The sequence below is a fragment of the Sphaerodactylus townsendi genome, linkage group LG05 (assembly GCF_021028975.2).
Source record: "Sphaerodactylus townsendi isolate TG3544 linkage group LG05, MPM_Stown_v2.3, whole genome shotgun sequence".
NCBI classification, from domain to species: domain Eukaryota; kingdom Metazoa; phylum Chordata; class Lepidosauria; order Squamata; family Sphaerodactylidae; genus Sphaerodactylus; species Sphaerodactylus townsendi.
In genome coordinates, this window is record NC_059429.1 from 84,503,826 (window position 1) to 84,792,183 (window position 288,358).

At 45.3% G+C, this 288,358-nt stretch overlaps 3 protein-coding genes across 8 annotated transcripts; 2 read left to right on the top strand and 1 right to left on the bottom strand.

Moving 5' to 3' along the window:
• Nucleotides 1-32,183: 32,183 nt before the first annotated feature.
• Nucleotides 32,184-208,389, bottom strand: FMOD (fibromodulin). 3 transcript variants are annotated; one of them, XM_048497376.1, is made up of 3 exons: nucleotides 208,301-208,389; nucleotides 45,487-46,485; nucleotides 32,184-34,332 (listed from the first exon to the last, which is right to left on the bottom strand). In XM_048497376.1, exons 2-3 carry the CDS (start codon nucleotides 46,460-46,462, stop codon nucleotides 34,181-34,183), a joined length of 1,128 nt encoding a protein of 375 aa, XP_048353333.1. In that variant the 5' UTR covers nucleotides 46,463-46,485; nucleotides 208,301-208,389; the 3' UTR covers nucleotides 32,184-34,180. The 3 variants fall into 3 exon arrangements, with proteins under 3 accessions (XP_048353333.1, XP_048353334.1, XP_048353332.1); XM_048497377.1 differs by lacking the exon at nucleotides 208,301-208,389 and adding an exon at nucleotides 130,831-130,866; XM_048497375.1 differs by lacking the exon at nucleotides 208,301-208,389 and adding an exon at nucleotides 51,827-52,062.
• On the top strand, nucleotides 182,875-216,788 carry LOC125433060 (proline and arginine rich end leucine rich repeat protein). Its single transcript, XM_048497379.1, has 3 exons — nucleotides 182,875-183,097; nucleotides 207,005-207,951; nucleotides 214,294-216,788. Exons 2-3 carry the CDS (start codon nucleotides 207,021-207,023, stop codon nucleotides 214,467-214,469), a joined length of 1,107 nt encoding a protein of 368 aa, XP_048353336.1. The 5' UTR covers nucleotides 182,875-183,097; nucleotides 207,005-207,020; the 3' UTR covers nucleotides 214,470-216,788.
• A 14,632-nt stretch (nucleotides 216,789-231,420) lies between these two features.
• On the top strand, nucleotides 231,421-256,079 carry OPTC (opticin). Of its 4 annotated transcripts, XM_048495753.1 has the most exons (8): nucleotides 231,435-231,543; nucleotides 236,611-236,662; nucleotides 239,806-240,041; nucleotides 243,681-243,831; nucleotides 252,024-252,182; nucleotides 253,241-253,443; nucleotides 254,359-254,454; nucleotides 255,179-256,079. In XM_048495753.1, the coding sequence occupies exons 3-8, from the start codon at nucleotides 239,817-239,819 to the stop codon at nucleotides 255,347-255,349; spliced, it is 1,005 nt and encodes a 334-aa protein (XP_048351710.1). In that variant the 5' UTR covers nucleotides 231,435-231,543; nucleotides 236,611-236,662; nucleotides 239,806-239,816; the 3' UTR covers nucleotides 255,350-256,079. The 4 variants fall into 4 exon arrangements, with proteins under 4 accessions (XP_048351709.1, XP_048351710.1, XP_048351711.1 ...); XM_048495752.1 differs by lacking the exon at nucleotides 236,611-236,662 and having other exon boundaries at nucleotides 231,421-231,543; XM_048495751.1 differs by lacking the exons at nucleotides 231,435-231,543; nucleotides 236,611-236,662 and adding an exon at nucleotides 238,994-239,352.
• The last annotated feature ends 32,279 nt before the right edge of the window (nucleotides 256,080-288,358 follow it).

Here is a 288,358-nt window from a genome sequence, read left to right on the forward strand (position 1 = left end):
GATCTAGATGCTCTCTTTGTTCAGTAAGAAATGATGATCACTATAACATTTAAGAAAGGTGAGGATGGTTCAGAGAGGGAATCCATAGACTTATAAAATCTTACAGCTGGAAGAAGCCACACAGGTCATCTAGTCCTACCCCCTGCTCCATGCAAGATGAGACTAGAGAATCCCTGACAATTGTTTGTCCAGCCACTGCTTAAAGACTGCCAGTGATGGGGAGCTCACCCCCACCCTGGGTTTATTACCAGTATCTCTACCCCCATGCTGTCCCCTCCCTGCAAATCCCAAGGATAAGAGAACCCAGACACTGCAGACTGAGAGGATGAAAGCTAGCTATAAAGTTTCCCAGCAAATTGAAACACAGCCTAGCCTTTATTTGTGCAGTGCAGACAGCCAAATAAAACACATGATTTGTGCCTTCAGGCAGGCATTTTATTGGGGAAAGGAGATCTTGGGGGTGAAGCACTGGGACTGTGTTTAGAAATTATTTGAAGCAGCATGGAAAATTTAAAGTTCCTCCTGGCTCGGGTTTATGTGTTATATTCTAACCATTTGGCTGGTTCTGAGCGTTAAAATGTACTTTTGATAATCTAATAGAATTCTAGCTGCTCTTTCATTGTGGGGGTATTTAGAATCTTCTAGCAAGAATATCTGATTAATGCTGTTAGTGGCATCTGATGCTATCCGTTGTATTGCATTATATTATATTTAATCAGCATAATTATTTTTAAGATCTGCCCATGTGGTGCTGGATGCTGCAGTTATACTTTAGACAGGTCAGTTATCTATTTGTTCTGCTGGATTATCCCTTAATACAGGAAGCCATCTTCAGAGTCACATAGTATAATGAACTTCCTTTACTTAAGATAATTATGGCTCTTTAGAATGGCATTATATGGACAACTTCTGTTCTTCAATGCTCTTAATGTCTGAGATGCTAACTTTCTATATGTAAACTATGTATATTTTCTGTGTAGTACATTCTCAGCTTGATTTCTGGTAACTTCAATCAAGAAGATCTTGGGTACAAAACAGTGGGAAGATTCTTCTCAACCTAAGACTCTGCAGAGGACAAGATTATGGTTGTACCAGAACTCCTTCAAGTTGCCCAATGTCTGCACACAAAGAAGAGCATGTGCAGAGGCAGTGGCGTAGCGCCAACAGGGTGCGATGCCCTGGGCAGAGCCGCAGTGGAAGCGTGGCTGGGCGGCGGATGGGGTGGGCACTACTGCAGTAGGGGCGTGCATGTGCCGCAGACGCGGTGTCCCCTTGCTCTGCGTCTGTGCAGAGGTCTTCCAATGCAGATGTAAATTACTGTACCTGTTGAGCAATTCACATTTATGGGCATAAGGGCTTACATAATATGTATAGACCTCTGTGCAAATAGTCTTCTATGAATAGAAACTGGCTATGCTGAGCAGCTAAGTGGGGAAGTAGGGTTGCAAGCTCTGGTTTGAGAAATAGCTGGAGATAGTTTGGGTGGAGCTTGGGGAGGGTGGAGTTTTGGGGGAGAGAGACTTCAGTAAGGTCATAGAGTACACCTTCCAAAGCAGCCATTTTCTCCAGGTGAACTAATCTCCTCACCTGGAAGTCAGTTGTAATCCCAGAAGATCCCCAGCTGCCACCTAGAGGTTGGCAACTCTAGGTGAAAGGCATGATCGCACTCCTTCCTTCCTATACCAAACATCTGGATGGCTTTCAGTCTCCCTTGGGAACAGTGAACTCCACCTACCTGTGGTAACAATCCCATTGTATATTTGGTCATGCCTCTTGACTTTTTGAAAGAACAAAAATGGAAATTCTCATCATCCTATTGTTCAGCTCTTATCCTAAATATTATTTTAAAAATATTTTCATACCCACAACTAAACCATTTTCTGTATTTCTCACAATTTAACAGTTATGCTATAAACATACAACATTGTCATCTGATTTCAAAATGTCTCATTTCCATTTTTTATCCAACAGATTAACGTCATAGTCTACAAATAGCATTCTTGTAATACAGATCTTTACTGTTCTTTAACTAGCCATGAAACTCCTGAAAAAAAAACAAAAACAAATTCTTCATTTCCAATGTATATTCTGTACAGAACATAAAATAACCCTGTGAATCTATCCTCAGATGTATCTGTTTATCATTTTGTTTCAAGATTTGTGTGTAAATCTTTCTGTTTTGGCTTCAAGACAAAACTCTTTTATCCTCCGTGTTGTGCTGGGCTTAATGTACAGTTAAATGCCAAACAAGTAACAAACTGGGTTTGTCTAGTCCCTTCTGTGCCACATTCATGATTTTAGGCATAAATACCCACCTCTGGACACTATAACCTTTTTGTAGTTGTGGGGAGGGGGTGGGGGAGTGTGTTTGTGTCTACCTTGCATTCACTTAAAAACTAATACATGAAGGCATGTGGAAACGGGACTTTTTAAAAATTGCCCGTTTCCCCGTTCCTGCGTAGGGTCATTCTGCACATGCTCACATCAGTTTGAAAGTAAAAAAAATCCCCCCTCCCCTGCACAATGCAGCAGCCAATCAGGATAGCCCCTGAGCAGATCGCACATTTGATCCGCTGACAGTGGGGACGCCTGCGTGGCTGCTGCGTTTCTGGGAACAAGGGGGCAGAAGCTGCAGTGGGGACCATGCTCAAAAGATCCCGAATCTTACCAAACTGGTTTGTATCTACTTTCATTTTTGAAGTGGGGAATCGACCTCAGAAGAGTATATCTCTGCTAGGAATAGGTATAGGAATAGGTGGCAGTCTCCACTTTAGCTGGGATAATTAGCTGGAGACAGACAGTGAGAGGGGATAAGTGAGATTGATAACCTATGTATAGCAGGATAGTCCTGAGTGAAAACTCTCAAATGAGGAGGAAGTCAATAAAAGCTACTTTAATTGTACATTGAAGAATAAAAAAACAAGAACTATATTTTAAGCAATGAACACACACACACAAAGCATACAAGAACTGACTGAGAGAAACAGGAGGAAGTTGGATAGGGTTTCAGGGATGCATGATAGTTACCAGTTTGAAGGGATGTCTAGGGAAAGGAGTGCTGAGGAAGAAACAGCCAGCATTTCTAGGAGCAAAAGAAAAAGCCCACACACAAGTGAGGATGGGTCCATGGATCCAGAACACACGCATGCACTACGAATGGCCAAAGGACCAATCTTCATACGCTAAAATGGATCCTGAGGCAGTATGAGATAAGCAGGCAAGAAAACCAGAGACAAAGAATTTATTGCTTTTTCAGGGTTCTAACAAACAGGTGGGAGAGACTTGACAGATCATTATGACCCAAGAGGCCTGGACTATTGCTGGAACGGGTGCAGATAGACAAACTAATGGTCTGCTTGGGCCACTGATTACCATAAATCACCTTAGGGAGACACAATGGAGATTAGCTAGCCCCACTGTCCAGCCAGACTCACCTTAGGGCAAGGGGAAAAGTTCAGCGGCTAACTGCCTTCCCAGCCAGGTTTTACACGCAAGATGGATATCAAAATTCTTCGAGAGGTATCCATTTTGTGGGGAGCATGTCTTGCTCTTATGCCAGTCTTTGGCCCCTTTGCCTTTACAGCACCCCTTAGTGGGAGGATGGGTCCGACTGTTCACATAGTCACTATTACAGTCTTGATTTACTGAGATCTGGGTTTTGCTAATATTGAAATAGTCAGGATTATTATGGCTACTCTGTGGTTCGAAGAACGTTCTAACATAATAATTTTTCTTTTGTTATATAACTGAAAGTGACTTTGTGCATTTATTAGTATCTCTTTATATTATGAAATCTGTTTTAAGTCTTGGCAAGAGAGGTGGGGTATAGATAAAGTAAATTAATAATAAAAATCTTGTTACCCTTATTTTTCTCAGTATTGTACTTCCCAGCTGTTTTTTGCTTTAATACTATAGAGATTCATATATAGTATAGTATAGTATAGTATAGTATAGTATAGTATAGTATAGTATAGTATAGTATAGTATAGTATAGTATAGTATAGTATAGTATAGTACACACAAATCTATGATTTGTATGTTTGCATGTTTGTATGGTAAGACAGCCCTATGCAGTGTAGAATTTTTTAAAAATATTAAGAATGTTTTGATATAATTTTGATGTTTTTAAATAATTCTTTTTTGCAAACCATTGAGAACTTTACATAAAAATTCATTTGGGTAATCACAGGAAAATAGTAGCTACAGCCACTGTAGTATAGGAACATAAAAATATACCCCAAGTCCTGGGCTATATAACCATATTCTTTTCCTTTGCTGATGGTGTTCTCCATCTGACATGGCCAGAGGAAAAATATAACTTTTAAAAATATATTTTATCTTATCTTTTAATCAGTTGTATTTTGTCTACCTTATGCTGGTTTATGACTGCAATAAAGAGTGACTGGCTGACTATAGCTTGTGATCTGCATCACCTTCACCCCCCTTCAGATACTATGGGGAGAAATGGCAGTTAAAAAAGGTAGAGGAAATAATATAAACACCTGTGAAGAAAGTGAGAGTGACACACATACAGGTGGCAGGTACAGATTGGGACAGCAAACTGCTATAAAGACTGAACATGTGCTTTAGCTATGGGGCCTCGATGCTGCGATCTCCCCTCCCCATGCAAATCGGAATACTACCAAATATTGAAGAGCTTAAAATACTGGCTCGGACACCTCTGTCATTTTTATACTAATCTCCGCTCTGGCTCTCGATCCTGCCTGTATTAGTGACTCATGAAACTGCATAGCTCCATGCCCTGGAGGGAGCTTGGAGCATCCTGGCACTGGCTGGCAGAGGAGATGGGATCAAAGCTTTACGGAGAAGGTGCGGCCAGACAACCTCTGCGAACTCTCAGCTGTTTATTTCAGTAAGAATTCTCCCTCTCAGCAATAAAGGATCTATTGCTCAACCCTCCCCTCTTGGATATGCCAGCAGAACTATCAGCAGTTCATAGAGTTCTGAAAGTATTTGACATAAAAGTGTAAATTAAGTGTTAGAGTAGACTGGTCTCACCAGTAAGGAATGGGCTTAGGGAGGCTAGAGGCTTTATTTATTCTAAACCCTTCTACAAATGGATACAAAGGACTTTTCAGACAATATTTTCATCAGACTGGGAATATAGAGTTGTTCATGATAAATAGTGATGTGCTTCAAAATGAGTGAATCTTTTTCACAAAAAAGGAGGAAGAAAGAAAGAAAACACACTTCCTTTAAAAAAAGGAAAACACTCTCCGTTCACTTAGTTGCAGCATCTATTTCCCTTTACTTGGACTCTGCAAGAGGATTTTACTTACCGTATATACTTGTCTATAAGTCAACCCGCATATAAGTCGAGGCACCTAATTTTACCACAAAAAACTGGGAAAACTTATTGACTCGCATATAAGTCGAGGGCGGGAAATGCAGTAGCTACCGGTAAATTTCAAAAATAAAAATAGGTGTAGTTACATTCGCCTTCAGAAAGGGAAATTTCTCAAAGATGAGGGGGATAGTGCGCAGGAAGCTGAAAGGGAAAATCAAGAGAGTCAAAAATGTCCAAGGTGCTTGGAGGTTATTTAAAAACACAGTCTTAAAAGCTCAGCTGGAATGTGTTCCTTTGGAGTTAGGAAAGGCAGGCGCCCAGTCCAAAAGAAAGCCACCATGGTTAACAAGGGAGGTTGAGGAAATTATTAGGAAAAAAAAAAGATGTCTTTTAGAAAATGGAAGTCCAACAACTGATAGAAGAATACCAGAGAGGAGAACACAGAATGGTTGGCAAAGAGGAAGCAAGTTAAGCTTTGTAAGGGAGGCAAAAAAAGGATTATGAGGAGCATGGCTGCAAGCATGCAAGACTAACAACAAAGCAGTTCTTCAAGGTACATCCAAAAACCTTAGGAAGCCAGCTAGGAAGCGGTTAGGCCCGTTAGATGATGAAGGAACAAAAGGTGTGCTAAAGAGATGACTTAGGGAGTTACTTGCAGAGAAGCTGAATGCCAAATTTGCTTTTGCATCTGTCTTCACCCAAGAGGAGGTGAGGAAAATTCCTGCACCTAGAACCAAAGCTTCTTAGGAGGTGAATCCTGAAGGAACTGGCCGAGCAGTTAGTGGTAGACAAAGGAAAAGAAGTTCATGGCAGCCATTGATAAACTAGAAATGTTACCAAATCCCTTGGCCCAAGATTGCATTTCACCCAAGAGTTCTTAAAGAGCTCAAGCATGAAATTGCTGATGTATTTCTCACATTAATATGCAAGCGTTATCCCTGAAATCCAAGGCTCCATCCCTGAAGAACTGGAAGATGGCCAATGTCACACCAATCTTTAAGAAAGGGTCTAGGGGGGGACCGGGGGAAATTACAGGCCAGTCAGTTTTGACATCTGTTTCTACCTGAGTAAATTAGTAGAATCTATCATTTAAAGATAAAAAATTATTAAACTTATATGTAGAAAAGCAAGACCTGCTGAGGAAGAGTCAGCATGGCTTTTGTAGAAACAAGTCCCTGTCTTACAAACTTACTAGAGTTCTTTGAGGGTGTAAAACAGACATGTGGATAAGGGGGGGAACCAGTGGACATTTGTCTACTTGGATTTCCAAAAGGCTTTTTGACAAAGTTCCTCACCAGAGACTGTTGAGAAAACTCAGCAATGAAGGGAATAAGAGGGGAAGTCCTCCTATGGATTAAAAACTTTGGTTGAGGGAACAGGAACACAAAGGGTGGAGTATAAATGGGAAGTTCCTCACAATGGAGATATGTAGCAGGGAGTGGGTGTCCCCACAGGATCCGTTTTGGGACCAGTGCTCTTTAACTTATTCACTAAATGTGAAAGCCTGGAAGTAAGGGGTGGGTAGTGTGGTGGCCAAGTTTGCAGATGATACCAAATTATGTAGGGATTGGTAAGAACCACAAAGGATTGCTTGAGAGAGCTCCAAGCGGACCTATGATAGAGGAGAATTAGGTGGAGTAAGGAGCTAAGAAATGGCAAATGCAGTTCAATGTAGCTTAAAATGTAAAAGTGATGCACATAGGGGCCAAAAGAAATCCAAACTTCACATACACGCATACAGGGGTGGGATTTGCTATCAGTCACAGACCAGGAAAGAGGAGTTTGAAGCGTCTTAGTTGATAAGTTCCATGGGAGATGTCAACTCAATGCATGGCAGCTGGTAGAAAAGGAGACAAACTCTATGCTGGGGATCATTGAGGAAAGGAGTTGATAATAAAACTGCAAAGGATTGTCATGTGCCCTTATATAAAGCAGAGTGTCAGTGCGTGACGCACTTGGAGTACTGTGTTCCAGTTCTGGTTTGCCCACATCCTCCAAAAGGATACTCCCGAAAGAGATAGAAAAAAAAGTGCAGAGAAGGGCAACGAGGATGATGATTGAAGGATTGGAGGCACTGTACTTCCTATGAGGGAGAGAGGCTGCAAGCGTTTGGGACTCTTTAGTTTGGAGAGGAGACGTCTGAGGGGGGATATAGATTGGGAAGTCTATAAAATTATGCCATGGGGTAGAAAATGTTGACAGAGAGAAATTTTTCTCTCTTTCTCCTATCTGAGAACCAGGGGCATTCATTGAAAATGCTGGGGGGGGAAGAATTAGGACTAATAAAAGGAAACACTTCTTCACGCAACGTGTGATTGGTGTTTGGAATATGCTGCCACAGGAGGTGGTGATGGCCACTAACCTGGATAGCTTTAAAAAGGGCTTGGACAGATTTATGGAGGAGAAGTCAATCTATGGCTACCAATCTTGATCCTCCTTGATCTCAGATTGCAAATGCTTTAGCAGACCAGGTGCTCAGGAGCAGCAGCAACAGCAGAAGGCCATTGCTTTCACATCCTGCATGTGAGCTCCCAAAGGCACCTGGTGGGCCACTGCGAGTAGCAGAATGCTGGACTAGATGGACTCTAGCAGGCTAGTTCTTATGTTCTTATGTTCTTATGTAGATATCAATAAAATTACATTAATTGAGGCATCAGTAGGTTAAATGTTTTTGAATATTTATTTCAAAGAAAAACAGTAAACTAGCTCTATAAGCCCTGATTCCCCCTTCAAATCTGCTCAGAAGGGGGGGGGTGTGATTTAAAGGGAGAATCTGGGGAAAATTTGAGGGTGCCTGTCAGGGGAGGAATGCTTATGTTATCAGTACCAACATTTCAGAGTATCTTTAGGAGACCCTCCTAATGGTACCACCCAGGTTTGGTGAAGTTTGGTTCAGTGGATGTAAAGTTATGGACCCTCAAAAGGGTAGCCCCATCTACTATTAGCTTCCATTGGAAACAATGGGGGATGGGAGTGCCCACTTTGGGGATCCATAACTTTAGATCCCCGGAACCAAACATCCACCTAACCTGGCTGAGTATCCAGCAAAGAGATTATCTGATGATACCACCCCAGGTTTAGGTTGTGAGAGATTTGGTCCAAGGGGTCCAAAGTTATGGACCCTCAAAATGTAGCCCCATCTACTATTAGCTTCCATTGGAAACAATGGGGGATGGGGCACCCCCTTTTGTGGTACATAATTTTTGACCCCCTGAACCAAACTTCACCAAACTTGGCTGGTATCATCAGGAGGGTCACCCGATGATACCCTGAAATTTTGGTGCCACTAGCCTAACAACTGTGCCCCCTGGTGGCCGACAAAGTATAAACCCTAAAATATTTTTTAAAATACACCTCACTCACGTATAAATGTGCTGAAAAATTCAACTTATATGCGAGTATGTACAGTAGATTTTACAAGTGTTTGTAACTATTTATGCACGCTCTACTTACACCACACTTTCGTTTTGCAGTGGGATTTACCCAGGGTTTTTTGTTTACACGGGAATTTCCCCCCTGCAAAGTGTCCTTAACCAAGCTGATCCACCATTTTGCTTCCCCTGCTTTGTCATTGTTTCCATGCAACCTCCATTTGACAAGGTTGCCTGCTGCCTTTTTTTTCCTGCCATCATTGGCTCCATCTGGGTGGGGGAAGCTGTTCTGATCCTTTTGAAATGGTGGCCTGAAGGGTAAGAGGAACTTCTGGGGTATGGGCAGGGTAAGGGGAGAAGTGAAAAGACCCAAAGAAAGCTAAACACATGCTGAGTTCCCCTTCACTTTTCCTGTGAAGTGAGATGAAAAATTGCACTTTCAGAGCTTTCCTTTTGGAAACCACTGGAATTATCTAATCTGAAGGCGGGGTGACTGCCAAAGAAGGAAAAATGTGCATAACTGTGAATCAAACCAGAAGGAAATGTATGCAAGGAGACCACAAGTGTCTAAGTGCCAAACTACACATTATGGTATCCATGTGGCTGTCATGAGGACATTACTGTCATTTTAAAGCCATTTAAAAATGCTGCAGTGGGGTGGGCTTAGGAACACTTGTTTCTCTCCCTCCTTATCAAGTGCTGAAACACATCCTCCTTCACAGCTTTATAAAACAGCGCCTGGGGCGCACCTTGGGTGCCACAAACCTCAACCGCTGCCCCCCCTGTCTCCACGTGGAGTTTGAGAGTGGGACCAGCTTGCTCACTCTACCCCTGATCTCCACATGGAGCTTGGGAGCACAGTGTGGGCCCATTTGAATTTAGTCTCAGCTCACCCAGGTCCAGCTTTAAACTGCAGACTGGATGCCTCAACCCACCATGATGTAGGGTTTTAGATGATTTTAAAATGGTAGCTGCATGCACATGGCAGGAATGAGGATGTCGAGTTTGAACGTGAGTTTGTTAGTGAAAGTGACAAAGGTTTCAAGACTAAGAACACTTTCCTGGGAGTAAACCCCATTAAAAATGGATCTGACTTCTGAGCAAACCTGCTCAGGATTGCTTCCATAGTCTTCTTTACCATACCAATTAATGACTTTGTTTCAAATAGCTTTTTGAAATTGTGTGCATGTGTTGTATGAAAGAAGTTTAATACAGATATTAAACAATCTTACAATCTCACCCCTCAACCAAACTTCATTCTGAGGAGACTGAAGAGATCTGAAAAGGGACATGACACTCCGCCTCCTTTTGTTTAATTTCAAGGAATATTATTCAAAGTAACTGAGAGGCAGTTTTGTGAAGCTGACATAACATCAAGTTGATGAAAGATCTCACAGAAATCACACCCTATCTAAAGGGGGTTCTTCAGTGGTGGGATCCAAAATTTTTAGTAACAGGTTCCCATGGTGGTGGGATTCAAACAGTGGCGTAGCACCAATGGGGCTGGGTGGGGCACGACGGGGGCGTGGCCGAGCATTCCGGGGGCGGGGCATTAATAATTTCTCTGTTAATGTAAAAAACTCTTACTGTAAAAAAACAGTTCCTAATTTCCAGCTGGAAACTTTCTGTCCATAATTTAAACTCATTACAGCAAGTCCTATCGTCTACTGCCAACAGAAACAACTACTTCTCCTCTAATTGACTGCCTGTCAAATACTTAATACTTTCAAAGACTTAATTTTGTTTCTGGAAATCAAAAGAAGGATACTTTCCTTAAACAAGGAACTTTACCATATTTCTAAAACATGTTTTTAAAACAGCCCAACAGGGAGAATGATCCCGTTTTCTACCTTCGCTAACCAGCCACATGGGAAACAACAGGACTGTATGATTTTTGGACCTAATGGAATTTCTAACGGAAAAGCGGACCCAATTAGTAACCCCCTCTCGGCACACACAAATAATTAGTAACCCACTCTCGGGAACTGGTGAGAACCTGCTGGATCCCACCTCTGGGGTTCTTCACAACACATTATACTTGAAATGCCTTTGAGACTTTCCTGTAGTATTTGGGGGAACGTGTGTATTTTTATTGAGGGACAAAAAGTGGAAGAGTGTCATTTAAAATTTGACTATCCATTCTTGCTAATATGGAGTTTTGCATTCAAATTACAGATGCAGATTTTGTTTTAGAATTGCTTATGTATGGCGAATGCTCTGAGTGAGGCAAACAATACATGCTGCCACCTTTGACTTGCCCCAGTTCAGTGGATCAGCTACCTATTTGCAGATGGGGAGTCCTGGACAACCAATCAACATGAGAGTCAGAACACACTGGGTTTTCTTTACACCTCTGCTTGAAGCAGACAAAAGGGAAGGAAGAATATTGCTTTCCTTCTCTTCCTTTGCCTTCTGAAAGAACAGGCATGGCAGATGTTAACCGAAGCACTGTCTCCAAGGGTAACCTGGAGTGAACACACACACGCTTCCAGCCAGCAGGGTTAGATTGGTGTCTTTTCATTTTCTGCAGTTCCCATGCAGCGTGGCTTGTGTTCCTGAGAGGACAAATCCCAAGCAGAGTTGAGATCCAGAGTGACTGCCCCATTTTCTCTGGTGTTGGAGTGAAAAATGGCGAGGTTTTAAAAGCATAAATGAGCTCTGCCTGCCAGGATTCTGACCTTGTCAAGCGTAATCACAGGGGAAAGCCAAAAAGGGCACAGAATTATCTGCAGGCAATGCCAGTGCTGGGTCTTTGTCCTTTACAGGCCTCTTTTGGAGCCACAGCACAGATCGCCAACATGTCCTTTTGAAAGCAAAACAAAGCACGTCTTGATATTTATGGCACACGCGCTGCTAGAGCATAATAGTGCGTGGTGTACAGTACAGTGAGACAGATGGCCAGTTAAACAAAGGGGAAAGGTTTGAATGAAAACTACAGAGGCTGGGAATTTCTTACCCACAAAGCCTAAAAACTAGAAACAGTTCTAGATTTATTTTTTTGGAAAGCACAAGAAATGTATCCATAGATGGAATATAGCTGATTAGTAGACTTCAGAATATCTCTAAAATAAACTGGATCTAGCAATTAAGGATGGGAAGAATTAGATGTAGTCTCAGTACCAGGGGTTTAAGAAATTTGGTGGAGGGGGCAAGTCAAGATCTTCTACACTCCAGTTTGCAGGAGTTAGGAAAGAGAAAGGCGCAAGTCAGGCTTCCTGCACAATCTTACTTTTTGGGTCTGTTCCACATGGCAACAGTTCTCTGTGGCTTCACTGGCTTTGTTTCAGCTGACAATGGAGCACCATGGCACTGGGGCTTCCACATGGAGGGTTATCTCCACATTTTCAGTTCCTCAGTCCTCCAGGCAGTAATGGTCTCCTGCACAACCTTGGAGAGGCCTTTTCTCTATGTGTGTGTTTTTTAATCTGATGATTGATTTACGCATACCATTATACCATGATATTGCTACGTTAATTGCCAATTTTTTTGTAAAAAAAAACAGCTTTAAAAGCCCTCTGGGGTTGTGTGCGTGTGTCAACTGGCCAATTTAGGGACTGGGGAAGGGAAAATCCAGACTTTCCCACCCACCTGGCATCCATTCAAGCTTTGCTGTGATCTTCCCCAAACATTTCAGCAAAGCAAGCTTGGGAAAGATCTCAGAAAAACAAAACAAAAACAGGGCAACTCCAGGAGATGCATCAAATCACCACAGTGCTGCCGGGAAGTGGGAAATCCCCTGCTTTCCAACAGCATCCATCCTGGAGCAAATAAGCTGTGTGTAAGTGGACTTGGATATTGGACATGTTTTTAATTGGGAGGCTAGTTCTTATAGGGTTGTTTTTTTTTTTGCTGGGGAGATCAGATCTAGTAGTTACAATACAGAGAAATATAAAGACTTCTAGATCTGTGTCTCAGATTACTGTGTATCTCAAATTAATGTTGTACCTAATGACACTTCCAGTTGCAAGACTGCTTCTCCAAGCAACTCAAGTGATTTTGCAAATAACAAAAACATTCCATCAACATGCTCAGCACCCAAAAGCGAGACAAGGACTATGTCAATTCAAATTGTGGCTGTCACTAGCTAGTTCAAGTTGACTAACAAAATCAACCTGCATGGCATAGCGATAAAAGCACCAGTCCCAGAAAGTAAATCCTGTACAATAATGTTAGTATGTTCTGCAAGGTCAGTTTACTAAAGATCTTTGTTTTCCTTGAATTAAAAGTTGTATGGGAATCCTAAACTTTTTGTTTTGTTTTGTGAATGTGAATGTGAATTATGTTATGGCAAATGCATTCTATGTCATCTCTTACCCAATGCTAAGCAATATTTAAAAAGCCAATTAGTTAAGGTCCTCTCCCCTATGAAGCAGGATTTTATTTTAAATCTCATGTTTTAAGAATGTCTGTTTGATGCTCAGGGCCACTTTTCTTGTTAACTTTTAATGACACTCTTGTGAGTACACTATATACCAGGCTGGTTGAGACTTGTACAGAATGAATTACCCTTTGGAGACTGAAAACAGAGGCACCATTTTAAAATGTCTGTGGTGATGGAATGCGTGCGTGCGTCTGCGTGTATGCAGTAAGGTCAAAGACGTATAGTATTAGATTGAAAAAAGCACAGTATTTAAAGAATATTTGTTATGATTATTTTCTTTTTTGCTTTTCATAAAGCTATATCAAAACAGGGCAAGCAGTCATGTGTTTTAGTTGTTGATGCAAAAGAATTGAGGATTTTATTTGCCTAGCCACACTAGTATATAGGGTCATTATAACAATATAATCATTCAGTGTGTAGAATTAGTGAGCTGACTAAAATTATAGTTGCTCCTGTTATATAATCACACCGCAAGTATCCATACTATTCCTGAACAGTGCCCCCACCCCAAAAGCCTGTGGCACTTTAAATCCTGGAAAGCAGAATAGAAACAAAAGTGCCCAAAATATGCCTGTTTCTTCAGATATTATGATTTTAAGAAAATCTAAATATTAATAGCAAGATTGGAATATGATTTGAAAAACAGTGTGGCTAGAATCTTAGATCTGAGGTCATATGGTAGCCTTCAGCAAGTCATCAGCCCTTAGCCACAATTTTTTTTCCTGCAAAAGTATGAATTGGGCATCAAATGTAATTTGCCTGGAGGAACAATGATTTGTTGAAGGACTCCATGGCCAAAATGGTGTTGAAGCCCATGTCTTATAGTGCCAGCTCCATTCACTTCTCATTGGATCTCACTATCTATGTAAAACTACATGGTCTATTACAATTCAACAAACAGGTTTGAGAGGAAACAAGAGCCTTCCAGGTTAGAGTCAGGCAAGTTTCCAAAGCCATTGTTTTGGTTCCTTGTTGTTGTAGACTCTGGTCAAATGAGTTTTAACTCCTGAAAAGCCAGGCATGAATAGAGGACAGGGGCATGAATGTGCACACCACAGCATGAGCGAGGCCTCTAGCAGCCCCTGGAAAACAATCAAAACCCAATTATTGCCTGTGGCCAAACCACCAGCCGGGCACTGATCCTTCCCTTGCACAAAACCATTTGACCTTGCTGCAGGTCAGGACAAGCAGTCTGAGTTCTGAGAAACTTGGTACTGGTCTTATGCAGTTACAAGCTTCAGAGGACAGCTAAATGCAGGGTTTGCACCCCTTGCAGCAGATGATATAGTTTTTAGCGGGGGTTTCCTGTGTCTGTCTGAGAATCGCTGATAACTGAGTTTATTTTTGCCCAAGAAGCCAAAGCAAATGCACTCCGTCCCTTCAGGGTGGGAACGGAACGGCTGAGCTGACAAGCTGTTGATGGATGGAAGTTTGCCCGCTCCCTGCCCTGAAGGGCCGCCTGTTGTATCAAGCAGGCACCTCCTCTCCTCATAGCCTGCCTTTTTCTCCCGGCAACAGAATTTTTATTTAGGGAGGAAAAAAAGCTTCTCCCCGCACCCTCGCATGCACCTTAGTTCAACCGTACGGACGGCACCTTGACAACAGTTATCTGATTGGTTAGTTGGGCAAAGGCTGGTGGGCCAATAGAAGCCTCCCCAGCCTAGTGAGAGATAAAAGGAAAAGGCGAGGCTCTTTCAGGGCTATTAAGGGGCTGTGTTCGTTGCGGAGCGAGGGCGGAGGCGGGGGAGGGAGGGGGGGTGGCGGTGGCGGTGCGGTTTGGCAGCTGCCAGTTGTTGTTTGTGCGCTGACCTGCTTTTCCTAAGGCCTGGTCCCATTTTATTCAGCCATGTACGAAAGACAGCCCATTGCCCCCCTCCTCCCCTGCACTCTTCTCAGCGTTCCTGACGCTGCTGAATTAGGCATAAGCTTAGTCCACCTCCTCCCGTTTTGTATTGTTTTGTTCTGATCGCGCTTTTGTTTTCCAGACGACACACGCAAGTTGCTCGGAACTTTTATGCAGCTAAATATGTGTCTGAGCTTCACAAATGGGAAAAATCATTTGACGGGAGGTTCGATTCCGGGCACTTGGGTTCTTTTGAAGACTTAAAAGAGTTGGATTGAATAGTAACATGGACCTGCTTGCCAAACGAGTAAATTGAGATTGCTGCACTTGGCTGTTTTTTGAGAAGGTCCTGAATCAGGAGGGGTTGTTGTTGTTGTTTTGGAGGAGTGTAGTTGGGGCCTTGACTTTTTCAGCCAATACGTTTACTGCTTTTCTTTGTAACTGGGAACCTAAAGCAGTTTATAGCATTGGATCTGGTGGGTTTTCTGGTCTGTGTGGCCGTGGTCTGGTGGATTTTGTTCCTAACGTTTCGCCTGCATCTGTGGCTGGCATCATCAGAGGTGTATTTTCTCTGTGATACACTTCTGAAGATGCCAGCCACAGATGCAGGAGAAACGTTAGGAACAAAATCCACCAGGCCACGGCCACACAGCCTGGAAAACCCACGACAACCAGTTGAATCTGGCCATGAAAACCTTCGACAGTTTATAGCATTGTTTGCACTCGCTTTCACACCAGTACTGAGGTTCATCGGAGATAGTGACTGGTCTGTGATGACCCAGTGATCTGCCATGGCAGAGGCAAACTTGGGTCTCCCAGATACTGAACACACTCAGTGCAGCTGTGGGTTTTGCTCAGTCTGGGACTGGATTGTGGGGTTTAGATTGCAGTCAGCTGCAAGTAGATAATTTCAGGCTGAGCATGCACTTTCCAACAGTAATCAGATTTATACACAAGAACTGCAGTAGGTCAGGGACAAATCACGTGGTCATAAACTGTTCCTCATATAGAGCCTTCAAAATTATTGTATTTGGTCAGCTCATGTAAGTTGTTCTTTCTGCCCTGGAGAGAGAGGATCAGATTGTATAAATTACATGATTTATTCCTCCAGTAGAGCACTCAGAGTCAGCATGAGGGCCAGTAGTAAGAGCATTGGACTAAAATCTGGGAGCCCCAAATTAAAAAAAAACAACCCACTCTGCTGTGGAAAATTGCTGGCTGAGCTTGGGTCAGTCAACCTCAGTTTAACCTATCCCACAGGGTCGTTGTTACAAGGATGAATTGGAGGCGGGAAACCTAACGTTGAAAACCATGTTGGGTGCCAATTGGCGAGACAAGTGGGATATAAATCTGTAAGAAAATAAATTCAGAGGTGTAGATATTACCTTAGCTTGAGAGAAGTGCACATAGCCAGGGGAATTCTACCAGCACAGTGGGACTATATGGACACTACAGGGCCATTAAGCAGTATTCTGCTGAATAGGATGCGCAAAAAGGCAAGCAGTGCTTCATGGAGCTTACATTCTTTACTTAATGATGGTTGTGGAAGTGCACAGCTTGTTGAATAACCATTGTATAAAATACAATTATTACAGAAAAGTTCATCATCAGTATAGCTATACATGTGATTTAAATATATATATATATACACACACACACGTATACACATATATATATATATATACACCTATATATTTAGATGTGTACCCTGCCCTTCCCCAAGGGGCTCAGGGCAGCAACAACAGTTTAAAACAATCACAGTACCATGTTTTCCTGAAAATAAGACAGTGTCTTATATTTATTTTTGCTCCCAAAGATGCGCTATGTCTTATTTTCAGGAGATGTCTTATTTTTCTGTTGTGTTTCTATTCCCTATTTCAAAGGACATGCTTCCAAACAAGAAACTTTGCTACCGGCCTCCCACTTTCTCGGGATGCCTTATATTTCGCGACCTTTAGCAAGAGCCAAACCTCTACTATGTCTGTATTTTCAGGGGATGTCTTATTTTTCTGTGTTCTGTCTGCGTCTCTCAGGCATGCTTCCAAACAAAAAACTTCAAGCTCACCGTCTTACTTTCGGGGGGATGCCCTTATATTTCCTCGCGATGCTTTAGCAAAACCTCTACTATGTCTTATTTTCAGGGGATGTCTTATTTTTCTGTGTTCTGTTCGTCAGGCATGCTTCCAAACAAAAACTTTGCTACGTCTTACTTTCGGGGGATGCCTTATATTTCGCACTTTAGCAAAACCTCTACTATGTCTTATTTTCAGGGGATGTCTTATATTCGGGGAAACAAGGTAAGATTACATAAATATGTTAAAACAGTTAAATAATCATGGTTAAAGTAACCTAACTCAGATGGTGACTGACAACATCTAAAAGTCCCATTCCCCGCCCCCTCGCCCCTCCCCGGAGACCAAAAGTAGATGTTAGTCCTGCTGGCCATCAGGAAAAGGCCAGCAGAACAGCTCTGTCTTACATGCCCTGTGGAAACTACTCAAATCCCACAGCAGAGGCGTAGCTCCAGGGGGGACGCACCAGGGGCGTGCACCCCTGTGGGGGCGTGGCGAGGGTGTTCTGGGGGCATGGCGGGGGCGTTCCGCGGTGGGATGTGTGGAGGACGCATCAGTGCACTGGGCGCTTCCTCCCCTTGCTACGTCTCTGCCCCGCAGGGCCCTGATCTCAATCGGGAGCATATTCCACCAGGTAGGGGCCAGGACCAAAAAGATTGAGAAATGCCAAAGAGAAAGTGGGAGTTAGTCAAGCTTCCTATTTCTGTACTTGGAGATGATACGCAGAAGACATTTGTTTATTCAGGTGTCCTTAAAAATAGTGAGTGTGCAAGTTGCTGTTACATTTTCAGATCACTGGACTTCACGTGTAAATTACTGGATTGTGAAACTACTCAGAGAAACGTCTTGAGCATGCAGAGAGATGCTCTGCAACCATGAACCTGATTTTATGAACAGTTCACCCCCCCCTGACTCTGATCCACAGCAACTGATATATTTCCATTGGTTTCACTCATAGGAGGCCAAGTGCTGTTAAAGAAGCCTTGATATAGGTGAAACAGCTCAGGGGCTGATATGCCCTGGTTCTGTGCAGCCACCAAAGCTTTCATTAGTAAACAGTTTTGTAAGAGTTATAATGCAGACTTGCAGTAAATTTCTCAAGGAAGCATGAAATTGTTTCTAAATGAGCCTGGCAAAAGTACTGCAGCACTTCTGTCACCTTCATGTACCTGTAGTTCAGCCATAATGATTATGGGGAGAGGACATGGCTCATGGGTAGAGCATCTGCTTTGGAAGGTCCTCCTAGGTTCAGTTCCCAGGTCAGATGTTTAGGCTGCAAGTAATGTGACTACCTGAGACCCTGGAGTTCTACTGCTAGAATATACAATGGGGACTTTGATAGTCTGACTCAGTCTAAGGCACCTTCGTATGATCAACATCTGAGCCAGACTGCTTCCCACAGCATCCCCTGTCTTTTCCTCTGAGCCCACTCCTTTGAAATGCATGTCTGTGCCAAAATAACCTCTGCTTCATGTATATCACCCATCTGTTTGCTTCTATTTTTCAGTCTAGGCCAAACCTGAGGGTATTGGGGATGTAGGGCGGGTTGGTAGATGAGGGGCCCTGCAGTAGAAACACATGAGGGTGTTGAACATTCCTCTCCTTTAGGAACTATGTTAGTTTTGTAAAGGATCTTGGCACACCAAGGCAAGGTTCTGTCCAGGGAACAAAGAGTGGTGTGTTTTGGGCTTCTGAGCACAGGAAAAGGGAGGGTGGTGCAGAGCAGCTGAATGAACAGGAATTTACAATCTTTCTTGAAACACAAATAGTTTATGGCACAAATTCCTTCTCCACCACAACAGCAGAAGAGCTCACTGGATCCCAGTCCTAGTCCACTTGGCTGGCTTTGAACTGGGAATGCTGCTTCTGTTAGTAATGAAAAACAGCAGGCACCATCGTGGTATGTTTCTTGTAGGGGCTTTGGAAACAGAAGGAGCTTCGGGCAGTTTCTCACATGCCTGGGCATGCCAGAAAGCTCTACCTCAATTCAAGAGAATAACCATTGCTTACAATGTTTGTTCAGCCTGGAGATTAATATGGGGCAATTAATCACTTCATCTTCATGAATTTACTTGCGCAAGGACCTAGCCCATTAGATAGCCAAATCCAGTGTTTTTCAAACCTCTCAAGCCTGGAACCTGCCTTTTATGGTGACCAGGAAAAAAAATGCCACATGGAAAAATGCCCACATGATTTTGAGAAGACTTGTGTGGCTGCAGTAGGATTGCCTTTCCACACAATGACATGAAAGGGTGTTATTTTCATCTGTGTCAGAGTTTCATCTGGAAAATGAACAATGTTGGCTTGAAGACAATATGAATCGAATATCAACATATTGCTCTGAAATTTCTTGCTGCATTAGCTTCTGTTCCATTCAAACATGTGAGAAGTGTTTTTGATAAGCTTGCCACCACATTTCTAGACGAAGACAGCTATAATGAGGTACGCATGTACTTGTTTTCTACATATATTGGTAGAGATTCTCAGTCTCCTATAAGAATATGGAATCATGGTTTAGGAGTAGAGCCTGGGGGAACTCAGAAGGGATGCGATTCATTGGAGTGCATCCTCTAAAGCAGTCATTTCCTTCAGGGGAACTGATCTCTGTAGTCTGAAGATCAGTTGTAATTCTGGGAGATCTTGAGGCCACACCTGCAGGTTGGTAACCTTCATGCAGGGGAACAGGGGGCTCAAATGACCCCAGGCGCAACAGCGGGGGTGCAAAATTGCCCCCTCCTCCCCCATGCTGACCTGGCTCGGGGGAGGCACCGAAAGACAGACTCCTTCCCTCCCCTCCCCAGGCCCTCAGGGGCAGGGGCAGCTTGGACTGGCACTGCTGTGGCAGGCCACCTCCTGGGCCGCCCACCGCAGTGTGCTGCCCCGCTGCCTCCCTGCAGGCCTGGGAAGGGCAGGGGGCAGCCTGCAGGGAGGCAGAGGGTGGCTCGAACAGGTGCCACCCAGGAGGTGACCTGCTGCAGTGCCCTTTCGAGCAGCCCCCGAGCATCGCCCCAAGCATGGGGGGCATGGTGAGGGGTGGTGGGGGTCCCTGGAACAGGTGTTGTCCCCGGGCACCATTTCCCCCCAATACACCTCTGCCCTCATGGGAACTATAGCATTTTCAGCCACTTGTAAGTAAGAAGGTTTTCTATACAAAGTTTAAATATTTGCTCAGGGCCCCCTTACAGGACTGCATGGGGCTGGTTTTGGCTACTTTTAAGAATGCAAACCTGCCAAAGCACCCCTATTTCCCACTGTGTCAAATGTGCTGCAGGAGAAAGTGTGGGAGGGGCATTGTAAAACCTGGAAGTGAGGCCACCAGTGCTGTCGGATTTTTGCTGGTCTCTGTAGTTTTGAAATCCTACAGTGTTGGTGATGTCACTTGCAGGTTTTAGCTGGAACTGACATTGATTCATAGATGAGATGCTTCTTCTCATGCCCTGTCCTGTGGCATACGAGTGGCAACATCATATGTGTTCCAGACAAGGATCTGGGAGACGTAGATTCAAAGCACCAGATTGTCATGAAATTACTGGATCATCTTGGACCAGTCTTTTTCAGCCAAACCTACCTCGCAGGGTTGTTGTGAAGATAAAATGGGCAAGGAAGGATTATGTACATCTGTCTGAGCTTCTTGGTGAGCAAGATAAAATTGTACAGGACATCTATATCAGCCAATGTAGGTCTTATTTTTAGATAAAGAATTAAGCCAAAGTTTATTCAAACCTCATGTGTGGGGGAAAAAGCATCAACCTGGCTATAACTTTACAGATGGATGGAGGGGTACTGATCGTGCAGTTAACATTAACAGGGGAGCCAAAATGAGGAAGGAAAAAGAAACGGTTTAGAAAGGGCTATATTACCCTTGTTCCTTGAACAATTTACTTATGTGGGTGTTACCAAAACAGGCTCTGGCCAGGCCTTCTTATTCTTTCAAGGTAACTTTGCCCACCACAGAATGACAACTTCTATTCAGAGAATGTTTAAAATACATGTATAAAGAAAATGTATATGGAGCAAATACAGACAACTACAAAGAACAAAGCCCAGATCACTGCTGACATTCTCCACAGAACATAATTAAATGTGATCTTCCTATGGCAAAACAAAAACAAAATGTATTTTGGTTCTCAAAATATGGACAAACTGTATGGAGCAGAATTGCAGTTGCCTTTTCCGTGTTGAAAAACTGTCATCTTTTATTTTATGTTATGAAGTCGTTTCTGATTTTCTGTTTACTGAGAGTCTGACCTGGGTTTTGTGCAGTTTACTGTTGTGATGTATTTTGCCATACTTCTATTTCTGCCAGCATTTGAAATAGCTTTTGAGAGGGAAACCAATTTGATTCCGTGAAATGTGTTTTGAGCATGGTTTTACAGGTTCCAGAGCCTGCATAGAATAAACTCAGAACTAAATTCCCCATTTGTAATAAGGATAAAATAATGAATTTCTACCAGGGTCATTTTTACCTGACTTATGTAGGGCATCACTCTGTTTGTATTAATGACTAAGGTGTTTGTCTGGGACAATGTGCAGTCTCTGCTCATCTCTTACACAAGCCGACCTGATGACACCATGTTGCCAGGATCCAGAAAGAGCTGAGTTGTAGAAACAATAGCCTGTGTTATACAATGATAGGGAGCTTAATGCACATTTCTCTGAGATTGTATTCCAGTCTCTTTGCAGGGGCCAGACAAGGGCTTATTCACATGATTACTTTCATGCCCCAGCGGTCTATTTTTTTAAAAAAAATTGCGCCACACTGCTTGTTGTTGAGACCATTCATTGCGTGATTGCCAACAGGCATGTACTGAATTCTTTGTATGACAGAACTGCACTCAATTAGCTTTTGGTATTAATAGAATGCTAAATGTGGATCTAAGAAGGAGAGAAAGAAAAAGCAGTGATTTATGTAGAGAACAGAATTTGATCAAATTCGAAGAGGCCTAGGCAGAGACCGCTGAAATATGGAGTGTACATACTGATTTAGGAATGTTCAAAATTATTTGCTTCTTCCATCTATAATTTAGTTCCTGTCATGTGTGCGTGCGCTTCCTCAACATGCTTCTCTGCTTGATGTCGATGTGGATGCTGCTGGCCTGAATTAAAGGCTGTCTCACAATGTAGGTTAGGCTGAAAAGTTATCCCTGCAGGTGCTATCAGCAAATATGAAGAAACACGACTGCAGAGTGAAGGGGACAAACCGCACAGCCCCTCTCTCCCGTGTTCTTTTGTGAGGAACTTGGCCCACAACATGGCAAATGGGTCAGGTTGTTTGTACTTCTTATCAAACTGCTGCTTTCTTTGTTTCACTGTCCCAGTTTCTTTGCCAGACAGGACTCGCTGACCTGTTTATACCAGCTGTGATTACTGTAAACCTCAATTTCTGGAAGGGTCCACAAAGAATTCTCCATCCCACACACAGTATAGATACCTGATTTGCTGCCCTTGTTTGACCATGTGGATGAAATGCTGACCTCGCTCATTCAAAGGACAGCAAGAATCACTGCCTGTGGGCATGAGAATGAAATAGAATAGCATCCTTGAAACAGAACAGCATCTTGCAAGGCTTACAAAAATTAGATACAGTAACCTGGCAGTATCTTTAAAACAGGGTGTGTGGAAACCTTCCTATGGGACAAATGAGAGTAGAGAGGGAGTGGGCTTAACCCTTTTCTTACCTACTACTTCTCTTCTTCAAATCACTGTCCATAGTTGCTTTCCTCCCTCCTCCCTGGTGCTCCTCTGCTTCTGCTTCTATTTCACGAGGCTGTTTGCTACCATATCATGCATTTGAGTGAAAAGTGTAGTTCATGTCTAACACTGCTATTCTAAACACAGAACCACTCTTCTACAGTCATTGACTTTACTGGACTTATAAAGATGTAACTCTGCTTAAGATGGCACTGATAGTATGGCATACATGCAGTGGAGGGATTCAAATAATTTAACTGGTTCTGGTAGTGGGATTCAAATAATTTAACAACTGGTTGTTTACAAGCACCATTTTAACAACTGGTTTTGCCGAAGTGGTGCAAACCTGCTGAATACCACCACTGCATACATGTGCATGCATTTGCGCACGCACACACACACTGCTGTGGCTTAAATTGCCTTTGAGCCTTGTACTCAGTTTTTGTAAGTCAAATAAACATTCTGACCAGTGTGAATTTACAATTGATGTTATGAACTAATTGAAGTAAAACAACAACAAAAAAGCTTTATGCTTTATATATGTGTTAAGCATGATGACAGCTGTAAATCCAGCCAGGGTGGTTATGTGTATTCCATCCATGCCTTGGCCTCTCACGGGTGCGGCGGGAGGGGGGTGGGTTTGTTGTTATCTGTTTTTATCTGATTTGCTTAATTTATTGTTTATTGAGTTATTTTGAATGGGTTGGATTATGATTATGTTTGTTGGTGCTGATTGTTGCACGCTGCTCTGAGCCCTTCGATGGAGGGCGGGTTACAAATATAAATAAATAAATAATCACAGAGCTGACTTATTCTGTATGCAGGATCAATGAGCGGTTCACCTTCAACAGTGCCTATCCTCTAGAGTACTTTAATTCAGTTGAGGTAATGATGGTATGACTATGAAGAAAAACACATTGGAGGCCATATTGCATGGAGGTTAGTTGCAGGCAGAAGGGTTCTTCCATTCTCATTTGCAATCCCTTTTGTATTACTTCAATCACTCCGCCATATTTTCATGTGATTGGGGCCAATCTGTGGTTAAATACATGTCTCTGCTGCCATCTCATCTAGTGAGACCCTGTGAAAACCGTCACTTAACATGTTTCATTTGCTAGCTACCAATTTCTCCTACCTTGTCATCTTCAGTATTTACATGGGGTAATGTGGATGTAGAGAGACTGTACAGCAATACTAATGGCACTAGCCCAGCAAACACTCCTGCTTTGAGAGGGGCACAGAAATCACAAACTTAGCTTCAAATGTATTTTACTGTGGAGGTACCTGCTGTATTGTAAGCACCTATTGGATTGTGCCTATGGCATCGAGTCATTCCCCTGCCGCCTTGATTCTATTTTGAATGATCAATTATTATATGTATTTTCCTGTTTTCCCCATGTATTCTACACTCCCCTTCTGCAATATTTGATTGCCTGTTTCCTATTATTACTTCATAAACCCAGGAGGTCAGGAAGGCTTCAATACTTCTATAATTCCACAGACTGCAAAACAAAAATGTCCAGAAAGGCATTTTTAGAAAGAGATTGGAATTGTGGTATAATAAAACAGTTTAGAAGGTGCTTTTATAATAGGATTGTCATCTACTGAAATGTTTATGATAGGTAACATCTTGTTTTTACTGCATTGTCTTCTACCCTTGTGATGTCCTTTCTGCACTGTTTATGTCATATCCTGCCTTAGTTTGTAGTTCATGTTATTTTCTAAATTTGTAATCACAGTTCTATTTTATTGTCCATTGGATAGCTGTTGTCTGATTGCATAGTTTTCTAAAAATATATATTTTAAAGTAGCATTCTCAGGGAGAAAGTGAAAAACAAATAAATATCTAAAAATAAATACCTGTCCCAAAAGCAATGCTAACTCAGCCCCCTTTGATTATGTGTTGCTAGAAATATCACTTGGTATCGCTGACACTAGGCTCATTCCACACATGCAGAATAATGCACTTTCAAACTGCTTTCAATGCTCTTTGAAGCTGTGCGGAATGGCAAAATCCACTTGCAAACAGTTGTGAAAGTGGTTTGAAAATGCATTATTTTGCGTGTGCGTAAGGGGCCTAGGAAAGCTCCAAAAAGAAAGCAACTGTAGCTTCACAAAGGGCCAAATTTTGCTTAATTTTAACTGGTGTATGTTCTAGTATGTTTCTGCTTTAGTAGTAGTACATTCTTGCCTGCAAAGCTTGTCTCGCAATACATTTGGAGGTCTTTAACATGCCAGTCTCTTTGTTATTGTCAGCATAACATGGACTAACACAGAATGTAAGGAGTGGAATGAATGAGAAATGCAATATTGACATCTAATGGCAGAAAGAAAGAAGTGCAAAGTAATTTCACACTGTACAGAGTTCCCTTTGGCTAAGGTTGTATTTTGAACCATGAGTTCTCAGATGAAATATGTCTCTGCCATAGGTGCATGCTTCTCTGAATGTTTGAAAAAAGCTTGTGCTCTTTGAGCAGACAAGAGCATTTGAAATGAGAGCTTCACTCATTAAACATGGCTGTATGGTTCAAACCTCTCCTTGACCCCTCTTCTGAGTGCTGATCACAGAAACGGACAAGTCTGAGGGGAGTTGACCTGTTTGTTTAATTTAACTAACAGGCAACACTACCCAAACCTTGGGGGTTGGTTCTGGGGTGAGACCATGGACAAAGTTGAGTTGCACACTATTGTTTAATAAAACATATAAGTTTATTAATTAGAGAGAACAATGAATAGATTGTCAAGCAAACAACAGGCATATAAATTAACCAACTTCTGGCTGCTAATTAACTATCCTGACTAACTAGACTGCCAGCCAACTTCCTCAGCAGAACCAACGTACATTCACAGTTGACTCTCAAGAGTGAATGAGGAAAACTAAGAAAAGGCTCTACATCTAAGTGAAACCTACCCCTTTTAACCTGATGGGGCGATCCAAAAGGACGTAAATAATCCGTCCAGTTCAGCTGCTAATTAAAGTGTTTCATCTGTGAAACTCTAGGAAGTGCAACATAGGTCACCATGTATGCATTTCCCAAGGTCAAATTGCCCTTCTGAGTCAGCACAAGTGTCCCAATTAACTTCAGTGAGGACATTTTTTGGTCCTGGTAACTTATTCTGTAAGAATTTATACACACTCTCTATCAGTTGGTCCTTTATCTCCAAGGGTCTGGTTCTAATGTGCCTACTTTCTTACAGTGGCACGTAGTTGTGGTAGTTTGGAAAGAAAATACCAGTTATGGGTGAGGACACAATAACGATGAAGTGATCAGTATAGTTCATGTGGATATTATTGTGTATGTTGACCATATGCTATGATTGTCTATGAAAGGAGGATCACATGTGTATATGTAAAGGCACTGTTCATGATAAGAGCCAATGGTGTGTGTAAACCTAGGATCTGGATAACCAGGTTTGAATCCCCATTCTGTTATGGAAGTTTTCTAACTGATCTTGGGGCAGTCAGAGACTCTCAGCTTAAGCTACCCCAAAGGGTTGCTATGAGAATAGAATGTTGGAGAGGAAAAAAATGCATGCTATTTTGCGTTCCCATTGGGGAGAATGTGGGGGTATAAATTAAGTTGCTGAATAAAAAAATGACCAGAGTTGGTAGTTGTTACTGCCATGCAAAGCATGGCTGTGAGGAAGCCTCTGAACTGTTGAGGTACAATTCTTTTTTACTTCAATTCCATTTATTTCAGGACAGCAGAAGTGTCAAACTCTCAGTTCATAGAACAACTCACTTGATGTGTTCAAGGATTTCATTCATGACAGCAGTAACAGCAGAAGACAGTTCTGGCGAGATGGCACCAAAACTGTTGATAATATAATGTAGCAATCCCCCCCACCCCCCAATGTGAACCAAAGGAACAGTAAGAGTCCAGCCTGAGAGTCAGATTCAACCACAAAACTTCAAGGGCAGGATGCAGATAAGCACCTGCAAAGCAGAGGCAAAGCAAAAGCAAAGCTCATCCCCACAGCTCCCCTCTCCCCCCGCAGGACTGACATCCTGTCAAGAAGCCAACAATTTCAATGCAGTCAGAACACTACGGTTCCAGTGCAATCCTAAACAGACTTGCACTATTCTAAGCCCAATGAATTAAGCTATAGCCAATGCTTCTGTACTGAACTCCCATCTTTCTGGGATAGGCTTCCTGAGGTGAGGGGGAGGCACCAACTCCAAAAGTCTTCTGAAGGTGTTGCAAGGCCATTGTATTTTCCAGGGCTTTGAATTTCCAGGTTTCCAGCTCTGGGTTGGGAAATTCCTGGAAATTAAAGGGAGGAGCCTGGGGAGGGCAAGATTTGGGAGGGGAGGGATCTAATTTGTGTATAATGCCATAGACTCTCCAAAGCAGTTATTGTCTCCAGAGGAACTGGTTTTTCTAGTCTGGAGTTAGTTGAATTCCAAGAGGGCTCTGACTCTGAATGGGGTGCATGCACTTTCTTGGAGAGGGAGCATTAACTGGGGAACTATTGTGTTTGTAGGTTTTGAAATTAGAAATTGTAAGCCACTTAAAGCCAAAAGGGAAAGATAAGGTATAAACATTTTAATAAACAAATAAATGTCCGGCTGTTTCTATAGAATGAATTGCTGCAGCAAGAGCTGTGTTTTGTTGAAGTGCCTGAATTGTAACTGAATATATTAATAGTGCAAAGTAACTGTATTAATTTTTACCTGCAGGGTGCTATTCGAGTTTGGACTCATTATTTCAGTACAAATCCAACTCATTCAACTCTGGATATAATAACAGACAAGAATGCACACATTCACACATTCCTATCACCTAATGTTTGTTTTCAGTACTGTATGTTATCAGTCCTGTATGAACTGCAGTCCAAATTGAATCATGTAGGTGTGCTAGCCTGTTTATTTGTAGGATTTTGAGAATTATCGGATTGTATGGTTTTCTAGAGACAACCTGTTTGGAAGTGCCCAATTTTGGCCACTGGAAGGCAAAACTAGATTATGATTTCTGTTGTTGAGCAATGGCATATTCTCTGTAGTTTATGGGTATACATAGAGGAACATTCCTGTATACTTACCACACTGCTGTTGTCACCCAGAAAATCATTGGTGGGCAGGGCTGAATTTGTACCCAGTGTTGGCTGTGGCTAAGTCCTAGTATCTGTTTTCAGTGCCAGATCTTTGTAAACTATATGGATAAAAGTGCTCCTAAGCATGTGCAGAATGCATGCCTTTCCTCACTACTGAATAAGTTCAGAAATTCCTGATAATCCAGCATTATTTATTTAAATTACCTACGGCATAGGTGTCAAACTCACGGCTCTCCAAATGTCATGGACTACAGTTCCCACCATCCCCTGCCAGCATTATGCTGGCAGGGGATGATGGGAACTGTAGTCCATAACATCTGGAGGGCAGCGAGTTTGACACCTGTGACCTACAGAGAGGAGGCTTCCAGCTCAAAGATTTGCCAGCTGTAACATCTTGCTGATTGTTTTGTCCCTCTTCTCATTGCAAGCATAAGTTTGGGTGGCACCAAAAGCAAGAATAAAAAAGCAAGGACCAAAGATACGTCAGCCACTGCAGCCAGGACCAACCCAAGATATGATTTGTTACTTTATTTGGTTGCTTAATTAATACTGGTATTTTTTAATTGTTGCAAACCGGTTTGTGACCTTTTGAGGAGAAAAACAGGATACAGTATTTAAATAAATAAAAACTACATCCAGACTGTGTTGATCTCTGGCAGCCTTTTTCCCCCAGAAATCAGTTATAGCAGAGTGATGTAGTGGTTAAGAGTGGCAGACTCTGTTCAGGAGAATCAGGTTTGATTCCTGCCAAGTGACCTTGGGCTATTCATGAAGCCTGCCAGGTGACCTTGGGCTATTCATGGTTCTCTCTAAACTGTCTCAGCCCTGTGGACTTCGGAGGCAGAGCCCAAAGTTTAAAGATGGACTTGTCGAGGTGGAGCGGAATTCTTGGTGAGGAGGGGGCAGGCCAAGGGTGCCCCCCTTAATGTGTCATGTAGGCAGTTGCGTAGTGGGAAAATGGCGCCCAGGGAAAAATGGTGCCAGGGCCCCGTCTCCCTACAGCACCCCCCAACAGTGCTCCCCCATTCCCCGCCCCCCCTACTTACCTAAGTTCAGCTGGCTGCTTTTCTCACCAGGCTGCCAAAAGCAGCCGGCTGAACTCAGGTAACTACACTTTCCAGGAGACCTTGCGAGCCCCAACAGGTAAATAGATGGGTGTCGCGGGGGGAGCGAAGCCCAGCCATTTCTGGAAAGGAGGGTGTGACTGGGCCTCGGCGTGATGTGCACACGCTGCCTGGGCAGGCCTTGACCCAAATGGCACATGCATGTCGCTCTGAGGCCCCAGCCACGCCCCTCTTTCCCAGAAGCGTGGGGGGGGGCAATTTTTCCACCCCATGTGACTCCCACAGGGGTGCCCAGGGCATTTGTTCCGAGATGTCCCTGTGGCAGCTACGCCTATGCATGCAGGGCACCTAGATATGCTCCACCTAGATATGCCTCTGGGTATGGACGTAGGTAAGGGGGGGTTCTCGGGTTTGAACCCCCTCATTCATGTCCGAAGCTCCGCCCACCCGTTTGTGGGTTTTTAAAACATTTTAGTGCTTTTTTGGTTTTTGGCCTGCAGGGGGCGCATTGTTTGGGCTCACAGCACCAAACTTTCAGAGATTGTTTGGGGGACTCTCCTGATGATACTATCCAGGTTTGGTGAGGTTTGGTTCAGGGGGTCCAAAGTTATGGACTCCCAAAGAGGGTGCCCCCATCCTCCATTGTTTCCAATGGGAGCTAATAGAAGATGGGGGCTACACCTTTGAGGGTCCATAACTTTGGACCCCCTAAATCAAATTTCACCAAACCTGGGTGGTATCATTAGGAGAGACTCCTAAAGATACCCTGAAAGTTTGGTGCTTCTAGCTTAACAATTGCACCCCTGACAGCAGGCACACCCCCCCCCCAATTTCCCCAGATTCTCCTTTTAAATCCGCCCCCCTCGGCATGGATTTAAAGGGAGAATCTGAGGTCCTCAGTTTAGAAGAAGAAGAAGAGTTTGGATTTATATCCTCCCTTTCTCTCCTGTAGGAGACTCAAAGGAGGTTACAATCTCCTTGCCCTTGCTCCCTCACAACAAACACCCTGTGAGGTAGGTGGGGCTGAGAGAGCTCCGAAAAGCTGTGACTAGCCCAAGGTCACCCAGCTGGCATGTGTGGGAGTGCACAGGCTAATCTGAATTCCCCAGATAAGCCTCCACAGCTCAAGTGGCAGAGCAGGGAATCAAACCCGGTTCCTCCAGATTAGAATGCACCTACTCTTAACCACTATGCCACATTGAAAGTGATGCTGTTTCAGGGTGGGGGATAATCCACCCCAAAACAGCATCACTTTCAATGTTGTTTAACTAGGGACCCCAGATTTTCCCTTTAAGGTGGATTTAAAAGGAGAATTTGGGCTCTCTAGTTTGAACACCATTGAAAGTGATGCTGTTTAAGGATGGATTCCAGCATCACAGCGGCTGCCCGGCCCCCCCGCCCCGCAAAACTCAGATTTTGCACCAGGCTCCATTTTCCCTTTATGCCTCTGCCAAGAAGGGGGGGGGCAGGGCAGGGGAGTCTGCCATCCCCGACCTCGGAGAGCTGCTTTTATAAGCACTAGCCAGGGGCGGGGCTTGGGGAGGCGTGGCCATGCCCTAGGGGCGGGTGGGGGTGTGGCCCCACCTTGAACCTCCCCCCCATAAAAAATCTATACCTACGTCCCTGCCTCTGGGGGAAACCCAAGTTTGAATCCCCAGTCTGCCATGGAAATGGCTTGGGCCAGCCATATACTTTCAGTTTCAACCCTGGCAAGTATTTGGATGGGAGATATCCAAGGAATACCACGGGGTCACGTGGAGGCAGGCAGTGGCAAAATACCTCTGAATTTGCTTTGAAAACCCTATAATCTGGTGCCTTTATCTTCAAAAATATGCAGCCTGCGCAGAAATTCCCTATTGGGTACAATGGAGCCAAGGCACTGCAGAGCAGAAAATCTTGGGCAATTTATTGGGGTGCCTGTCAGGGGCACATTTGTAAAGCTAGCAGCACCAAAATTTCAGGGTATCATCCAGAGACTGTCCAGATGATACCACCTGAGTTTGGTGAAATTTGGTTTTTTTGGGGGGCAAAGTTATTGACCCCCAAAGTAAGTGTCCCCATTGTTTCCAAAGGGGGCTAACAGGAGATGGGGGCTACCCCTTTGAGGGCCCTCCATCTCCTGTTAGCTTCTATTGGAAACAATGGGAGTGAGGGCACCCCCTTTGGGGGTCCATAACATTGCCCCCCCCCCCGAGTCAAACTTCACCAAACTCAGTTGGTATCATCAGGAGAGTCTCCAGATGAGACCCTGAAATGTTGGTACCATTAGCTTTAAAAATGCGCCCTCTGCAGGCCATTGCAAAAACACCAAAAATACAAAAACACCAAAAATACAAAAAAAACCCCATTTTTTGGTATCCAAATATGTTATTTGTCTTATTCTGGCATACAGATAATTCTATGCCTGAATAAATCTGAATTTTACTGAATTTCTAGTGTACTGACCAAGCTTAATGACTACCCCTGTGACCAGGTCCACGACTTAAATCCTGGGAACCAGGTTGAGAGCATCTGGGCAAAAATTATGGGGGAGAAAAACAACAGTGATCTCATTGTGGGAGTCTAGTAGAAACCCTGAAGCCAGACTGAAGAGTTGGATGATGCCTTCCTGGAGCAGATGACCAAACGTTCACAAAGAAGAGAGATAGTAATGTGAGATTTCAATTATCCAGATAACTCTGCCAGGACGACCAGGTCCAACAGTTTCCTCACTTGCCTTGCAGACAACGTCATCGTCCAGAAGGTGGATGAGGCAACAAGGGAATCAGCTATTTTAGATCTCCTCCTAACCAACAGTGATAACCTGATTAATGGGGTGAAAGTGGTAGGGTCAATGTTGGTTCCAGAACAGCTGCCCTGGTTGCCTCATATCTAATACTGCCCTTGCTGAAGACAGTTCTTACAGCTGTTAATATGACTCTGCCCACTGTCTATATTCCATTGTGACGGCTGATTAAGGAGAGTCTAATTTGAAGAATGAGAGGATTTTCAAAGAAGTCAAATTTTTATAGTCATAATAATCCATGTGCCTACCTGGATACTTTTTGTATTTGCAGCTGGATACTTGAGCTGATGCAATACCAACCCTTTCTTCAGAAAATACAATGTAGTGTGGAGCTTCCCAGGCAAATCCTTTTCTTCTGTGAACCACACTGATCAAGCTCATACTGGGCCTACTGAGCATTGGTTTCCACATGTCTAAGATACAGTGAACAGATGAAGTAGCTAAATGCATATGCCAGATTGCTCAAATGCCTTATGCGAAAGCACTTTTGGGAGTGCAGCCTCAAATCCTTTCAAAGATCCAGGGTGCTCTTCATTCATTTCCCTCCCATGTTTAATTATTACTGGATCTTCCAAACTTGTACATTGTAATTGGTATTTCTCAAGGCATTCCATGCAATCACAAAACGGGCTTTATTGATCAGTAATTACACCTACAGTTAATGCTTCTACACATTTCTTTTATATTGTCAGCATGCACTTTGAATACAAAAAGTTTTGGCGGCAGCATTTCTTAGGATCCGCCTAAAGCTTACTTTCTCCTCATTCTCCATCTGCTCCTCTCCCTTCAGGGTCTCATCCGGAGACTCTCCTGATGATACCGAGTTGGTATCATATGGGAAAAAAGATTTAATAAGAGGGAGAGATGAGGGCTTCAAGTTTAAAAGCATCATACATTCTTACAGCAGCATTTTGAGCTGTGACTTGTATGAAATTCAGTCAAAACAAATTCCACAGTCAAGCAAACAAGTTACAAAATAAGCAGTTAAAACACGGGAAGTTAGAATGGAACTCTGCTGTAAAAATGAATTGGGGATGTAACTCTTATTGAATTACTGTGCCCTGAATATGCACATACCAAGCAGCACTGCATGAAATCCCAAGTTTCTCATGATATGCCAGTACGGCAAGTTATCTCCCAGACTGGGTGATGGTGAGCTCTGCCAGGCATTTTAAAGCCAGCTTGGCTTGCATTGCACTGTATGGTTGTTTCCATAAAAGCAGAATTCTTTATGTATGGCAAGCAGTGCATGAAAGGAACTGTGAAATACGTAGTCTGCAAGCACTGGCTAATATTCTGAATGTCTGTAGTTGGAGGTACAAGAATCTCTTTCCTGCTATCAGAGAGAGCTTCTATCTTGGTTGGAAGAGTTTATAGATGCTGTGTATCAGAAATCCCAAGTGCAGCCCAATACCATCAGAGACATATGCCTCTATAAAAATTCCCTTTCATCCGTAAAAAGGAAAGGGAGTCTTTTTTGGACAGATGTGATAGAGAAGATTTCCTATGGATGTGGTGGATTTGCCTGAATGTCATAATTTCTACATGAGATTCTGTTGCTAATTGGTCGTATTGCATATTTTAGCTCTCTCTATGCAACAGCCTGAAACAAAGGCTCTTTATGTGCTTTTTAATCTTTCTCATGCTCAAATTAGAAGAAAAAAGGCCAACAATGAAAATGTAGCTGTGCATAGTTTGGAGCAGACTAAAATGGAGAGAGAGGCATGGAAGTATTTGAAGCCATGAAAGTATTTAGAAATGGAAATGTCTTTCTGGGGAATAAGTTCTGAGCCTGTTATATGAGATATGAATTTACTATGATACGATAACTTGATAGATTTGATATGAAGGATCTGTATTACATTAATATGGTATTGCATATGTTTGTAAGGGATTAGGGCTTTGATGTTCTCTCATGTACCTTGTGACAAACTAAAGACAGAGAGAGAAAGAGAGAAAGAGAAATAAAATGTTATGGGGATGCTCCTTAGTCTGCAAATTGATACCAGGGGAGCTATATTCATCTTCTGAAAACCACTTGAAGAGCTGGCTTCTATCAGTAATTTTCTCTCTCTTTTCCCATTCCCCCATTCTCTATCTGTAATTGCTCCTTGCTGTGTGGCCAACTGTTTAATCTGTTTTCATTATGTTTGGATTCAATCTCATCCACCCCCTCCACACGCACTCTCCCTTTTTCATAGCTACCCTCCTACATAGAAAACAAATCTCAAAGGCGTCCCAGCTGGCACTAAACCTTCTAAAGCGATGCGCACGAAGCGAAACAAAAGCTTGTCCGCCACCCACCCAACTGGAGAGAGATGGAGTGTTATGAAGTCAAAATAACTGATTGGCTGCTGAAAGCTCAGAAGGAGGGAGACCGAGAGAAGGTGGGAAAGTGGTGGGCATGTTTGTTGTCATCTGATTGGGAACAATGAACAGCATCTCTTGGGTCAAGTTAGCAGCTCCTTCCAAATTATATAATCACAGAAGCCAAATCAAATGAAGCTGTGCTTAAAACAGAGAATGCCAGTCTCTGCTCCTGTGTAATCACAGAAAAGGATTGGGCCTTGTTCTGAAGGTATAGTTTAAGAATAGGAGCAAAAGCAGTGGTTAGATCTCTATGACACTAGCCCATCTTAGGCAGAGCGGGGCATCTGAGGGCATGGCACTCCGGCGGATCTCATTCCCTTCCAGCCTCAGGACTTGTAGCCTGGAAAAGTTCATGATGTCTACCATGGTGCAGAAACTGCTGATGGTGAATTCTGGAAAGAGAAAAAAAATCCCTGTGTCATTACTGTTTTCTTTATCCATAGTTCATGATTTTTCAAGCAGTACTAAGTATTTTATGCCTCGTTGGTATCTAATCCCCACTGCCACTAGGAATAAACCAACTATAAAGCTGCAGACTCTGTAAGAAAAGCTTAGCAGCATTTTCTCGCTATCCAAAGTGTCAACCCCCCCCCCCCAACAGTTGGTATGAAATCCACAGGGTAATTTTGTGCCCGCTAGCATTGGCATCGGGGGGGGGGGGGTTTGAGGTCATGCCGATGCACTACAATGCAAACGGAAGTTTCTGTAGTGGTCTAATATTTACCAGTGACACAGAAATCTGTTTATTTTAAATCTCACGTCTCTTTACAATACATCAGAAACATGGAAAGTTAGGATCATTTTACATTTTAGAAATTTCCCATTTTGAATCTATATGTTGCCGTCATTTAGACTGGGAGAGGAATTAGGTACAAAGACTTCATTTTCAGTCACAGCCCCAGTTCAAGACCATGCCCATTCTTTGGCCAATTTGCAGACAGGCCAGCTTACACAGTAGAATACGCTCTGTTAGCCTCTCCAACCACTTGGCCAAATATCTGAAAAGTTTGAAAGAATGGAATGTTTTTCTGTCCAGAATGAGAAGTTAGTTCAAGTGTGTACATTTTAACATCTATGTATTTAGTAATTTGTGTTTTAGATCCTTGTTTTTGATTACTTTTAGTGACAGTAAAAATGAAATAAATATTTTTAAGTCTTAAAAAAACCCATACCCATTCTTAAGCTACAGAAACAGCACGCTAAACATTGTATGTGACTGTAAATCCATCTTTCAGCGGCCCCGCCATCAAACTTTACACTCTTGCATGTGATAGGCTGCATTATAGTCATTCATAAGTGCTTACACCAAAAGCTGCAAGAGAGGTCAAAAGGTGATCTTAATGTTGCTTGGAATGTTATGTAAATATGAGTGCCCTTCCTTCCTTCCTTCCTTCCTTCCTTCCTTCCTTCCTTCCTTCCTTCCTTCCTTCCTTCCTTCCTTCCTTCCTTCCTTCCTTCCTTCCTTCCTTCCTTCCTTCCTTCCTTCCTTCCTTCCTTCCTTCCTTGTCATTACTCTCTAAAGTGTCATCCCCAATGACAGCCCCAGTCACTGGTCTTGTTTTCTCCATCCATGGAGTTAAGTGCAATCATTCCTATTTTTCCAGAAAACGCTGAAAGGCTCAGAGCCAGAACTGATGGAGGTACTGTACTGCAGTGTTTTTCTTAAGCCACCAGAAGGCACCCAAGGTCTAGAGCTTGCCAGAAAATATAGAGAGCAACACAGGGAGATTTTTTAAAGACAGCTTTTCATGGTTTGAAGCTGGAGGGGATCGTATGTGTTACAGTGAGACTGGTGATTTCAAATTGCAAGAGTCCTTTCATTTACCAGCAGCAGGAGGGAGGTCAGACAGTGGAACAGGATAGGGTTGAATGCTTCATGTAATTGCTGGTGTTGACAGAATCCCTTTTATATGGAAAGTAAAGTGCAGGGAGTCAAGATTAGTACTTGGACATGGGATGGAGAAGTATGCAAGCATATTAAATCTGCTGGGCTGGATCAGACTGATGAGCCCTTCCTGAAAGCATTCTGGCTGCTAGCAACAGCCAGTCAGATGTCACAGACAAGTTCACAGCCAAGACAAGGCGTCCTGTATTGGTTTGGGACTGGCATGCTCTCTCTCAACATTGTTACTATACTTCTTTTTTTAAAAAAATTATTTTATTTTCATATTTATACCCCGCCTTCCCTGTAAGGGCTCAGGGTGGCAACCAACCAACCAATTACACAAATAAACACCACAAAACAGTTAAGTTAATTAAATAAGATAAAACAGTAACGGTAAAAATGAATTCAGATGGTAACTTAATCCACTTCCCCCCCACCCCACCCCCCACCCCCATAGCGCCCACTGGAGGCCAGTCATGATCGAGGTCAGGTCGGCTAGCCAGATGGAAATACCTGGTGGAAAAGTTCCATCTTACAGGCCCTGCGGAATTCATTCAAGTCCCAACCTGATCTGCTTGGGGAGCTTATTCCACCAGGTAAGCCCTGGTGAAAAAGCCCTGGCCCACATAGAGGCCAGCTGAACCTCCTTTGGGCCAGGGATCTCTAGTAGGTTCCCTTCTGATGAGCAGAGGGACCTAGTAGGGCAATATGGGGAGAGGCAGTCCCACAGGTATGTAGATCCAAGACCGCTCACAGCCTTAAATGTTAACACTAACACTTTGAATATGATCCGGAACTCGATCGACAGCCAGTGCAGATGGTACAAAACTGCACTGCGTAATCCAGGCTCCACTGGGTGTGCCAGAGAGGAGCTTGGCTGCTGAATGCTGAACAAGTTTTAGTTTCCGGGTCACAGACAAAGGAAGGCCATAGTAGAGCAAGTTACAATAATCTCGTCTAGAGGTGACCGTTGTGTGGATCACTGTGGCCAGGTTGGAATGGGAGAGGTACGGAGCCAGTTGCCATGCCTGATACAGATGACAGAATGCCCCCTGGGTAGTTTTGGCGACCTGGCCCTCAAGGGACAAAGCTGAGTCCAGAGTCACCCCCAGGCTTGTGACCGACGAGGCCAATTGGAAGGCCTCGCCATCAAGTGTAGGCAGGCAAAAGTCAACTGGCCTCTTCCCCTGACCCACCCACAGAAGCTCGTCTTCACTGAATTCAGCTTCAGTCAATTTGGACTCAACCATCCAGCCACGGCCTCTAAAGAGCGCTGTAGAGCTCCAGGGCACTTGCCTCAGCGGAGGGGTGAAACTGCCGGTGTGCAGCTGTCATGGCCTTCTCCAGTTCTGAGTTGTGGCACCAGCATCCCAGTGCTGCTGCTGCTGGTGTAGCAGGGACAGGCTAGCGGTGTGGCTGCTGACCATTCTCCAGGTTATGCCGGCAGCTGGCATTTGAGACTTACGACACCCTTTTGGGTGGTGCAAGTCTATTGAGCCCAATAGGGGCTTCTTGGTGGTGGGGAGGCTTTTGTGCTTTTGAAGCCTCCCCACGCCACTGGGAAGCCTCTTTGGAAGCTGAGGGGTGATGTGGCCGCTGTGCTGCACTGCAGCCAGCTGCCAGGCCTCTTGGATGGGGCTGGAAAGCCATTACAAGTGTGGCTTCCCTTCCTATTACAAGCTTAATGTGTGGAAAAGGGCAGCTGAAGCTTTTCCTGGCATGGAGGTAAAGAATATCACTTGGTAAATAACATCCCATTAAATATCTATAAAAGGAACAGGGCCGTTCCAGGACAGTTAGCAACTGTTGTAATGAACACACACACACACACACACACACACACACACACACACACACACACCAACCCACCCACCCACCCACACACACACACACACACACACACACACACCCCTTCTGTCCAACAGATTGCCTTTGGTCTGACAGGGTTCACAGATTTTTGGAGCAACACACGTGCCTGAAAAACTTGTTTACCCAAAACAAAACTGGAATGACTCTACACAGCCCAAGCACTGACCATTCTGTCAAACTGTTTTCATTAATTTGAAAAAGCTATTGTCCAGCCAGTGCCTCCTAAATTCCTTTCTAGTATCCTAACCACAGCCCCACTCTGCCAATAGAGAAGTGATTGGGGTTTCTAATGTGCTTTCACATGTTCAGATGAAAAGGAGCTGGAGGAAGACAAATGGTTATTCTTCATCTGAGATGTGTCTTTGAAGAATAGCATCCTGACTGCCTATGAGTTAAAGACAATATTATCTTGAAAGCCCAGCAGCTACCAGGTCTATATATAAAGCAAATTCAACTGCTGAATCTGTTGCTCTGCAGTGTTCCTCATTTACCATAGGAAAAAAAGCAAAAGTCTTCTGAGAAACTCCTTAAAAACTTTAAAGGTCAGTTGCGGAGCTGCTTGAAAAATGAGTGAATAAATAAAGAGCATTCCAGAGAGAGAGGGAGATGGTTTAATGGCCTCACTGCCATACAGAGCCAGCTACTGGTTTGAAGCAAAACTTTAAGACAGTTTGAAATATTTTTCAAACCTTTCCAGCTTTGCACCTCTAAGAAGGGATTTTTTTTCAAAGCATCTCTAGATAGATAAAGAGAGGGAGGCTGATTCATCACGGGTGGAATACAGCGTCCTAGGGATGCTAAAAACAGCGTCCCTGGGGAGGGGTTCGCACGGCCACTGCTGCTGCATTGCAGCAGCGCCGGCCTCACAACCCCCAAGCGGCACAAAGCCGCTGCTTTCGAACCTCGCTCCCTAAGCAAGGTTTTTCAAAAGCAGCGGCTTCAAACCGCTGCTGTGTGAACGGCAGCGGCTGGAAGGCGCCATTACCCCCCCTTTACTGAATGCCTTACTGTCCCTTCCTGGCTTCTGGTGCATTGCACAGGCCAGGGGACATGCCTCCCCTGCCCTGCGACGCACTGGAAGCCAGGAGGGGATGGTAAGGCGTTCGGGGGATGGCGCAGCCTCTGCACAGGCTGCACTGTCTTCCCCACCCCTACCGGGACCGTTCATGTGAACGGTTCCGGGGGGGTGTATTGGCGTCATATATGCCGACGCACCCCCCAAGCATGGCCGTGAGGAAACGGCCAGAGAGAGAGGCTGGATAGCCAACTATCAGGAGTGGTTGGGTTGTGTATTCTTTCATGGCAGGGGGTTGGACTAGATGGTTCTTGAGGTCTCTTCCTACTCTATGATTCTATGATTCAATGAGGCAGGAATACAAACTAGCATGGTCAACTGGATCTGCTTTGTCAATTTCATATAGAGCTTGCAATCTTAATGTTGAAGCAGAGATACAAACTAGCATGGTCAATCAGATTGCTTTGTCAATTTTGCATTGTACTACCAATTTAAAGTTAAGGCAGAGAGTGATTTGGAAACTGGGGACAATTGAAAAGTTTATGAGGAGTAATTGCTGCATGTAATCAGAGCCTGCTGCCATAATGATTGTGTGTTACTGTGATCAAATTTGGCTTAAAAATGTGGTTCTTTATGTGTGTGTGTGTGGGGGGGGGGCTACATGTTTCTGTTCCTTCAGGAGTTGCTTTGGGTTGGTCAGTCTCAATAGTAGAAAGGGAGGGTGAGACACTTTTTAATTGCCACTTCAAAATGTAACTGTGCAGTAACACTAGAGTGCCTGTGCGAAAGAAAAAAAGGAGGGATGTTGTTGTTCTCTGTCACAAATGACATCCTACTACAACCTGGAAGAATATGTTTTCAGCAGTAGTGTGTGGAATAAGAACAACTAGAGACAAGGTAGGAGAAACCCCCAGACGACAGGGGGAATGAAGGTGTGTGGAATGATTTCACAAAAACCGTTTCTAAAAAATAAGTTTGGCCACTGGGAAAACCTGTGGTAGACTGTGAATGTGGGAAAAGACCTAAGTTAGAGAAAATTAGGAAAGGTATTGAATAAAATGGCTGATATTGTAATGCCCCTGTATAGATCTTTGGTGTGGCCTCATTTGGAATATGGTGTGCAGTTCTGGTCACAGAATGGGGGAAAAGCACAAAAGAAAACAACCAATAGGATTAGGAGTTTGGAGCACCTTCCCAATGAGGAAAAACTGAAGATTTTGATTAGACTTTTGAGATTAGAAAAGGGATTAAGGGAAGACTTGACAAAGGTTTATGAAAAATTATGTCTGGGGTGGAGAGAGTGGGCAAACAGGATTTTTTCTCCATCTCCTGAAATACTACAGTTCTAGGATATCCAATGAAGCTTATGGCCAGTAGATTCAGGATGGACAAAAGGAAATACTTCTTTATGCAATGGGAGATAGTGGAAATTGCTGCCAGATAATGTAATAATGGCCACAATCATAGACAGATTTGAAAGGGGATTAGACAGATTCATGGCGGATATGTCTATCATTGGCTGCTAGCCATTATGTCTAAAGGGAACCTCTACATTCAGAGACAGTCAACTTCTGAATCCCAGTGCAAGAAGACAACTTCAGAGAAAGGCCTCACTCTCTTTGCCTTGTTGGAATTTCAGAAGAACTGGTTGTCTACTGTATGAGACAGATTGCTGGACTAGATGGAGCACTGGTCTGACCCAGGTGGGTTTTTCTTGTGTTCTTAAAATTATAACTTCGTGTCAAATGCAAATAGAATCCATTGCTGGAGGTGAAAATACCAAGCTGTAAACATAAGGTTTGGCTGACTATCATTTTAGCAGAGCTAGACAGACCTGTAAAACCTTATATCTTTTTCTAAAAATGCCAACAATTCCAGCTGAGTTTGTGAGTATTGCAAAGGATGTCTGCTGTCTCCAAATTAACAGTAGAAATTAATGAGAATAATTAATTTTATGGTTAGAGCATGGAATTAAAACTTAGAAATGCTGGGTGAAGGTCTCTGTCATGCCTTGATTAAATAAATAAATGAAGTGATCCTTTGATTTGTACTAGTTCCAATTTCCACAGCCGTTGAGAGAAATCATGACTTTCAAAAGCAAAGAGCAGGAAACAAGAATGCAGCCATATTTAGGTTAGCCACTCCTTTATCTGTTCTTTTATAAGAAAAAACAGCAAATGATATTGTATTGTTTTCTACTGGAGATGCTTGAAGACAATTAATAAAACAACATCAGTGGGTGCTGCAGAGATAGTGGTATACACCCCCAATTCTTTGCCTCCTTGCTACTAGGCAGGCACAAGATTAGACTGGCTGGCTGCCCTTTCACTTCCTGGCTTGGCTATGGCCAACAGCATGCCTCCTGTCTCTGCACAACATGTTGAATTAAGGGATCACAACAACATATTTGAAAGGTGTGTCTAAAAAGACCCAAAGTCTAAGGACTTGTAAAAATGTAGTCCATGCTGGGAACATCTTTAAGCAAGTATTTTCAAATTGAGGTAACATGAGATGAAAGGAGGACTACTGTGCAAATTAAAGACTTAATAGGTCTCTGGGTACAGACAGTATGGATCTGAGGGTTCATAAAGAACTCAGACGTGAAAATGTTCATCTTCTGACTAGTGTATGTAACTTGTTGCTAAAATTGGCCTCTGTACCAAATGACTTGAAAGTTGCAAATATTACCTGGATTTTTTTTAAAGAGTCTAGAGGCGATCTAAGAAATTACAGGCCAGTTTGCCTAATATTTATTCCAGATAAATTAGTAGAAACTCTGAATAAAAATAGACATGTGGAGAAACAAAGGCTGCTGACAGAAAATCAGCAGAAAACTAGTCTAGCTAGGAGAAAGGTTCTGCTCCACATCCTGTATGTGAGCTCCCGAAGGCATCTGAGTAGCAGAATGCTGGACTAGATGGACTCTGGTCTGCTCCAGCAGGCTCTTTCTTATGTTCTTAAAATCACCAGTCTTGCTTCACCAGCCTTTTAGAATTTGGGAAGGTTAATAACATGGGAATAAAGGTGATCCAGTAGACATTACATATTTCCAAAAGGTGTTTGACAAGAAAACTCATTAAAGACTACTAAGTAACCTTAGCAGTCTTGGAATTAAATGGATACCGGTAAGTCATTTTATGAAGTAAATCTTGGTTAAATGGTAGGAAAGAATGAGTGGGGAGGAAGGAATATATGGACAGTTCTTGCAAGGGAGGTAAGTGGTCCCACAAGGCTTAGTATTGGGACTGGTGCTATTTAATTTGTTTATAAATGTTTTGGAATTGGGTGTGAGCGGTATAATGGCCAAATTTGTGGATGATACCAACTTATTCAAGGTGGTGGAACTCAATGGAGTGCGAAGAGCTCTGGGAAGGTGAGTGGGCAACAACATGCCAAATGAAGTTCATTCCAGACACACACACTGGAGCAAAAAAAAAAATCTAACTAAATATATGCTAAAAGGTCTGGCTGAGACTGAGAGGATCTCAAATATTATGGGGCCAGTGCTTTTACAAGAATCCTAAAGAATTTAATATGTTTCTATTCAAATAAGCATTCCAATGTACCTAAATGATCTAAGGCAATTATAAATGTGCCAGAGGACTGATCTGCTCAAACAAGGATGGAATCTGCCCCACCTATTGTGCTTCACTGGCTAACCTTCCCTGCAAAAGTTGCTGGTTCATACATGCGAAGGCATGTGATGGTAATGTGGAGGCAGAGCCCTGAGCTGCTAGGATGAACTGGACCACTTCAGGCTTCTGGGGCAGATGTGAATGTTCTTTCACAATGTTCTTTCACAAAAAATGATTAGTTCAAACAGAAAACAGAAAACAAGCCTAGTTGGGAGAAAGGTTCTACTCCACCTATTTTTGCTTGCTGTACATGTTTGATGTGTTGCATGTGAGAACCAGGCCAAGTCCACTTTTGCCACATCATTCTCTTGCTTGTGTGAACCAGGTCAAGTTCCTTCCTTCTTTTTGAATCATCACTGATTTAATATGTGGGAGAAGAGACTGCAGTCCTTTGTATTTAATACCTCAAGATATTTGTGAGGACCTGTAAAAAAAGGGAATCCTATTCCCAGCCTGTGCTTCCATTTCCTTTTCTTTTGTTATGACTCTTTCCTCTTTTTGCTCATCCACCCTCATATGTCCTTCTGTGACAGAACTGTGACAGTTAGGCTGTCTGTCTATCTCATGACGCGAAAATAATGCTTTTCAAACCACTTTCAACTGTTTGCAGAGCATATTCCACATTTTCACAGCTTCAAAGAGCACTGAAAGCAGTTTGAAAGTGCATTATTTTGCAAGTGCGGAATGAGCCTTAGCCTCCTAGGCCTGAAAAGATTTCCAGATTGACCTCTGACAGATTCAGCTCAGTCTTCAGGTTGATTCAGCCTGGTAAACTATGCCTACATTTTTGAGGAATAGATATCTGTGTAACATCTAGGATCAGGATGATCTTTTGTGAGAACCAACTTTGCAGTTCAAGGCTGTTTTGCCAGTTTGGGAGCCCAAACAACTCTTGTTCCTGCTTAGGAAAATATTCTGGGGTTTTTTTTGGTGGGAGCTTGAAATGATGTCAAAGAGTCTGCTCTGGCTTAACTTTGCTTGCTCATACTTGTTTTTTATCCTGCCATTTTTATTTTTGTTTAATTTTTCAATAAAATGTTTAAAAAGATGTATTGCTTTGACCTTAGTTTTCTTTTAGGAGAATAATCTGATGAAAGGGTTCTTCTCCTTCTTGGATGGACAAAAGACAGGCTTACTCTGATTTCTGGGCACCTATCAATGCATAATTGGCATAAGTTGAGAGTTGTCAGAGCTCCCCAGAAGTGAGTCTTGTGACTCTTATTTTCCCTCTCCCACCTGGACATATGCCCATTATCCACCACCCACCCTTAAGTCTGCTGTGATGGTATGTTGATTGCCTCACAACTTGAGTTGGCAGCTGCATTTTTTGGGGTGATGTTTGCAAACCCTGCTAACTACTTAACTCTTATTCCCCCCCCCCCCCCCCCGATTGTATATATCTGTGCAAACCTGGACAGAGAAATATCTCAGCTCTGGATTCCCCCCTATAGTTTTTTTTTAATTTGCATGATAGGGCTACACATGGCAGTTAGATATATGACACCGAGTGATTCCTCCGATAATTTATTTTCCTTGATCATGACTGTGTTACTGGTGTCCATGATGGTTAGCATCATGTCAGACAATATTATTGCTAAAGCTTCTTAGTACCAAGCTCTGCTCCAAAGTGCGTCTGCTTGGCAACAGCACAACCAAACATTGTTGCTGTCATTGATCCAAACATCTTATTTATTTAAACACTTTTACCCCACCTTTCTTTTTGTTTCAAATAATAAGCCCCAAAATATCCAAAAGATGCCTGCTATTTATAACCCATCAAAAGCCTTGGCAAACAAACAGGCCATGAAGGAAGCCCATATAGGGTGGTCAATTTGAATTAAGAAATTAATGGAGATTTGAGGAGGGTGGGGTTTGGTGAGAGAAGGGACTTCAGAAGGGTGTAATGCCAGAGAACTCTGCCTCCAGAGCAACTATTTTCTCCAGGTGAATTGATCTCTGTGGTCTGGAGATCAGTTGTAATTTTGGGGACTTCCAGGCCCTATACCAAACCCATTCTACAGCGTGAATGCTGTGATAAAAAGGCCCCTTTCTGACAGATGCCTGATGCACCACTCAAAGCAAATGGCAACCTGAAGACCATAGTTGATGCATGAGGAATAGATGGAAGGAGGGCCCCAAGCTGTGAAGGGATTTAAAGGTCATAACCAGTATCTCCAACTGATCTTAGAAACGAACTGGTGCAGTTGTTTCACAGTGGGCAACATATGCTCCCATTGGCTGACCCCTGACAATTGGACTGCTGTATTTTGGACCATTGCAGTTTGTCAGTTGTGTTCAAGGGCAGTCCAATATAGAGCACATTACCCTAATCAAACTATGACATTGTATAAGCATGGATTAGCATGACAGGTCAGCTGAGGCTAAGAAGGGAGAGGCTGGGCAACCATGTGCTGCTGCAGGTGCTGTTGGCCACCGCACCATCCTGCTTTTCAAACAGTGAGGCTGGGTCCCTGAGCATTCCCAGCCTCTTAACTTGCTCTGAAAAGCCAACTTCATTTTATCCAGGACAAGTGGATGGAAGCCTTATGAATAAGAAACACAGAAATAGACCCAGGGTGGTCTTGGTGGCAAGGCAACTGAAGCTGCTACCTCAGACCCTGACTGCCCATGGCTCCACCCCCACAAAAGGGGAAAGAATAGGGGACAGGGACAGGTCATCAGTTGCTCCCACAGTTGCATTCTGGGGCTTGGGAAACTGACTTGGGGGTGGCAGGTGGCAGTGCATGCCTGTCCCCCTAGCAACTGACTCAAGGGCAGTCACATGAACCAGACTCTCCCCCTCACAGCTGACTTGAGGACTGCACTAGCAGAAGGGATGGTAGGGAATGCTTTGATTCTGGAGTCCCATTATGGACTTTTCCCCAGATCTCCATAATCACTAATCTCCCCCTCCCTCCAGACGCAGACATGGGAACTTGGGGATAGAAACAAAACTCTCAGTTCCTGGTTTCAATGTCTCATTCTGTGCTTTAACCATTAGTTTGGTTTTGTCACAGCTAAGAGAGCAGAGTCTAGAGCTCACTGATTCCTTTATTCTTCCCTTTGCAAGAACGTCCCACCCACGCATGCCTAATTCTGTTGTAAGAACATTCATTAAGAGCTCACCATCCACAGTACTCACCATTTATTCTGTTCCCCTGGAGATAGAAATTTTCAAGGCTCGTGCTGACCTTTGGTATCTTCTGAAGCCTGTTGTAAGAGAGATCCAATTCTAGGAGGCTGCTGGTATTGAAAGCATTAGAGGCAAGCCCATCATTTGTCAGACTATTGTGGGACATCCGTACGTAGTGCAGCCTGGGGGAGGCCTTGAAGAAATCCTCAGAGACACTGTATATTTGATTATGGTCCAAATAAAGTTGCTCCAAAGAGCTGGGAAGGCCATCAGGAACTCTCCTCAATTGGTTGTAGCTCAGGTCCACTACAATTAGAGACTTTAATCCTCTGAGGTTTGATCCAATTTCAAGGATCTGATTGTGGCCAAGATATAAGGCAGTGAGATTTTCTAAGCCCTCAAGAGCATTGGAGGGAACCCTGGAGATCTGATTGTAACCCAGGTGAAGCTCTCTCAGGGACCGTGGCAAGGGGGTAGGCATCTTGGTCAGGTTGTTATGGTCAAGATATAACCTCTCTAGATTTTTGAGCTTTGCAAAGACTCTTTTGCCCATCTTTTCACTGGTGATTTGGTTGCCATGCAGTGCAATCCACTCCAGGCTTGTCGCATTGTCAAAAGCTCCCTCTTGGATAGTTGTAATTTGGTTGTTCTGGAAATATGCATATTTCATCCGGGAAGGCACAAAAGGAATATACTTGAGATTGCGAGTGTCACAGTACAAAGCAGATGAAAAGTTGGGAGGGCATTCACACTCATGAGGGCATTCCCTAGAAACAGGGGGTTCAGGGACAGGCTCCCCATCAGGAGATTCAGCTGGAATATAGGAATATGCAGGAACCTCATCTCCATAATATGGTGAATAGTTGTAGGAGGAGGACTGGCTGCGTAGGTAAGCTTGTAGCCAGAACATGTCCTCATAGTCTTCATACTGGCTCATGGACACTCTGCAGAGGCTGGCCACAAGGAGAACAGAAGCCCAGTGCATCTTGCCACAAATCTTGAACCAACCTATCAAGAATGATGGAAAAATTTTTTAATGGAAAATGTTCGCTCAGGCATACATGAATAAGAAGTAGGTTCACATTTCTGTTTCAGGTGGACTGGAGCCCCGGCATAATAAATACAATGAACAAAATGAACCTCATGGATATCTGAATATGTGGTATCTAGCCATAGACTGTGCTCACAGTAGTAGGCTCCAAAAAAGCATGGTATTGGAAATTAACACAACTGTGATCTGGCACCTGCATTTACAGGACTGAGAGCTGTTTAAATAATGCAAACATTATCCGCTGGAAGTTTTCCCCTTATTCCTCCATTAGCATCCAAAGAATAGACACACATACAATACCAGTCTGATAAGTGAAAGGAGGAAAATTTTGCTTGATTTCAAATAGTTATTATATAAGTGTGGCAATTCTTCACCAATGATGATACATTAATCACTTCAAAGTAGATACATTGACTGCTTCAATGCAGGGTCAAACGTGTACTACATGTGAATGGGAAACATTGTGGCAGACAAGACCTAAAGACACATGCTCTTAGCAAACAGCATTTTCTGAGGATTCCACCCTGAAAGACAAAATTCTGGTACCTGAGCAAAGCTCAGAGTGATACGTGATGTATCATAGGACAGCCCACAGCAGGAATTAAGAGGCGGTACCCACTATTAAAGGAGCAGTCTGGTGTGCCAAGGTGAAACTCATATTTAGAAAGGGCAGGATTGGGTTCACTTGGAAGCAGAACTGGTGGTAAAGGAGTGGAGCCTAGTTACAAAATGGAATAAATAAATAAATTGGGATTGAGGATGAAGCCAGATGGAGGTTATAAAACTAGTTTTTCCTTCTTTGTCCCCCTGGGCGGTATGCCCCTGGGAACGAGCAAGGGGAAGCCCAACCTCCCGCCTCGCCTCAAATGGCCCCTCGGAAGGAGCTGTCCTTTCCCCCATTGGGGGAAACACTCAACTTCTCATCAGACTTTTGGTTGCTCCACACCAATACTTGCTGCACCCCCACCCCCGAATGAGCATGTCGGGGAAGAGGGGCAGTTTGTCACACTCCTGCTCACCTTCTGCAGGAAGTCCCTCTGCCCCCACCCCACTGCCATCTTTCACCAAAGAGTTCCTTCAATAAACTTAATGGGGCAGATCCAATCCAGCACCAAGACCCAGTTGAAGGAACAGCAAATCCAGCTGCTGCAGCCCAGCTGGCATCCCTCCTCCACCTAGCCAGCCCACTGTTCTCTCACCCTGGGTCGGTATCTCTGGCTGGCTAGCAAGCCCAGCTCCCACTGGCACCACTCAAAAGCCAGGTTGGCACAGGTTGCCCAGGGAGAGCCAGGCCCCAGGTGGGGGGCAATTTTCCACCTCCACGTGACTAAATGGATGCCGCCCAGGGACATTTGACCCCATGTGCCCTTCTGGGTGGTACACCCCTATGGCACAATGATTGCAATATTGGGCTAGGACTTGGGATGCATGGGTTCAAATTCCCAGTGAACTACAAAGCTTCCTGGGTGCCCAATCGCGTAGGGTTTTTGCAAAGTTTTTTTTCCATCCATAGCAACATTTACCATTTTGTTGTCTTTTAGAAGTCCTGGCCTGGATAGCCCAGGCTAGCTTAAACTCTTTAGGGACAGCCTGGGAGTTTGTATGGGAGACCACAAAGTAAGTCTGCAGTTGCTATGCAGAGGCAAGCAATGACAAGCCACCTCTGTAAGTCTCTTGCCTTTAAAACCCTATGAGGTCACCATGAGTTTGCTGCAGTTTGTTAAGAAAACTGTGTTATTCTTGCTACTACAAGTCTGGCAGCCAGCAATGATAAAAGTGGGCTATAAATTGGTTCTTTCACAGGTTCCTTAGCCAAAACTGACTTTTGATGTAAGGAAATATGCATCATTTTTAATGTTAGGCGCAGTTGTAGCTGTGCATTTTATTAAACACACAATACATTTACTCAAGGATTTATAGCAAGAAGAGTTTCAAGATGCCCTGGAACTCTCCATGAGCATCATCCAACCCAGCAGCAGAATTAATTCTGTGTGACTGATTATGCAGTCTGATTAGCAAAGACTTGAAGTGCCAGTTGGGATCATGGCAGTCAGGGAGCAGCTCAGAGGCTGTCATGCAACAGCATAAAAGGCTTTTCCAAATAGCAAAGGTATTTGCAGAGATCAAAGCTGCTTCATGGACGCTGTGCAAACAGGAAAAATAGGAATGAGGGAGCAAAATAAGACACAATCTTGTTGCCTGATTCAAATCACAGATACAAACGATGTGAAGCAGGGACATAGGCGAAACTGGTCAATGACAGGGAAATGGCTTTTATCAGTAGAAATCTGAGCTTCAGTTTCTATCTTTGCTACAGAATGAATAGCTGTTTCAGAGATTTATTCTGGCCAGATTGGAACCTGACTTGGGTAATTTTTGCTAGCAAACTGATTTTTTTTTCTGATCAGACATGATTAATGTGTTACTGAGTTGGATGTTGTCACTTTTTCTCATTCTACATAGTGTAGAAAACCCACAACAGCCCATTGATTGAGTCTGTGAAAGCCTTCGACAATACACTTGTTACTCAGCTGTTTCAGTGGGGCTGCTTCCCATAATACACTGGAAATGTTCTAGGTGCAGGAGCCTTGGATGAATGTGAAATTGTTCCTTCCTGTGCTGGCGTCGCCCACCTGGAGGATTTCAGAATCAGGCACCACCCTTGGTCAATTGCCACAATTCTGCCTGCTGAAGTTTCATAAGACTTTGGTTGAGGGAGTTCCTAGATTAAGGCTTCCTGCACACAAATTAGAAGCTTATGTCCTGGGTCTCAGTAGTGGTAACTGGCTCATATGGCCAAGCAGATTCTGACCCCAAAGAGCATACATATATGATGATGCTATCTCACCTTCCACATACAATGCTTAAATCCATTTTGAACCTCTCCCCTGCTGTTCATGGTAATGTCTGTTCTTTGTAAATGCAGAAGGGAAAGGAACATTTGTGGTATGCATGAGCAGTTTGGCAGTGTTTTACATTTCCACTACAAACTGACTGAAGGAAGAATCTCTTGGGAGTTTCATATATGAAAACACCCTTAGTTGAGTTGCTAATTTCACCCAAACTAGCAACTGTCCACAGAAGCTTAGATAAAGGACTGCAGATGGGCCATACTTTGATACATAATCTTGTGGCCTGGTAGGGAAGTATATTTATTATGTTTTTGCTATGAAATCCTGGCATGCAGACAAAGAGGATATAGTCCTCAGAACTGTTCCTAGATGAGGGGGGGGGGGAGTGCTGGCTCCCTGGCACAACTTCTGGAAGAAAGAGAGATGGAAATACTGGGGCTGGGCTCTAAAGATCTTTTCAAGAAGGAAGGAGGAAATCTCTCTCTCAAAAATTCAGAGCACCATTCACAACATGTATTAAGTCCTAACGATTTCAGTGAATGTGAACTCAGTGCATGGTTCACATTCTCCCACCAAAAGCTGTCACTTTAAGAAATGTTTAATTTTGAACACATTGTGTCCCTTTTTGTTCTATGCAAGTGTTAGCCTTTTTAATACTACCTGGCATGGTAATTCATTCCATGGAATGTGAGAGGAGGCTTAACTGAATCTATTGGCTGCTTGTTAAAAATAACAGGATGTGGCTCAGTTGTAAAGCACACATTTTGCGCACATGAAGTCCCTGGTTCAACCCCTACCATCTTCAGATAAAGGATCTCAGATAACAGGTCTCTCGGCAGGAGTGCTGCTGCCAATCAGCATGCTGTAGTCGGCACTGAGTGGGATAGATCATTGATCTGACTCTGTATAAGGCAGCTTCATGTGCTCAAATAGGAATGACAAAAAATAAGCATTCTTCGTGCAAAATTCTCTGCACCCATGCAGAAAATATTCATATCCTATCCAGTATTTCTAAAAAAAATTGGGAAAAGGTTAAAAAGGAATAACAATAGGAAAAAAACAACTTTTTACAAAATTGCAGTAGGATTATCTTGTGCTGCTTGTCATCATGATGACACAGGCACTATCCAATATGTTTCCAACACTCAAGAATCCACATTCAGCATATTATTCACAATTGCCATAGATTCCTTCTGTTGCTAGGAGGGAAAACAAACAAACAAACAAACAAACAAACAAACAAACAACCCCCCCACATTTTCCCAACCAGAAAATATTGCTGTCTGAGAGCTGGAGGATTAGAACTATGCATATAGATCTGCTACTAATCACGGAATAATTAATACTGTGCATTATATGTATATTATTTCCATTTTCATTATGTGTATTACATTGTGTTTAATTAATGTGCATATAGAAGCCTGGCACACAAACTTCTCAAAAATTGTTACTCATTCTAGTGTCACCTGACTTGTCAAAAATAACACCTTCTTTCCCCTGCTTGTAAAGTGGGCATCTGCCACTTCTTCCTACACCAAAAATCAATGGAGCTTATTTTCCTTGTTTTCAGAAGAGATCTCCAGTCCCTTGTTTTCAGAAGAGGTCTACAGTCAGAAGAGGTCTACAGTCCCTACAGAGGTCTACCAATAGAGCTTGTTTTCTTGTTTTCAGAAGAAGTCTACAGTCCCGTGTTTCTCCATATATATAATAGCAGTTTCAGAAAGGACTATTTCCCTTCACACAGTCCCTGAAATTATCATTCTCCTTGGTGTGTCTCTTTACCCTGAGAGATGGAAGCTTCATTCCCATCTGCTGTACACTTTCTAGATATTACACTCCAGTCACACTGGCTATGAGGGTATAAAAATGTAACATTGCATGCTCTCTAAAGGAATACATTTTAGTTAACTGGCTGTTGTTAACACTTCAGTTACTGATGTGGGATTGTGACTCTTTCCCCTTTTACACACACCAAGACCTGGGACTATACAGTACTGGAGTCCTAAGGATAGCCTTGCTGTCCTAGTCATAATCCAGCAATTATCAATTGTTCATTTCTTTCATAATTTCATTTGTACTGTTCTTTGTCAATAATGAAAGCTCATGAGCCAATGACAGTGCAACCAGGTACACTATGTCCCAAGCATTAAATGGATAGATGTTTGGAATGGGGGCTGCCAAGATTTGGTGTATGTTTCATCTCACCTCTTGCTGCCAAGAATTTCAGAAATCATGAACTCATTATTGATGAGGTCAAAGCTTTCTCATCCCCAACAACTGCAGCAGTCCCACCTGCTTGCTACCCCATGCATTTGCCATCTCATTAACCCCAAATTAGAATTATGTCAACCATAATAAGGAGCTTCAGGTACTTCTTTGGCATGCAGATGCTGAGAACTGCCAGCATATTCTTTTGACAAAAAATGTAATTCAGAAATCAACTCACCCAGGCTTTAAAGACCTTTCCCCCCTGAGCTTCAGTGTTCGCCTGTGTGATCCTCCTGTGTGTTAAAAAGCATGTGTATGTGCAAGTTTCAATTTGCCAAGGCTGGTGCCTGCCCAGCCTCCTGATCAAATATTGAGCTGGAAGACCATGAGCTCCGCTGGGACTTTTTCTTTTTTGGAGTGACCTCCAAGCAGTAGGCAGTTTGCAAACCAAAGTGAGGAGACCTTAATGCTGCTTGGTGTTATAAATAACTGGAGGATTTTCTCTCTCCTTTTCCCTTACAGAGGGCTTGGCAGTTTCAGCTTCTTTCTGTTTAACAAGTTAGTGGAACCCTGGATGTTGTTTTTAACAGACTATTGCAAACGCTGCTGTGTTTTTCATCAGGAAGAATGGAATGACGGACATCAAAAATATGGGGAGGAGGCCGATTTGGGGAGATTTAGGAATGTGTTGCTTAGAATTGAAAGATCTTTTCAGCATTACACGTGAGGAAGGAAAGTATGGAGACCTGATGTTTTTGCAGTTGGAAAGACCAAAATTTGCAGAAAATGCCAGTTGCTACAGGTTGTTTGGCCCAACATTTATCAGTCTCGTATGGTGTTTCTCCACTCACTATTCCTGATCCCTCCTGGCACCACCCTGCATAATGCTTCCACCATACTAGCCACCAGTTCTGCAATCTCTATCCAGATGTTCTTTAGTAAGGTACAGCAAGTTCTTTAGTTATCCTGGAAACTAATTATTCTCTGAGAAAGGAGGAAGAACTCTCTTAGGCAGTCCCATAAATTGAAACAGCTCCTCAACAATAAAAGTGGTCAGTCTAACAATTCAAAACTTTGTGCTCACTATTTTGTGACATTTAAGTTGATTTTAATAAAAAGGTATTACAGTACTGTTGTTTTCAGCATTTTTGAGTGCAGCCGCCTAGTCTGTTTTGCAATTCAGCAGTTTTTCAAATCTTACTTTGATAACTTGGTTTCCCATAGATACCAATCTTTTAAAAAATCAATTGGATTTATACTTAAATTATAAATTGCTTGCTCTCAGAAAAGGTAACTTTTGGAATCTCCTGGTAAAACCCATTCAACTAATGTTCATACAGACCAGAAAGCAAAGTTATCTCTTTTTTCCCCATCACAAAATTTAGCACAAAGAAGGTGAAGCTGGAACATCTTATGTGTTGACAACATCAAGATCTAGAGATTTTTGCTTGTTGTCAGCTCCATTGATTATAAGACAGGTGGTTTAAAACCTGCAATTAATGTTCACTTGGTGAACTGAACATATGACAACATTGTTTTGTTCTCCCCAAAGTAAAGAGGAAATTTAAGGAACAGCCTTATACAGGGTAGCTTCTTTGTGAAGTGTGCTGGTGACTAATGGTATTTTTGTAATATCTGTGGTTTTTATGCAAGATGAACAAGGCTATATAGGCAGAAGTCCAGAAAAAGTATAAAAAGACCTGGAGGAATGTGAACCAGATTGTACAATTTCATGCACATTGTACAAATAATTATGGGAGGGAAGGTTGCATGGTTCAGCCTGACCTTGCCACATCTCAGAAGCTAAGCAAGGTCAGTATTTGGAAGGGAGACTGCCAAAAAAGTCACTGCAGAGGAAGGCAATGGCTAACCTCTTCTGCTTCTCACTTGTGTTGAAAGTACCTTGCTGGGCTTTCACTTATGACTTCACTGCATTTACATACATAAAACAAATCATGGGGTCACATCATGTATCCTCTTAGAGCTAAACTAGATGTTGCATGTGGCATGAGTTGGGGCACAGATGCCTGACCCAACTAATTGTCACACAGAAGAACTGCAGAACTTACCTTAAAAGTTATCTGTGCTCTATTGGGCACCAGAGGGCTCTTATGGGGAGGGGGGGGGGAGAAACAAACAATCCCCTTCACAGCCATTTCTACTGTTGAAAACAGAACAGTGAGGAAGCTGGAAGCCCCTCATGCTATCCCATCCCATCCCCTGTACTGCTCCAAAGCTGAATGGAGCAATACAATGCTTTTAAGCCAAGCTCCCCAGTTCTTCCATGTTACGGCAAGTTGGGTTTGGCATCCATGTACCAACTTATGTGACATTTAACATCTCGTTTGGCTCTGAGTTCTTTAGCATGCCCGCAGAGTTGCAGATCCCCACTTCAGACTGGTGAAATGAGAAATGCTTACTCATAATAAACTAGTAGGTGTCTGTGTTGACAAAAGTTTTTATTGTTTTCAGCTGTTAAGTGGCAGAGTTCACCAGGGCTGCATATAGCTGTCAATGTGATTTGTAGTGGTATGCAAAACTGCCATTTGTGCTCATGAAGAACTAGCAAGGTAGCTCTAGGGCACTAATAGCCAATTCAGCAAAAGCTACTAGACCAGTCGCACTACCTCAGATGTAAACCACACTTCTATAGATAGGCAAGAATAGCACCTGGCAGCATCCTCAGCACCTTTTCATAGGTGATAGCAGTCACATGCATCATTCACTGCTCCTCCTATAGATGGCACCCACAGCCCACTGAATTCCAGCTGTTGCACAGCAGGAAGAAAGTGTGCTGTTCAACAACTGCACACAGTGCCCCATGCTAATCATTCTTTCAACATTTCTTGCATAATTCTGTCCCCTGAATGTCCTGCACCTTTTAGCCATTTCCATTGTCTTTACTTCTCATCCCTTTAAAACTATTGCCACATTTTTGCAGCTGCCACAAAAAAAGAAGGGGATTGGCCCTAACCACCATAAAAAAAGCCTACGCAGATAGAAAGATGGAACTATGCAGATGAGGCAAACAGGAAGTAGCGGAAAGCAGACAGGAAACAGATATATTCTCCAAAAGAGCTCTGTCAACTATTAGATGGCAAAGCCCAACATGATTATATTTAACTGTAGTGGTATGCAAAACCAGCAATTAGTGATCATGGAAATTTAAATGACCACTACACCATGGCCCCTTCCGCACATGCAAAATAATGCGTTTTCAAACCACTTTCACAACTGGTTGCAAGTGGATTTTGCCATTCCGCACAGCTTCAAAGAGCACTGAAAGCAGTTTCAAAGTGCATTATTCTGCATGTGCGGAATGAGCCTATGAGAAAGGAACTAAGCTGAAGAGAGCTCCATTGTTCTATGATTCAGTTACTAAACTTTTCCAAGTCTGTTCTGCCTTATTATTTAGGCAATCTCACAATATCAAGGTAGAGAATTCCTGCTCCAGACTAATCTAGCGATGTTAGTGTTTATCTATACAAAGGGCTGTGTTGGTCAAAGCCTCTCCTGAATTCCATTCCATAACCCAACAGCTTGCCTCAGGATAACCTGTGAATTTCACAGTTCAAAACCATTATCTTCCACCAACATAAGCTGTATGTGATATTTTTAAAGCTTCTAGACAAAACTGTTGGGTATAAAAAATTCTGTCCACTTCTGAAAATAGAAAGGTCCAGATGCCAACAAGCCCCAGTGATAATAGCTCTGTTTGCTCTGGGGTTTTCTTCAAAGAGCCTAACCACCCAAATCCCTTAGAAATTCTGTGTGAATTAGGAACTTTTGAACTTTCCAGCCAGAAAAAAGTAATACTGCTTCTTCTGGCCTTTTCAAAAGCCATGAAAACATGCACTAGTTTACTGGGTCTCCATCTCCTCGGTCACATTATGTTCTGAGGAACGTTTGATTCTTTTGGAGTTTATGCAGAGTTCCCTGTTGAAAAGGTCAGGAATAGTAGATAACCTCTGAAAGACAGCTTATGTGATTACCAATCATCCTCTGCAATCTGTCACTACATGACAGCATAAAGTGTGTTCTGGCTCTCATTCTTAGCTTATGCTGTGTGGTGTGAGGCACCACAGGCCCAGCCAGTACCATCTATGAATCGAGCATGTGCCCTTGAACATACCCCCATATTTTATGCACTTTGTACCAGATCATTGGCAAGTGAGTCAAGGTAAACTTTCTGAATGTAGAAAAGTTAAGGATTTATATTGTGGCTAATTGCAGAGAACTATGTTTATTGTAATATACTGGATAGGTAGGGAATGGGATGTTAAGAAACTACGTCATTAAGAGTGAGAAATTTTGGTCCTTTCTGCACACCATAAATAAGATGTCTTGAGGACATAAGATGTCTTGAGGACACAAATAAGATGTCCTTAGGACATTTCATATCAACCCAGGTTTCATATCAACCCAGGTTTCATATCAACCCAGGTTACAAAATACAAAATACTAGAGATCTTTCCCCTCCCTAGGTGGGATCAAGACATTTCCCCTTGTCTGTGCAGAACAAGGAAGGGTTTTTTCCTCTCCCACCCGATTTAAAAGCTCTTACTTTCATTTTTGCTGCAGCTCACCAATTTTTTGTGCTTGTGATTCTTGCCACCCACCATTTTGTGAAAGTTTTCTTCAGAGATTTCCTCTGTTTGCTGTTCATTTGCCTGCCATTTCTGTGTAAAAAGTACATGAATAAAGCAGTGGTGGGATTCAGCAGGTTCGCACCACTTCGGCAGAACCAGTAGTTAAAATGCTGCTTGTAAACAACCAGTTGCTGAATTATTTGAATCCCTTTACCAGAACCGGTTGTTAAATTATTTGAATCCCACCACTGGAATAAAGTTAGTTTTGGCTACTGATTCAAGGCACATTTCATTTTTCCTTTTTTGTTTTGTTTTGAGGAAGGTGCCTTTGAAGCTATGACGACACAATATGAGAATTTTGCAATATGCACACATTTTGAGTTGTCGGAGCTTCAAAAACACCTGCTTCAAAAGAAAAAAGAAAGAAAAAAAATGAGACATGCACCAAATTAGCAGTCAAAACTAACTTTATGTACTTTTTACACTGAAATGGTGGGCGGATGAGCTACAAGCAGAGGAAGCCTTCGCCAAATGGCAGGTAACATAAATCACAAGCAGGAGAAAATGGATCCATGGATGGCGAGGGCAACCTGTGACAAAAATGAAAGAAAGAGCTAGCGGGGGGGGGGGGGGCAGGAAAAAGGACCACTTTACCTGGCAAAGCTTTTTTTGCCTGCACTATCTGGACAAGAAAAGCCAAAATGGATCTTTTAAAAACATCTGCAAGATGTTTTATTTGTGCTGTGCACAAATGGTCTTTGTGCAGCCAGTCACAGAAAGTGGCTTGGGAACGGGAGATTCATATATAATCTGGCCAACCAAGCCAAATCAAGAGATTTTAAAATACGATGTGACTAACTGGTAAGAAATTCTTTGATTTTTCATTTTTGGTCCTTGCCCCCAATTGGGCATTGGAGTGCAGGAAGTGACTTGGAAGACAGGCAAAATATTTTTGTCCTGTAACATGCCAATGGTGAGAGAACTCAGCTGTGCATCAGAGTTGGCCAACAGACAGGCTGTAATGCTCCTTGATTCTGAAATGCAGGGGTTAGGAAAGTGCCGAAGCTCTGCACTCAATCCCTAACATTAAAAGCAACTGCATATGCCATATCTCTATATATTATACTTGAATCCCACACTTAAAACATTTTCCATTTTCACAAAAGATGATGACTTTCCAGATCAGTGTTGCCTAACATTCCCTGGGGCTGAAGACTTTAAAGGAAATCATGAATTATGATGATCATGAATGACTCAAGCCCATACAATGGTGGCAGACACATCTCTTCATTTGTGAACTATCTTATGACTTTGTCCTGCAGTCCATCCCTCAAGTCCTTTCTTCTAGCTGATCTGTGATACCTGAAATTGGAGTTCAGCTGGGTGAAAAATAACTTGAGGAGAGCAGAGGGAAAGTTGGGAAGGGAGGGAAGGATGTGTCACACACTTATACAACCATCTGCTCCCCTACAGTGCCATCCCTTGACTGTTTAGGATGGCATTGTAAGTGTTTTAAATTGCAGCACACCCACTGCTTAAGAGCAGACATGCTGAGATCATTGTTACACAATATCTTAAGTTTTTTTTATTTAAATGTGAGATTAACTTCTGATAAGATCACCTCAATGTTCCCTGGCAAAGTTTACCTCAAGCATAGCATGGTGAGCAGCTTTACACTTGAATTGTAATCACTTGTATTCCACTCACAGTTGTTTTTGCCAGAACAAAATTATTTCATTTACTTGAGAAGAGGTACATTATATTCCAGGATCATGGCGTGGTCATTTAATGGGTCAAGTTGTAAGATTGCAGCCCGATGGATCCTTTAAATGGCCAACATTGGATAGATTGCATTATTTGTTTTTGTGCTTGTGTAGACAATGCATCATGTGGTCTGAATTAGCAGAGACTGAGAAGAAAAGAGATCTTGGTGTTCTCATGGGCAGCTCAATGAAAATACTGACTCAGTGTGCAGCATCAGTGAAAAAGTCAAACACCTGGCTGGGAATTATTAAGAAAAGGATGAAAAATAAAATAGACAATATTATAATGCCCCCATATGGATCTATAGTGCATACTTATGTCCAATTCTGGTTGAAGTTTTTTTTTAATTGCAGAGCTGGAAAACATGATGAAAAGGGCAGCCAAGATGATTAAGGGGGTTGAGCACCTTTCCTATGAAGAAAGACTAAAGAGTCTGGGACTTTTTAGATTAGAATAAAGATGGCTAATGGAGCACTTGATAGATTATGGGCAGAAGGTATTCCTCCGATCCTCTGTGCTAGAGAATGGGCAGTTTTAGGGAACGTTTAGGGAGCATTTATTTTATTTATAGTCAATCTTTCTTGCTGGAACTCAAGGCAAATTACACAGAACAGGTCAATACAATCAACAGGATGGGACATCCAGTAGACAGTGCAATAGGATTTGACTATCTTGAAATCTTGAACTAGCTAGAGATCAGAAACAGTGGTATAGCAAAACATAAATATTTACGCAACACATCAAACAATGCAAAAATAAGATAGTAGGAAGCTACTTATGGCAACAGATAGATTTGTGAACATTAGCCGGTGTTGTATTAAAACTGACAAACTTGGAGGGTATCATCAGAAAATCAAATGATTGCAGTAGTGATGAAGAGCATATTTTTTTTCTTTTGCACTGGGTGTGAAAATTGGATTTCCCTCTTGGATTCTGCTGATCTGGCTGTACTGGTCCATATTTCTGAACTATCGAAGCTGGATTGTGTGTGTAAAGTACTTTCAAGTTGCAACCCCAGCAAGGAGGCTTTCAAGGCAAGTGAGAAGAAGAGGTGGTTTGCAAGTGCCTTTGGCTGTAGTCTTTCGTTTTACTTGAAGGAGCTGGCAACATGGGTGGGGGTGAGGGGGAAGGTTAGCTGTGGGCAGTGGGAAGATGTCTGGGGCAAAGCTGTGCTCACTGACAAATGGTTTCCCTTCCAATTACTGAGTCTGCTTCGTTTCTGAGATGTGACAATATCAGGCTATACCATACTACCTTCCCTCCCCAAAGCTGGATTACTACAATGAGGATGATCTGGAGCTGCTTGGTCGATTGGATCAGCTTTGTCAGTTTCATATTGAACAATCAATGTAAAGTTAGGGAGAGTGATTTTGAAGCTGGTGGTGATTGAAAAGAGTACTAGGAGTAATCACTGCATGTAATTGGGGACTGCTGCAGTAACGATCATGCATTACTGCAACCAAATTTGGCTGAAAAATGTGATTCTTTGGGGCCGGGGGGGGGGGGGGGGGCAGGCTACATGTTTGTGTTCCTTCAGTTAATAGTGCCTGATCCAGGAGCTGCTTTGGCTTCCATTTTGGGTTGGTAGTTCTCAGTGAAGCTGAGACATTTTTTAATTGCTGCTTCAAAACATAACTGTGCAGGAATGCTAGAGCAGCTGTTCAAAAAAATAAAAAAGGGGGAAGGGTTGTTCTGCATTACAGATAACATCCCACCACCATCAGGAAAAATATGTTTTCAGCAGTTATGTGTGAAATAAATACAAGTGAAGAGACAGGGGGAAAAAACCCAAAATGATGGGAAAAGTCGTGTGGAATGATATCATAGGTCAATTATGCACGATGTGTTTTCTGCGAGGCAGGGATGAATGTCTGTAACGGCAAGATTTCTTGTATGGACGTATTTCTTCAAGGCCCACTTTTAATTCTCTCCACGGCAAGCAAGACCACTTCTAGCATGATTTTAATTTTGCTTTACCAATAGTGCTGACAGATTTGTCAGTGAGCACAGCTTTGCCCCAGACATCTTCCCACTGCCCACAGCTACCCTTCCCCCTCACCCCCACCCATGTTGCCAGCTCCTTCAAGTAAAACAAAAGAAGCTCACTCACACAAGTTTAGCCAAAACACACCAACCTCTGCATTCTATTGATATATCAAGATACAAAACACACCAACCTCTGCATTCTATTGATATATCAAGATACAAAACACACAAACCTCTGCATTCTATTGATATATCAAGACACTGACATAATAAACAAGGCCTTCTGCAGCAGCAGCAGGGAGTGGGGTAGGGAAAAGAGAGAATTTCAGCTGTAAAGCATGGTCTCCTTCTTTAGCTGAGTGTGATCTAGGGAATTGCTTTGCTCTTTTATTTGTGGGGGGATTATTTTTTGAACAGTAACATTTATAAAAGTGCAGTATAAGGATTAAGCCAGCAATCTTGACTACCAAATGTAATGAGATCTGTGCCTTTAAGAATAAGTTGATGGACAGAGTTAAGAGAACCAGGCCAGGAGAGTTCTCTGCAGAAAAACTGCACACTCAGGAGGGAATGCCTCCTCATGTGCAAACAGAAATGCGAGGAGAGCCCACTGCAAGCCCACTGTGCACAGAAGAGTCCTGAGGTAAGCATCCCACGCATAATGGACCATAGAAAACATTTCCAAGGCACCAGGTTTGATCACTGGGAAAATCTGTGGTAAGCTGTGCATGTGGGAAAATCTGTGGTAAACTGTGCATGTTGTTAACAATGGATTCTTCCAGTGCACGTTTGCAGTGCACCATTTAAATTACCATAAACAGGCATCTCATGCCGACATTATGATAAATGATTGGGAACACACACACCCCTCACCCATCTTACTCAGATCCACCGAAGATGGGATACTATAATCTCCTAGGGATTTGGGCAAAAGAAATTCTTAATCCATTTTCTCCATCATCATCCCTCAGCCTGACACTCAACTGCCCTCAGCATTCCAGGTCTCTAAGGGAACCCCCCTATCTGCTAATAGGCACCAAACCTTGGCATTAGCTATTACAGAAAACACTGTAAATCCACTGTTAACAACAGTAAAAAAAGGTGAAATGTTTTAAATAAATAAAGGGATTGCAGAAAATTGCTTAGAGTTGTCATCCTCCAGGTGCGGCCTTGAAAGCTAGTATTACAACTGATCTCCACATGACAGAGAACAGCCACCTTTGATAAAATGGCTGCTTTCGAGAGTGGACTCTATGGCATTTTACCCTGTCAAGGTCCCTTCCCTCCCAAATCCTGTGCTTCCTAGGCTTCACCCCCAAATCTCTAGGAGTTTCCCAAACTTGAGCTGGCAACCCCAAGTCCCTTTAAATTAGTCCCCAAGGTGTCTATCCATTGCAAGCTGCTTCCATTCAATGGTTAATTGTACAGATTACAGAACTGGAAAGGGAGGGGGGAGTTTTCAATGCTACGAAGAAACCACCTTTAGGATAAACTTGCCAGATGGTGGTAGCCATCAATGAGCAGCAATTTGAAGCAATCTCAATAAGCAGCAATGTAAAGCAAAAGAGACTTGGCACAGCTGTTTTCCTGTGTGCTGACCCTAATTTCAACTGCCTTTAAAGATGTATAAGTGCAAAGGTCTGTTTATCCAAACTACTTGTAATTGTTTCTGTAACAGAACTGTTTGACCACAGTATCCAACCTCAATTTGACTCTTCCCCCTTGAGTTCGGTACCAATCTGGTCAGACTCTGACCCCACCGCCTGGCTTCCAACTTGGAGCTCAGCTACTAGAGCTCCTACAGTGCAATCCGGGGAGTGGTGGTGGTGAGAATAGCTGCGCTGTTGTCAGGGATGGCATTGCCATGGCACAGCCTTGCCATTGTCTATGAGGCTTGCTGCACCACAGCCAGCAAAACAACAGCAACGCTCCTCCTCCCCTATGCAGTGCAATGGGTTGTGCCACTGTTTTTGCAAATGTGGACTTGAGCTGGCAAACAAGGATGTACGAGGGCCAAAGGGGATCAGAAAACCAACTAATGTTGGCCCGCCTCTGGAAATGCCCCTTCTGCACTGGCACGAGCTCCTGTGTTGGAAAGGTGCTGCACCACTGAGTTGTAAACATGATTATTGCCCTTGGAATGCTGAGAAAGGTTACAAGTCAGTCAGAAGATAATGAAGAAACAGGCCTTCTCAAGCCTGAGAACTTCTAGTATCCTGGAGAGGGAAATTTCAGGGGGACTTCCCAAATGCCCCCCCCTCCAATTTCTTCATAGTGCTAGCTTGTTTTCTGTAATAGCAAAGAGACCTGGAATGCTGAGGGTAGTTGAGTGTCAGGCTGAGGAATGATAATGGAGAAAATGGATTAAGAATTTCTTTTGCCCAAATCCCTAGGAGATTATAGTATCCCATCTTCGGTGGATCTGAGTAAGATGGGTGAGGGGTGTGTGTGTTCCCAATCATTTATCATAATGTCGGCATGAGATGCCTGTTTGTGGTAATTTAAATGGAGCACTGCAAACGTGCACTGGAAGAATCTAACAGACTGAAATAATCCAACAGAATAAACAGAAGTTCAGATTTCAGCAGGAAGAAAAGCAGCAAGGCTGACTTCAGATTGAGAAGATGGTTTTCTGTATGATTGTGGCTAACAGGCCTCATGGTTCCTGGCTGGCTTGTCTGAATTTTTTCATCTGTGGAGGCACCTTCGTGCCAGTTCTGCTACTCTCCAACATCTTTGAAAAATAGAAAATATTCTTGTATTGACATTGGCAGAGAGGGCCCCTTTTCCAAATATATTGCATTGCCTCTCTCTTTCTCTGGCTCACTAAAAAGCATTAACATGCAGGTTATATGCTTGTGTTGGGGGAAGCAAATGTTCTTCTATACAGACTGCTAAGGGGGTGCCTGGGTGAATGTACAGACACACAAAGAATACAACCAATATAAATTTATATAAAGATATAACATTAATCTGATGCACATTTACCAGGTACTATCTGTATGGCATACTTATTAAACATGAGCACTTACACAATATATGCAATACCCAGGTCTGACATATGGCATGACAGGATAGAGACACTGCAAGGCTATGGATCCATGAATGGAAGAGCAGGGCAGAAATACTATATGGTACTTTATGCAAGTAGTACTTACCCTGAGGCGGTTTACTCTGCAGTGGGGTCTCCCCATGTTTTTTAGTTTACATTTGAGGAAATGCTCTGCTGATTCCTCTGAGCCCAGCTGCCATTTTGTCTGCTCCCTGCTTCTGGGTTGGGGAGATTGTTGCCTTCCCCTCCTTTTTGGGGGAGACATTTTAGCAATCTATCGCGCCTGCAACAGACTAAAAGTGTTAAAATCTAAAAAAAAGAAAAAGAATTCCCATCAATCTTCCAGAAATGCTGACTGAGGAGTGGAAGTAACTGCTCCTGCATAGGTAGGGGAAGATGGAGAGGAGTGAAAAATGTGAGGGAAAATCAATGCAGACTAAGACAGGGAAAAAGTTGCACTTCACTCTCTTTCACAAAGTGCGGGGATTATGATCTTCAGTGTGGTGAATGTGGGGTGGGGGGAGGAAATGTGTACGCAACTGAAAATCCACCCCGAAGGAAATGTCGGCTTACAGCAGGGCAGACCACAAGTACATAAATGGACTATGAGAGACCCAAGACTGAACTTGAATGGTAGTGGTGAGAGAAGAAGGAGCAATGAAGTAAAGCAAGAAACTGAAAAATCAAGTACCAGGAGATGCAGATGCTGGAGTGGTATGTTACCTCGCCCTGATTACAAGAAGAGGAACATTTGGAAGAGACACTGACTTGATTTCAGTTTACTATTTTCGGCCAGAAGTTATTTTGACCTTCTCAGTAGATGTAAAGGTCAGGACAGCTGGTTTCCTTTTGGATTCTATTCATCCATGACCTCACCTTCCCTGACAACAGATTTTTTTGTCAGCTCAAATAATTTTCTTGAATATAAATTTTACTTTAAAGTGGTGGCAGAGACTCTGAGACAATGAGGGAACAAAAAATTTTCTATCATCATGCCTGGAAATTTTGAATCAGTGTAGCTGTTACTTTCTTTTGATTAATTCATCTTGTGCATTTGGAAGATTTTACCATATTTGTTGTTGAGATCTTCAGAGTTTAGATTTGTTGTTGAGATCTCTGGGTTCTGCAGAAAACGTTCTGAACAAAATTTGCTAAGAGTCATGCATGTTGGGCCTGGAGTTTTCCAGAGCAAGAATGGAATGATAAGAGAGGAAAACTAGTTATACAAACTTGTACGTACGTACACACACACACACACACTTTAAATGCTTTGAGGCAGAACTTCCGCAAAAACCCCTTTGGTTCTGAAAACATTTTATTTCCAGCCTCAAAATGTTTTCAGTAAATGCCCTTTAAAAATTATCCTTTTGACTAAAACATTTCAAAACAGCTTGACTGGTTTGCTGTTGGTTTAAAACGTTTCCCATGCCTCTCTGCCTTCCTTGCACTTCTTCATTGGTACCATTTTCCCAGTTCAATTTCCATCTCCCCTCCCTACTTTTTTTGACCATTTCTATGAGCTTCGGGGGCTAATCTTCAAGCAACTGATTACACAAGGTGCAGAGAATCGCAATACGAGGCTGTGAAGCTCATGAAACATAAGTTCAACAACAAACTAAAAAAATGGAGAAAATCACCAAATAACAACCAGGAATTGTTTGGAGGGGATGAGTGTGAGCATTTTTCATTTGATTTGTTTGCCCTTAACCTTAGGACCATAATATGCGCTGGAGAGTCTTTGGATGGTTATTTATTTTTTGATTGAAGTAAAAAGTAGAGCTGATATAGCATTGTGGGTAAAGTGAATTATAGCCTTTAAATCTTTGATAAAATCTCAACTTCCAAATTAGCCACCTCAACTCGACCTAGCAAGCCCTCATACTTAGCCTCCCATCCACCTATATAAGCCACTCTGTGATACAGTGGTAAGAGTGATTGACTAGAACCAGTGCGATCTGAGTTCAGTTCTCTACTTGCCTTGCAACATGTTGGGTGACCACTTCAGAGGTCTTTTGTGAAGGGAACATGGAGGGAAAGTTGTGTATGTCACTTGTGTATGCTCCTTGGAGGAAGGGTGGGATATAAATGCACTTTATAAATAATAAAGGAATAAACATCTTGACTGGGAGAGGGCAGGTGGCATGAGATAGGCCAATCTTGTGAGATTTAAGAAGCTAAGTAAGGTTGGTGCTTGGATGGGAGATCACCAAGGAAGTCTCTGCAGAGAAAGGCATGGCAAACCACCTCTGCTTCTCACTTGGCTTGAAAACCCTTTTCTGGGGTTGCCATAAGTCAGCTGTGCCTTCATAGCAGTTCTGTATATAATTTTGGCTAGCCTACATTATGCAGTTGCTGTAAAGTTTGCTGAGATAATGTGTGTGAAATTTTTTAATCTGAACTTTCCCTGACTGTATTTCTCATATGGTCTCCCTTCTTTGCTCTTTAGAATGTTGTCATTCCAATCTGGTTCTGTAGAAGATCTGTTTAAATTTAACCTGAGTAATGTCGCCAAAATCACACAACTCTTCTAATATATAACAGCTCCCATCTCTCATGACTTGAGCACTCAGCACCTTGTGGGACTGAATTGTTTTTACTGGGAGAAAAAGCTGGAGCTCATATTGCAAAGTGGAAATCTTTGGAAAGATGAAAGATAAACATTGTAAATATAGAAACAAAGGAAGGGCAAAAGGAAGTGATCCCCAAATGAGTGCATTATAAAAGTAAGTCGCTAGAATTTTCAATCACTGCAAAGCTTCTGACTGAACTGAGAACTTTCTTTGAGGAACAATATCCAAACCTTCAATTAAATGTGTATACAACTATTAACTCTCCCAGTGCTGAGAAACTAGTTCACTGGTGCTAACTCTGAGCTGTCCCATTTTAATTATAGCTCAACAAATGAGTGATGGAGCCTAGGGTAATTAACCTTGTCTCCTCACAGGTTGATTAGATGCTGGAAAAACCAGGCCTCCATAATGACAGTGCTAAGACCACTTAGGATGAAGTTGCTTTGAGCTACCAAGACCATTGACACTTGATTAATTTTAAATGGATAACTAAAGAACCTCCACTCTCTTCTGTCCCCTCCCCCCTTATTTTCTGCTATTCCATGAGGTACATCAAGTCTCCTGATTTGTTAGAGATGCGGGTGATGGTAGTAGGGAGCTAGAGGAGGTATACCAGCATAACTTAGTGTAGCGTAGTGATTTATGTCAGGCTAGAATCTGGGAGACTCGGGTTCAAAGCCTCATTCTGCCGTGGATGCTCATGGGGTAGCCTTGGACCTTTTGCTCTCTCTGAACCTAATCAACATCACAGAGCTGTTGTGAGAAAAAGCATAGCATGAGAGAATAATGTTATAAACTGCTTTGGGTCCCCACATTGAGGAGAAGAAAAGGGCATGAATATCTAAATAAAGGTACCAGACAGGACAGCCTACATTTGATGGTTCACAGTATGCTTGATTCCAAAAACAAAGGTTGTGTAATATTCTTGTACCAACCTAAATCTGAAAAAATAGTGTACATATTCTCCAGTTCCCTACAACCTTTCATAAGGCTGGATGTTCAATACCCAGAAAAAGCTAGTAGTAGAAACAAGCATTTTCAACTCATGGTCGCCAATCCCAGACTCTGCAGTTGTAGTCATAATAACGTGGAAAATGACAGCCACAGTTGAATTAGCTTAGATGGTGCTGAGTACAAAATAAGTTTTGAAGCTGCACTGAGTGGCTGGGTCCAAGAAGAGGGAACCTTTTACATTTTCACTTTGTGAATATGAAATGGGTGGGAAAAGGGAACAGTTAATCAAATGTCTCTCCAGCATTGTCTGCTGTCTTTCATATTCTAATCTAATCTACTTCAGTCTGAAGCACATCCTGTTTTTCAGTTTAAGACTACAATTGCAGACTTCAGGCTTTGCCACTAGGCCTGATCTTCCCCCACTCCTTTTGCACAGAACATTCAGTCTTCTTATACATTGTTTTCCAATATTTTTGTTGGCCCTCACAAAAGCTGTTGTGGCTACCTGCAACTTTGGTACTGCCAAGGTTTGCAGAGTCCTTTTGCATTGGGGCTGGCAGATTATCTACTGGATCTTCTCTCTGAATGAGCTGGTAGGCCCCTGCAATGCCTTCTCCAAGTTACTCAGGCCAGGCATTGCCATGGCTAAACCAAAAAACTTTTTCTGTTGGAACTGATCTCTACAGTCTGTAGATCAACTGTAATTCTATGACTACTCCACTCCCCACCTGGAGGCTGGCAATCCCACCAGAGCAATGTTGGGGTAGAAGGGGCTCTTGCCTTCCCCAGTGCCATTTTCCAGAGCCAAAACCACCTCATCGAGGAGTAATTTGCCTAACTTTGGAGCTGCATGTGCAGTGCTACATGCATGGAGAACCCAAACCCAACTCATGAAAAAAATTGCGTAGATCAGCCCCAAAAGAATCCTGTAGAAGGAGTGCCATACTTTTCTTTTTTACTATTTGCTCACTCACAACAGGAATGTCTTCCCAATGTTCTGTGAGGCCCTGTGAGATATTGGCGGACTTGGACTCCATTCACCAGCTACTACCGGAAACAGTGATCTTTTGGTCACACTTGCTGGAGCGGCGCATCTGGAAGGGAGCAGAGGACACATGTTGGGTGAATGGAGCCAGGTCAAGGACCTGCCGGGCGGTGACGCACTTTGTTCAGGACTTAGAGGGGCAGAGGGTTCTACATCATGATATCTCATTTAGGAGGGAGGCTCTGTACAGGGAGGATGGGGTTCACTTGTCACAGCAAGGTACAGACTTATGGCTGCATAGCCTTAAAGTGGAATTGTGTTATTGGCTGAAAACATAAGAAGCAGTTGGCGGGAGCCAGGGGAGGTCTCACCCTCTGTCTGGCTCTGTGACGGGGTGCGCATGGGGGGTGTGATCTGCTGAAAGGGAGAGCTGGGGGAGCCCCCCACTTGGTTACACCTTGTTAAGAGGTAGGGGTGGAGCAAGCACATGGTAGGATGCCCCGCGGGGGGCTAAGAAGCTTGCGTCGTTAGCCACTTCACTGGACTGGAAGGACTCACTCCAATCTTTCATTAAGATTTATTCCTCCAGGAATAATTTCTCTGGGGACAGCACTTGGGCTGCCCAGAGGCTGGATCACCTCCCCATGCTGCGCCATTTTGCGTTTCTATGCTTTCTGTCAATAAACTCTTCGGCTGTGGCCAATTTTCTTACCCACACAATATTAAGAACATAAGAACATAAGAACTAGCCTGCTGGATCAGACCAGAGTCCATCTAGTCCAGCATTCTGCTACTCGCAGTGGCCCACCAGGTGCCTTTGGGAGCTCACATGCAGGATGTGAAAGCAATGGCCTTCTGCTGCATAGTGATGTCTGGCGTTTTATTTAATGGTTGGGAATTTTAGGTTGCCTGAGTGGGAAGGGACGCACCTCTGCCCGCAAAGAGCGGCCGCACCTAGGACATGGCCATCATTGCGGCAGAGGGGCCCCCAGAGAAGGCTGTCTTCCCGACTGAGGGTAGGCCGGCAGCTTTGGGGGCTGGCATGCGCGTGCGTGTGTGTGAGAGGGGAGGCATCGTGCCTGATCTGCACTTGCACAGGAGCTGGGTCCCAATTGGATGGTGTGCTCTTGCGTTTGCGAGAGCATGTCGTCAGGGTGGACCCAGGCAGGGCCTATAAAAGGCTCTGCTTCATGGCACAGGGGCCACTCTGCCTTGGGACGTCGACGTTGCCCACCCACCTGGCCCCGTATTGCAGTCAGTCTAAGGGAGCTTTCTTTGTCATAGCTGATTGCAGGAGGCACATGGGAGAGTGATCTGCTGAAAGGGGGAGCTGGGGGGGCTCCCCACTTGGTTACACCTTGTTAAGAGGTAGGGGTGGAGCAAGCACATGGTAGGATGCCCTGCGGGGGGCTAAGAAGCTTGCGTCCTTAGCCACTTCACTGGACTGGAAGGACTCACTCCAATCTTTCGTTAAGATTTATTCCTCCAGGAATAATTTCTCTGGGGACAGCACTTGGGCTGCCCAGAGGCTGGATCACCTCCCCATGCTGCGCCATTTTGCATTTCTATGCTTTCTGTCAATAAACTCTTCAGCTATGGCCAATTTTCTTACCCACACAATATTGTTGTCTGGCGTTTCATTTAATGGTTGGGAATTTTAGGTTGCCTGAGCGGGAAGGGATGCACCTCTGCCCGTAATGTTATTGACCTTCTTTCCGTGTGTATACTTCATTGAAGAGTGTTGAGAGTGTTGAAAGGAGAGCCCAATAGCAAGACTTTCATCAGAATACAACAGTTCATATGCAGAGGCAACACCCCCCCATCCACCCCCCCACCCAGCTTATAGGGATCATGATGGTCTGCATGATAATGAAACACATTATTTCTGATCTTGTCTAGGTCATAAGAATATTTTAAAAATATAACGTGGGTTTAATTGGACATAGCTCATAGGCCTGGAGGTGTAATTGTGTATGTGTGCAAGAAAGTATTAACCAATATGAACTGTGAAAAGTAAAGGTTTTTTGACTTGAAGATAAATGCTGTATATGCGGAGGCAAAAACAGAACATGCTATGCAGGAGTCATATAAATGCATGACTCTATGTACTTGTTTTATACTCACAACCACTTAGGAGTGGCAAATCTAGGTTGGGAAATTCCTGGAGATTTGGAGATGGAGCCTGGGAGGGTGGGGGGGGGGTGGACTTTGGGAATGGAAAAAACCATGGAGTTCACTCTCCAAAGCAGCAGTTTTCTCCAGGAGAACTATCTGTGTAGTCTGGAAATAAATTGTAATTCTGGGAAATCTCCAGTTCTACCGTCAGGTTGGCAACTCTACAGCCATGGGTAAACTTTACTGGTTTATATTAAAACCATGTCCACACTCAAACATGGATTAAAATACATACACAGGATTATATAGCTGCTATGTGCCTATATGTCCCATTACAGCATTTTTAAATATGTCTATCCATCTTGGCTCCACAGCATTCTCTCTCTCTCTCTTTGTCAGGATACCAAAGGAAAATTTACAATGTTCTAACAAAGCTGCTCAGTCCAATAACTCCAACTATGAAGCTCCTTAATGTTTAATATTTGTTTTTATAAGCCTATAAACCTATGATCTGATTTTCTAAGCAGGTGTTTTCTCACAGTTTGAGTGGAATAAAAAATAGTTTCCTCAAGGGAGGTGCAGTCAGAAATGTACTAAGGAGAGATCCAGCCTGTATAACACTCATCTATACTTGAAATGCTCTGAATCCACATAACATTACGTTAAGCCATCTGTTCTGATACCTCACTGTCTGTTTTCATTTTCTCCAGCAGCAAGAAACATTCTGAAAAACATGCAATGAGTTATGGCAAACGGGTCAGAGTTTATGCACATATACCTACATGCTCAATTTTTGTAAATGCAAAACAAACAACCCCTATATGCCACTTGAGAATCTGGGAGAGTAAATGTTTTTGCCTTAATTTGCCCTTGTCTGTAAATATTGACCATGAAGGAACACACACAGGCTTAACTGTTTGGCTAAAATTAATTAAAACAGTTTGCTATGCACAACATTGATGTTCGGTGATTGAAATAATGAACTAACTAATAATGAACTAACTAATGGCCTAATAAGAAATATATAAACAAAACATAACATATGATTAAAAACTGAGATACCTAGTGAAAAAAACCACCATTCAGCAATTGTTTCATTGGCTTCTATTTTCCATGTTCAATTCAAGTTGCTGGCTACATATAAAGTCTCCTATGGCCTTAAACCCACATATCTACATTGCAGTTTGTTCATCTGAACAAAGTCTTTGAAGATCCACCTGGGTAGACATAGACTGTTAGAGCTCATGCTCTGACCTTTTCAACTTAGGAAGCCCAGTCTCTTCACAGACTGTATAAAACATTCCTTTCTTGGAGGGCATGTTTTGAATATTTTAATTGTGATCCACCTTGAGTCTTTCTGAGAAAGACAAACTATGACTGCCATCAGACAGACAGACAGATAGACAGACAGACAATCCCACATTGCAAATGTATAAAACATTAATTATGAAGCAAACTTTGCCCATCTGTGCTATTCTTCAAATTTATTATACTTATACCATCAGTTATGCAGTACAGCACACTACCTCAATCTTTTCATCAGTCAGTCTACTGAATTATATATTCCAGGTTTTCACCATGTAGCCAAACTCTGTATATCCCATAGTGTGGTTAGGTTGCTCCCATTTAATCACAAGATTCTTCTTGTCTATCATAGTTAACTCAGAGATCTGTTCAACAGAAAGTTAGATTTGTTTGGGGTTCAGGGATCACATTTTGTGACCAGATTAGAAGAGGGGAAAGTTTATTTTCACGCCAGCATGCCAATTTGGCCTCCAGTCCACAAGTGAGAAATCTAGTTGTAAATGTATTGTCAAAGGCTTTCATGGCCAGAATCAACTAGCCTGCTGGATGCCCCCCACATGACCCCCCCGATCGGTACACGCTGGGCAACTGCCTATTTTGCTCAATGGGAACGCCAGTGTTGGGAAGGTTTTCTTCCACCTGCAAAGTAACTAGTGAATAGTGCTTAACATTCCCCCTTATCTGCAACTTCCCAAAGGGGGGAAGCACCTGTCTCACAACAGTGTCTATGTTCTCATCATCTTTCTCATGCTGATGTTTTGGGAATGCGAGGGAGGGGGTACTGCAGGTTGAGCAATGTTGCAACTTACAAGCATACACTGTGGTTCAGAGAGCAAAGCGATAGCTTTGGCTTTCTGAATCTCGAGCTGACAGTTCCAATAAAACTCTTGAAACTTTCCTGAGTCTTGTTTGTTGACTGGAGTAACAGACCCTTACACTCAACAGGAGAATATAGAAAATTTGTGCCAAGCTACTATGGAGTGAACTCTTTCATTCCTATCATCCAATCAAGTGGATTTTATCCCACATCATCTGTCCATGTGCAAAAAAAAATGGTTGTCTGCACTGCAGAGATTTGTAGTTAGCCATATGAAATGTGGAAGCTGCCCCACATTTGTATCAATGAAGGCGCTATTAAAAGTTCTGGGCACACTGAAAAGGCCTCTCCCTCTCCCCTCAAAAGACCCATGCCAAGTAACTTGACTTTTTAATGTGCCATCTATCACAGTCTGATTCCTATGGGATAATTTGGTTAGTTTTTGTTAAAGGCACAGCAGGCAAAAGCCAGATTGCTTGCAATGTATTTTCTGTAGCATCAAGGCATAACTGCCAACAGCCTTCAAGAAGTAAAAAGGGGGAAATGTTGCATTTCCTTACCCACTGTTTTGTATTCATGATCTCAAAGAACTGCTGAATATTTTGTTCTGCTCAGAAGTCTCGCTGTCCTAAATCAACAGAGAAAGGGAAACAGGCTCCTTTCCACCCTACTGACAGCCAGCTGAGAAAATTCTGGAAGCCAGTCCAGCAGAATGTTCTGTATGCTTGTAAAACTCTTCTCTGACATGCTGAGTACCCTTCAATCCTGCTGGTAGGATTTCAGTGGAATCCTTTCAACTTTGCAGAGTATGTACAAGCAGAGCATAGTTTTTGCCTCTAAGAACATTTCTATTTTAAATAAGATAAAGACATTACTGAGCAGGTTCATAGACATTTTCTAAATAAATAAATCACAGCGGCTCATTATGTATCTAACTGTGAACCATGCCATAGAGGATATTATTAATATCTGCAAAATGGAGCTAGGGAAAAGTAGGGGGGATTTTTCTACAAACCCGAAGGAACGCTCAGATTTGCAGAATAATCTGAAATTAAAAACAACTTTTTGGGAGGTTGTTAGGCAACCACAACAATATTGTGGAGCCTTCCAAGCCTATGTTTCCATAACTTGGAGTCCAAAACCATTCAATCATTCTCCTTAAGCAAGAGCTGTCTCTTTTTCCTGTGGGTTCTCACCCTGGTGGGTCCATGACTGTTGACAGGAAGACACAATTACTGATACAAATCAAATGGTTTGTTGAAAAAGTGTTAATGAATAATAACACTACCAAAGCAAATTACACACTGCAAACTCAATCAGATGCATGGTACAGGAACACATAAAAAAGGAATGGATACAAAACCATCAATAAGATGCCAATAGTTACAAGAAATAATATAAACAGATAGGAAGTGCTAACGCATGAGTAAATAAACTATAATTCTAACAGCCCAATGGGGGTCAAAGGGAGTTGTGGAGGCGGTGAGGCCCTACATTGGTGAATTTGCTCTCCCTGGGACACTTACCCAGTAGAGGGCACTGTTGCAGCTCTCCAAAACAGCCAGATTTCTCCAGTGCTCCTGCCGTCTACACCAGGGATATTTCAGAGGCATGCAGAGGGTGGAGCTGATGTTAGTCAGCTTCCACCCTGGCTTTGCCTCCCAGGAAGTGGTGCCCATGGTTGGACGTACACCATCCTTTTGGGTGGCATAAGCCTGTTGAGCCCAATGGAGTACTTTTTGGTGGGGGGGAGGGTTTTTGGGTTTTTGTTTCCCCGCACCACCAAGACGCCCTCTGGAGGCAGCAGGGCGGCACCATCCCTGGCCACCCCAAAGCCCTGGATTGATCTGCCCATCTGCTCTTCTCAAAACTGCAGTAGAGGGCAAGGCACTAGGATCAAGGGGTCTGCAACCTCCGGAGTCAAAGCATGCGACTTCTTTCACCTGGCACTTATACTGCGGTGCCTGATTATTGCGGGCCTGGAGGTCGGAGGGTAGTGTGGGCACATCCCTCCAAGCCTCCAGAGCAGCGCTGGAAGGAAAGGTGAGTCCGAGGGAGGCTGAATCCAGGAGGTGAGCTCAAATTGCGCATGAGGGCCACTCTTCCGCAAGATCTCCTCCACTCACCTCTCCTTCCCAGCTGCTCATGGAGGGCTGCTTGAGGACACTGCTTCTTCACGCCTTTACCCCTCTGACCCTTCAGGTGGGAAGGGCTGGAAAGGGTAGTGTGGGCATGTCCTTCCAGAGCAGCTGCCATCCCCCCTCTGCCCCACTGCTCCGTCAGGCAGAGGGGGTTTCCCTGCCTGGCACCTCCACCTCCCAGCACTGGAAGGAAAGGTGAGTGGAGGGGCCGAACCGGATGTGGCTCTGTAGTTCTTCGGGGCTGTGGAAAACAGGTCCAAATGGCTCTTTGCGTGGTAAAGGTTGCTGACCCCTGCTATAGGGTTTCCAAATCCCCCCAGCAACCAGCAGGGGATTGGGGTTTTGGTGGTAGGGACCCAACAATGTCACTTCTAAAAGTGTCATCATTACATTGCTGGTGTTTGGGAGATGCTCTGCTATTTGGCAAAAACTCTATGGTAGAGGCCATTTTCAGCATAGAGTTTTTATCAAATACCAGAGTGTGTCCCACAATGTTGACAACGTGATCACATCAATAGTAGTAAGTCCCCTGCTGCCTGTTAGGAGGAGGGAGCTTAAAGTGGGGCCTCCCTCACCCCTGGCAGGGGCCTGACAACCCTAGCATGCTAACAGTGGGGGAGGTCTTTTCCTTCTTATGTGAGAAACCCAGTCCTGTGCAAATTGGTTCTCATGGCATCTCAGCAGCTGCTTATCTTATCTTATTTGGCAAAGTTAATCGCTTAGTTGACACACCAGTTTCTGTGCTCTTTGAGCTAAATCTACAGATTTTTTCAGAGCCATTGGAACAGCCCCACAAAATAGGATTAAAAATCCAATAATCCATGTTTTTACTCAAACCAAAATATAATGTAGGGCCATGCATCTTTGAAGGTCCTCTTGTGAGCAAGATCTTCTATTTCAAAAAATCCATTTTGTCAAGTTGCTTTAATTACCCCCCCCCCCGAATAACACATTATTTCAAATTTAATGGGTTCTTTTCCAGTGTTTACAGCTACTTCCTGTTAGATGTCCCCAATGGAATGCACAGCGATCACCCAGGGCTGTATTGTGGCAGTCTCAGCAAAAATCACAATTTCTGATGGCAAACTACACAGACTCAGAGTCTGAAATCCACTTTGTTCAAAGATGGAGGCTGAACTAGGCCAGCTCAGGGCCAAAAAGGTACTAGATAAAAAAAAAAACAGCCCAGGAAACCTTCTGTTCCCGTCCCCTGATAATATTCACTGATGGTAGACAGAGGAATTGCTGGAGATGTCAAGAGACTCAATACTGCCCCCTGCTGTTTGTTCCTGCTGCCACTCAGCTGGGTGGTGGTAGAAAAATGAGTGGGGAAATAGGGGGTGATCATTGGCAACACAAGGAAGTAGCACCAAAATTGATGTAATTGCATATAACAACATCAGTACATTGCCAATGAGCAGAGTCACCCACTGGTTGCCAGCCTAGTTGCAGCCACTGCAGAATTGTGGTCAATAGTGGCCACAATGCAACTGAGGCTGGGCCAGTTTGCTGGCAGCCACTATACAACTGGGCCTGGCCTGACCTGGCAGTGGCCACCAACAACTCGGCTAAATTTTTCCCAGGGACAGGGTGGAAAGAAAGCTGAAGTCAGAGAAGCAGATAAAGGTAGATAGGATTCTGGGTGGGAAGAAGAGAAAGAAGCAGAGAAAGGGGAGATGTTATGGGGGCTGTAAGGGAAGGGAAAGAGGAGATAGTGAGGTAGGGGATATAAGGGAAAAATGAGATGTCCCCCACAAAATCCCAATGTGTAATATGATATTCTGTACTTGGAAAAAGTAAGTGACATTAAATAGCCTTCAGTGTAATCTATGAACAGTCCTTTCTACTTTGACATAAGCATGTTACCATTCTTACAGTTTTTACAAGTTGGGAGTCTGCAAGAAATCGCTGTAGGCTGAGTGGGAAGAATATTCCCCGATAATATGAAACTACAGTGGTTGCTCAGTCCCTGGTACAGAACCTGGTACAGAACCTGGTAATTTTGCACTGAGTAACAGCATTAACAGCAGAACTTTCATACACTAATAAGATTTGTACCAGGTAGCACCTGTGAATGTTTTAGTCATATGCTTTAAATAGCAAGAGCCTTAAAAATTAACTATGCATTAAATATAAAATATACTTGAGCTGTTACTGCCTCTCGTACCCAGTTTACATGTGTAGCAGGGATGCATAGATGCTTTCAAGTGCATGGACTGACTTACAGTCTTAAGATTGCAAACCATGGCCCTAAATGAACCCCAAAATATGAGGAAGATAAAAGTTAGGGGCTTGTCTAACATCATGGAGGGGGAAATCAATTATTAGGAAATCCCCCAGCCTTCCTGTCCCAGCTTCCAGAGGGTATTTCCATCTTGCCTGTTTGCCACCTCTCTGTGTTTTTTTAACTGATGTTCTCCTATCCACACCATTTTGTTCATCCTGGAGAGCAATGAACATGCTCATGAATCCTGAGGCTGTTTTTGTGGGGGCGTGCAGAAACACTAATCATGTCTGTATCTGGCAACATTTCTTTTCCTTCCTGACAGGCACTGGGCCATGAAATTTGCTATTTGTATTTAAGACAGTGATGATACTCTCCTGCAAACACACGTGCAATTGTGAATGAATGCTTTAAGTTCACCAGGGCCCAACGCTACGCCCACATCAAAAGTGCATACCCATGATTTCTAAAAAATATGCACCATAAGAATGATTTCTTTAAGTGGGCTGATTTCAAAGAATATGCACCTCATGACCATAGGACCGAGAACTTCAAACCTCGGGTCAACCCGCGGCTACCTGCTTGAGCACAAAAGCGGCTCAGCCTTGGAGTCAGAACCATGGCTGTCTTTCCTGGGCCTCGCGAAGCTCCAGCTGGCTAGCATGTAGGCTTGTCTCAGAGCTCCTCCCTCCTCTCCTCTTGTGCCGAAGAGACGCTAAAAAAACATTTGGACGCTGAGCACCCCGCCCCAGGACTTTAGTGGTTCCACCGTGCTGCCCCGCGAGGAAAACGCTGGCCAGAAGCACACACGCTACAACGAGCTGCGGCAGGAGCAAAGCTTTCAAAGCTTAGAGGCAGGGCTGGCGGCGTGACTTACGCTGCATGCCGGGCTTCGGCCCTGGCCCCAGTGAGGCAGAGAGAGCAATGCCGCACCGGGCGGAGAGCTGGCGCGATCGTGCTAAAACTGCCAGCCGCCACACGTGGCACCCGCCACAAGACAAAGAGTAGAAAAAGGTAGCCCCCTCAGAGGCCTTTGGGAGGCTAAAATGGCTAGGCGGCGCAAGGGAGTCTGGGGGAGAGGGAAGGAGCCAGGACCTGGGGAGGTTGCTGAAAGAAACTGAGGAACGGGAAGGGAGAAGAAGAGGCTAAAGAGAGAGGGGAAGGAAGCTGTAAGAAAGAGACAGACAGAAAGAAATAGGTTTGAAAGGGGCAGAGGGAAGGGCAGAGGAGAAGATGGCAGGATAAGAGTCAGCACTTGAGGGAAGGGAGCTGAGAAAGTGCTTAAGAGGTGGAAGAACAGAGGGCTGAGCAAAGACAGGAGGAGAGTCAGCGAGGGAAGGGAAGAGGAGAAAGTGGCCGAGAGGGAAAAAGGCAGAGCAGAAGGCAGGAGAGAACTAAGACAGGAGAGAGCCAAGTGAGCTGAGAGTAGGAGGAAGTCACCATGTAACCCGGCATGGGCCAATGCCGCACGCTGCCCACCGTAGCTCCCTCTCCCCACGCCAGACTCCCAGCAAGGGCAGGCGTGCTTGCACCTTGAGGGGAACACTGCCCAGCCGCGGACCCCTGAGCCTCCATCTCCTCTCTCATTGTTGCCGCCTTCGCCTTGCTTTTTAGTACGGCATTTTCATTTCAAAAAAAAAGAATGTATTTGTGAAAAAAAAACCAACTGATTACTTTAGGGGAGCTTATTGTTTGCTTAACGTTCCAGAGCGTCTAATTTAGTCTCTATTATCTGTGGTTTCAGATTTCGAACTTCTTTTCTCCTCCTAACTTGCTTTGTTTACCAGCTTCCATATACCTATCCAACTATTATTTCCACTTTTCTGTGCTTCTTCAAAGTGCTCCTATCAGAGAATCCCTGTGAGCGAAATTAACAGCAAAGTGGTCATTCTAATTTAAAGTTTTAAAATGAGGAGTAAGGAAATTCTTTAAGTTACGTTTATTAAGCCCCTGGCTATATATTTTATCTCCTCTCTAAAAAAAGCAAAGTAAACGCCTTGCTGGGTTTTTCCCCAGTTTTTAACCCTTTTGCAATTTAACCCTGTGTCTTATTCATTTGCTGACAGGTTGGAAGCATCTAAAGGCGATACAGGCAAGTTTGTTTGTACGCTGGGCTTAAATGTGTTTGGTTTGGCCAGCTTCTATGGGAATGGTTGGTTCCCTTCACTTTGCATCTGGCTCCGTTGTTGTCTGGGTGGGGCTCCTTTCTCACTCACTTTTAGAAGCCTTGAAAAAAGTCCGGCTCCACCCAGTTCCTATGTTGTCAGTGAAGTTAGGGTGCTCGCGACGCTTCCTACTCACCGCGTAAAGCCATTCCTGTTTAAGAAAGACTGCAGAGAAAAGATGGTAGGCATTGCAGGAGCATGGAAGGCATTGCTAAGTAGAAGCCATGATAAAATTTCAAAAGAGATCGCAGTCCATATCATACTTTGCCAAGGCACTTAATTTATCTGTTGTAAATACCACCTCCCTGTTTCTGCTTTGCAATCACTACATTGATTAAAATCATTATCCCGGATGTTAGAGCACATTCCACGCACCATCTGCTTAGTAAGAAGCATTTAAATATATTTACGAAAGTAATGCTTCGTTCTGAACGCGTAAAATCTTCGTAGATCACTGAAGCCAGAGCCGCAATCAAGCTAAAGAACATTTGAGTTTCAGTAATGGCCTATATAAGCATTTTTAAACTCTGTGCTAGATTTTTCAAAATCTGATTTTTTTTAAAATTCATTTTAAAAAAGTACCTCGGCAAGGCAGCATTCTTGAAATGCTCTTTCATGTGGAATCAAAGTTCCCCAAGAACTAAGTTACAGGGAGTTACTTCCGCGATGCACTGGTTTAAACCGTAGGTATGGAACGGCTATCAGTCTACAGCAGGGAAAAAGAACTGAGGAAAGGGACGATTGTTGTGCAGTTGAATCCCTCCATTTTCACTTCCAAGTAAGTTCCTGCTGGGTATTGTAGAAGGTTTCATCCCAAAGTGCAGTACGTTAAGAAGTGCAGCCTTCGAATCCATGAGGTCACCAGAACTCTTCTTCATATTTGATGGCTTGAGGAGATGCTTTCCTATACCGGTGATCAGCAGCAGCAGCATCTGAATTAGGTCACCTGATTAGTCTTACATCTCCTGCAGCCGAGTACCCCCCGTGGTAATCACCCACAATATTATGTTTATATTCTCTCAGATGCATTGTTTCATTTCATCTCCTGGGAAAACCTAACGATACAATTCGAATGTAATTTTAGGGCTTATACCGTGCATCTATTTTATGTTTTTGAAATTTACCAGTCGCTGCTGCATTTCCCATCCTCGAATTTCATACGCCAGTCAATAAGACTTTCCCTGCAAGTTTTTTGTAAAGGTAAAATTAGGTGCCTTCGACTTAGGGCCACGTTTATTTGCGCGGAAAGTATATGCTAATGGTATCTATTTCATAGTTATAAAATATATTTATTTTGCAATGAACTCTGAAAAAATTAAAACTATACAGTATGATGGATTTCATAAGCAACACACTTTTACCAGGCAATTACGGTTGCAAAAACCCAATATATACAGTGTTATCTTCATTTTAAATGTCAAGAAGTATTTGCGGCTCCAAGTGTTTTCTTTTCCGTGGAAAACTGGTCCAAATGGCTCTTTGAGTGTAAAAGGTTCCTGACCCCTGACCTAGACAAAGAATAAAAATTTAAATAATTAAAGGTGGTTTGTGTCAGATGGCTATTTTCAAGCATTGGAAGAACAACTTCATTGACATGAGGGCAATTCTCCTTCTTACTGCAGACACCTACATTGTGCTCCCAGAAGTTCCTGAGAATCCCTAGAACCTGGTGACAGTGTTTCAGGCTGCAGGGTGCAGATGACGCATGAGAAATTGCTTCTGGTCCCACCAAAGAGGGCTGCAAGGCTGCATCCAACCTGCAAACATATGGAAAGCCCCACAACAGTAGAAATATGGCACGGGAAAGCAGAGCCATAGCAAGGGAGAACTGCGCCTGGGGCAATGCGTGCATCTTACATCCCTGCCCACCCCAGAATGCAAAGCCGCCAGAACGCTCCACCATCACTTCTGTACTGGCATATTGCCCGCCGTTGTCATGCATTTCCTGCACCTTTGCCAGTGCCTTGCGCCACTGTCGGTAAGGATATTGCCTGGATCTCCTCCAGTGCTTAACTCACTGAAGGCTGCTAACTCCCGCTCAAATCTGGCCAGGGTTGAGGCCCCACTTGCCAAGACACTCATAGGTTGGTCAATACTAAAAAAATTAGGTAAAATTCGGATTTGGGTATTTTGGGGCATAAAATGATTTGTATGCCCGCATCCGAATCATAGCCAATTCGGATATGCCTGAAAATTCGCAGGCAAATCCGGAAAATTCGGTCCTCAGTTTATTATTTTTTGAATTTTGGTGTTTTAATCGCTTGTTCGGTAGGGCGCGAGAATTTCGGAAAGCTAGCTTTATTATCTTCAACTTTCAGGATATCTGAGATCAACCTGATATCTCCTGTTAATGAAGCTTGCTTTGGGGGGGGCAGTTATTGACCCTCGCAAGTGCCTCATCCCCATTGTTTCCGACGGAAGCACAGGAGATGGGGTTAATTTCTTTGAGGGTCCATAACTTTGGACCCCTGAACCAAACTCTACTCAACTTGGGGAGTATCATAAGGACAGTACTTGTACATGATACCCTAAAATTTTGCGGACAGTAGCTCTAAAAATGCACCCTGCAGTCACTCCAGCAGCCTCCCTTCTCCAGATCCTGCGCTTTTCCAGTGGCTGGCCGGGATCCATTGCAGCCACGGAACGGTGAGGCCAGGAGTGCACATTTCATGGTAAACCCACAAAACTTTCAGGGTGTTCAGGGAGAATTTCTGATGACATCATCCGTGTCATAGTACCCGCCAGGTCGGTAGTCTGGCGGAAATCATCGTATCCCCACCGCCCCCATAAGCAAATTCTCAAACTCTGATGGTGTGTGTTTCATTCAGATTTTTTTGTTCATAGCCTGAGCCAAGCCCCTGTCCCGGAGCGGCATCAAATGCGCTCCCTTGGCTGGCACCTCTGTGAAATTCTGGCTCAAGATTGTTCTGCGGTGACTTTAGCTGTATTGCTGTCAATGGGAATTCTGGTAGAGGGCTGTGAGGCATACTAGCTGTATGGTCACAAAACTTTCAGGGTATCTTCAGGAGAGTCTCTGGATGACGCCATCTAGGTTTGGGGAACTTTGCTTCAGGGGGTTTAATTCTATGAGACCCAAAAAGGGTAGGGCCCATCTGCCACTGCCCCCTGAAGCAAAGTTCCCCAAACCTGGATGGTGTCATCCAGAGACTCTCCTGAAGATACCCTGAAAGTTTTGTGGGTTTACCATGAGAAATGTGCACTCCACAGCCCTCTATCAGAAATTCCCCATTGACAGCAATCCATGGGATTCAGATCTGATAGGATTCGGATAGCTCAGATTCGGACCCTGCTCGTCCGAATCCATCTGAATCAGTGCAGATTCGGTAAAAATCCAGATTCGGACTGTCCGAATCTCCAACCCTACAAGACACCAATGGAAAGTGAATGAGAGGAAAATACAACCCATAACCATAACCAATCCATAGCAGTGACCAAATGGGGAATGCTGGGAGGAAAACGTGGGAGCCAGAAGCAAAGTGGGTGGAGAGTAGATGGAGGAAAGGGAGGAATGTATTGCTCTGTGGGAGGAAAAAAAGAACCCGAGGCAGGCATGGCATACTTGTTCAGGTCCCTGGCAAATTAGGGGGAAAGGTCGAAGCTTGCCCACATCAGAAAAATCCATCCTTTCATTCATTAGACATGCAGCAGCGTTGGGCCAATTGCATGAATGAAAATCAAACTCAGATAATCTGTTGGGTAATGAAAAATCTGACCCAAAGGGAAGGTGAGTTTGCCATGAGGCGAAGCCCTGTGCACAAATGGCTTATTTTTGCCTCTGAAGAGAAAGTGGAAGCTGACTCTTTCTTTCCATCCTTTCCAAAGAATCTAAAAGGTAAACCCAACATAATGTTCTGTGGACTTGCAAGCCTCCGCTTTGATATGTCAAACTCTCTTATATTTTGGTGGTGTACTTTAGGACACTGATTTCTACCTAATTTCAGGAAGGTTGTCCTTTTAACTTTTTAAGTAGAATTCCTGAGCTTTATGCTTAATCTCCCATCATTGCTGGCAGCTGGAAATCTGTAGCTCAGGTTGACAGGTACCTCAGCCCACAGAACTTGTGGAATGTCTTGCTGCCCTTCAGTGCTGAATAGTATTTCCAGTTTGCATTAGTTTGGAATGGAGCTACTTGGCAGTCATGGAAAAAACACCATGCGCAGCATAAATGGGACAGAACTTGGCCTGGAAGTAAGGCAAAGGGTGTATGTCTCTCCTCTTAAAAGTGTCTAGTATATGACATGAAGAAAAACATCAGATCTCTGGAAAAGTTATTAGAATTCCACAGTGCCTCACAGGCACCTGTTTAATAGTTAAAACAAAATATCCAAACAGAAACCCTTTGAAGTGTCTTTCTGCCTTGGCGTCATTCACCTAATTTCTCATCCTGCTCCACTTGCTCTCCATAAACAGCCAGCATGCTCCTTGAACTTATTTGTAAAGCCAATTCCATCTCCTTTTTGAAATTCCACTTCTACTGTTTATATGCTGTCTCCACACAGACACAGCAACACCATTGACTGAAGAGAAAATAGTTCAGAAAAAAATTGTGGGGGTGAAGTGACTGATGTTTTAAAGCAACATAATTTATTCTTCATCAATTCATTTTAAGACCTTCTATCCAGATCCTCTTTTCTGGATTTATTATGAGTTTGGGCTGTCTTGATTACTGTGAATGGGTGTGTGTCTGTTAAGAGTTGCCAGGCAGACAGGGTGGGCAAAGAGATGACATTCACTGATAGTGTAATATTATTTCCAGGAAAACTTGGAAGTGCCATCACACATTTATAGTAATCATTAGAAACTTTGTGATAAAACCACAGTGTTTCTGGTGATTCCTGGAGAGGACTGGTGTCACTTCCAGGAAAAACCTTGTATTATCTTCCACCACTGAGCTAGCAGCAAGGGATTCTTTTTTTTATCTTCCACCACTGAGCTAGCAGCAAGGGATTCCCTGCCTCATTCAGCAGCCTGCAAATTCTGATCTCTAGATATGTGGGAATTTGATAAATGAACCTTGATTCTAGTCTTCAGAAAGAAACACCCAAATTAAGGCTGCCATATTGTCCCATTGGTGAAGTTTTACCCAGAATCTGAACACATCACCTACTGCCTATTAACTCTTTAGCTTTAGAGTTTTGGAAATTCCTAGAGTGTCCTGATATCACTTTCTCCACTGAATGAGGGCAGGGGATAGGAGTCATTGCTGGGAAGTCCCCCATTGGAATTAGATAAGTGGCAATGCTACACAGATCTTGCTCCATCTGTCCTTCCTAGACCAGTGTTGGTCCTGAGCAAATCCTGGCATACACAAAGGATCATGTAAAGAACTGTTTTCTATGATGCTTCCTCAACTGTTTGTGATAGTTACCATGAAGAGATGCAAGAAGAATAGAAGAATGCAGCAATTAATTGCTTGATTTGCAGAATTAGCACAACATCGGCACAATATTCAGATTAAATATCCAGTCCAAAGGCTGACACCACATTTGAAGCAGTGGAAGGGCTGCACTGGCATCTGTGTTAACATCATGCAAAGTGGCACAAAATACTGGCGCCAAGAGACTTACTTTGGTGGTTGGTGTGCCCAAACCCAGAAACTGGGCCCTGTGCTAGTTGGCTGCTGCTACAAATGCCCACACCATCATGGAGGGGAGCATTCTGGGGATTCTCAGTCTAGGAATTCCCTCTCCCAATAGCACAGACTTGTACCATAATTGTAATTTTAAAGACTTTCATGGCTGGATTCAACTGGCTGTTGTGGGTTTTCTGGGTTGTGTGGTTGTGGTCTGGTAGTTTTTGCTCCTAGAAGTTTATCTGCATCAATGTCTGGCATCTTCAGAAGCATGTCATGATAAGATATGTTTCTGTCTGTGGCACAGTCAGTACTGTAATTCTTTGGCCAATCTCAGCCAATAAAAATGTATGAGTTTGAGAACTGTTTTTTTTAACAACCTGAACCTGTTCCAATAAATCCAGGTATGACATAATACTCGAGCTAGTGATTCAGTCAAGTGAAGCAGACACATTTCTGCTTTTTGAAAATACCCAAACCCTACCTATCTTCAAAATACCTGAAGTCTCTAATGCTCCCTTCTTAACTAGCAGACTTCCTAACCCTTCTCTCATCAAAATCCAATTACCCTAGACTCTCAGTTGATGAGCAGGTAAACTGCCCTACTCCTTTTTTCCTCTCAACATTCCTGCCCACCATTTTGTTACCCAAAATTCTGGGGTCTGCCCTTTTGAGACTAGGGAATTTAGTGAGGGCAGACTGTGCTTTAATGAGAAGTTTGATGAGTTTGAGATCTTTGTTGCCGTTATTTACAAAGATGGATCTCTGCAAGAAATTTGCAGAATGGAGGAATAGTTCAACTATTTTTATTTGGAAAAGTAAAATAGTAAAAATTACACAGATGGTCAAAGAACACAGAGAATTCACTCAGGTCAAGGATTCAGATAGTGTTGAGGGAATAGGTTTGGAAAAGCAAGGGGTTTGGGGTGATAAAATGAGGAACGATGAAAAATTGCTACAATGATTCTAGGAGTTTCTGAAATGGTCCAGGCAGAACAGGAGTCCAAGAAAAGCGACCCGTGCTGAACTCTGGTAAAAGAAGAACAAGACAATGTGTTGGGGACAGTATTAACCAGGCAAAGAGAGGTCCAGGGAAATACTGAACCCTAAGTGCTGGACTAGCCGCTAGTTATAGGGAAAAACGGACCCTTAGGATATGCTAAGTGACCCTGATTTCCCAGGACAAAGGAGGCTCTCATCTTCCAGAGGGAAGACAAGAGAGGAACACTTAACTTAAGTGTTGGACACTTAAGTTAAGTGGCAGATAGTTAAACTTAATAGTTGGACACTTGATTTAATGTTCTAAGCCTGGGAGTACCCAGAGATAGGGGGAAGCTGATTCAACCACAGCTTCTAGACAATGCCAAATGTAAATGAAGGTGATCTTGGGAGAGGTTTGTCAGAAATTAGAAGATAAGATTAGTATTTCTAGAAGAATGGCTGGCAGGAACTCCTTGATGAGATTATATTAACATTTTACGAAGACATGTAGACCAAGACTGGCAATGGAAATGAGCTTTCCTAAGCTGGGGTATTATCTCTTCCTTAATCCCTTTAAGAAGAAGATGAAGCAGGTATTTTGCAAGGCTGATGTTGGTGAGGCCTAGTTCAGATAGGTTTTCTTGTCCTCATGGATGACACTAAGCCAGTGCATTGAATGGCACCCCATCTTGGCACTGCTCTACTGGGCCACCCCAAGGGTTGGCAGGGCTCCCCCACCCACCATCGTTTGAAAGTGTTTGGCTGAGACTCCCAGAGAGCAGAACCTGAAATCCTTCATCACAGAAGTAGGGCAGGAATAACAGATTTAACACAATAAGTATGAATTTGGTTTACACCAAATAATAAAATAATAAAATTTAATAAAAATGAGAGAACACAGCTTGCAATCAATAGGCTAGCTTCCCCATATTCTTTTGTGGTAAAAAAACCCCCTGAGTTGTCCCCAACTACAGACTGAGATGAGGGTTGTAGAGTTAATGTTTATGCATCAAACACAAATATAGTGGTAAACTATATGATTTCATATATATTTTCTTTTTTAGTCACATACTACTACAGTATTTTTAGAACTGAAGTTGTGGAAGAGCACCTTTTCTTAAATGAATAAAATTTCTACTGTTTATTTTCAGTGTGACAGCATAGGGTATTCATTGCTTGTATAGCACTAGTATAGAAACTTAAAGGAAGTGGAAAGAACAGTCTAAGGAAAGATGGAGTCTTGCTTCAGTCTATAATCATAAGTTCCAAATTTAGCCCCACAATGGCCAGGTTAATACAAGAATGAATCAAATGTTTACCACTGCTGAATTTCAGAATGCATAAAGGATGCAATCCAGTCTAAACTAAGCATATTCTAGTAAAATGGAAGTGTTGAGTAGATACCTGACTTTATCCCATTGAAATCAGTAGGTCCAGCCAGTTTCATTTTGTCTGGATCATGATCCAAACCATGCAACATCTGTGAAGGCATGTGTCACTGTTCTTGCTTTGCAAAGCTTTTTGTCAAGCCTTTTGCTTGTAGAACCTGGGCATCTGCAATATATGAATTCAGTATTTGTTGCCTGTCTATTTATGCAACATATGATTTGTTGACAGATGACAGACTGTTTCTCTTGCAGAGCTTTCAACAAGTGCTGTGCCTCATATATTCCATTGAGTCACTACAGAATTCTCAATGACTTGAGTCACTGTTAGTTTCAGTCATATTAGATTTAACAGATTTTTATCCCCAGACAGGGTTGTGGTGTCCTGACAAACATCCTGATGGAAATAGTTCCTTTCCTGGCTCAGACCTTTGTCCAGCAACACACACACAGGGTAGCTGATGTACCTTCTTTGATCCAATGGAGTTGTAGCCTGGCTGCTTGTTTGTAGATTTATCAAGAATTGTGGATTTACTTAAGTTTTTGAAGAACGCAAATACGTGATCCTGGAAGCACCGATTGGCAGTGAGATATTTTAAAGAGACACTGTTTGTGGGTTGGATTGGTGCTACTCAGCTTTGCACTGAGGAAGAATTTTTCTCCTGTTTAAACATCAGTTCTTTGTACTATTTCCCTTCAAAACAGGAATTGTTTTATCTGCAAAACCTGTCCTTTCATATGAACTGTACTTTTCTCCAGAACCATTGTTTGGACTTTTACGTTGTTATTCTTTTGTAGCAATTGTATGATGCGATGATTCATGATCTTTCATAGGACTTTTGACAGTGATGTATTTAATTGTCCTATTTGCACCTTTATATAGAAATGTTTCACTTTGTATACAATAGCTTCAGTATAGTGTTTTTTTTAAAAAAAATTAAAAAATTATACTGCCTTCTTTGATTCACTGCATTCCGTTCCCTTGACCCACTATGGTGCTCCATAACAGCATTATGGTAAAGCTCACCTAGTCCAGAAAAATCTGATAAAAGGGATTTAAATTTATCTCTAAATGCCTTCATTTAGAATACATTGCAAGACCACTGGTACCCTGTTTTCAGCGTAAGCATATGGAAACTCCTTGTCTCTTGCAAACCAGATGTATGAAGCAGCTATGAAGTTGCCCTCAGTTGAAGTTTACTACAGAAAGCCCCTCTAAATATGTATTTGTGATAGTGTGCAAAACACCTCAAGGGTGCAATAATCCAACTTTGTAGAACCCCTAGGAGGCTGAAAGTCTGCATCCTCAATATAGTCATACAATTATATATTTTCCAATGACTGGATTGTTGATTCTATGGTTCTGGTTTTTTGACTCATACCAAATTGCCTGAAGTTTTTGAAATTCTTACCTTATGTAGGCATAGAAGCAGAGATTGTCTTTCCTCATATGTGTTGAGAGCATTGCAGGTGCTGCCAAAAATGCCAGCAGCCAGGAAGGCTGATGATCAAAGGCACTTGTGAGCAATATTATGACAACCAATATAGAAAAACTCCAGTTAAATTACAAGATATTTTTCAGAAGCCAAATGCAATAGCAGAAAACATTGCTCATGTGTCACATTGCAAAGGCAAATGTAGCTTGTGGACCAAAATATCATTATCTGTGTTTACCAGAACTTGCAGGGAAAGATCAAAGTGGGTAACTAAAGCCATACCCAGTACAATTTAAAAAAACAACAGCCAAAATAACTTTTATTAGAGCTAACCAGAACAACACAGAACAGGGTGCAAGATTTTGAATTCTCCACAACACTTCATCAGGCTGGATGTTAAAAAAAAATCAAAAAAAGTAATTGTGGGTAAATCAGATCATCAGATGATCTGTCCTATCCTATCACGAGTGGCTTGTGTGCAGAAGACCAGTGAGGGGAGTGGGGAACCAGTCCCATCTTCGAAATACCCCCTAAGGTTACTTTTCTACATGAAGAATAAAATTTTGGATTCTATCTCTCAATGGTAGAAAAGTGGCCTGGCAGGACATTTGAGCAGAAAAAAATGGCAAGAGAAGATACAACTTCCTACTCTTAATGACAAATCTGAATTTTGACTGGAAACATGTAACTTCTTCATCCAAAGTAAAACTCATTTCTTTTCTTTATTTCATTTAAAATTATTACATTCACAGCATATCAGGTAAACTACAAATAAAGAGGCACATTAAATCAGATTCTTTACAAAACAATCAGGCAAGCTGACAACAAATAAGAGAAGATAAGAGTGGAAAGTCTACCACAAAGACTATAATTCCCCAAAGACTATAAACAATAGCTCCAAATACTGTATGCTGCATATATTGTATACTACTATTTATGCAAAATTATTATATTTACTGAGAACAGAAAAACCTGAAACTTCTGCAGTGTTTGTTCTATATGACACTTCTTACCATAGTACTTCTTGTACTTTTTGCCATAGAACTTCTTGCCATAGTAAGTCTTGCCATAGTAAGTCAATCTCCAAAAGTAGAACTTTGTTTTTATCCAACAGTGTTAATACTGCATGGCTTCATCAGTCTGCTTCATATCTAACATGACATAGGCCCGTGGTGGCGAACCTTTGGCACTCCAGATGTTATGGACTACAATTCCCATCAGCCCCTGCCCACATGGCCAATTGTAGGGGCTGATGGGAATTGTAGTCCATAACATCTGGAGTGCCAAAGGTTCGCCACCACTGACATAGGCCCTTTCCACACAAATGTTTTACCTCGTATTTAGCCCAGTAACAGAAATGTTTTTCCATGGAGTTCTGCATTTTTATCCCCCTGTTTGATGCTGGAAACATTTCCAAACAACTATGACATCATTATTTTTGAAAACCCATTTTCCTCGATTTTTTCTCTTGAAATGTTTTTGAGCTGCCTTCCTTTAACAGTGTGAATATATCTATTTGATCTTTCCCACCTCTTTTCTTGCCTCGCCAAAAAGCCTAGCCCTTATCTATGCCCACTGTGTAATTGCCCTTCCTTCCCATGGATGCCTGCCATTTCCCATCCCCAGCCTTGCTTCATTTTACCCTTTGGAATTTACTACTTTTGCTTTAATTTTTCTTGAAATGTGATTGACAACTATTACTATTGAATCAGCAAATCAGCAAAAAAAGAGGGGGGAATACAGAGTACGTACATCTTTTTTGTGTGTGCACAGACAGAAACATTTTAACTTATCAGGAGAGAACAGTTTGGAGAACATTAGGAGGGGAGGCATGAGGACAAACATAGTGGGAGATGGTGGGATCGAGACCACCTAAAATAAACAACTTATGAAGAAAGGGTCATAGAATCCCCAGTGCTCGTTCTTAGTATTTTCTTTTTGGTCAGGCAGAAAGTTGTACCCTCATGTTTCAAGGAATGGCTGGGATTATGATGCCTTGCTCGAGGTCTTAGAACAGGAAGAACCACAACTGATGTAATAACAGAATGAAGCATGCTTCAGTCCAAATTGGGCAAGAATCTGAGCTAGGAAGCAGCAGAGAGATTTTCAACAGACTATCTAGTATGGTGATAATTGAGCTATCAGGACTAATTCTAAGTTTTAGTGGTTAAAAAGGAGCCCCATAACAAAAAAAAACTTTTTATATGGTCTTCACAGTTATCTGAGATGGGTATTCTTTTGTTGATGTTTTGACTCCATTGCTAGCTGATGTTCCACATCTGCTTTTAGGGACAAAGTATAGCTGCTCACAGAAAAGCAGAGGCAGTTGTAGTTGCTCTAACAACCAAGTTAATAAACTGATCATATATAAAGTGTTAATTTACCACAATATGTGTGCAACATTGGGTTGTCTATATGATGCAATCAAGGTGAGTGGAGAGTTCTGCCATATTTCTTTATCAGATCTCAACCAAACTAATGTGAAAGTCTCCTCACTGTCTGGTAGGATGATGGAGACAACATGTTTTCTAATGTACGTTATGGTAAATTATCACCCGATGAACTGTTGTCTATTCATCTTTCCCAGAACTTCTAATTGTCTGTTCATCTTTCCTAGGATTTCTAATTGTGTTCATTTTCTCATTATGTGTGTCAGTGGTTGCATGTACTCTTTATAAGTACCTTCCAGTTACACTTGGATAGCCAGTTCAGTGTCAGTTTTCTTCATTTAGCAGATGAACAATATGGATACTGTGTACTGAATTATAAAACTACAAATAACAGAATTTAGGTATTCGATTTCATTAAAAAAATGAATGTGTTGAATTCAAACATGACTTCTTGAGAATGGAGGAGTCTAACTGGGAGAACTGGGTTTGATTCCCCACTCCTGCACAGGAGCAGCAGATTTTTAATCTGGTGAACTGGATTTGTTTTCCCGCTCCTACACATGAAGACTGCTGGGTGACCTTGGACTAGTCACAGTTCTCTAAGACTGCTTTCAGCTCCACCTACCTCACAAAGTGCTTGTTGTGAGGAGGGGAAGGGAAGGAGTTTGTATGCTGGGTTAGGACTCCTTATGGTGAGAAAAGCGGGGTCTAAATCTAAACTTTTTTCTTCTAAATAATTGAACAAGTTTCCAAAATATCATCCCCAGATTCCATGAAGACAGGGTGATCATTTTGATGCTGTTTGTTGTGGAACACTGTACTCTGGAAAGTTCCTTACTGTACTATGGGCAGGTACTCAAGGTGAGAAAAAATGTTCCTGTTTTCCTCTAATAAACACTGGAGGGCATCACTTACATTTTAATGGTTGCTCTACCAATGCCTGGTACTACAATTGCCATCTTTCTTTCCTGGCAGAGATTCTGTTCTGAGCCTTTATTGGCTGTGTATAGCAGAACAGCCATGTGAATACTGATAATTACAATATCATAATGTGAAGAATATAAATATGCTCATCTGAATTTACTATTCTATGCTAGTGCAATAAGCCACGTAAATCAGTGATGGATTTGTTTGTTTTTTAAAATCAAAAATCAGTTTAATTGGTTGGTTGACCTTGTGACCTTGTGAACCTTAATTATGTTACAAACTCATGAAAAACATTTTCCAAAGTAAAAACACAGGTTTTAGAAACACAGTTATCCACCCATTTACAGTTTCTCACATACCTCTGTGGAACTATAAAAAGTTAGCTTCTGTAACATATAATGAAAGCATCAAAACAATTGCTTACATGTACATCAACAATCAGTTTCTATTGTTTATATTAGACACATTTGGAAAGGATAACTGTGTATCTCTATATGACACTAACTCAAATGAATAGATATATAATACAAAAAACTTTATCTGCACTTACAACAGCTTCTTACATTTTTAAAACTTCTAGACCTTTTGATTTGGACCCATTAAGATAACACTGTATCTTTTGAAAGGCACTTTGACAGGGTGCCACAGGGTTCAGACCTGGGTCCAGTGCTATTCAATATTTTTATCAGTGACTTGGATGATGGAATAGAGGGCATGCTAATCAGATTTGCTGATGACACCAAATTAGGAGGGATAGCTCATACCCAGAGGACAGGGTTAGAATTCAAAACTACTTGGGCAGGTTAGAGAGCTGGTCCAGAACTAACAAAATGAATTTCAACGGTGATAAATGTAAGATACTACACTTAAGCATAAAAAATGAAATGCACAGACATAACATGGGTGACTCCTGGCTTGACAACAGTACATGTGAAAGGGATCTGGGAGTCTTAGTAGACCTCAAACTGAACAACATGAGTGAGCAATGTGATTCAGCAGCCATGAAAGCCAATGCAATTCTGAGCTGCATCAATAGGAATATAGTGTCTAGATGGAGGAATTTAGTAGTACCACTCTATTCTTCATTGGTCAGACCTCGCCTGGAATAATGTGTCCTATTCTGGGCATCACAATTCAGGAAAATTGACAAGCTGGAATGGGTCCATTGGAGGGCAACCAAAGTGGTAAAAGGTCTGGAATACATACCTATGAGGAGAGAGTCAGGGAGCTATGTATGTTTAGCCTAGAGAAGAGAATGTTAAGGGGTGACATGATAGCCATGTTTAACTATTTGAAGGGATGCCAGGTTGAAGATGGAGCAAACTTGTTTTCTGCTGCTCCAAAGATTAAAACAAGGAGTAATGGCTTCAAAGTGCAGGAAAAGAGATTCCACCTAAACATTAGGAAAAACTTCCTGACAGTGAGGGCTGTTCTGTGGAATGCACTACCTCGGAGTGTGCCTTGGAGTGTGGTAGGCCCCTTCCGCACAGGCAAAATAATGCGTTTTCAAAACCACTTACACAACTGTTTGCAAGTGGATTTTGCTATTCCGCACCGCTTCAAAGAGCACGGAAAGCAGTTTGAAAGTGCATTATTCTGCATGTGCGGAATGAGCCGTAGAGTCTCCTTCTTCGGAGGTTTTTAAATAAGAGTCTGGATGACCATCTTGATTATATTTCTGCATGGCAGGGGGTGGGACTGGATGGCCCTTGTGATCTCTTCCAACTATGATTCTATGACAAATATAGAGTAATGAATCATACATCAAACATAGGCAAGTCTCCAGTAGATCAGAAATGTTTCAAGAATTTAAGGTCTTCCTTTAAGGTATATTTATTTGCATACGTTGTAGCTCTAATTTCCTTGGGCATTAGATCAGTTCCTTATGGCATCTCCTTAAACGGATTTTCAGTCTACAATATATGTAATAATATGAGATCCCAATGTTCTGATCGCATTTGGAAAAAGGATGTGAAAAGCTGCCGGGCCTTGCAGTGCACTCCAGAGTGGGGGCCCTGCCCTACACACGGGGAGACCCGCACTGGCAGCACCAGAGCCCATTGCTCCCCCCTTTCCTCTGTTGCAAAGACTTGGAAACTACAGAAGCAAAAGCTGCCGGGCTGAGAAGATCACAGGCTCAGAGCGTTTGGGAGCCAGGACTGGGGTGTCAAGGCCCTGATCCTAAGCACACTCCCTGTCAAGGGAGTCTGTCTCAAACTGAGCTGCTGTGAGTTCTCTTCTGGGGCCTAGAGGAACAAAGTCATTAATATGGTGATGATACAACCTCCTATATGAATGTGTCACTTCTCTCTGTGATACACCTCTGAAGATGCCAGCCACAGATGCAGGCGAAACATTAGGAACAAGATCTACCAGACTACGGCCACGCAGCCCAGAAAACCCACCACAACCAGTTGAATCTGGCCATGAAAGCCTTGACAATACAAAGTTTCATTTGTTGATTCCTGTCTATTGTACATATTTCAAAGGTACACCCCTTATGTTCACAAAAAAGGTGGCAACTCTGCAGTATAATTTGTGAAGTACTTTAGATACATTTGCATCAGGCTTTACCACATTTGCTTCAAGTTGGCAGCAGCTTGCCCGCTCTGTGAAAAAATTCATTTCCTTTTCTCAAAACCTACCCCAGGTCATTGCAACCATCTCATCTTTGATTCACGCAAATCTAAGCCCAATTTTCTTCAACCAGCATGAAGCTCACATGGAAAATGTAGCTTTTTTCTTCTCTGCCTTTATTGTGCAATTAAACTTGATATGTTTTTGACATTCTCTGCAGGCTGTCATGGTGATTCATTTCTTTGCCTTAAAAATTAACAGCCAGCAGAAGTGAAAATACTCTATCAGCTGCTGAGGAGCTTCACTGATGAAAGCTATCTGGGGACAGAATTACCTTTGCAGAGCTGTCTTCATTTCAAAAACATTACATAAACAATCACATAATCCTTTTGCTCACGTACCCTCAGAGAATGTAGAATCCATGCAGGATAGAGTAGCAGACCCCTCCCTCCCCTCCCTTGTATACCAACCCTCCCTCCCTTGCATGCCACCCCTCCCTCCCCTTTCCCTCCCTCCTCTAGGGTGGGTGGGGCAGGCCCAGATGCCTGGACACCTCCCCTTCCCTCCCCTCCCTTGCATGCCACCCCTCCCTCCCCTCCCCTTCCCTCCACTAGGGTGGGTGGGCCAGGTCTAGATGCTGGGCCCCCGCCCTCCCCTCCCTTGCATGCCACCCCTTCCCTGCAAAGGCTGTTTTGGGTGATTATTGGAAAGCCAGCATGCCATAATGGTTAGTGTTAGGGTTCTCCTTCTCCTTGTGTGCCAGAGTCCTAGTCTAAATCAGGAACAAGCATGTCTTGCTTCTGTCCACACCATTCTCAGAACCAGCACAGTGCTTTTTAGTGTGTGTGTGTGTGTGTGTGTGTGTGTGTGTGTGTGTGTGTGTGTGTGTGTGTGTGTGTGTGTGTGTGAGAGAGAGAGAGAGAGAGAGAGAGAGAGAGAGAGAGAGAGAACCACTCAGAGCTTGAGCTATGGGAAAACTGGGATAAAATATTTTTTATAACATTATGCTTATTACTGGTAACAGAGTAAATATAATGTGATTACTTGACCTATGGGCACTGAATGACATCCATACAGGCACCATGTGCTTTGTGGAATGCAAGAACAATATGAAGTGGGAGCAGAGGATGTGTGCACAGTCAAGTTGTCTCATTGCACATTAATAAATTGTGCACTGATGGTATGTAAGATTATAATCCTTCAAATTCGAATCTTTCAGCCCATCCAGCCATTATAACCCCAGGAAAAATGAAATGGCTACTAGCCAGGATGACTGAACTGAGCCTCCATCTACAGAGGCAACAAACATCTGAATACCAATGCTGGGAGGTAGTATCTTGGGAGGGCTTCAGCCTCTGTGCCCTATTTGCTTGGACCTTCAGGGTAACTGGTTGGCTGTTGTATGAAACAGTATACTGGAGTAGATGGACCACTGGACTATATATCTTTGTTTATGAAATCAAAGGTGCCCACTCTTCTGCCAGTCCTTGTGATTAGCTGGTAGGAAGGACATATGGGCCATGTGGCTCATAGACTGCTCCTCAGAAGTATGAAGTTTGCTGCCCACTTAGCTGAACTGTTAGTTCTGAAGTGTTGATAATTAATGAGTTGCTTTAGATGCACAGATGGTGAGTTAGTGTATACAAGGAAATGTGTTCCTGACATGATTGACCAGGCAGCATAACAGTATGCAGAGAAGGGATGCAAAAGCCTCTGTACTATATTGTGCCTAGAGGTTAATGATCTGGATAATCATATAGGGAAAGCTGGAAAAGGAGACTTGACCATCAGAGCACTGTGGCTGGAGCACTGGCAGGCAGTGGCGTAGCACCCATAGTGTGGGTGCGATGCCCCAGGTGGAGTCGCGGCAGAGGCATGGCCAGGCCGTGGAGGGGGCGGGCGCCGCGGCAGGGGCGCAGGGCACACACGTACCTTGAGCACATTTTCCCCTCGTCCCACCTCTGCTGGCAGTCTGCATGGAAATATGTGCACCTTTGCATAAGGCCAAACTGCATTCATGCATTCATTCATTTGTTCATTTGTACCCTGCCCATTCCCAGCCAAGGCCAGGCTCAGGGTGGCTTACAGAGGTTTAAAACATTAAATAATACAATAAAACTTTACTGTAAACTAATAATAATACTAAAATCTCACTAAATCTACTGATGGCAAGCAGCAAACAACAGCAGCAACCAGACTATAATATTTAGAATCATAGAGTTGGAGGAGACCACAAGGGACACCAAGTGCAACCCCCTGTCATGCAGGAACACACAATCAAAGCACTCTTGACAGATGGCAGACGCGTACCAGGAGCAAATGGCGCCCGGAGACAAATTGTCTCCAGGACGCCCCCCAGGCTCTGCCCACCACCACCCTAGCTCCACCCCTGATGCCCCCAGGCTTCCCCCCACTGCCCTCAACCCTGCCCATGTCATCATGGACATGAGCAAGGTCTAGGGTGCCCACCTCCCCTCCCCAGACTCCCCCTGCTGGCTGGGTTCCCAGCCGGCAGCCGGCAGTCTCTTCTGAAGAGAGGGGGGAGTCCAGGGTGGGGTTGAGGGCGCTTGGAGGCAGCAGGAAGTCCTGCTGCCTCGTCGTTTTTGCGTGCCTCGGATGGGGTTGAGGCATGCAAAAACAACGAAACAGCAGGACTTCCTGGTCACGTGGGGGGGGCGATTTTGCGCCCCCCACGTGACCAGAAGAGTGGCGCCCGGGGACAAGGGGTACCCCTTGTCCCATGGCAGATATGCCACTGACAGATGGCCTCCTGGATATCTCCCCGCCTGTACTTGGTCCTTTTACAAAGCATCATCTGAGAGTGGGGGAGGGCAAAATAAAGAACAAAAAGAAAAAAGAGGGATGCACAGTTAAATGCACATGTTGGTAACTGATAGCAGGTAGTTGGGAGGCTGGCAAGATGGAATAAGCAGACAGTGGGTGGCCTCAGCCAAAAGCCTGGTGGATCATCTCTGTCTTGCAGGCCCTATAGAACTGAATAAGGCCCCGCAGGGCTCTGGTATCAGCCAACAGAGAGTTCTACTAGGCTGAGTTAAGGCCAAAAAAGCCCTGGCTCTGGTCAAGGCCAACAGGATATCCTTAGAGCTGGGAACCACCAGAGGATTACTGTTGGAGGACTAAATTGCAACCCTGTTAAATTTTAAATAGACATTGTCCACAACTGCTGTGCTGCTACAGGAAAAGAAAGTTGGGACCAGAAATCCCCGAACTTGACTCATTAAAAAAAAGTATCGTAAAGTATTGTAAACTGTAAAGTTCAAAGAAGAGGCAACAGGAGCTCCATGTTCCTTGTAAACAGCACCCATATGGAATGCTTGCTTGAAATGGGGTTTATCCTCTTTTCCTAGCCTGAAATAATTCCATAAAGATGCTATTTTCCAGCTTTAGGTGAAAGATAATGCCTGTCTTGCTTATGGAGTGAATGGTTCTCTCACTTTGGTCTTTACAGTCAGACACACAAACCAATCAGCAGGCTTCTGAATGGGTTTACTGGTTTTGCCCCCTCCAATCAAATCCCAAGTTCTGTAAACAGCTGGACCTCTCCTCCGACTAAGGGGTGCCACAATGGCACAAGGGCTACAGATTGGCATAAGGGCAAGTCAATGCTCCCCACAAAAATGATGCCTCAGTTACCCCTCTCACTCCCTGTCTCCAACTAATTCCCCCAACTAAAGTGCAGACTGCATACTTAGGATAACAGTGCTGCGTCCTTTTAACAGAACAACTGCTACTTATCACCTGCTCCACCTCTGAAAACTCAAGGAAGACTTTTATTGGGAACAGTATTTATTCCAGCAAACACATTCACTATCTCCCTCTCCTAATGAAACCCAGTTCCCTTCAACTCTATCCATCATAGCTTTATTTGGGAACAGGGGTGGGGCTACCTTTGGAAGAGGAAGCATGTGGTTGGATTTCTCCTCCCTCCCTGCATCACCAAAAGAATGAAAAAAAGCTTAAGACAGTGCTAGGCTGATGTGTAAACATTGGGTCTCTTTGGCTCCCCAGGTTCTCTGTGGTTGGATTTTTTTAAAAAAAAAAAAAATTCCCAACCAGCCAGCTAAGAATTCCTGTGTTTCCTATAGAATCCAGCCTAAGTGCTTTGGTTTTTGAATTGCTCATTGTTTGCTCATGTGAGCAAGATGGGTGAGAGGGAGGGGGGGAAAAGTACCAGTGGAGATTTAACTGAATCAGTGGTTTATAAAAAATAATGTATACAGATTATTCAAAGCAGAATTCCTGGGTTGTAGGAGGAGTTACATTTCAGAGATCTTTGAACTTTTTTGTAGCTGAATGGTTTCCAGGGTTAGAGTAAACTGAGCTAGTAACGGCAGGGAGAATTTATACGGTGTGGAAGGAGAAAACAAATTGTTACAGGACAAATGCATTCTTGTGCATTTGACTCTGTTTTTTTTTCTTTTTTAAAGAAGTTTTATTCAACTACAGAAGTGAAATTGCTTATGAGGATGCCTGAAAACCCAAATCCCAGGATTTCTGTTAAGTTCAACTGCATACATTATTTGTGTTAATTACAGCTTGATTCTTAAAATCCAAATTTACAAGAAATGATCATACAATAGGGAACTTAGAGATCTTGGTTATTCAGATAATCAATACAGCTGTAATGAGACCAAGCAGGGCAGTTACAGTGCAGCCAACACTCAAAGCAGGCCAGGTACAGCACAGCCAGCCCATCCCTTTCTTCATTTACTGACAAATGCCAATTTATTGCATTGAAAGGAGTAAAAGTAAATGGAATTTGTGTTTGAGGGTGTGGAGAAATGCCTTTTACTTTGGAGATCTGGACTGCACAAAAGCTTCACCTTGAGTTTTAAAAAGGTTTTCTTTCTCTGGCCGTTTCCGCATGGAGGCGGAAATGGCTAGGTCGGCGCATTGTGCGCCGACCGACGACGCTGGGACCGTCCTGGGGGGGGGGGGGGTGGGGGGGGGGGGGGGTGGGGGGGGGGGGGGGTGGGGGGGGGGGGGGGTGGGGGGGGGGGGGGGTGGGGGGGGGGGGGGGTGGGGGGGGGGGGGGGTGGGGGGGGGGGGGGGTGGGGGGGGGGGGGGGTGGGGGGGGGGGGGGGTGGGGGGGGGGGGGGGTGGGGGGGGGGGGGGGTGGGGGGGGGGGGGGGTGGGGGGGGGGGGGGGTGGGGGGGGGGGGGGGTGGGGGGGGGGGGGGGTGGGGGGGGGGGGGGGTGGGGGGGGGGGGGGGTGGGGGGGGGGGGGGGTGGGGGGGGGGGGGGGTGGGGGGGGGGGGGGGTGGGGGGGGGGGGGGGTGGGGGGGGGGGGGGGTGGGGGGGGGGGGGGGTGGGGGGGGGGGGGGGTGGGGGGGGGGGGGGGTGGGGGGGGGGGGGGGTGGGGGGGGGGGGGGGTGGGGGGGGGGGGGGGTGGGGGGGGGGGGGGGTGGGGGGGGGGGGGGGTGGGGGGGGGGGGGGGTGGGGGGGGGGGGGGGTGGGGGGGGGGGGGGGTGGGGGGGGGGGGGGGTGGGGGGGGGGGGGGGTGGGGGGGGGGGGGGGTGGGGGGGGGGGGGGGTGGGGGGGGGGGGGGGTGGGGGGGGGGGGGGGTGGGGGGGGGGGGGGGTGGGGGGGGGGGGGGGTGGGGGGGGGGGGGGGTGGGGGGGGGGGGGGGTGGGGGGGGGGGGGGGTGGGGGGGGGGGGGGGTGGGGGGGGGGGGGGGTGGGGGGGGGGGGGGGTGGGGGGGGGGGGGGGTGGGGGGGGGGGGGGGTGGGGGGGGGGGGGGGTGGGGGGGGGGGGGGGTGGGGGGGGGGGGGGGTGGGGGGGGGGGGGGGTGGGGGGGGGGGGGGGTGGGGGGGGGGGGGGGTGGGGGGGGGGGGGGGTGGGGGGGGGGGGGGGTGGGGGGGGGGGGGGGTGGGGGGGGGGGGGGGTGGGGGGGGGGGGGGGTGGGGGGGGGGGGGGGTGGGGGGGGGGGGGGGTGGGGGGGGGGGGGGGTGGGGGGGGGGGGGGGTGGGGGGGGGGGGGGGTGGGGGGGGGGGGGGGTGGGGGGGGGGGGGGGTGGGGGGGGGGGGGGGTGGGGGGGGGGGGGGGTGGGGGGGGGGGGGGGTGGGGGGGGGGGGGGGTGGGGGGGGGGGGGGGTGGGGGGGGGGGGGGGTGGGGGGGGGGGGGGGTGGGGGGGGGGGGGGGTGGGGGGGGGGGGGGGTGGGGGGGGGGGGGGGTGGGGGGGGGGGGGGGTGGGGGGGGGGGGGGGTGGGGGGGGGGGGGGGTGGGGGGGGGGGGGGGTGGGGGGGGGGGGGGGTGGGGGGGGGGGGGGGTGGGGGGGGGGGGGGGTGGGGGGGGGGGGGGGTGGGGGGGGGGGGGGGTGGGGGGGGGGGGGGGTGGGGGGGGGGGGGGGTGGGGGGGGGGGGGGGTGGGGGGGGGGGGGGGTGGGGGGGGGGGGGGGTGGGGGGGGGGGGGGGTGGGGGGGGGGGGGGGTGGGGGGGGGGGGGGGTGGGGGGGGGGGGGGGTGGGGGGGGGGGGGGGTGGGGGGGGGGGGGGGTGGGGGGGGGGGGGGGTGGGGGGGGGGGGGGGTGGGGGGGGGGGGGGGTGGGGGGGGGGGGGGGTGGGGGGGGGGGGGGGTGGGGGGGGGGGGGGGTGGGGGGGGGGGGGGGTGGGGGGGGGGGGGGGTGGGGGGGGGGGGGGGTGGGGGGGGGGGGGGGTGGGGGGGGGGGGGGGTGGGGGGGGGGGGGGGTGGGGGGGGGGGGGGGTGGGGGGGGGGGGGGGTGGGGGGGGGGGGGGGTGGGGGGGGGGGGGGGTGGGGGGGGGGGGGGGTGGGGGGGGGGGGGGGTGGGGGGGGGGGGGGGTGGGGGGGGGGGGGGGTGGGGGGGGGGGGGGGTGGGGGGGGGGGGGGGTGGGGGGGGGGGGGGGTGGGGGGGGGGGGGGGTGGGGGGGGGGGGGGGTGGGGGGGGGGGGGGGTGGGGGGGGGGGGGGGTGGGGGGGGGGGGGGGTGGGGGGGGGGGGGGGTGGGGGGGGGGGGGGGTGGGGGGGGGGGGGGGTGGGGGGGGGGGGGGGTGGGGGGGGGGGGGGGTGGGGGGGGGGGGGGGTGGGGGGGGGGGGGGGTGGGGGGGGGGGGGGGTGGGGGGGGGGGGGGGTGGGGGGGGGGGGGGGTGGGGGGGGGGGGGGGTGGGGGGGGGGGGGGGTGGGGGGGGGGGGGGGTGGGGGGGGGGGGGGGTGGGGGGGGGGGGGGGTGGGGGGGGGGGGGGGTGGGGGGGGGGGGGGGTGGGGGGGGGGGGGGGTGGGGGGGGGGGGGGGTGGGGGGGGGGGGGGGTGGGGGGGGGGGGGGGTGGGGGGGGGGGGGGGTGGGGGGGGGGGGGGGTGGGGGGGGGGGGGGGTGGGGGGGGGGGGGGGTGGGGGGGGGGGGGGGTGGGGGGGGGGGGGGGTGGGGGGGGGGGGGGGTGGGGGGGGGGGGGGGTGGGGGGGGGGGGGGGTGGGGGGGGGGGGGGGTGGGGGGGGGGGGGGGTGGGGGGGGGGGGGGGTGGGGGGGGGGGGGGGTGGGGGGGGGGGGGGGTGGGGGGGGGGGGGGGTGGGGGGGGGGGGGGGTGGGGGGGGGGGGGGGTGGGGGGGGGGGGGGGTGGGGGGGGGGGGGGGTGGGGGGGGGGGGGGGTGGGGGGGGGGGGGGGTGGGGGGGGGGGGGGGTGGGGGGGGGGGGGGGTGGGGGGGGGGGGGGGTGGGGGGGGGGGGGGGTGGGGGGGGGGGGGGGTGGGGGGGGGGGGGGGTGGGGGGGGGGGGGGGTGGGGGGGGGGGGGGGTGGGGGGGGGGGGGGGTGGGGGGGGGGGGGGGTGGGGGGGGGGGGGGGTGGGGGGGGGGGGGGGTGGGGGGGGGGGGGGGTGGGGGGGGGGGGGGGTGGGGGGGGGGGGGGGTGGGGGGGGGGGGGGGTGGGGGGGGGGGGGGGTGGGGGGGGGGGGGGGTGGGGGGGGGGGGGGGTGGGGGGGGGGGGGGGTGGGGGGGGGGGGGGGTGGGGGGGGGGGGGGGTGGGGGGGGGGGGGGGTGGGGGGGGGGGGGGGTGGGGGGGGGGGGGGGTGGGGGGGGGGGGGGGTGGGGGGGGGGGGGGGTGGGGGGGGGGGGGGGTGGGGGGGGGGGGGGGTGGGGGGGGGGGGGGGTGGGGGGGGGGGGGGGTGGGGGGGGGGGGGGGTGGGGGGGGGGGGGGGTGGGGGGGGGGGGGGGTGGGGGGGGGGGGGGGTGGGGGGGGGGGGGGGTGGGGGGGGGGGGGGGTGGGGGGGGGGGGGGGTGGGGGGGGGGGGGGGTGGGGGGGGGGGGGGGTGGGGGGGGGGGGGGGTGGGGGGGGGGGGGGGTGGGGGGGGGGGGGGGTGGGGGGGGGGGGGGGTGGGGGGGGGGGGGGGTGGGGGGGGGGGGGGGTGGGGGGGGGGGGGGGTGGGGGGGGGGGGGGGTGGGGGGGGGGGGGGGTGGGGGGGGGGGGGGGTGGGGGGGGGGGGGGGTGGGGGGGGGGGGGGGTGGGGGGGGGGGGGGGTGGGGGGGGGGGGGGGTGGGGGGGGGGGGGGGTGGGGGGGGGGGGGGGTGGGGGGGGGGGGGGGTGGGGGGGGGGGGGGGTGGGGGGGGGGGGGGGTGGGGGGGGGGGGGGGTGGGGGGGGGGGGGGGTGGGGGGGGGGGGGGGTGGGGGGGGGGGGGGGTGGGGGGGGGGGGGGGTGGGGGGGGGGGGGGGTGGGGGGGGGGGGGGGTGGGGGGGGGGGGGGGTGGGGGGGGGGGGGGGTGGGGGGGGGGGGGGGTGGGGGGGGGGGGGGGTGGGGGGGGGGGGGGGTGGGGGGGGGGGGGGGTGGGGGGGGGGGGGGGTGGGGGGGGGGGGGGGTGGGGGGGGGGGGGGGTGGGGGGGGGGGGGGGTGGGGGGGGGGGGGGGTGGGGGGGGGGGGGGGTGGGGGGGGGGGGGGGTGGGGGGGGGGGGGGGTGGGGGGGGGGGGGGGTGGGGGGGGGGGGGGGTGGGGGGGGGGGGGGGTGGGGGGGGGGGGGGGTGGGGGGGGGGGGGGGTGGGGGGGGGGGGGGGTGGGGGGGGGGGGGGGTGGGGGGGGGGGGGGGTGGGGGGGGGGGGGGGTGGGGGGGGGGGGGGGTGGGGGGGGGGGGGGGTGGGGGGGGGGGGGGGTGGGGGGGGGGGGGGGTGGGGGGGGGGGGGGGTGGGGGGGGGGGGGGGTGGGGGGGGGGGGGGGTGGGGGGGGGGGGGGGTGGGGGGGGGGGGGGGTGGGGGGGGGGGGGGGTGGGGGGGGGGGGGGGTGGGGGGGGGGGGGGGTGGGGGGGGGGGGGGGTGGGGGGGGGGGGGGGTGGGGGGGGGGGGGGGTGGGGGGGGGGGGGGGTGGGGGGGGGGGGGGGTGGGGGGGGGGGGGGGTGGGGGGGGGGGGGGGTGGGGGGGGGGGGGGGTGGGGGGGGGGGGGGGTGGGGGGGGGGGGGGGTGGGGGGGGGGGGGGGTGGGGGGGGGGGGGGGTGGGGGGGGGGGGGGGTGGGGGGGGGGGGGGGTGGGGGGGGGGGGGGGTGGGGGGGGGGGGGGGTGGGGGGGGGGGGGGGTGGGGGGGGGGGGGGGTGGGGGGGGGGGGGGGTGGGGGGGGGGGGGGGTGGGGGGGGGGGGGGGTGGGGGGGGGGGGGGGTGGGGGGGGGGGGGGGTGGGGGGGGGGGGGGGTGGGGGGGGGGGGGGGTGGGGGGGGGGGGGGGTGGGGGGGGGGGGGGGTGGGGGGGGGGGGGGGTGGGGGGGGGGGGGGGTGGGGGGGGGGGGGGGTGGGGGGGGGGGGGGGTGGGGGGGGGGGGGGGTGGGGGGGGGGGGGGGTGGGGGGGGGGGGGGGTGGGGGGGGGGGGGGGTGGGGGGGGGGGGGGGTGGGGGGGGGGGGGGGTGGGGGGGGGGGGGGGTGGGGGGGGGGGGGGGTGGGGGGGGGGGGGGGTGGGGGGGGGGGGGGGTGGGGGGGGGGGGGGGTGGGGGGGGGGGGGGGTGGGGGGGGGGGGGGGTGGGGGGGGGGGGGGGTGGGGGGGGGGGGGGGTGGGGGGGGGGGGGGGTGGGGGGGGGGGGGGGTGGGGGGGGGGGGGGGTGGGGGGGGGGGGGGGTGGGGGGGGGGGGGGGTGGGGGGGGGGGGGGGTGGGGGGGGGGGGGGGTGGGGGGGGGGGGGGGTGGGGGGGGGGGGGGGTGGGGGGGGGGGGGGGTGGGGGGGGGGGGGGGTGGGGGGGGGGGGGGGTGGGGGGGGGGGGGGGTGGGGGGGGGGGGGGGTGGGGGGGGGGGGGGGTGGGGGGGGGGGGGGGTGGGGGGGGGGGGGGGTGGGGGGGGGGGGGGGTGGGGGGGGGGGGGGGTGGGGGGGGGGGGGGGTGGGGGGGGGGGGGGGTGGGGGGGGGGGGGGGTGGGGGGGGGGGGGGGTGGGGGGGGGGGGGGGTGGGGGGGGGGGGGGGTGGGGGGGGGGGGGGGTGGGGGGGGGGGGGGGTGGGGGGGGGGGGGGGTGGGGGGGGGGGGGGGTGGGGGGGGGGGGGGGTGGGGGGGGGGGGGGGTGGGGGGGGGGGGGGGTGGGGGGGGGGGGGGGTGGGGGGGGGGGGGGGTGGGGGGGGGGGGGGGTGGGGGGGGGGGGGGGTGGGGGGGGGGGGGGGTGGGGGGGGGGGGGGGTGGGGGGGGGGGGGGGTGGGGGGGGGGGGGGGTGGGGGGGGGGGGGGGTGGGGGGGGGGGGGGGTGGGGGGGGGGGGGGGTGGGGGGGGGGGGGGGTGGGGGGGGGGGGGGGTGGGGGGGGGGGGGGGTGGGGGGGGGGGGGGGTGGGGGGGGGGGGGGGTGGGGGGGGGGGGGGGTGGGGGGGGGGGGGGGTGGGGGGGGGGGGGGGTGGGGGGGGGGGGGGGTGGGGGGGGGGGGGGGTGGGGGGGGGGGGGGGTGGGGGGGGGGGGGGGTGGGGGGGGGGGGGGGTGGGGGGGGGGGGGGGTGGGGGGGGGGGGGGGTGGGGGGGGGGGGGGGTGGGGGGGGGGGGGGGTGGGGGGGGGGGGGGGTGGGGGGGGGGGGGGGTGGGGGGGGGGGGGGGTGGGGGGGGGGGGGGGTGGGGGGGGGGGGGGGTGGGGGGGGGGGGGGGTGGGGGGGGGGGGGGGTGGGGGGGGGGGGGGGTGGGGGGGGGGGGGGGTGGGGGGGGGGGGGGGTGGGGGGGGGGGGGGGTGGGGGGGGGGGGGGGTGGGGGGGGGGGGGGGTGGGGGGGGGGGGGGGTGGGGGGGGGGGGGGGTGGGGGGGGGGGGGGGTGGGGGGGGGGGGGGGTGGGGGGGGGGGGGGGTGGGGGGGGGGGGGGGTGGGGGGGGGGGGGGGTGGGGGGGGGGGGGGGTGGGGGGGGGGGGGGGTGGGGGGGGGGGGGGGTGGGGGGGGGGGGGGGTGGGGGGGGGGGGGGGTGGGGGGGGGGGGGGGTGGGGGGGGGGGGGGGTGGGGGGGGGGGGGGGTGGGGGGGGGGGGGGGTGGGGGGGGGGGGGGGTGGGGGGGGGGGGGGGTGGGGGGGGGGGGGGGTGGGGGGGGGGGGGGGTGGGGGGGGGGGGGGGTGGGGGGGGGGGGGGGTGGGGGGGGGGGGGGGTGGGGGGGGGGGGGGGTGGGGGGGGGGGGGGGTGGGGGGGGGGGGGGGTGGGGGGGGGGGGGGGTGGGGGGGGGGGGGGGTGGGGGGGGGGGGGGGTGGGGGGGGGGGGGGGTGGGGGGGGGGGGGGGTGGGGGGGGGGGGGGGTGGGGGGGGGGGGGGGTGGGGGGGGGGGGGGGTGGGGGGGGGGGGGGGTGGGGGGGGGGGGGGGTGGGGGGGGGGGGGGGTGGGGGGGGGGGGGGGTGGGGGGGGGGGGGGGTGGGGGGGGGGGGGGGTGGGGGGGGGGGGGGGTGGGGGGGGGGGGGGGTGGGGGGGGGGGGGGGTGGGGGGGGGGGGGGGTGGGGGGGGGGGGGGGTGGGGGGGGGGGGGGGTGGGGGGGGGGGGGGGTGGGGGGGGGGGGGGGTGGGGGGGGGGGGGGGTGGGGGGGGGGGGGGGTGGGGGGGGGGGGGGGTGGGGGGGGGGGGGGGTGGGGGGGGGGGGGGGTGGGGGGGGGGGGGGGTGGGGGGGGGGGGGGGTGGGGGGGGGGGGGGGTGGGGGGGGGGGGGGGTGGGGGGGGGGGGGGGTGGGGGGGGGGGGGGGTGGGGGGGGGGGGGGGTGGGGGGGGGGGGGGGTGGGGGGGGGGGGGGGTGGGGGGGGGGGGGGGTGGGGGGGGGGGGGGGTGGGGGGGGGGGGGGGTGGGGGGGGGGGGGGGTGGGGGGGGGGGGGGGTGGGGGGGGGGGGGGGTGGGGGGGGGGGGGGGTGGGGGGGGGGGGGGGTGGGGGGGGGGGGGGGTGGGGGGGGGGGGGGGTGGGGGGGGGGGGGGGTGGGGGGGGGGGGGGGTGGGGGGGGGGGGGGGTGGGGGGGGGGGGGGGTGGGGGGGGGGGGGGGTGGGGGGGGGGGGGGGTGGGGGGGGGGGGGGGTGGGGGGGGGGGGGGGTGGGGGGGGGGGGGGGTGGGGGGGGGGGGGGGTGGGGGGGGGGGGGGGTGGGGGGGGGGGGGGGTGGGGGGGGGGGGGGGTGGGGGGGGGGGGGGGTGGGGGGGGGGGGGGGTGGGGGGGGGGGGGGGTGGGGGGGGGGGGGGGTGGGGGGGGGGGGGGGTGGGGGGGGGGGGGGGTGGGGGGGGGGGGGGGTGGGGGGGGGGGGGGGTGGGGGGGGGGGGGGGTGGGGGGGGGGGGGGGTGGGGGGGGGGGGGGGTGGGGGGGGGGGGGGGTGGGGGGGGGGGGGGGTGGGGGGGGGGGGGGGTGGGGGGGGGGGGGGGTGGGGGGGGGGGGGGGTGGGGGGGGGGGGGGGTGGGGGGGGGGGGGGGTGGGGGGGGGGGGGGGTGGGGGGGGGGGGGGGTGGGGGGGGGGGGGGGTGGGGGGGGGGGGGGGTGGGGGGGGGGGGGGGTGGGGGGGGGGGGGGGTGGGGGGGGGGGGGGGTGGGGGGGGGGGGGGGTGGGGGGGGGGGGGGGTGGGGGGGGGGGGGGGTGGGGGGGGGGGGGGGTGGGGGGGGGGGGGGGTGGGGGGGGGGGGGGGTGGGGGGGGGGGGGGGTGGGGGGGGGGGGGGGTGGGGGGGGGGGGGGGTGGGGGGGGGGGGGGGTGGGGGGGGGGGGGGGTGGGGGGGGGGGGGGGTGGGGGGGGGGGGGGGTGGGGGGGGGGGGGGGTGGGGGGGGGGGGGGGTGGGGGGGGGGGGGGGTGGGGGGGGGGGGGGGTGGGGGGGGGGGGGGGTGGGGGGGGGGGGGGGTGGGGGGGGGGGGGGGTGGGGGGGGGGGGGGGTGGGGGGGGGGGGGGGTGGGGGGGGGGGGGGGTGGGGGGGGGGGGGGGTGGGGGGGGGGGGGGGTGGGGGGGGGGGGGGGTGGGGGGGGGGGGGGGTGGGGGGGGGGGGGGGTGGGGGGGGGGGGGGGTGGGGGGGGGGGGGGGTGGGGGGGGGGGGGGGTGGGGGGGGGGGGGGGTGGGGGGGGGGGGGGGTGGGGGGGGGGGGGGGTGGGGGGGGGGGGGGGTGGGGGGGGGGGGGGGTGGGGGGGGGGGGGGGTGGGGGGGGGGGGGGGTGGGGGGGGGGGGGGGTGGGGGGGGGGGGGGGTGGGGGGGGGGGGGGGTGGGGGGGGGGGGGGGTGGGGGGGGGGGGGGGTGGGGGGGGGGGGGGGTGGGGGGGGGGGGGGGTGGGGGGGGGGGGGGGTGGGGGGGGGGGGGGGTGGGGGGGGGGGGGGGTGGGGGGGGGGGGGGGTGGGGGGGGGGGGGGGTGGGGGGGGGGGGGGGTGGGGGGGGGGGGGGGTGGGGGGGGGGGGGGGTGGGGGGGGGGGGGGGTGGGGGGGGGGGGGGGTGGGGGGGGGGGGGGGTGGGGGGGGGGGGGGGTGGGGGGGGGGGGGGGTGGGGGGGGGGGGGGGTGGGGGGGGGGGGGGGTGGGGGGGGGGGGGGGTGGGGGGGGGGGGGGGTGGGGGGGGGGGGGGGTGGGGGGGGGGGGGGGTGGGGGGGGGGGGGGGTGGGGGGGGGGGGGGGTGGGGGGGGGGGGGGGTGGGGGGGGGGGGGGGTGGGGGGGGGGGGGGGTGGGGGGGGGGGGGGGTGGGGGGGGGGGGGGGTGGGGGGGGGGGGGGGTGGGGGGGGGGGGGGGTGGGGGGGGGGGGGGGTGGGGGGGGGGGGGGGTGGGGGGGGGGGGGGGTGGGGGGGGGGGGGGGTGGGGGGGGGGGGGGGTGGGGGGGGGGGGGGGTGGGGGGGGGGGGGGGTGGGGGGGGGGGGGGGTGGGGGGGGGGGGGGGTGGGGGGGGGGGGGGGTGGGGGGGGGGGGGGGTGGGGGGGGGGGGGGGTGGGGGGGGGGGGGGGTGGGGGGGGGGGGGGGTGGGGGGGGGGGGGGGTGGGGGGGGGGGGGGGTGGGGGGGGGGGGGGGTGGGGGGGGGGGGGGGTGGGGGGGGGGGGGGGTGGGGGGGGGGGGGGGTGGGGGGGGGGGGGGGTGGGGGGGGGGGGGGGTGGGGGGGGGGGGGGGTGGGGGGGGGGGGGGGTGGGGGGGGGGGGGGGTGGGGGGGGGGGGGGGTGGGGGGGGGGGGGGGTGGGGGGGGGGGGGGGTGGGGGGGGGGGGGGGTGGGGGGGGGGGGGGGTGGGGGGGGGGGGGGGTGGGGGGGGGGGGGGGTGGGGGGGGGGGGGGGTGGGGGGGGGGGGGGGTGGGGGGGGGGGGGGGTGGGGGGGGGGGGGGGTGGGGGGGGGGGGGGGTGGGGGGGGGGGGGGGTGGGGGGGGGGGGGGGTGGGGGGGGGGGGGGGTGGGGGGGGGGGGGGGTGGGGGGGGGGGGGGGTGGGGGGGGGGGGGGGTGGGGGGGGGGGGGGGTGGGGGGGGGGGGGGGTGGGGGGGGGGGGGGGTGGGGGGGGGGGGGGGTGGGGGGGGGGGGGGGTGGGGGGGGGGGGGGGTGGGGGGGGGGGGGGGTGGGGGGGGGGGGGGGTGGGGGGGGGGGGGGGTGGGGGGGGGGGGGGGTGGGGGGGGGGGGGGGTGGGGGGGGGGGGGGGTGGGGGGGGGGGGGGGTGGGGGGGGGGGGGGGTGGGGGGGGGGGGGGGTGGGGGGGGGGGGGGGTGGGGGGGGGGGGGGGTGGGGGGGGGGGGGGGTGGGGGGGGGGGGGGGTGGGGGGGGGGGGGGGTGGGGGGGGGGGGGGGTGGGGGGGGGGGGGGGTGGGGGGGGGGGGGGGTGGGGGGGGGGGGGGGTGGGGGGGGGGGGGGGTGGGGGGGGGGGGGGGTGGGGGGGGGGGGGGGTGGGGGGGGGGGGGGGTGGGGGGGGGGGGGGGTGGGGGGGGGGGGGGGTGGGGGGGGGGGGGGGTGGGGGGGGGGGGGGGTGGGGGGGGGGGGGGGTGGGGGGGGGGGGGGGTGGGGGGGGGGGGGGGTGGGGGGGGGGGGGGGTGGGGGGGGGGGGGGGTGGGGGGGGGGGGGGGTGGGGGGGGGGGGGGGTGGGGGGGGGGGGGGGTGGGGGGGGGGGGGGGTGGGGGGGGGGGGGGGTGGGGGGGGGGGGGGGTGGGGGGGGGGGGGGGTGGGGGGGGGGGGGGGTGGGGGGGGGGGGGGGTGGGGGGGGGGGGGGGTGGGGGGGGGGGGGGGTGGGGGGGGGGGGGGGTGGGGGGGGGGGGGGGTGGGGGGGGGGGGGGGTGGGGGGGGGGGGGGGTGGGGGGGGGGGGGGGTGGGGGGGGGGGGGGGTGGGGGGGGGGGGGGGTGGGGGGGGGGGGGGGTGGGGGGGGGGGGGGGTGGGGGGGGGGGGGGGTGGGGGGGGGGGGGGGTGGGGGGGGGGGGGGGTGGGGGGGGGGGGGGGTGGGGGGGGGGGGGGGTGGGGGGGGGGGGGGGTGGGGGGGGGGGGGGGTGGGGGGGGGGGGGGGTGGGGGGGGGGGGGGGTGGGGGGGGGGGGGGGTGGGGGGGGGGGGGGGTGGGGGGGGGGGGGGGTGGGGGGGGGGGGGGGTGGGGGGGGGGGGGGGTGGGGGGGGGGGGGGGTGGGGGGGGGGGGGGGTGGGGGGGGGGGGGGGTGGGGGGGGGGGGGGGTGGGGGGGGGGGGGGGTGGGGGGGGGGGGGGGTGGGGGGGGGGGGGGGTGGGGGGGGGGGGGGGTGGGGGGGGGGGGGGGTGGGGGGGGGGGGGGGTGGGGGGGGGGGGGGGTGGGGGGGGGGGGGGGTGGGGGGGGGGGGGGGTGGGGGGGGGGGGGGGTGGGGGGGGGGGGGGGTGGGGGGGGGGGGGGGTGGGGGGGGGGGGGGGTGGGGGGGGGGGGGGGTGGGGGGGGGGGGGGGTGGGGGGGGGGGGGGGTGGGGGGGGGGGGGGGTGGGGGGGGGGGGGGGTGGGGGGGGGGGGGGGTGGGGGGGGGGGGGGGTGGGGGGGGGGGGGGGTGGGGGGGGGGGGGGGTGGGGGGGGGGGGGGGTGGGGGGGGGGGGGGGTGGGGGGGGGGGGGGGTGGGGGGGGGGGGGGGTGGGGGGGGGGGGGGGTGGGGGGGGGGGGGGGTGGGGGGGGGGGGGGGTGGGGGGGGGGGGGGGTGGGGGGGGGGGGGGGTGGGGGGGGGGGGGGGTGGGGGGGGGGGGGGGTGGGGGGGGGGGGGGGTGGGGGGGGGGGGGGGTGGGGGGGGGGGGGGGTGGGGGGGGGGGGGGGTGGGGGGGGGGGGGGGTGGGGGGGGGGGGGGGTGGGGGGGGGGGGGGGTGGGGGGGGGGGGGGGTGGGGGGGGGGGGGGGTGGGGGGGGGGGGGGGTGGGGGGGGGGGGGGGTGGGGGGGGGGGGGGGTGGGGGGGGGGGGGGGTGGGGGGGGGGGGGGGTGGGGGGGGGGGGGGGTGGGGGGGGGGGGGGGTGGGGGGGGGGGGGGGTGGGGGGGGGGGGGGGTGGGGGGGGGGGGGGGTGGGGGGGGGGGGGGGTGGGGGGGGGGGGGGGTGGGGGGGGGGGGGGGTGGGGGGGGGGGGGGGTGGGGGGGGGGGGGGGTGGGGGGGGGGGGGGGTGGGGGGGGGGGGGGGTGGGGGGGGGGGGGGGTGGGGGGGGGGGGGGGTGGGGGGGGGGGGGGGTGGGGGGGGGGGGGGGTGGGGGGGGGGGGGGGTGGGGGGGGGGGGGGGTGGGGGGGGGGGGGGGTGGGGGGGGGGGGGGGTGGGGGGGGGGGGGGGTGGGGGGGGGGGGGGGTGGGGGGGGGGGGGGGTGGGGGGGGGGGGGGGTGGGGGGGGGGGGGGGTGGGGGGGGGGGGGGGTGGGGGGGGGGGGGGGTGGGGGGGGGGGGGGGTGGGGGGGGGGGGGGGTGGGGGGGGGGGGGGGTGGGGGGGGGGGGGGGTGGGGGGGGGGGGGGGTGGGGGGGGGGGGGGGTGGGGGGGGGGGGGGGTGGGGGGGGGGGGGGGTGGGGGGGGGGGGGGGTGGGGGGGGGGGGGGGTGGGGGGGGGGGGGGGTGGGGGGGGGGGGGGGTGGGGGGGGGGGGGGGTGGGGGGGGGGGGGGGTGGGGGGGGGGGGGGGTGGGGGGGGGGGGGGGTGGGGGGGGGGGGGGGTGGGGGGGGGGGGGGGTGGGGGGGGGGGGGGGTGGGGGGGGGGGGGGGTGGGGGGGGGGGGGGGTGGGGGGGGGGGGGGGTGGGGGGGGGGGGGGGTGGGGGGGGGGGGGGGTGGGGGGGGGGGGGGGTGGGGGGGGGGGGGGGTGGGGGGGGGGGGGGGTGGGGGGGGGGGGGGGTGGGGGGGGGGGGGGGTGGGGGGGGGGGGGGGTGGGGGGGGGGGGGGGTGGGGGGGGGGGGGGGTGGGGGGGGGGGGGGGTGGGGGGGGGGGGGGGTGGGGGGGGGGGGGGGTGGGGGGGGGGGGGGGTGGGGGGGGGGGGGGGTGGGGGGGGGGGGGGGTGGGGGGGGGGGGGGGTGGGGGGGGGGGGGGGTGGGGGGGGGGGGGGGTGGGGGGGGGGGGGGGTGGGGGGGGGGGGGGGTGGGGGGGGGGGGGGGTGGGGGGGGGGGGGGGTGGGGGGGGGGGGGGGTGGGGGGGGGGGGGGGTGGGGGGGGGGGGGGGTGGGGGGGGGGGGGGGTGGGGGGGGGGGGGGGTGGGGGGGGGGGGGGGTGGGGGGGGGGGGGGGTGGGGGGGGGGGGGGGTGGGGGGGGGGGGGGGTGGGGGGGGGGGGGGGTGGGGGGGGGGGGGGGTGGGGGGGGGGGGGGGTGGGGGGGGGGGGGGGTGGGGGGGGGGGGGGGTGGGGGGGGGGGGGGGTGGGGGGGGGGGGGGGTGGGGGGGGGGGGGGGTGGGGGGGGGGGGGGGTGGGGGGGGGGGGGGGTGGGGGGGGGGGGGGGTGGGGGGGGGGGGGGGTGGGGGGGGGGGGGGGTGGGGGGGGGGGGGGGTGGGGGGGGGGGGGGGTGGGGGGGGGGGGGGGTGGGGGGGGGGGGGGGTGGGGGGGGGGGGGGGTGGGGGGGGGGGGGGGTGGGGGGGGGGGGGGGTGGGGGGGGGGGGGGGTGGGGGGGGGGGGGGGTGGGGGGGGGGGGGGGTGGGGGGGGGGGGGGGTGGGGGGGGGGGGGGGTGGGGGGGGGGGGGGGTGGGGGGGGGGGGGGGTGGGGGGGGGGGGGGGTGGGGGGGGGGGGGGGTGGGGGGGGGGGGGGGTGGGGGGGGGGGGGGGTGGGGGGGGGGGGGGGTGGGGGGGGGGGGGGGTGGGGGGGGGGGGGGGTGGGGGGGGGGGGGGGTGGGGGGGGGGGGGGGTGGGGGGGGGGGGGGGTGGGGGGGGGGGGGGGTGGGGGGGGGGGGGGGTGGGGGGGGGGGGGGGTGGGGGGGGGGGGGGGTGGGGGGGGGGGGGGGTGGGGGGGGGGGGGGGTGGGGGGGGGGGGGGGTGGGGGGGGGGGGGGGTGGGGGGGGGGGGGGGTGGGGGGGGGGGGGGGTGGGGGGGGGGGGGGGTGGGGGGGGGGGGGGGTGGGGGGGGGGGGGGGTGGGGGGGGGGGGGGGTGGGGGGGGGGGGGGGTGGGGGGGGGGGGGGGTGGGGGGGGGGGGGGGTGGGGGGGGGGGGGGGTGGGGGGGGGGGGGGGTGGGGGGGGGGGGGGGTGGGGGGGGGGGGGGGTGGGGGGGGGGGGGGGTGGGGGGGGGGGGGGGTGGGGGGGGGGGGGGGTGGGGGGGGGGGGGGGTGGGGGGGGGGGGGGGTGGGGGGGGGGGGGGGTGGGGGGGGGGGGGGGTGGGGGGGGGGGGGGGTGGGGGGGGGGGGGGGTGGGGGGGGGGGGGGGTGGGGGGGGGGGGGGGTGGGGGGGGGGGGGGGTGGGGGGGGGGGGGGGTGGGGGGGGGGGGGGGTGGGGGGGGGGGGGGGTGGGGGGGGGGGGGGGTGGGGGGGGGGGGGGGTGGGGGGGGGGGGGGGTGGGGGGGGGGGGGGGTGGGGGGGGGGGGGGGTGGGGGGGGGGGGGGGTGGGGGGGGGGGGGGGTGGGGGGGGGGGGGGGTGGGGGGGGGGGGGGGTGGGGGGGGGGGGGGGTGGGGGGGGGGGGGGGTGGGGGGGGGGGGGGGTGGGGGGGGGGGGGGGTGGGGGGGGGGGGGGGTGGGGGGGGGGGGGGGTGGGGGGGGGGGGGGGTGGGGGGGGGGGGGGGTGGGGGGGGGGGGGGGTGGGGGGGGGGGGGGGTGGGGGGGGGGGGGGGTGGGGGGGGGGGGGGGTGGGGGGGGGGGGGGGTGGGGGGGGGGGGGGGTGGGGGGGGGGGGGGGTGGGGGGGGGGGGGGGTGGGGGGGGGGGGGGGTGGGGGGGGGGGGGGGTGGGGGGGGGGGGGGGTGGGGGGGGGGGGGGGTGGGGGGGGGGGGGGGTGGGGGGGGGGGGGGGTGGGGGGGGGGGGGGGTGGGGGGGGGGGGGGGTGGGGGGGGGGGGGGGTGGGGGGGGGGGGGGGTGGGGGGGGGGGGGGGTGGGGGGGGGGGGGGGTGGGGGGGGGGGGGGGTGGGGGGGGGGGGGGGTGGGGGGGGGGGGGGGTGGGGGGGGGGGGGGGTGGGGGGGGGGGGGGGTGGGGGGGGGGGGGGGTGGGGGGGGGGGGGGGTGGGGGGGGGGGGGGGTGGGGGGGGGGGGGGGTGGGGGGGGGGGGGGGTGGGGGGGGATCCGCGTCTCGTCTCGTTCTTACGCTGACCGCGTGGGTCGACTACAAGCTGGTGCCGAAACCCGGGAATCCTCGAACCTCCACCCTGCTCACCGTCGCCTGGGGAAGGGCCGCGATACCGAAGTCCGCTGGATCGGCGCATCCAGGGACCACCGTTTCGGTATCGCCTGTCCTCTGGATCGGCGCATCCAGAGACACGCGTCCTAGGACACTCTCTCGTCCGACGGAACACCGGTGAGTATGGGAGCTTGCAAAAGCAGGGCTTATGACAAGCACGTTGACGAACTGAAAGCGTTAACGAAATGCGGCAGGGTCCCCGTAAAGAGAAGGGAGCTGCGCAAATTGGTTGAGGAGATTGAAGCTCAGTGTCCATGGTACCCAGAGGGGGGGACATTGAATCTTAAGGACTGGGAAAACATCGGGCGCACTCTTCGCACAGAGCCTCGCGCGCCGATGTCGCTGCTACTGACGTGGAGACAATGTTTTGTCGCCATCAGCCTGCAGACCTACGGCTCCCTTGCTGTAGGCCGCCCTCCTTTCGATCTTTCACCTTCAATTTCAACCCCGGAATTTTCTCTATCCACTAAGTTGGACGCCTGTCCTCCTTCTGCCCCCCTCGCTCCTTCACCCATTTCAAACTCTCCCGCGGCTCAGCCGCCCCCTCCCCCTGCTCCGCCTTCATTTTCCGAAGCCACTGCACCTCCGTCAGCGCCACGTAATGGCGCGGGTTTCAAAACTCTCGCAGAACGTATTAGCCACGATCTGCAGAAGAAAGAAACCCTGACGGAAGACGATGCCGAGATTCTTGCATTGTGCCCCGTCCACTTCACAGATACTGAGGGGGAGGGTGGCGTCATTCGACGGGTTGTCGAGTACCGCCCCTTAAACTATAACATCCTCACTGAGCTCCGCAAAGCGATGCGAGACGTAGGAATCACTAGCCCCTACGTGAGAGGCATGCTGGAGGCAATCGCGAGGAATCACCTAATGGTTCCAGACGACTGGAAAACCACCTTTCGCATGCTCCTGAGCCCTGCACAATTTGTGATCTGGGAAAGCGAGTTCCGCCAGCAGTGCATCAGCAGGGGAGCCGCCTCCGGCGGCGCCTACACAGCCGCTCAGCTTTACGGTTTCGATGCTTTCGCCAACCCCAACGATCAGATTGTCCTGCCTGAGGCCACCCTTACGGTCGCCTCTGAGTGCGCCTATAAGGCATTTATCAAAGTCCCCAATGCCGGCCAGCCAACCCAGAGTTTCTCCACCATCCGGCAAAAACCCCAAGAGCCCTATGCCGAGTTTGTGAACAGGCTCCAGGAGGCCCTCAAGAGGCAGGTTGACAACGAGGAGGCCCAGGGCGAACTCCTTAAGCGCCTTGCCAAGGAGAACGCCTCCGCTGAGTGCCGCAAAGCGATCACAGGCCTAGGAAGGAACCCCGAGCTGGCCGACATGCTCAAAGCTTGCCAGGATATTGGGTCTTTCGCCCATCAAGCCAGCCTTCTAGTCGCCGCCCTCTCCGCTGCCATGAGGCAGCCCCGAAACGAGTGTTTCAATTGCGGCAAGCCAGGACATTTCCGGAGGAATTGTAGGCTGCCCGGCGGGGGGGCCTACAACCCTGACGGAGGAGGGTCTCTCCCCAGAGGGCGAAGACCCCCAGGAAAGTCTAGGGCCGGGCGCTCCCAATGCCTGCTGGGGAGGCCCGCGCCCGGGCATCTCCCCAGCCCGGAACCAAGATCCGCACCTCAAACCCTTCCCCCGGAGCTCCCCCATGAGATCTTCGCTGCTCCAGCTCAGTATAGTGATCCCATCCCCACGGAGACCATTAGGCTGGTCTTGCCAGTAAAGCTTCCGCCAGAACAGGGGTTGGTGCCCATCATCCCAGGGAATATCGACCCCATCGCACCAGGGAGCCATCCACACCTGCTATGGGACGAACCATCCCAAGTAGAAACTGCCAAGTTCACCTGAACACCCTGCCTCTATGCTCTCACTTGAGTCTAATCTAAGTTCAGCTAATTTAAATCTCGTTGCTCGCTCCCCCTCTATGTCTATACTTCCTGCTCTGCTAGCCCCTTCTACTTCCAAAGTCACCATGCCTCCGCCAGTGCCCCCAGAATGGCAAAATGCATTTCTAAAATCTCTGCAGAGTCCACAGTCACTGAATTGCCACAGAAAAGAAATGCTGACGGAAGAAGACTGCCGCTTTGAACCCTTCCTCAGAATGCCTCCATAGAAGCCACCCTACAGGACAATGAGGTGCGGCGGAAGATGCTCACACAATGGTCTTTAAGCCATGTCCTTCGTGTAGCAAAGAAGCCCCCTTGGCAGCTCAAGCTGTAAGGTTCAAACCAGATCTCATAGGCCTTCAAGCGCCTGTGCAGTCTTCTAAGCTCAAAGTTTTTCTCCCAGTGGCAGCAAAATCGGCTAGTGGCCTCATGATATGGAAGATCTCAAATCAGAGTTGTAATCAGAGTTGTAATCCTCCTTGCTACTTTATATGTGCTCTGTATGCCTATGTCTCTGTATGTCCTGCCCCCTTTCAAGAGACCCCTAGAGTTCTCCCCTCATAGGGGGGATTTTTCCATTGCTTCTAAGCTATGCTCTTGTGCTTCGACAAAATTTTTCTCCTTCTGACATGGGTGCCAATGCCTTGAAAGGTTTCACCCATTACAGTGTCCGCCTCTTAAACGGGACACAGCTCAGGCGTATCTCCTCAGGATACCGAAGCGGGGACCTGCTTCAAGTCACCTCCAGGAAGGAAACCTTCAAAACTTTTCTTCAAACCTCTCCTTGAGAACCTTTTTCCTTCGGCCCATCTTGGACTACACTGCCACATTTCACATGCGTGGCGCAGGTTTGCATATAAGTGTCAGCCACAGATCAATAACGGATCCCTATCGTGCCTTCCAAAGACTACTTGCTAACTTCCGTAAGGAAACTGTTTCCCTCTCCCTTCCTCTTCTCTTTCTGTTTTTCGACCAGTAGAGGCGGGAAGGCCAACGGCTGGACTGGGTCTCCTGGGATTAAAATCTGGGTCTGCCCTGATATCAAGCAGCACTGGGTCAGGACAGGCCCTGTTTAAAAAGGGGCTTCACCATTATGCGCTTAATACCCAAACCCGCTACATGGCTGCCCAGCTTTTGTGCAGCTTTATCAATACTATGTTAAAGGTTAGAGCTCAGCCGAGGTCACTCTCTAAGGGATGGCCCCGGCTGACTGCAGTTCTCTAAGATAATTCGATCACAAAATGTACCAGCACCATCCAGCTTCCTGCAAAATAGCCACCAAGGTCACGGCAAGTGCAACTCCCTTTGCACAGAAACCCCCCCTTCCTTTTCCCTTTGTGTGTGTAGGAATTTGGCTCTGCACTGCCTGATTGCTTCATTCTCTCCCTCGGATGCACTCCATCCCCCCAAAAGGTGCCTTTCCAAAGCCCCCTTTGTGTTGCTGGATTAAGCATGTATACCCACAACCTCCCCCAGGGACTCGCTTGTTCTCTCCTCCCTCGGAGTAGCCCGGACCCTTCGCTTTGACGTGCGACCCTTGATGACTCTTCCTGAAGCCACTTCCCACCAGGGTCGCCTACCTCCTGCCCTCTCCTGTCAAACAACTAAAGAAAGAGGAGTGTAGGGCGGCCCCTCAGGAGGGGGGGTTACACAGCCAGCAACCTTCACAGGCTGCAAAACAAGCTTCCTCTTCCTTCCCATATTAAATCTAAACACTAACTCGATCCCACCTCCCGCCATCCGCTTCCAGAACTGAGCCTCATGGGACTCGGCCTCCCCCCCCCCGTGAATCTGGGAAAGGCAAGTGTGTTTCCCAAGTCCTTCTTCCTACAGGTTCCCGTGGACTCCGATTCGCCATGACAGGTCACCCCAGCGGGAATGGCTTACAGGAGGAAACTGGAATCTCATCCCTGAGATGGAACGCATCTCTCTAGAGGATCCCATTTGTTATCCTTAGCAGGAACGCCACGCCAACGCCCAAAGACCCGGCACGACCTGGGGAGACGTCTGGGCGACATCACCAGCCAGGCTCCCAGCGCTGCCAGCGCCAGCAAGACCACCCCGAGACACTCCGGAGAACCTCTGTGCCGCTCTCTTTGCGATCATCACCACCAACTCAGCCACCACCATATCCTTTGCCTGCTCTGCTGCCTCCCAGCCGATGGGGCATGACATCGGCCACCCCCTGGCAAGCTTTCACCAGACCAACATCTGGGAGCAGTTTGCTGCCGCAAGCAACGTCTCATCTTTTCTGCCTGGGCTAGTACCTAGGAGTCAGGAGCCTGCTAAGCTCCTGCCTGCTCCTCGCCTGCAAAGCACCCGCCAGAGACTTCCTATGGAGTCTGGGCTGAGCCCCTTCATGAATGCCTCATCCATCAGGGATATCTCTCATGAGCTACTGCACTGGGGACCCGCTGCCCAAACCCTTCCGGCTGGCGCTCTTTCCCTTGTCAACAAGACGGTCGCTAACTTAGTCCAACACCTGCGCCTTATCACCACTCGGGCGCAGCCGGGAACGGGGAACCGGCACTCCGGGGCCCATTCGTCGCTCCTCGGCCAGTTGGAACTGCACACACATGGCAGGTTATTCTCCCCGTGTTCGGAAACATCCTGCTCCCCAGGTCAGTTCCTGGGACTCCATGGGAGAGGACGTTTAACTGCCATTCCCGCCCGACTCCCTGCCGGAACTCTTTGCTGCCTCAGTCGCTTCACCATTGTCCTCTGCAATTCCCAGGTCCCACCCCGGGAGCCCGGACGCTGGGCCACCGGGGCCGGGCTCCGCTCTGCCTTTCAGACTCCTCCCACGGGAGTTTAATGGGGTCGCCTTCCTCCTGCCGAGTTCCCGTCTCCCTCGCGAACTTCCCTAGTGGAGAGTCTCCCGACTCGCCTCCTACAATGTTGCACTATTGGCCGGCTGGCCTGTGCTCCCGCGAAGTCCATCAACTCTACCTCCACCGCCTCTGGATGCCCTGGCCTCCCAGCAGCAGGGATCCCGTCTGCTGACCCTAGACACACCGTGTGGCCGCTATTGATTACGTTACATCACCATGGCTAGGACAATGTACATAATATGTGTGTTGTTTTAATCTTTCTGGATAATTCCCAGCTGATCCACATGAAAGTGCGTGAGCTGCAGTGAAAGCTGTACCTAACCTGAAGTGGCATGCCTTGCTCCCATTGGTGGCTTCAGCCCTCTGGAGCTGGCTGGCCGGAGGATGGTTGGAGTGCTATTGTACAGCCTCCTGCACATGGTTTACCAGTGTGCCTTGTTATCGGATCTTGCTTCGCTCAACCGCGTGTCTACTATTGCCTGTAACGTGTGTAAGCAAAACCCCTCGCATTTTTTACCCCGCAACCAAGATCTACTGTTGCACAAGAAGCTTAATGCATCCTGACCCAAACGGCGGAGGCATAAGCGCCCCTTTAAATCGCCTTTAGCGCTTTCGCCCCCCCGTTTTCTAAAGTCGTAAAAAAGGAGGAGATGTAGTAGTGCACTGCCGACTCCAGCAGTGCCGTAGTAGGAACGCTGGGACGCCAACGGACCTGCGGCCTTGCCGGGTCGTGACGCACTCCTCACTCCTCATCCCTCTATGAGTCACGGGTCGTGAACTGTCTGGGGTTCAATCACCGGGCGCAGGGACAATGGTCTTGCCTCCAGGTGAGAGGATTAGGCTCAGACGCTGCAGACGCCTTTCTCCTCGACGTAGACAGATGTGAGATCATGTATCAAGATGATGATCTCCCGACCTCCCGCTCGGCCCGAACTCCTCTCTCCCAGTCCTCCCTCCTACACGCCCCCGATAGAGTAACAATAAAAGGTGCCAGGAACCGGCAGACGGGAGACTCGCTAGGAACACGGACCTCCGGTCTCCCGCTGCTGGCGATCTCCACCAGATGTTATCTCCGCGTCTCGTCTCGTTCTTACGCTGACCGCGTGGGTCGACTACACTTCTAAGTTACAGATGGAGACTGTGAAGAAACAATCCTGTATTTTCTAGTTACATTTTTTTCTGTAGGACAGAAGGGACCTAATTCCTAAAGTTTTAAGATAAAACACATATCACATATTAACTTGAGATTCCACAGAACTTAGGTTTATTTATGCTCCACATCCAAAAAAACTAGGACACGTTCCTGAAGATTATCTCTCCCAATTGCTGAGCTTGGTGAAACACTCCAAATAAAACACCAAGGCCCCTTCCGCACACGCAAAATAATGCGTTTTCAAACCACTTTCACAACTGTTTGCAAGTGGATTTTGCTATTCTGCACCGCTTCAAAGAGCACTGAAAGCAGTTTGAAAGTGCATTATTCTGCATGTGCGGAATGAGCCCAAGTTAGTAGTTCTTTTACTTTCTATCTCCTTTTGGGTACTGCAGAGCATCTAACAGTATGCTTTTCTTTACAGGACAGGATCTGCTTATAGCTTTCTAATCTTTAATATTATTATGGGTCATGCTACATGATTGTGTTAAGAGAGCAGAGGTTATTGTCTCTTTCTGGATTCTAACATCTCCATATAGTTGATGATGAGAAATCCAGATTTTCCCTTAATGGCTAATGGCTTGTTTTCATCCAAAAATGCTATTGTGAAAGTTACCTGGACTCATGTGTATATTCAGCTGAATAGTGAAGCTGTGTTTAGCATAGCATGCTTGCTTGTGTAATAACTTCTCTCCCACGTGGTCAACTTGCATATCAGTAAAGAAACAGATGTTACCTCCAATATTTCTTTCCAGGAAATTACCGTAACCATGCAAAGCTTTCTTGGAACATGCTATCGCTGGGAAATAAGTGGCATAACATAATGCCATAAAATAATGTAATCAGCACCAAACAAGATTTGTAATCTTGTTCATGCTATTTGATTTACCTCAAATTTTTCAGGGATTTTAGAATTCAAATTCTCTCAGATTACTCCTTAGCAGTCAACTTTGAAGCCTAAGGGTGCCAAGACCCTTTGTGAAATCAGAGAACCTTGCCAGGTAGCCAGAGGGATACTGACACATCTGCCTACAAAGTTTCCAGAGCAGATCAGCCAATTGCATTAAAAAGAGTGAGAATGGCAGAAAGGTCAGGAATCAAAGAGATAAAAAAGGGTGTTGAACCATAAGGAAATTATGATTTTGTGATTTTATTTAAATTTATATCCCACCTTCTCAATTAAGATCAGGCTCAGGGCGGCATACATCCACATTTAAAACATCAAGTATACGATAAATACATAAAACTAGCACTAATATCTAATTTTAAAACACACAGATATCAAATAAACAATCCCTTATTAGGAACTGTCTGAACATGAAGGAAGTTAGAAAAAGGGGAACAATGTGCATTGGTGGTTAGAAGTTGGGAGGCTGGCAGATGGAATTGGCCTGGCAGGTGTTTTGCTAATGCTCAAATGTTTGCTTCCAACACTTGGGAGATATCTTGGACATGATCATTTGTTGTCTGTTTACATCAAGTAGATGCCCATGGACTGTGAACATACCGGCGTATGATAACTGAACGATGACCATTTGAATCTTTATATCTTTTGCTGTTCTTTGCTTTTTGTTTTTTTTAAAGAGGGCTTAAAAAAAAAGATCTACCTGTTCAGTTTGTCTGCTTTCAGTCCAGACTGCCCATTTCCCATAGCAAAATACAGTTCTAAGGAGACACACTTCATACTAGAGGGAAAGAACTGGGTGTTTGCAATGTTCCATTCCCTCTATTTTTAGAAAATGATGTATTTCCAGGAGCATTTCAACTACTTCATCTCAGAAACACTGTTTTCCTTTTCTTGCTCTCACGCTTTTCAGAGCAAGTTCCTTCTGTATTCTGAACACATTTGGTTGTTTTGATTGCATTCAAGAAATCACGATTTCCTGTTGATTTGTCTGGTTTTCTGTGTTTCACATGACACCAATATTATTCAGGTCAAAATACCTTGTCTTTGCCCTACTTCCTCCGTCAATCACCCCACACTGCAAATAGGTCTAATGAGCACCTTTTGAAGTCAACAGGACTTTATCATTAAGATAATTTAATGATGCTTGCCCATTAAGACATTAGCGTGTTTCCTCAATAATAAAACAAGCCATAAATACAAGCTAAAAGCAGGAGAACAGCATAAAATGCCATAAAAATCAGCAGCTTAAAGTAATACTTATAAAACAAACTTCAGACTAAAAACTTACTATAAAAATATATAAATGTTTTAAAAGATGTAACCTGTCAGTTAAAAGAATGGATTAAAAGAAATGTTTTTGCCTTGTGCCTAAAAGCAGATGCTAGGCAAGTCTCAAGGGTCAGTGCAATCCAAAGACAAGGTATGGACAATGATAAAAGTCCTATCTCTGGTAACTACTTACAGGCTGGACAATTTTGGAGAATTTGTTCTTTCAAGAACCACAGCCCCCAGGCATTTAAAGTAAGTAAGAATAAGCACTTTGAATTGTGCCTTGGAACAAATGGGCCACTAGTGCAGATCTTTAATCATAGTGGGTTTTTTAAAACCTAGAGTGTCCCCCTGGCCTCATGATGTCACTTCTGGTTTTCAACAGAAATGATGCTAGCATGCCAGCATAATGCCTGAGGGTCCCCCCATTATTTCTACCCACTGTCCTGCTTCAGAAATTTTAGGAGCCGGTGGGCAACAGTCAAGTTTTCTGATAATTCTCTTGCCATAGTGGAAGACCTGACAACTGTGGCATCATCTGACCCTGTCATTGTTAATGTGGAGTTCAAGTTGGCATGAATGCAAGCAATCTTATCTACAAAGTATTGAGCAAAATGATCACACAAAGCAATCCACCTTCCCCTGCAGGCCAGATCCCAACAGGCTTCTGACCAACTGGAACAGCTCCACTGGCCTATACTACACAGACAGAATAGAAGAGTAAAGTTTCATTGTCACTATCACCATATGTTTTTATTGTATTTTTAATAGGTTAACTGTCTTAGTGACCCCAATGAGGGCAAAAAGGCAGGATATACATTTTGTGAATACGGTAAATAAATATTGTAGATCAAAAGGTGAAAGCTAAGAGATAATGGTTTGCCTAAGCCAGGAGTGGCCAACCTATGGCACTCCAGATGTTCATGGACTACATGGTTCTCAACCTTCTTAATGCCATGACCCTTTAATACAGTTCCTCATGTTGTGGTGACCCCCAACCATAAAATTATTTGTGTCTCAGTTCCTAAGACCATCGGAAATATGTGTTTTCCGACTGTCTTAGGTGACCCCTGTGAAAGGGTCGTTCGACCCCCAACGGGGTCGTGACACACAGGTTGAGAACCGCTGAGCTAAGCACCATAATTTGTTTACCACAACAGACTCCTGGTTAGTTACACATTTTGCCTCATGTGGATTTTGCCACTATTGCTAGTAATGATGTTTGGGGTTAAAGAATTTATTAGCAAAGTAAAAAAATATATTGCGAGCATACAATTGTTCTCCTAGACAATTAAGAACAGATGTGCAAGCTTGACTCTAGTGACTACAAATAGCTGTGAAGAGCCAGATGTGAGGAAGGAAAAGAAGTGAGTGGGGGAAGAAGGGGGTCAAATGTGAAAGAACCACCAAGCTATAGAAAGCAATCCTGGAATCTGACAAACTGAACTTATGCGCCCAGAAGACCTAGACAATTTCAAAGCATCGGTACTTAAGAAGAACTTTGTACAATGAGATCAAAACTCTGTCCAGTTAAGCACCCAATCTGTAGCCAGTCCACTGCCACTGGGGAAGTTCATAAGTAGGACTTTCTAGAAATACACATACAGTACCTTCTGTGACTTGTCACCAGCACCATTGCCTTTTATGGATTAATGCTTCCATAATGGCTGTTTGTTATGAACCTATTTGTGATCAGGTATAAATCCAGGCATATCTGCTGGATCTGACCAAAGGCCTGTATAATCCAGTATCCTGTTTCTAACAGTGGCTAGCTGGGTACTGCATAGGAACCCACAAGCTGCGTATGAAAGACACTGCTGTTTGTTGACACAGTCATTCCCTCCCCAGTAAATGGTATTCAGAGGCATACTGCTTGGGGTTCCATTTAGCCACCATGCCTGATAGATCTATGTCTCATAAATTTCTTTTTCACTGATCAGCTTTTTAATTTAAATGTTATTCAAAAAATTTCATTAAAATTATATAAACTACCGGTGTACTTTTATAACAGAACTCAAAACAACTGCCCGAATGTTCTGCCTTATATTCTGCTCAGGTTTATTTCTTTTCAAATAGAGAGTAAAAGGGTGCCACAGTTCTAAACCAATGCAATTTCCTGACACATTCCAAAATAATTTTTTATAATGCAAGAGCTTATTCATCAGCTATGAATGTCACAGTCTGCTTACCCGCTCTTCCATTATTGGGAATGGTATTTGTTTTCAATATTTTGCAGCTCAACTGAAGGCAGTGATTAATTTTCTTGGTAGATTTCAGTGACTTGTTTTTTTCCAGCATGCATCTTAAACTATCCCAGAATAATTGTATTTACAAGTGAAAACATGCAAGGACTTGCAGAAGGCATCTCACACCCTCATTTCCTTTTCCTGAAATCCCCCATAGCCTTTTTTTCTTTCCTGCTTCCCTCTCTCTTTCAAGGGTTGCCAGCCTCCAGGGGGGCACTGGAGATCTTCTTGAATTACAGTGGATCTCCAAACTATAGTAATCAGGTTTCCCTTAAAGTTGCCAGTTCCAGGTTAGAAAATTCCTGGAGATTGGGGTGCAGAGCCTTGGGAGGGTGAGGCTGAACAATAGCAAGCAGTCAGGACTGGTTGAGTATACATGTCAGGTGGTATTAAGTCACCCAGTGATTGTTGCCAGGCCTAGAATTGCCAACCTCCAGATTGGGAAACCTGAAGATCTTCCAGGATTACAACTGAATTCCTGATGAAACGGATTTGTTACTCTGAAGAAAATGGCAGCTTTGGAGGGTGGATTCTATGACAATATATTTGAGTCCTCTCCCCTCCACTAACCCTGCCCTCTTCAGACTTTGCCAGAAAATTTCCAGGACCTGGGGTTGGCAACTGTAGCCAGGTCTAGGCCCAACAAGTCCTTTCTCAGAGGCATGGAATGGGCTCTGCCCCTTTCCCCTTGCCTTTTTCTGGCAGAACCAGTTATTGAATGCTGTGGTTGCCAAGAATCCATTGCTTAAAGGTACAGGTGCTCTTTTTGTCATCTTTAGGTTTTCAACCCCTTCCCCCATTTTTTTTTAGATTTCCTATTTTTCTTCAAATCTGGAGCCCAGTCACGGGTACAGTCACTGGATTTAAATATCTAAAGATTTGGCAAACTTCACTATTAGAATATAAGATGACAACGTTATTCTACTTTTCCTTCAAAGAGAGGTTATATACAGGGATCCACAACACATGGTTTGGATCATGGAACCACATCACAGTACTATGGAATCTAATGGATTTTCATACCGAATAACATGATAACAGCCAAAATAAATAAGAGTGGCAGTTGCTCTAGAAGGTTCTGTTCTTTTACCAGTAATTCACAGCACAGATTTTGACAAACAAAAGGGAGGTTGGTGGATATTAATGACCTGTGAATGGAATATACTGTACCAGGTTGATTAATTTAATCACTGTTGGTACAATTATTATCATTGTCAGTCAATAATAATATTTCTACTTTGCTCCTGTTTATGAGTTCCTCCAAACGAGTACTGACTGAATTTTTGTAGGAATATTAATAATTTTAGATTACCAGCAAAATTTGAAAAATTGTTGATCTCTCCTATTATCTAGAATAGTTTCCTGTCTTGAATAAATTAACAATAATAGATTGTACAGAATCCAAGTACATAAATAAATATGGAAGGAATTTTCAAATTAAACCAGGCTATTGTCTTTTTCAGTTTGCTGTAGAGTTCAGTGCAGTTCAGATAGGCTTTTTAAATAGTGAATTTGGTATTTCTCTTTTATTTGTGGCTTCCAGGTCCTCGCACAAGCTTAGTCTTGGTGGTTCTTGCTCTTGACATAGAACTCATATGAATACACGTGAAGCTGCCTTATACCACTGGTCCATCAGTATTGTCTATTCAGATTGACACCAGGCCTTGAGGATCTCAGATTGAAGTCTCTCCTACCAACTGCGCCTGGTCCTTTTAACTTGAGCTGCTAGGGGTTGAACTTGGGATTTTCTGCATACAAAGCAGAGGATTTTCCAATTAGCCACAGCCTTTCCCCTAAGTCTACACAGAAAGGCAGACTTATAGCAGCTCCATTTTACTGAGAATCAAACATAAACATAAAATCTCACAGCCTTCTTCACACGAGCACTTCTTTTATTGCCTAGAACCAAGCTAAGAAAAATGTCACATGATAGGATTAAACCTATTCAAATATTCCAGACCTCCCTCCAATTACACAATATATGCATAGCATCTTGATCATCTGCCCTCACTTGGTTTGCACACTTTCAGCCTGAGGGTCAGCAGCTACCATCAGATTGTCCAGATCACAGCACCTTTTTTGGTCCTGATGATCTGGAAGCCCTTCTGAGATTTGTTCTGTAGCTGCTTCATCACATGCCACAACTGGTTCTGTTGGTAGAAAGGAGCCTTTTACAGGAAAAGAGAGAACAACCACAACAACAATAATACCCCTTTCCATTCCATGCAAACACACTGTGTTCTTTCCAACTAGAATGGGATAAAGGCTAGTAGCCACTGATAGATCCATCCTCCATGAATCTGTCTTTCTATTTTAAGTAATCTATCCTTGTGGCTATCAGTGCATCCTCTGAGAGCCAAATCCACATTTTAATCACTTGTTGCATAAATATTTCCTTTTGTCCATCTTCCCTGCCCATCAACTTCATTGGATGTCCATGAGTTCTAATATTTTTAGGAGAGAGAGAAGTTAACATTGTCAACTCTCTCCATGCCAAGGATAATCTTATAAACCTCTGTCATATCTTAGTCTTAGGCCGTTTCTGCATGGCCAGCTGAGCGGGAGTGCATTGGCATAGTCTATGCCGATGCACCCCCTGGGACTGTTCGCATGCACAGGCTGTGCCACTCCCAAACGACTCTTACCTTCTGCTGTTTTCCATCGCATTGTGGAGGTCATGGGAAGAGCGTGGGAAATGGAAGTCAGCATTTCCCAAAAACCTCACTCCCCAAGCAAGGTTCAAACACACCATGGGGGGCGGGGGGGGGGGGGGGGGGGCCGCTGCATCGCTGCAGCAGCACCTGTGCAAAGGCGCCCCCAATAGTGTTTTACTGGGTTGAAATCGTTGATTTCAGCCCATGTGGAAACAGCCTTAGTCATCTCTTTTCTAAACTGAAAAGTCTTAGGCCTTTTGTGCATATTTGGTTTCTTTGGGTCAAGCATATATTAACTTTGGATCAGATTTTTCAATTGCACTTGTGTGTCCTCCCCCCCCCCCCGCCTTTTCAGAACTCACTGTGCCACAGATCAGAGAAGCCCTACATTTTTGGAGAGTGGGCAAAGTGCAGTTTCCCTGCCTGTGCAGGAAAGTGAAGCACACCACTGTGCATTCTGCTTCATTCAGCTTTTCCGCTCCTCCTTTCCTTCCCCCACCCATGCAGGAGTAGTTCTGCCCACTCCCCACTGACATTTCTAGGTGGGTTTTTTTCTACTTTTTTCATTTTGACACTTTTGATTTATTGCTCCTGCAGTCTGTAGTTAAAACAGCTTTTAAAAAAGAGGCAGCGAACCATTTCCCAACCTGAAAGCAAGGGTCAGGCAAAATAGCAACTAGGCTCAGGGGAAACAGCAGGGCATCTCCTCACAGGTAAACCAGGAAGTATGGGGAGACTCCACTGTGAAACACAGAGCCATGCGGCAAACTGTAAGTACCTAAGAGAGTCAGATTCTTCAACCTTTCCTCATGAGATACATGTTCCAACTCCTAATCATCTTGGTTACACTCTTGTACTGGTTACAACTCTGTGGTTTTCTTTGTGTGATATGGTGACCAGAACTGCACACAGTTTTTCAAATCAGGCCACATCATAGATTTATATGGGCCATTCTATTTTCAGTTCCTTTCCTAATAATCCCCACCACAGTGTTTGACTTTTTCATGGCTGCAGCACACTGGGTTGACACATTTTTTAGCTATCTGCTATGGACCCAAGATCTCTTTGCATCTCAGTCCCAACAAGTTCAGACCCCATTAATATTTATTTGGGATTTTTTGTGCCAATGTGCACCACCTTACACTTACTAACATAGAACTTTCATTCTTGATTCTGTGGATAGTTAAGATTTCAAGCAGTTTCACATAGTGAGTTTTAAATAAAAGCTCTGCTTACGGAATGTTTCCTTAATGACCACTAGTGGCCCGTTGAATTAATCTTCAACTATGTTTATATAACATACCTGGAGTGAATGACTACAAACAGCGGGATCATGGTGATAATCCATGCCCCTGTCTATCCATGTTCAGTCTATATGGAACATACAAATCACATAGTGTTCTTTTCATGTGATTGAAATCGTAAGGTTCCTGATAATAGGGAGGCAGCTGTTCCTTACTCATACACATTCACTCATTCTAGAGTTATCACTGAAACAGAAGAGACCTTGGTGGACAATTAATAGACATTCAGAAAACACATATTGTTTACTGTTGACTGAAAATTATATAACATCCTTAGCCCTTAGGGGATGGGGCGGTTTACAAATATAATAATAAATAAAAATAAATAAATAAATAAATCCTTTGTCATTACGAGCTCTAAAGGTGTTAGCTCACCAGAGCCAAAAGACTGAAGGAGGAGCTCTTGAGGCCAGCTATATCCAGTTGGAGCTGGAAGAACAGAAGATCTATAATACCTCCACTACTTGTTTCCTGTTCTATTTGCATAGTTTCAAAGGGGTCATCTCACCAGAGGTTTGTGAGCTGAAGGGTTCTTGCCTTGTGGCTCTTAACCTATGGCTTGCAGCCAGGACCCCAGCCATTTCACACTGCAATTGGAAGATATCCCACCAGTGTGGGAGTAAGAGAGAATAACCAGTTGTGTACCTGGAACTCAGGAGTAGTGCTGACTTAACAGTGGACTAAAGCAACATCTATTAGACAATGTTAACTTCAGTAAGTTAACCTTGGGCTGCTTTATGGCTTCTCTGTGGATAGTAGCAAGCTGATGGTGGGTGGTTTCTTGATTATTCTGGAGGCAATTTTACTTGGAATTTTATTTGGAAATTTTACCTGGAAATTTTACTTGGAATAAGATGTTTGATGAATGTACAATTTCAATGTAGGTCAGAGCTGATGGATATGAGTGTGCGAACGTTCAAAGAAGGCCACTGTCAGGCAAGAATGCTCACTGTCCTTCTAAGCTCCATAGTATCTCAAGAGATACTGATGTAAGGATCCCTATTTCTTCTGAAACTTCTTTAATATCGTACAATAACAGATCAGTGAGGAACAAAACTTGACTCCTGTCTGGGTTCTTGAAGGAAAAGAAACTTGATCTGGCTTGTATAACTCCACCTGATTCTGTGTCCCTTCATCAGCTGGCACTGCAGACCAGGGAGGAGGGGTGGCTATCATCCTCCATGAGCCTTTCCTCTTTAGCAGACTTCCAGTGCAAACTATCAGTGGCATAGATTGTATGTTCCTTAAGTTATGCATAGTCTATGTTTATGGGCAGCCAAATTCACCAGTAGGTACACTTTCTGAGTTGGCTGCTTTTAGGATGATGCAAGAGATACCTAAACTGATGGTTCTTGGGGACATCAATATTGATGCCAAGGGTTCCTTGCCAGGGTCATTCCCAGAGGCAGAGCGAGGGGAAATGGTGTCCGGGGCGCATTCATGTCATGAGACCCTGCTGCAGTGCCACCCGCCCAGCCCTGGAATGCCTCGCCATGCCCCCCCCACGGCCTGACCTCATCTCCACCATGCCTCCACTTGGGGCATCATGTCCCCCACCCCATGGGTGCTACGTCACTGGCCATTCCTTGATTTTGTAGCCTCTTTGGTTGCCTCTTTCAATTCTGATGGGCCAACACATGAAAAAGGTCACACTTTGTACTTAATCTTTTGTACTGACCCTGTGAGGGAGGTTTGGTCTTGGGGTTGGAAGTTAAGCCTGGTCTGACCTCTGTCTACTCAAGGTAAGGATGAATGTGGTTACAATACTCCACAGAGGAGGAATACTACACAGAGGAGGAAGGCCAGTTAAAATGGTCCATACACACATGTGTGAAGTATATAAAGCCTTCTCTCCCAAAATAAACAACAATGTTCCTGATACTGAGAAAACTCCATGCTTATGTGACTGATTTTGAATTATGCTCTCATCAAACTCTGCCTCAGAAAAGGACCTGTTTAGTGTAGTACATAAATAATCATATTTTACTGCAGGCAACCAGATCCCAAAAAGGTAAGGCAGAAGGAAACTTGTGGCTAAATTGGAGGTAGAACTCCAAGATTTTTTACTTCTAAGTTGATCTCAAAAACAGATGAAAATAACTAGGCACAGAAAATTTTGAATGTATTCCACAAGCAGTGCTACTTTGCTTTGCAGAAACTATTTATGAGTTTGGAAAAGAAAATGAGCTTGATGAGCTTTTCTTTGGTTAGAATGATGTAAACAAAACTCCTCAATTCCAACAATTTTTCATTTTGGCTTTTAATGTTTTATACGTGTGCCAATCGTCCTTCTGGCTCTGGTGTCTCCCAACTACACTTGCATATGTGTCCTGTTTCAGAGGCTGCATTAAAAAATAAACAAAATCCCTCTAACTCACATCACCAAATGTTACCATTGGCTACACTTGCAGAGCCTGGAGCTCAAGGACTAAAGAGTTTTTGTTAAGAGTAAGTAGCAGCAAAGCTGGTTTCTAAATAGTTTTACATTTTTCTTTCCTCCTCACTTTCCTTTTCTGTCTGGCTTTATAAACCACCAAGTTCTTGACCTTCACAGCCTTCTGATACCTTAATACTCAAAAATGAAGGGAAACACCCGTTTCATCTTCCCCATTGCATGACAACTATGGTTCCCAATTTATTCTCTCAAACAAGATATTCGCTGGATTCTAACTGCGTGCAAAAGCACAGCAAAATAAATGGTGCTTGGAAAACTGCACAGGTGGAGAAGTACCAGAAGGATATGGTGAGATGCAGAATACCACGGCTACAATTTATGTCATTGTCAACCTGCTGTACACAGTGACTATACTAACAATGGTGCAAGACAATTATGTGGAGAAAGCCACATTCAGATGTACATTGGTAGAACTCACATTAAAAGTACTCATTTTCTCAGCTATACAAAGGAATGCTCTGAAGGGTGAGAAGGCTCTTCTGGTTTCCCTCCCAGCCTGCTTTTGCCTTCTGCCTTACCTTTTTGTGATCTGGTTGTCTGCAGTAAAATCTTCTTTGATCCCAAAGGTAGCCCGGCTCCTACCAGGCCAAGGTGGCTTACCCTGTAGGGGTGGCAAAAGGGGTGCTCACAGATTTATTTTTACATATAGGCCTGTTATGCATGCAGTGTTTACCCTACAGCTCTCTTCTTCACATTGGGGTTTCTCTGTGATTTTCTGACCTCACCAGATTACCCTGCTGTGAAGTGTCCCGAACCAAGCCCCCCAAAAGGGGTTAACACATGGCCATCTCCTTTGCTTTCCCTGCAAAGGCAGGAGGAAAGTTGCACTTTATCTGCTTTCAGAAACCACAGGGATTCCTTGATCTGCAATTTGGTAAATTCAGAAGTAGGGAGGACATGTGTGAATCTGAGAATCTGATCCAAAGGAAATGAACACTCACTGTGAGGCAGACCACAAATGCATAATCAGCCATAGAGTCTCATAGTTTATTAAGAACTCCCCAAGCATGACCAGGTGTGGCAAGTGGCACAATAGTTGCTTGAAGTTGAACTCAATTTATTTATTTTTCAACAGAACATCCAGCTGCAGTCCCTAATGTATTTAAAGGAGGGCATATTAAGAAAAGTATGTCAGACACACTCGATAAGCATCCGGAGTTTGGAACATAAACTGAAATAGCACATAAAGCAAAAAGAAATGTCTTCCTTGCATCTTAGCTCGATGGAGAACAAGGCAAGGATTTCAGGGCAAAGGCACAAACAGAAAAAGATGAGTAGCCATAACAGAAAATTGGCTAGCTGAATCACTCTACAAATGCACTGTGATTTACAGAGCAGGGTGTGTGGCCGGATTAACATCTGAACCACATATAACTTCACAATATATCAAAATAATGTCTCTAAATGGCTCTAATGATGCTCAAGAATACTTTATGTTACTAGTTTAAATCCTTCCAAGATTACTAGTAATCTCATCATCAAACAGCATTTTGGCGAGCCTTAGTTAATAAATCTGCTAGCTATCCAAGCAGTTTCTAGATTTAACAGCATGTCAGTTCAGTAATGAACAAACTGGCAATCCTTGAGGCCCATTTTTCCAAATTTAAGCATTAGAAAGAGAAATTCAGTACAGACATTAAAATATCAAAAAGCAAATTACATCAAACGCCCTTTCAGAGACCAGTTCCATGCAACACAAATAAAATGTTTTGAGGCTGGAATATAAAACGTTAACACAGCCCTGAAGAAAGGAGTTTGTTGGAAGCAGTTCAGTCCAAGTTCCTGCAAAAGATCCTTGGAGTTCCATGATGCATTCCAAACGCCCTCCTCAGATTAGAAACTGGCTTGATCCCTGTGGAGACCCATGGATCCATGCAACCAACTACTGGTTAAAACTTACCTTTAGTCAATGGGCCTAGCACCTCTAATCCTTGTCAATAACCATTTCTTGGCAAAGCACAATTGAGGGGAAACTTCAGAGATACAGCCTCTCTGCTCAAGCCTTACTACACCTGTCGTACCAGAAAGTGACAAGGCAACAGCATTGGAATCATGTCCTTCAATAAGAACTTTTAAATAGTGGTTCCATTCTTTAAATCCATTTATATGTTCTTCTGTCCTGAGAGGTTTTTTTAAATATAAATATCAGTTTAGGCTGTTTAATGTCGCTGTTGAATGTTACTGTTTTTATTACCCTTGCTTTTTACTAGCTTGTTTATAATGGCAAATGCTGTGGTTTTCCCCAAGTTGTTTTCTCTCTTTAGAAATCCCAATGTAAGGTACAAACCTTTAGAAAGTGTGGAACACTTGCTCCCTTTGTAAATTTGCCATGATCGGGTGCCTAAATAGAAGCCACTCTTTGAAACCAGTGTTGATGTGGAGCATCAGTCCAAGCATTGAAAGTGCTATACAAATGTTATGTGTTGTCAAAAGTAATAAAAATAACAAATAGATCCCTTGCATAGAGAAGGGGTATCAGTTTTGGATTGGAAATGAGGTCCCTGAACCCTGTGGAAGTTTGTTGATTGTCACATTGGATGAATGGAGCACCTGGGGGGGGGGGGAACAGCTTTCTCCTGCACACTGCTACATTAAAGAATACAATCATGACAGTTAATCATGCAAAGTGATTGACAGCAACTGTCTTGCATATGACTTCCAGATGTACATTTAGTTAAAGGCAGTGGCTGGGATAGAAAGATTTACAGACCTACTCCAGTGCATCCAAAGGTTTTGTTCCAAGGTAACTGACCTACCTCCTGCCACATGAGAAACAATTTTTAAAACTAAGGAGGCCTTCCCAAGCAGTATTTAATATGGCACACAAGAGTCTTTAGTTCGAAGGAGAAAAGTAAAAGATTCTAGGCATTCTCAAGAATCTAGATTCTGGCTGTAATGGGTGAACATAATCAATTCTTCTAAGCATAGTTTGACAATATTTCTACCCATGTGTTCTTTTATAACAGTCAATCATTCAGAAAAATCTACATTTTTCCCAGAACAATGATTTAGGACCATTTTGAATCATTAACTACACACTGGCCCTTTCTGCATAAATCACCTAAACCCGAGGTGGGATCCAGCAGGTTCTCACAGATTCCCGAGAGTAGGTTACTAATTATTTGTGTGTGCCGAGAGGGGGTTAATAATTGGTGATTTTGCCACATGTTTTTTGCCTTAGTTACTCCCCTCCTCTCAGCAGTAGCGTTCAGAACTTGAAGCAGCCTAGCAGGAGGTGCACCGGCATGCGTGGCAGCCTGCGCCTGCGTGCATTCATTTCCCACCCAAGGACCGGCGCAGCGGCTGCGTCCTTGCCACAGCCCTGCCCAGGAATGCCCCGCCACCGGAATGCCCGGCCACGCCCCCATTGTGCCCTGCCCAGCCCCATTGGCGCTACGTCACAGTTTGAATCCCACCACTATGGGAACCTGTTACTAAAATTTTTGGATCCCACCACTGACCTAAATGTTTCTAAAACATTTCCAACCTCCACTTCTTTACAACTATGCATCTCCACACTCACTGATTCATGGCCACCATTGCATTATCCCCACCCCTTTTGTGTTTTGTGTTGAATCGATGTTTCAATACTTTAAAGCCTCGTGCTGCAATCCACTACTCCTCGTATATTCAGTGCTTTGAAGATTGGCCCTCCCCCAAATAAAAAAGACAATCAGAAATGCTGCAAATAAACTGACAAGACAGAGTGAGAGAATGGAGCTGAGCAGAAAGTTCAGGGAAGCAGAGAAGCATGGGAAATATAGTCTGTAGATCACACAGGAACTAAAGATGTTCCAAAATGTTTCAACCAGAAAATAATTTAAAATGTTTTGAGGCTGCAAATAAAACATTTTTGGGTAAGGCAATGTAGAGCTCCATGGAGGAAATGTTTTCTTTTCTGTCTCAACATGTTTTAAAATGTTTGTGCAGAAAGGGCCACTGCCATTAAACATTTCAGATCTGTTGTTGGACATTTTGTTCTAAAGCCCTTTGTTTCTTTAGAGTTTATTTGCTTTTTACGGGTGCAACCGTTCTTTCAAAAATAATCCACCACAGTGGTTAAACTATTGTAGTGGAGCTTGTAGTAGACAGTATAAAAGGCACGGTAGCTACCATTTATACTAACTCTACATGATGTTAAAACAACTGCTTCAACTCCTTCAACACTGAAAAGTAACACAATAGCTCCTAATATTTATAGATACCTGCAACTGACAATATTAATCACATATTGAAGGATAATGTCAAAGTCCATAATATGCACCACTGAATTCTTATAACTGAGGAGCTTGTCACTGAGGTTGCCAGATAGGTTTGCTCATTGAACATTATTATGCTTTTTCTTTGCTGTGTTTATAGCACAATATGGAATTTTCTGGACAGACATAATATCCGGAGGGGGGGGGGGACCCGGGATCACACATTTCAAGATGTTTCTGTGTCGGTTTCTCCCTCTTCTTGGCAGCCCGTTGGTGCATTCAGGCTAGGAGGAAGAACTCCAGGTGATTATGCATGCCCCTGGTTTACTTCAACGTTTCCGCACATGTGCAAACTGTCCCATTTTTCCAACATTCTGATTGGCTGCAGGCAGCGAGGCAAAAAAATAAACTGGTCCGTCTCTTGCGGTGTTTGCATCGGAGTGGCAGCAGCACAGTTAAAAAAAAAGAATAGCTAATTTATCTTTTTTTAAAGCCGCAGGATAAGGGAAACCTCGCAGGGCAGGCCCAAGTTAGACCCGGAAGCCATATGGAAGTCATGGCTGAACCGGGATGTTTCATCTCCTTATCCCAGGATGTATGGTCCATGCAGAAAACGCCTATGTTCAAGGAGTAAAGATACAGCTGGGACATTGTTACTCACCAGTGAAACACATGCTTTCCCACAGAATGTTCCAAGTTCAATTCCTGATATCAAGTAGCAAAAGCTGGAAAAGAGCAAAGATGATAGAGCAAAAGCTGGAAAGATACTAAGATGATAGAGAGCGACTACCAATCGGAATAACAGGCATAACAGGCATAGGTGCCAGGTAGATCACAGGTAGATTCGTATGTTCAAGTATGTAGTGTGTGCTCTGCTATTAATTTATTTGGCTTACATGCATATTCTATTCAGTTTTACAGAAAGCAGTCCATTGCCAGATTAGAGCCATATGGCATCCTGATACTGTTTTATGTGTGCATATTGTAACTCTATTTTCCCTTAAACGTTTATAGCAGCCTTTCATTTTCATTGAGGAAAGAAAGAGAATATAATGAAAAATATCAATGAAACTTTGCACTATTTCAGTCCATATGGACTCCCACACTTTTGGGGGCCAAGAAGATTTCTCTATATCACTTACAGATGAAATGAGAAACAGTGGCCCTAGCCATGGCAATAGAGAAAATTACATCTTGAAATGTGGAGCATAATACAGAACACAACCTTTTTCTCACAGATGCATACGGAAAATTACCATAACAGATACTAGTCATGTGCCAAGTATGCGCTCAGAAGCCAGATATTCGGAGTCACTTCAAATCACTGGAAGCTTTTCCTTAATGGAAGTGTATTATTTGGTGTTGCATCATTTTAGGGAATTGCTTCACTGTTCTAAAATAACTAACCAAGGCTGGGTTGTATTTAAAAACCAGTTAGAAAAACATATTGGGAAAAGGTGGTCTTTCGACAAAGTAGATTTGCTGCTGTCCTGTATCACATTTCTCAAGTAAAATTTCTAATGTTTTCTCAGACTACAAGGAATGGAATTAATTTACTATACTCATAAAAAATGGAACATACCAGTCATTATACCAGGATGTAAAGTATATGTCTTCTAGGTAATGTAGCCAAAGTGTCAGGTTCCTCATGTCTTTGATCTTTTTATTGAAAGTTTTCATTGGAATGTGGGATTCTGATTCAAAGGATGAAAATTTCTTGGGAAGAGAAGAAAATGTGCTCACAAAATATGCTAGTAATGAAAATATGCAAAGAAGCTGAAATGGATAACTACTCAGTGTTCTGAAATTATAAACATCTGGCAAACCATGGTTTGTTGAAGGCTTTCACGGCCAGATTCAACTGGTTGTTGTGGAATTTCTGGGCTGCGTGGCCGTGGTCTGGTAGATCTTGTTCCTAATGTTTCACCTGTATCTGTGGCTGGCATCTTCAGAGGTGTATCACAGAGAGAAGTATCTTCTCTCTCTTCTACACACAGCCTGGAAAGCCCACAACAACCAAACCATGGCGTATCTGCAACTTCTAAATATGACGATAGAACTGGGCCAGTGAGTGGATTCCAATGGTGGGATTCAGCCGGTTCGCACCAGTTCTACTGAACCGGTTACTAAAAGACAGCTGCTCTGAGGCATTAAAAGCCCCGTCCTTCCCTCTCCAAGGGAAGGGGGAGAAAGGGGGCTCTCCCAAAGGCCACACCATTGGCTCAGAGTGCGCAGCCTGATATGCAGCCGGCCAGCCCCCTGAGGGGGCCTCCGGTGGCTGCCGCCCACCTAGGCCTCCTGGTCAATGCTGGACAAAGGCTCCCCCTGGGCTGTGCAGCTGACCCCCAGGCATGCAGCCCACTCTGAGGCCAGCCACCTCCTGTGGCCAGCTGGTGAAAGAAACCCAATCCCTTTGGTGGCCAGGTGGCTGGCATGGCGACATGTGGGCAAAACCACAACAACAGCCTTCCCACACCTCATCTTGGCCCAACATCAAAAAGGGGGCACAGCAGCCAGGTAAGTGGGTGGAGGGGGGGCAAACTAGTAGCTAAATAATTAGAATCCCACCACTGGTGGGTTCTGAATATAAACATTGGTCAGGTGAGTCCTGAAGAAAATTTCTGCACATGGAGAGGTGACATTTACTAATTCCTCCCTTGTTTTGACAGCCTTGTACTCCTCCCCCCAAATGCTGTTCCTGGGGATCTCCCATCTCCCAGGAACAGCATTTCAGAGAGCATTTGGGACCTCAGCAAGGAAAAACCATTTTGCTAATGAAAACTCCTTCTATCCATGGAAATATTTCACCAGATCCATTCCTTTCTTTAGAATGATTGAAGACTACAGAACTGAACAATCAACTGTTAGTCTATACCACTGGATGAGGACGTTATCATTGTTTCAAGAGGTATCCTTCAGTATCTGATGTATACAAAGTACAGAAGCAAATCCTGTATCACTACAGATAACAAAGACTCTTTGGGGATTTTATCCAGCACCAAGTTTATCAAGATCTTAACTTCACATTTATGCTCCTTTGTAAAAAGCTCCACCTGCTGTTTTCTGCCCATCAAGCCATTGTCCAGCCTCCCTATCTCCCTATCTCTTAGCAACAATTGCTCATGCACCTGGCCTGGGGAGGATGGGCAGGAGATTGTACACCCGTGTTATGGAGTAGCAGATGTGTAACAGATCACTTAGCTAAAATAGAAAATAAATATGTGTGCTAGTTTTTAGTGCTGGAAAAACTAGCAAATCCATGGAAAATAGGACCTTCTTGATCACTGCACATTTCTTGACAGGAAGATGGTGCTGGATGGTAAAGAAGAGAAGTATGTCTCTTGAGCTTGATGAAAGCTGCTTCACAGTTTATTCATTCCCAAGAGAGATTCAAAGAGTCATCAAGTATATTAACATTTCCCATAAAAAATCAACAAGATTTATTTGTAGACAGAAAGCTGAAGATTCAGTTCCAAAGCTTCATTAAATGCTGTAGAAGGATACTGATCCATAAACAGGGTGAGTATCTAGTTATTTATCTTTATGATGGCAAGAAAAGACCAACAGAAATCTATACTGCACTGCACAAAGTGATACCTTAAATCATCTTGTCAAACTGTAAGAAAATTCCATCGGCTGGAACACAATCAGGTTGTGTGCCTTCAGTTTAACAACCCCTTTAACACAGTTTGGTTACTAGCCTTTTCTCATAAACGGAGAATTCGTGTAGCGATATGACATGGTGGTTTATTACATGATGAAATCTTCACATAGGGAAGGGATTTTGGTGGCGTGGCTGGTTTTGTGGATGTGTGGTTGCTTGTGATTCACAAACTATAATAGGTTAGCACCCAAAAGTATTCTTAGAAGAGCTGATAAATAACAGTAATGACGGAGCTTCTACAAAACTGATTGCTTCACAAAATTACCTCTCCCAAATGGCTGTGACAATACAAAAGAGGAGTGAAAGGGCTGGATTATGCCTAAAGTTTCTGTATGTGTAAGGGTGGGAGGGACATTTTTGCCAATTCTCTCTTCCTGCAGCTGATTTCCAACCCTGCAATTTATTCCCAGGGAAGTTTCCTCACCCTCTGGGAGCAGTATTTTAAGACACTTTTTACACTGCAGTGATAGGGGGAGGTTTAGAGAAGTCACTGTTTTGTAGATGGAAATCTTTCTGGCTATGGAAGTTTCAGGTGGGATCTAAGCCAATGTGAACGTTACATTACACATTCTACTTTGTAGGTGAGTTTTACATTATGTTGGGACCCTGGGAGGCAGGGGCACATCAAACCAGCTCTCTGTCTAGCAAGAAGGTGATGCAAGATTAGCTGCATGCCTATTGTTTATTGAGCTGTATAGAGATGCTTTTCTTGACATTTTTGCTCCTCCAGATCCCCATGTTTTCTATTTTTTGCTTATGTAGATAGAAATACTGCTTGACCTTGGCAGTACTGCTTGACCTTGGCAGTAAAAAGTCCTTGCCTGTTTTGAAAACATGGGCAATTGATTGGTAGGTTTGCAGTCCATTCCTTATTTCTAGGAACACATCATTCATTCATTTCAGAAATACTCAGCGAAAAGATGAAATACACCATCTGTTAAAAATTATAATTCATTGCAAAGACAGTATATTTTTAAAATATTCTCATGACATTTTCTTACAGCTTCACAATGTTCTTATTTCAGGATCTTTAGTTGGCAACTCATGACCTTTGGGGCTTTTATTCCCTCAGTTTAAGCTCCTCACATTTCTAATTTGCATTTAAAGATCATTTCTGCACAGTCCAAATATCCCAGGTTGAACAAGGGAAATATCCCGGTTTGGCCACGAAGTTTGCACGGTTCCTGATCCTAAAGTGGGTTTGTCCTGCAATATTTCCCTCATCCTGGGATTCTCAAAAATCCCTTGGTGAGCCTGCTACTATGCAAACACCATGGGAGCAGAACCAGTTATTTTCCCTGCCCAGCTGCCTGATCTCCCTGGCCCGCCGCCTGTCCCCCTAATCTCCCCACCTGACATCATGTCAGTTTTCAACCCTGTTGAGCTGCCGACTGTTGCAGCCCGCCCCTCCTGAAATGTTCCCCCAAGCACATTTTTTTCTCATAGTATAGACTGGGTGCCATTTCGCCTGGGTTAATCAGGAGTGGAGTCCCAAAATGTCCCCGTTTTCTTGTCTGTACATGGTTGCTCAGAGTGCATAGCTAGGGAGATGTGCACTTCGGGCTGAATGTTAGTGGGCATTTCATGAGGCAGGGAATCTCTCATTTTCCACAAAAATATGAGAACATGAGTGGGAATGTGATGTGATGCTGTGCCCCATTGTATTTTTGCTGCCGCTTATCGTGTTTAGGCCTGCCCCATGTCGTATCCAGAACTGGAAAAAGCGTGGCTTCATTTTCTCCCACTGCTGCCCCTAGACAACAGCCCCTAGACAACAGCCAATCAGAATGTAGGACACCGGGGATGTTTGAGCATGCGTGAATACACTTGCGATGTAAATACAAAAGGCCTGGGTTCATGCAAAACAAACTGGAGTATTTCCTCCCAGTCTTAACTCGATTCTGTCACAGAGACAGGCAGCCATGCAAAGGGAGAAACTGGGATAAAACAGACTCAGATTATAAGATACCAATTGCAACCCAGTATAATTGTGCCATGCAGAAACAGCCATAGTCAGACATGATATTGTGATATATGAATGTTACTTATACATGAGTGTGAAATACCTTTCTTAGACACGGTTCAGTATCCTTACATCCACCACTGGTCATAAGCCTTTCTTACATGTGTTGTCTTAACATGCTGTAGTCTCTAAGCATCCCTTCAGTAATTTTTCTTGCACTCCATTTCAGAATAATACTGTCTTAGCCAATAATTTGACACTAGCATTGATTTCTGTACTGATTTTGTCCATCCAGGACTTCACTGAAACCCATTTTGTGAGAACACCCCTGCATGTTTTTAATTTCTAATTCCTTGATTCTTTTCTAATAAATGTGGAAGATTAATTTTAGTGTTTATTTTCAGGTTCTAATCTGAGCAAGAACAAAAAGATTTGAAAGTGTCCGGTAGTCATGATCAGCCTATTAACACTTTCCAGGTAATAAATTTGTAAGCTTGAGGGTTTTTTTAATGTAACAAAAAACTTATGATTTCTTTTCCCTTAAAATTCCTGTTTATTCCACAATAACTTTGTTTACAAAGTTCAGTTATGGCAAAAGCTTTCGCAGTGTTAATTTTAACATTTATGTATTTTTTTCAATTCTATGATATTTAACAATAGCATCTTATGTCCTTTGGAGGAGGAATTGTGAATTGCAGAATTTTAAACATCTTTCAGCTTTGGCTTTGCTCAGTTTTGTTTAAAACACTCTTCCATCTTCCACTAGTTGTGCTGGTGGGAGATTGGGAGAGGCCTCACAAGTGGAATAGCCTAGGGCCTCTCTCCATCAAATTCTGGAACTGGGTCTGGGGCCTGCAAATTTTGTAAACAGCCCTATCTCTAAAATCTCAATTCCTCTACTTATGAATATAATGATCCTCCTGCTGCCATAATTTGTTATGTATGCCTCAAATTGAAAATGATGGCATGAACTGGGGAATTCTGGGATGTATCAGTCAATCAACAGATGCAACGTTCCAATTGAGTCAAAATACACAAATGCGTTGCATCAACCGCTTTATGTGCTAAAAAGTGTGTTACAAACATTAAAGTGCATAAACACAGTGAAAACAAGTGCAATAAGCCACACAAATGCACTCTACGTGCCAAATATTCTCAGGGACAAAGCTCTTAGCTATTAGAGTTCTTAGTTGTAAAAGTGTCAGTATTCGCATGCAATACTTCTGGTTTCTCACAACAATATCTTCTCATTTAGTATTAACAGCAATCCCTTATATCTTTGATATTTTCAAGACAAAGTTCTTAGTAATTAAGATGCATGCATAAGTATACTGTACTTCCAGTTTGACGAGACTCTGTCCCCTTTTATCAGCCATAATTGGGGTAAACACTTCTTGGTGAGACTTTCACATTCATGCATATCCCCATCCGGCTGATATGTGAGAATCTGATCTGAAGAAGACTATTCGAAAACGGCCAATATAGCACATTCCGTTCATCCTACATAGGCGGAGTCTGCACAGACGAGTCCGTTCATTTCTCAAGTACTGCATATATTGATTCAATATAAGGGGACAGAGTCTTGTCTTGAAAATATCAAAGATATAAGGGATTGCTGTTAATACTAAATGAGAATACATTGTTGCGAGAAACCGAAAATATTGCATGCGAATACTGATACTAACAACTAAGAACTCTAACAGCTAAGAGCTTTGTCCCTGAGAATATTTGGCACATAGAGTGCATTTGTATGGCTTATTGCACTTGTTTTCACTGTGTTTATGCACTTGAATTCTGGGATGTGTCACATTAGTAGGAATGTGTGTGTGTGTGTGTGTGTATTCCTCAGGAGATCTAGGGTTAGCACCTTCCTAGGGTTAGCATAAATGTCGCTTTTTTAACACTACTTCTGTTTGTCTGCAATTATTTTATTAGATCTGGAAGCTTTGTATCACTATAGGGAAAGAAACTTACGTAAATATCTTCAAGGATTAATGAAATACAATTTCCTGTCCCTTTCAAGGACTGCATGTTGACAGGAGTCTGGTAGACTTAGGACATGAGAGACTTATTGGGGAGGGGGGACTTTAGGGCATGTTCTAAAACATGGGAGAGAAGAGTTTGGGGGACTGGTGACTGTTTATGGTTTAGAGAGCTCTGCAAGCCCTGCCCTGAAGCAGTGTGGGGCCAAAATGGGGCAGAGGAGAAGAAGACAGGCTCTTCTCTCTCTCTCCCCTCTTTTATTCTCTAGCTATCTTTTTTCCTGAAATGTTTTCAAAACATTTCCTGCTTGCTGTGCAAAGACCAGGAAACATTTTATTTCTCCCACCCAATTCTGAAGTTTCCACTTTTGTTTCTCTGCCACTCATCATTTTCTACCTTCAGCAATTCTCCATTTGCTGAAGTTTCCTATGGATGTTTTATCATCTAGCCTCATGGCTGCCTGTCATTTCCATCATTGCTGTGCAATAATAAATCAGTATTTCCTACTGATTACACAAACATATCATTTTTCCTTTGCGTGCGAGAGAGAGCTAGATTTGAAGCTATGTAGACGTAATGTCTGAATTGGCAAGGCTTCAGATATCGCGTCTCCATAGTTTCGAAGATAGGGGTTTTTTTTTTAAAAAAAGGAAAGAACTGTAGACACCTGAACTTTATTTTTCTGTATTATGCAGTCAAAAAAAGAAGAAGCTAAAATTTGCACAATGTTTTAAATGTTTTGTGTAGGAAAAGCCAGTAATTTCCAAACCGTCCTCTTGTTAACTGTCTTTTTCAGGTTGGGCAAACTGTGACTTCCTTTTTTGAGTCAATCCATCTCATGGTGGGATCTTTCTCTTTTCTTTTAGTCTTCAGGGTTTCCTATCATTGTCATCCTTTTTAGTGAGTCTTTTCCAGTTACTAACGTACAGTAGCTTCAGTCATTTTAGCTTCCAGCAGCACAATACCCAAATAAAGCTTTTCTTGAGCTATACTTAATGGACTCCAAAGGAACATGAGGCTTTTTTGTGTATTTCTAATGTCAAAATTACGAGTGCTGTATTTTAAAAAGTGTCTGGGAAAAGGCTAGGCTAAAAAACCTTCTCCTTCGGTTGTGTGCAGAAGTTTTGAGAGAACATTCAAACATTATAGATAGATAAAATAAAATAAACATATAATTGTTCATTAGAAGTTCACAGAGGTTAAATTATTCTATGATTGTTGTTGATTATATATGTATATATAAAGAAAATTATGTATATAACATAAGGGGCATGTCATTTTGTACTTTTGCCCCCTGATCATAGCAGTTGCTGTCTGTCAGCATTGAAATGTCCAGAAAGGAAATTAAGAAAATTAAGAAATTAAGAAATCACTAAAACATGCAATCCTCCTGCAAAAACATCAGAAAGAGACAAACAGGTGGGCATGATGCATGGTACAAAAGCTCCTTCTTTTCACCTTTCTGTAAAGAAGGGCATACTGACATACCACAGTTGCAGAGCAGCTGTGGAGATTGTTAGTAGTGTCTGGAACAGCTGGCGAGACAGCTGGATGGATAGGAATTTTCCAAACTTGCCTCCTCACTTTCTGTTGATTTTAAATGTGTTTTTGTTTCCTATTAAATTCTCACAATCTCGATTCCTTTATAAAAAAAACATTTTTTTTTGGTGGAGAAATTCCTCCATCCCCAGTGTACATCAGAAGATAAACAGTTTGTATAGAATCTGTGTGTATACATGTGCATATGTATATACATGTGCATGCATGCACCCTCTTGTTTACCATTCTTTATTTTACAACCACAGCACTGCCTCTTTAGTGTTCCACAGCTATAGCTATCTGGTTGTTACAATGATCTATGGGCATGAGAGATACTGCCTCATATGTGATGAAAAGCAAAACCAAAGTTTTGGCTGTCAGCATTAGTTTTGTATTGTCCAACCCACATCATCTCCAGTTTGGGGTAAAATGTTTAGGGTATCAGAGGTCAAACTTCTGATTATTCACAAGGAAAACAGAATCATAACTACTTAAATCCCAACAATGAATACAGGTGAATCTCTTGCAGGCTTCCCATACTGTTGATATATCTGTGTAAAACATATTCCTCTGTTTTCATAGGCCGCCTCAAGATGCCCATTTAGTGGACGGCCTGGGGCGCTGTGGCATGCCCCCCAGGCCGTGAAAGCGAGCGCACCTAATTCGACTCTTCTTCCCTCTCCCAGGGTGGCGTCAAGTTGCCAAACAACAACCCTTTAAAGGGTTGTTGTTGGGGAGGGAGCTGCCTTCCCGCGGGCGCTGGTAAGCTAATCCACGCCGCCGGGAAGATCGCTACCTTCATCTCTCGCCCCACTCGACGGTAGTTCTTCGCCATTTCTGCGGGGCGCCGCATGCCCCGCCACACTCGCTCCTCCTCGGACCTCCAGGGGTCGGAGGGCAAAGGCTGTGGGCGGGCTGCGACGCTTCTGGCAGGGCTTAATGCAGGAGGGACACACTGCGTGAGTGGGGCGGGAGGGATGCGCAGAGGCGTCTGCGCGCGGAGCTGCCTTGCCATCTGCCGCTCCCCTTCACGGGCTCTTCTGCTCGCGATCGCTGGCGCGGCGAAGCAGGCTCCCCGCTTCCATCGCCGGCAGAACTCCCTTGCCGGGCGTATTTCCTGGCCATGCAGAAACGGCCATGACCATGTATAAATCCAGCAGAGGTGGGCAGGAGGTGGGAAGAACTAACCAATTTCTTTTGCTTAACCATCTAAGGCACTCCCTCCAACATTTCACGGATGAAAACAGGGCAATCATGGGTATGAGCGGTGTGGGTAGGGATAGAGTTCAAAAGTCACCTTGTTTTCAATACACAAGTGATCAACAACATTGATGTGATCTGTGAAGACTCAACTCACAGGCTAAGCAGTATGTATAAACTGTTGGGATCATAGTACCAGCCAGACTCCTGTTCTGTACAATGTGCTCCTTGAGAAGGTGAGAGGAGGGCTTGGAGATCTTCAGATCTCCTTGGGGATCTTCAGGAGTTGCTGTAAGGCACGTTTGCCAGTTTTTGAAGGGATTTGAATGGCAAGCATATTTTAATTGGGGAGGGAGGGAGAAATTTGGGATTTGTTAGTTTATTCTGGATTAAACTTGAAATGTTAACTATACTGTAAACTTCCTTGAATCCCAGGGAACCACAAGGAAAGGTGAGATATGAATAAATGAAAAAATGAATAGTATCCAAATGCTATCTGTGGGAAGTTTAACAGATCTGAAAAAGATTTGGTATGTAATCTGATCTTGACAGAAAGTTTCTTTCCAGGATTATTCTTATCAAACATTCAGGGAGTTTTGAGGGAAAGAAGTATCATTTAGTTATAATAACTGCAGTACAGTACAGTAAACCTTTATTAGGCATAATAGTATTAACTGCATAATAGTTTTCAAAGAGACTTCACAAATCATGATGCTGCCCCTAGACAGAAATCTGATGGTTATATTAAGAGAAATATCAAGGGTCCTGCAAATCTCTGAGTGGAGGTCTTAGTGCAACATCTGAAGCAAAATGTTGATGTCAGTGTTCAGCAGACACATTCTGAAACTTTCAGAAGAAGCAAAAATATGTTCGATATTTTCTCAAAGCGGGGGGGGGGGGGGTATAAAGCTTTCTGAAACTACTGGCATTGGGAGTGGATCTTGTGGATCTCTTTCCAGCTTGTAAATCCATAGACAGCTGCCTCTTCTTTCCACTAGAGGAGGCAGGACCTTTCCATCATAATAACTGTTCTGCTTTCCCAAGGAGCCTATAGAATACTCTCTTTAATAAAGGAAAACAATCTTGAGCTAGCAGCTGTTCTGGTAGTTAGAAAGCTTGGAGAAAGGGTTGATTTAAAATTTGCTTATGATGATTTTGCTTTCATCTTTCTATAGCCTGGGCCTTGTCCTCTTGAGTTTCCTAAACTGGCAAGCCTCCAACCCCTCAATCAAACTCTCCACAAGAAATGTCAGGGTGGATCCAAGCACACGTGACTGGTGCTCCTGGACTGTGTGCTGGGAATACTTTGGACAGCTGCTCTTATTGCCTTGGCAGCTAATCTCACTTGCCTGCTTCTTTTACCCCTCCCCCCCACCTCCAACCACTAGTTTCTGTTGAGAGCAAATATAAATACTCAAAATTAAAATAACAAGAGAGGTGTTCATTTTCCAGCTGTATGATGCAAAATGTGTTTGTTATTGAATGACAGAGAAGGTGAAAAGCTTGGCATAGTTAATAATACAGCCCAGCTCGTTCCTAGTCATGATGCAGGTTCCCCAATGGTGATGGCACAGAAGCTGCCAGAATAGCTTCTCTTAGATGCTTTCTTCTCCAAAAGGTGAGAAACTCCAGGCAACCTTTAAAGGATGGGTTTCTTATGTGGGAGAGAAGCCATACAGAAACATCAGGCTATAAAAGGACACACTGGTCTCCCCTCTGCTTCCTGACATCGTTGAGTCATTGAGAGCATATTAGATTGATGGTCAAGCATCTGCCCTGGATTTCCTTCCTGTTTAAGGCACAGTTTTAGGTTGCAACTGGGTGTGATCATGGTCTGACCTAACATAAGGTTTAAGACCCCACACATTTATTGCCATTTATTTATTTGAGATACTTACACCCCTCCCCTCAAACAAAAGGCTCTTGGGACATCTTGTGCACATAATAAAATCCAGATTACAAAAGCAACAATCATAATGTGAAAGCAATAAAATAGCATCATATTTCAGAAGGAACATGTGCAATGGAGATAGTCAGCTCAAAGAAGGTTTAAAGGAAAAAATCAAATAGCCAAATAAATAACAGCCTAATGGAGTACTTTTATTCTTTCCAAATGCCATCTGTTATATCCAATAACAAAATATATCCATCTGTTATATCCACTGTCTCTGTACCAAGTTCAAATAGCAAAGGATGTACTAGGACATTCTCAGTGGCTGCCTCGCCATTGTGGGGCTCTATTCCTTCAATGTTCACTAAAGTTTGAGCTCAAGTATTTTCTGGAGTCACTGTGAGATTTTCTAGCTTGAACTGGCTTTTATCAGAACTTGGATCAGAATTTTAAGAAAATTTACCTGAGTTTTAATTAGACAAGAGAAATGGGATATGGCGTCAGAGATCCTTACGATATTGCTTTGGGTGATGCAGATGACATTATCCACACTCTCTCCAAGATTGTCTCTCTAGTATAGTGGTTAAAATGTTAGATTAGGATCTGGGAGCTCCAGGCTTGAAACCCTACTCTGCCAAGGAATCTCTCCAGGACACATTGGGTCAGTCACTTTCAGCTTAGCTGCTTCACAGGGTTGTTTTGAGGAGAAAATGGAGGAGGAGAAAATGGTGTTGCAAGCTGATTTGAATTCCCACTGAAGAGCAGTTATCAAACTAACAAGCACACACTGTCTGGGATCCTGTTGTATATGGACCTTCAGAGAGTGAGTATGGACCTATGTGACATACTTTAACTGGATGAAAAAAAAGGTAAAATCAAGCCCTGAAGAACACCTCATGTAGATATAATCTAACCATACAATTCTATGCAGAATTGGTTCTCTGAACCTATTGACTGTGGTGGATTTAGACTGGAATAATTTTGCATAATTGTAAGGTTGCCGGTCAATAGACATTAATCAGACTCCGATATTGATAATGGCAGTCTTTATTGAAGGTCTATGCAAGGCAACACACCATACTTTTCCATAGCCAGATCTGAGAAACGTGAGAAAGCCAATGGGAGATATAACTTGAACACACACACCCAGCCCCCTCTCTGCAGCTGGTGGGAAAAGCAAGGACAGTTAGAATGTTTATGTCTAGCTAGGTGTTTTACATTATCTGGTTGCCCAGCACTGCAGGGTTGTGGAATATGGGATCTGGGCGAGCCTGGGAGAGTCTGGGAAGGGAAGCTAGCCAGGAATTAGAGTCAAATGGCTGCAAACTGAATGATGTAATTCTGACATCATCAGGCTTTTGGGTCCCAAGCTCCCGACAGGAGGCAGCAATAAACTGTCGACAGGATTAGGCATTTAGTAGCTGAAGCTGTAAAAGCACTTGGGTGAGAAGTAATTGATCAGAATTCTGACAATAGGGTTGTACTGCAAGGTTCTATCTTAATTCTCGGGCATGCTTCTTTGCCACAGGATTGCTGTGTCATAATAAAATTAGTTTTTCCTTCTTTCTTTGCAGTCTTTAAAATTGAGATCCATCTCTTATGGGGGACAGTATTATTTGTGCAGCTTATTTATAGAGATCACTTCAGGGCCAAGATAGACTTTCTGGACTCATCAGACTTGAAACAGTATCCCTTACAAAGGCAGTTTTAATTGAGTCATACGTTTTATCCCGGAGTTGGATTGAGCAGCCCAAAGCAAATATCATGACCACTGCTACTTCTCCCATCAGGTACTTCTTTTGTCAATATCTGCTCATAATGGCTAATGAGATGAAGCCTAAATGTATACTAAAGATGTATTTAATGTCAAAATAAATATTTTTCAACAACAGTTGCTTTATATTTTTCATCATCTTCAAACAATCCACTTAAACATTCAAAGCAAAATAGAAATGACATTTTTTACACAAAAGTAATCATATAGGGTATGACAGAAATTATTTTGATACAAAGTGGAATGTTGGGCAATGATCCATCCAATCATTCAAATCTTGATAGAAATCATGTTCTTCACTTTTATTTACACATAAGTAATGCTATAGGATATTACATATGTAATTTTGATACAAATGTGACGCTGTGTGGTATTTCACTAGACAGCCTCTGGTTGGGTCTGGCCTCATTGATACTTCTGAATGCCCCAAATACCTGGTAAACATAAAATAATTTAAAAATCTCAAAAATATATTGGCTAATTTGTCTCTTGATCCTTTAAAGGGAGAAGCATACTTACATCAATGCAATTATATCTTTGGCTAAAGTTGCATTTCTAAATCAACTCACTTTTCAGCAGCCACCTCTTCTATAATGATAGCTACCCATTAATCCATAATCCATAAATAATCTAACAATATTGTAAATATATAACATAAAGCAACCAAACACTGGAAAAGCCAAGGATAGCTTCTCTCCTACATCTTGCTTTCATTCTCAGTGGAGAATGTTGTCCCAGTCACACACTGTGGGTTATACAAGATGAGTCCATTTAATTGGTTGCAGTTGTGTTTCAGAAGAATGAAGATAAATCTGTGATCTGATTAAGTCCTTGAGGCATGACACAATCCTCTATTATAATCTCTGTTTGATAGACAGATGTCATTCCCTGTAGTCCACAGTTTCCAAGACCATAAATATTAAAGATTCAGGTGAATGTTATTTCTCCAAAAACTGTGCCACCATAGTTGCTTCTGTCATGCCATTTCTGATCCAGGATAAGTGCTCCAAAATTCTTGCCTTTAATTTCCTAGTTGTCTGGCCAATACCATATAAATTACATTCCCTCCTTTTTTCATTAAGATGGTGGCTTCTCCCATCAAAGCAGTCCAAACCTGAAGAAACAGGGGCACTTAATGAGTGTGTCAGAAAGCACAAAGAAGGGAGCATATGCAAGGAGAATTTCTTCATCTTTCCTCCCTGTCTCTAATCAAATCAAGAAAGCCCAGAGGAGAACAAAGATCAAAAGACAAACCTATGTCTCATCTATTCTTTTTTGTCATTACCAAATTCTCCTTTGGTCATTCAATGAAATGTCAATAAAAGCAGAGAAGATCTCTAGAACTTATGCTACAGTGACATTCTGAGCATGGCTTTTTGCTCTCTGGCACAGAATGGGCCTTCTTAGGAATACTGCTGAAATGCTGACATATTAATTAAATGATAAAGGCCTGCTGGGATCCAGAGAAGAAATGCTGAAAATGGTTAAATATAAGGTGTGGCCCACTCATACACTTCCTCCCTCCCCATCTAAAAAACAACTGCTTTGGCTGAATTTATAGTTACTCTGGCCAAAGGCTAGATGGGATAAAAAAACCTCTTTTAAATGAGTACCTTGTGTTTTGTCAAACTAGATAGTGGCTATAAAAATGCCCTTACAAACTTTCAAGTTGATTGGGCTGTGAAGAGGGAGGCCATGAAAAACTCTTTGTGCAACATCAGCTCCTCCTGGCTTGGATACTGATATCATCCTGTGGGTTGGAAACAGGCAGAAGGGATGGCAATAGATCAAAACTGATAAGAACCAGACTCGGGAGAGGGAAGGATGTATGTTTAGGTATTGTCCAAATTAACATTTTCATGAATGACTGGAGTTTCCATTCTTTAGTTTCTCAGATAAAAATGGATTGGCAACAACAACCCCCCCCCCCAAACAGTCATTCAGAAATGGCAGCTAAATGTTAAAGGAGACACACAATATGAAAATCTGAAGTATGGCTGCAATTTGGGGAGAAGGCAGTACCGTTGGGCAGCCCCCAAAGGGTGGGGAGCATGGTACAGCAGTGGCTGGAGATGGCACTGGTTTGCTGCCTCCAAAGAGGCATTCAGTGATGCAGGTGCTAGGGGAGAAGGAGAAACTCCATTCTTCCCTGTGAAAGCCCATCAGCCACCCTTTTTGGTGGTGTAAATCTATGTCACTGAAGAGGGGCATCCTTGGGACAAAAGTCCTTTGGGAAGTTACAAAACTAAGCTCTGTCTCCAGGAATGCCCCTGAAATGCCCCTCATGCTGACATAGGAGTTACAGCGTTCAAAAATTCTTCAAGGTTTCATTGCTGCAGCACCAGGATAAGTGTCTCTGGGCCACCATCCAAGCCACTTTGCACAATGCTGGTGGCACAGGCACTGGTGCAACCCTTCTATCGCTTCTAATGCACCTTCAGCTCCCCCCACCCCCAAACTGCAGTTAGTGATGAGGCCCTGGATAAGAGTCAAGGATGGGGCCTTCATGCCTCCTTTATTCCCATCCAACCCATGGGGGGACTCCACTCAGCACAGCATGGCCACTTTCCACACCAGCTCCTTTAGCTCACTCCAACAAGTTCCAGAAGAGGAGGAAGAGGAGATAGCAAGATCTTCACCCTTCCTCATGCTTGGCACATGGAGCTGCAGGAGCTGTCCAGTGTTGAAATGGTAAAGGCTGCTGCACAGTGCAGCTTTCTTGCTCAGATGCCCAAGGCAGTGCTAGCTGAGTGAGCAGGCAGGTGGGTCTAGCATGCCTTCCTACCATGTGCTTGCTGTACAGATCTGCAGGTGCCAGACCGAGATGAGAGTGTAAAAGTGGCTGTGCAGTGCGGTTCTCCTGCTCATCTGTCTGGGGTTGAGTGAGGCAGGCTAGCAAGTGATCAGGCAGATGGATACAATGCTCCTCTCTGCCATTCCCGCTCTTGTGCTTGGTGCTGACCAGCCACAAAAGAGGACAGCTATGCAGCACAGCCTAGCTGCATGGCCACCTACACCTACTGTTGTGAGAACAGAGGCTGGGCCCCCCACTGCCTCATGAGAAACTGCTGTGGAAGTGGCAGAGAAGACAGTAGTATCCAGGGTATTTGCATGCTGGTTGCCCCCCCACCCCAGTACAGGGACCTCCTCCAGCATGGGATTCAGGGTAGCCACCCCAATAGCTCTACAGCTGAAACAACCAGTGGCATATTTGATATATTCTTTCTAAAACTATTTTATATTATTTATTTGTATAAGGCTTATTCTGCTTGAATATATCCATACTATTCCAGCAGTCGTCAGGGCAGGTCGAGGTGATAGAAGTGGTGGAAGGGTTGTACCAGCACTCATGCCACCAGCACCATGCAAAGTGGCATGGATGCTGGCCCAGGGACACTTACCCTGGTGCTGCAGTGCAGAAACAATTAAGTATTCTTTAACACTGTCACTCCTGTGCCAGTGGGGGGGGGGGACTCATTTGGGGGGTGTTCCAAGAGGCACAGCTTAGTTTAGTCAGCTCCCAAAGGACTTTTGGCCCAAGAAAGCAGTACAAAAAAGATTACATAAGTGAATCTCCTCTAAGATTTTAGAAATCTCCTACTAAGATTTTAGAAAGACAGGGATTGTGCAATAGATTGATCATGAATAATGGTGAGATAGTTAAACTGCAGAGGAATACAGACAGTTTTATTACAGCCATTAGGCCAGCAAAGGAAGAAAAGATGGCTGACACTGTTAGGCCCATTCTGTAACCCTCCTGATCCTGACTTCAGAATAGCAAGGGCAGGGCAACAACAGCATTAACTCCAATGGGAAGGCAGAATGGGGCTTGAGTGCTAGGACTGGATTAGCTTTCCCTGTGGGTCAGTGTTGAGATCCTTATGCCAGATCCCTGCTCATGGTCTTAGTCTCAATAAGCCTACAATCTACAAATTGGCTACGTTTGGAGAAGTCGACAGACATCAGAAGACCTTTGTGGAGTACAGACATCTCAACACTGCATACACATATTGGTTTCATATCATAGTTCCTCCTAAGGCATCTTGGGAAGAGTAGTTAGACATGGGTGCTGAGGATTGTGCTAGAGATCCTTAGGCCACTACTCCAAACTCCAGCCCCAAAGGTTTCCTGACACAACAGAATGATACACCACTTTAGGTCTGGTTTGTAAAAATAGTGATTTCACAACATTTGACCTCAAGCACATCTGAAAATATTTTCCATGGAACCAAATTAACTTTTATTCAGAATGCAGCAGCAGCAGACTGAATGTCAATTTTACTTTTCCTGAAATAGTTTGAACCAAGTGCAAGTACTGACAAAATGATTTAATGGGAAAAGTTGGCATTGATTTGGATCACTGAATAATGATGGAAAGATGGAGGCTGATTTGACTGAAAACAGTTTCCTTTGTAAACAGTTTCTGGCACAAGATCATAAAAGCCCAAGTGGTTTTAATAATTAGTAGTTTATCAAATAATCTAATGATTTGTCCTTTTAAAATAACCCAATGAAGTGCCTTTTTAAAATTAGAGGCAGGGAACTATTTTTGGCTGTCCTAGCAGTGACATGTTGCTTTAATCATGGGAGGTTATAGAATTATATGGAGGATAACTAGTCTCAAAAGATATTTGTTTTAATTTATCTAGTTGCAGTAATCAACACTGGGTCAGTACATAAATAATTATAAGCTCATTCTTGCTGGGAAGGAACATACTACTTGACAATTAAGGTTATGCCACTATTAGAGTTGGCAGAGGGCCAGCTAACTTCCCTACTTAAATAAAAGAACTTCATTAAGTTTATGGGCAACTGGACAGAGTATTTGGACAAAACAGGAAAAGGTAAATTTTTGGTTTTGAAGGTTAAAAAATGTTAAGAATAGAGAAGACTTCTTTTGCAGTCCTCACTTCAAAAAGGATGTAGACAGAATGGAGCAGGTGCAGAGGAGGGCAACAAGGATGATCGGGGTCTGGGGACCAAGCCCTACGAGAAAAGGCTGAGGGCCATAGGAATGTTCAGTCTGGAAAAGAGGAGGTTGAGGGAGGACATGATTGTGCTCTTTAAGTATTTTAAGGGCTGAGAACTAGCTGGTCCTTTTGGCAGAAGAGAATAGTACTTGCAATAAATAGGTGTAAATTACGAGTGGAAATATACCGGCTGGACATTAGGAAAAAAATTGAAACAGTAAGAATAGTGCAACAGTGGACTTGGCTGCCTAAGGAGATGGTAACCCTCTCCTCTCTGGCAGTCGTCAAGCAGTGGCTGGACAAACACTTGACAGAGATGCTGTAGGCATGGAGCAGGGGGCTGGATTAAATAGCCTGCATGGTCCCTTCTAACTCTATGATTTTACTATTCTAACACACCCGGCATCCTTAAAAGTATCTCTTGAATCCTTGGTGACAGGATGCCACTTACCTTACTTTTGTAGGCATTATCAATATCCCCCTTGTGGAACCCTTTAAAGCTTTCACGGAATCCCAGGATGCCACAGAACTATTGTTCCAACTACTAGAGAAAGGTTTTAAAAGTACTACTTTGATTTTGTATTTGTGTGCGTCAGTCAAGTCAAAATAAATCAAAAGAGAAAAGGCAGCTAGGATTGATTAAAAGAATGTAATTTGCTGTACTGCATGGAATTAATCACATTTTTGGAAGAATTTTCATCTTCTAAATAACTACCAGTTGGACTGCCATTAACCCTGTAGGCTTTAGAACAGAAGATCCTGGTCTGGAGCTTACTGATCACACGGAGCTGGGTCCACCCCAGCTGCCAAAGTACATTAAGAAAAGCTTTAAATAATACAGTTGGTATTTGACTGGAATGCCTTCTTCATGTAAACAACAGTTATAGTCACAGTTGGGTGTGTTTTACAGAAGGAGCAAAGCAGCTTGTGAGTAGACAGACCTTTTGTTCTATTCAGTGGGAGATAAACCACATGTGGGAAGGCTGGGTTAGGAACCCAGGGCTTTAAAACTCCAATATGAGTTAAGGAAGAAACACAGCATGAAGTGTCACTAATAACATTTTAAAAGAGGGTAAAGTCTGAGGAAGGATATAGGAGAATATCGGATTTCTTCTATTATAATTTCCCTGCACACCAGGATGCTCTGGTGGAAGGGAACATTGCACATATTGTCCCACTAATATAGCAAAGCTACACATGTGCTGGCTGATTACCAGCTGTTGTTCAATTTCTAGCCAAGTAGTACATCCAGATGGAGAGAACCTATAATGTGGCGAGAGCTCTATAGACTGTTACTAAATAGCTCCCCATTAAGAGATGGAGCCCATGTTGCTTTTTTATAATGATTTTTATTAATTTTTTTAATAACTACACATTATAAGTAAAACAATATATACAACTCTAAGGTGATACAGTCACTTGAACACTAAAAAAAACCTATCTTCAGAACGTCAGAAAGTTTAAAAGAAACTACTTGACTTCCCACTTACAGAACTCATTGCAGAATTAATCTTTAATATTATACTGTTACCATTGATATCTAGACCAGCAATTAGCATAAAAAATAAACTACTTGTATCTCTATCCTTTTCATATAAAGAACATATATGATACAACCTTTTCTCTTTAACATTTCTTTAATTTAAAGGCAGGTAACATATAAATTCTTCTTAAACAGAATACTTAAGACTGCTGTCTGACATTCTTTTTAAAAATAATATCCAGCATTCTACTTAGTTTTACTGATTTTTATCTACATTTCAGCTATTTCACTGGATGTTTTTAAGTAAACTCTTTAATGTTTTTCTTGTACAACTCTTTGGCACTTGCTGCAGAAATGATTCTCTGTGTCTGGCCTTTGTATATGAAAATAATCCCCTCCCCCATTTCAGCCCTGTGGACCTAATTGGTTTCTTCTTCAGGTTGTCGCTAAAATGTGTAGACCTTTTTGCATCTGCAGGATCTTCAATGGAATTTCCTTCATGATTGTAATGTCTTTGTAGCCCATGTTGCTTTATGCACTCAGAGATTTTGAGCAGGAGGGCAAGGAGACTCTGTGACAGTTGACTAGACAAACTGATGGAAAGGTCTCTCTACTTCTCAGTCAGAATATCACTGTTATGTCACCATATAGAATGGGCCAGTTTCCCTGATGGTCATGTCCTATCCTATATCTACCTTAAGGGGAACAAATGGGATGGATTCTTGTTGCCTTTTCTTTTTCTCACACACACCTCAAGCAGGAAGAGTCAAAGTTGAACATGAAATAGCTTGAAAATGGACAAGAATAATGACCTCTACCTCATTGGACAGAATGTTCCTTCCTTCTTGCAACACCATCTCAGGGTCAGACATGCCATCTGCAAGTTTCATAAGCAAGAACAAACACACTGGACTTCAGTAGTTTCCATTAAAATTCCCCCATTTTCCTTCCGTTGAGAACTAGAATCTTCAGTTTCAGAAGGGATTGTTTTTGGACAAGTATTCTGTTTTTTTACATGATGTACCCATGAATAATTAGAACCATTTTATTGTTGACGTTTACTATGTAATTTGATCACTTTCCCCTCATTAAATGCATTCTCAAAATCTTTCTGATAGTGTGCATGCTGAGCACACCCACCCTTTCATGCACAAATGAAACATAAAAACAAAAATTGTCACAGATTTTTCTCCCATGGGGTGAGCAAAACTTCCTCCCATCTTTCCAGTGTAATTTATAGACATACATATACCAAGGGTTCCAGTGCTCATTTGATTTGCTCCTTTCCTATGTTTTAGATACCACAAGCTTAGTGCCAGTGAGCACTCAGTATATGAATTAGAACAGATAGAAGAGGAGAATTTCTTTCTCTAGTTTGAAAAAAAAAGATTGAGGTGAACAAAACAATGCGGTGAACAAAAATCCTCTGAAGAATGTGTGGGAATTAGTAAGTACTGTTGTGCTTTGCTGTTGTAAACCACTGACTATTTGTCACAAGGAATAGGAACAACTAGCTCTTTATCCATGACCTAGAACTGATCATTGCCACTGGGGTGTGTGTGTGTGTGGGGGGGGGGGGGATACCATCTGTTATATCATGGACAGTTGTAAATTTGTTAACATCTTCTTGTAGTATGGCATGTTAACACCATTCCTTAAAGGAAAAAGCCTTTTGCTTCAGTTTCACTTGTGTTGTTGGTTTCTGGTTGTGCCTAGCAGGGGCCAGATCAAGCCTTGTTCCATTTTGGTACCAGGTACTGTGGAGTTCTTACACTGGTAACGAGGATAAAAATACAGAGACTGTGACATTGCACAGCACTATGCTAGAATTTGGTGGAGTAAGTGAGTGACCTGAGTATGGAGAGAGGCTGGAACATTTGTTTAAAGCTGACAACTCTGAAGATGCAGACCAGCTGGAATCTTTATTTTGAACAGTTTGTGAACAAACAATATATACTCTCTTAAGAACACTAGTGGCACCTCAAAACCAGGTATAAAACTTTGCAAGAACTTTACACTTGAATACCATATGATCCCATAGCTTTTAGTAGTGGTCCTTAAATTTCATAGCCAGCAGCAGAAATCTAGTGAAACTGTTTCTAAATTTGTGTCCTTTGGCTGAATTCTGTGACTTTTCAGATTCCCTAGATGAGATGCTGTGTGACAGGCTTGTTGCAGGCATATTTGATCAGGCAATAAAATGCCTGATTTTAATTTTAAAACAGAAGGGAATATTGCTGTGGCCACAGAACAGCAAGCTGCAGAGAAGTGGAAAAGATGCTGCAGCACATAAATCTGAGCTGGCACTGAAACTGCAGCCTCATGTCCTCCCCAAGGGCAGGCAGCAAGAGTTTTCTGTCTAGAGCCAGACAGGATGCTGTTTTCATTGTAGTGTCCTGCATAATTCTGCCTACTGTTATTTTTGAGACACAGTTTGCTGGAGCTACTGTCACAGAGGATATTCAGCAAGTCAAGGTAACTAGCAGCTGCCTCCCTCTAACCAGGTGGTATCAAGAGAGAAAAACAAACTTAGTGGACCTAGACAATGATGACAGTAAAGATGACAGTGATGGAGTGTATGCTGTATATACTTTGAATGATCATCGTTCATCCTCAGTTTGAAGTAACCATTGCAGGTAGCATCTTGGACATGGAAGTGAACACTGGAGCAGCATTTTCCATAATAGGAGAGGACATATCTAATAACATGTGGGTCTCAGCCAGATCATCACTTTTACAGCCAGCAGGTGTTCAGCTTCAAATGTATACAGGAGAAGCTATTCCCCTGACAGGCAGGGTGCTTCTATCAGTGGCATACAAAGGGCAACACGAGAATTTATTTTTGTGGGTGATATGAGGAAAATGTCCCACCTTGATGGGTTGGAATGGGCTATGTAAATTGAAAATGGATTGGCAGAACATTTTTGTTCTGCTGCCAAGTCTCTGGAGAAAGTGTTGGGGCCAACAAAAGAGGTCTTCACTCTTCAGTTCAGGGCTCAGAATGCTAGCTAGGATGGCACCAAAGATTTGTGTGAACTGAGATACACAGCCTCATTTTTTCAGACCATGTTCTTTGCCATATAGTTTGCACAGAAAAGTGAAAGTGGAACTTCAGTACCTGGAGAAGGATGGTATTCTGGAACCTGTCCTGTTTTCACTCAGTCCATTTTTCACGCTTGAAGTTAAAACAGACTGGTTGGTATGAATGTGTGAAGATTAAAAAGTCACTATCAACAAATCTGGATCCCTACTTTTAGCCTAAAGCTGAGGATTCATTTGTATCCTTAGTGAGAGGGACTATATTTTTCAAACTAGATCTCATTCATGCTTATCAAGAGCTGCTTCTCAATGAGGAGTCTAAGGATTTGCTTACAGTTAACACTCATCATAGGTTACTTGGGTATACATACCCTAGATCAGTGGTGGTGAACCTATGGCACTCCAGATGTTCTTGGACTACAATTCCCATCAGCCCCTGCCACCACGGCCAATTGGCCATGCTGGCAGGGGATGATGGGAATTGTAGTCCATGAACATCTGGAGTGCCATAGGTTCGCCATCATGGCCCTAGATTACTGATGGTATTGACTTGTGATGCCTCCTAGTATAGAGTGGAAGCAGTTTTGCCCCATATATGCCCAGATGGCCCAGAGAGACCAGTTGGTTTTGCATTCTGTGACATGGCTCCAGCAGAAAGGAATTCTTCTCAACTTGACAAAGAGACCTTGGCAGTTACCTTGAAGTCAAAAGATTTCATCACTATTTTTATGGCCATGCCATAAAAATAAATCTGCACCTCAAGTAGGATGCAGTTTCAGGCCCTAACATGAGCTGCCTATCAGTATGAGATCAGATTCTAAGCAGGTGACCAGCACTTAAATGCTGATACATGAGTTAGGTTGTCATTTCTTGACTCCCCTGGGTGAATATCACACTCACGAGATCTGATCTTACTTGTGGAATTGCTCAGTGGCACATCTGTGACAGCTGAGTGCATCAGTAAGGAAAAACAAAGAGATGTGGATTTGTCTATCAGAGTACCCACCAGGCAATGCTATCAAAGTAGCCACCAAGGGAGGCAGTAGCCAGACAAGATTAGCAAGAATACAGGACATATGAGGGTGCCCTAGAGAATGTAGCCATGGAGAGGGAAGGAATAGATAACCTGGGTGCTATTTGTTAGACACCTACTGTGCTTACATTAAAATATGCACATCTGCAGTGGGCTGGGTTTGGGTAAGAATGATTAGCACCAATATGACTTCAGTTAAGACTCATTTTGAGGTGAAGAAGAGGGCTTGAGTACACAGTAGGTAATTCTCTTCTAAGAAGAGTTTGGATTCATACTCTGCTTTTCTCAATCATCAGGAGTTTCAAAACAGCTCACAAATTCTTTTCCTTCGTTTCCTCACAATAGACATCTTGTGAGATAGGTGGGGCTAAGAGAGTTCTGAAAAACTGTGACTATCCCAAAGCAGAATTCATGTGTAAAGTGTGGGAACAAACTTGGTTCATCAGATCAGAGTCTGCTGCTAACTCGGAGAAGTACTCTGGCTCTCTCAGAGGAAGTGTCTCATAGGAAGTGTTCTAGATATCAGACACATCTGGCAAGGCCTTTTTGCAGAATATTTATGGGGCAGCTAAAGGAACATGCAAGAGTGGGAGGATACACAACATCCTTGAATGAGGAGCTATCTTATTATTCCACAGTGGGATCACACATAAATAGGCATCTTTCCAGCATTGTTTCTGACTCTGTGAAACACAAGGCTAATTAATATCATGCTCTGCTCATTTTCCCACCACAGAATATTTTACCGTTGACAAAGTGAACTCATACATCTGAAGCTGAAGGGCGCTTTCCAACCCCACCTCTCCAGCTCTGGAACAGGGGATTCAGTGGTATTGAAATAAATGGTCAATATCATGTATTTGTTTAAAAGTTGCTATTCTCTCAATAGCATCCTAAGGGAGAAAGAGAGGTTTAACAAAGAGATATGCAACAATTCCTAACAACCTCTGAGTTGAGATGCACTCCATTATTTCCTACTACTCAGAAGGTGATTATCATCCTTCTTTGCTGTGATAATTTTGGAGAGCTTGAGAACACAGAACACCCTTTGGGGGTGTTGATTTTCCCAGCGTTTTCTATAACCCCAGCAGTGACTATAAACTTGATGGATGTCAAATGCTATTTGCCATGGCTTCTATGGCACCATTCAGTATTTATAACTCCACAGTAATGACCCTTGACAAAGAGTTCTGTGTGCTACATGACGTGATCATCTGGTCAAGTGACAGTAATCATCACCTTTTAAAACAGTTATCAATGTGAAAAAGTTTTCCAGGATACAAAATCAGGCTGTCAATGGGGTCTGCTTTATTTACCCAGGCACTGTAGAACTACTGCTGCCCCAAGATACACACAGGCTTAGGAAATTTGCTGTCATCTTTCACAGTATGGGATAGACATATACATGGTACCCTGTGAATCACAAAATGCAAGACTTCTTTCTCGTACTGCATATGGTGAGAATGAAGTAACAAATATGTCTTGGGATGTCTCCACATTAGTTCCTATAATATGAGATCACTCCATCTGCAAATTGTAGCACAAAGGTTGCTTTATGCTGGGGAAACTGAAATGGCCTTCCATCTGAACAAAGCTGTTTTAATTTCACCCATCTACAGGTATTAGCCCCTAGAACTAGAGGTCACATGATTTTCACACATGTGAGCAGGATTCAGAGGATATCTGAAGGATATGATATCCTTCGACAAAGGATTAGGTACATGATGCACCTAAATGTATAAAATATAGGATTTCTGATATAAAATATATATTCTGATATAAAATATATAAAATATAGGATTTCTGGTTGTTCCTAGATAGAAACATCCTTAGAATTTGGGTATTAAGACAGTAAAATATTTGGTATATATTAGGGACTGAGCCAAAAGTACTCACCATTTTCCAGGATTTTTTTTTGGCAGGGTCAAAAATGCTCCTTTTTTAACTGATTTCTTTAGTACTGCTGGCAAAAATGCCACAACATTGTGACAAATATAGAAATTTAGAGGTGGTGAACTCACCCACACTGGCAGCCTTCAAGTAGCAGCTAGATGAACAGTTGTCAGGGACATTTTAAGTTGATCCTGCATTGAGAAGGCATTGGTCTATAATATTACCCCTTCCAACCTCTCTGAGGTTCTATAAATTGGCCTCAAGTAGCCCTTTACCATCTCAAAACCATCACTCATCTTCAACAAATTAATAAATAAACAATAATTCAGAACATGCACTTCCTTACTGGACATAGGCCCTTTCCAAACAACCAAAATAAAATATTTTGAGGCAGTAAAGATAACTCTTCCTCTGAAGAGTTCCACATAGTTTTCAACCGAAAACATTTTATTTCCAGCCTCAAAATGTTTTATATGCATCCTCTATTTTAGCAATTATTTTTGTTAAAATGTTTTTACTTGCTGTGCAGAGATCTTTAAAACATTTTCTACCTCCCCTTGGCACCATTTTTTGAGCTTGCTTTGTTGTCTCACATTTTTACTTCTATCATTTTTTTAAAAAATGGGTTGATATCTTTGAAGTGATGAGAACACAACCCATGAAGAATCGCAGCATGAGGCTTTGAAGCATCGAAACTATGAATCCATAGATACATTACAATAAAATGAGAAAATCACAAAATGGTGACTAGGAAGCATTTTCGAGGGGGTGAGGGAAGAACAACGGGGAGGATTGAAATGTTTTGCAAACATTTTGCAAATGTTTTCAGTGACTTGTGCAGAATGGCCATAATAAAAAAGAGACCTAGAACTCAGTGCTGTTGGTGAATCAGTGCTTAGTAGCAATCTCCTTGGGTCATCTTGTCACCCAGATAGCTCCTGAACCATTGCAACACAGTGCCCCTCATTGTCATCTCAACCAAACAGGTTAGAAGGATGCCAAGATCAACAGTGCTGAAAGCTACTGAGAGGTGCAGAAGTATCAACAGGGTTTTACTTGTTGCTCTCCTGAAAAAAATAATCAGTCAAGGCAATCAAGTTAGTTTCAGTTCCAAAAACTATTCAAAAACTAGCCTGAAATAGGTCCAAAAAAATCAATTTCAGAAAATCAAATTTTGAAACACACATTGGTTCTGCTTACATTTCAGTCACTGGTTGAAAACCAGTTTTTCATTACCGGTAATTGTTCTGCTATTCTTGAGCAGTTTGAGTCTGCACATTAAGTTACTCTTTGAAAGAGTACAGTTCCGTGCAATCAGCAATGTTTTAAATATATATATATATTGGCATAGCTCACATCGTTTAATGGCCTGATCTGACCATCCATGATCCTGTTGGAGAATCAGTTTCATTGACTGCATGGATGCAAACCCTCCACAAAATAAGGACATGAAACTCTACCACAAAGAAACAAAATTCCTCCACCATTGCTACTGCACAACTGCAAAGCTGTTTGGTAGATGTTCAAGTTGGACAGACGTAATACAAATAGATCTGAGGTACAGCTCACAAACTGTGGTGGCTGTTGAACATGGCATATTTGCCTGCCAAGCTGGCTTGCCAAGAGGTTTGTAGCATCCTTAGTTTCACTCAATAAAGTCTGGATTTGAACAACTACCACATAATCACATAATCGAATAATGCTTTTTTCACACCCTGTGAAGTGATGGAACTAGAGAAGCCTGTCAGCCTCAGTAGCAGGAAAGTGTGAAGGTTATATGTAGAAGACAGTGAGAAAGTCCAAAAGTGATACAGCTCCATTTGGTTCTCCACACACGTAAAACTGTAAAATAGGCTGTACCAGCAGAAATGAAAACAACTGCATATTGTAAAAATACAAAAGGTACACAGAGAGCCTTGAATGCCATTTAATAATAGGATGACTGCGACAAGTTTCACATCTGCTTCCTTGGGGGATTTACAATAATGAAAACTTACATTTAAAATCTTATGTTAAAATAGAAGATAAAACCATGCAAATAATTATGCGAATAACTGTCATAAACTTATAATCTTATATTTGTCAACATCAAAACTTTTTTTAAAAAAACAACTTCTTCTGTAAAAAAATGTGCTCCTATAAAGAACTGCTTGTATAAAATGAGCGGAAGGAGAAAAGGAAAATAAACTACTTACCAAACAATACTTCAGAAAAATAACTCAAACTGGTTCCAGTGTTTATATAATTATAGGGGTTTTTCTATTATTAAATTGCATTCAAGACTCCTCGTGCACCTTCTACGCGACCCCGGCACCAACCCTAATCCATATTGGAGGGGACAGAGAGGTACTGGGCCACCTGGGCGCCCACCCGTTGTGGCCCCCTTCCTGCTGGGGTGTCGGGCTCGATTGCAGAGGCCTCCACGGCATGCGCCATGAGCCCGCCCCACCCCAAGCCTCTTATGGAGGCCCCCAACCATGGGAGGTCCGGTGCGCAATCTCGGCCTCCCCATAAGGATGCGCTCCTCTGCCCAAACCACCTAGGCTGTGACAAAATAAAGCAGCAAACCCTGCTCAAATAGAGAAGGTGGGTCAGTTTGCTCCAAGCGTTGAAGATGGCCGGAGCAAACGTGCGCTGCCTAATATATAGGGAGCAAGCTCCACCCCTTGCATGTATCACGTGCTCAGGCCAGGTGTGGCTCGGCCGTCCAGCTGGCCCAGGGCACGCATACTCACTGCTCCGGAGCTCATCATGTGCCGTGCCCCCTGTCGCAATTACGGCCGAGTTGATTCTAGTGCTGTTATTTACTCAACAAAAAGTAGGGCTGTTATATCAGCTCAATGACAACCAGTTGGCTACAGATTTTTGGGGATCTCAGTTCTATAACTCAGATTATGAACAGGTTCAAATTCTTGGGTCCTGAAAGCATTCTCTTCAAGTAGCAAAGGATCTGAGTTCTAATCTTATAACAGCATCAATTTTTAAATTTCTTTTTAATATTCTCTTTCTGAAAATGGATCAAAGGTTTGTGGAACCAAGGACTAATTATAATGCTACATATGGTTTTAAATCCTGTTATATGTAAATAAGTATCAAACATGAGTCATATCACAGTGCTTGAGGGAGCTGTAATTTGTTATTTCTTTGCTGTGTTGTTGTACTCAAACAGGCATCTTAATAGCTATTAATTACATTATATTAGATATTTAATTTATATACCACCCTCCCCTGGAGGGATCAGGGCAGTGCACAACATAATAAATAAACAATAACATAATAATACAATAGGACTAATAATACAGTAGGACTAAGCGAAGTTACAATACCAATTGCACTAGCCCCACAATAGGCCAACAGTTCAACAAATACTTAACAATTCTACATCAGGTTACCAGACTAGTAACAGGTTAATAAGCAGACAACGATATAATATTTCATAACAATAACAGCACAATAGTATAGCATTCCATAAAAACATAACAGTAATACAATAGCAATATCCAACATAGCACAATATTTCATAGCAACAATAACATAGCACAACAATAACATAGCAACAATAACATAGCAACAATAACATAGCAACAATAACATAACAATCCATAACAACATAACAATAATACAATAGTAATGTCAATATAATATCCTAGCAGCAAATATAGCAGCAATCTAAATCCACCATAAACACCATTTTATAAAAGATACCGGTAAATCATAACCAACTAAAACTAAACAGGCTCTTATTTAACCTGATATAATATAGAAAGATGGATGGCGACTTCCTAACAATTTCATAGTCCAAGAACAACCTAATTATAACAATCCTACCTACCTACACTACCAAAAAATCCAATTTAGTGCATAAATATTAACTCAGTCTACATCAACCCAGTTCTCATTATCACAATAAAAATTCATCCACTAACTAAACTCAACTTTCCAACACCCCACAATCTAATAACCCCAAAATTAACTACAGCTGTAAACATCATTGATCTTCTTTGAGGTAATGGAAAATAATATCCAACGTCCACAATATTACATGTAGTGAGTTAGAACATAAGAACATAAGAACAAGCCAGCTGGATCAGACCAAAGTCCATCTAGTCCAGCTCTCTACTACTCGCAGTGGCCCACCAGGTGCTTTTGGGAGCTCACATGTAGGATGTGAACGCAATGGCCTTCTGCGGCTGTTGCTCCCGATCACCTGGTCTGTTAAGGCATTTGCAATCTCAGATCAAAGAGGATCAAGATTGGTAGCCATAAATCGACTTCTCCTCCATAAAGCTGTCCAAGCCCCTTTTAAAGCTATCCAGGTGAGTGGCCATCACCACCTCCTGTGGCAGCATATTCCAAACACCAATCACACGTTGCGTGAAGAAGTGTTTCCTTTTATTAGTCCTAATTCGTCCCCCCCAGCATTTTCAATGAATGCCCCCTGGTTCTAGTATTGTGAGAAAGAGAGAAAAATTTCTCTCTGTCAACATTTTCTCACCCATGCATAATTTTGTAGACTTCAATCATATCCCCCCTCAGCCGCCTCCTCTCCAAACTAAAGAGTCCCAAACGCTGCAGCCTCTCCTCATAGGGAAGGTACTCCAGTCCCTCAATCATCCTTGTTGCCCTTCTCTGCACTTTTTCTATCTCCTCAATATCCTTTTTGAGATGCGGCGACCAGAACTGGACACAGTACTCCAAGTGCGGTCGCACCACTGCTTTATATAAGGGCATGACAATCCTTGCAGTTTTATTATCAATTCCCTTTCTAATGATCCCCAGCATAGAGTTTGCCTTTTTTACAGCTGCCATGCATTGAGTTGACATTCCCATGGAACTATCAACTAAGACGCCTAAATCCCTTTCCTGGTCTGTGACTGATAGCACTGACCCCTGTAGCGTGTATGTGAAGTTTGGATTTTTTGCCCCTATGTGCATCACTTTACATTTTGCTACATTGAACTGCATTTGCCATTTCTTAGCCCACTCACCTAATTTATCAAGGTCCGCTTGGAGCTCTTCGCAATCCTTTGTGGTTCTCACCACCCTACATAATTTGGTATCATCTGCAAACTTGGCCACCACGCTACCCACCCCTACTTCCAGGTCATTTATGAATAGGTTAAAGAGCACTGGTCCCAAAACAGATCCTTGGGGGACACCCCTCTTGACATCTCTCCATTGTGAGAACTTCCCATTTACACCCACTCTTTGTTTCCTGTTTCTCAACCAGTTTTTAATCCATAGGAGGACTTCCCCTCTTATTCCTTCATTGCTGAGTTTTCTCAACAGTCTCTGGTGAGGAACTTTGTCAAAAGCCTTTTGGAAATCCAAGTAGACAATGTCCACCGGTTCACCCCTGTCCACATGCCTGTTTACACCCTCAAAGAACTCTAGTAAGTTTGTAAGACAGGATTTGCCTCTGCAAAAGCCATGCTGACTCTTTCTCAGCAGGTCTTGCTTTTCTACATGTTTTATAATTTTATCTTTAATGATAGATTCTACTAATTTACCAGGAACAGATGTCAAACTGACTGGCCTGTAATTTCCCGGGTCCCCCCTAGATCCTTTCTTAAAGATTGGTGTGACATTGGCCATCTTCCAGTCTTCAGGGATGGAGCCTGATTTCAGGGATAAGTTGCATATTAAAGTGAGATGATCAGCAATTTCATGCTTGAGCTCTTTAAGAACTCTTGGGTGAATGCAATCTGGGCCAGGGGATTTGGTAACATTTAGTTTATCAATGGCTGCCAGAACTTCTTCCTTGTCTACCACTATCTTCACTAGTTCCTCGGATTCGCCTCCTAAGAAGCTTGGTTCAGGTGCAGGAATGTTCCTCACCTCCTCTTGGGTGAAGACAGATGCAAATAATTCATTCAGCTTCTCTGCAATCTCCCTGCCATCTTTTAGCACACCCTTTGTTCCTTTGTCATCTAACGGGCCTACCGCTTCCTTTGCTGGCTTCCTGCTTTTGATGTACTTGAAGAACTGTTTGTTGCTGGTCTTGATGTTCGCAGCCATGCGTTCCTCATAATCCTTTTTTGCCTCCCTTACAGCTAACTTGCTTCTCTTTTGCCACCATTTGTGTTCCCTCTCATATTCTTCATCAGTCAAACTGGACTTCCATTTTCTAAAAGACATTTTCTTTTTTCTGATAATTTCCTCAACCTCTCTTGTTAACCATGGTGGCTTTCTTTTGGACTGGGTGCTGCCTTTTCTAACCTGTGGAACACATTCCAGCTGAGCTTTTATTACTGTGATTTTAAATAACCTCCAAGCATCCTGGACAGTTTTGACTCTCTTGATTTTCCCTTTCAGCTTCCTGCGCACTATCCCCCTCATCTTTGAGAAATTTCCCTTTCCAGCGTTCATTAAAGGGCAGCCGCCATGTTCTTAATGGGTGTGCTCTGCTCTTCGCTAGGAGACTCTTAGATGTTCTTTGAGTGGGAGACTCTTGAGTGTTTGTTCTGGGGTCCCTGCCACCACCCCCTCACCACCATACCCAAATTCCATCAGGAGAAGCTGCTACATCGTGGGGGATCCGTGCCACCAACCCCCCTCTCCATCCAAGCATCCTCCAAGATGAAGTGGGCATTGTGGTCTCCACCCAATCTTGTACAGCTGAGCCCTGCCAGGAATCTTGGCTGCGGTCAGACATTGCTCGGAATCCCTGCCACAGACCCCTCCATCTCGCCAGTCCCAGGGTCTCTGCCACTGACCTCTTTCTCCATCTCGTGGCTCACCCAGCTCACTCAAGTTGCCATCCACCGAACTGGGGACTGGGAACCAGCCGCTATCGAAATGGGCTGCTTTCCATGCAACGCAGCAGATGTACTACTATCCTGTTGTCCAGATTCACTAAGCAGGGTACCAAATGTAAGTGCCATATAATGGAGGGTAGGAAACCCCTCATTTGCTGCAATAATCAGGTAGGAGTTAGTCCTAAATTCCTTAAAAATTTTCCAGTTGCCGGAGCTCCAGACTGCTACGTCTGCTCCGGGCGCCATTAAGGGGCAGTCTCTGATAATTACCCTGCAAGATTGTAATTGTAACACTGTAACTAATATTAAAGTTATTTCATATATTGTTGTGAAAGAATCCTATGGGATGATACAGTTGGAAAAATTGTAGAAGGATTCCTTTGGCAAACGGGTTGGAAAGACTCTTTGAAAGACTGAAGCTATTGAACCAGACCCTTAGTCCAATATTTCATCTCCCCATTGTGTATGTGTGTAGGGGGGATCCCATCTCACCTCCCCATCACAGCTCCAGCTTCCACTTTCATTCTCATGAACCTTAGGAATGGCAGCTATTTCCACCAAGTGTCACCATGTAGAGAGCTCAGAAGTTAAACTTCCATCGCACTATAGCTGAGGTGCTTTAGAAGGGCTAAATAGAACATGCGTCTTACTATACCTTTGTATTATGGGATTGCTTCTGGGCTGGATAAATAACAGGACAGATGCATTCAGAAGAGACCTTTAAGGAAGTCAATAACTCAGGTAAAGAGTGAATCTGTGGCTATCGAACTCATATTATTATTAAGTATAATATTATTTTTAATAGTAGTAATATTGAGAATTTTTTTTAAAAGGGGTTTTGTTTCAGATGAACATTGGGGTGATTTAATTCTCAAAAAATGTGAATCCAAATGTAATTCTTATTTCCTCCCTCTACTTGAACCCACCACAAAAACAGTGTGTGTGACCACACTGAGTGTTGCAACCTCCATAGCGAATGAAATTATTCTCTTGCAGTCCAGACCTCCCAAGGAGACTCTACTACAGCATCACAAAAGAGAAAAGAAATACTCACAAGCATTAGAGATGACAAATGTAGAGGAAATAAGAGAGTGCTGGAAATTCTAAACAGCTGAAACCAGATGGCTTAGGAAAAAGAGACACAGAAGGGCATTCTTGTATTGTGGTTCATTCAGATCCTCATCAGAGAACCCCATCTTTCTATGCATTCCTAAACTGCTATCTAGCATGTACAGTTAAATTCTGAATGAAAATGAAGATCACAAACAATGATTATCTGAGGTGGATTCTTATGGGTAATGTCTTCCACAACTTGACACTGATCTTTATTAAAGGCTCCAATTCAAGACGTGAAGTTGTAGCCCTTAGCAAACTATCAAAGTTGAGTGTCAGTCCACAATGTCATTCCACATTTCTCCAGCAGAGGCTCCAGGACTGCTGGCTGGGGTTGCCTTTCCATTTGTTATGGTGCCTTGGTAGAAGGTGAAATACAAATTCTACAAACAAAAACTCTGCAGTACCCCTTCCCTATTAAATTCCTGTGCCTTGTCTGTTTTTCCTCTTCTGTTTGGTGTGGCCAGAAAAGGCTGCAAGCAGGTGCCAGGAGAAGATAATAACCCAAGAAAAGGAGAATGAGCTGTATATTGAGTGTAAGCTTTATGAGCCTTGATAGACTTGCCTAGTTTTTTCCATTGCTTAATTTCCCCAGTACTGGACAGGGTGCATTTATTTCCTTTTTCTCCTGGGGAAATTTGTCCATGGATTTAGTGGCCGAACTATCCAAGGAACGTTCAAAACATGTGTTCCTCTTTGTTGCCTTAAATACCTGGCTGGAATGAAGAGGACATACCAAATTCTCTTAGTATGACCTCACTCTTTCCAGTTCTTCAACCAGCACCACGCTCCTCTTTAAAGCATAGAGAATGCAGAACATTGCAGTCCAAGTGCGTGAAAGAGTTTTCTAAGTTCAGGCTATTCTGAGCAAGGTGTTCAGTGATGGATAGGATATATGGGGCCAGTTGTGGGGAAAATAGTGGAACATATTGTATGGATTATGCACAAGGTTTTCTGCTCTTAAAACTCACTGACCTACTCACTTTGCAGTGTCATTCTCTCTCCTTGGCTCTGATTTTCAAAAGATGAAATAGGTCGCCAGTTTAAATAAAGTAGAATCCACAAATAAGCATCCATCAGTCCTTGCAAAAGGGTTTTGTGATGTGTATGCTGGTGTAAAGTCCTCTGATGAAGTCCTCTGTAAAGTCCCCTGACAAAGTAGGACAGTCTCACAGGAATAATTATTTACTGTTTTCATGGGGCAGAATTACTATTGGGAGAAGAGCAAAATAAGGTCTGTGTGATTACGTTTCACACACAGGTCAGTGATGGGTGAGATTCCCTGGCACTCCTTGCTATTTGTACTTTTTTCTTAATGTACTTGGAGAATTCTTGAGTAGGGAACAGGGAAACCGGTGGGGAATTGTTTTTGCTGCCCAAGGATGGGACCACCCCTTCTTGGAGCCCCTTGACCCAATAACCACACTCCTGGCTGGGGTAAATTACTTGGCCATAGCCAAACGTTTATTGTGCAGTAAGAAGTGTGAGGTGCAGCATGGGATTTTGATCTGATTTGGAACACTGGGCAGCCCCTCCTCAGGGGTGCTTCCCGGGCAAGCCGTTCTTCTTGCCGCTCCCTGGTGGCTGAACAGATGCCCTTGCTACTACTCCGGAGCTCCAGCGGGTGGTCAGCCTCTTACTGGAGCTTTGCTGTGATGCTCAGCTGGGTGGTCGGCTTCTTGCTATGACATTCCATACCCAAAACAGGGGGGTAGTTCTTTAGCTTCCCTCCCCCAGCCCCTCAGATCAATCCCCATGTGCCAAACCACTGAATGGCTACAACAAAGCAGCATACATTAACACATCACCAAAGCATAAAGGGAGAGTGGGCGGGCAAGTTGCTGGCCAGCCAGAGCACATGGTAGGCACAAAGGCCGGCCTGGCCTTTTGTAGGCTCTGGCCAGCCTCCCCCCGGGTGATGTTGCGCCTGCCCTCAAGGGGCATGGCTGGGAGGCCCCTCATCTGCCCTTACTAGGGCAGATGCCAGGGGCTTCCTCCTGCCCCTCCTGGGCAGCAACTGCAGCTGTGATGATTCACGGCTGCTCTTTTGTTGAGGAAGCATGGAATGTTTGTGTCTCTATTAGTCCTCTCTCTGTTATTCCTTTATTTCCAGTCAAACTTACACTTATGGAGGAATGTGGACCTAAAGGCTAGGGAAGGTGACTAGAGATGGCAGAAGACTTACAGGTCATATTTTTAAGTGCAAAAGTATGTTCAGTAGTGTCTGCTGTTGCTATGATAAATAGGAACTGTGGTCTCCAATTCTTTTCAGACCAATTTCCCTAAACCACAAGACACTGTAAAGTATTCAGTTCACATACAGCAATGGATATTCCTGGGCATGCTCAGGAAGGTCCAAGTGAGAATTGCAAAGCTTTCACAGGTGTGCCACTATTTTACTTGCTTTTGAAAAACTGTCAGTTGAAAACAGACTTTTCCAAGAATTCCCCCCACAAAAAAGCTAAGAAAAAAATGAACTAATTATAAGATGAAACGGGAGTAACCAGAAAACTGAAGGCTTGTTTACTATTATGCTTGGGATCGAACATATTTACAGTCATACCTCGGTTTTCATCGCCTTTGGAAATCGTTGGTTTTGGTTTTCCCCAATGGGATCCAGCTGTTTGTTGCCTTCGGTTTTCGTCAGTTGCCTCAAATCTGAGGCAACTTTTGCATAAGTTGCTAGGCTGTTTGCCCTCGGTTTTCGTCAGTTTCAGTTTTCGCAGAGGTAATCTGAATGGATTACCGACAAAAACCAGGGTATGACTTATTTATTTAATTTATACCCTGCCTTTCTTCTCAATTGGGATACAAAGCAGCTTTCATAGTTTTTCTTTCTTCCATTTTATCTTCACAATAACCCTGTGAAGTCGTATGTGAGTAACCCACAGTTACTCAGCAGGTTTTCATGGTAGAGTTAGGATTTAAATTTGGGTTTTCCAAATCCCAGTCCATCACTGTAACCTCTACCTCACACTGGTTCTCCTGTTCTCATTATGAACACCCTCTTCTGATGAAATAGCATGGGACTTTCTCTGCATCCCTACTGGCTGTTTTATTCCCACATAGTTAAATTGGCAAATCTAATCCTATTCCTGGCAAGTAGACTAGTTTAAATAAGTTTTCTGATTTCAAAAAGACATGTACCTGAGCACTGAAGTGGGTGAATTGGAAGGAAAGAAAGAAATATGTGAAGGAAGATTATAAACTTGGGATCCCTCCTGCTGTTGTGAACCCATTGAGTGACTCTGACACTGTCAATGCAATCCTAAAGACAGTTATGCCTGGCAAAGCCCATTGGCTTCAAAAGGTGCATTGAATCTGATACAGAGTGGAATTCCTCCCTAGGCATCATCCTAAGCACCAGAGAGCAAAGGAATTGTAACAGCAGTAGCAGAATAAAAAGGATCAAGGACTTAGAAAGGGTAAACAGAGGAATTCTGATCCTGCCACATGACATACAACATCACTGAGAATACAACAGCATCCTATTTGAGATGTACAACATGGTCCAATTCCAAACTGAGCTCAGGGGCTTGCTCATAAACCATTTAGATAATTCCTCTTGCCAAAAAATCAGGATTTCAGAAGATGATTTACATTTGAGGGAGGTACTAGATGAATGAAAGAAATAAACAGTCTTCAGAAAGCTCAGTGTAGTTTCAAATAAATTGTATGGAATATGTGGTGATCAAAGCATCATTATGACTGTTTGTATGCATGACCATTGTGTGGACATTCTCTGCTGCATACAGACAAAAGGAGCCAGGAACTGACCACTAAGTTAAACTTTGTGAGTTGGAGAACTTGTTCAAAAGCCAAGAACGCAATCATTATAGGAGCCAACAGGAGACAGACAGAGCAGGGCAGAGAGTCTACAGATGACAATGGAAGAGTACTAACAGGGTTAATCAAAGGGACACACTCCAGATATTTTGAGTGTTTGTGGTCCAGATTAGAACAGCCAGGAGGACCTTAGCTTTCCCCACTGCTCAGATTCCATTATCACTGGATGGATTCCCTGGAAAAGATTCTGATGTTCTAACTCTGAAAATGGGTGTGGAGAGCCTCAGATAAAATATCTCTTCTTGTGATGAGAGACTTACTTTTGGGGGTTAAAAAACTGTTTTCTGTTAAGCATACCAAATTCCACTGGAATGCAGTACTTTTTAAATACATATTTATTTTGTGTATAGTTGTGAAACATCTTACTTAGACGTAGAAAAAAGTTATGCTGCCTCTCCACCTGTTCGAGGCAGCTTACAAAATAAAAAAAAACAAAGCCCATTCTTTAAAAGATTTTCATTAAAACTCAACATTAAAAACCCAGCCTGGCATAAAAATATAGTTCATAAAAACAGACCACTGACAGCTTAAAATTATCCCCATTAAAAGCTTGGCCTGGTAGCTTAAAGAAAGTAATATAGGCACCAGGGAATGCTCAAGCAGATGAGCATTTCATAAGTGAGACACCCCTTCCAAAAAGCTGCGTCTCTGCCCCCCCCCCCCCCATCTCACCTCTGAAGGTAGAGGCAAAGAGAGCAAGGCTCTATCTGCAACACAATGACAGCTGAACTGGATCCTCCCTTGTGGCTCAGAACCCCTCCTTTCCCTCTTTTCTGCTCTGCAAAGCTGTGCTGTAGCTGCACTATAGCTGACTGGGAAAGTGGGAAAATCCCTGGAAGGGTTAAACGGAAGAATCCAGACCATAGTGCTTCCATTTTGAAGGCATAGCTTTGCTCCAACACTCTCCCCATTTGGAAAGTGGATGGAGGGTTACTGTTGCTAACCTCCGGGGGGAAGGGGGGGGATGGAGATCTCCCAGAATTTAAACTAATCTGCAGATGATGGAGACCAGATGGAGATGATGGGTACTTTGAAGATTGGACTCTGGCATTATAATCAGCTGGTCCCTCCCATCCTCAAGCCCCATCCACCACAGGTTTCACATAATCCCTGGACCTTGTAACTGCAGACACCACACATTTCCTCCTTTGAGCCAGTTTTCTTTTGTCCTGTTTCAAAGAGATAGGCCATGGGAGGAGCAATGAGAGACCCCAGCTGGGCAGGATAAAGAAGGACGGAAGATAGATCTGACCTCTCTGTTGGGAAGGGAAAGCTTTCTGCTAGGAGACAGACCCTGCCACGTGACTGTTTGGTGAGTTAATGTAATTGTCTCATGTACTTTGGCAGTGATTGAACAGAACTGTGACTGTGTTATATAATACCTCTCTAAGCAACTCATGGACAGTTTTCTGCTTCATAATCATCCAGCTGGTTGATGGTAAATGGCCACTGAATTACACATGCTTCATAACCATAGCTATTTCAATCAAGCCAGATGGCTGCAATCTCTGGAAGAGCATCACTTAAGTATGTGCTAAGATTCTCACTATGGACTACATAGGTTGGTCCTATGGAACAGCCAGATGTGAGTTGGAGGTTCTCTTCAATTCCCACACAGGGGGGCTCCTATTTGTACTGGACAGCGGTATTTGTAGAGAAGCCTCTCTCCTCCTTTGTACAATTTTGCTGGCCTGAAACTGCCCTGGGGCCATAGGAGTCCTGGGTCCTTGGCGTGGTAGGTTGGGAAATTCTGGGAGATTTAGGGGTGGAATCTGGAGAGAAGGAGGTTTGGGGAGGGAGGGACCTTGGAGTTTATTACCATATCCAAAGCATTCATTTTCTTCCAGGGTACTAATCTCTGTAGGCTAGAAATCAGTTGCCATTCTGGAATAGCTCCAGGCCCTACCTAGATATTGGTAGCCATAGCCCAGAGTAGCTTGTTTCTAGTATTGCTCCTGTGAATGGTTCAAATACAACTATTTCCCGACCTTGCTCTTCAAAATCTTATGTAATCGCACATAGTAAACAAATTGGTCAGCTACACACTAGCTCTTTTTGTTCTGAATTAAGAGGGTAAGAACAGCCCTGCTGGATCAGACCAGTGGTCTACCTAGTTCATATCCTGAAGGATCAACAAACAAAGCATTCCCCTGATATCTGCGGCAATTACCTTTAGTCACCCTGGCTTCTGAACTGTGGTAGATCAGTGCATAATATGCACACCCAAATATTTTTGAGGCTTCACAGGTTTTTCTTATAAAATTGGAATCCTTAGTTTTATGCTTAAACAAAATATTACCTACTGAGAAGTTTGTGGGTAGGGTACTGCTGCTGAGGCATGTATCTGTACCACTACCATTCATTGGTGAACAGAGCAATAAGCAAGTGATTGATACGTACACAGGGAGCTTTGGACTCTGTTTTGTGGCTTTCTGCAACTTGTGACTAGAAGTTAATGGGAGAAAACTCAGAAGCAGCTTCAAGCCAAAGTACATACAGTTCCAAGAGCCAACATTCCATTTTGGTCAGGCCTCTGTATTCTGGAACTGTCTTATTTAAACTGGAATAACTTCGCATGTGTGTCAGAAGACACTGTGCTTTTTAAAATAGGATTTGGTACCATTTTCTAAGCCAAAGTGCATGATGCCAAGGGCAGCCAGTGTATTTCCATGGGGAGACTTTTCAGAACATCTTGAACTGAGAATGTCTTGGGTCAAGTCAATATAATTGGGCATAACACCCCCAGACAATGGCCTTTTCCACATAATAAATAAAATAAAACCTCTTGCTGACCTAAGACATTTTAAAAGAATCGTTTTCACTTCTTTTGTCCACATAGCACAAAAATAAAGTGTTTTCAGTTAAAATGGTTCTTTTACCCACCATTTTGTGTACCTGCAGAGATCCTCGGTGCCACCTGCCATTTGCTGAGTAATCCCCATGGATGTTTCCTCAACAGGCATCATGGCCAGCCACTATTTCAGTGTTAACGTACATGAACAAAGTTAGTTTTGCCTGGCAATTCCATTCATGTGTTGTTTTTCTATTTTTTTTTGTTTTCAATGAAGTGCATCAAAGCTATAAAGACACAATATGAGAATTGCAGCAGTTAGTAAATATAAATTAAGCTGCACACACACACACACACACGCACACACAAGCAATCCCATTATAAATCCAGTGTGTTAAATCATCACAGCCCACATTCACATAATTACACAGCAGATTTTAGATAGCAGTGCAAGAGATGGGAATGCTTTGGTTCCAGGGTATGGTCTAAAAGTACGTTATGCAGCAGCCTTGAGAAAGCCAAACAGGTATGTACCTTGTCAGCATTTGCATGGTTCTTTTCCTAAAAAATCTATGTAAATTGAGTTAAGCAAATAGACATCTTAAGATTTTTAAAATTCCTTGCTGAGAATGGGAGCAGTGGTGATCTTCAGGTACCATGTTAGCAGGTCAATCTTAAACTAAATTGCACCCTTCTGAATCCATTGGAGCCAATGCAATGCAAACAGCCCAGTCCACAAGCCCCCGGTCGCCAGGGACAGCACGGCCACTGCATCACCTCCAGAAGGCTTTCAGGTGGCCCAGGGAGGCAGCAAAAACCTGGCCATTTGAAAGCCTTCCATAGGACTAAACAGAAGTCCCAAGCCCTGGTCAGGTTGTTCTTGGCCTTAAAGCCCAGGAACACCCCGAACTGCACTCCCATACCAATATCTGATTGTATGCCACCTTTGCTCTGCTTTGGCACTTACTTCCAGACTTTGCTGCTATAGAGCCATGGTGTGCCTGGCTGTTGGTACCTCTGCTGTCTCTTGCTGGTGAGGATGCCCTTTATGCTGGCAGAGAAGGCAAACACACCAACACAGCCCTGCACTGCATCCCAGAGGCGATTCCCCCACCCCCACAGACTTGGCCATAAGGCAACAGCTGCTAGTTCACAGACTGAATCTTACCCCTGAAGAAAGTTTGAGGCCTTTGAATCCCTTTCAGAAGTTTTAAAGGGAAATTATCTGACTATTCCTTAGCATTCTTGCTTGGATGGGAGCCCCATATCAAAGCAGCATGTAGCAACATGCTTTTTATGATCAAAGAGATCTGTATTTTTGACACCCACACCCAGAACTTATGTCCGTATGTGTATAAAATAGTGATTTAGGTTGTATAATCAATGTTGGTCAGAAATATATATACTATTAAGGAATAGGTCACATCAGGTGGAGGGATATGCCTGTTTCCCTCTCCCTGAGTTGGTCATCCGTGCACTGAGACCAAGGGCACATTTAAACTAAACTTCTGGTCCAGATTGTTCATTAGCGGGTGGAAATGTTCCCAGTGGCCTCCAAAAGCAGCATACCTACTAGGAAATCTAGTCTTCAAGGAGAGGAGAGGGGTAGGAAGGAGCTGAGGGATGGAGATCATGTCAGCAGTTTGGGAGAATCATCAAAGCCAATGGGAATCATCAAAGTTATATAAAGCTTCAAGAACAATCCCACAGGAATGTCTTTCAGATTCCTTAACATGCCAAAAATCCTGTTAGGGAGCAGGAAATAAGAAAGATGTGTACAATAAAAGGAATGAAAACTCATGGAAGAAACAATCTCTCCTCTTGGGCAGCCAGCTGCTCTGCACTACCAGCCAGCCCATGTTCCCCCAGCTCAACGATTAAGACAATTTCTTTCTGCGAATAAAGAATACTTGCCATGGGAGTGCTAGAGAAAAGATTCAGAGTGTGAGAGCAGGGGAGAAATGATAGTCCAGACCATGCCCCCAGCAAATCCCGCAGTGAAATGCCAAATTGTATAAAAATGATAAAAAGGCCAACAGATTGTTAAAACTGAGGTCAGAGTTTCTCAACAAGTTACTTCTAAACTAGGCTTGTGGATCCAACAAATTATTCACCTTTGGCAGTTGTATTTCTCAAGTTTACAAAACAAATGGATTTACAACATGTGACCTGCTCATGTGCATCCTAGCTACAATTATTGATGCAGTTTTTTGAGGACTTGATAATACCACTCTTCCACCAAAATTCATAGGATCTATCCAGAGCTAATTAAACCTTTCTGGAACTTATCTGCAGCTCCAGGAATAGGAGGCCACAGGGATGTTGGGGTTGGAAAGGGTTGTCAGGTCCCCCCACACTCAGCACCAAGGATTTAGGCTGGTGTTGTTGGCAAGTCACTTCCAGTTCATGCAGGAAATGACAACATCATATTGATGGTGATCTGGGATGCTCTGGTATTTGGGGAAAACTCTACGGCAGAAAGCATTTTACCATAGATCCCCCCCCCCTCAAATACCAGAGCATCCTTCATTGCCAGTGATGCAATTATAACACTACTAGTGCACATGAGAAGTGAGAAGGCCAGGGGTAGGAGGCCTTAGGAAGAGCCTGAAGACAGGCAGAGACAGGGAACAGTGTTGACTTTCTGGAAACAGTGTTGACCAGCAGGAGGTTGTTTTGAAGCCTCAGATTGGGCAGGAGAGGTGGGGGGGCAACTGGGAGTGAGCTAGGATCCACCCCTAATTGGAAGGCATTGGTGGGGCCCAGGATGGCCCACCTGCAGGCAGGCCTTAAAAAGGTATGAATCCAAGCTAACCTGGAAGGACTACCCAGCCACATCTGATGAATCAGAAGGTAGACTAAGGGTTGGGGAAAGAGTGCTAAGGTTGTTGTAAACCCTCATCTTCCCCTTTGCTGAGACGTGTGGCGTATGCTAAAGACAGGATGATGCTGGAGGGCATGGCCACCCTGAACTCCCTACCCCAAGGAGGCAGAATGTGACAGGATAATAAAATACTTACTTTAGATTGGGCCAGAATAAAGAAAACTTTGTAATGTTAGTCCTTTAAAATGCTTTGCAGTTTACACAGTGTTTGCCGTTACTTGATCAAAAAAGTGGGAAGGAGGGGGAAAAATGAGAGAAGGTAAAGTTAAAGTTGGAAGGGGAAATTGGGCATGCAATTTAGTAGAGACACAGTTTTGCAGTGTACATGAGCGAAAGATGAGTTTGGGATTGCAAGTATGCCAATAATCTGCCTTGCCCCAAGGCCAAAAATCTTAGCTTAAGTGTTAACATATCCTTGGAAGTGATCACAGATGTTCATATCAATTTTTAAAATTAATTCTAGAGTTGCATGATGCTTATCTCATGGTGAACTATCCCAGCTTCTGTGTGTGTGTGTGTGTGTGTGTGTGTGTGTGTGTGTGTGTGTGTGTGTGAGAGAGAGAGACTTGTAGAGAATTATTAAGCAACTTTCCTATCACTATTCTTTTGCTCCTGACAATTGTTTTCCAAGGCAGCTTTTTATTTTTAAAAGCAGGAGAAGAGACACAAAATGCATACATTCCATCTAATTTATTAGCAGACTGGTATAAATTTCTTGATGAAATCTTCAAAATGGTAGATATACATGTGTGTATCAGGGTCTAAAGCAATGAGACACAAAGAAATTTCAAAGAGAAAAAAGCTACTAGTGCTGCATACCATTTCCCTTCAATTCCATGCCAAACTGTTCTCTTTTCTAATCTTGCCACACTGCCCCCCCCCCGCCCCCGTTGGGGGACTTAGAGGAATTTAGTGGATGACTTTTCTGTAAAGGTGGCTCAGAAGAAAATTAGATGTATGAACAGAATATGTGCACACCTTGCTCTAGAAGCTCCTTCCAATGTATACAAATCTAAGATGACTTGCAATACTATGTACAGTTTGGGTCAGAACACCTAAAAATAATATTGCAGAGCCTGAAAAGGTGCAGAAAACAGCAATCAAAATGATCAGGGGATTAGAACAGTTCCCTACAAGGAGCAGTTAAAATGCTTAGAAAAAAAGGTGGGGAAGGAGAGCCATGATGGAGATCTATAAAATCATGTATGGTGTGGAGACAGTGGATAGAAAGAAGTTTTTCTCCTTCTCTCACAATACTAGAATGCAGGGACATCTCTTGAAGCTGAGGAGTGAGAGATTCAAAACAGTCAGAAGGAAGTATTTCTTCACACAGCACATAGTTAAAGTGTGAAACTCCCTGATCCAAGATGTTGTGGTTACTGCCAATGTGGAAGGCTATAACATTTTTATAAAATTCTGTGGAATTAGCTGGGGTTTTTTAGGGCTGAGCAGGAATTTTGGGAAGTTTTTCCTCAAATGTTAACCCACTCTGAGACTATTATAAAGTGTGGGAAATTAACTACAACAACAATAATAAGTGCTAGGATAATAATAATTGTGACTGAAAGTGGGCACAACAAAGCATTGCACAGCCAATTTCTGGAGAAGATCAAGGACAGGGTGGACAATATGGTTAACAATTGGAATTCCGAAAAAGGAAATTGAGTCACTGATTTTAGCTACTCAAGAGCAGGCCATTAGGACAAATATGACCAAGGCCAGAATTGAAAAATGCTCAGATGATACAAAGTGCAGATTGTTCAAGGAACCCAACGAAACTGTAGATCATGTACTTAGCAGCTGCAAAAAGATAACCCAGACTGAGTACAAACAGAGGCACAACTCAATGGCCAGAATGATCCACTGGAATTTATGCAAGAATTAAAACATTAGGACAGCAAAAAACTGGTGGGAACATTGTCCAGAGAAAGGAACGGAAAATGAGAAGGTGTAGGATTTTTGAATCCAAGCAAAGTGTTGGCACATAATACACTAGACATCACCATGATCAAGGACAAGAAAGTGACCATCATTGACATGGTAATACCTGGTGACAGCAGCATCATTGAAAAAGAACATGAGACAGTCACTAAATACCATGATTTGAACATCGAGATTCAGCGATTATGACACAAACCAGCTGAGGTCATCCAAGTGGTAATTGGCACCCTGTGCGCCATTTCAAAAACACTAGGGCGGCACTTGAAACATCTTTAAATTGACAAAATCAACATCTGTGAGTTTCAGAAGGCAACCCTGCTGAGATGCACATGAATACTATGCTGATACATTACAGTGTCCTAGGCCTCTGGGTGAGGCTCCACTTATAATGAAATGCCAACAACCAGCTAAAGAACTGGCAACTGTGATATTAAACAGAATTAAGTAATAATAAATTAGCTTGGAGAAGTTCTCTTTTTGTCTGCTTCACACTATTTGGGATAATTAGTAGATTAAGTATGCTTGGTTTAGTCTGGTTAAGCAGACTTAGTGCAGGTTCAATCAGAGTGTTTAGTTTGGCTAGGCTGACTGTTCAAGGCCTTGGGAAGGGAACTTCCTCTGTGCTGAGTATCATCATCTGAACTTGTAAACTCATCAATGTGTTAATGAACAATATTTGTCAACTCATTTGTCTGTGTGTGTTTGTGTATGTGTGTATCCATGCAAGGAATAAAGGATATGGTTATCGTATTGATCCAAGCTTTGAGCTAGAGTGTTCTTCTCAAGCACTGGCAAGCTCATTGAGTAGCCTCTTAGGAAATCTAATAAAAATAAAAATAATAAACTGCAGTTTGACTGTAAAGTATGAATAAATTCCCAGCTTTCATTGTCTGGCATCTTCATTTATGATATGTGGTAGGCTTGAATGGCCCTAACCTCAATTGCCATTCAAGTGTGTAGTAGTATATAAAATTTTATTGCTAAAATCTCAGATTGTTTTTAACTTTTACAATTTGCTTTTGGTAGAGAGGGGTGGGGTTTTTTGCTTTTGTTGATAAAAGCTACCTACAAATTATGATTCCCTCCCTCTGAGGATTAATTGTTTAGGCTAGGCTTATATAACTACACCATTTATTTTGGATTGGTTAATCCGGAATGAATATAAGTTCTGAAGTTCTATGCAGAGTTCTAAATTTGCCAGTTTAAATGGCTTTAGACTGGAATAACTCCCAGTCTGAGCTTCTAAGCACTATATCCCACTGGCTCATCAGCAGTAGCATGGATTAAAATGTGACAGACTGAATACCACTGAATGTTGTTCATCACTATTAGCATCAGTTTAGATATCTGCCCAGAATGTCACGACCCTCTGAGCCTGGGCTGGTTTCTGCCAGGGACAGGGGTTTCCAGGTAGTGGCATCCATCCTTTGAAACTCCTCTCCCAGGAGACAATTTCTTGGCCTGTTGCTTGCTGGCCTTTAGAATACTGTTGATGATTATTTTTATTTCAAAAGGCCTTTGGAGGAGCTAATTTTAAGATGGGTCTTAAGTTGCTGCTTGCCTACCAATTTTCTTGCTGATTTCACCGCTGCTTTAGCATTGATCTTATTTCTGTTTTTATTGGATTAGTCATTAGTTCTTAATGTTCTTTCAAACATTGTATTGTTTCAGTATTCTTCTTTGTGAACTCCTATCTGGGCTTGATAAGATTGAAAGAAGGGATGTGAACAAATGCATGGATGATATATAACAACAACAACGCAACTTGAAGAAAAAAAAATCTTGGATTGCCCACCAGAAACAGCTAGGAATTTACTGGGTGCAAATCCCATAATCTAGCAAGTCCTTCAGCACATAACATTGTAAAGCTATATTTAGCAATGATTTACCAATCTGGATGATATTAAAGACTGATTCAAATTAACACTCTGCATTTGACTGCCCTTTGCATATGGTGAATAGATTACCTAAACTGATACCACGTAGAGGTCCCTTCCTTCCCCAGACTCCATCCCCAGTCGCCAGGAATTTCCCAATCCAATGCTGACAAAGTTATCAGTCTGGGTAGGCAGTAATGACCTCAGTGGTCTAAGTAGAAGGCAACTTCATATATGTGTTCATAAACCAGTCTTGAGGATTATTAAATGTGAGTATAATTGACTTCCATGGTAGCTAACCCTTAAACCGACAAGGTTCCCAGAAACTCTTCTAAATACCTGTAGGCTGAATCAGGTGCAAATAGCTGAGGATACCATAAACAAAGACTAACACTGTAAAATAAGTCTATTTAGAAGGGTCATGGCATGTATACTACTTCCATTTAAAAACATAAGAATCCCGTTTATTACTCATTTAGCTTGGCAGCCCTTTCCTTATTGCCACTCTGAAACAAAAACCTAGACATGGTGATTTACTGCTAAGTTAAGAGAGGACATCATGCTTCAAGAGGGTGAAAGCTACTTTAAAAAAGAGAAGTAATTTGTTTAAAAACACTGGCTCGGAGCTCTCTTGCCCCAGCAGAAGGAAATGTTATTACACACGAGGCTTTCAGCAGGCAGGCAGGACATGTGTGTGGATTAATGCTAAGGAGTTTGGCTGCCAGAGAAAGACGTTATTGTTATGACTTTCCCCTCCTTTCCCAGCTCCCACCCACCCTCTTGGAGAGGATCTCAAAGGAACGGAACCAGAGAAAACACACACAGCTTGGAGGAAGATCATTTGTTTCAGAACCGGACTGGAGTGAGAAGGAGGAAGAGGAAAAGGGGGAGGAAGAGTCCTGGAAGTTAAAAAACACAGAAGGAAGAAGGCCAGGTGGCAACAGGTAAGATCTGGGCAGATGTCTTTCTCAGAAATAGCCTCACCTAAAAAAATCAAGGAGGCACCTTCTCCTTAACCAAGGGTCAGATGGTCACTTACTAGCACCATTCATTATCTAACCTTTGTCATTCATTAGTCAAGTAATATTTCATGTCTGGTTCTTCAAAGGCTGTTTTCATTCAACTCCTCACAGAGTTGAGTCAAGCCAGAAAAGAGTGGCATGTGATTGTGGTTAAACTGCTGAAGCTGTTTCCATGGAACCCCCTTTGAACTCCCAGCTGCATATACCCAACCTACATTTCTGGTGCATATAGCCCTCATGTGTATGGTGGACTTTCCAGAAGCCTCTCTGGCTGTAATGCTGAAGAGAAATATTCAGATCTTTGGAGAGGGGACAGATTTAAAGATATGTCTTTTACTCTTTAAAAAGCTTTGTTTCTTTCTATTTCTTTCTTTTTCATAAGGGTCTGTTAATATGGCTTGTACTATATAAAGCATTATTCTGCTGTTTCTTATCAGGCTTGCAGAAGGTTTGGGACAAGAAAGCCAGACTAGTCAGTAATGAAGATTGAATCCTCCTTGGAAGTCTCATTGCTGGGGAAATCTTGTTTTCTTTTCTTTTAGAAAAAAGAAATATGAATTCTTTTCATTATGAGAGTATGAAAATTTTAGGTTCCAATGAAGGAGAATTTGGGTTCCTATTATCACAGCCAGCTGCATTTCAGAAGGGAGAACTAAGCATTTTGTGCACAAAGATGTTTCAACTTAGAAGTTTTCTATACAGAGAAAAATAGTTATGGTAATCAGTGGCATTTAACAGATTTTTACCCCAATATTAATACATTTACTTATAAGCAAGTCTGCTGTTAGTAACACTTCAGATGCTGTATCATGGATTGTGGATTCTGCCAAACTTGAGAAAAGTGTTCTTAGTTTTCTTGGGGAGAAGGGAAGGGATGGGGAGGAACTTCAAGTAATTCAGTATGGATTTTTAAGAACCTGAACTTGAATAAGGGTTATGAGTCAGATACTGTGTCATGATTCCCAGAGATCTATGAAAGCAATACCCACTAGGAAGTCACTTTTTCCATCGCAGTGGAAGGAAAGCCCACAGAGGTGGCTTAAGGAGCACTGCTTTCAATGCCCCTGTGAACCAGCAGCATCTCCATTCCTGGAGGATTTAGCATGTCATGTGCCTGCTTGGGGAACTGCTTTCAGACTTTCTACATTGCCCACCCCACTGGAATGGAACCCAACTCGTGATTTTAATCAGAGATTAGAAGCACAGAAAGGCAAGTTGGGAGCTTTTCTCACCACTCAGAAAGAGGGGAGGGAGAGATAAGCACAGAAATGCAGGTTGGGAATTTTTCAAACCATTCTGAAAGTGGGCGGCGGGGGGGGGGGGGAATATATAAGCAAATGAGCATCATAAAGGAGAAAATGTTCAGTCATATATTCCCTGCAGGAAAGGGGAGCATAAAAACACTAAGGCTACAAACAGTGCAAGCAAATTGGAAGTACTGGCACTGTGTGGAAAGCCTGAGGCCAAAGAGTTAGAAAAAAAGGAAGAGTCAAAGGCAACTGAGATGCAAAAACCAATGGGCCTTTCCCCACTCCCTTCCATCCCCCCTATGCCGCGCGCTGCTCTCAGCGCGCGGCATCCCAGGTGCGCGCCCAGGCGTCCCCACGACCCCGCGCTCTGTGCGGGGTCGTCAAAAGGCGCCGTTCGGAAGAGCGCCTGGGATGCCGCGCGCTAAGGGGGCATGACAGCAGCAGCGTCGGGGCGGCTGCGCTGTGGCCGCCCCTGCCATGGGGAGGGAGGAGGAACCCTGCGCTACTCTCCTCAAGTAGCGCGGGGCTTACGGTAAGTGGGGAAAGGCCCAGTGACAATAATAAGAGTAGCAAACTGTCAAAGGGCTGATTACACACAAGACATTTGCTGTACAATGGGGGAAATGTCTCTTGTATAGACATGCAAGATTTCTTGTAGAGACATAATTTCCTCAAGCCCACTTTTACTTTCTATTCTCCCTGCAGCAAGCAAGACTTCTAGCACAAATTTAATTTTGCCAGTGAGCACAACTTTGCCCCTGACATCTTTCCTCCACTGACAGCTAGGCCGCCTAGTCTCAACCCCCTACTCCCTTGCACTGCTTTGCATACTTCCCCCTCACCCTCCTCCCTATTGTAGATTCCTTCCTGCCTCTCTCAATGCCTGCACTGACACATCAATAGGGTCAACACTATCTGGGTCTCTTTCTGATTCCACCCTACCTCCCCTGTTCTGCTTCTGCCTTCTTCGATGATTTGGAGGGCATTTTTAAATTTTACTTTTAGACAAGCTTTTATTTTTTTAAAAAAATCCCTCTCTTTGGCTTTTGCAAAGGAACAAGCAGGGCCTCTTTTTGTCTCCACCCCACCTCCTCCGCTCTGCCTGATGATCAGGAGGGCTTTTTACAATTTTATTTCAAACATAGCTGTAATAAACCATTTTCCTGGCTGCAGCAAGGGCAGGAAGAGAGGGAGAGAGAGAGGAAGGGAAGGGAGGGGGATTTAAACATGGTTCCCTACATCAGCAGTGTGTGATCCACTGAATGACTTTGCCTCTTTCTTGGGGGGGGTGTTGTTGGGAAAGCGGCTACAATACCAATAGTAACAGGTATGCCAATATAAATGAAATTTAAAGGACTTTAATAAAACCCTTCATCTTGGAACAATGGGTCTGATTAGATCTGTGCCTTTAAGAAGAGTTGATGGATGAAGTTAACAGAACAAGGAAAAGCTGCAAAGGCCCACTGAGACCTGCATACTAGCTTTGGGGCAGGCAGAGAATGGCTCCTCATGTGTAAACAGAAAACATGAAGTAAATGTTCTATACGTAATGGGCCGCTGTCTTGTAAGAAGAAAAAGAAGAAAAAGAGTTTGGTTTTCTCCCATAAGGGTTCTCTCCCATAAGGAGTTATGGGTTCTCTCCCATAAGGAGTCTCAAAGCAGCTTACAAATTCCTTCCTTTCCACTTCCCACAGCAGACATTTTGTGAGGTAGGGGAGGCTGAGAGAGTTCAGAGAGAACTGTGACTAGCCCAAGGTCACCCAGCAGTTTCATGTGTAGGAGTGAAAAAACAAATCCAGTTCACCAGATAAGGGTCTATCACTCATGTGAAAGCTTGGAGAATCAAACTTGGTTCTTCAGATTAAAGTTCACCTCTCTTAACCACTACACCACACTGCTGAATGATGTGAGTTACAAGTCTATGGCTCCTTCCACACATGTAGAATAATGCACTTTCAATCCACTTTCACAATTGTTTGCAAGTGGATTTTGTTATTCCACACAGTAAAATCCAGCTGCAAAGTGGATTGAAAGTGCATTATTCTGCATGTGCGGAAGGGGCTTTTGATTCAAATCCCATCCATAAACTGAACAAAGGGCTGTAGGCAAGGTGCTTTCCCCACATTTTCAGCTGTCTGCCATTGTTCAGATCATCAGCTCTCAAAATTGCTCCCAGAATAATTGGGAACGTGTACATGAAGTACTTTGAACACCTGAAATGAGCTTTATAAATGTTCATTCTTATTGTTCTTATTGTGAGCTCTCCCTGTGCCTCTCAGGATATATAAGATGGGTCTTACAGAGGGGATCGGGCACCTTGTTTCAGCATTACCAAGGATCGCGCCCACAAGCTGCTTCATCCTGTGCTGGTCTTTTGTAGATTCAAGCAGTAGATGGAAAAGAGGTCTGCCAGTCTAGTATCTGCTGTTCAAGGGCTTTTAGCACTGAGCTGTGCACAGTGCCTTGGGGCATTTCCTACCTTCCCAATTATGTGCTGCAACAGTAATTCAAGCCCAGGAATTGGAAGATTCTGTATGTCCTCAGAAGAAGCTGTAGTTCCCTGCTAGATGTATAGAGAGAGGCACTGACATTTTACTGGTTGTATTTATGTGGTTGAATGGGAAAAAAAATCTTCCCCCAGATTTGTTCATCTTGCCTGGGACCGTATATGTATCCAAATGCATGATGTCTATATTTTATGTGCTGCTTTTGAAATCTAGGCAGATGGAGGTACAGAATGATCTCTGAAGGGATGAAAAAAAGCACACAGCAATAAGTGAAGACGTCTGCATGTTGCAAATATCACAGGAATTAGCCAGGCAGTTGATTCCAGATGTTTTCTATGGGGGACACACCCCATCTGCATGCTTGAACAGAAAGCTGTCTTTGCAGAAAAAGGCTGTGGCAGGCGAGTCTCTTTCCTTCCCCTACCCCACAAATAATTTGGATTTGCTAATAGCATGATGGCTGTAGCCCAAGATAAACACTCTCCTGCTTGACTTTTCATTCCAGAGTCTGTGGAGAGAGATAGTCTTCAGCATTTGCTCCTTCTTCTTCAACGTCTTTTGGGCAGCAAAGAAAGAGCATGTCACTGAGCAGAACTATCCTGCTTTTCTCTCTGGAACAAAATCTGTCTGCTTCTTTTAAACAGCTTTTTAAAAATCTAACCCCCTTCTTTGGACTGTTTTGTGGCTAATGGCTATTGAGAGATGGGAAACTGAACTAGGTAGGCTAGTTTATTCTCATAGGGAAAAAAATCTACATTAAAATATCAGAAGTCCACAAGGGAAATAGATGATGCAAATTGGATGCATATGTATGCATGGATCTGCATGCTGCTCTTTAGCTTCCCAGTAATTTAATTTGTTGAATTCCCCCACCACCACTACCACTGAATGTTTGTGTGATAGGCTGGGGCGGGGGAAAGGGCTTATGACTCATAAAAACATTGGAAGACAACAGAACTATGGAAGGAGAGGGTCAAACAGAGTGTCATGGCAAAGGGTTGATATCTGTGCTGAGTGAAGAGCTGCAGTCCTGGACCATTAAAAATCCAAACCAGGCTGCACTAAAGACCTCACTACATGACAGTGGCAGATTTTAAATATGGGAATTTCTCAATTGCCTGTAAAGCAGGATCTGAGATTGCTGTTTAAAGTACAAAAGAACACATGATGCAGTTTATAGTGCAAAAGAAACTTCAGTCTGCTTTTCTCCCAGCTAAGATCAATTTTGGGAACAGAACCTGGCAGAAAGAAAAATGACCTTGGGGAACAGGGTGCAAGGGGGAATGTTCAGCATTCCTGGCTACAGGCATTTTCACCAACCCTCCAAACTTGAGTTACACATGATGGGGACAGACACAGATTTCAAGACAGCTGCAACATATTATTTGATCCGAAGACTTTTGCAGAAGTACATCGAATAGAAGCAGATCACACAGGAAGAAATGGGTTTAGAATGAGGGCCCTAGTTTGCCAGGGTGACACTTCTAAAGGAAAATTGCGCTGAAGGTCAACTCTTACCCACTTTGGGGGTTTTTTTGCCTTATGATCACCCAACCTTCCATTTTTTAAAAACACATATTATGTTTCTTTTCAAGTGATGGTATGCCATGGCTTCAGAATTAACAACAGTGAGCCAAGTTGTCATCTCTGCAAAGCAAGGAAAGCAGCTACAGGGTAAGCAGGTGGGGTTCAGACCACCTGCTTTCCTGAAACTAATTGAGCAAGGAGAACCTAATTCTTGTAGCCTGTATTGCCTACACTTATGAGCTGCCCAACTGTGCTCAACAAGTTGAAGAGAGAAGGAAATGATAATGTGCATAGAGCCATGAACATGCACTCTGTTACATCCTCTCTAGTTGCTTGGAAAGCCAGCCTGCTTCTGCTGTCAGGCCTGGCTGCCATTCCTTTTACAAACCCTCTATATGGTTCACACATGCAGGAGATGGCAATATGGAAGAAGGGTGAGGGGGTAGAATTGGCTGTACCCCCTGCACAATGCAGGTGGAGGATAACAAATTGCCATGCTTCTCTTTGTTTGGAACACCTTGCTAGTTTTCAGTTGGCATGGGTTTTTTAAAATGTAAAGCAACATTTAAAGTGGAATTCACTACAGCAATCTGATGTGATAACAGCTCATTTACTATTTCAGCATTCTGCTTGTTGTTCTTGCATGTGTAAATGAGACTGTATATATTTGCCCAAATCTTCCCCAGTATCCTGTGCATACTGGTGAAAATATCTAAGAACCTCTTTTGAAGAATGGTTTAACATTTTTGCTACTCTTTGATGTTGAAGGATTGTTGAAGAGGATCTCCATATTTATTGAGAGATAATGGTGCTTGTGATTTACACACATGCTAGTCAACTTAGGACAGACATTTAAACTAGCACACAGTAATACTATTATTGTTATTTTAAAATTGTATTTATGGTTAATATCTCATTGGCTTTCAATATTATCCCAGTACTGCAGATGGTGAAGTGATATTGAGAAAGAGAATCTTATTCTTGCTTATCCAGAGAATTCAAGGTTGTTGCAGGGATTTAAAACTAGGTTTCTGAGTATATTCTATCCATTAGAGTGGTACAGTTGTTAGACTAGGATCTGGAAGACCTGTGTTTAAATTTGCACTCTGTCATGACATTTCCTAGATGACCTTGGCGTAGTTGGACTCTCCCATCCAAACCCACCTTACAGGAATGTTATCAGGATACAGTGGGGAAGGGTGAGCCAGGAACACCATCCTTAACTCCTTGGAAAATAAAAATGCCCTACATAATCACACCCATTGCCTCCCTCTTTCTGTAAGAATATTTCCACCGTCTCAGATTTGTGTTAGTAATCAGTACCAAGTTCTACAAGCAAATGGCATGAAGGCTGTTTGAAGCTGCCTTAATATGGGAGCTTTTCTTGTGGGGAGCTGATTATGCACAGTGGATTTCTGTACACATAGCTCATTGCCAGACTTTGCTTTAAAGAAGTGCCAAAAGGAATGGTTTGTGATAGCAGCTGACAGTGCCTAGTTTGTGGAGATAATTGCTGCACATCAATAGTTTGACATGTGGACAGCAGCTGCATGAAGTCCCTCTGAGCCATCTTCTGCACTGCTTGTTGATTATATGTATCAGATCTAAGCCATGGCACACAGATCACTGGTGGGTCTCAAATTCCTCTTAGGCAAAGGTGCTGATAGGACAAGAAAAGGGCCAAGTAGACTCTTTAAAGTTCCAAGAAAGGATCCTTCAAAGGAAAGTCAAAAACTCTCTCTCTCTCTCTCTCTCTCTCACACACACACACACACACACACACACACACACACACACACACACACACATATGGAGGGAGGGAGGGAGGGAGGGAGGCAGGGGGAGAGAGAGAGAGAGAGAGAGAGAGAGAGAGAGAGAAGTAGGTTTGTGTCTTTGGGTGTCATTGCCCCTCTTCCTAAACTGGATTTGAAGGCATATAATTCACACAGTAGTTAAAATTTTCATTTTTCCTTCGATTGAGGCTGTGAAGGACCTCCCCCCTCCCCCCACACACCTTCCAATATTACCAAAGCAGAGAAACCACTCTCTAACCCAGCTTTTTCCTGCCTTTTTCCTGTCAGGGACTGAACTGCTTCTAATATGATAGAGTAGATGATAAGGAGCTCTCTCCCTCAGCCATGTTATGCTCTCAGAAGGTGAAGAAAGCCTGTTATTTAAAAACATTTCTGGAAAACCCCTGAGGCAGAGATAATTTAAACAGAATAAAATATTTATTTAACAACAGTGAAGATGGGAATAGGAGATGGTAAAGGAATGTATAAGGCAGCAGAGAGATATACTTACAACAGAGATCTTTAGTAGAGAAGTGGTATTTATTTTCAGGCACAGTTTAAACAAGTTTCTTCAGTTTTAGTTTGCTTAGATGTTGGATTCAGGTGTTCTAAAGATGGTACAATTCCCCTGTGGTTAATGGATTACTTCTCACACTTGCAGGGTCCTATCAGGCTTGATACATTAATTTCAGTACCATCATTGAGTTCCCACAGATAGAAAACTCCAAAACTAAAGCATAAAACACTCTAGAGGAAACTCAAAGCAAAACCCAGTACCCCAGACCAGCTGGTATATAGGAATCCTTCCCTCACTGGAAGATTTATAAAACATATCAAACAAAAAAAGTAACAAGAAAGAATATCTTTGTTACAACTTTTGAATAGGTAATTTAAAATTGATTAATTTGTGGGTTGATTGTTTTGGGGTTGTTTATAAACGTACAGGTTGTTAGTGTTTGCCTGGGTCTGATTGTTTTTGTTGTATTGCTGGGAGACCATGAGAGGGTCCTGTGATTACTAGGCAGGCCTTATGGGAGACACAGATACGGAAATGCTTACTCTCTGTCTGACCTGTGGCCTATGCTATGGGATGTGGGGTGTGGAGTTGGAGGTGTGCACTCTGTTCCATGGATGGTGTTAATAAATGCAAGGTCCATTATGTTGGAAGGGAAGGAATTTACGCTGTTTCCTGCCTCAACCACAGAGGGTTTTTACTAGTAAGCCAGAGGTTAGATAGGGACCAAGGGATTGACACATTTACTCTATCTTGCTGGCACTATCCCTTTGATGTTAGACTGATACTCTCAGGGACTTCCTTCCAGCTGACTCTCGCAATCTCCTTCTTGCTCTCTAACCTTCTACAGCACCATGTGCATAGAGAGGATGGATGCTGAGTGTATCCATCCCTGTTCAGATAGATTAGATTAGATTAGATTAGTGAATCTATCTATCTACCTTTCTATCCAGAATGGAGTTCACTAATAAATACTCTTTTTATTAGATTAGAAACTACAAACGACTCCAATTTGTCTTCGTGCCAAAGCTCACATGCATGTTTGGGAGATGCTTGTGCTGCGCTGCAGCCTCCAGTACACTCTGCTTGTTATGTAAAGGTGTAATCTCTACAAGGAGATTATCCAACACATTAATAATAAGACTGCTGTTCTCTGGGATTTTCTTGGAGAGCAGGATGTGGACCTTACATGTATCACAGAGACCTGGGTGAGAGAGGGCAAGACAGTTGCCCTCAATGAGCTCACCCCCAATGACTCCATGGTAGTCCATCAACCTCAGACACAGGGCCGGGGGGGAGGTGTGGCAATGGTCGTTTGGTATTCCATCTCCTTTCGGATGTCCTCCATCCCACTGATTGAGGGGATAGAGTACTTAGGCCTCCATTGGGATTCCTTGCAGAAATCAGCTGTGCTACTGGTGTACCGGTTGCCTAGCATGCCAGTAGACAGCCTGGCGTGGCTCCTTGAGGTGGTCACTGACTGAGCGTTGCAGTTCCCTAACCTAATAATGCTGGGGGACTTCAGCGTCCATGTGGATTTGGCTTCTTCCTCAGTGGCCACGCACCTAGTGTCATCCATGGCGATACTAGGTTTCTCCCCAATAAATACCGGGATCCCTACTAATCAAGGAAGCCATACTCTTGACCTGATCTTTGCATCGGGTGTGTATGTGGTCCTATCCTCTGCTGACAGAGTGCCGTGGTCTGACCACTACGTCCTGAAGGCCCATATTGATACTGCTGTGCCCCCCTGTCAAGGCAATGGGTGGATTTTGGCCCACCCACAGAGGCTTATGGATCCTGAGGGATTCCAGAATATCTTGCAAGATGCTCCTACCACTGGTGACTCTCTTGGTGAGCTAGTAGAGAGCTGGGATACCAGACTCTCAGAAGCAATCGAGAGGGTTGCCCCAAGACATCCTCTCTGTCCCCATGCCAATCCTTGGTATACTGAGATGCTGAGGAGGATGAAACAGGAACTGAGACTGCTTGATCGAGTGTGGTGGCAGGTCCGTGATGAAAAGACAAGATACTTGTAGAGGATGCTTATGAAATCCTATGAGAGAGCCATGAAGGAGGCAAAGAAAGTTGCTAGCTCATGCATCATCACAGCTGCTAGCTCATGCCCGGCACAATTGTTTAATATAATTTGGACTTTGACGACTGCGTCTGTCAGTCCTCAAAATCAAAAATTGGCATTTAGCTGTGAAGCATTTGCGAGCTTTTCTGCAGACAATATCTTGTCTCTCCGCCAGGCTCTTCTGGCCACTATTGATACAATGGGGAAACTGGAGGCCCCTTGTCCATCTTTTGGACCAAGTTTTGACCATTTCAGCCTGCTAAATCCCTCCAAGGTGTAAGGCTACTGTCAACTGTAAGATCTACTACTTGTTTTTTTGACGCATGCCCTTCTTGGCTAGTGAAAGCTAGTAGGGAGGAGTTAAGGAGCCACCTGTTGGCTATTATCAATGGCTCTCTTGAGCAAGGAGTCTTCCCAGGTCAGCTGAAAAAGGCTGTGGTCTGCCCTTTCTTAAAAGACCAAATTTAAATCCTTCAGATCTGTCCAATTACTGCCCAGTATTGTACCTTCCATTCCTGGGTAAGGTAATTGAGAGAACGGTGGTGGATCAGCTCCAGAAGTTCCTGGAAGAAGCTAATGTGTTGGACCCCTGTAAAACAGAGCTGTTCCACCAGGCATTTGGTTGAGGCTGTCGCATCAATTAGCCTCCTACATAACATCAGCCAGTCTCTCCTCAGGAAAGGGTGTATGTGTGTGTGTGCGAAATATCACTGGCCATGGGGTTTTAGTGCATTGTATTATAATTTATTAATGTATCTTATTTTAATCTATTAAATGTAAGCCGCTCTGTGCCCTATGGGGGAGAGAGGCATATAAGTTTAGTAATAATAATAAACACAAATGACATTATCAGAAATTATAAAGTTTGAAGCAAATTTAAAACAGATTGGCAACTCTCTTATGAATGTTGCCCCAGCATGGAAATAAGTGTGCAGCTGCTTCTTCACCTTCAGCGTGAGCTACGTTCTCTGATTTGCACTAATTTTTACCCTTCTGTCCTACAAGAAACTTATTTAAAAGATTTTTTTTCTTTTCCTCAATGTCTCAGGTGAGCTGCAAAGGAAAAGGGGAGAGAGGAGATTTAGAATTAAAAGGTGGTGGTTTATTGGGAGAGAAAAGTGGGTTATACAGAAGATCACTTTGATTTTTTTTTCAAAAGTCAGTTCTCTGAGACATTCACTCTTTTCTTTCCACAATTTACACATTGAAGAAAACTTGACAGTGGGAATCATCCTATGCAATCTACTCAGAAATATGTCCTCTGTGACTCAGTGGGGTTTACTTCTGCAAAAGTGTCCGTAGGACTGCTCTGTTCTATGCTTGAGTCTAATATCCAGCCATTTCCTTATTGGGATTAGCATTCGCTCCAAATTCGTCAGGGTGCCATAACTTTAACTGAAAAACCACAATAACTCAAGAGTTACATAAGTAAGAAGTTAGACAGAAGATAGAAAATGTGGACAAAGGGCACAGTATTCCTTTAGGGAAAGAGTTTGTAACGTAGAGGCCCAGCATTATTTCAGTCAGCCCAGACGAGAGTTGTCAAAGGAAGCCATGCTTCTGTGAATCCAAAGTACACACAACTCTGTGATACAGAATCTTTCCCTTTGCCCTACTACTTTCCATCTTCAGACTTGGATCTTACACTGAGTGCACGTGGATTATTATTCCACAGTGTAACATCTGATCAGGAAGTTTTCAGGCCACCATATACAAGAGAACTTCCAACGAAAGCAGAAGCAGACACCAGGTTTGCTTACTTGCAGACATCTTCATTATGACAGAGCTTTCCATCTCCTGACTCTGTGTACTGTGTGCCCTTGGTGTTTACTTGTTAGCATAACACACCTGGCTGTTGATGAATATGATGTCACCAGCAACTGGACTCTTAGTTGAGACTAGGCTACTTGATGAAGAGAAATGTCTCTGATGGGAAGCACCCTGGGTGGCAAAGATGCAATATATTCCACACTTGAAAAACAGTGAACCTTGCTTGGACATGAAGAATTGAAGCTTTTGGAAGTTTCCAAATAGCTTAAGAATCACTACACTAGCATGGTGTAGTGGTAAAGAGCAGTTGGACTCTAATGTGGAAAACTGGGTTTTATTTCCCTTTCCTCCACTTAAGTGGTGGACTCTTCTCTGGTGACCAGATTTGCTTCCCCACTCCTACACATGAAGCCTCCTGGGTGACCTTGGGCCAGTCATAGTTCTTCAGAACTCTATCAGCCCCACCTACCTCACGAGGTGTCTGTTGTGAGGAGAGGAAGGGAAAGGAGTTTGTAAGCTCCTTTGAGTCTCTTTATAGGAGAGAAAGGGGGGATAAATTCAAGCTCTTTATCTTCTACTGCTATCCAGAACTTATTCCCAACAGAAATCATTCTCAACAGCACTAAAATAGCATACACACAAAGTCCAAGGCTTAGAATCTTTTGGGAGAAAACTGGCAGAAGAAGAATTGAGGACCTGCTCTGCATCTTTCTCCTGATGCAAATGACCCCTCCTCAGGTAACTTGCTAGAGACACCCAGCAGTTGAGGGCTTCATTAAATTAAGCTGTAATGTTATCTTTATCTTATCCACACATTATATCTACACATCCCAGGGTATCTTTAATGTGTTGTGCACAACATTTTCCAGTGTCATGGCCAGCTTTTACTATATCTAATTCATGTCACAGTATTCCCCATTATATGTATGGGTACAAAAGTCAGACAATGAAGAAAGCTGACAGGAAGAAAGTTGATTCATTTGGTATTGGAGTAGAGTTTTATTGGTGGTCACATTGGACAACCAATACGACCAATCAGTGGGTTCAAGATCAAATCAAGCTTCCAAAAAAAAAAAGGGCAACCCAGCCATGGCGCTGTGGTTGCACACAGCTGCTGCCCACAAAGAGACTTCCCAGTGGCATGGGGAGGCCAAAAAGCCTCCCTGCTGCCGTGAAGCCCCAATGGGCTGCACTAATGTTGGCTCAACCCTCTCCCCACTTTGCCTCTCCATCACTTTGTGGAGGCCAGGACACACGCACGCACGCACTCACGCACGCACACACACACACACACACACACACACACACACACCCGTGGCCAGAGCAATGGCGGTTTTTTGGGGTGAGAGAGAGCCGCCACATGGATTTGGCTGCAGCGTCTGTGTGAATGCTCCCCCCCAAAACGGTGTTTTACTGGGCCGAAATTGGTGATTTTGGCCTGTGCAGAATTGGCCTCAGTCTGCAAGACCTGAGCAAAGTTGTTAATGATAGGACATTTGGGAGGTCATTCATTAATAGAGTTGCTGTAAGTTGGCAACTACTTGATGGCACTTAATGCACACATATATGCTCAACATTTACTATATTGTATTGTTTTTAACCCATGTTCCTGTAAGTATAAAGATAGCATAGATTCTAGAAAGAAAAGTCAATGCAATCGAGATCACAAAAGCTAACATATGCAGCAATCTAATTGTTTGTCTAAGAGAGCCTGTTATGTGTTGTACATAATGCTTGTACTATCTTATCAACTTGTCAAAGTGTCACTCACAGCTCCATACCATTTAAGGCATAACTGTAACCTCTAATCACTTTTTATAGAAGCTCATCTGCTGACTTAATAATTCGGTTCAAAGGAGGTCATATTCCAGAAATGCCATTATCATGATACTGAATTGGGTATTATCATATATGTAGACTATAATTGCAAGCTTACTACTTCTTTGAACTAAGTAGTTGTAATAATACATTGTTGTCTGTTAAAACATGTCACTTATGTAATCCTGGAAGTTCTGGAAAAGATGTTTTGCATTTGGAATTGTTTTTGTTTGTTTGTTTTAGAGAAAAATAATCCTTTTTAGCCACCATAAATTTCCAAAGATGAGTTCTGTTCCGTGAGATTTTTAGAACTTGGTGAAGTGCCAGGCTAAATAAGCGATGGTATTTTCATGACTTTTGCTATGATATAAGCTTAGGTATGTTAGCTTCTGGTCCAACAGGGGGAGATATAGCAAACACTTCGTCAGAGCTTTTGAGTTTCAAAAAAATCTTTTTCATTCTAGTTTAATTTCATACAAATGTCATGCAAACTCACAAATTCCCTCTCCCTCTTTCTACTCCAAGGGATGAGTTGTGATTTAGTTCCTCCCACCATATTATATGTATGAATTCAGAACATTTTTAATTCACATAAAAATTTTAAAAGTGGCTAGGAATTTGACCAAAGGAATTCTCTTATAATTCTTATATAGTCTTGAATACCATTATTTAAAGCCTTTTAGACCACTCGTCTAAGTTGGAAACTTGGAGTATCTGGTGGTGGTTCCTTTTCTTTTTGGAGGATATGTTCCTGACAGAAGTGCTGGAAAACATTGTTCTACCCAATAGGAGCTATTCTGTGAAGGTTTAGTTTTGTCTTTGGCTGCCAGTTCTTTAGCTGCTTGTTAGCCTTTCATTACAATTCGAGCCTCACTCAGAGTCCTGACTAGGACATTGTAATGTACTGGTGTAGTATTTGTGCAGATCCCAGTAGAGCTGCCTTCTGAATCTGAGCAATGTCGATTTTGTCAATTTGAAGATATTTCAAGTGCCGCCCGAGTGAATTCAGAATGGTGCCCAGAGTGCCAATTATTTCTGAGACGACCTCAACTGGTATATGCCATAGTCGCTGAATCATGACGACCTCAGCTGGTGCAACAGTCACTGAATCTTGAATTATTATTATCGTTGTTGTTGTTGTTGTTGTTGTTGTAGAGTTCACAGCTGCCAGATCTTTAGCTGGTTGTTGGCCTTTCTTTACAATTTGAGCCTTACCCAGAGGCCTAGGAAGTTGTAATGTATCGGTGTAGAATTCATGCGGATCCCAGCAGGGCTTCCTTCTAAATTTGAGAGAGATCAATTTGAAGATGTTTCAAGTGCTGCTCTAGTGTTTTCGGAATGGTATTATTATTATGGTAGATTTCACAGCTGCCAGAACTTTAGCTGCTTGTTGGCCTTTCATTAAAATTTAAGCCTCATCCCGAGGCCTAGGATGTTGTAATGTATTGGCATAGTATTCATGCAGATCCCTTTTGAATCTGACCAATGTTGATTTTGTCGATTTGAAGAAGTTTTAGGTGCTGACCTAGTGTTTTCAGTATGATGCCCAGGGTGCCAATTACCACTGGGATGACCTCAGCCGGTTTGTGCCATAGTCACTGTGTCTCAATTTTCAAATCTGGTTACCTTCTCATGCTCTTTTTCAACAACCCTGCTGTCACCAGGTACTGCTGCACCACGTACTGCTAATGATAGTCACTATCTTGTCCTTGATCACTGTGATGTCCAGTGTGTTATTATGTGCCAACACTCTGTCTGTTGGGAATCGAAAGTCTCACAAGATTTCATACAAATGTCATGCAAACTCACAAATTCCCTCTCCCTCTTTCTACTCCAAGGGATCTACTCCAACCTTCTCATTTTCCGTGACTTTCTCTGGACAAATTTCCCACCAGTTTTTAGCTGTCCTAATGTTGTAATTCTTGAACACATTCCAGTGGATCACTTTGGCCACTGAGTTGTGCCTCTGTTTGTACTCAGTCTGAGTGATCTTCCTTGCACAATTTGCACTTTGCACCATCTTGAGGATTTTTCAATTCTGACCTTGATCATGTTTGTCCTAATGGCCTGCTCTTGAGTGGTTAAAATCAGTGATTCAGTTTCCCTTTTGAGAGTTCCAGTTGCTAACCACTGCCAGGTCTTTTCAATGTCCACCTTGTCCATGGTCTTTGCCATGCAGAGCTTTGTTGTGCCAGCTTTCTGTCCCCATTTTAATCACAGTTTTTCTGTATTCCTTTTTGGTTTTCTGGGCTTTCAGTAAATGCCTGCTGTTCACTTCAATTAATGTTTGTTCTTGACTTTCATTCACATAACTGGCCAGCGTGTGTTTCTCCTCCTCCACTGTTTGCTTTACTTGCAGTAACCCTCTGCCAGGGCAATAGTAGCAAAATGACAAAAGTTAGAACCTCCTTTGGAGGGTGAATGGCTGTACTGTGTTTGAAACACTGCTTTGTTAGGCAAATTAACATATTATCAAAGATCCCAGAGAAATAATTTTAAATGTTCAGATAAATTTATTGAGAGTTGGGTACTGCTCACAATGCTTGGAATAATAAAGAAAGACATAAAGTACTTCCTTAAGCATTTTTTACTTATAATGTTACCAAAGTGGTGGGAAATTTCTCCCTTTTAGTGTGGGGAAATTAGCTGGAGGAGACTCTTGGCTTGCAAAAGTCGGAGTAACATTGGGTCTTGATTGCCTATGTATACAAGAGTCAGCTTTTGTGTGGAAACACACAGGAGAGTGGATAAAACTTCAATAATTTTTATAGAGGGATAAAAATGGAGTACAGAAGCACACACTAAAACAGCAGAACACACACAGTTCTAGGATATAGATCTAGAATAGATAAAGAATAGAGAGAGGAGCAATCAAAGTTATAGTCACCTGATCCTGGAGTGGAATGGTCCAATGAACAGAACTGAGCGGCCCACACTTAGTGGTGGAAATAAAATCACAGTGGAACAGTGGCTGTTTCAGCACAATCTAAATATCCTGGGTTTAGCAAGAGAAATACCCTGTTCCGTACAAGAATTCTGCAGGCTCCTGGTCCTAAAGCAGATTTGCCCCACAATATTTCCCTCCTCCCAGGGTATTAAAAAATTGCCAAATTGGCAATTCTTTTCCAAAGTTGCGAGGTGAGCCCACTAGCGTGCGAACACCACAGGAGCAGAACCAGAGGTGGGATCCAACCAGTTCTCACCACTTCTCTAGAAGTGGTTACTAATTTTTTCTGAGTGCCGAGAAGGGGTTACTAAAGCAACCTCCCTGCCCAATAGGGACTGGAGGTGCGTGTGTGCGGAAGCGCCATTGTTTGAATCCCACCACCATCGGAACCTGTTATAAAAAATTTTGGATCCCACCACTGAGCAGAACCATTTTATTTTTACCACCCAGCTGCCTGATCTCCCCGCCCCACTGCCTGCCCCCCTGAGCTCCCCATCTGACGATCATTCAAGCTGCCACTCACAAACAACAACCAATCAGAATGCAGGACACTGAGCATGCTCAGATACGCTTGCAATGTAAATACAGAAGTCCCAGAAGTCTTCACTGGATTCCTTCACAAAACGGACAGCCATGCGAAGGGAGAAACCAGGATGAAACAGACCCAGATTGTAAGAAACTGGTTGTAACCAGGTATGATTGTGCCATCCGGAAACGGCCAGTATCACGGAGAGTTGTCCAGAGACACTGAACACTGTCTATTGGGAAAGTGGACTTCTTGTAGGGAAAAATGGTCTCTTAGGGTTACGCAGAGTGATCCTAAATCTCCCTAGTCAAAAGGGATTTCCTGCCCTTCCTGGGAAGGACAAGAGACAGACATCAACTTTAATAGTGGGTCATCAGTCTAATGGGTTTAGACATCAGCCTGATGTACCCCAGGAAGTTACCTGAAGAGATTACAGCTGTGAAACAATGATAATGTCAAGTAAGGTGATTGCTAAAAGTGTTATTCATAGGAAGAAGTTAGTACAATACAGGACAGGTAAGCACATAAATACATTTTTGTCTTCTCTGGTACATATGGTCCAGGGCTGGAGATGGGAACTCTCTCCACACAAGATCTTTTGTCTAGACTTAATCCTGTCAGAAAGGTGTGAGAGGTCATTATGCAGGTTGCTTTGAAGGGAGACAGGCCCAGACCAAATTCTTGTCCTTTGTAGGCTGCCCAAAACCAGCTTCTCTATTGTGGCATTGCTCCTGGGCAATCCCAAGGTTGGTAGATGTGGTAGAGGTGCCACTGTCTTGAAACAGAGGCCCTTGATCCACCACCAGTAAAAGCATTTGAAAATGCAATGATGATTGACTAAAAGCATACATCATGGATGAGACTGACTGCTACAGGATAAGGCAAAAGAAGGGAAATTCATGGTAGAAAACTAAAATCCATCTTGTATCAAAGTTAACCAGCATAGGCTAAAACACAATTCAGAATGAAAAGGACAGTTTAACCACTCATATCATTCCAAGGGAAAAGCTAATTCACTTATTTAAAGGCATGTTTCACATGATTAAACAACCAGTAGTTAAAATCATAAACTTTGACTAAAAGCGTACACATTTGAATAAAAAATCTCAATTCATGGGGACAGCAGTACAGTTCATTAGATTAGTTGCATGGATTGAATACAAAACTCACTGAAGCTGTAATGCCCACAAAGTCTCTGCCCCCCCCCCCCAGCACCCAAGTGGCGAATGCATAAATCTTGTCTTCACATCAAGTGCTGTTCCATCCCCCACCCTCATGAGTACAATGGAAAAGGTTGCTTGGAGCTGTGGCACTGAGCTTGCTGGGCTGCAGGTTGAGGAGTGAGGCACACTTGGCGAAAGCAAGCAAGAGAAGAGCGAGTGTTTTATGCTTCCAGCAGAGGCTACCCAGGGTCCCAGAAGTGTTGGCAAAGGCTGACATTACTTGTAGGCATGGCAGCCTGCACAGGGCATAGAATCAACAGCGTTAATGGATTGAGGCGCAATCAGTGCCAAAGGGTGGCGGAAGGAGCCGAACAGCTTCGGGTCCCCTCGCGAATTCCAGAAAACAATGGAAGGTGCCTTAGTGTCTATCCGACTTAAGGCATGGCAGACAACAGGCAATGTGGGCTATGCATAATTAACAAAACCAGTAATAATCATGGAAAAACAGTACGTATTCAATGAATTAGACTAAACAAAAATGTGCAATTCAAACATTTTGATAGAAGGAAAGGAAAATGAAAAGTAGAGGCATTTCACCATCCCCACATCAACCAGATAGTGAGTTGTGAAAGTTCCCCCCCCCCTCCATTTCTGAAGAGGTGGGGCTACCAAGCTGGATCATCTTTGTTTGATACACACACCTAAATAAAAGGAAAAACATTTGAGTTAAGTTCTCCCCTGCCTTGTTTCCAAAGAGGTGGGGCTAGCAAACTGGAGCATTTCTCTTTTTGCTACAGTTGGAAGGGGAAAAAAGGTTAATCTATCCCCTTTGGCTCAGCTGTTTTCCCATGTTTTGGTATTTGGCCCCCCAAAAACCGTTTAAAAAGCCAAATATAGCCTTCTTTTGTTTTTGGGTGATTCGCATTTACCGAATCACCAAGCCTATGGTAGTTGAAACAAACCATGGCTTCAAATGACATCTGAGCCAAGCCACTAATTAGCTATGGTCATAAAGTAGGGTCCCCAGGTCCTCTGGCCACCAGCAGGGGATGTGAGGTTGCCAGATACAGGTTGGGCAACTGCTGGAGAGATGGGGATGGAGCCTGGGAAAGATCGTGAACTCAGTGGGAAACAATGCCATAGAGCCCACCCTTCAAGGCATCCGTTTTCTTCAGGGAAACTGAGCTCTGTCAATGAGCTGTAATTCTACAGGATCTCCAGATCCCACCTAGAGTCTGGCATCCTTATTGCAAAGGCAGCCAAAGAGGGTCTGTGACAGGATATGAATCTTAATGCCGTTCATCTCTTCCCTGTCCTTATTTTGCTAGCTGCTGTTTTTGAGCTTCAAATGTATCTCTTAGCCTACTTGCTACTGATTCATTGTCTTGTGAATCAGCTTCCATATTAAGCATAAATCACCAAGGCAATATTTCCTCTGAACGTTTTCCAGAGGTGCAATAAACCATTTTGGCAGAACTTTTAATGGCTCCAGAGCCCCTCCCCCCATGCTATTTAAGTCTCCTAAGTTAATTAGACCCTACTTGTTTATTTTTACAACAGGATAAAAGGCTGGGTGCAGATTTTGGTGCAGACACTTGGTGGCAGTGCTGTTAAAATATCTGAGTGTGCCAGTGTGAAATGTGGAGGTTCACAACCATCAGGATTCCTCTGTACTCAGCAAGAGGATGCCGGGAAGCCATGCAAGTAACCTTGCCCACCTCACCACACTCCAGCGGCAAAATCCATACTTTTCCTTTCCTCTTGAGATGTCTCATTTGTCACACACGTTGTATCAGAGTGTTCACAGTCCCAGATTTTTGGCACAGTTTCTCCCAGCATGGCATAGTGGTTAAGGACAGTGGACTCTAACCTGGATTTGTTTCCCCACTCCTCCACATGAAGCCTACTGGGTATCCTTGGCCAATCACAGTTCCCTCAGAACTCCCTCATCCCCACCTACCTCACTGGCGGGGAGGGAAGGAAAGGTAATTGTAAGCTGCTTTGAGACTTCTCATGGTAGAGAAAAGTGGGATATAAAAACCAACTCTTCTTGCTATGAATATAATATGATTATTGCAACATCAGTTGGACAGTAGAGAGACCAAGTCATTTTCTGTGCATTGCTGTAATTATGGCTACCGCTGAGCTTGTTAGCAGCTAAACACCTTGTCTGTCAGTACCAGATATCCAAACCACTTCTCTCTTCCCTGCAGGTCACATTCTTTGGAAAATCTGGCCATAATTAGAGCTGTGGTATGCTTAAAGTCTGTCATTTATTTGGATGCCTAAATGAAAATGGAGCTCTTTGGAAAATCTGGTAGTAGGAACAGAAAAGAAAGAGAGAAAGGTTACATGTATAACCTGAATGACAAAAGGTGGCCAGCAAAATTCAGTGTTTGTTGTTTCCAGTAGAACTGCAGTTCCAGCTTATACAAAGTCATAATGTAGCAAATCAGAAAGGATCATCAAAACATTTAGGCCTTTTTTGCATGCACAGCTAACCACAGATTTTCCTAGTGGTCAAAATTGATTTTTGGAAACGTTTTCTGTGAATTCATTCAACACACACCTCCTTTCCCCATCTTGTTTCCCCCCTTGTCTCTTCAGTTGCATTCCACACACTACAGCTGAAAACATATTATTCCTAATTGTGGCCGGATATCATTCATGATGCAGAAGAACAACTCTCCTCTTCAGCCTCCTCTTTGTCCTCCATTTTCAAAAGGAATTTTTGAATATTTTTTCTCTATTGCATTAGTTATGTAATGTAAGGGCACAGACATAAGCTAGGTTGATTGTATCAGCTTTGTTAATTTCATCCTGAATAAGCAATGCCAAATTAATGCAAGGGAAATTGCTTTTGCAGGAGGAAATTGACAAGGGTTTGCCTGAGTAAATATTGTGCTTTACTACAGTAGTTCCTTGTCAACGTCCTCCTGGAAAAGCAACTTTCCTTGTCAATTTCTCTCCTTACTGGACACATTGTATCTTCTGCTTAAAATGGCAACTCTCCCTTGGGATGAAATTGTCAAACTGATACAATTGACCTGACTTGTATCTGAGCCAGGGCTGGAACAAGGGGGAATTGTGCCCGGGCCCCCCACATGCACCCTGTGCCCCTGCCACACCCCTGCCTGCTCTGAATGCCACCATGCCCTCACACTGGGGCACGCCCAGTGCGTCACGCACCCCCCTCCCCCTTGGTGCTATGCCATTGATCTGTGCCCTTACTTTACATTTCTAATATGACAGAATTTATTTTTAAAAATCCTTTTGAAAATAAAGGATGAATGGGGGGAGAAAATGGCTGAAGGGAATGTTGGTCGACTATACAAGGGTATAGTCCTTATATATATTAAGGAAGTCTGAACACAGTGTGTAAGAAACTTCCCTCTGTGATACACCTCTGAAGATGCCAGCCACAGATGCAGGCAAAACGTTAGGAGCAAGATCCGCCAGACCCCGGCCACACAGCCCGGAAAACCCACCAGAACCAGTTTATACTTGAGGTTTATGTTCTGCACAGGATTCAGACAGGTCAAGAAGACAGGATAAAGATCAAGAAGCACTTCTTGTCAGTTAGTATTTAAAAATATAGTCATACTCTCAGTTAGAATGTAGACGTGCATGGCCCTCATTTCCTTCCTTACAAGAAAAACCTTGTGGCTTCTCTCTTTCCATCAGTAGGCATTCAAGTTAGCCTTTGGGCAAGATGAAGTGAGCCATTTACCTCACCTCTGCTGCGAAGGTCCAGAAAACACAGCTTGTCTGCAGTTTTCAAGGGCGTTGCTGTATTGGCTGCAATTGGCTCATAGGTTGTTCACAGCTGTGACCGTGAGAAGCTCACTTATATTTCTAAATGAAGTTTGACACTCTTGAGAATAAGAGTCTGTTCCAGACCATTTTTTTTGAAAAAGATGATTTTATATTCATTTAACATTCATGCTAACTCTGATGCCGCAGATGCAGTGTAATATGTCAACTTCAAATAATGGAAGGGAAGGCAGCCTATCTGTAGGGAGTGGTCTCACTTTCTTCATTGTCTTTTCCTAATAGGGGCACTGATTGCAGAAATCATAATGAACTGGGGGAAAGGGAAATAGTCATGAAATGGGGAGTGTGTGTCTTTCCAGGTGTATCTGTGGGGTTTTTTTTAATTCATGGCTGCATGAGCATACTCAACGCTATCACTGAGAAGGTAACCAAGATACAGCATTGGAGGATAATACCTGTGCCAAGCATGAAGGAGCAGATAGACAGAATTAGCCTAAAAAGCAGGATCAGTCCCTCTCCCTAAGAAAGGGGGAACCATTTGGATCCATCCCCACTTCTTCTTCCAGACAGCAGACTTATTTTTCTTTGTTACTGCCCACAGTGTGTCTGCAAACAAGAGCAAGTGCATGGACTACTGCACTTTGAGATACTTCAATTCAACACCCCCAACCAAAAATCTTACTGGCTTATATTAAGGAAGTCACTACTATCCTTGCCATTTGCCCAGGAGTGGGGTGGGTGGGCGGGCTTTCACTGCTAGGCTCCAGTGGGAACAAATATCAGGGATGACCAGCAATACCGTGCAACATCACACTGTCACCTCTGGTTTGTACCCAGAAGTGATGTCACAGTGCTCTAGGAATTTGCCCATTCTCCATGGTAAAATAATATTGAATTGAGTGAATTCATAGTGTCCTAATGTCACTTATGGATACAAACCAGAAGTTATGTTCCATAACATTGCTCCCTGCCCCAAAATACCCCTTTATGACTACCTCTCATTTTAACCATACTTAGAGTACAAATTTTACAGCATCAGGTTGCCAACCAAAGAAGTCATAATAAGAAAAATATAATTATGTAGTGGGAAAACAGATGTGCTGGATGCATAATCAACACTGATCTTGTTAGCGAAATGGTCAGGCCAGGTAGTTTTGCTACACTTTGTCATGTGTCAGTGCTACTGAAGTGTCCCCTGACAGTGGAAATGAAATTACCAAAATAGTGAGCAGTGACTCAAATCCTGCAAACCAGGTGGACAACATTTGGGTAAAAATTAACGGGGAGAGAAACAGCACTGATCTCATTGTGGGGATTATAGACCCCCATGCCAGTCTGAAGAGATGGATGATGCATTTTTGGAACAGATGACCAGAACTTTCAGAAAGGAAAGAAGTAGTAGTAATGGGAGATTTCAATTCTCCTGATTTTTGTTGAGAGTCAAACTCTTCCATGGCAATCAGGTCCAACAAATTTCTCACTTGCCTTGCAGACAATTTCATGGTCTAGAAGGTGGAAGAAGCAACAAGGGGAATGGCTATTTTAGATCTGCTCCTAACAAATAATGATGTCCTGATTAGGGAAGTGGAAGTGGTAGGATCCTTAGGTGGGAGTGATCATGTTCTTCTGGAGTTTGTTATGCAGTGCAAAGGAGATGCTAAGCGTAGTCATACACGCATTCTAAACTTCAAGAAAGCAGATTTCAGTATGCTTAGGAATCTACTGGGTGCGATCCCATGGTCAAAAATACTAAAAGAGAAGGAAGTGCATGATGGCTGGGAGTTTCTTAAAAGTGAGATCTTGAGGGGACAATTTCAAACAGTTCCAATGAGGAGGAAAAATGGGAGGTGTCTCAGGAAACCAGAAATGCGAGGAAAGCCCACTATGAGCCCCAGTGTGCAGACAACAGACTCAGCGTAAGTGTTCCATGCATAATGGGCCTTCAAGGAGATTAAATAGAATATAAGGTTTCACTGAATAAAAAATGTACATCAACAATCTTATTTAATGCCAGTTAAAAAGCAAAGCATATACCAACAGTACCAATAGATAGTTTGCTTGGGCAAACTGGTATCAGTAAGAAACAATGAAATGTTGTGGGAAGGACATATTTAAGAGTCATAGATCACTTTTTAATATTTCCTTTTTGTTTTCTCTCAGATAAACTATCTAGACAATGAAGGTGATTATCAGCCTGATGTTCCCACTCATACTTGTTCTACTCTGTGAAGTAAATGGGCAGAGGCGCAGACCTCCAAAGAAACGTGTTACTCCTCCACCTGTGGAACCAGTTGAGCCTACAGAGTTGCCTCCGCCCTTGCCACCAGGACCTCCTTCCATATTCCCTGACTGCCCTAGAGAATGCTTTTGCCCTCCAGATTTCCCTTCAGCCTTGTACTGTGACAGCCGCAATTTGAGGAAAGTGCCCATCATTCCATCCAGGATCCACTATGTCTACCTTCAGAACAACTTCATTGAAGACCTTCCTGAGGAATCCTTCAAAAATGCCACAGAGGTGAGGTGGATCAATCTGGACAACAATCGTATCAAAAGGGTAGACAAACGGGTAATGGACAAGTTGGAGAGTCTTGTCTTCTTGTACATGGAGAAGAATCATCTTAAGGAAATCCCAGGCAATCTGCCTCCAAGTCTGGAGCAGCTTCGGCTGAGCAGGAACAGAATCTCCAAGATATCCCCCAATGCCTTCAACAAACTGGAGCACCTCATTCTCCTAGATCTCCACAACAATGAATTGAACGATGCAGTCTTCAATAAGAACACATTCAAGGGGCTCAAGAATCTTATGCAGCTCAACTTAGCTCGCAACATACTAAGGAAGATGCCACCTGGAATTCCCACTGCTGTCTACCAGCTCTTCCTAGATAAGAACAACATTACTGACATCCCCAGCAATTACTTCAAGGACTTCTCCAACTTGGCATTTCTCAGGCTTAACTACAATGGCCTCACTGACAAAGGGCTACCCAAGAGCACTTTCAATATCACTAACTTGCTGGTCTTGCATCTGGCACACAACAAGCTTACCAACATCCCGTACATCAGCCCCAAGTTGGAGCATCTCTACTTGAATGATAATTCAATTGAAAGTGAGTCAGTACAGGCAGAACATTAATTAAATATATGGGAGAGCATGTTTTCTTGGGTTTTTGGTGGGGGAGGGAGGGATGGAGAGTAACCTGCTTAAGAACAGCCTTATTGTTAAAGGCTAAGTGTTGGTTATCAAAGCCCGAAAGAATAATGCTCAGATTGAATAATCAAATTGGCATAAATTATGAGTATCCTATTCTTTTGCTTTACTTTTGGGAAACCTCTTAAAATTCTGGTTCTGGATATTCTTGGATTTATAGCTTCTGACTTAAAACTTCTGACAAGAGTAGAGGCTTTTAAATATTTTGTAAATTGGTCAGCATGCCTGTAAAGCAGAATGACAATTACCTTTACTTGCAGGTGCATGTATGGTCTTGGAATAGGGTATGAAATCCAGAGGTGGAGATCTGTAGGAGTTCTTTGTGCAGTTCCAGCAAAGTCATACTCATTTCACAGAGCTGTGGGAATTTAAAAAAAATTATTTTGTGTCTGCCCCAGATGTTTATGCTGTTGGAGCTCCTACCACCTGCTGCCTTGATTAAAAACATCTGCAGGGGAGCAGGAATGCAGAATTCCTTCCAGAAATGTTTAGCAAGGATAGGAAACAATAAGTCCCAACACTTAAAAAGAAGGCCAAGTGTATTGTATTTTATCCCTGTGTTAAACCTTCAGAAGAGGTTAAATCTCCAGAAAAGCCACTGACAGACCATTGAAGCCTACATACGGAAGACCTCCAAGGATATAGAAACACATCTGAGTAAATTTAATACACAACTGGGATCTCAAGACAATAACATTCTTTCGGAATGAGGACAGCTCATTGATACAATATTGATGACATAATGCCAAACATAATGCTGAACAGGCAGAATTCCAGAAAAACAGTTCTTCCTTTAAAATTATACAGCTTTATCTTAAATTCGTCACTTAGATTCATACTAGCCTTTTAGATTCAAATGGAAGGTCATTCTACAGTCACACTGTAAATCTTTCCTTTGGGAATACAAAGGCAGGAGACCTACGCCCTTTCCCCACTTTCCTTAAGCCCCGCGCTACTCTCCTAAAGTAGCGCGGGGTTCAGCATCCCTCCCCACTTCAGGGGCGGCGAGAACGCAGCTGCCCCGACGCTGCTTCTCTCGCGCCCCCTCGACGCGCGGAATTTCTGGCGCCTCATCAAATGGCGCCTTTCGACGACCCTGCGCAGAGCGCGGGATCATGGAGAAACCGGGGTGCGCGCCAGGAATTGCGCGCGCTGGGAATTGCCCGCAGCAACCCTCGGGCAAAGGTGAGTGGGGAAAGGGCCCTAGTGTAAAAGGCAAACTGTGAAGCTGAGATTTATTTGGACTGCTTTCTTGCTAAAGCAGCAACACTGAAAATGATGATTACTTATAGTTCTCACAGAACTCAATATTGAAATCTGCCCCATGATAGAAATAATTCAGTGGGCAACCTTAAGATTTTTAAGTCCTTTGGGGGATTTTCAAAAATGAGACTTCAAGGATTTAACATTTCTTTTGAAAGTCATGTACGTGTTTCTGTGCATCAGTGATTCCATTTGTACAGTTGGGATGAAAGCAGTTCCTCTCAGCAAAGGCATGACTTCTGAGGTTATACACACAACTGACTGGAAATGGGAAGCCTTCAATTCAATTATTTCAGTTAGAGGACACTTCAGTGAAGAGACTACCGATATGGTATGCCAAAATAGACTTTTGCACTTAACACCATTTGCATAGCCTGAGTCAGCATCCCAGTCCCCACCTCCAGTCCCAAAGTAGCAGAAAATAGTAAAAGAGTGACAAGCCTGAAAATAAGAATAATTTTCAACTTAGTCCGATTCGAGTTAAGTTGTAACATAGTCACATGAGTGATATATCCATATTTGTAGATGTATGTAAAATGGAGGGATAATTACAAAGTTATTAAATACAAAATATTTTAGGATATCACTTGGTTTACAATGACAATCCTGGCTATCAGAAAAACACAGAGCTCTTCTTTACAGATTCATATTGGTCTAATGGTACTTGCCTCTTGTCCAGTGTCAGCATTTCTTAATTGTAACTTGAATGGATAGTCAGCATGGTATAGTGGTTAAGAGCAGTGGATTCTAATCTGGAGAAATAGTCCTCCACTCCTCCACATGAAGCCTGCTGGGTAACGCTGGACTAGTCACACAGAATTAACTCAACCCAAGGCAAGCAATGGCAAACCTCCTCCGAACATCCCTTGCATTGAAAATCCTATGGGATAACCATGTCATCTGTGAATTGATGGCACTTTCCACCACCACCAACTTGAACTAGAGAAGAGAGAGTGTTGTTTGTGCATGCAGTGGTGGTGGTGGGGAACTCCAGGCTCCACCACAAACTGCTGGGCTGGGCTCTCTGTGGCAGCAGCCATCCCCACCGTAGAGAGCTTGGCCCTGCCAAGGGATCCCTGGGGGGGGGGGGGGATGGGATTCCTCTATTTGTGATGGCATTTCCTCCCGTCCCCTTGAGATGGGAGGAGAGGATTCTCCACATGAGTTGTGTGGGCCCCTATTTGACATACCTATAGTTCTTAAAACAAGCACATAGAGGGGAGCAGGTAGAGGTTTTTAAACAACTGAATGTGTTCCCTCAGAGTTCAAGAACGTTATCCCAAATGGAAGCAGTTTTAAAATGTGTTACAAAAAAAATCTTATTAGTATATCTGAACAAAATAGCATGGGCAGGCAAATCTACAACAGTGATTCAATAACTATTGTAATATTGTGATTTCAATTGTGAGCTACCTCCATCAGGACTTTGGCATAGAAATATCCTAAATAAACATATTGATTAGTTAATAAAATAGAAAAAATAGACACAAAAGAAAAAGAAGGGTTGATTTTAAACATGCTTGCTGCTTTGGATTTGAATTCCCTGCATGGAAGTGTGACTTCCCTACCATCCCATTCCCACTGCATCCTGAAATGCTCCCCCAAACATTGTTCCATAAAACCTATCTCATTGCAATAAGCATAGGAAAAACATGATGGCATGTATCTGAACTTGCTTAGCAGTAGGTGAAGTTACATATGGCTGCCAGGGTCTAGTTTAGGAAATTCCTGGAGATTTTGGAGGGACTGAGCCTGGTGAGGCCATGATTTAAAGAGAGAAGGTCTTCATCAGGGCATATTGCCTAGTGGTTGGTAACCGTATAAATTAATATCTTAAATTGGGTCTTTAAGGGGAAAATAATGGCAGTTACTTGATTTCTGCCTCCCCTACTAATTTTGGGATCGTCTGCCATAAAAATCTACTAGAGCATTTACAAGAAATCCAAATCTGCGCAACAGGTGGAAAGTGAGATTGGTGATATTTCAGGGTCTGAAGTCATCCCTAACTGCTTTGCAGGCGCCTAAGCTGGAATTTCCTTAAACGATTTGATCCAGCCTTAGAAAACCTAATCAAATAGGCCCAGTTTGGATCTCTTGTAATGTTCACACCAGCTCCATAAGGTAGCCCACTGAATATTCCCATTTTTAACAAATGAAAATGATAGTTTTGATTAGCTCAAGGCCACCCAGTGGGTTTGTTATGAATAACTAGACTTCCAGACTCCAAATTACAGGTATGCTATGATTTCCATTCACTAACAAATACTAATAAAACACATCGTTGCAGGTGAGCAACTTTAACCAGACGAAGTACGAATTAAATTTATACTTGTGCAAATTTTGCAGAAGCAATTATGTATGCATATGAAAAGACAAGCAGCAGGTCTACACTGATGTTATGGTAAATCTGAGATAACAGAGCTTTGAAGAAAGAAAATCTCAGAGTCCAGCTCTGGGCCTGTCTGGGCTTTGCAGCTCGGGCTCTTCCTCTTCCATCTTTTTTGCTGCCAAGTCCCAGCAGACTAATAACAACCTCAGATTTCAAGGCAGGTGATACTAGGAGGTGGTTTGCCATTGCCTGCCTCTGCAGGTGTCACGACCAAACCCAGTGACCTTGAGGACTCCTTGGAGAAGGAGAGTCCCTGTGCAGCTGGCAGCAGATGACCAGCAGAGAGATCAGGCCCTCCCAGAGATGCAGCCAACAGTTAGCTCAGAGGCACTTCCAATACTTGACTCTGAGGCAGCCAGGGCAGACCAACCACCTGGCACCAGCTCTCCAGGGTCACCCCCTCTCCCCCGAATCTGTAGAAAGAGGCTAAGGGCAGAATTGCAGCTGTGAAGACACAGTGTGAGCCTGGCTGTTCAGCGCAAGCTAAAGGCTCGCAGCGGAGATGAGCCTTCACGGTAGGTCTCCTGTAAGCAGGGGTGTAGATTTGAAATACGGCATCCCACACCTGTGCCCCGAAATGAACCCCCCCCCACACACACACCGAAGCAGCCCTCACACAAAACCTCTTTTGGTGCCTTTAAAATTAAGTTATTTCCCTTTAAGCTGAACACATCAAGGCTGGCAAAACACTGGAGACAGGGACAAGGCTGGCTGGAAGGGCCCTACACACTTGGATAGAAGGAAATTTAGCTGCATTTAAAAGACATTCCTTTAAAATGCAGCTAAGTTTCCTTCTATCTGAGTGCACTGAGGCTGACAAAACCCATCAGGTGGAGCCAAGGTCAGGGAGGGCATGCTCCTTCCTTTGCCTTGTCCCCACGCCCAAGTCCCTTGCTGGCCCTGGTGCCACTTGGTTAGAGGAAAGGAAGCTGAATGTTAAAGGAATGGTTCCTTTAAAATTCATCTAACTTTCCTCCATCTGAACAGTGCCATGCTGAGGCTGGCAAGACACTAAGGGCAAAGACAAGGCCAGGGAAGGAGGGCGCCCTCCCTGGCTTTGTCCCTGCCCCCAGTGTTGTGCTGACCTCAGCATGCTCAAAGATACATAATCTTAATTTTAAAAACACCCAAAGGGGTTTGTTTGTTTTTGCAGGAGTGGTCCTCCTCACTACGCTTCTGCCTGAGAGGCAGGCTGTATGCTGAGTTCCTTGTGGATGGCTGTAAAGCCTTCTAGAGCAGGGGTAGGGAACCTGCGGCTCTCCAGATGTTCAGGAACTACAATTCCCATCAGCCCCTACCAGCATGGCCAATTGACCATGCTGACAGAGGCTGATGGGAATTGTAGTTCCTGAACATCTGGAGAGCCGCAGGTTCCCTACCCCTGTTCTAGAGGGAAGTGCTGGGTGTGAATGCAATTAGTTCAACTAATGCTGTTTGATTCCTGAAACTTTGATCCTTGGACTGTATAGCCAGCTTCCCTGACCTGATCTGTTTGGCTACCCTTGTGGAATTCCCTCCACACTGGTGTTGATGAAGAGCTGAGACAGGCAGTTGGCAGGCAGCCAGGACAGCATCACAGCCTTGGTATTCCTTGGAGATCTTCCATCCAAACACTAGCCAGGGTCAGGGCTGAGAATGTATGACTGACCCAAGATCATCCAGAAAGTTTCCATGCCTGAGGATCTGAATCTGGGTTTCCCAGGACATAGGGCAACACCTTAACCACTGCATCATGCTAGGTCTCATAAGGCCTCTTTCTATTTCCCATCAAATCTGGGACTTGTACAATGGAAACTATATATTGGTTCCAAGTTTGTTATACAATTGTCAGCATGACTTCCTCATGGGAAACCAGATGGAGACTACTCAATTTCAGAGCCTTCACCACCATCAACTGTTGTAGTTATACATCTCAAACTCTAAGCAACCAATAATAAAATGTGAATGAAATGACATATCTATACATTTATTACTTACGGAAGTCGATACGCCTGTTGCACATTCAACAAGCATCTAATTGCATCACACCCTTTTCAATGCTGCATTTTAACCCACATCTCAAAACTGTACTAGTCTAAAAGTACAGGGATAATGTGGATACGACATGGTTGATAATCTGTAACTAGCCAGTACAAAAAGACCCCAGGTTGGATTGTATTGATTAATTTTCTAAGCAGCCATGCAGTATTTAGACCACTTCCCCTCCTAACTCTTTATCTACATGTCTTGATTTTCAGTCTTGTGGCATGGGGACTCAATATAATTGGTCCCAGGTTTCCTCAGAAGAGCAGCATCATTTATGAGGATATAATACTTCTAGCAGGAGTTGAGAAATGAGCAAGGAAAGCTCCTAGGATAGGAATTTCCTAAATAGATGTTGGAACATTTTCTCAAGTGGACCGGAAGTTTCTTCTGTTACTTTGCACTGATGGATAGATTCTTAAGGCTTGAAGTCAAAAGGGACCACTGCAGTAACAGAGTCTAATTCTTTAAACAATGCTGACAGTTGAAAAAAAATGGTAGATTTCTACAAAGCAAAAAAAAAGAGATTTTCCAAAACTAATGCCTTACTTTCTTTTCCTCCCTTAGCTATCAATGGAACTGAGATATGCCCCATGTCTCTCTTCTCTTTCCAAGGACCATCCTCAGATCTTGACAACGTGCCCCATCTTCGCTACCTACGCCTAGACGGCAACCACCTGAAGCCCCCCATCCCTTTGGACCTGATGATGTGTTTCCGATTGTTGCAGTCTGTTATTTTCTAAGCCTTGTAGCAATTGCCACTCCCCAGGACTTTGGCTTTGCGCAGTGACTTGATTCCAGTCTATGTTAGACACAGGGAATATATCCTGTCATTTCTTCCTTGTCTTACCTTCCCAGTTCCTTCTCTTTTTTGCTCCTCCCTGTTTCCTACTCTTTTGGCTGCAGAAATCTTTTGTTTTCAATGTGCTCCCTTCTCTATGCAGCATCTTATGAATGTCCCTGGAAATTTTGCCCACCTTTTATCCACAAAATAGCCATCAGTTACAGTAAAACAGGTATCTCTTATCCTTAACTTATGTCAAAAGGAGAGATGGGAGCATGCACTGCATTTGCAGCATTTGTGATATTGCCTTGCTGTTTTGAGCTTTACATAGAGTTATTGGCTGCCAACAACAAGCTTATAAAGGAGGTTATATTTTGCATAATTATCTGGAAGAAAAGGCAAATGCAATTTCATTTCAGTGTGCCATTCATCTAGCAATAATATTGAGAAAAACAGCACTCAGACTTGTTAGGTGGCAATTGTAAGTGCACCGTAAATAGAATATCTATCCTGTACGAAGTATTATTGAGTGCATAAATCCTATGGAGTCATGCAAGGTATACTGTAAATTCAATGAAAAGGGATTAGGAATTGATATTTCTCCCGGTTTTGCTCTTTGGCATGGTAAAGATAATGATGCTACAACAAAACTGCAGGAATGTACAGAATGATCAAAATTAATGTGAGCTCCTGCCCCCAGGACTTGGAAAGCACTCTGTCAAAGAGAAATTGCTTTCCATCCTAGGTTCCCACAATTGAGCTCAATAGTCATTGTGGGGCTTTTTGCATCTTCAGTACTTGGCAGTTTGCTTGAAATGAAGTATTAGAGAGAATTTGACATTAAACAATGGTGTTCCAGTACTGTATTTTTTTGTCCACATAACATGCCCCAGAATACATCATCAACAGTTGGCACAACCTGTGCCTTGCCATTTTTGGGGGGCTTCTGCTATTTTTTTGTATGAGTAGTACCTCACTATACTTACAATCTCCTCAGCAATTTCTATGCAGATGTCACAAAAGAAATAATCTCCAGTTCCTCAAGGCAAGGTCCCAGTCTCAATCCCTGGTATTTACAGTTAAAAGGATCAGATAGCAGCTGATGTGAAAGTCTCCTCTTCTTAAGTTAGAGAGGAACAAGAGAATATAAAAATTTACTTGAAAGGAGGCATGTTCTAAGGAAGGAACTGCTTCACCTAATCTCTGTTAGCAGCATCAACGAACATAGTTATCAGCAGAGTCCACATATGGCTAATTTACAAGGATTTATGAACTCCTTCACTGTGGAAAGGTATGGAGGCATACACTTGAATTAACACCATTATTTTGTTTTTCATAATATTGTCTTCATGTGCTGTCCTTTTTTCTGCATGCATGTAGACAGCAACAAGAAGCAAGAATGTTCCATAAGAGCCACTGAAGTTCAAACCAAAAACCAACCAGGTACCTTGGACATCTCTGGTTCAACATGGTGGCTTCTTTCTCAGGATCTAGTTCTTATGTTGTGTAAAATGTAACAATCCTACAGGCTTAGATGGATGCAGTTTAGGATTTCACTGTAAGGTAGCAACATGCTTTCTTTTCCACCTGGAGGGTAGATATATTACTAGATTATTTTTGGATTGAAATTCCTTTCCATCTTGCTGCATGTGAAAGGGTAAATTTGTGAATAAGTACACAGCTGGTTTGATTTTAAAGAAGCTTCTTGTGTTGGTATATTTTGCTTAAAGCCTCTAGAACAAATTTCTTGCAACATTTTCTCCTCATTCTTCTCCTTTTTGACTTGAAAATTCAGAAGTGTTCCATTCTCCAAATCCTGGATGATTTCCCCCTGCTTCTCCTGTTCTGTTTTGTGTTTGGCTCTGCAAAACCCACATTGACAGAGGTCTGTAAGCAACAAAATATACAACTTATTTTCTTCCTCCTTGTGATCTCAATCTGCCCCTCTTCAAACCACTGATTGGGTTGGCTGGGCTTTGATCTATAACCTATGGAAGTCAACAGAGGATTCTGGATTATATCCCTAATGACCAAATAACCTCAGTCCCAGATAAAACTCAGCATATCCCATGGTACCCTTGTTGGGGTTGGGCATGCTTGGGATCATGTATTTTAATAATAATGTAGGCATGAAACTTACTTTTAATTTAATCTGTCTATATAGCTAGAAGGCCCTTTTTGGCTTTCTGTTACACCAGTGTTAAATTACTCTGGATTATGCTAGCTGGAATGTCGTTTGCTGGGGTATTTTTATATCCTATTAAATTTATTGTGTAAATTTCTGGGGTTTTTTTTTTTAATCTCAGATCATTTGCATGTTTCTATTTTGTCAGTCCCTCCTCCCACCTCAATTTCCTACTGAACTTTAGATGCCTTGAATTGTCACCCTTTTGTCTGTTTGATCTGCTGTAACAGCTGCAGAAATTTACTGGATGAATTTTTTCTGGGCATCATGCAGTTGTTGCAAGCGCAGGAGCTCTGCCAAAGAAAAGATGGCACCCATAGTTGATGCCACCTGGCCTATGAATAGAACATAAGATTTTCTGTGACAGTGAGAGGTGTGGGGCAGAAAGAGATTATTAGAGGAATACAGCAGTGATGGAAGTGATGTTATTGTGAGTTTGCTAGCCTTTTTATTGGCCCTGCTTTTAACCACCTTCTGACACAAAATTAAGTTCCTTCTATCCTTTAGATATTAAAGAAGCTTCTATATGTTCATTGGGTAAATAGCTGAGCATCAGGCTGCTCTTAAAGGCACAGGAACCACAGCCAGTAAAAAGTTTCAAGCCCTCATAATAATCCTTTATTTATCCTTTTACTGAGTAACTGCAGAAAAGCTTGTATGAACATCATATACATTGAAATTTATTCATTAATTTCACTACAATTATTCTGTGCTATCTTTGACAGCTATTTTCCAGTGTGTCAGCCAAGAAAAAACATAAAAAATAGCTGTCAAAAGAATTTTTTAAACTGAAAGAAGACCCCTAATAGTGTGATCAAACTGATTTCATTTCTTAATTGTCTAAAGTGCCAATACTTATGGCTCCCCCAGCTACTGCGGAAATTATCATTTTCAAATATATTTTCCAGGTATGGATAAGTTATGGTAATTAACTCCACCAAAATGGTTAAGATTTTTCCACAAAAACTGTTACACAGCTCACACGCATTGATTACTGGAAAGCTCTGACAACATTTCTGCACTTAATAGTCAGGTTGGACACTAATTCTGTCTAATAATAGAGGATAGCATTCCAGCTCAGACAAAATCAAGCTGTGCACAGGAGAAAGTGTTGGGCTGTGGGAATTCTGTTGCAACTTCAAGCTTGGCTGAAGCCTGAGGCAGGGTTCCAATGGTAGCTAGAACTTGCACTATATTTGTGGAATACAAGTCTCATTTCTTATTAAGCCAACTGACACCCCCCTCCCCAATTCTCATTTTTTTCAGGATTGGCAAAATAGAACTGGAAAGAAACACAAAGATGCATAGCCTGTAAACTATTTACAATGGATTAACATCTTTTTACTAACTCCCTACTCTGAAATGCATAAAATCCATGTCATGGCTATAGGCAGAAGTAGAAAGAACAGGATGAATAGCTTTTGAACCAGCTGCTCACTCTTATCGGAGAGAGCATTTCAGACAGGTTGCAGACTGCAGCAGCTATCACCGCATTGCTTCATGTCTCGCTGTACCTCTGCAAACACAAAAAGCAATAACTAGTGATTAAAGTGAAACAGAATGAACAGGCATGGTTGCTTTTTGATTTTTGCTTTTGCTGTGGAATGAGTTTGATTTTCCCCACCTTCATTCCTGCACTGACACATGTACAGTTATCACTTCCCTGCTTCAAGTTGGCTGTTTATTTTGCTGTTCATGTTCTTTTAAAAAAATTCTTGCATGGGTATCTGCTGAGAGAGTGAGGAAAGAAGTATGTGTGACTGACACAATCTTTAGCCAAGTAGTGCCATATTCATCCTTTCAAACGAGGTATTTGTAATTGATGACTGGTCAGTCAACCCAATAGAAATCCACCTTCTGTTGATGGAATGGTAAACTCAGTGAAATTGATAAGGCTCTGCTAGTTGCTAAATTACACCAAAGTGTCCTGGTTTCACCAGAAAACATACTGAAGGAGGGGGAGGGGATAGCCTTTTATATCGAATTCAAGCCCAATTGCATTGAGACCTTCCTGTTGCTGCTACCAGCCCCCACCTCTGTCAGGATTACAAAATGCAGAAAGCCAGACTCTCTTTTTTCCCCAGCCTTGTCAATTAACAACCAAAAAACCAAGTGGGTCCAAAACAATTTTTTTTTAGAACAACTTCCCATCAAGAAGAGGGATAAATCAGGCAAGCAAGCAAAATAGAGGGTTGGGTCCAAGACAGACACTTTGGGGGAGGGAAACCAATGCAAACAGAAAACCCCAGCAGAAATCGCTGTGCAAACAGTGAAACCTCACCATGCGGGAAAGACTGAGGATTGATTGTTTATCAACTACATGGTAAGTAGTCAAGATGTCTAAAGAACTTTAAACTGAGATAAGATTTAAAAGGAACATGTATAAGAAATGAGGAAAGGGGAAATCACAAAAGAGGAACTCAACAATAGTCAGCACATGTAGGGAGAAAGTCAGAAAAGCTAAAACACACAACGATCTCAGACTTGCTAGAGAAGTTAAAAATAATAAAGGGGGGTTGTTATGTCTATAGCAAAAGGAAGAACAAGAAAACAGTAGGATCACTGTGTAGAGAAGACAGCAAAATGCTAATAGGGAACGGAGAAAAGGCAAAACTAGTCCAGAACTACCCAGTGGCTTCTTTGTCTCAATCTTCTCCCAAAAGGAAAATGATACTCAACCTTGGGGAAATGGAGCAGGTGATGCAGTAAGGGAAACCCACCACAGAATAAAGAGAGAGTACTGGCCACTCTTAATGAATTCAAGTCTCCCTAAATCCTAGGGTATTAAAAGAACTGGCAGAAGTGATCTCAAAACCACTGGCATTAATCTTTGAGAATTCCTGGAGAACAGGAGTAACCCCAGCAGACTGGAGGAGGGCAAATGTTGTATCCATCTTCAAAAAGTGGGAAAAAAGAAGTTCCAAACAATTACTGCCCAATGTATTGTCAAAGCTTTCACGGCCTGAATCACTGGGGTGTTATGTGGTTTCCAGGGTGTATGGCCGTGTTCTACTAGCATTTTCTCCTAATAATGCTACTAAATATGGCCATACAGCCCAGAAACCACACAACATCCCAATTACTGCCTAGTCTAACTGACATCAATAGAAGCAAAGATTCTCAAACAGAACATCAAACAATATTTAATCAGAAAGAAATGTCATCAGTAAAAATCAACATGGGTTTCTTAAAAACAAGTCTTATCTCCTTTTTTGGATAGAGTGACAAGCTTGGTAGATGAAGGGAATGCTGTGGGTGTAGCATACCTTGATTTCAGTAAGGCTTCGATAATGTCCCCCATGATATTCTTGTAAAAAAGCAAGTAAAATGTGGGCTACACAATGCTGTTGTTCAACTGAACCCAAATGGTGCTCACCAATGGCTCACTGTCATCCTGGAGAGAAATGATCAGTGGGGTACTACAGGGTTCTGCCCTGGGCCCAGTGCTATTCAAGATTTTTACCAGTGACTTGGATGATGGAATAGAGGGCATGCTAATCAAATTTGCAGATGACACCAAATTAGGAGGGGCAATTAATACGCCAGACAACAGGATCAGAATTTAAAATTACCTTGACATTGCTGCGCCAAAACTAACAAAATGAATTTCAATGGGGAGAAATGTCAGGGAGAAAAAAATAAAATGTACAGATATAGGATGGGCAACACCTAGCTTGACAACAGTACATGCAAATGGGATCTGGGAGTCGTAGTAGACCACAAGCTGAACATGAGTCAACAGTGTGATGTGGCAGCTAAGAAAGCCAATGTGGTTTTAGACTGCATCAATAGGAGTATAGTGTCTAGATCAAGGGAAGTATTAGTACCACTTTAGTCAGTATTGGTCAGACCTCACTTGGAATATTGTGTCCAGTTTTGGGCATCATAATTCAAGAAGGATATTGACAAGCTAGAATGAGTTCAAAGGATGGCGAACAAAATGGTAAAAGGTCTGGAATCCATGCCCTATGAGGACAGACTTAGGAAGCTAGATATGTTTCCTCTGGAGAAGAGAAGATTAAGAGGTGACATGACAGGGATGTCATATTGAAGAGGAAGCAAGCTTGTTTTTTGCAACTCTAGTGACTAGGACACAGAGTAATGGATTCAAATTATGAAAAAAGAGATTCCACCTAACCATTAAGAAGGGCTTCCTTACAGTAAGGGCTGCTCAACAATGGAATATGCTGCTTCAAAGGGTGGTGGAGTCTCCTTCTTTGGCGATTTTTAAACAGAAGCTGGATGGCCATCTGCTTGGAGCACTTTGATTGTGTGTTCCTGCATGGTGGGTTGGACTGGATGCTTCTTATGGTTTCTTCCAATTCTATTATTCTAAATACTCTGTGCTTCAGTAGAAAATTAATCACTGAAATGGTGCATTTTGAATACAGTTTAAGATGATGTCATTCTGGCAAAACAACTCACGCACACTAATAACTGAATTTATAGTAGTATACCGGTATCACGTATCAGACATACTGGTGTGTGATGAACTTGTTTTCAGATTTGGTTCTTTTGTTTATTAATAATTTTTATGTTCTTTATTATAGTGATTGTCTTCCTTTTCAAATTATTTATTCTATCATTTGTATAATTTCTGTTGCTTTAAGTAGAAAGCATATTTTCTAGTGTCAGCTTTGTGTTGGGAGACAGGAAAGGAATGACAAAGAATGTTACTGGGAAGCACTGGTTGCTTCAGAATGACCTGAAGAAAGTTTAACAAAGGGACTTGGTTGCTTACCAGGTTATCTTTAATTGAAGGATTACATAATCATGAAGCTTAAAAACTGTGACAAGTAAGCCCTTACATACAACATGCTACAATTATTCTCCCATTTACTGAGATCCTTCCCCCAAAAAATTAGCCAAACCCTGTTGTAGTGATTAGATATTATGTTGCACTACAATCTGGGAGAGCCAGTTTCAAGTCTTCACACTGTCATGGGAACTGACTTGGTGACCTGTGGTCACACATGGATCAACCCTAAGCAAATCTAATTCAGAATTCTGCAGGGAGGCTGACTCCTGGGAGAACATTTTTGGGGTAGCACTATCATTCTCTCTGTCAGGCTAGCATCAAAGGAAAGTTGAAAGGAAAACATAGAAAGGGACAGGGGCAGAAACATGTGAACAAACAAGCATAGTTAGTCAAGAAAACAAGGTATTGGGAGAGGTGTGAAATACATTGATGTTGTGATGTCCAAAAACTGTTTCAGTGCATTTGAACTGACCCATTCCACCATGTAGCACACACATATTTTCCTAATTACACAATTATCTGTCAGTTAGCAAGTTTCATACTAAACTTGGACTGAAATCACCAACTTGCAACTTGGAAGCAGCAGCTAAATATCTTCTGGGCTGAGTCAGCTTTCTCCCCTGCTTGTTAATGTTTATTCTTGCAGGTACTTAAACCTGGGGGTGGTCAGAGACACAAGCCAAAAGCTTTTTGCTTTTGTTATCCTGGGGCCTCTGGGAGTCAGCTGCTTGGGATTTTTTATCATTGTAATCAGTTATTTTGTTCCTTGGAAATTTCTATAAGCAACTTTGGTTCCTTTGGGGGTGGGGGGAGGGGATGGCATAGACATGCCCTGATAAATAATTACATTGGATTGCACTGTTAGTCAGACAAAGAGGATTTGTTGAAGGAAGTGCTTTCATTAAGATTGCAATCTCATCTACCCTATTCCAGTGCATTCCAATGACCTTTCTGCATCTCAGTGCATTCCAACAGACATTTGGACTACAACACAATCTAGTATGTACATAATATTTAATGTTTAATACATGCAATTTTTCATGCATTAAATTATTTGGTCATGTAAAGAAAGTATTTTTGGAGGGTGATGTTGTATTTTCCATCCACCCCAACAGGAATATAGAAGAAAATATGATCAAACACATAGCTACATTTACATCTCTTATTGAATTACATGCTGCAAGGTATGCTTGGGGAGAAATTAATTTTACTGTGACTGTGATCTCCAGATCCTATTCTAGTACAACTGGATTGAACATGCTCAGGCTCAGAATGGTGACAGCAGATGAAAATTAGTTACACAGAACAAAATAGATGACAGGTAAATGGCCCTTCTTGCGTTTCGAAGCATAAAATATCATAGAGGAGTACATGGGGGATTTTCTGAATTATTTATTCCTCTTTCTCTGTTATTTATTTAGCTCTTTTAAATGGCAGACTTTATGTTCAAATGCCTATCATGGAGACAGTGAAAGTACATTTGCAGGGGAAGTTAGGGTTTTTGCATACTCAGGAAATTTTCTAGGCAGAAAAATATTATATTCTGAATTCTAGAAGATTCCCTTAACCCAAATTGATAGTGACAAAGTATGTTACTTGCTGTCAGAATACTGGGTGCACTTTAGGGATTGGGGAGGAGTAATTTGGGGAATTTTGGTGGTGGGGATTTTTTCTTATTTAAGCCCCTAGAAACTTAAAGTAACCTGGAGGGAGAGGATGGCATTGGGAGGGAATTCCTCAGTTCCTTGGGGGTCCTCAGATAGTTAAAGGGAAATAGCAATGAAAGTTAAATGGAGCCTCCTTGTTCACAGGCAGTAAACCACTGTCCTCTTAAGAGAGGCTTGATGGGGTACAATTTATTATTATTATTATTATTATTATTATTATTATTATTATTATTATTATTATTATTATTATTATTATTATTATTATTATTATTATTGTAGATTTCACAGCTGCCAGATCTTTAGCTGGTTGTTGGCCTTCATTAGAATTCGAGCCTCACCCAGAGGCCTAGGAAGTTGTAATGTATTGGCGTAGTATTCGTGCGGATCCCAGCAGGGCTGCCTTCTGAATTTGACAGATGTTAATTTTGTCAATTCGAAGATGTTTCAAGTGCTGCCCTAGTGTTTTCGGGATGGTGCCCAGCGTGCCGATTACCACTGGGACGACCTCAGCTGGTTTGTGCCATAGGCGGTGAAGCTCAATTTTCAAATCGTGGTATCTAGTGACCTTCTCGTGTTCTTTTTCAGTGACCCTGCTGACACCAGGGACTGCTATGATGATGATGGTCACTTTCTTGTCCTCGATCATGGTGATGTCTGGTGTATTGTGTTTCAACACTTTGTCCGTTTGGATTCGAAAGTCCCACAGGATCTTGACCTTCTCATTTTCCATTACTTTATCTGGACAATGTTCCCACCAGTTCTTAGCTGTTCTTATGTTGTAATTCTTGCATAAATTCCAATGGATCATCTTGGCCACTGAGTTGTGTCTCTGTTTGTACTCAGTCTGGGCAATCTTTGTGCAGCAGCTGAGGACATGATCTACAGTTGCCGCAGCTACTTTGCACAATCTGCAGAGTCCATCGCCCCAAGGATTTTTCGATTTTGCCCTTAATCGAATTTGTTCTAATGGCTTGCTCTTGAGCAGCTAAAATCAGGGATTCAGTTTCGTTTTTCAGAGTACCAGTTGTTAACCACAGCCAGGTCTTTTTGTTGTCCACCTTGTCCTTAATTTTCTCCAGAAATTGGCCATGCAGTGCTTTGTTGTGCCAGCTTTCAGTCCTCATTTTAATCATTTTGTATTCTTGTTTGGTTTTCTGGGTCTTCAGCAAATGTCTGTTCTTCACTTCAATCAATGCCTGTTCTTGACTTTCCTTCACATAATCGGCCAGTGCATGCTTCTCCTCTTCCACTGTTTGCTGTACTTGCAGTAAGCCTCTGCCACCAGATCTCCGGGGAAGGTATAATCTATCAGTATCACTGTGTGGGTGTAAAGCATGGTGCATTGTCATAAGCTTCCAAGTTTTTCTATCCAATTCATCCAACTCAGCCTGTGTCCAGTTGATGATTCCCGCAGTGTACCTGATGACAGGTATGGCCCAGGTGTTGATGGCCTTGATGGTATTCCCACCATTTAATTTAGATTTCAAAATTTTCCTGACCCTCTGGGTGTACTCTCTGCTGACAACAGTCTTCACTTGCCCGTGCTTCATGTTATCCAACTGCAAAATGCCCAGGTATTTATAAGCTGCCTCTTGGTTGCATTTGATGAGTTGGCCATCAGGCATTTCAATCCCATCACTCTTGGTGATCTTGCCCCTCTTTATTGCCACAGTAGCACACTTTTCCAGGCCAAACTCCATTGAAATATCTGTGCTGAATATTCAGACTGTGTTTGCTAGTGACTGGATTTCTGTGTCTCATTTCCTATACAACTTCAAATCATCCATGTACAGCAAATGTGAGATTTTTTCTGAGTCTTTGGCCATTTGATAGCCCAACTTTGTTTTCTTTAAAATTACTGTTAGTGGGATCATGGCAATGATAAACAGTAAAGGTGATAGTGAATCACCTTGGAAAATTCCTCGCTTAATGTTGACTGTTCCAAAGTTTTCATTTCCGACTGTCAGTTCAGTTTTCCACTGTCTCATCGCTTTTTCAGTGAATACTCGAATGTTTTTGCTGACGCCAAGCATTTGATGATCCAACTATGGGGCAGTGAGTCAAATGCCGTCTTGTAATCAATCCAGACCATATGCAGATTTATTCTTCGATTCTTGCAGTTCTCCATTATCATTTTGTCTATCAGAAGTCTAGCAGGAGTTGTTGTTGTTGTTATCATCATCATCATCATCATCATTCATTCATTCATTCATTCATTCATTCATTCATTCATTCATTCATTCATTCATTCAACTTAATAACCCGCTCACCCCCTAAGGGCTCTGGGCGGTGTATAAATTTACCAGCTGATGTTATTTACCTCCATGCCATTAAATGCTTCAACTGCCTGTTTCTATAAAGGTTCCATTAAAAGGGCAAGACATGTTTGTCTGTGTTGTTGGCAACCCTAGAGAAGGGGTATTGCCTTTATACTCAGTGTATAGAATTCCCTCCCACATGTGTTTGATTGGCTGCTTCTCTAAACAGAATGATAGATGAGAAAGACTGTTGGTGTCCATAGGCCAGAGAGATTTCATTGAAGAGAGGGGAAACAGGGCTTAACTGTTCTATTTGAGGTTTGTAATCTTCAAAACCTGAAAGGAACTTCTCCTCTCTCGGAAAATTGCAACACCTGTCTCATGCTGCATGAAGTCTTTTTTCAGGACTGTTACAGTCACTACAGGGACAGCAGAGCAAGAACTATTTCATCAGTTCCTTTCAAATTTGAAACATTAACAGCCCAATTCTGTGTATTTTTCCTTAGAAGCAAATCCCTACCGAATTTAGTCAGTCAGTCATGTTATGCTCCCTAGCCCAATATAGCAGGTTTTGGAACCATGACAATTTAAGATGACTCACAAATATGGTTGCCATCTTTTTTTGGCATGACTGTTGTGCTTTTAAGAGCTTCTTGACAGGCAGAATCCCACTATTTTTCCCAGTACAGAGATGGCAGAGATGAACAAAGCTATGAATTTCTGCCTATTTAAATATTTAACAAAACGCACGTGAAGTGCTATCAATTTTGAATGGTAAATATGCAGTTAAATCACAAAGTCTGGCTGCCTTTAAGACAGACATGGCAATTAGATTTTGTGCAGTTAACCCTTCCTTTTTACACTCATGCACACAATCCAAAATTGATGACAACTCTAGCATCATTTGCCCTTCACACTTCAATATTTTCCATACCTGAGTACATAAATCAACATATGAATTTGTCTGTAGAATGGCTGGAGATAATCTATAAAACCACAATAAATATTTTAGAAACTGGCTGGCATGGATTTCTTTCACCATCTGTTGCCACAAGTAGACTGGCAGAAAGTGACCTGCCTTCTCAAATCTATTAAGGCCTATTATGAGCAGTAACTACCAGCTGGCCTCTTTTTTAATTGCTGCAATTCTTTGAGGGGGATTTAGCCATGATAGATTTGCCATAGCTAGTGTATTACTGTCATAGCCAAGTAAGCTCAAGTACCATTTGATCCCAACCACTAATAGTGAAATCCTATGCAGAGATATTTTAGTCTATCCACTGATTTGATTGAGCTTAGAGTGGTGTAGGGCAGCATTACAAATAGATGCAGGGAGCAGGCTGTATGCATGCCTACACAGAAGTAACTCCCATTTGGTTCAGTGACAAGGATCCCAGGGATATGTTCTTAGGACTGCAGTCTAAAGCAGGTGAGATAATCTAGGGCCGTTATTACTCCTCATCTTCTCTCTGCTGTGATACTTCAGCACTTGAGACTTCACATTTTGTCTAGATGCCTCCATGCTACATGCACAGCATTCACAATTTGGATGCCTCTTCAATTCACTTTCCAAGATATTAACAGCATCAGACGTGCCTCAGGATAGGATACTATGTACAGTGGTCATTTCACCATAGCAAGAGAACTGAAGATACATCTGAGTGGTGATAAGGGGAACCAGAGAGTCCTGTGAATGAATGCATGGCGGGAAGTAGTTTTGGGGATGGCCAGTAGGTTTGTAAAACCTACGTCAGGGCAGAAGCCATTTTTCAGTTACTATAAGGCTCGATAATTTTAAATAAAGTTTATTTCTCATGTCAGTGTCCTGTAATGTCATTTTATGGAGCTTACAACAGCTACATGAAAAAGAAAACAGAAAATCCAAAAAATAGTAAATCAAAATCTCCTGGAAATCTAATATGAGAAAGACATGCTGCAGAAATTGAGGTAGAAATAAGATTGGAATTATACTACATCACAAATGATGCAAATAAAAAAAAGATGAGAACCTTCAGTCAGCACAGTTTCTTCATGTGGCAGTTTGATGAGGATTCAGAGAAGGAAAAATTAACCCCATGAATTATTAAAACCACAAGAGATACCTCAGGAGCATTGGTCAATTATTTCCTTGGATGCTATTACAGTCTTGCCCCCCAGTCATGGGAAGACTGTCATTTGGATAGTCACTGACACCTTCTCGAAGTAAGCCCACTTTGTGCCATGTAGGCAGGTTCTTACAGCTCAGAAGTTGGCCCAGCTATTTGTCCAACAGATCTACCACCTTCATTCAATCTCTACCAAAATAATTTTTGATCGGGTACACAGTTCGTGTCCAAGTTTTGGAGGTGCTTTTCGAAAATTCTGAGAGTGGAGTAAGGGCTAAGCCCACCTACTATCCACAGATGGATGGACAAATGGAGAAGGTGAACCAGGTACTGAAGCAATAACTAAGATGTTACATTAATTATCATCAAGATGATTGGGTGGACTTATTGCCATCTGCAGAGTTTGCATACAACAATGCAGTTCATCAAAGCAGGGGACATTCATCATTCAAATCGATATGTGGACAGGAAGGGAGCCTTCCCCTGAGTTAAGAGACTCTGCTGGGACCCCTGGGGACTCAAGAGACTAGCTGGAAAAGATCCAGCAGTCCTGGCAGGGCATAGTTCACGTGCTAGAAAAGGCCAAGGAGACATGCAAAGCTCGAGCTGATAAGAAATGGACTGCCATGTGCCTCAGACCAGGAGACAGCATTTGCAGCTCCACCAAAAACCTCTTGTGTGCTCAGCCCAGTCATAAATAAATCTAAGCTGGTGTACTCAGAAGCAAGGCCCATTTTATTCAATGGTACTTATATCTTTAGGATTACAGACTTTAGGTCTCACCTAGGGAGAACAGTGGAGTATTAATGTTTAAATAAACAATTAAATGATAATCAGATGTTACACAACAAAGAAAGAAGAATGGAACAAAAGAAATAAAGAGACAGTTAAGTACAATTTAAAGCACTGCCCTCTCGTGTGTGTATGTTCAGTGCCATCAACTTGCAGCTGACTTAACGGTAACTCAAGCAAGAGACTTCCAAGGCATGTGAGAATCAGAGGTGATTTGCCTCCCTTCTGAGGTCTCACCCTGCTTCACTTCTGAGATCTGATGAGATCAGGCTATGCCACCTTCCCTCGGCCTTCCCCCCGCCCCCCCAAATACCAGGGAAACAAGAAGTGATTAAAGATTGCTTCTGGTATGTCACGGCTAAGAAACAAGTAGTAATGAATTGAACTCATCAGTGGAAGTAGCTCTGAAATCTGAAGACAAAGGAGCAGAACAGGAGTCCTGAGAAACTCTCAAGAGCATCTTGAAGAAGAAAAAGAAGAGTTTGGATTTGTAACCATAAACAAACAGCAAGGGAAACGTGTGTAACAACTAAGTTTGGATTTGTACCCTGCTTTTCTCAACTGTAAGGAGTCTCAAAGTGTCTTACAATCTCCTTCTCTTCCTCTCCCCACAACAGTCACTTTGTGAGGTAGGTGGAACTGAGAGAGTTCTCAGAGAACTATGATTAGCCCAAGGTCATCCAGCAGGCTTCAAGTGTGGGAGCGAGGGGGAAATCCAGATTAGAGTCTACCACTCATGTAAAAGAGTGGGGAATTGGACCTAGTTCTCCATATTAGAGTCCACTATTCTTAAGAGGAAAAGTTGGAGAGAAAGAGAGAGAGAGGAAAGGAAAGGAAAGGAAAGGAAAGGAAAGGAAAGGAAAGGAAAGGAAAGGAAAGGAAAGGAAAGGAAAGGAAAGGAAAGGAAAGGAAAGGAGAGACAGTGGTTCAGAGAAGTGAAGGTGGAAAGTGAATGAAGAGAGGAAGTCTTGCTGCTCCAGGCATGGTGTTGTTCCCCACAGTCACCTGCAGGGAAAAGGGTGGTGCTGGAAGGCTGCCTACAGCACAGCTGCCTTTCCAGGGGCGCAGCACAGGCAAGGTGCCTGGTCAGTTAATCGGGGAACAGTGCATCAGACACTGGAAACCCTCCAGCACCTTGGTGGAGGCCTCCTGCCACCTGCCCAGCCCTTGGGGAGACTGCCCGCCTGCTGCCCCCTTGCATCCTCACTGAGCAGGCAGTACCTGAGGCAGCTCTCAGCAGGGAAGGGGGAGCCAGATGGGGCCACCTGCCTACCTCCTGCGAGCTACTGCCCTGGCAGACATGGCCAGCTGATGAAGGAGATGCTGTGGGGGGGGGGGGGATGTTGCAACCCGAAAAGGCACTGAAGGCTGGAGAAGGAGATGCTGTAGGGAGCAGGTGCAGCTGGTAACCAGCCAGCCAGCAAGCACTGCCAAGAGAAAGAAGGAGAGGTGGGCAGGCAGCAGAAGTGTTGGCAGTGGTGTGGCTCACTTTCTTGTGCAGCTCTCGCTCCTCGTTGCACTGGTGCTGCAGGACTTGGGAGGGGGGAGGGGGGAGAATGAGGGCCTCGACCTTTCTCACCCTAATTCCAAACACCAACCTGCCCAGCCTGGTTCCCACTTGTCCTTCTGATCTGAGGGGGCAGGGGGGGCAGAGGCACATGGTCATGAGACCCCCTGCCCTCTCCCCAAGATATGTCCCTGCTGACATTTGAAAGTCTAGGTAGTGCTATACATTAGTTGATGTACAGACCCAAGTCATGCCTCGGTAATAATCAAATTTGAGTTGCACTTTTTGGCTACTTTTTTACTTATACAATCTATAAACAACATCTTGTTTAGTGGAGAAAGGGCATCTGAACTCCAGATTCATTGTCAGGTTGCTGAAGAGACCTGCTAGGAAAGTTTTCTGAAGAGGCAGTGTATACTCTGGGCTTTTCCACATGCTTAACTTATTCCTAATTTTCTTGGCAGTTAACCTATATGCATTGGAATTGGTTTGGGCATGATTCTTCCACACATCTGGCCTCTCTCTGCATTTTCACAGTTGTGGAATCAGTTTCTTTTCTCCCAGACATGCCTTAAATAATTAGGATTTTCAGCGGATGGTGCTGTTATCACCTGTGGTGTCAACGTTGTCATCAGAGCACACATGCACTTTTATTTTGGGGGCATGTTTATATCAATATATTGATACTATAGATTGACAACCAGTTGCAAATACAATTGCTCCTGAATCTGAACACTTGCATAATTGTGATATGAAGAAAAACCGAAGGCCTCATGGAAAAGAATGACCACTAAATTGACAATGGCAAGAATGTAACTAAGACTGAAAAGGTGACATCACAGTATAGGTTAGTCCTTTTTTGAAACTGAGCAATCTCTGTCTACACCCGCAGTGAGAGAAAGATATCCAAGACCAGCTGTCGGATATTTACAAACTCTGAATGGAACAGATTTCTGTAAATTCAAAACTGCAGCATTTGCAAACTCAGTGCACAATTGTAATCACAAGCGAGCCAAGAACTGCTAAAGATTATAAACCTGTGGTAATGTCATTCCAGTTTTTATCCTAATATGGAGGCTAAAAGTTTTTAAGTGCCTAAAATATCAGGAGTCAGTAAGCAGTAAGAAAGAGGAAAGTCACCCCCCCCCCAAACCCCTTCAAGCTAATTATTTCCTCTTTTAAAAAGACTGGTATTTTTGATGATAGAAAAATGGCTGACTATAGAGAGATGTCAAGAGTAAAGATGCCAACATTTTACCCAGTTTCAATGCCTTTAACAGGAGCCTAATAAACTAGTCCCATTGGAACCTTTGAAGGAGATTCCAAGAAGCAGAACATGCACTTGGGGGGTTCAGTGAATATTGGCATAATTCCCTCTTCTCCCTTCGTTCTGAAAGTGAACTTAGCTGCAGCGAAGTTTGTACCAAAAAAAAGCTACTCTGAGACTTCCTGCCTCCTATTCCAACAGTAATGCTAGCCTCTTGAAGAACAGCTTTAATTGAGCATGGTTGTTTGTGAGGGGCTTCACACAGTGATGCCATGGGGAGAGAGGGATGGAGTAGCTTTGTGACAGAAACATCATTCCTGTGATTGGCTGCCCATTTTGCAACCTATCCTTTCTAAACATTTCGTTCTCCCTCCTCCACTCCAACCACACTCATTATAAGCTTTTCAGCAGATTCACTCTGAGATATAGAAAAATACAGAAAGAGAAAGAGAGTTGGCCTCTTTCTTCATTCAAGGCAGAAGGAAGAAAAGTGGTATGTACATTTGTAATCTGCGCTGCTTTCAGCAATTTTCTCTTCTACCTTTCTGTCCTTAACATGCAGGGATCAGGAACTTTCACGCTCTGTTCAGAAACACTGTGACTGTGGAAGTAGCCTAGGAGTTGGGGCTAATATGCAGCAAAAGAGCTCTTCTACCATTGTGCAATTCTCAAAAGCTTGTTGCACTTAGGTTTGTTCTATGGAAGATTTGTGGGAAGTAAAGATGTAGAGTGCTCACTTTTTTAATCAGTACATCTCTTTTAGGCCAGCATTCTCAGAAATATTTGTGTGCCTAAGTGTGGTTATCTGTGTACATGTATCAGAACATGTGTGTAATAATGGATCTTACATGCTGGTTTCTGCATACATGAATGTATACGCACATCTTTGCATGCATGTGCATCTTTACATGTGATGTGTGTTGTAATATGAGTTATATGTGAGTATGTGTGCACCATGCCTGCTTAGATATTAGTATACCTATGCTAACCCACACTTGTAGACGTAAACATCGACATAGTAAAAACGCAAGTGGAAGTCGATAAGCATGCGTATACACATTTAAGTCCATAAAAACAACATAGATGATGATAATACAAATACTTGAAAAGGTGGAACACATACTTTTAGCTATTTTTTTCTTTGCTACTGCCCAAGCACCAGGATGTTTGGAATGAAACAACCCAACTTCCAAGAAAGTTGATCAATTTTAAATATCTCTGCACAGTTTGCCCTTGTACTGCATGAAGGGCAGTACAATTCAGAATGCTTCTTTCCTTTAGGGGGCCAGAGCTTCTGACCCCCATTTCATTTTCTTAAAGCTGGCTTTTGTCTGGGTAATTCCACTGACCTCTCAGGCTACAAAGGAATGTATGTCTCTATAAGAATGTGCAGGCACAGATAATATATGACAACAGCACACCTAAATGGCATGCTATGAAAGCAAATAGTAGCATCCTAGGAAATCTTCAAAGGCTCATATTTTCTTTCTGTGTATGTGCAATTCACAAAGGGTAGATAAATGCTTAGAGTGACATATAGTTTGGGTGTAATTGGAGAAAGTGTGGAAATTTTTTAATTGGGTTGGATATATTTTTAAGATTAAATGACAGCAGTTTGAACTGGAATGACAGCATTTCCCCACTATACTTTTTCGTGATAGAAACTGTCTCCGTTGCACTTATGTTAGCTTTGGTAGACAATAAAGGCAAGTATAATACAGACACCCTTTGTTTTCTTATCAGGGCTCACAGAAGCTTGAGGGAGCCAGCTTCTGTTATGAGCCCCTGTATCTGCTTTTTGACTTTAAAAAAATGTCAGGAAGCTTGATCATGGATTGCTCACATTTTGTCAAGTTGCATTATTAGAAACATAAAATGTTATGGATCATGAGTATTATTTGGATTTCCTTTTAGTGTATATAGGGATGTGCAGATAAGCCTGTGACATGTTTTAGAAGAAGTAGAGTTTGGATTGATACCCCACTTTTCTCAACTGTAAGGAGTCTCAAAGCAACTTACAAACTCCTCTGTTTCTTCTCCCCACAACAGACACCTTGTGAGGTAGGTGGAGCTGAGAGACTTCTGAGAGAACTGTGATTAGCCCTTAAGTCACCCAGCAAACTTCATGTGTTGACTGGGGAAATAACCCAGTTCACCAGGTTTGAGTCCGCAGCTCAAGCGGAAGGGTAGGGAATCAAACCTGGTTCTCCAGATTAGAGTCCACCATTCATAACCACTACACCACACTTGCTTCCCATATGTCACATTGCAAACTGCTCATAAAAATGTCCAAAGGTTGAAGGTACTTAGTAAGTGTTGGGCAGCAGATATATATAGTTTAATATTTTGAGCTAAGTTAGTGCTGCCCAGGTTTGCCTAGCTTTTCACAGGCATGATCCGTTTTCTCTCTGTCAGGCCAGTTGCCAATGAAGGTTTATATTAATATAACGTAGGGAATAAGAGAGAGACTGGTTTCTAAGTGTTAGGTGCAATGTGCTGTGCCTTTAAGATCTTCGCCACAGCATGACTGGTTATGCATACTCTGCCTGCCCAGTGCCTGTCCAATGCCTGTGTTCTCTGCATTAGGCTCTCTTTGTATTTTTCCTGCTACAAGCAAGGAAGAGTCCCAACTGCAGCAGCCATGTTCGCCTGCGTGTTCTTCCAGGTTGTCAGGGGTCATTGCATTCTTCTTCCTCTAAAAAACAACAACACATTTTTATTCCATTGTTGCTTTCATGCATTGATGGAAAGGTGTGATTAAAATTAGGCAGGTGGAAGGTATTTCCCGATCCCCCTGAAGTGCAGGAGAAGTACGTGGGTAGGGGAATGCAAGCAGACACAAAGCAGGTCCTATGAATATTGGGCTGCTTTGCTCTTGCAGTGCAGGCACAGAAAAAGCTGGACTTTTGCCACTCTTTAAACCTGGGTCATCTCCCATCTGTTGTGGGGTGAGTGTAGCAGGAGGAAAAAGACATCCATGAGGAAAAGTCTGCCAGACATGAAATGCATATTAGGCCTTATGTTTGCAGGAGCTTTGCTCAGTTCCTGCTGGGATGGGCAAATCTCCCTCCCCAAGAGAGTCTTTCCTGTAACTATTCAGTTGGGCAGCAGGGGGTAAAGGCTGATGACCTGTGTCCCAATGTGCTGATATTCAAACCAAAACTCTATGATTAAACGATAGAATTGTGGCCGGATACTAAAGCATCCACCAGAGGCGAATCTCCTGCTGGTTTTTTGCCTCCTATGAGCAAACTTAGTTTGCAACCAGTTTTTACTTTCACTATCAACCCAAGTTTTTCTGATCCACAAAACCAGCTTCTCTTTGTAGCTGCCTTAGGCTGCCTTAGGCTGCCTTTTCTGAATCTTTTCCCCTCCTGATATGATATCAGTTCTGATGATTGAAGGGGGGGGGCACTGTGCACCTTAAATAAATTAGTATTTTTCATTGGTTCCACTCTCTGACTGATCAGCTCTGTTGCTGGGCACATGGGCTCTACCACTTGACCCCATTGGTCTTACCTTTGTGTAGGAGGGCCCAAGCCTGAACTCCACCTCTTGCCTGATTTTGGCAGTCACAAGGTAAATGCATAGGGTTGTGTTCTGCTAGCTTTTCAACAGATGAAATAATGAACTTCTTTTGACAACTTAATATGCTATTCCATAGACTCTGCATAGGCACAAAGCCAAAAAGAATGAGAACTATATTCAAAAAGAGAATTGGATGTGATCACCCTTCCTCTTACTGTTCTTGCAATCAGAAAAACTGGTAAGATAGCCCCTAGGCCCTTGAACCATGGTCACATGCTTGAAACATGTGAAGTATTAATCAAGAACAGAGTACATCTGGGTAATGTATCCTTGACCCTCAGTGAAAAGTCATTGCAGACCTTTGGGGTATGGTTGACACAAGGATTGTGCATCTGGATAATGTTGAAGGGGAAATAGACCAGGAAAAACCATATCGGCTTTTGGGCGTTTATTTTTGGCCAAACAAATTGGTGGTAATTTATGGAAACTAAAAAGTGGAACCCCCCCCCCCCTACAGAATTTTCCTGGCATTTTTCAAGTTACCATTAAAAATGGTGTTAACCCTCTTCCTCTCACTTACCTGCTGAATGCCTCCTTCAAAGTCCATATGGGCTTAGAGGCAGCAGAAAGCTGAACACTGGGCTTGGCCTGACCCGATCCAGGATTCATCTCTGCCCTGTCCCCTCAGAAGTCCACTTGAAAGGTGCAGAGCTGAATGCTGGGCTGGGCTCTGCTCAGCCACTTGGACCTTGGAGGCAGTGGAGGTGCAAGGCTGTCGAGTCCAAATTCCACATGGAGGTGGCAGGGCAGAGCTGTAGGCTGGGCTCGAAAATGTTGGAAAAGCTGAAAAAAGCTGGGGGAAACTGCCATACTGGCATGGGACTTCAGCTTTTGGGACTTTTCTAGAAATGTCTGGGTCTTTTAAACCCAACTCTCAAAAATACTGAAAAAAATTGTGACACTCCTAATTGGTACCTTTTCTATCTGCTTGTGTAGTTGCACTTTTAATAGTATTGGTATGCAGTAATTAACAGGTTATAGTTAGGTTTGCCAGTTCTGGGTTAGAAAATTCCTGGAAGTTTGGGGGTGGAGAGGAGACTGGGGGATGGTGGGGTCTGGAGAGGGGAGGAACCTCCATGGGGTGTAATGACATCAAGTCCATCCTACAAAACAGCGTTTTTTTTCTCCAGGAAAAATGATCTCTGTATTTTGGACATCAGTTGTAATTCTGGGAGATCTACTGGCCCCACCAGAAGGATGGCAATCCTAAAAGGTTTATTTCCATGCCATGAAAACCTTCACCTTCTTTGACTATCAAACTGCTATTAAAGCAAGAACCAGCAATTTTCTTGGTCTTATCTGAGAGCCTTATGAGCTGCTACCTCTGAACAAAGCTTACGAGATGATCTGAAAAGCTTCCACTGAGATGTAGCATCCTGCACACTCCTTGCTAGCTGCTGCAAAAAGGTGGTGCTGTTTCCTAAAAGCTAATACAGACTGCTGCTTATGGTTGCCAAGTGGTCAGTCAAGAGCTAAGAGGAAGAGTCTACAACTCAGATGTCCTGTATTTCAAGCCCTAGCTCTGTGCTTAGTGCAGAGCCTCTCTCCAGCTGGTGAACTGGGATAACCTTACGGGTGGTATGTGGGTGGGTATGCTTACTAGTTGTTGGAATGTAAATTCTGGGTCAAGAGATGGAACTGAAAAATAAGTCCTGGACAAAGGGTCATTTATGGCTTGTTCATTAAAAACAAAAAACATTAGGAACTGTTAAAAATGAAAGCTTCAGAGCACCCAATTGACTCCGGGAATGGAATATGAGCAGCTAAAGTGTATATGTGTGTGGGTAAGGGTACTTGACAGCTGATTCTGAGCTAAGGCTTATGACTGATCAGGACAATTTGGAAAATGGACTCTTCCTAGAATTTAAGTATGGTGTATTCTTCAGTTTGATATGTAACTTGTTGTGTGATTAACTGGTCACTAAAATCAGAAAGCAGCAAATGTATCACTCATTTTTTTAAAAAAAAAAAGGCCAGAGGAGATCCAGGATATCACAAGCCAGTCAACCTAACATCTGTTCCAGGTAAATTAGAAAAGGTTATTATTAAATATAGCATTATTAAGCACATAGAAAAGAAAAGCCTACTGAGGGAAAATCAGCATGGCTTTTGCAAAGTAAGTTCTGCCTCATCAAACTTTTGGAGTTTTTTAAGAGAGCTAACAAGTATATGGATAAGGGTGATCCAGTAGACATTATTTACTAGATATTCCAAAAGGCTTATAACAATGTTCTTTACCAAAGACTCCTGAATAAACCTAGCAGTCATGGGATAAGTAGCCTAATGGAGAACAAGAAGATGCAGGTAGAAGTGAACAGTTCTCACAGGTGGACAGTTCTCACAAAGAAAATATGCAGCGAGGTTCTACAAAGATTGGCACCTGTCACAGGTGCTATTTACTTTGGTCATAAATTGTATAGAACTGGGGTGAGTAAAGTTTTAGCCAAGTTTGCAGACAATATCAAATTATTCAGGATGATGACAATCAAGCGCATCATGAAGAGCTCCGAAATGAGTGAATGAATGGCAAATAGGTTTGCCATCTCCTGGTTGCCTCTGTACCAAATAGCGTCAGATGCAGTCCACCCTCCAAAGTAGCCATTTTCTCCAGGGGACACAATCAATCTAGTCCAGAGATCAGTTTTAATTCCAGAAGGCCTCCAGGCCCCACTTGAAGGTTGGCAACCCTGGATGCAAATGAAGTTCAGCATAGGTAAGTGTAAGATAATACACACTAGAACAAGAAATCCTAACAAATAGGCTGATAAAGTCTAAACTGGCCAACTCTGGCCTTTTCCACACATAGCACTTATTTTAGGCACTGTTGGTTCATTTGTTTCCTACTATTTTTGTTGGCACACCTCCCTTTGAAGGGCTATTTCTGGTTTACTTTAATCACTTTCATCTTGTCTGAACTGGAAGAGGTGGGGGTGCCACATCATTTGATTGTGCTGGATACCCCCACACAATTTTCAGAGGGGTTTGTGCATGGCAGTGATGCAATGAATTGTTAAATCACTAAAGTTCTTGCAAAGCCACCTCTCAGTCCACTCACGGGTCACCGTGGTCATGATTTCCTTTTTGAAAACCTGCCTCCCTTGTTTGCTGAGATTCTCTGATCTGGTTTTCTAGGCAAGCGGCTATATTGCATGTTGAAGAATCTCTGTGCTGGAATAACATTCAGAAGCTGCAAATCCCTGTGTTCTTGCCCTCAGAAATACTAGTCAGACTGATAGAGTTCTGGCACCTTTTAAATTATTATGAGTTAGGACAGACTTGGAAGGCAGCGCTCACAGGTTTCTTTCTGTTCTTGTGATCTAGTATGGCCATTTACTATAGAATTCCTGTGATTTTAAAGGCTGAATCAATCACAAAAGTCTAGCAGCTTCAGCTTTCCTCATCTTCATGTCAGAAAGAGCACAGAAGCTCTGATAAAAATAGGACAACTCACCCTATACTGGGAATTGTAGTGCCTGCCTAAACATCCTTTATTTTATTTTAATTATTTATTAAAATACGTATATTCCACTTTTGCCGTTGCTCAAGGCACCTTAAAATTCAAGCCTGAAAACATGGTGGTGATGAAAAATGCCACCAAGTTGCAGCCAACTTATGGTGATCCCGCAATGATTTAAAGGCAAGCGTCATTCAGAGGTGGCTTGCCAGTATCTACCTCTGTGTAGCAACCCTGGAATACCTTGATTGTTTTCAATCCAAATACTGACCAGGGTCAATCCAGTTTACCGATCCTGACATTACCCTGCAGTCTACACTCCCTTAAAAACCCTAGCAAATAAATGGCCTTGAGCAGCATCTCCGGAACACCTCCAGAGATGGCAGACTCCTTATTCCTCAGGTTCATTTGCTGAAACCACAACAAAGAACAACCTTCAATGCTTTATTTGGATGAATGTCAGGATTTTAGCACTATGTGGGACAAAACCCAGGTAATAAGCAGTAATTTGTGAGCTGTAATCCACCCAATTGCTAACAGCATCTGAGCATTTCCACTGATAGTGTGAACTTGGACTCCATTTCGGAATCTGCCTCCCACTTTGCTACTGCAGACCAGAATGTCCTTTCAGCCTTGTCTGATGAACAGTCAAAGCTGTTTTATGTACCAGAGGTGACTCTACCCTGGGCCTCTTCAGCACAGTGGAACATTCAAGCATAAGAAAACTGAAAGGGGAAGGAGAGTAATAATCTCCCAGGGCTCAAAGCTTCATCCATTTGTTCTCTGCAGCTGTGAGGCCCCCAGCTTGTAAAGGGGTTTCTTTTGAAAACGCTGTAGGGCAAGTCAGGTCAGACAGGCTCTGGAAGCAACAGGAGGTATAATAATAAGGAGCGAAAGCAAATGCTTAACAAGTTGGTGCAAGAAAGCCAAGTATTCAGTTGCACAGAAGGCAGAGATGGAGATGTGATTGTTAAATAAGAAGGAAGCCTAGGAAGTGGCTCTTAGATTGGGAATATACTACCGAATAAACTCTACTGAATGAAGAAGCTTTTAACCTTGAGAAAGACCCTTTTAGCACTGCTGCTTCTATCACTTCCTGTGCTTAAGCTTTGCCATAAAAGTGGCTGAGGTTTGTCTGGAAGCCAAACCAAGCCAGTGCAGGGAGGTAGTGTTGCCAGCTCCAACTTGGGAAATTCCCAGAGATCTGGAATGGGGGGTAGAGTCTAGGGAGGAACCTCAGCAGAGTCCATTTCCTTCAGGGTGAGTAATTGCCGTACTCTGGAAATCACTTGCAATGTTAGGAAAGTTCCAGGACCCACCTGGAGGCTGGCAACCCTAAGGGGAGGAAGTGGATTGGTCTGGTAGTGTTTGATTATTAGTGGGAGAAAAACATTCTATTCATGCTCTCAGGGTACAGTTTATTTTGTCATTCCAACTCATATTTTAGAAGTGAACCACTGCACTAAAAATGGACTCTAGAGCTATGTTTTGGTGAGCCTTGGCTATTAGGTGTTGAAATTTCCTTTCATCCTTCTGGATTCCAATCTGCTCAGTGGGGTGGGCTTTTCTTTTCATTTTATGAATGCATGACTGATTGACTGATTCCCAGATACACTGATGTGCCCAAATCTGTGTCTGAATAGAAAGCATTGTGTTTATTCCTGCTGCCTTTTTTTTTTAAAAAAAAGTATGCTGTTGTTTCTCCCTACTTAGTCAGACCCAGGATGCAGCCTGCAGTCTTGATGAGTGCAATATCTGCCCTGGCTTTTGCACTAGCTCCAGCAGCTCTGTCTAAGGAAAATGGAAAGGAAAAGAAGCTGAAAACTGACATTCCATCTTACAACATCCTGGATCTTGACAGTGATGACCTCAGCCTGGACAATTATGGAGGAATAATTGATCTCAGTAATTATGAGGATATCTACGATTATGGGGACCTGGCATCAAAGGTACTAAACAATCAGAGCCTTGTATATTTGATGGGCTCAGAAATTCCTAAAGAAATAATCTGCTGTCCTGAAAAGAATTGCCATACACAGTTCCTTGCATTTTTCCTTTCTGTCCCTTGTCTCTATCGCATCCTCAGTCTCCTTAGTCTTTCATTCTTCCAGTTCTTTATTAAAATTTCCCAATACTTTGAAAACCAGAAGCTTTGGGGAGAACAAGATATGAATACATGCAAGCTTATATAATTTATTCAGTTCGCAAAATATGAATTATTTTGATGAACAATTGGAAATGTTGGTAGCCTCTGTATGATGTGTAGCCACCAGATCTTCAGACTTGCTTACCCCAGGAGGAATGGTAGAGCAGCTTCTGTCAGCCATTCTGTCCTGTTCTTCATCAGTCAGGTTAATTTATTTTAGGGCAATCCTAAGCTACTTTTCAATTACATATGGTTCCCCAAGATGGTTTCCAAAACAAACCACAGATAATAGAAGTTGATGAAAATCATCACAGTTAAACAGCTTATAACACGTAAGAAGAGAGAACATATTTCAGCAGATGTACTATAAGAAAGCTCCAGAGCACCACTAGGCAGTCTAACTCAAAGGCCTGGAAAATAAAAGTTTCTAGTCCAAAGCATTCAAAGAGGATTCCAGCACTCTTGACCCTTAAGGAAAGGAGTTTTATAATCAAGGGATAGCAATTTAGGTCAGTTAGAGTAGGATCCTGAAGGAAGGCCCCATGTATGGCCCTCAAGCCTTGGTTCAGACAATACAGGTTGAGGCAGTCCTTTAGGAATTTTGGGCACAAGCCATAAAAGTAAAAACCAGGATCTTTTACTGAGCCCAGAAACAAATAGGTAGTCAGTGCAGATGACACAAACCCAGTCTGATGCAGATTCCACATGGCCCAAAAACAGCAGTGTGAAAACGGTGTAGAATGGTTTAATGTAGAAATGGTTTAATGTAGAATGGTTTAAAATAGAATGCATGCCATTCCTCCCTCACTCACTCCCCTCCCTTGCATGCCACCCCTCCCTTCCCTTCCCCTCCCTCCGCTAGGGTGGGTGGGCCATGTCCAGATGCCGGGCCCCCTCCCCTCCCCTCCCTTGCATGCCACCCCTCCCCTCCCTTCCCCTCCCTCCGCTAAGGAGAACTCCGATCCAGTTTGTTATCCCAAGTTATAGACTCTATGATTGATTATACTGAATCAGATAAAGTAGTCATGCTTTTAAATTTTTAATAAACACAGGTTAAGGGCAGTATAAAATATGGGTTGGGGGGGAGGGGAACTTTGCATATTGCACTGAAGTCTTATTTGGTCATTGACCATAAATAAAGACTTCACGTCACTGAAGTCCTTCTCCTCCACAAACCCCACCGTCCTCAGGCTGACGCCATTTTACTGAATTACTGCTGTGTTTTAAATATTTAACTTTTAAACTTACATTTTAATTTAATGGGGTTTTGTTTATATACTGTATGTGGAATCCATGTTGTGCACTGCCCAGAGCCCTTTGGGGATTGGGCGGTATAGAAATCCCATACATACATACATACATACATACATACATACATACATACATACATACATACATACATACATACATACATACATACATACATACATACATACATACATAAATAGTGTAAAAGGATTTACACCGTTTTCATGCCGCTGTTTTTGACCCGGGCGGAATTTGCCTGATAGGGTCACCCTTAAAACTCTCCTAGCTGTTGCATTGTGGATTTCCAGAAGTTTCTGAGCCATCTTGAAGGTGTTACAGCAACCAAATTTGTGATCAGATACCCTTTCTCAGTTAATGGCCACAACTGGCAAACAACGCCCAGCTGACAGATCTCTCAGAAAATTTGGACACTTATTTATCCAAGGATAATAAAGAATTCAGTATGAGTATGGGACTGTTGCAGTAATTGTTTTGGCATGCATATAAAAATCATTCATCAGGACCAACAAGCTGGATGTGTCAAGCATCAAAGGCAAGATCAGTTCAGACAACTCAGGTAAGGAGACCATTATGCAGCAGATGGAAGTTTCCCCTTCCCCAGCACTTGCATTTTAGCCAATAATGGGTCTGCTCCTGTAGCTTCTTCTTATGCTGTTCTTGTATATTAGCAGCCATAAGGAGACTGAATTTCCCTCTAATTTCTCTGTGTTACAGTTCAGAGACTGCTGTGGATTATTTTGACCCTCTCAGAACTGGTTTAGTTTCAGTCTTCAGGACTGCAATCCTAAGCATGTATATCCTTTGGAATAAACATGTTTGAGATCAGGCTGAATAAGCCAGCCCAAATTTCATTTTGTAAGCTTGCCTGGAGTAGAGCAGCAACCATCTTACAATTTCTTTCTAAACAGATCCAACTCAAATTGTGAGTGCAACGCTGGGGGAGAAGGGACTGAAGCCTTCTTCCCTGCATTATTTTCACAACTTGGAATGTTTCTGGGGAGCCACTCTTTATCCCATTGGGAAAACCTACATCTACCTCAACAGTACATGTGGAGTCCCTGCTGCAATAAATAGCAGTTCCCCAGGCTCTTTCATGTCAGGAAAATGGTACAAGGAAAAAGGCTAAGTCCCTTTGATTGCACTCTTGGAAACTGAGTTCCCAGAGGGAAATTTGCAATCCGTGTCTGATAGAAACTCCTTGTGGCAAATCCAGATATAATGTATGTGACATGTACTTGAGCCCTTAGACTTCATGACCTTCTTGCTCCTGTATGAATGTATGAATGTGACAGGAAGTGAATCTCTAGGTGAGGTGACTGGTGACTTCTGAGCAATCTCACCTTGCTAAAATATTAGAGATTCCCCACCTTCATAAGAGCTGATTCACACAACATTTTGTATGAACAGGAGATAGGAGTAGTTGTGACATTGTTGTCTTCAGGTGCACACATGCATGCACCTAGATAAATTTATTGTGAGAATCCATCATTAGTAGAGTAAGTGGTGGATTTCCCACAATTATGGTAGTATTCTTTTTTGGCTGCTGTATTCAGAAGAATTTTTAGCAGTTCTATCTGTGATCAAATGTCAGGCATGTTATGTTATTCACCAAATAATATTTAAGGTTGCTTGTATGTAGAAGAAAACATTCTGTATTAACCACCTGTCAGTAATTAAAACTGGAATTTGGTTTTATTCCTCATTGCTAGCCTATCGCCTGTTTGAATGTGTTGATTTCCAACCACTGGAGTATTTCTGCAGACAGGATTTCTATCAGTAGAGAATAATTTTCTCATCTGCCACCATTCTTCTGTAGCCCAAAATGCCCCCCGCCCCCGAAATAAGCTGCAAGAGAATGGAAGTGATCTAGACATGCTCTGCTGGCAGAAATCCTTCTGTCTATAGAAGTGCTGTGATGGATCTAAGCTTCTAAAACAAGTTTTCTTGCATTTTTACCCACGTGTTTTCACTGAGATGTGATGACTTCACACACTATTTTGAGGCCGCTTTTGTGCAGAAAAGGGGGACATACACAGTTTAAGTAAATATTGACCTGAAAATGTCTGATTTAGCAAAAGCTATGGATGGCTCGGTTCATATGCCTGTAAAACAGAAACACTGGTGTTGACTCTGAGCCTTATGATTAGTACAACCATGTATGTTTTATTTGTAGATTGAAGTTGATACCTTAGCTCCTCTGTCCAAGCATTTCCCACAATCCCTGAGCACAACTGTGCCAGTTGAAGCTCCACAAAGCAAGCCACCAAGCTCCACAGCTGCCAGGGCTAAGGGACCAGGTCTCTTTGGGTCCATATCAAATCAGGGTGAGTGAGCAAACCTTTTCCTTTCTACATTAAAATACTCAAAAGTATAAGGAAGGCATGGAACTGGGGGACCCACTCTTTACAGAAACAGGTAAAAAAATTGCCCAGTTATATCTCAGTGGCCCCTTCTTAGGGAATGTTGCCTAAACTGGGACAAAAGAGATCCCATGTCCATTTTTTAATTCCACCATTTTGCTTCATTTGTTTTTTTAAACATATATTCAGAGTCACATTGATAGACAACCCCTCACAATACCATTCTCATCATCCCCTTGGTTCCCTAAGGTTACTGCACAGTTACATTAAATCAGCAATTCAAAAAATGTCTTTGCTTCCATTTCTGCTATTGGAAACTACCCACACAAAATGGAAGCAAAAAATAAAAACCCTACTGGAATAGGTGCCATTACCTGAAGGAACAGTAGCCCACCCCTCCCAAAAACATTTTTGGCCAAATTAGAGGTGTAGCAATGCACAATTCTTTCTGCAGCTCCCTTGACAATTTTCTCCTGCAAAAGCAACTTCCTGTGTCAATTTCACTTGCTCCCACCTTTGGACACAGTGTATCTTAGCTTTACAATTGCATGGCTAATTCAAAACACAAAGCTGATACAACTGACCTGGTTATGTTTGTGTCCTAACATTATATCACTAATGTGATATGACAAAGAAAGAAAAAAAATTGGATCCTTTTGAAAAGAGAGCATGAGGGGCAGGAAAATGGCTGAAGTGGGTGACTACATGGGGGTATGGATAAGGGCCAAGTGTTTGATGGGGAAGAAAACAAAGACCATTTCAATATGATTGTGTGTTCAAGGGATGTTGGCTTCAAAGCAGATTTAAAAATTGCAGTGAAAGTACTCAGGGAAACAGTGGAGGAAAAATTAAGAGGAGATTTTCTAGAACCAAACAGAAGAAAAAACATGCAAGCTTTGAAAAGAATGCCCCACCATACACCTGGCCCTTATTACCATCTCCTTGTAGTCGACCAACCTCCCCTTCAGCTTCTACCCCTCCTCCTCTATTTTTAATTTTAATGTTTTTTTTATCTTTGTCCTATTGAACTATCAATGTGGCATTCAGGCAGAGATACAAAGAAGCAGGGTGGATTGGATCAGCTTTAATGCTTTCATATCAAAATAGTGATGTAATGTTAAGGCAGAGAGTGATTTTGAAAACTAGAGGGCCTGCACAAAAGAAAAAAGGGGGAAGCTTGTTCTTCTGCATCAAGGATGACATCAGGAATAATACATTTTCAGCAGTCGCATGTGGAATAAATGCACCTGAAGAAATAAGGGGGGAAAAACAACCGCGGGGGAGGGGGGGAGGAGGTGTGTGGAATGATTTCACAGAAAACGTTCCCAAGAGACAGGTTTGACCACTGGGAAAATCTGTGATAAGCTAAGAATGCAGAAAAAGCCTGAAAGAATGTGCTCTTTTTCTGCAAAGATGACAGGGCTTCTTCTTTCAAATGTTAAAGGAGTCTGAGAAAAGAACTGCTTAGAAATAAACAAAATCAGCAACAACGCAACACTTTAATGAGCAGAGATGTAGGGGTAATCGGACAGAAGTAGCAATTAGATTAGTGACAATTAAAATCCTGTAGCGAAGGATAAATATCTTTATTCATTTTCTGTCACTCTGAACTGGGACAAATTAAGTAGTAGGCTTAGGGAAATTGTTGCCTTTCTGCTTTGAACTTCTCCACTAATGGATCTGGGGTCTGATTAGTTCTCTGAATAGGCTTTTATTTTATTTTTTTAAAAATCCAAGCAGTTTTAATTGGTGCTTGGAATCTTGTCATGTTGCTGCAGTCGATTTGACTCTGCAACAGGCTGTTATCTCCAAACATAGTAGCAATGGGTTCTGAGTGCAGAAATAACTGTTTCCTTTGGGTTTTATGTCTTTAGATATGAGAGGCCAACAAAATTCCTGGGGTAACACCATCTATTTAGAAGGCATTGCTCCTTCTGGATTGCATTTGGCAAGGAATGATTCATTTTTAAGCAGCCTCTTTGGATTGTTGCTACCTTGTCAACCCTGTCTTAATTAGAGTTGACTCATTAGTTTCTTTTCATTTGGTCCCCCCCCCCCCCAAATTTAGCACTTGATTATGAAGTGGACCAAGGTGATTCTGTACATTTTTATACATCCATTTTCATATCATCTTAGAGGAGAAGAGAAGAGTTTGGATTTATATCACCCCTTTCTCTTCTGCAAGGAGACTCAAAGGAGCTTACAATCTCATAAGAACATAAGAACATAAGAACAAGCCAGCTGGATCAGACCAAAGTCCATCTAGTCCAGCTCTCTGCTACTCGCAGTGGCCCACCAGGTGCCATTGGGAGCTCACAAGCAGGATGTGAAAGCAATGGCCTTCTGCGGCTGTTGCTCCCGATCACCTGGTCTGTTAAGGCATTTGCAATCTCAGATCAAGGAGGATCAAGATTGGTAGCCATAGATCGACTTCTCCTCCATAAATCTGTCCAAGCCCCTTTTAAAGCTATCCAGGTTAGTGGCCATCACCACCTCCTGTGGCAGCATATTCCAAACACCAATCACATGTTGCGTGAAGAAGTGTTTCCTTTTATTAGTTCTAATTCTTCCCCCCAGCATTTTCAATGTATGCCCCCTGGTTCTAGTATTGTGAGAAAGAGAAAAAATTTCTCTCTGTCAACATTTTCTCACCCATGCATAATTTTGTAGACTTCAATCATATCCCCCCTCAGCCGCCTCCTCTCCAAACTAAAGAGTCCCAAACGCTGCAGCCTCTCCTCATAGGGAAGGTGCTCCAGTCCCTCAATCATCCTCGTTGCCCTTCTCTGCACTTTTTCTATTTCTTCGATATCCTTTTTGAGATGCGGCGACCAGAACTGGACACAGTACTCCAAGTGCGGTCGCACCACTGCTTGATATAAGGGCATGACAATCTTTGTAGTTTTATTATCAATTCCTTTTCTAATGATCCCCAGCATAGAATTTGCCTTTTTCACAGCTGCCATGCATTGAGTTGACATTCCCATGGAACTATCAACTAACACGCCCAAATCCCAGTCACATCTCCTTTCCCTCCCTCCCCTCAAACAAACACCCTGAGAGGTAGGTGGGGCTGAGAGAGCTCTGAAGAACTGTGACTAGCCCAAGGTCACTCAGCTGGGATGTGTTGGAATGTGCAAGCTAATCTGGTTCCCCAGATAAGCCACCACAGCTCAAGTGGCAGAGCAGGGAATCAAACTCGGTTCTCCAGATTAGAGTGCACCTGCTCTTAATCACTGCACCATGCTGGATGAATCTCCAATCATTTCTGATTGTGGTTTTATACTGTGACAAAGTTATAAGTCCCATCCCCCACTTTCATTTTTTCAAAAAAAGATGTGGATTAAAGTCAGGGGTAGGGGAGAGGTACATTGAACACCATGGCATTATATGGCCTGTGGGAGAATTCACATCCTGTGTTCATAAAATCCAGTTCCTTATCTCATCAAATAAAAGAGATGCAGTACATCTATCCAGGCATGAGGTCAGCCTGTCTCAGGCTGATTCCCCACAGGGAAATTCTATCTCAGGGGTAGGGAACCTTTAACACTCAAAGAGCCATTTGGACCCGTTTTCCACGGGAAAAGAAAACACTTGGAGCCGCAAATAATTTTTGACATTTAAAATAAAGATAACACTATATATATTGGGGTTTTTTTACCTTTTACTCCGCTCATTCTGAGAAGCACATGGATGTGTCTGCCCTGCTGCCTGCAGGGCGGGCAAGGATGGGGCCGGCGGCTCGGCACATGGAGCCACGGTGCAAGGGCAGAAGATTGCATATGCTGACTCTTGGAGCCAAAGACAGGTTCCCTACCACTTTGTTCTGTATCTTGGTAGGATCAAAACCAAGTTTGTAAAGAAACCGCACCTTTTCATCAGGGTTTCAACCTCCCCACTGCAGCATGGATTCAGCGAAGACATGTAGGCCTATCTTGGATCCCAGAAATGTAGCGATCCCCACTACCACGTGATCTCCTTTGCGGGTCTCTCCTGATTGGCTGGCATGCCATGTTGGAGCAGGACCTTTTTGAGGCGGGAAATTTTTCCCTGCTACTTGCTAACCTGAGGTTTGCTTGTTTACAAGGATGAACGTTGAAGAGTTTAGGCGCTAAGCAGATTTTTGCTCGTTTGGAAGGGTGAACGGTTAATCACTTAAGCATTTTTTCGTTATGCTAACATCTCTCATTGAGACCAACAGTGAAATTGAAACCCAGAAGAGGCTGTGTGCGCATCGCTGTGTGCCCGCTGAGAGCTGATTGGTTGGTAGACTTGCGTCAAGCTCCATGGCAGGAATTTTAAACATAGATTGGATCCCTATTCCCCCCACAAAACTGGATCAAAAGCATGCTAAGAGAAAAAGTTGTACTTGCAAGCAGGTTCTGCCGGGCCTTGGGAGAAGGAGGATAACAAGCGCCAGAAATGGGATGAATCCCTGTTCGTCGCTCAAGCAGTGGGGAATTCTTGCTGAAACCTTGATATTTCGCATGAGTATCACGCAACTAATTGACCGTGGGGAATCAACCTCAGTCTGACATAGTATACCTCTACACCGAGTAACCTCTGTGGCCATCTGAATAGCAGATCTGATGGATGAATAGCTTGAAATCTTAATGCCCAGTGAGCACTGGCAACAGGCAAATGGCCATTACTAGAAATGAAATGTTGACCCAGGTAAACTTTGACTTGATCCAGAAACTTAATGCTTTTTGGCAGGTGAGGGGAAGTAAGTTCTTTTGATAAATAAAAAAGATGATACTGTTAAATGATAATTGTCATGCCCCCACAGAGGCTTTTGTTATTTTCCCATTAAGCTTCAGTTTCCCCATAGTTAGCATGGGTTTAGTTCATTGATAAGTCTTCTAAGGGAGGGAATTTTCGTTAGCCCCTGTCCCTTTAAGACATTTCCCAATAGGCAGCTTCCCTCTTTACCCAGCAATCCCCTGTTTTAGCTCTTGCCAGTCAGTCAGAGCAAGGTGCCAAGGGTAGCTAGAGACTGGAATATTCGTGACGCATATGGTGGTACATAGAGAACGTTAAGGTTAACAGCAATTAGAACCAGACAAGGACTGAAAGAACCAAAAGGAAGCAAGACACAGTGGACTTTCTTGAAAGCAGCCTAGAGAAGACACAGTCTACAACTTCAAATCTGCTCAAGACAAGCAAGCAGTCTGATTTAGATAGACCCAAGGGAGGAGTTAGGATCTTGATTCTCACACACAATAAACCTGTTATTGAACTGTTGAGCCTGACTTGTGTCTCCCCCACTCTGTCCTAGCCAAGTACAGGGCACCAAAATCAGATTCACTTGGGGGGCAAAACAAAGTCAGATTTACATGAAGTGGGAATTTATGTGACAGTACATAGTACCTGAACTATACTGATATTTGTATACTTATACTTGCAAGAAGGAGACTGTACGGATTCATGGGGGAAGAGGTATCCCACTCACCCACCCCTGCCAGGAGACTTGGGCAGGGAAACTGCAGGGACCCATTGCAAGTGGAATCATCATTGCCTGCCATAGTAGTAACAGGAGAATTATGCAAGCCAGTCCCTGTGTGGAAACCTCAGGTACAGACATCACTATAACTATGGGGAAGGTGTTACCCTCTTGTTTTTTAAACTTTTTGTATTTTTCCAGAAGCTTGTACCCTAATTCTGTGTGGCCGCACTGTATGGATTATGATTATTATTTTACTATTAAATATATAGATGATGTCCATGAGATAACTTATGTTGAGTGTGTGTAACTGGCTCCAGGTCACCCAGAGAGTTTCCATGGCAGAGTGAAGATTCAAACCCGGGTCTCCCAGATCCTAGTTTGACATTCAAACCACTATACTACGTTGTCTCCCTGATGACATCAATATATATTCATGAGCAGCCAGAGACATGTTGAACCTTTCACAAGACATTTTCAGGACCAAGAATCGCTGAAATGCTACATTTGTTAGAATTAAACACAAGTAATAAATTTAAAATAAAGAAGTATTAGCTCTAATCTAAAATCACATTCACTTTATTAACTCATATGATTCTTTTGCATAGGGCTATTCCTTAAGGGCAACTGCAAAGAGCTAAACCTAACATCTTCCTCTGTGTCTTCCTGATTATTTATAACACGGATATCCTGTGTTCCCAGCAAACTAGATCCCAAGGCACTTTTCACAATAAACCATGTAAGAATCAATAAGCAATTAAATTTACCCCACAAGAAAACATTAAAATAATAGCAGCAGCAAGTTTAGAAGCTAGTAGTAGGAATAATCATTGCTGAAATGCCAGTGCAAAGGGTCATTGGCAGGGGAGGAGGGTGTTTTGGTAGGAATGGGGAAATGGAAACTTTCTTAGATCAAGTGTTTTCTGGAAGGTACTCTGGTAACCAAATTCCACCATTCAGGATCTCCTGAGAATGTCTAGACTGACCCGCTGAGAAGGTAGTGTTCCTGTACTGTACTAGAACAATGACAAAATCACTTATAACCAACTTGGTAGCAGCTGTGCAGTCAAGAACATATGAAAGAGATTAAGAGAAATATCCCAGAAAAATAGATTATACTAAATGAAGCCCTCAAAATGTCTTTATAGAAAGGTTTACTGTGAAAGAAAGAGCAAAGGGAAGTTGAATTCAAAAAGGGGTGGAAAAAGGCAAAACAAAATACAGGGGAAAATACACAGCAGCAACAGCACAGAGATATTCAAATAAAAAACCCCCACACAGTTGAACTAACTAAACTAAACATTTTACCTACACTGTAGCAAGAAGCTAAAGGAGTCTTCAATCCCTACCCAATTTCCTGTTGACCCAGTTTCCACTGAAAACTGAAGACAAGTAAAAAACCCAAATGTTCAGATATTTATGCCTTATGGATTTTGATCTACACCATCCTCCTTTCTAAGAAAAACAAGCAGATTTCTCTAATACCATGCAAATCTCCATCTCTGATATCACAGGCTACTTCTACCAGTCAGAGCCATATACAGTGCAGTCCAAACTCCATCAAGCACCAGGATATGGCTCTGATCTTTCATGACAAATAGATGGTCTGGTCCAAATCCGATCATCCTTTGTCCAAAGGGATTAGTTCTGCTAGGATGGTCCAATATGGAATGGAAGTGAATGGGTCATAGTGGAATCTCCAGAAGTCCACGATCCCAGATACTCTAGGTGGCACTCTTGAGCCTTACAGCCCAATCCAGCTGGGAGAGCTGAATGCTCACAGGGAGTGTTGGAAGGCTGAGCTAACATGTTTTCCCGCTCCTCTGGCACAAGGTGTACCCCTTCTGGCAGAGGGGGTAGAGATGCCTGGCCACTCCTCAGTTCTGCGGTGGTGAAACCCAGAAGGCAACGCTGCCACACAGCAATTTGTTTGTTTGGATGTCAGCACAGAGTGTGTGTGTGTGTTGTGTGTGTGTACAGATTGAAGTGTAGTGGAGCTGATTTTAGTCACCTTCCACCTGGGGTTTAGGGTCATGAACATTGTGGCCCAGGGCTTGAAGTTACGCCACCCTCATTGAGCCCTATTGAGGGCTTCCAGTCAGTGCACCTTTTTTTTCTTCCAACTGCCTCCCTGCGCCACCTGGAGCCTTCTGGGGGAGGTGCAGTGGTGTAACAACAGTGCTATCCCCAGCTGCCCCTGGGAATTGGATTGGGGGGTTAGTAACTTTTAGAGTTTCTGTCACAGAGGGCATATCCACTTACCAGAAAGGTCTAAGCTTTAAAGAAGATCTGTACCTGGCAGCAAGGCTTAAGAAGCTTAATGTCTGGTGAATGGCTGTGAGGTAGGAATTCCAAACCTGAGAGTTACAAAGAAAAAAACCTCTCTTTAGTGGTCACTCATTACTTTACAAGGTGGGGGCCAGAAATGGAGCAGGGTCTTTGTCGATGACCTGAAAAGACAGGAAAGTTCATAAGAGAGCAGATGGTTTTTCAAGGATCCTGAACCCAACTGTTTAGGGTTTTACCATAACATTTACTAATTTGAACCCAGACAACAATCAGCTGTATTTCTTTTAAGATGGCAAGTTCTGTTCTCTACATCTTCTGCTAATCAACACTCTTGCTGCGAGCTGCAGTATCATTTTATACCAGTTGAAGCTTCTAAAGTGTCTTCAAAGTGCATTGCAGTAATCTGGCACTTTCTCATCTCTAGGTCTTCCCACCTGCTTGGTCTGTGTGTGTATCAGAACCTCTGTGTACTGTGATGACACCGATCTAGAAGACGTCCCTCCTCTGCCCTTAGAGACTGTGTACTTCTATGCACGCTTCAATCGCATTAATCGGATTCTAGCCAGTGACTTCACTGGACTCGGTATGATATGTTCCTTTGGAATTCTAGCTGTAATGTTTATGTTCAAGTATAACCCTATGCAGTTACTCTGCATTGGAAATCAATGGGCTTAGGCTGGACTGACTGCAAAGGATTGCACTGTGAATCACTTTCCCTCTTACAAAGAAGGCCACCTATACAGTTTTTTTGCCTCATTCATACTTTACTCTCATTGAGTCCCTTTCCCTATTACAAGCAAAATCAAATATAAAGTACTCTCATCCATTGACAGCAATAGGAAATGTACTTGCTGTGTGTTTATCTCAACTCGAAATATCTGAAAATGATCACATTGCATAAAGTGGGTTTTGTTCATACTGATGCATAAAGTGGGTTTTGTTCATACTGAAAGCAGATTGCATCTTATGATTGATTTGGTCTATCTCAGATTTAGGAGCAATTTAACATGACTAAACTGGGAACTATTTTCATGAACACTAGGGACATGTTAGCTTTGGGGAAAAAATAGCACATCGATGAAAATTCATTGAAATGCAAATGTTGTGGTTTGTATTATCAGCCACCTAGTCCAAGTTCATTTGTGTTCAATTCCTGAATTCTTCTTCCTTTTCCATTACTGTAGATATGTGCAACATTACCACTTTTTTTCTCATGGTTACCCTAATAAGCTTCATAACTGAGGATTTGAACTCAGGTCTAGCTCTAGTCCTGCACCCAAGGAAGATGCCCTGAAGTTATAGTTGAAAACTTGATGAGAAATTAACAAGGTTTTCCCCAAAATCTTCTCAATTCTACCAAAATCTGGGTGGAAGGGAATCAGTGAAGGAAATGGTGGTGTATGGACTGGTAGGCAATACGGAAAGGGTGCTTGTGTCTTGTCACTGATCACATCATGTTGTGAATTCATTCCAAAGTCAAAGGGGAGTAGGGACCAGCATCTTGGATAGTCAGAGGGACCAATGTCTCCTATACTAGCTGTGATAACATTTCAAGTGAGACAAGCATCTCTTCTAAACAGTGGTAGTCAGTAAACCTAAGGAAACTAACTGTGCAATTTTGACTCTGAACTTTTTCTGCAGCAAAACTGAAACGAATTGACTTGACGAACAACTTTGTTTCTTGGGTGGATGAAGACTCTTTCCGACTGCTGCCCTCTTTGCAAGAACTGATCCTCCCTGAAAACAAATTGACTTCCCTGCCTGAATTGCCCAGTGGCATTATACAACTGGATGCCCGCTTTAACATGATCCAGAGTTCAGGCATCAGACCTGAAGCTTTCCAAGTAAACATTTCTCAAATATTTCACGTCTATTTCTAATCCATAAATTACTGTTCCTCTGTGGTTGTCTCCCATTGTGAAATCACAACATCACATTGGTGTTAATAACACAATGAATGGGTGGGTGTAGGGGAGGGAAAGCCATGGGAGGTATTCATGTGATCTAGGACTCACAAGACCTGTTCACATGTTACAGTGAACACATGTACAGCCTGCCTATAGGTACACACATGCTGTAAGAGCCAAGACATATTCACTTTACAACTGAAAACAGAGACCAGTACATGGATAAATTATGTTCAACTGTGCAAGTGTTAAATATAATATGAAATATACTTAATGTGTGTATTAAAGAAAATCAAGAGTACGCTGTGCACAGATTGTACATGCACACACTGCAATGTGTAATAAAAATTTTAATAGCCCTGTTCACAAGTTACAGTGAACACACATTCATCCTGTATGTAGATATGTACATCTGTTTGTAAGAAACAGCCAATGCATTTTCAGTTTACAAATGAAACCAGGTCCAGTACCTGGGAAAATGTGCAGTTTTAATCACATGTTCAGCTGTACATGTGTTGAATTTTACATAAGAATTACTCAACATATGTATAAAGAAATTTACATTGTACATGGATTATACATGTGTTCGCTCTAACAGGTGAACTGAGGTAGTAAGTGCTGGTTTTCAGTGAGCTGCTTTAGAGGACTGGATCCTGACTACTGCAGATGTTGACTGCAAATGCTGATCTTGACTCTGAATAACTAAGCCTCTATTTAGGCCTGAGAACATGAATCTTAGAATGGATTTCACTAAAACACACAAAATCAAATTGGTCTTCTTGGAAAATACAGGAGGCCTGATTTGAAAGTTAAGGCAGGCAGATGCCTGATCCTTTTCTCTTGTGCTTTCAGGATCTGAAGAAGCTGCAGTTCCTTTATCTAGCTGATAACAAACTGGACTATATCCCAGTGCCCTTGCCTGAGGGACTACGGTCTCTGCATCTACAGGTGAGGCAGGGACAGAGGTCCCTGAAAGCCAGGTGCAAAAACACCAGTAACCAAGGGAAAGAACCCTGAAAAGAATCAGTAATTCTTTCCCACTTTTTTATACGTTACAAAGAAAAACTAGCGAAAGAGCCATAATTGGGGTTCATGTATAATCTTGCTTCTGGATGTGAGTTGCTCTAATTTCACTTAGCTTAGTTATACTCCTGTTCTGTCACTGACGCTTCCAAACATTTTTGCCAAGAAGATATCATCTGCTCTGTGATCCCTTTCCCTTGTTGGTCCTGTCCTCTGCCCCCTACAGAAAAGAACTGTACCCAGCCCAGTGCACTGACCTGTCCAGCTGGTTAGCTCAGCTTATCATGAAGCCAGTTCAAAGGATCATGATGTTCCATATAGGTATGTTACAACAGGGGAAGCACTTCCCCATGTAGGCTTGCCAGTCTTCAGGTGGTAACTGGAGATCTCCCAAAATTACAGCTGATCTTTTCCCAAGAGAAAATGGTGGCTTTGGAAGGTGGACTGTATGGCATTGCACCTTAATGAGGCTCCTGCCCAAACCCCACCATCTCAAGGCCCTATCCCCAAAATTTCCAGGAATTTTCCAACCCACAACAGGCAATCCTACCCATTTAATATTTTATTTATCTTAAAAATACCCTTACGCTACTCCAAAAGAGACTTTGGCCCTTGAGATTTTCTCTTCACCTTTTGTTTCCCCGGCTAGAACAACAACATCCAGACCATGCATGAGGATGCGTTTTGCAATAGCAGAGATCACAATTACATCCGTTGGGCCCTGGAGGACATTCGCTTGGATGGCAACCCCATCAACTTGAGCCTTTTCCCTGATGCATATTTCTGCCTGCCTCATCTACCCACAGGCCGTTTCTACTGAATGAATCATCCATCTCATCAACCAGCCACAGGAGTTGTTTGAAAGTAAGACCCAAGTGGCCAAGAGAAAGTGGCCATTACTGATACTCTTGGGCTTCTCTGTCAGCATAGCTCTTTTTTCCTCTCTCTCTGCTTGGCCCAATTCACATGAGGATGTCCAGATGGCATACAGTACAAATCAGTTCTTGAAGTATATGTGCTGAAAAAACCCCCCACAAGGTTTAAAAATCCTGATGTGGGACTGAAAGAAAAACCAATTCACCTGATTTTAAAATCAGCTAATGCCGATGTTTTTCCCCAGAGATTTTACTGAACCAATATAGGTGACCAACTTAGCAAATGCTAAGGCCTTTAACTATCTATATTACCAAAATGCTATGCTTTCTTGTATGTGGTAGAGATGTCAATTGAGTAGTTGTAGCTTCTCCACATTTCTCAAATGGCTGAATGATTCTATTAATAAGAATCCATGTTGAGAATTTTCTCAGTTGCAGAGTTTTATAGCTAGAATCCTGTTTTAAGGAATCATTTATCTTCCTGGTTTTTTCCTCTAAGATTTTCAATTTCACAATATCTTTAGTTTTTATGTGCTTTGATATATTTAAATACTTGTAGTTTCTGTGAAATAGTTTATGTATTTCATTTCACCTTACGTATTTTGAGAATTTCTTCTTTACTGAGAAAATATACATTGATATAGCTGAAATACATTCTTTAGTTCTTTGATGTAATAATTTTGATTTTATTGTTTTTAAGTGATCCTTTGAGGAATTTCTTTCTCAGTACTTTTCTCTTCATTTTGCAGAGGTGGTATGCCTGTGCATACAGTAAATTCACCTTTAAAGTAAAAATCCACTTGAACAAAAAATATACATAGAGAATCTGCATGGATAATTTAAATCAAGGGCTTGTCTTTACCTTCCATCCAGTCATCTCCTTTGTTAAACAAAGCATTGATGTAAGTGATAAAATGTTGCAGAAATCCTTGGAGGGATAGGTTGAATTAAAGTTTTCACAACAGGCAAACTCAATGCTGGGGATGATTAGGAAAGGAATTGATAATAAAACTGCAAGGATTGTCATGCCCTTGTATAAAGCCGTGGTGTGACCGTACTTGGAGTACTGTGTTCAGTTCTGGTCACCACATCTCAAAAAGGATATCGAAGAAATTTAAAAAGTGCAGAGAAGGGCAATGAGGATAATTGAGGGATTGGAGCACCTTCCTTATGAGGAGAGGCTGCAGCATTTGGGACTCTTTAGTTTGGAGAGGAGACGTCAGAGAGGGGATATGATTGAAGTCTATAAAATTATGCATGGGGTAGAAAATGTTGACAGAGAGAAATTTTTCTCTCTTTCTCACAATACTAGAACCAGGCGTCATTCATTGAAAATGCTGGGGGGAAGAATTGGGACTAATAAAAGGAAACACTTCTTCATGCAACATGTGATTGGTGTTTGGAATATGCTGCCACAGGAGGTGGTGATGGCCACTAACCTGGATAGCTTTAAAAGAGAGCAATACAGCAGTAAAACACAAACATTACAGCTTAGGCGTAAAAGAAATAATTACAGACTTGAGGCAGAGATATAATGAAGAAAAGCAGAAAACTGTAATTTCTATTTCCATCTAACCAATCCTATAAAAATACCAGTTCTTACAAGGGGCCCTTGAAATACATGCAGGATAGGAGTGAGCAGGCATGTCTGGACTTGGATTCCCTAACTGAGAAGAGTCTGATGCGTGTTCAAGCTTCTCCTTGGAGAGCAGCGCCTCTGTGGGGACAGAACAAAGAACAGGAAGGGGAGGCGAAACTATGATTGCAATCCTCTAGAGTCTGAGTGTGGAGATCTCCTGAAGTTACAAGTGGTATCCAGACGACAGATATCAGCTTCCTGGAAAAAATGGCTGCCTTGGATTCTACACTATTATATGCCACTGAGGTGCCTCCTCTCCCCAAACTCCACCCTCCCTAGACCCCACCCCTCAAATCTCCAGGCATTTCCCAATGCAGATTTGGCAACCTTAACGTGAACTGGAAGAAAGGAAGCTTTGAGCTACTTGCAGACAATGGAAGTCACACTCCTCTTGCATGACAAATATAGGAAAGAACAACTTATCCCTTGAGTCTAATACAAAGACTAGAATATGACCCCCAGTCTCCAAGCATGCAGTTGCCTTTATTACAAAAATAACTGCTATTACTGAAATTCAGAACTTTGTATATATCTTTGTAGATACCCCTTTCCATCCTGAAAATGTGCTCCCTTTCAGCCTAGTATCCAATGCATGCTAATTGCTCTGTCTAACAAAGAGGTGCGTGCATTTCTGGAGGCTGCATCTGGTGCTTTTTCAAGTGCACCTGCAGAACCAGAACCTGGCCTGCTCAACTGCTACAGTCAAGCAAGAAAGATATAGTGAGAAGCTGACTGCAGTATGAGCGACAAAAGACTCTAGCTGTGAGTTTATGTTGGGGCAGGTCTCAAATGGGAGATTAGCCTTTCATGAGAAGTAGAGAGAATTTCTATGAGAAAAGCCACCACACATAATGAACAGGTCTTTTCTTACATTACATCCTTCCCCAGTGTGAAAAAAGTCAAGTCCTTTGGCACAAAGGAAGATGCTGTTGCAGCTTCTCTTCTGACTCAGCTCATAGTTCATCCTTGTTCCCCACGTGCTGGAACAAGGAAGATTCTCATTTTGCACTGCAAAAGGAAAAGATGGAGGGTGACTGATGGAGAGACAAAGAAGAATAGTTTGGATTTATATCCCACTTACTCTGTTGTAGGAGACTCAAAGGGGCTTACAATCTCTTTTCGCTTCCCCTGTCACAACACACACCCTGTGAGGTGGGTGGGGATGAGAGAGCTCCGAAAAGCTGTGACTAGCCCAAGGTCATCCAGCTGGTGTGTGTTGGAGTGCACAGCTAATCTGAATTCCCCAGTTAAGCCTCCACAGCTCAAGAAGCAGAGCAGGGAATCAAACCCGGTTCCTCCAGATTAGAATGCACCTGCTCTCAACCACTGCTGCTCCTATACCAGTTCTTATAAGGGGCCATAGATGTATTCCTTTTCCCAGCTCTAGGGCTAAAAAGTAGCAGAAGGGTTCTCTGGGCTGCAGTCTGGCAACTTGATACCTGGAGAGTATGTGCCTCTGCTTGGTAGTGTCTATTCTCATTTGGTACAGCCAGTTTTGATTGTTCATGCATGGCATAGGGGTGGATGGGGAGCAGAGACAGTCAGCCTCTGATAGTCTTTATCTGTCCATTTTTTTTAGTAAGGGTGAGTGTTAAACTACTAGTACAGGCTATGTAGCCTTACCCAACCTAATCCTACTCTCAGTGCCAGTGGAAAGATTCACTTAAGCATCTTCTTAGAAGGGAAAACCTCTTGCGTTCTCCTACTGATTAGTAACCTGGTGATGTAGGTGCCTAAGGATATGCCATGTAAGGAAGGACTCTGCATGGTGACCACATATGAGATCCCTTCTTTTCTGTTCACTCATTCACATTTAGAATGTATAAAGGAGGAGGCTACCTTTGAAGATATACAGAGAAGCATGATCTCACTACAAAGGAACAGGGACTATTATCTGAAACCTAAACAGAAAGGAAGTATAGCTTCCATGTGAGAGGGCATGAGTGTTCCCATCAGAACTGAATCCTAGCTTTTCTCATAAAATTATGCCATAGCACAAGGCACATAGCAACATGAGGGTTTCTTTAGGAAAACGTGCATTGCCCAAACACCCCACAATAGATGCATCAAAGTTTTCACAATGTCAAAGAACACTTGCTTCTGCTTGCATGAGCTTTGTTTCAATATGACCATCCAACCACTCTACAATGAAACCACTTCTATCCCTAAGATTCAAAGAACTAATTGTTTCAAAGATAATTGTTTCTGGGAGAGTATCTGAACCACCAGAAATTATAATTAGAACCCATTTTCAATGCTTTGTCTTAGAAATGTTATAACATCTGATCATGTTCAGTATTCCTTTCACCACTGTGTAACTCCTATCAGCTTCTCTATATCTGGAATAAAGGGAGCACAACCTTCAAGCCAGGTAAGTGTGACAGATGAACAGGGTTGGCACTCACCATTCTATTTTTAATCCAGTAATTACTTCAAACAGTTCCATAAAGATAGCCTTCCTTTCCACCATTAACAAGCCTCAACTGGGTCCAGGGTATTGTGCCATTTTTCTAGAGATCTAGCAAGACACTCCTCCCATTACAAAAAAGTGATATGCAAATGTACAAAAGCTGCTATTCCCCCCAAAAACAACCTTTTCAGTAACAACGATGAATGAAAACACAGCAGCATCTGTTAGTAGGAAAAGCATCTCACTTGTTTTCCCCTAGATTATAGTGTGTGGTTTAACTGTTTGGGTGTATAACAACTCAAGACAGTATGGGCTGCATCCACATAGTGTGCATTTCCATTCATTGTTGCTCTAAATGCAGAAGCATTCACACCAGCATCAAAGCATCCACAGACACAATTAATGGTTTTTGTGGAAATATCTCAAAAAGACTCTGATGGTACAATGTGGAAAGTTGCAGCTGCTGGGAGGCCAACAGAAGGAAATTGATGCCAAGGTGAGTGGGAAAATTCTACTTCCCCTTCTGGGTGGCATGATAATGCACTTCTCTTCCAAAATTGTAGCAAAGGAGGTTTGGGAAAGAGCATACTTTGGGCTCATCTGGACTAGCAGAGGACAGAAGCTAGTGGAAAAGGTGGGTGTGTTCTCTGTGAATGCACAGAGAATGCATTTTTATTTGGGGTATTTAAACCCTCCATTTCTTTTCTTTTTTTAGTTTTCATATTTTTCAGCAAACTTGGGAAGTATTCGAAGGAATAAACATCTGTTGGGGTAATTGCATCTCCTATGTGCACCTCCTATCTGCAGATTTTTGTATCTGCAGATAGGGCCACAGTTGAGAATTAAATATACAGATGAGCAATTTCAGAACCAAGATTCACTTTTCCATCTTGAGCCACTGGGGAAGCAGCTGCATGCTATCAAAATATGATACTCCACCTCAGAAAACTGCTTTCTTAATCTCACTCATTAGAGTTTTATCTCCCTTCAGCTATTGTTTCAACATTTAAGCTGATTGTCTAAATCAATGAGATTTCGGAGCTTTTGCCCTTGAGTTAACAGTTGCTGTACCCTATTTGCTGGGAAACCTACAGTTTAAATGAAGTTTGTGCCAAGGGAAGGCGAAAACTAGAGGAGAACAAAAGAAGTAGATACAAAAGAAGCCTAGAGCAAAACAATTACAATCATTTCTAAACAATGTCTTTTCAGTTTTATTGGTTCAAATGGTATTTGAAAAAGCAACTGGGAACTGAGAAATGAAATGAAGCTACATGTCCTGCTGCAGACAGTTACATTATTTTGGCAGGGGAAAAGGAGCTTGTATGCCTGTGTCTGCTGCAAGATTCAACACACCTGCCCATTACCTTGGGGCTCCTAGCTGCACAGTGGGGCTGTAGTGTAGTCTCCTCACATTTCTCTGTTAACATGTGAAGAGACATTCACTGCCTGCCCTGCAGCTTCCTTGCTGGTCTCAACACATCTCTGCTTTACCTGGATCTCTTAACTCTGTTCATCAACTCCCTCTTAAAGGCACAGATCTCATCATACCTGATAAGTTGCAAGATAAAGCACTATGGTAACGCCCTTTACATTTCTGTTACATTGATATATCTGTGATTGCTGTTATGTCAATATTGTAGCCTTTTCCCAAAAATAACCCCCTAAAAAGAAAGAAGCAAAGGAATTCCCTGCACCATATTCTGCTGAAGAAGAGAACCATGTCCTAGAGCTGATATTTCTCCCCACCCTCCACCCCACTCCAAACATACACACACACTTACACTTCCTGGTTTTCAAATGCAATAAAAGACAGTGATTTTGCAGTGGTTCTCTTTTATAGAGATATGGCACTATATCAATAGGATAGATAAAAACTGAAGTAATAACAAATCTGACAAGGGGAAGGGGAGTGTTGTGCACAGGAATGTGAGGGAGTGGCAGGGACTGGTGGTGGGTGGAGGGAAAATGTCCAGGGCAAAGCTGTGCTCACTGGCAAATCTCCCCCACTCTGGCAGCAAAGAAAATTAAAGTCATATTTACAGTGTGTTGCTTGGCACATGAAGAATTGAAACTGAAAGCGGGACTTGTGAGAGACATCTGTGATGGAAATCTTGCTGTGATGGACATTGGCCCTTGCCATGCAGAAAACACCTGGTGCATAATGGGTCACAGTCTTGAATGAGTGACTTTGATTTTATTCACATCCTCCAACAAGCAGGTGTAAATTTGTGGGGGAGAGCAGGGAATCTTTTTTTTTCATTGTGCATTCTGCTGGCATCAATCTGCTAGTATGGATATTTAGATTCAGTGGATAGGTGCTCATAAGGTTGTCGTGTAGAATTATATAGTTGGAAGAGACCCCAAGGGCCATCAAGTCCAACCCCCTGCAATGGAGGAACACACAAAGCACTCCTGACAGATGGCCATCGAGCCTATCTTTAAAAACCTCCAAAGAAGGAGATTCCACCACACTCCTAGGCAGTGCATTCCACGGTTGAACACTGTCAGGAAGTTTTTTCTGATGTTTAGGTGGAATCTCTTTTCCTTCACCTGGAACCCATTATTAAAGATAAAGTGTGCAGTCAAGGTGCAGCCGACTACAAGCTACTCCATGAAATTCCATTTTGAGGCAAGAGATGAGCCGTGGCAGTCTGTGAGACCAAGACTCATTTCAGACATGAGAAACAAGGCTCATAAGCCTTGGTGAAGGTCTTGGGTGCCTGGATGAATAAGGAATGGCGATAAAAGAGGATGGGCAAGAACTATTGGGAAGAAGAGAGAGGACAGACTGTCTTCTAAAGCCAGGTGAATCCTTTCTTAGCTTTTACCTCGGGTAAGGAGTCTCATGAAACCTTGCGATAACCCCAACTGATGTCTGGTTTGTTGAAGCTCCCTGTTTTGAGGGCCACACAAGTAACACTCACCTGGAAAGAGGAAGGATTGACCTGAGACATTGGAATATTTGTCGTGTACCTTAAAATGCTTGTATGCAACTGCTGCAATGTCATGAAGACACAAAGGAAACTGGGGTTATTATAGATCATTAATTCAACATGCTTGACCTTGGAGACATAGAGGTGCTCTTATCTGTTCCCCAGGTAAATGGTGATTGAAACTGATGAGGCACATAAAGGACACATAAACAGAAGCCTTTTGGATCAACCCAAGATATATCATCCAATTTTCCACAGTGGCCGTCAATATGTTCCCTGTGCATGAAGGCTACAACCTTCCTGTGCTGTTTCCCACCTGAATGGCTTTCTGAACATGGAAATTTCATTTAACTCTAATGACTAGATGCCACATCCTTCATGAATTTTCCATTCTTTCTTAGAATCCACCTCCCTCTGCTCCTAATTTTGTCCTCTAAAGCCCACCATGACTTGAGACCAGGGTATCCGAGGGACCATATTCTCCCATACATTCCTGCCCAGGAATTAAAATCACAGTGAGTCTCCTGACTATCCCACCAATTGAAGAATCTCATCTGATGGGGTCATGAAAAAGGGCCTTTTCAGTGACAGCCCCCCATACTATCCCAGAGAGATATGCCTGGCTCCCTCACTTTCAATTTTGAAGAGGACATAAAAGACAGATTTATTTAGCACTACATTTGACTATTTTAGTTTTTATTTATTGACAGTCCTAATTAGAGATTGTAAACTGTAATATTTTATGTGTTTTTTATAATTATAATTTTTATAATTGTCACATTGTAAGCCTTCTTCAATTCCTCAAGGTAGGAAGGCAGAGAACAAATTTTTCAAATACATATCTTGAATTCACAATATTCAATATAGTTGCCAGCAAAGCATCCTCATGGCAAGCCTTGTTTTATGAATAGTGAATTAAAGCATATGACACTGCTTTATTCCCAATCAAATCACCAAACCCCACACTGCCTGTTCCAGAATCCTTCCCCTGTGGATGGAATTTCTCTTAGTCACCAGTTTGAGACAGTACCACCCAAACTCTGGTTTACCCCCTTAATGAGAACTAGGTCACAGGAATCAGAATGGCCTACTGAGGCATCACCTCAGATTTGAGGTGAAGATTGTGCAATGCCCCCCCCTCCCATGCATACACACACCTTCCTATAAATCACCCAGGCAAGGAAACCACTCACTGACCTGGCTTGTCAGATTTTTTCCCTTCAGGAACTGAGATGTTTCTAATACCATAGTGTATGGTGATAAGAAGCCGTGTTATACTCCCAAGAAGGTGAAGGATGGCCATTATTTTAAAAACTTCCTTGGCAACCCCTTTTATAAGGCACACCAAAATAATAATGGCGAGGCATAGATGTAAAACTTAAACAGAATAAAATATTTATTAACAAAGATAGGAGATGGGAAAGGGAGGTGAATGACCTGGATGAAGGAATGGAGGAGGCAAAAGAAATAAATATTTACCACAGAGATATTTGGCAAAGAATAAGCCATATGTGTTTTCAGGCACAGACTTAAAATAAGTTTGTCCAGTTTTAGTAAGCTTAGATGGTAAATTCAGATGTTCTAATGATGGTACAGTTACTTAGTTCTCAGTTTCCTTAGGTGGTACTCTAGCTAAAATATATCAATACTGGGTTCTATCAGACTTGGTACATTTCCTTCAGTATCCTCACTCAGTTCTCATAGATAGGAACACCAAAACATCACCAAAATAAAAACAAAACCACATACTACAAACTAGCGGATCCAAGGGATTATTCTCTCTTTCTGGAAGAGATATCCACTCGCTGATTATGTATCTGACCCTCAGTCTGGGCCCTCAATAACCTAACCACCAGTTTTCCTAGTCTGTGAATATTTGCTTTCCACCATAGCATGTTACACCGTAGGGCAAACCAAAATCACACTGACTGCCACTACTTTCCTCAGAGATGTTATACTAAGAGCTCGAATAAGGCAGATAGCTCTTTACTTCAGGAACTTTACAATCCAAAAAGTATTTCAGATTGTTCTCCACAGCAAGATATCTTCTGCCCTCTCAATGTCATCAGATCTTTTACCCAATCAGTGCAGGGTTGCCTCAGTCAATCAAGTGGCACCCCTGTTCCTAGGCCTCTATGCCTTATTCTGGATGTAAATAATAATGGCTCCTGACAGACCTGCACTTTTAAATTACACTTTTTCTCTGCAGTCTGTCACAGATTGCTTCACATTTCAGAAGAAAGAATGATCCCATAGCAGTTACAATATGTTGCACATTCTTCATGGGCTTGGATGCAACTGTTACCATACAACTGCCCAATACAAGACCAAGGACGTATACACAGGCATTCAACTATATATACACACTGAAGGTCACTTAGGGCTTTACAGAAAGGACAATGATAGCTTAAGGATCTGTTTATGGAGCAGCATTAGCAAAACTGAAACTCAAGAGCTTGGCCTAATTTCTGGTGAGGGTGTGGCCCAGCAAAGTTGGCAAAGATAGCTGCTTGATTATGTAGGGAATATTATCCAAGGGTATTTAAGCAGAACATAATGAGAAACAAAAGGAATCAGCAGCCATTTGTGAACTTGCCTTGAGATATATTAGTCTGCAGAACAGCCTTTCCCAAAGGAGGCTGAGTCATTTGAGAAATTTCAGATTAAACTGTGCATAGCTCTGAAAAGGAGACAACAGGAAATGCAGCCTCAAGAAGGAATGGATGAGGCCAAACCAGGTTTTAAGGGTTTGATCTCTTATTCTGAGCAGAGAGAATACTCACATGCCAGTGAGCATTTTCAAGGAGCAATCTCCAAGCATGCACTTATATACATTCATGTGTGTATATGTGAAGAAGCATATAGTCTGGTGCAAAATGGAGACTTATTAGCAGACTAAGCACATGTGCAGATCAATTTACATGATTTGTAACTATGTCCAAAGGGCTTTTCTGCTAGAGACCAGATTCCTGATTCAGGGGCTGAGTTCCAAACCAGACATTCAGGAGGATTTCCTTGAGGGGAAAAAAATAAGAATGGGACATGGAAAATGAGTTATGTGTTCTTTGATATTCTGCCTTTTTTCTGTCATGGAGCATGGGGCAGAATGAAGGTTATGGAACTTTGCAAGAGGTTTCTCATGCAGGCACTGACCAGACCTGCAGTGACTTCGCTTCAGCAAGGCTGTTGTATCACACACCTTCCAGCCATGCCCTGGAATCCATTCTCACATTTTCACCTTGCACTCTTTTAGAAATTGCATCAAAGGTGCCATTTAGGGAGGGAGGTTGTTGTACACACATCATCACCACCACTTGTGATAATTTCTTAGGAGTCCCTTCACCTTTGGTTCTTATGTACAAGACTGAATCCCAACACATGCATAGAGGAAAAAAAAATATCTTGGCTCTTTACAAGAGGTTTAATAGGATATTATGTGCTAGGTGATGGTATTTACAGCCATGCCTTGAAAAGCTTCTGTTCTCCCCCCCCCCCCCCCCGCGTGACTCTGTTGGAGGTACCCTGTTTTCGGCTGGGACAGAAAGGTCGAGACACAAGCCAATCTTAACAGTTCTCAATAATGGCTTTATTTACAGAGAGAGAGAAACCTCTAACTCTTCCCTGGCTCTGACTAAGGGGGTTACTTGCTTGTCTGCTGAGGATAGGAGCTGTAGACTGTGTCCTTTTCTGGCTTCTTTCAGTTGGAACATTGTCTCTTGCTTCCTTATGGCTCTGTTGGTCTTGGTCTTTGCTCTGGATGCTAATAGACTTGGCTTGCTCTCTTTAGACCATTACAGGGACATATGGACTCGTGAACGTCACGAATATTAAGGGACCCCACATTCCCTTTGCACCTCAATGAGGCTGACTGAATAACTGATAACAGGGAAGGCTGGGTAAGGAGAGGGAATTGCCTGCTGGGAAAAGTCTTAAAGGGCCAGGGGCTAACTAAAACACCCTCCCAAGGAAGACTTAACAATAAGGCAAAACCATACTGACTATAGGGAAACTAAATCTTAAAGGGGAAATAACCAAAGGCTCTGTGGGGGCATGACAGCTTCACTTGGCCATTTCTACTCATGTCTAAATTAAAGGGGCAGAGCATTTTTCTCCAGACCTGCTGGCAACCCTAGCACGTAGATTGGGAAGAAGGGCAATCAAATGTGTTGGAAGAAGATCCTTCTCCTGTTTCCCAAATAAAATCTTGTGAGAAAGCATTTTAATGTGTTGCAGCAGCTTCCCTTCATCCATTCATGCCAAAATAACACCGCCTCTCACAAGTGTGTGCAAGTCCATGCACAGAATGACCCCCCACTCCCTCTCACACCCAGGCCATTTTTCCTCCCTGCTTTCTGCTTGCAAAGCCTTGTGTTTCATCCCACCCCTGGGTTTGCCCCCTCCCCTGCGTGGCTATGAAGGCAGCAGGCCCAGAAGCAGATGCATAGAGGACACAGTTTCTGCCTCACTCAGTCCTCCCCTCCCAGGCTCTCTCTCTCTCTCTGCAACCATAAAACATCCCTCCTTTCACATTTCCTGCAACTCTCCCTTCTCTCATTTTCTGTCAAGGTCACCTTCTCGGCCTGAGATGGATTTCTGTGTATTGATTACTTGCCTCCAACAGTCACCATCTCAAGGAGCTCCAGCTTTATAGTCAGCTGCTCTTCCAGGGAGCAACACAGTCACATCATATGTCCCACACACCTGCCAAGTTGCCTTCTCTTTCCCCCACTACAAATCTTGAGCAAGTTACTATACTGAAGCCTGCAAACAGCACCATGAATTTCTGGGAGAAGAACCAGTTTCTAATCACCAAGCTACTGATTCAGGTGAGCACAGAGAAAGTATGTTACTATTGCCACTGGAAGGCATGCAGGAGGCTTCCAAATAGCAAACTGGTGGCTCAAGGGAACCGATTCTTAGATTCTTTGTATTCCACATAATGAGTGCTTCTCTTCTCCACTTTCATGTATAGGAGCACATTCCCTGCAAATCAGGGCTAACATGATGTACGTTTCCTCACTCACTACTCCCACAAGCACTTTCCAGTGGTAGTGGGAAATCTTACAACATCACTTCATGGTGAAGAAGTTTTGGTGTTTTGCCACCATCCCTGTGACAACATCATATCCCAGCTCACTCTCATTATACATTAGCACATTCATACACCTCCTTTAAACACAGGCAACTTCCCACAGAGACTGAATTGTCTGTATTCCAGGGATTTGAGAGATCGAAAGTAGCTTTTACTCATCAGGCTAAAATTGATATTTAATGCCACCACCTGGAGACTGGCAACCCTATGTGGAAATTTCATATGACGAAAACCCCTTTTTCCAACATAAGAACAAGCCAGCTGGATCAGACCAAAGTCCATCTAGTCCAGCTCTCTGCTACTCGCAGTGGCCCACCAGGTGCCTTGGGGAGCTCACATGTAGGATGTGAACACAATGGCCTTCTGCGACTGTTGCTCCCGATCACCTGGTCTGTTAAGGCATTTGCAATCTCAGATCAAGGAGGATCAAGATCGGTAGCCATAAATCGGCTTCTCCTCCATAAATCTATCCAAGCCCCTTTTAAAGCTATCCAGGTTAGTGGCCATCACCACCTCCTGTGGCAGCATATTCCAAACACCAATCACACGTTGTGTGAAGAAGTGTTTCCTTTTATTAGTTCTAATTCTTCTCCCCAGCATTTTCAATGTATGCCCCCTGGTTCTAGTATTGTGAGAAAGAGAGAAAAATTTATCTCTGTCAACATTTTCTACCCCATGCATAATTTTGTAGACTTCAATCATATCCCCCCTCAGCCGCATCCTCTACAAACTAAAGAGTCCCAAACGCTGCAGCCTCTCCTCATAGGGAAGGTACTCCAGTCCCTCAATCATCCTTGTTGCCCTTCTCTGCACCTTTTCTATCTCCTCAATATCCTTTTTGAGATGCGGCGACCAGAACTGGACACAGTACTCCAAGTGCGGTCGCACCACTGCTTTATATAAGGGCATGACAATCTTTGCAGTTTTATTATCAATTCCTTTTCTAATGATCCCCAGCATAGAGTTTGCCTTTTTCACAGCTGCCATGCATTGAGTTGACATTCCCATGGAACTATCAACTAAGACGCCTAAATCCCTTTCCTGGTCTGTGACTGATAGCACTGACCCCTGTAGCGTGTATGTGAAGTTTGGATTTTTTGCCCCTATGTGCATCACTTTGCATTTTGCTACATTGAACTGCATTTGCCATTTCTGAGCCCACTCAACTAATTTATCAAAGTCCTCTTGGAGCTCTTCGCAATCCTTTGTGGTTCTCACCACCCTACATAATTTGGTATCATCTGCAAACTTGGCCACCACGCTACCCACCCCTACTTCCAGGTCATTTATGAATTCACCTTTTTTTGCCCTTGCTTGCAGTGAAGGAACAGAGTCACAAGTCCTCCTTGTTCTTTTAGGTTGGTCCCCAGGAGGATGGAAAACCCCATACCCATCCCAAGTCATCTTTTAGGGATGCTGGCCTTTCTCCTCCCTCTCTGGCGGTGCGAAAAACAAAACACCTCAGTAACTCCTGCCACCAGCAATATTGAGTGTATCTCCTGCTAAACTGTAGCGTTACTTGCAGAAGACCATTGTAAATTTGAAAAGTTGCGTGGGATGTTTCACACTTTCTCCAGAGAGCCTTGCAAGCCAAGTCTGAATATTCTTCACAAACCTGAAAATGTTTTTTCTCTTTCTTAGAAGTGTATTCTTCCCAGTGTGCACATACTTAAGTATGGTGCTCTAGCTATTACACATCAGAATGTGGGGCAGATAGTCTCACTCTCACCACGGATCATTGGTATTCCCCCTGCAAGTTTTGTGTACCCCCACAAAAATATCAAATAAGTATCAATGAATGGAAGGGGGAATGTAACTGAGTGGCCTCTATGGACAGATTATTTGGCAAACCTACAGGTTAAAGACTATCTTTGAAGTAAACAGTTGTGGCAGAAGAAAGTCTAAGGGCGCCCATAATTTTGCCTGGCATATGGGATACAGCTCTGACAACTTTATTGATAGCAGTGAACTGGTATGTGGATCCTGGCAGCATTTTGCATTTATGTGGAAATGTCTGGAGAACTATTACTGCCATTGATTATGCAGCCAATCAAGCAAAGGGTGCCCTACATGTAAAAGCAATATGAATGGGGTTCCATTTAACTCTGAAACAAATAACACTTCAATCCAATTAAGAGCACTCACTCACAGCCATTTTTATACACGAGACTTCAAAAGTGGCTCTTGCGTCAGACACTTAGCAGTTCATACTATTTATTTACTTAATTTCTACCCTGCCCTTCTTCCCATTGGAGAACCAAAGCAGCTGACATTGTTCTCCTTTCCTCCACCTTATCCTCACAATAACTGTGTGAGGTAGGTTAGGATAAGAGTGTGTGACTAGCCCAATGTCACTCATTTCATGGCAGAGTGTAGATTTGAACCTGAGTCTCCCAGCTGCTAGTTTGTCACTATACCACATTGGGCCAGAATGCTAATTTGCATTACAAATAGTCAAGGCGAGCTCATGGGAAACTGTAAATGTAACCGGGAAACTGTAAATGTAAGAAACTGAATGGAGAAAATCTGATATTCTGCATCTGTTTAATGCAAATTAAGGGACAGATCATGCAGATCCCAGCAGTTCAGTATGATGTGTCCTCGGGATGCAGTTAAGAGACAGAGCATATTACTTCAATACAACCACTGCTTCCCATTCATGTAGGGCCAGCAACTTGCAGAAGTGCCATTAAAATTTTGGAAACTTATGCTAGGAAGAACTGGGTTGCTCTGGTGCTCCCCTATTGTATCTTCTTCATCAGTTACAACAATAAGAAGTATTGTATGGAAGAGATTTTTGATCCTGTGAACCCTAATTTTTACATCAGAGGCTCCATGACCACTTAGAATGCTACAGTACTCTGAAATACACACTGAGTGAATGGTGACTGACTTTAGTTCTGTTTCTTTGGCCTGATTTAAATAAGCTATCTTGTATAACTGGATCTTTGGCCACTAAACATACAAGCCAGAGATCTGTAATCTAAGCTGGTGCTGTATCGGAGTGCTAATGATGCTGACATAGTCACTTTTCATGCATAATGATGACAGTTTTAATGACAGGTTGGGCATGTGCAAAATTGCTCTGGTCAGTTTCTTTGTCCTACTATCATCATGTTTCAATCAGACCTTAATCTTCAGACAGAAGGTTAATTTCATGAGTACAGATAAATGTTGCCATAAGTCATGCTGCATCTTGATGGCACATTTTCAGCCTGACAGGAGGAGAATCCCCAGTAGGAGACTCTCTGTATAAATAAGGGGCTTTTGCCAGCAATGTTGTGATGTCACAGGGGATGTGGTGCAACTTGGAAGTAACTTCATTGCATTACCTGTGATGCTCTAGAATTTGCCTCAAACACTATGTTTTAACCATAAAGTCTTGGGTGAATGCCAGAACACCATCCAATAGGATGTCACTTCTGGGTTGCTCTAGAAGTGATATGATGACACAGAGGATACACCAAATGGCTATTGTGGTAGCTGTCATGATTGAATGGAAAATTAATGACAATGAAACCATATCTATCACTTGTAGTTGCTAGTATATGGTTAGGTGTGCAAGAGTACATGCAAACAGCAGGGGAAGGATATTGTGTCCTATTTACAGGTTTCCTGATAGCACCTGGTTACCTGCTATTGAAAACAGGATACTGGACTAAATGACCCAACATGGTTCTTGCTATATTCTTCATTGTATTGAATCAAAGGATTTCACTGGGAGAAAGAGGTATGATGTTGCTGCTAATGTTTTCATCATTTAAATGGAAGATTGTACATTATCAGTTTCATTAATATCAAGCAGGATATTGATAAATATTTTAAAATAAAATATGGAACAAATACATTGCAAAAGAAATAAAAATGAATCTAAGATATAGCTTGGGAAGGGACTTTCTTATGGCATACAGTATTCTCAGAAATGGGGTATCCTTTAGTGTCATTTTAGCTTATGCCCCAAGACAATGCCAGATGTAGAGTCCTTCCCACAAATGTTGGTGTTTATTCTTTATCTTTGCTCCTGTTTTTTCTTCCACTCCCTCGTGGGCTGTGCTCATGTGTAATTTTTGATGTTCAAAGGACATAAATAACTGGTATTTACCTTACCCAGTGCCAGGCTACCTCAAAGTAGCAAAGCTAATCTAGCAGAGATCCTCTGGGATTTTCAAAGCAAAAGTGTGACTTGCAGCTGAGTCTGTAAATGAGAGACAAGCACAGAGAAAGTGTCAACAAGATAGCTTGCCCCGACTTCATCACTTTGTGTTTTTTTAGTATTGCTTTGCAACCCAGAGAATCCAACAATCAATGCTGCAGGGGCAGCAACTGTATGGGGCATTTTGCTGAGCTGTACCCCAGAGGGCTCTCCTGGAGTTCAGGCAAGGATTCAGTTTACAGCCCCTTCAACCTGCAAATAATCCATAAAGCCTCTGCTGAGTAGCAGAGAAATAAACTGGAGAGGCAAACACAAACTGTTATTGTGTGCTGCTGCAGACAAGAATCTGGCAGGCCAGTTTCCATTACAAATCCCTGGATACCCTGAGATTCACATAGTTGTCATATTGCTAGCTTTTCAAAATGCTCACCATGTTTCTTTCAAAACTTCTTCAGCTTGAGCTAAAATAGAAATTTAATGGTATCCTCAGGCTCCATACAAATGCTGGAACTGATAGCGGGGCAAGTAATCAGTAAAGATTAATTTACTTTTAATTAACATCAAGAAGTCACCCAACTAGTTTGAATGACTGTTTATGACACACACAAGCACATGTGAAGTAAAGGATAATACCCATTTGGACCCAGTTGCACAGGTTGTTGTGTGAAAAGTGCCACAAGTTGCAGCCAGCTTACCATGACCCCATGGAATTTTTCAAGGCAAGAGACAAACAGAGGTGGTACGCCATTACCTGCCTCTGCATAATGAACCTGGACTTCATAGAATCTTAGAGGTATTCACTAGGGATGAACTTGCTTCACTTCTGGCATCTGACAACATCAGGCTAGCCTAGACTAATTAATGGGCAACACTGGCCGTGTCTCCAGTGCCAGTCAAGAAAAGTTTCCTACCTTCAGCCAGTTCAAGGGCCAATGATAAATAATGAGTAGAATCAGCCAAAAAGTTCTATCTACATGTTACCATGTCCTTGTAAATCTTGTGGAACAGCACAAAGCCTTTTGTACCTCCCAGACTCACACTGGCTTTTGTTTGGTTTGTGGCCAGAGCAGAGGTGGAGCGAGGAAAAATTCCGCCCAGGGTGCACACGTGCATGCACCCTGCGCCCCTGCCACGACACTGCCCCCCCGCCATGCCACAGAATGCCCCCGCCATGCTCCCCTCCACAATCCGGCCACGCCTCCACTGCTGCTCCACCTGGGGTGTCGTGCCCCACCCTGCCCCATTGGCACTACACCTCTGGGCCAGAGCACACAGGTGTAGCAGTGTTACCCCTTCCCATTTCACTTCTTCAAACCATCACATGGAGTCCTTGTTGAGTCTGTTGTGAAACTTACATGGCTTCCTGTAAGTAACATGCTTTAAACAATGGGGCCAATAGTGGCTCCATGAGAGTTTGCAGATACAAAAACAATATGTGTGTATGTGAGGGGAGGGGGATCCTAAAGCCACTTCTCCCTGCATGCTGTTATCACAAACAGAAAAGAGCTAGTTGGCATCTCGGAGACACAAAACTTCCATTGCATATATGATAAAAAGTCTCTGTGTTGTTCCCCTGCAAACACAAGGACTTTGTAATATGTAAATGAACCCTAGACACTTCCAGCAGTTCTTCAGTATATATTTCAATCTCTCTGATCATGTGACATCAGTTTTCACTAGGTTGTGTTATTCTGTCTTTACTGAATGGGATTGATTCAGACAGATGTGTAATCTGTAAGAAAAGACTGACTTCAGCTGAATTGGCTGCTTTGCCAATGGAAGGGAATTTTAACAACTTAGCAGGTAACTGTTGCCACTTGAGACCATTGTTGCCAGCAGCTCTGATATTTCCTCTTTCAACTGACTGGTTTGTAATAGGATGGAGCACCTTTGTGGCAGGGCTGCTTTCTCCCCTTGTTCTCAGTGGAATCTTCCAGTGCCCCTATGTCCCCTGAGGTCTCAGAAGTGAGGGAGGAGGGCTCACCAGCCACCTTTCCCTTGTGATCCGTGCAATTCCCTGGCTGTGAGAACTGAGACTCGCTGTGTGCCTGGTCATCATGGGTGCCATCCCTCCTCCTGGAGCCAAATGAATATTTTCCCGCAACTGCGGGATAGTGGGGGCAGGATGGGTTCTATGCATTGGCAGCAGCAGACCCACTGCATGACTGGCGGCAGCATCCCCTCCCAGTTGCAAGGAGCTGCCTGGTGGAGGGGGTGTCAGGCCAGATGAGTTCTGGGTAGTGGCCCTGCTTACCAGGCTGGGATCTGTTGCCATTCCAGGACACAAGGTTTAGAGACTCTCTGTCACTGCTGCTCATCACCATGACATCTTCTGCTGCACAAGTATAAGGGATGCAGCAATCCATCTTAGTGAGGCCCAGTTGACACCCTACCATGATATGGTCACTAAGGAACCATTCGCTATTCAAGCAGCAGCTTCGCATCTAGTGTACCAGTCATACATCACATCATCAGCACATGCGGAAACTGAGACATATGGGAAACAAAGTAATTCCCTCGCCTATCTCGGTTTAATCAGCTGCAGTTCCTTGCTGCTGTAAAGAAATTTGCTTGTAGTCAGCATGTGGAAGAAAATTGTGAGGACTTACAGTACATCCAGATGATTAGCTTCAAACATGCCTCTTAGCTGCATTTGTGGGACAAGGTAAGAAATGTTGAAGTAGTGCTGGGTTTATGTATCTTAAAGTCTAATTAAACAAAATACAGGGAGATCAAATATTGGATCTTTCCACCATTGTAAACTTAGAGCTCAACAGATGTACTCTTGGTTTGGACTGTGGCTACATAGAGGGGTTTTAATCTTCTACACAAAGTTTTGCCAGTTGCCAGTTGAACAGGGGAGTAGCTTAGTAAAGCAGTGCCTGTGGTTCACCATAGGGCACTGCTCACCAGCAAGGCCAGCCTGACTAGCCCCTCCCCAAACTTCGCTGTTGACTCTGGAGTTGGAGCTGGAGGCCTGCAGCTGGAGTTGGAGCTGGAGGCCTACAGTTTAAAGCTGCCTCCAGCCTTTCCAAGGCAAGCAGCAAACTGAACTCTGAAGGCCAACTCGCTCTTGTTCTACACTTTTGGCTCTGCCCCCAAGCTCCACCTCCATGTGGAGTTTGGGAGTAGTGGCATTTAACTGTGCCCAGGCCCCACTCGGGGCTGGGGCACAGTTGCAAGGAGGGGGGTGACAATATGCCTCTCAAGAACTGGTGCCCAGAGATCTAACCCTTTCATGCCCCCTCACTACACCAGTGCAGTTGAAACCAAATGCTTCTTCCCCATACATATTGTTATCAGCTATGGGGGGAGGGGAATGCACTTTCCTTTTTCTCTTCCAAGGGTGATAACAGCCCAAGAAAAAAAGCTTTTGTTGGAAAAACTATGGCCCCTTTCAAATATGCAGAATAATTCACTTTCACAATTGTCGAAGGCTTTCTCGGCCGGATTCAACTGGTTGTGGTGGGTTTTCCGGGCTGTGTGGCCGTGGTCTGGTGGATCTTGTTCCTAATGTTTCACCTGCATCTGTGGCTGGCATCATCAGAGGTGTATCTGATGATGCCAGATTCCCATAATCAGAGGGAAGTCTGTTACACACTGTGTCCAGAGAGAAGGGAATGTTTGGGGTATATATTGTCCATGTCCCAGGGTGGGGAACCAATCATTAAGTGTTTGGGTAGAACTTGTTATGCAAAAATGCGGTTGATAGTATTATATTGCGGGTGGAGCTAATTAGTCCAGTGAGTGATTCACCTTTTCATGCCCTGCAGCAGCAGCAGTATTGGTGAATGCAAATCCTGTGTTTGGGTGGAGTCCATTGCTCATGAACTTAGCATGCCCTTGTCAAGAGAGACCCCCTCACTTCTGCAGGACTCTATCGCATACACTGCAGCTGTGGAAAGGTCTACATAGGAACTACAAAACACAGCATTCAGACTTATATTAAGGAGCACGAAAGTCACTGTCAGCTTAACCATCCTGAAACATCTGCAGTTGCAGAACATGTCTTAAACAAAACTGGACATAACATTTTATTTGGAAACACTGAAATTCTGGACAATTCAGAAGGTTACTTTGTCAGACTGCCCAGGGAGGCCAATGAAATTCACAAACACCAAGACAACTTCAACAGGAAAGAAGAGACTCTGAGAATTAACAAAGCTTGGCTACTAGTACTTAAAAACACCAAAAGCAAACCCCAAGGGCATGATAAGATGGCGGGGAAAGAGGGGCCTGCTCGTGCCCTTCCCCGGCTTATATAACGAGGGAGTGGCCCAGGCAGCTGACACTGGGATTCTGTGACCCGGTGCCAGCTGCCAGACAGTCAGTGATGTGGGGCCTCGCTGACCTCATTCCCCTGGGACAGGACCCACCCCCTCCATCTGAAGCACAGAGGGAAGGAGCAGCCACGCCACCCCTCCCCTGCCAGCAAATGGTTGCCACGGTAAGTCCCTGCTGCCCCCTTGTGGCACATGCTGTCTGTTACTGTAAGCATGCTCATACTATATAACTTCTGTATCATTTAATTGTAGGATGTTAACACTTTGTCTCAGTTCCATTAGAATTCTGCTTGTTTTCAGATTTCTTAAATCCCAGCCTTCTTGCTTCGTTTCTTGGATGTCCCATCCTGGTGATTGTATTTTATTTTGTGTAATCTGCCTTGAGTCTCAGTGAGAAAGGTAGACAATAAATAACATAAAATAGGTGTGTGTTTTTTATCAGACAAATAAATTAATTTCCACAAGAGCAAACTGTACCATGTTTTCTTCTGAAAGTATGATAAATACAGACATCCATATTCACTGGTGGAGAAACAGAAATTGAGAAGACTGTCTAAACACTTGAACCCACGCTACTTCCTTGTGTGAAAGGAGGGACAGTGATGTGTTACCCACTTTATACTATGTGATATATAGCTTTAAAGAACATTTTAACAGGGGCACTTTTTAAATTCACTACAGCACAGTGATATGAGAAACTATTCCTGCCAAAATCCTCAGTTCTCCACATCAATTAAAAGTACAGAAGCCCTGATACTGAAAGAATGATCATTCTTGATATCCATCCCCACCCCCCCTGCATACCATCCAGCATCACCATCTATTTAGGCTGGGCTACTGAGGTCCAACATGGGCCTCTAGACAAGGACTCTCTCTAGGGGGCAAAAACTCCACTCTACATGCCAGTTTCTCTTTGCCTATCTGTAACTGCTCACATTAGATGCTTAAAAATTCCACAAAGCACCAGATGCTGAAAGAGGGCTGCTGTCCTGGAGTATTCGTCAAGGACTTTCAGGGACATTTATCTATTCCTACAAGCAACATATATTCCCTTTCATTGTAGCACCATGGTTCATTTGTCACTAAGGAAGGATACTGTCTATCTTTTCTCCTCCCTCCCTCTGTCTGGTGATGTAGGATTTTATGCAGTGGGCCGTGCATAGGGTTTCAAAACATTGTCTATGTGTAGTACTAGCGCTTCCCCAAAGCGCTGGCGAGGCTGTCCTGCACATTAGTAATCTGTGCACACACGAAATGGCTTGCACTAGCTTCCACTGTCCTTCCTCTTTATTCTCTCGTGTCTGGAATGAATATTCATAACGAACTGCAAATTCACAGATTTTTAACAAGGCACAAATGTGGATCAGTACATTTGGCTGAATAAATGAACATACACATTGTACTTTCTAAAATTCAGCCAATTCCCCTCTATTCCTCCTATATTGCTTTCAGATGGTGTTTGGTGCAAACCCCTCCCCCCAAAAAAACCTACTAAAGCATGAGAGTTTTGTCTGATTCACTGGGTGTTTGGGCACATGACAAGTGTGTGTCATTTTCTTTTGAGTCAAGATTTCAGTCAACAGTGAACTGTCCCCAGCTCTCACGCTTGCCATTCCCCTTCCCCACATAAAATGGCTTCCCACCTGTGTGGAAGAGAAACTCAATTTAGCATAAAGGTCTGTGAATACCTGCCAACCTGCCTGGTTTATGGCAGCTCCTTGCTAGAGTCAGCACTGAATGCAAATTTTCACAGCCAAGTTGTCCCAAGGGAGCCATAGCTGTGTCTGCCATCCTATGCCTGCCAGAAATCTCTTCACTCCCCCACACAAACCCTGAGATGGATAGTTAGTTAGGAATGGAAGGCTCATTCCAGAGATGGGCTCATTGTGTTCAGAAGCACCTAGGGGAGACAAGCTGACAGATAGGTGCTCCAGATGGAATAAGTGATAAATGCCTTTTTGGACCAAGCAAGCAGAGGCAAAACGGCCCCCAGAAGAAAAGAGGCAGGCTCTACATCCTAATTGCAACTCATGAACTTTATCCAAAGACAACCAGTCACTGCAGATGGAAAGTGCCAGCTGTACATGGGCACAGGCTGATGTTTTTTTATTTTTTTATTAGCACTTAAAAAAACCAAATACAGACAGAAACAACAAAACAAACAGGGCTACCAATTTTCTCTGTGCCAAATATAATCATGGTTAAAAATACACCACTTGTTCTCTTAATTATTATTACCATTAAGTACAGTTCACACTCTTATCTATTACAGGCATTTTTTATTTTTCTAATCCACAAATCATTAGTTCATTTTTTTATTTAAATAAAAAGTCTATCAGACGTTTTAGTAAACTTAGTTACAAATAAACTTAGATAAGTTATTTTCATTAATCAGTGAAGTAAACCGAGTCATCTTGGTCAATTCCAATATCTTCATAAGTTATTCTTCTATTGTAGGTATAGATGAAGATTTCCATTTTTGTGTGTAACATATTCTTACATCTGATGTCATATATAAAAACAAAATTCCATATCTTTATTCAGACTGTCCATTCATAAGACACAAAAGACAAGCCTCTGGTTTCATTTGTATATTAGTCTTTAAAATCTTCTGGATTATTGAATGTATTTGAAGTCATTTTTTTAGCTTTATGACAAGTCTACCATAAATGATGAGAAGACCCTTCATGATGGTCCACGTTTGAAACGTTTTTATGCATTTTTGCTAATTTCTTGTTAAAGAAAATCTAGAACTTATTCTATAGACTTCATCAATTTCCATGTCCATATCTACCTTTGTGACCTCCCAAAATTTTGCCAAGGCTATTATAATCATTATGGCCAATCCAGAGGAGGGGCTGAATCATATTGTGGAGGAAGCATGGGCCTTGCTGGCAGATTTGCCCTCCCCAGAGGACTTACTCTAGATGAGGGGCAAACATGCCAAGTGAATTTTTTTCCTCTCAAATCATGATCATTTTTACTTGCATAATACCATTTGCTGACATATAGAAAAATAGTGGTTGAAGGTTTTGGAGTTGGCAGAGGTGACCAAACTAACTTCATTACTTAAAGAACGATGTTCAGTTAAATTTTTAGACAATTGGAAACTGCCAATGGGTTTCTTGGGTAAAAAAGAAAAAAGTAAATTGATGATTAGTGGTTTTGAAGATAGTGGATTGTTATTGCAAGACTTAACATAGAAAATATTTTAATTATCAGTAGAAGAAGAAGACGACTTTATTTACAGTCAATGACCAAATATATTATCAATAGTGATTATTAGGTTGGAACTTTAAGTATGTGGTTAAAGAGCAAGTGATATTAGTTTTTACCAGGGGCGTAACGAGGCAGCCCTGGGCAAACTGTAGCCCTGGGCAAACCCTGAGTTGGATGCCCCCCCCCCCGCAATGGGCGGCCACTCCACCACGACCAATTTTTTTTTGCACCAGGACATTGGTGCCTACAGGGGGTGAAGTTTTTAGACATATCAGCACCAAAATTTCAGCATATCATCAGGAGACTGTCCTTATGCTACTCCCCAAGTTTGGCGAGGAGTCCAAAGTTATGGACTCCCAAAGGGGGTTCCCCATCCCCCATTGTTTCCAATGGGAGCAAATAGGAGACGGGGGCTACAGTTTTGAGGATCCATAACTTTGGCCCCCCTGAACCAAACTGCACCAGACCTGGGGAGTATCATCAGAGCAGTCTCCTGATGAGACCCCGAAAACTTTGAGACTATGCCTTCAGAAATGTGTCCCTCCCCAGCCTGCAACCCCCATGGACAGCAATACAGAAAACTCAATGCAGAACAAAGATTCTTGGGCAAATTTCTGGAATGTTCCTGCAGGGGGCGCATTTTGGATGTATCGGCACCAAAATTTCAGGGTATCATCTGGAAACTGTCCTTATGGTACCCCCAAAGTTTGGTGCAGTTTGGTTCAGGGGGTCCAAAGTTATGGACCCTCAAGGGGTACCCCATCCCACATTTTTTGCTAAGGAGATGGGGCTACCCTTTTGAGGGTCCATAACTTTGGACCCCCTGAACCAAACTTCACCAAACCTTGGGGGAGCCATCATGACAGTCTCCAGATGATACCCTGAAGTTTTGGTGCTGATACATCCAAGAATGCCCTCCCTGCAAGAACATCCCGAAATTTGCCCAAGAATCTTTGTTCTGCATTGAGTTTTCTGCATTGCTGTCAATGGGGGTTGCAGGCTGTGGGGGGCACATTTCTGAAGGCACAGTCTCAAAACTTTCAGGGTCTCATCAGGAGACTGCCCTAATGATTCCCCCCAAGTTTGGTGCAGTTTGGTTCAGGGGGGCCAAAGTTATGGACCCTCAAAACTGTAGCCCCCATCTCCTATTAGCTCCCATTGGAAACAATGGGGGATAGGGGCACCCCTTTTGGGAGTCCATAACTTTGGACTCCCTGAATCAAACCTCACCAAACTTGGGGGGTAGCATAAGGACAGTCTCCTGATGATACGCTGAAATTTTGGTGCCACTAGCCTAAAAACTGCGCCCCCTGCAGGCCAAAAATGGAAAACCATTAAAAATACCCAAAAACGAACCCAGCATTTTGATGCCCCCCACAAGGTGATGCCCTGGGCAGCTGCCCACTTTGCCCAATGGGCATTACGCCAGTGGTTTTTACTGTTCATACTTGTTGTAAATGAAATTGGGAGTCCTTACGTTAAGTGTACTTTCTTACAATTTCTGATTCTTTTCTTTTTGTAAGCATTTCAAATACTAATAAAATTTGACATCAAACTAAAAAAAACCTATTTGCTGTCGTAAGTTTATCAACTGACATAGCTATGAGGCTATAGATTTGGTTGGGAAGCATATTGCTGAAAAGTTGGTGGACTTACTTCTGCGTTAACCCAAGGAGAAGGTGAGGTGCCAAAGCAGAGATTATCACAGTTGAAATTCCCAAGATATATTACAACAATGGAACAGGAGATTCTGGCTGTTTCTGCAAGGTCAAAATATCTAGGGGTGAGTGAGAAAAATATCCCTGTGTAGCTGTGAATTCCGCACAGCTCCTGGTGCTAACATGGACCTGCCCCAATGCTGCCCCATAATATTTTGCTTACCTTGAAATATTCAAAAATCACCAAATTGGCAATTCTTTTCAGAGATCCCGGGGTGACCCCACTGCCGTGCAAACACCATGGGAGCAGACCTAGTATATTTTTCCTGCCTTGCCACTCCTCTTCCTCCTAAAAGCAGTGGGAGGCACACTCCCCCTCCATCCACCCTTCTGCCACAGCTAGCAAGCTGGCAGGGAAGAAAGGGGACCATTGAGAGGCTTCCTCCTAGCGCGACTGGCTCCGGCACAGAGAAGCAGGGAGAGCCAGCGAGGCATGGATTGGGTGGGAAGTGGAAAGCTGGGGGGTGAGAGAGCCATTCCCTCTGTCTTTTGTCAAAAAAAGCTTGCAGAGTAAATACAAAAGACCCAGGCCGCACGGAACAAACTGGAGTATTACCTTCCAGTCCTACCTCGGCTCCTGGAAAGAAGTGGGGAGCCATATGGAGGCAAAAATCAGATGAAATAGCCCCAGTATGTAAGATCCTGGTTCTACCCCTGTATAACTGTGCTGGGTGGAAAACCTCTCTGAATGGGGCTGCTAGATGGAGCATCATCACACCCATACATCTTGATGAAAAAAATTCAAATAGAAGCAGGGAAATGTGTTTGTTTAGATCTGAGGTTGCATTTTTGCCACTTACAGCAGCTTATACACAACAAACAATTTTAAATTTTAATGTCTATCTCTTCAAACTGGCATGTAAGATTATAACAAGACCCTGGAAGCATCAAGCAACAAGGTTCAGCACTGATAATTTTAAAAGTATGTAGTTTTTGGAAGCGCTTGAGAGTAGGAAGGTGACAAAAACCAAACTGCTTAGCCAGGCACTGATGAAACTCCTCAGCTCACAACTCCCCGTAAAAAAATCTAGATAGGATAAATGCTCCAAGAGACAGCTTAAAGTTCCCAATAGAAGAGGCCTAGTGAACAACTCCTGGGCCCTTTCCACACGGGCCAAAAACTGTTGTGAACGGCAGCGGCTGGAAGGCACCATGTCCCCCGCACCATCCCTGAAAGCTTACCTCAACTCCTGGCTTCCAGCTTGTCGCAGAGGCCAGGGGACACGCCCCCGGGCTTGCGACTCTAGAGCTGTTGTTTCAGCCTGTGGGGGCGTGTCCCCTGGCCTCTGCGACGAGCCGGATGCCAGGGAATGAGGCAAGATTTCAGGGACGGCACAGCCTGTGTGAAGGCTGCACTGCCGCATGCCGCCCTCCTGGGACCGTCCATGCGAACGGTTCCCGGGGGGGTGCATCGGCGTCTTTTTACGCCGACGCACCTCCGCACTGTTGTGGTGTGGAAAGGGCCCTGGAAAGGAGTTCTATAGTGTAACTAGTGACCACTGAAAATGCTCTGCTCAAGGATTGTCTTAGTGCTCATAGTAGTAGCAACTGAAGAAGATATCAACAATTAATTTTAATTCAATTGATTTTGGATAATTCAACTTAGCTCAGTAACATACTGGTAACCAGCAAAGATCAAAGACAAAGTGACCTGGGTCCATTTACATGTTTCAGGACAGATTCAGTCACGTAAATACCATGGAGCAGGGGGGCGCCACACCCCGGGTGTGTACCATTGGGGTCACATGGGGGGCAAAAATTGCCTCCACACCTTCCCCCTTGTCTTCCCCACCAGCCAGGCCCCATGGCCTGGAGCAGCCTGATGGGGCCAGGCTGCGGGGTCGGGCTGGGCGGCCACCAAGTCAGGCTGCTTTTTCAGCCGGCTGCTCTTTGCAGAGAACTAAGGTAAGTGGGTGGGGGGCGGGGCCCGGGGCCCATTTTGCCCTGTGCACCATTCCCCCCCCCCCCATGTCACTGGACAGATTACAAGCCTTATCTTTGTAAATGTCAACTTGAGGACTTTGAATCATATGTTCAATGAGAGATTTGTTTCTCCCAGACTCACAACTGGGGCTTGTAGGCAGAACCAGTTACAGACTTCCCTTTGGCACAGTTTTCTTCTTTTTAAACTGCCTCGTGAAGTTACTATCAGCTCCTTTTGCAAAAGCATGCTACTTATGTGACTGCATATCAATTTCACAATTGAGCCAAGGCAGCAGTGCTAAGGGGAAGGCTGTCTGCAGCTGCTTCTGTCTGCAGGTCCTGGTTGTGAGAAGAAAGGGGCAGATGTGTGTCCAAATGGCACAAAACTCCTATTGAATGCCTGATTCAAAGTCCCTGATCTGTTCCCCAACAAACATGAAGACATTGTATTGTGTAAACTGGCCCATTATACAGTCACATAGATCTGCCTGAGACACACAGACATTCAACTCTTCCTTCAAAGAAAGAGTGATGGGTTTGGGGTTATGTGGGTGTACAATGTTGGGTGTTTTCAGGGTAAATAGAAAGATTAGCATTCCCACCACCACCACCACCTTAGCTGGCCTGGGACCATCAGCCAATAACATGGTTCCACAGATACATCAATAAAACATACGTGAGAATATGTGCAAAAAAGATTCCATTATTATGCTTATGAATTAATGATTGCTCAGAGGATCAATCCTAGCCAAACTGTGCACAGGCTGTACTTATAATGAGCATTAGCAATGGGAGTACAACAAGAGCTGACAATACATTCTACAACAAATATCCATCCCAGCCTTTGCATTCATTATTAGGTCTACTTGCCCTCCAACAGCTTAGTTGTCAGACTAAAACTGTGCACAGGGTGGGGAAAGAGCTCCTGCTCCATGCACAGGATCTCCCATTATTGCTCCCCAATTGTTCTCTGCCTCCTATATGCATCCCTGCGGCTGCAAAAGGCTTTTGCGATCAGGGATGCAGGCTATAAATATGCATGTGGGTAATTCTAACTGAATGTGGCAGCTTTTAGAACTGGCATATGTCATTCTCCTTGCATTATCTCTGCAATTAGAATGTTTCCTTCAATTGCATAATAGCCTCTTGGTGACTCAGTGGTAAATGGGAGAAATGGAAAAAATGGTGGGAAAGGGAGGAGTAAAGGATTACATTTAAAGGTATATAACCATCATTAAGCTCTCAAGTTTCCTAGTGGGTGTTCTGTGCTTCAGAACATACTTCCAGACATAACTGCAGATCACCACAGATATGTCAGCCAGGGTGGGATTCTGAGAAGACTTTGAGCCAACAGGGTTGCATGTGCCTAGTTCTGCTGCCAGTTCTGCTCAGCTAGAAACAAACCTTACAAATCATATTCCAAAAAAGAGGCATAACGTATGACCTTCCCCACAAAAAAGACTTCTGACAGTTAGTGCTGTGCTAGAGTTTTCCTGGGTTAAGGAAGTCAGAGTTTAGCAACATTTTCCTGACGTTTAGCTGTATCTGTAGGTTGGCATCTTCAGAGGATCTCTGAGATGATCCTCTGAAGATGCCAGTCACAGATGCAGGCAAAACGTCAGGAGAGAATGCTGCTAGAACACGGCCATACAGCCCGGAAACCACACAACACCCAAGTGATTCCGGCCCTGAAAGCCTTCGACAATACACTTCTGACAGTTCTCCAGGATGAAATTTTAACAGCAAAGCAACTGTGTCCATTGTAGGACAATGAATCTTTATTTGTGTGTTTGTTATTTATTTATTGGATTTTTATCCCATCCTTCAAATATACCCCAGGATGAGTTACACAGTCTAAAGCAATCCAATACTACAATAAAAACATTATATTCCTGATTATATGTGGCTGATAGTTGAATGCTTCTTCCAGAAATATGCAGAAAGGCTTGTTTTGCAAATCAGCAACTTCATGCAAAATGGTGGAACTGGACCGAAGATTCACCAAAGATTCGCTAGTTTTGATGTTTGTTTTACAACTAGCACTTACCGTATATACTCGAGTATAAGCCGACTTGAATATAAGCCAAGGCACCTAATTTTACCACAAAAAAATGGGAAACTTATTGACTCAAGTATAAGCCTTCGAACTTGACTCTGTAGCAGCTAAAAACAGAAGATTTGGGAGCAAGATGAGATAGAGTTGCTTAACAGAGTTTGCATTAGGGATGAGCAGCTTTCCAGCACTCTAGGGACACAAATGAACCACTGTTTTCCTCCAATGTAGAATAATTCTGGGATTCTTAGCCATGCCAGCCTAAACTTTGCTCCAAAGAAAGTATTTGTCTTCAGCAACATCATTATTTGGCAGTAAACTACTGTATGAAGAATTGTATTAATCTAGAATGCAACACACCAATAGCCCTTAAGAGAGAAATGCCTGTTTCTTTTAACACACACACACAACCTACTTGTAATGCTATGCAAGCTGTTCTTGCAGCTTGTTTTTACGGCTCTCTGGTGAGTTAGAAAAAAAGCAGCAACATGCTTACCAAATCCCCACAGCAGCCCCAGCTCCGGCCGCCATCTTGGAATTACTGTATATACTCGAGTACAAGCCAGGGGGGCTTTTTCAGCATAAAAATGTGCTGAAAAAGTCAGCTTATACTCGAGTATATATGGTAAACTGGTTTCTGAAACATTATGTCATTTGCATTGGTTCAGTCCTGTTCAACATCAAATTGTTCCCACAGGCATCATCATGATCATCAGCTTTACCTCACCTTCTCAGTTGTCCTCATTACCATTTAAGTCCTATGTGATCCCCACATGACATTCATGATGCCACTAAATCATCATGACATCATTGCCAGAATCATTTGGAATATCTCATCCAATCAGATTAAACATCCATCCAAACCAATGAAGCCCCAAATCTGTAATGGCAAAAGAATGGAAAAGCGGGGAAAAACCAAACGGCATGGAAAATAAGCAGGAACCAGGGGGGAAGAGAAGTCAAAGCACCAAACTCCTCCCCTAATCATGCAAATGCATCTTAAAGTAATTGTAAGAAAAAAATTGCTCCAAATAGGAGACACTTTTCAACAGATTAAACAAGAGAAATAGTAATTTTTGACTCAGTAATTTTTGACTCAGAAAACTGGATGCATGTAAGCAAAGTCCTAACACTTCAGCAGAGTCTACCCAATAAAAAAAACCAGTGAAGGCAAGAGTGAAGCCAATGAACGCAGGTTTCTGTCAATAACCAAAGGATATCATTTGGATCTTGTTACTCAAAATAAGGTACTCAAGTGCTAATTCTTTATCCAAGAAAGAGGCATAAAATCTCAAACTTAAAGCTGTTGCTTCCAAAGAGTTACAGTGTCAACATATAGAAGTTTTCAACTTGGGTCTGATTCTTGACTTTCACCAAACACAAATCGCAGCTGAATCTCCCAAGTAACCTTCAGAATAAATAATGTCTTTCACAATCTAATTTGTTTGGGATCTTTTCATTGTTCATTTATCCCCACCCTCATTTGCTCAATAGTGACCCCCCTGGAACCAATAATAGCATGTTTCAGACACCTGATTAAAAGCACTGCAGTGGAGTGAATCAATAAACACTGGAGGCTCAGAGCATAATAAGCATAATAATCACCATTAGGGTAACGAGTGGGGAAAGTGAGAGCAAGGCTGGTAATATTGTAATTATATTAATCTGCTTCGATCAGCTTTCACATCAGAGCTTTGTCTGCTTCCTCCTTCTTTGTAAAGGAAGGGAATTGAAAGAATATGACATATAGAGAACTGGGGAAAGAACAGGTTTCTTTCCTACACAACCTCTGTCACTCACTCTTACAGGCAGCCAAGGTAAGGTAACACCTCATCCATGTGCAAAACACATATCATTACTTACAACCACATCCTCAGCAACACAGCCTTCTTATATAATACATGCATGTTCACATATGCATATCCACACAATTCAGACAAACAGGCCCACAAAAGGCATATGTGAAGACAGTCCTCCTATTCAGCCAAACTGTCACATCAATTTATGATATCTGAGAGTGAACTTGGTGGCCCCAGGCCTATCAGTAGTGCAGTTAAACAGGGTTACCTGCAAAGCAGGAAGGGGTTTCTCCACACTCAGCAGGGAAGTGCAAGAGGGAATTGGTTTTGGTTTAATGTGTTCGTTAAAAATATTTTTGACTACTTCACACTCTGTCTTTCTCTCCAATAGGGATCTAAAGCAGCTTGTATTATTATCTGTCCCTCCATTTTATCCTCACACTCACTCCATGATGTAGGTTAGGCTGGGAGTGTGGGAATGGCCAAGGTCGCGAAGCAAGTTTCCATGGCAGAGTGGGGATTCAAACCTGGATCTCCCAGCTCCTAGTCCAACATTCTAACCACTGCAGTTCACTGGTTCCTAAATGTCATCTTGAGTAATTTAATATTTTGTCAAAGGCTTTCATGGCCAGGTTCAACTGGTTGTTGTGGGTTTTCCGGGCTGTGTGGCCATGGTCTGGTAGATCTTGTTCCTAACATTTCACCTACACCTATCACAGACTTCCCTCTGTGATACACCTCTGAAGATGCAGGCAAAACGTTAGAAACAAGATCTACCAGACCACAGCCACACAGTCCAGAAAACCCACAACACACAGCCCGGAAAACCCACAACCACCAGCATTTTAATATTGTTCTGCCACAAATTCTGTCATTGTTGACTTCAGGCAATATTTTTATTTATGTCAACAGAAAATATATTCCTACCTGTCACTTCCCCATCACCACCCAATCATGATTAAATATTATAGGATCATTCTCCTCACTTAAGAGATCCCTCATGCCAAATTGTGCACAGCAAAGAAAAAAAGGCTGCTATTCCACAGGCCACTAAAATTCTAATTGACAAAGTAGGTGCATGCAAAAGTGATTCTGAACAATTCTTCCACCCCTTCCTGTTGCTGGATCCTGATATGGGAGGATGGGGACGAGGTGTATTATATTATAATGCATGACAATCCTGACCATGAAGTATATGAATCAATTTTTTCGAAAGTAAACCATGCCATTAAAAAAAATAGCTTGTGAGAACAGACAGCACCAACAGAACTTTATTTTTTAATATAGAGTAAGTGGTTCAATAATCAGTGCACCTGTGAAGGTATGCTACATCCCTTCTTTTGCTGAAATATCTTGGAAAAATTCACCCAAATATCAAGGGAACAGATATTTCAGTCCCCCACCCCCCTAATACATTGAATTTAATAGCAGCTGTAGCAACACTGACGTCTTGAGGGGAAAGCTGAGTTGCTTAGATACAATAAAGTAATTGGGATTGACAAATAAGTATTTTAGACAGGCACAAATGCAGAGGACCAGATCCCAGAGTGCAATTTAAAATCCACTTTGCATTGTGTATCGTTCCTAGCTCAGCACCAGATTCTATTGAATGCTTCCTCAAGCTACAGTTTTAAGTATCTTCTGAAAATAATGTTAAACTTTTATATTCTGACAAACTAAATGTTATCTTCTTCTAGTTGAGTATCACAGCTGGGAATAAAGAGGAGAATCT

Bases quoted from the DNA above. Each gene is read 5' to 3' on its own strand.
- FMOD (XM_048497376.1), bottom strand. From the start codon at position 46,462: ATGCACTGGGCTTCTGTTCTCCTTGTGGCCAGCCTCTGCAGAGTGTCC. The intron at 34,333-45,486 runs GTGAGTACTGTG...TTCTCTTTCCAG, and splicing joins CCAGGGGAACAGAATAAATG to AATTCACCATCAGCAGTTTC.
- LOC125433060 (XM_048497379.1), top strand. From the start codon at position 207,021: ATGAAGGTGATTATCAGCCTGATGTTCCCACTCATACTTGTTCTACTC. The intron at 207,952-214,293 runs GTGAGTCAGTAC...TTCCTCCCTTAG, and splicing joins GAATGATAATTCAATTGAAA to CTATCAATGGAACTGAGATA.
- OPTC (XM_048495752.1), top strand. From the start codon at position 239,817: ATGCAGCCTGCAGTCTTGATGAGTGCAATATCTGCCCTGGCTTTTGCA. The intron at 240,042-243,680 runs GTACTAAACAAT...TTTTATTTGTAG, and splicing joins ATGGGGACCTGGCATCAAAG to ATTGAAGTTGATACCTTAGC. The intron at 243,832-252,023 runs GTGAGTGAGCAA...TCTCATCTCTAG, and splicing joins TGGGTCCATATCAAATCAGG to GTCTTCCCACCTGCTTGGTC.